Below are 275314 nucleotides of genomic sequence, written 5' to 3'. Positions count from 1 at the left end.
TGCTGGACTGAAGTGAAAAAAGATTTAGAAATCTGGTCAAATTTGAAGCTTTCACTGCTAGGCCGTATTGCTGCGATAAAAATGAATGTATTGCCTAGAATGTTGTTTCTGTTTCAAACATTGCAAATTTTGGATAAGAAGTGGCAGAGAGATATTTCTAGATTTGTCTGGCAGGGCAAGAAGCCTAGAATAAAATTTAAAATACTAACGGATGCAAAGGAAAGAGGTGGATTTGTCCCGCCAGACCTTAAACTTTATTATGAATCAGCAGCTTTTTGCTGGCTGAAAGATTGGCTGCTTCTTGAAAACACAGACATTTTGGATTTAGAAGGTTTTAATAATGTATTTGGATGGCATGCATATTTGTGGTATGATAAGGTCAAAGCACATAAAGCATTTAAAAACCATATTGTCAGGAAAGCATTGTTTAATGTCTGGATAAGATATAAGGACCTACTTGAAAATAAAACCCCAAGGTGGTTGTTACCGATGGAAACGAAGGCTCAGAAAAAGCTCAATATGGAGGCCAAATGGCCGAAATACTGGGAAATTTTGGAACAAGAGGGAGACAGATTGAAATTGCAGAGTTTTGAAAAAATAAAAAATAAAGTGCGAGATTGGCTTCATTATTATCAGATAATGGAGGCATATAATTTGGACAAGAAAATTGGCTTCCAGGTGGAAAAATCAAAATTGGAAACAGAACTGTTAGAACCCAAAACCAAGATTTTGTCAAAGATGTATAACTTGCTGTTGAAATGGAATACTCAGGATGAAACGGTGAAATCTGCTATGATTAAATGGGCACAAGATGTTGGACATAACATAATGATGGCTGACTGGGAACAGTTATGGACCACAGGTATGAAATTTACAGCATGTAATGCCTTAAGAGAGAATATTATGAAAATGATTTACAGGTGGCACATGACACCAGTCAAGCTTGCAAAAATCTATCATTTGCCCGATAATAAATGTTGGAAATGTAAAGAAACTGAAGGTACATTCTTTCACCTTTGGTGGATGTGCCCAAGGATTAAGGCTTTCTGGGAGATGATTTATAATGAAATGAAAAGGGTATTTAAATATACCTTTCTGAAGAAACCAGAGGCCTTTCTCCTGGGCATGGTTGGCCAATTGGTGCTAAAGAAGGATAGAACTTTCTTTATGTATGCTACAACAGCAGCAAGAATACTTATTGCAAAGTATTGGAAGACACAAGATTTACCCACTCTGGAAGAATGGCAGATGAAGGTGATGGACTATATGGAACTGGCGGAAATGACTGGCAGAATCCGAGACCAGGGAGAAGAGTCGGTGGAAGAAGATTGGAAGAAATTTAAAGACTATTTACAGAAATACTGCAAAATTAATGAATGTTGGAATGATGTTGGATTGAAGTTAAGTGGTTTTTAGCAGCAATGTTAAAAGGAATATGTAAAAATGGGTTGTTAACAGGTGAAAATTTAAAGTTATTATATTTTAAGATAAGAGATTAAGATAAAATTAAAGAGGGAAAGGATTTGCTGAACTAACTAATTTGAACTGGAATACAAAAAGGGAGGTGTGAGGAGGTCAGGGAAACAAGCAAATGAAAGATAAGACATGGAAAGACTAATCTGGTTTTTTAAAATTGTTTTTATCTTGTATTTTCATTTTTCATTTTTTTCTCTTTATTTCCTTTTTCTTTTTTTGCATATTTTGTAATATGTTGAAATTTTAATAAATATCTTTTAAAAAGAAAGAAAGTAGGAGAGCAAAGAGCTCAAAGACAGAGGGCACTTCCTCAGCACCTGTAGCGATGACTCATGAGGAAGTGGGAAAGACAGGGGGTGGGGTTTCACTCAGAGCAACACCATTGCTCCAGGCAGCTGCATTTCTAAGCCGCTCTCTGTGAATATTAAATAAAAAGAATTAGTAAGAACTTTCATTGTCTTATCCATTCCTGACAACCTACTGTCGGAGGTTGGAGCCTCTGATGCCTGGCAGCAGATCAGATGCTTTACGTTTCCCCATTAGGCCATGGGGCGCCTGTAGTCTTGACTCAAAGGTTCTTCCCCACGCAGGTCTAAGCTAAGGCTGCTCAGAAAGTCCGTAGCAAAGCAAGGACCTGTACCCAGAACTCAGCTACCCACCCACCATATTTCTTACTGTCCGCCATATTTCTTACTGTCCAAAGTCGCCTCAGATTGCAGGATTCCAGTTCAGAGTAGCAGCCTCTTCCAAAATACAGGAAGAGGGGTATAATCCATCCTGATTTTCCTAGGGGAATTCTGGCTGCACCTCTGGGAGACGCACAATGCAATCTGGCATGCCTAATGCAGCGGCTCTCCCGCTTTTGAGTGACAGTTTTCGCTGTGCTCTTCAAACATGGAGCTTTCAACCTGCTGGGAGACCACGTTAAGAAATCACTGGGGAACCGGCCCTTCTGTGGGGTGGGGGGTGGGGCACAGCCTGCACCGAAGCTGCCGCGGAAAATGCCCGAGCCTTTTCTGGAGCTGTGTTCCCATTATGAGGGCTTAAGAGGTGGGCAAATATTGAATAATTACTCATAGGGGTAGGTGGCCCTCCATGATTAATTACGGCGGTGAATGTTTCAACCACAATTACATGCGGCCCTGATGAAATGTAGCGTTGCAAAGGAATCCAGAGGAGGGAGCTTCGCATCCTCCTGACATCCAATAAAGCTGCGTGACCCTGAGGATATTGTCTTTCCCAGAGGTCAGAAATATGAATAAATTATACTTCTGACAACCTTGAAACCGAATAAAGGAGGAGAGGATGAAAGAGGGAGAGAGAGAAATTCTCTCACCTCTCATGAAAAATCTGACATGTGTACATGAGAGGAAAACTGTTCAAATTAGACAGAACAGACGTGTGAGACATGGAGGACAGAGAGGGGGTGGGGGCGGGGGCAAGGTTGTCTCCTGGTTTCATTTCATCCAGAATTGAGCACATGAAGATTCGTGTCAGCCTCGGAAGTAGGCTGCGAAACAGCCAATTCCTGCTTTTGGATGTCAAAAAAGGGCCACAGCTGAAAACCTAGATTGCATCTGCCAGTCAGCGCATGCACTATTGAGTTAGATAGACCAATGGTCGCACTCAGTATAAGGCCATTTCCTATGTTCAGTCCCCAGCATCTCCAGGTGGGCATGTCCCATGTCTGAATCCCTGGAGAGGCAATGCTGAGCTAACAATCTTTTGAAAGCCAGGGGGGTCATTTTGCCTGCACCCAATGAATGGTCAAAACAGAATTTTGCCAAAGTTTTGGTACATCTGTAGTCTCTCTGTGGTTGAGGGGCTTTGTACATTCTGGTGGGATCTTAACGTTTCGCTCCTTTATAATGAAGGAGATTGCATTTACGGTGGTACCCCAGGTTACATACACTTCAGGTTACATACGCTTCAGGTTACAGACTCCACTAACCCAGAAATAGTGCTTCAGGTTAAGAACTTTGCTTCAGGATGAGAACAGAAATCGTGCTCTGGCGGTGTGGCAGCAGCAGGAGGCCCCTTAGCTAAAGTGGTACTTCAGGTTAAGAGCAGTTTCAGGTTAAGAACGGACCTCCGGAATGAATTAAATACTTAACCCGAGGTACCACTGTATATCCCATCTTTCTTCTGCGATGAGGCAGCCGACCTCACATTCAGAAGTAGGGCCTTATTCAGGTACTAACAAAGCATGATGCAAATCAATTAAACACTGTAGGGTGCAATGCTAAGTGTGGAAACGGGTGCTGTAGCTCTGCCCCCAGTGTCGGATGGGGATATCCATTATATGACATGGCTCCCAGAGCCATAGGATTGCATCCCAAAAGACTAAGGATTATTATTCAACTTTAAAGATGTAGTTGGCTAATGGTCATACAGTTTCACAATTTGACATTTATCAGATCATGAGGTTTCCTGGTGATCGTCCCCACCCCCCCTAACAACCAGAAAGAAGCAGCATGAATGGTGGAATACATAAATAAAAGCTGTAAGTCAGTCAGGGGATCTATCTACTTTTATATTTGCAGAGGTGATGTGGTGATTATGCAGCAGAGCTGATTGGATGATGAACAAGATTTGTGCAGAACTCAGCATACCTGGCTGCTGATTACTGCGCCCTGAAAAATGGATCGGATCAGAAAGCTCTGAATTATTGCCTTAGCGCACGTCAGAAAATTCGCAAGATCTGTTTGTGATGCTTGGGGGGGGGGGGAACCACCCGAAAAAGGCATCTTGCAATGACTTCACGGCATAAACTGTCTCAGTAAAAACAAACACCAGGAGTGGTTGCTGTGACTTGGCCCAGAGACTGCCTTGCTCTCAGCCTTTGTTGCAAAACATAATCCTGGAAGATTTCAGGCCGAGCTGCAATCCTAATTCATTAAAAATGATCCGTGAGGGGACAATGTCATCCAAAGGAGTTGAACTTTTGCTTGGCTGAGAAGCAAAATTGTTAAATAGTTTGCGGCAGGTACTTGGGAGTTAGCTGAAGATTTATGTTTTGAGGGAAAGGCACTATCTGTCATCTGTGAAAAGCCTCATTTACAGAGAGACAACATGAGAAAAGGCAATCAGCTCGAAATCTGCTAAGCTGTGAATTTATAACTGCGCTGCAAAGGAAAAAGGTTGTCTCTTGTTTCAGGTCTTGTCAGCAGGAGCTGGAGAGACTCAAATCAAGGCAAGGGAGAGCAGAAATGAATTACGCAGCTGGCCTTGGGAGGGCAGGCCTCCTGGATGAAGGGTAGGGGTCAATGTAAGGGGGTTTCAGAACCATCCATTCCACATCTGGAGCGCGCCGTGAGCCAGCGTCAATGGGCATACCTAGCAAATTTGTAATTTAAGTTGCAGGTGACCAGTCTGGAGCAAAATCTCTACATCGACAAAAAAGGGAAGAGCAAGATTAATGGAGGCGAGGGATAAAGAATTTCCTGCTGTCCACTTATGGTGACCTTGAACATTACGGATCATGTGGTCCTCTCCCAAAGGGAAAGGTCACCGTCCTCCCAATTAGCAACACAGGGGAATATTATATTGTCGCTGGCCCATGTGGAAAATCTATGCAGTCTATGGGGCAGGGGGAGACCTCCAAGAATCAATCCCTTAGTATTTGCATAAGTGGTTTCAAGAGCTCAGGTCCCAAGATCTTTGTAACATCCCTGTATGGTAGGCCTGTATCATGTTCCCCAATGCAGAAGGCAGGCTGAAAGAATATTCACTTGCATCAGACCAGCTAGTTCAGGGGTAGGGAATGTGTGGTGCTCCAGAGGACGTTAGACTCCATTTCCCATCAACCCTAGCCAGCACGCCCAATGGTCAGAGATGATGGAAGTTGCAGTTCAGCAATCTCTGGAGAGATGTTCCCTACCTCTAGTCTACGCAATTGCTGGTCAAAGCAATATTTGAACCAGATACTTCCTGGTCTTGGTCATTTATCAGCTACACACCATGGCTGAGGAACCTTTTCCAACCAAGGCCCACATTTCATTCTGGGCACCCTTCCAGGAACCACATGTTCTCTGATAAGGAAAGTGATGGGGAAAGTGTGGGATAGCTTTGATGTAGTGTCATGTAATCTCCCCTCAAACAAATCACAATGAAGGTTCATTCGATAGCCAATGTCGCCTAACCTCCCTACAAACAAATCAGGGTGAATGTTCAATAAACAGGTCAGCTGGAAGCAAGGCAAGGGACGGGTCTGTCATTTTTGCTTTCTCTCATTTCCTCATTTTTCAAGGTCTCCGCATTTCCGCAGCGATTTGCGGTTATTATTTTTAAACCCTCTTGACAATTTGTCGGCATTTTAGCACAGATTTCTCCTCATGTGCATATTTGCAAAGCAATCTTCCTTAGAAGAATGCATTCATGTTTGTTATTTTCACGAACGTATGCATTCATATGCAGAGTTTACCCTCATATATACATACATTTCCATTCCTCGGCTCGAGAGCTCCTTTGCAAAATTCACAGAAGTGCAGATTTCAAAGGAAGGAAGGCTATCTGTCAGATCACATCCTGTTTTGGAAATCTGGCAGGTTGAAATGAAAACTTAACCAAATTTCTCCCCCTATCCCTCACTGGAAGCTCCCCTTATTACATTTTGATAGGAAGCAAAATGTTTTTGCAGAGGAAAAGATCGTTTCTTTTCCAATTTCAAGAACAGGGGAAGAAAAACTGCCCTGGAATTACAGTCCACCGCTTCCAGCACATTCCTTTTTGCTGCTCGCTGTCTCCCCGCTCTGTTTCTCTCTCCCTCTCTGGTGTCTTGCTGTCACTCAAGCAAGTTCTTTCCCTGTTAGGGGAGTGTGAATGCTGTTCGTCATGGAAGTATTGATCCCTTTCACAAAATCTTGGAGTAGCTGGGAGAGTTTACACTCTGACCTTCATCTTACCCTTCCAAAGTATGTACACAACACTCAGAGACTTTAATTTTTTTTCCTCCCAGAAAAAGAAAAGAACTATAGCCAAAGAAATGCAATTTCTTCCCTTGAAAGGTACCGATCACACTTTCTTTTCAGAGGAGGAAGTCCATGAGCTGTAATTCCAGACCACTTTTGAATCTCTGCAACCTCACGGAAGATCACTGCACACACACGCGCGCGCACACACACACACACACACACGCACACACACACACACATCCTTTCTTAAGGTTTCCTAAATAAAGAAGCGAGATGAGCTATGCAAGAGTCAAACTGCAGGATCAGAAGGCACAAGATAAGCTGTACAAGAGTCAAGCTGCACAATCAGACCTCAGCTCCTCCTTGCAAGACCAAGAGCTTTGACACTGTGGGAAATGAAAGCAGTTGGCCCGAGTCTTAGGAAGCTTGCTATGTTTTTTCCTTTGTTTGTTTGCTTAAAAAACAAAACATTGTGGCAGAAATGGAGAGAAAGAGAAGTGGAGAGTGGGCTGCATTTAAGAATGCTACTGTTTTCGTAAATGCCCTGGAAACTCTGTTGAAGGAAGCAAATAAACATTTTAAAGAAAATAAAAAATATCGCTTTGCTGAAATTACAATCTGCTTCTGCGACTCCTTCTGTGTTCCAGCAAATGTTGCATAGTCTGCACTTTTGAAAATATGTAGAATCTGTCTCAGGCTCAAGCTGGCAAAAGTTAGTTCTGACAATGCAAAGGGACTTACGGTACTTTTGCTCAGCTGTTCCCTCTTTGAAGGCAAGGCGCTTAGAAGACACTACGCTCTCTCTAGGCTGTATGATGATGATGATGATGATGATGATGATGATGATGCACACCAAGGTGGCTTCTAGTGTAAATTAATGTACAACTAATTACAAAAAAAAAACCATCACTACTTCTATGCAAGAGTTGTGCATGGGGCTGTGCATGTTTATGTGAACCCCAATGGCATTATTTATTGTTATTGTCTTGATAGCATGTCCTTCCTTAAATCCCTGTGCCATGCGATGTCTGCTGGATCTTGCAGTGGGTGATGGAAAATCAGCAGGTGGTGGTTGGCATCTGACTGTCTCAGGAGAAAGTGGAGGGATGCACCTTTGGGCAGGTCAAACTGCTGTAAGGTTATGGCACCTGTTGTGATCTGGCAGGAAGAGTGGGTTAGGATGCAGTGGATCTCCAGCTCAACTGGCTAATTCCAAGGCTTAGTGTGCAGTAAGTCCCTAACTTCAGTTCAACCAAAGATATGCCAGCGTAACTTGCTCATCCCAGCTCAGCCAGGGCTGGCTAAGACAAGGCTGGTACAAATCCCCAAACTGGGGGTTCTGGGTGTGTGACAGGGGCTGAAATAGAGACGGGGAACATAGGCTGGATCCTAAGAGCACCAGCTCAGTCATGTGACCTGACGACCTGGCATAAAACACTATTTTTAAAGGTTTATTTTCCCCGTGCCAGGCTTGGGCAGAGCAGCAGCCACAGCCTCATGGCTGAACGGCGTTTGGATCTGGTGTAAATTTACACCAGCTTAACCTACAGTACAGGGACTTGGGTGACGCTGTGGGTTAAACCACTGAGCCTCTTGGGCTTGCCAATCAGAAGGTCGGTGGTTCGAATCCCCACGATGGGGTGAGCTCCCGTTGCTCGGTCCCTGCTCCTGCCAACCTAGCAGTTTGAAAGCACATCAAAGTGCAATTAGATAAATAGGTACCACTCTGGCGGGAAGGTAAACGGCGTTTCCGTGCACTGCTCTGGTTCACCAGAAGTGGCTTAGTCATGCTGGCCACATGACCCGGAAGCTGTACGCCGGATCCCTTGGCCAGTAAAGCGAGATGAGTGCCGCAACCCCAGAGTTGGCCACAACTTGACCTAATGGTCAGGGGTCCCTTTACCTTTTAACCTACAGTAGCTTGTTTTACACCAGCTTCTTGTGAATAGGATTGCGCTCTCTCTCTCTCTCTCTCATATCCAATGGAAACCAAACCTTGGGAAAGTGGGGAGCATTTGATACAATCGATCAACAAACCATCCTCAAGAGCACCTGTTTTATCAGGAAAGATGGAAGGAGAAAGAAAGGAGTTGTGGAGAGAGAAAGCGCTGATGGCCTAGGTCTTGAGAGAAGTCAGGAGAGGAGGTGACACTGACAGCAGAGGAGAAAAATTCAATTGTCCCACAAGAGAAGACTGAAATAGAATCGCAAAAAGCATAGTAAGCTTCTTCCCTTTTATTTAAATTCACTGCTGAAGCTTCTCTAAGAACTCTTGGAGCAGCGGTACTTTAAAGTGATTACAATAATGGATTTTTGCATTCTGCAACACAATAGAATTAGGAGGAGGATTTAGTAAATGTATTAAATCTGTTAAGAGAAGTATGGAAGCAGGCAGTTTCTTCAATTAATTGCATTTGATTTTAACTACTTGTTACAGCTTTACTGCAAAGTGGTCCCTTAATAATCCAGTCATTGTTTGCCTTGGCATATTGCATGACGCACACGCTGGAGAGATGCTTTTGCAAAGTGGAAACAAGAGGTACAGCTTGGATGATGCTCCCGACCCAAATGTCTGGTGTCCTCGTTGCAGCGAGGTGCCTCTTGCATGAAATCTAAACAATATAATGCATCACTATTGCAGAGAGTGTCATACCTGACAACTGGCATGATTTTAAGTGTCGTGCAGCGGCATCTAATTATTGGAGACATGGATGTAATAGCATTTGTGTCACAGGAGTGAACAGCAGTACAGATGCTAAACACTCTCCTACTTCTCCAAGTGGAAAGAAGGCAGCCAGGGTTTATTTTCCTTTGAAAGAGAGAGCGCTGGAGCTATGGTGCCTTTGCAATTGGACAGTTGTGATCAGACCCAGTAATAAAGAGGCAAGACACAAGTGAAAGGCCCATTTAGTCGAGCATCCTCTTTTCAAAGCGGCCAGCCAGGGGGGTCCGTAAGTCAGACCTGAGCACTCTCTTCTGGTGCCCAGCACCTGCTAGGCAAAAGCAGTCCTGCCTCCCAATTGTGGCGAAACTGGGAGTTGAACGAGGGCGACATTTCTCAATAGCATGTGCAGAGAAATTACCGTTTTGTGTGTGTGTGTGTGTATAACATGCCCCTGTGTATAAGACATCCCCTGTTTTGGGGGACTCGTAATTAAGAAAATGGGGGGGGGGACGCGGACTTGAGACAAGGACAACTGTGACTTTAAAGAATGGGAACCTTTTACAAACTACTTTTAAAAAAACCAACAAAATGAATTGGACTCCTTGGCAGGCTTTGAATAAGCATACACAAATTTATTTATTAATAGACAATTTAAGGATCTTTACAATTTTACAGTATGCAGAGAACAACATGTGCTGAAAAATCAGAGAGAGGAACTGAGGGAAGTCTTGGGGGGAGGGAGGCAGGGTTTTCTGGGGGGGGGGAATTGGGGGGGTGACAAAGATGGTATGTTATGATAATTTGTTATATTGAAACTATTAATAAAAATTATTTTAAAAGGAAAAAGAAAATGGGGGGGGTTGCCCAGAGTTGTGGAGCTTTATTTTAAGGGGGAATGCCGAAAATCAACAATGATGCTCACACGCATGGCAAAAGCAGCCTATCCCCTGTCTCCTCGCCAACAAAAGCAGCGAATCGCCTGTTCAATCGTTTCAGCGACAGCCTATCAACACCAGCCACCAATAACAATCTCTGACTCGTGGCAGCAACCAATCCCACATACCCGCAATGCACTATCCATGTACAATTTTTTACATTAGTTTTGAATACTAAAACCTAGTCTTATACATGGAAAAATACTGTAAAAGTGCAGGAAACTCACTTTAACCTCAACCTTGGGTGAGCTGAACCCAGCCCATTCCAAATCCACTTTTTGGTGAGTAGGGCACCACAACTCTGGGCAGGTACAATAGGTGAGCCTCAAGAATGTTCCATGTCCAGGCTTAGAGACCCAGAGCCCAGAGCAGCTGACCTCTGAAACTCCCTCTACTTTCAAAGGTGCCCAAAGTTGTTCCCATAACTTACAGGTATGGCAGCCTGTTCCCATATCTTATCAGAACGTTCCCCTCACTGTCCTACAAACAATGTGGCCATATTAATCACGTAACCTGTTTCACTGCGGCCGACTGGACACCCCTCAAATCCAGTAAAGAGTTGATGGGGAAACCTGCCAGCTCAGCTACTTTGCAGTCAGGCCAAAATTCCTACTCAGCCCCATAGTAACTGGAACTCCTATCCTGGGCAGACGTGGAATAATGGCCAAAGAGGTCCCATAATTTTAAAAAGCTGCCAGAAAGCTGCCAAGCCCCACAAAGCAGCGTAGCATGCTGTGTTTTTATTATGTTGGAAGCCACCGAGAGTAACTAGGGCAATCTAGTCAGATGGGTGGGGTATTACTGCTGTGGTTACTATTATTACTACTACTACTATAGATGGAAAAGCCTGGGGAACTAAAATGGTCTTCACATTCTATCTTTGGAGTGTCACCACGGTGTAGGCCCTCTTCTCTGTAGCTGTCTGCCATAGCTCAGAGGGCAGGGGCATTCAGATAAGGGCTCCTGTTGAAGACCTTTGTGTATGGAAAGGCACACAGGTAGCACATGGAATAATGGCCAGTTTACAGACATTCCCTGCTTCATAAACCAGTCCAGTGCCAGCACTAAGAGCAAGAGTGGGTAAAACTTTTGGCCTCCACAGAACTACAATTCCCAGAGTTCCCTGGGAAGAGGGGGTGGTTGTTAAACCATTCTGGAAACTGCTGTTTTCGAGGGGACTAGAGGTATCCTAGCAACTCACAGGACCCTTAACAAACTGCATTTCCCATCATTCCTTGGGAGAGCCATGGTTGTTTAAAGTGGTATGATACTGCTTTAAATGTATAGTGCAGATGTGTCTTCAAAGAATATAATGTACAGCAGACAAGGAAAGGGAGTAGGGAAATGTATTCAGGCAGTTATCTCTGGTGTGATAATGGGTGTTACAAGGTTTTCTTCTGCCCAGCTCTGGGTGTTCCCCTAATCCAATAAAATTACACAGGCTAAAAATATGCATGCTACTCCACGCCAACCAAAAGCACATTAATAATGTTGTAAATTTTATCAGACTCGTTATAAAAGAGGAGCCTATTTCACCTCTAATCTCTCCTAGGAATCTTAGCCATTATCCAGACATCAGGGGGAAAGGTAGATTTCTTTCTGTGTGGGATTGCTGGTACACAGCCTCTACATATAATAGATTACATATAAAAGACATTTATAATAATTACTCAAAACAAGCGACAGTTGAAACAATAAGGAGGCTTAGTTCCAAAGTTCCTTGACCGACAATGTTTGCTTTGACTTGCTGCCATTAACACTCTAATCTCAACGTGGCGCTAACCGGTACAATAAAGGGGGGGGAGAGAAAGAAAGAAACCCTGGCTGAAATACTAATTTGCAAAAATATACAGAGTGCTATAATTTTTTATGGCAGTGATATTAACTCCACTTTGTGGGCCGACATGTCTGGGTTAAGCAGGATGTACGTAGGAAGATGGGTTTTCTGCCAAACTGAGTCTTGAGGAGGTCTGGTCTCTGTTACCAAAGCTCTGTTCATTTCATCCGAAACCCTGGAGCAGCCTGCCAGTCAGTGCAGACAGTACTAGGCTATATGGATGGATGCTTTGGCTCAGCCTATTTCCCTAAGAGCCTCTTGGGCAGTTTTTGCACTCTTAGGGAATGCTCTGGTTCGGGATAATATCAAGAGAAGAGCGAAGGGCTATACAGTGGTGCCTCGCAAGACGAAAAGAATCCGTTCTGTGATTCTCTTCGTCTAGCGGTTTTTTCGTCTTGCGAAGCAAGCCCATTGACGGATTAGCGGATTAGCGCTATTAGCGGCTTATCTGCTTATCGGATCAGCTGATAAGCGGCTTAGAAAAAGGAGGGGGAGGAAAAATAACCCGCAGGAACTCGCAAGACATTGTCGTCTTGCGAAGCAAGCCCATAGGAGATTCGTTTTGCGAAGCAACTCCAAAATGGAAAACTCTTTCGTCTAGCGAGTTTTCCGTCTTGCGAGGCATTCGTCTTGCAGTGCACCACTGTACTATAGTTGCCAATTTAGAAACCCCAGTGGCAATGTCATAGTCAAGAGCAGGGGTCAGCAACCTTTTTCAGCTGTCCCTCAGGTCCACCATCCCTCAGACCATGTGGGGGGCCGGGCTATATTTTGAAGAAGAAAAAAATGAACGAATTCCTGTGCCCCACAAATAACCCAGAGATACATTTAAAATAAAAGCACATGTTCTACTCATGCAAAAACACCAGGCAGGCCCCACAAATGACTCAGAGATGCATTTTAAATAAAAGGACACATTCTACTCATGTAAAAACACGCTGCTTCCCGGACCATCCGTGGGCCGGATTGAGAAGGCGATTGGGCCCCATCCGGCCCCTGGGCCTTAGGTTACCTACGCCTGGTCAAGAGTAACCTGACAGTTACCAGACCTTCCAAGTGCCCCTATTTTCAAGGGACAGTCCCGGATTTGCAGAAGCCATCCCAGTTTCTGATTTGATCCCAGAATGCCGCACTTTTCCTCAGGATGCCTCTATTTTCATTGGAGAAATGCTGGAGGGTATTGAGTTATGTGACCCACCCACCCTAAGCCAGGGAGATAAGTAACTATACAACCTTTAGAACACATCTGAAGGCAGCCCTGTATAAGGAAGTTTTTTTAAAATGTTTGATGTTTTATTATGTTTTTATATGTGCTGGAAGCTACCCAGAGTGGCTGAAATCAGATGGGTGGGGGTATATATAGGAAATACTGTATTTTTCCATGTATAGGACACCCCCATGTATAAGACCACCCCTATTTTTTTGAACCCAAAATTAAGAAAATGAAACCCTCATGGTTGTGGGTGTGTATCAACATCATCATCATCATAGAATAGGACATTCCTATTTTCGTCAGAGAAATGTTGGAAGGTATGCAGTTATTGAGCTTCCCATTTTTTTGTCAGAGCACAGGTGGTATTTTGCGTGAGGATTGGGGGGGGGGGGAGGCATTGATCACAGGTTCCAGCCATGTGAAATAAACAGAAAGGGGAAAAGAGAGGAAGAAAGAATTCTCCAGCTGACTTGTTGCTAAGCAACCGTGGTCTGCCTGAGCTGTCTTCCGACTGACAGAGGCCTTGCCCATGGCTTCTGTCGTCCCCCCCCCCACACACACACTCCACCAGCAAGCCGCCAGCCCCAAGACCTGCCACCTTCCATTTATAATATATACCAGAATATTTATCCTCTTGTAAATACCCACTGTATGAAAGCGATAATGGGCCTTTAGTAAAGCAATCTTAACTTCTAAATGCTGCTGCCCCCGCGCAGGGTGTGATTGACAACCCAAATCCCTTGAGCTTTTCATTTGTACATCTCTCTCTCCATAGTCCCCCCCCCCCCACCTTCCAACCTCACCTCTTATGTAGCTCTTTTGTGTGTGAGGAAGAGGGGGGGAGGAGAAAGAAAGAAAGAAAACGCAGAAGGAGCTTTTAAAAATGCATTATTAAATCTTGCATTTTACCCCGGCTCCTCTCTTTCCAAAAGGGCTGCCTTAGCTCTTTTGTTGCAGCTTCTGTGTCCTTTTAAACGTCACCCCCCCCCTTCTCCCCCACAACCCCTCGAAATTAGCCGGTTCGGGCCTGACTTCTTAAGTCTTCAAGCCATTGAAAGTTTCCATGTTTTGGCCCTGCTTGTAATTATCTGGATGTGAAGGGGAGGAAGCAATTTGTACTTGTGAAGGAGGCACTGCTGCTTAATGCCGCCACCACAGGGATAATCCACTGCCTTCCTAGAGTATCTGTCCCCTGCTATGAAGGACAGTGATTTTATTGGCAGAGTAGATGGAGGTCAAAGCGCTCCTAGCCCAATTAGAGGCTTGGTGAATGAAATTGACTGAAACTTAGCCAGCAGAAGACACTGCCTTTGTACCCTGTAGTAGCACAGATCCTCTGCCACACATTGTAGAAGTAAATGCCTCTCGGTGAGGGAGCAAGTCCATTTCCCTCCCCTTCAGGCAAAAGTAACACAGAGCTGGTTCATTCTCATTCTCTCTCTCTCTCTCTCTCTCTCTCTCTCTCTCTCTCTCTCACACACACACACACACACACACAGTGTCCACAGTGTCCCAGATTTACAGAAGCCATCCCGGTTTCTGATTGGATCCCGGAATGTCCCACTTTCCCTTAAAGGTAAAGGGACCCCTGACCATTAGGTCCAGTCGTGACCGACTCTGGGGTTGCGGCGCTCATCTCGCTTTATTGGCCGAGGGAGCCGGCGTAAGGCTTCCGGGTCATGTGGCCAGCATGACTAAGCCGCTTCTGGCGAACCAGAGCAGCGCACGGAAATGCCGTTTACCTTCCTGCCAGAGCGGTACCTATTTATCTACTTGCACTTTGACGTGCTTTCAAACTGCTAGGTTGGCAGGAGCAGGGACTGAGCAACAGGAGCTCACCCCATCGCGGGGATTCGAACCGCCGACCTTCTGATCAGCAAGCCCTAGGCTTTGTGGTTTAACCCACAGTGCCACCCGCGTCCCCTCCACTTTCCCTTAGGAAGTCCCTATTTTCATTGGAGAAATGTTGGAGGGTATGGAGTTATCCGACCCCCGAGCTATCTGAAGGCTCTGTCTAGGGAAGCTTTTTAATTTTCAATGTTTTATTATGTTTTTATATATGTTGGAAGCCACCCAGAATGGCTGGGGCAACCCAGTCAGGTGGGCTGGTTACAAATAGTAAAATTATTGTTATGAAATTTGTTGTTGTTTAGTCATGGGGATACATGAATCTTCATTGTTCTCAGTCAACAAAAGCCAGCTTAAATACTACTGCTTTGTTGTTGTTGTTGTTTAGTCATTTAGTCGTGTCCGACTCTTCGTGACCCCATGGACCAGAGCACGCCAGAAACTTCTGTCCTCCACTGCCTCCTGCAGTTTGATCAAACTCATGCTGGTAGCTTCGAGAACACTGTCCAACCATCTTGTCCTGTCGTCCCCTTCTCCTTGTGCCCTCCATCTTTCCCAACATCATAGTCTTTTCCAAGGAGTCTTCTCTTCTCATAGAATCATAGAATCATAGAGTTGGAAGAGACCACAAGGGCCATCGAGTCCAACCCCCTGCCAAGCAGGAAACACCATCAGAGCACTCCTGACATATGGTTGTCAAGCCTCTGCTTAAAGACCTCCAAAGTAGGAGACTCCACCACACTCCTTGGCAGCAAATTCCACTGTCGAACAGCTCTTACTGTCAGGAAGTTCTTCCTAATGTTTAGGTGGAATCTTCTTTCTTGTAGTTTGGATCCATTGCTCCGTGTCCGCTTCTCTGGAGCAGCAGAAAACAACCTTTCTCCCTCCTCTATGTGACATCCTTTTATGAGGTGGCCAAAGTACTGGAGCCTCAGCTTCACGATCTGTTCACGATTGTTATGAAATAGGACGTCCCTATTTTCATCAGGGAAATGTTGGAGGGTATGCACACACATACACCAGCCTTTCTGTCTCCAAACCATGCCCTGTCCCCACTCACAGCCTTTACTGACCATGTTTTAAGTGTTTTTGCCTGACTGGAACGTGTCCTGGAATTCTTCCCCGGGGGCAGGGGGGAGGTGGCTGCATGTGTGTATGTTTCTGAGCACAATTCAAAGTGTTGGTGCTGACCTTTAAAGCCCTTGGCCCGGCATACCTGAAGGAATGTCTCCACCCCTATCGTTCAGACCGGACACTGAGGTCCAGTTACAGGAAACTAGGCACAGGGCCTTCTCGGTAATGGCACCCTCCCTGTAGAACACTTTCCCTTTAGAAGACATCTGAAGGCAGCCCTGTATAGGGAAGCTTTTTAAGGTTTGATGTTTTACTGTGCTCAATGTTTTAATTTGCTGGAAGCCACCCAGAGTGGATGGGGCAACCCATCAGTCATATTGGCGGCATATAAATTTGTTGTTATTTACTAATAACTAGCCCATGGGTAGGCAAAATAAGGCCCAGGGGCCGGATCCGGCCCAATCGCCTTCTCAATTTGGCCCACGAACGGTCCAGGAATCAGCGTGTTTTTACATGAGTACAATGTGTCCTTTTATTTAAAATGCATCTCTGGGTAATTTGTGGGACATAGGAATTCATTCTTTTTTCTTCTTTTTTCAAAATATAGTCCGGCCCCCTGCAGGTCTGCAGGACAGTGGACCGGCCCCCTGCTGAAAAAGTTTGCTGACCCCTGAATTAGCCTCCTGTGATAATTACGAAAAATTATCAGACATGTTGATGGAAGTCTAAAAGAAAAAAAGATGTGTGGTGAGTTTTTGATGTTTAATGATGTTATAAATTTGTTTTTATTGGAAAATTAATAAAAATCATATTAAAAAAAAAGAATTAGCCTCCTGTGCAAAAGTGACATTTGCATTTGTCGCTTCACCCAATTTTGCCTCTAGCCCTGCTCACCACTGACATGGGAGAGGTTCCTTACCTCTGCCCAAAGGAGCGATGTGGACTGGCTATGGAATTCGCTCTCACAGTGGCAGTGATGGCCACCAATGGAGATGGCTTTAAAAGAGGCTTGGGGACATTCATGGAGGAGAGAGCTATCCGTGACTGCTAGCCAAGATGGCTATGCCACACCTGGAGGTAGCGATGCCTCTGAAAAACAGCTGCTGGAAACCGCAAGAGGAGAGCGTGCTCTTGTGCTCAAATCCTGTTTGTGGGTTTCCCACAAGCCTCTGGTTGGCCACAGTGACAACAGGATGCTGGAATAGACAAGCCCTGATCCAGCACGACTTGTCTTATGTTCAGGAGCTGGGTAATAGGAAGGCAACCTATTCCAAGGGTTGCCATATTTCAAAAAGTGAAAATAATCTGGACACAAAAGTTGTTGGGCTTTTGAGGGCAAAGTTGTTGAGGTATTTTAAAGGAAATTCACCAAAATATAGACTTCCGACAGGGCCCGGACACTGTTTGAGACAGCCAAATCCTGGCTATGTCCAGGAAATTTCAGACATATGGCAACATATTCTTCTTTGAGTAACTTCCTGTAGATTATTTCTCTTCAGACTTTACTTCCTCCCTGCTTCTTCTCCAAGTTTGTTAGTGTCAGTGTTAACTTCTTGACTCCATGTTGACCACATACATGATGGTATCCAGAATGGCTCTGCTTGCCACGAGCAAGAAACCTTAAATTTCTTTATTCTTTCAACCAGCAGTCTTGTAGTTGTTGTTTAGTCATTTAGTTGTGTCTGACTCTGCGTGACCCCATGGACCAGAGCACGCCAGGCACTCCTGTCTTCCACTGCCTCCCGCAGTTTGGTCAAACTCATGTTGGTAGCTTCGAGAACACTATCCAACCATCTCATTCTCTGTCGTCCCCTTCTCCTTGTGCCCTCCATCTTTCCTAACATCAGGGTCTTTTCCAGGGAGTCTTCTCTTCTCATGAGGTGGCCAAAGTATTGGAGCCTCAGCTTCATGATCTGTCCTTCCAGTGAGCACTCAGGGCTGATTTCCTTCAGAATGGATAGGTTTGATCTTCTTGCAGTCCATGGGAGTCTCAAGAGTCTCCTCCAGCACCATAATTCAAAAGCATCAATTCTTCAGCGATCAGCCTTCTTTATGGCCCAGCTCTCACTTCCATACATCACTAATGGGAAAACCATAGCTTTAACTATACGGACCTTTGTTAGCAAGGTGATGTCTCTGCTTTTTAAGATGCTGTCTAGGTTTGTCATTGCAGTCTTACCGGGCTGTTTATATCTGCACTCCACTGCTATTTGCCATGGTTGTGTTAGCATGTGCAGCTGCTGACTGGCACATGTACATCAGATACAAAAATCCCTTCTGTACAAAGTTCTGTGTTCGCCGTCAGCTTCCTATGGCAGCCCCAGACCCAGATAGTGCAGAGCAGGGGCACGGCAGGAAGGAAGGAAAACTAGGCAGGCACCTGAACAACATGGCTTTGAAAGAGCTGGCTTGGCCAAGATTTCCAAATCCCTTGCTGCTGCTCCACTCCTCCTCCCCAAATTGATCTCATCCCCCAGAGATTAATTTTTGCACAATTATCCCGGAGTCTGTGATAATCGCTCCATAAAAAAATGAAGAGATTTGGGGGGCTTTGAATGTGGAGGATTAGGCTTTAATACAAGTAATCTGTAGGAGGCTTGGCTGAATGTATGCCACTAATCACCCCTGCACCAATTGCAGCTTCAGCCTTTCATCAGTGTGTGTGTGTGTGTGTGTGTAAACTTCATAACAGAAAATGCATACAAGCCATCCGCTGACAGGTCAAGCCGAAATGCAATGCATTTTCAGGCTGACTCAGGAATAGGAAATTTCTGAGGTGATGCCATGTTGAAAGAGTTTAAGCTGGAGGTTCATATTGCTTCATGCATCCCACTCCCACAGGTGATGGAATCATAGAATGGGGCTACCTTTGAAGGTGACTCAGAAACTACAACTAATCCAGAATGCAGCAGCTAGATTGGTGACTGGGAGCAGCCACCAGGATCTATACTGGCTCCCAGTACATTTCCCAGCTCAATTCAAAGTGCTGACCTTTAAAGCCCTAAATGGCCTCGGCCCTATGCACTTGAAGAACTGTCTCCACCTGTATCATCCACTGAGGTCTCGCTCCGAAGGCTTTCTAGTGGTTCCCTAATTGTGAAAAGTGAAGTTACAGGGACCCAGGCAGATGCCTCTCATCAGATGTCAAAGAGAGCCACCCAAAGTGACTGGGGCAATCCAGTTGTTGTTGTTTCTATTGTTGTTGTTGTTGTTGTTGTTGAAACTTGAACCTTCTGCATGCAAAGTAGTTGCTCCAACACTGAACTATGGCCTTTTCCCAGATGAGCATGGAGAAACAAGTTAGCAGGGCAGGTCTCTCCAACAGCATCCGTTTCACAGGAGGAACAAAAATTTGGCTGGATCATACCAGTGGCCCATCCTGTTCTCATGGTGGCCAACCAGGTGCCTGTGGGCAGGATCTGAGAGCAAGAGCCAAGTCTCCTCCTGCAGTTTCCAGTAACTAGTTTTCAGAAGCATTGTTGCTCCAACAATGCGGGCAGAGCATAGCCATCTTGCTTAGCATATGGTTACCAGACATCCTCGTTTCCCGGGGACAGTCCCTGGATTTACAAATCTGTCCCCAGACAAAATCCATCCCCAGAATGTCCCTGGATTTCATTTAATGTCCCCGGATTTATATTTTAAGTGTTGTAGATTTATTAGTAGGGAATGAATGTTGTGTGATGGGTTGAACTGCAGAAGACACATCATATGGGGACTTCCAGCGAGACAAAATGGCAGGTGCCGCAGCAGCGAGCAGCTCCTGAAGCCAGCCAGAGCCAACTGTGCTACCAGGCTGGCTCTGGGCTGCTGAGACTTACACTGCCGCCGCAACTGCCAAAGGGAACCGGGGATGCCCAGTGCGTCAACTGGGGGAACCGCTGACACACACACACACCCGCCACCCAAATCAAGCTGGGAGCGAGAGTGCCCAGCCACCTGACCGACTGCCCAGCGGTGCTCCAGGGCCTGGAAAACCCCGGAGCCAACGCAGGGAGAAGGAGGAGAGGAGAAGGAGAAGGAAGAGAGAGAAAGTAGAAGGAGAAAAAAGAGGGGAGCCCCAACCTCGCCACGCCGCTGAGGAGGAGAGGTTGGAGAGCACCACTCCCAGCAAGGACACGTGGCCGAGCCCAGGTCTGACCTGAGCCTACTCCACAGCAGATAGCGCTCCAAGAGAGCAGGCTGGGGCCCAGAAGAAGGCCGCGCGACAGAGGAGACCACAGAAGAGAAGATGTTACTTCTTAATTATTATTTTTAAATAACCTTTTTTAAATAACTTTTTTTTCTCTTAAAAAAAAAAGTGTCCCCGGATTCTTTGGAAAAAAATCTGGTAGCCTTAGCTTAGCAGCCATGATTAGCTCTCTTCTCCATAGATTTGTCCAGTCCTCTTTCGAGGCTCTCCAGGTTGGTGCCCATCGCTGTTTAACTGCTGCAAGAAGAGGTACTTTATCTGCCCTGAATCCTCTAATATTCATCTTCCATGGGTGCCCACCAGTCCCAGCGTTCATGAGAGAGAGAAGCTTTTCTCCATCCACTTTCTCTATGCCGTCCAAACTTCTATGATGCCACTTCTTAAGTTGCCTTTTATCTGAACCAAAAAGCCTGTGGGGTGTGGCCTAATGAGGGGTGTGTGGCCCAATGAGAGGGGCGTGGCCTACAGGGAGGTTTGAAGGCCAGGTAGAAGGGTCTGGAGGGCCACATCAGGTCCCCATGCCTGAGGTTCCTCAAACCATAGTAATACACCTACTGGAAGCATTTAAAGGTAGTAGCAGTAGTATTAAGGTCCGTATAGTAAAAGCTATGGTTTTCCCAGTAGTGATGTATGGAAGTGAAAGCTGGACCATAAAGAAAGCTGATCGCCGAAGAATTGATGCTTTTGAATTATGGTGCTGGAGGAGACTCTTGAGACTCCCATGGACTGCAAGAAGATCAAACCTCTCCATTCTTAAGGAAATCAGCCCTGAGTGCTCACTGGAAGGACAGATCATGAAGCTGAGGCTCCAATACTTTGGCCACCTCATGAGAAGAGAAGACTCCCTGGAAAAGACCCTGATGTTGGGAAAGATGGAGGGCACAAGGAGAAGGGGACGACAGAGGACGAGATGGTTGGACAGTGTTCTCGAAGCTACCAGCATGAGTTTGACCAAACTGCGGGAGGCAGTGGAAGACAGAAGTGGCTGGCGTGCTCTGGTCCATGGGGTCACGAAGAGTCAGACACAAATAAACGACTAAACAACAACAACAACAAAGCAGTAGTATTTAAGCTGGCTTTTGTTGACTGAGAACAAGGAAGATTCATGTATCCCCATTAACACATTGCTTTGTCCTTCCTTAGGACACCAGAAGACACCAGAACGGAGCATAGATGAGCAGGTTCTAAAAATACAACTTGATTTGATCATTCACCTAACATCCATTGTCTGGGCTTTTCATTTTCTCGGAACAAAAGAGTCAGAAAAATCCTTCCTCTGCATTCGCTCCATCCCAGGAGGACTCTCTTTTTGACAGCGCTGCTGCTCTGGGGCTTCTGCAGCCACCGGCAAACAAGGAACTGTCTGCCCCCTACGCCCTGACCAGGAACGCTTGCGCAAAACTTGCAGCCACCGCCTCTCACCGCAGACTTCCTGCTTATCTTGCATTTGCTCCCCGCCAGCCAACATTTGAGAAACCCAAAGAACAGATGCGTCCCTCTCTACCCCTGCAACCCCAAGGTTTTCCTCCTCTCTAAACCATCTCGAAAGTGAAGCCCGTACAACTATATTGGGTGTGTTCTAAAGAGAGAGAGAGGACTAAATTTGGACCACTTCTGAAAAAGGCACATTAAAGCAAAATTATTAAGATGCTCCATATTAAGCACAGTTCTTTGTTTATTACCTGCATTATTTATAGGCCCCCTTTCAGAGCAAGCCCTTCCAAGGCACAGTACAGTTAGCTGGTTTTTTTAAAGTGCTACATTACGTTACTGAAGGCAGCAGCCTTTAGTAATGTTGTCGCTCTGTGATAGGGCGCCTGATGCGCATGCAGAAGGTCACAAGTTCAATTCCTGACATCTCCAGGTAGGGCTGGGTCGGAATAACCCTTGCCTGCAACCCCAGAGAGCATCTGCCAGTTAGTGTCGGCAGTGCTGATTCTATGAGGCCACTTCCTGTCTATGTAAGAGATGAAAGCGAGCAAGGAACGCTATTTATTTAACCATATACTGTGTCACCTGGCAACAGCTGCTATATTAGGCTGTCATAAAGGAGGGAAGAGGGGTGAGGCAAGGCCATCACCAGCTCTGCTAAGAAGCCATCAGCTGTCAGTTATCAGAAGTAGCCAGGTACAGCAGACGAAAGCAAAGGGATTTAGGGCCCGTCTACATATTTGCCTAGCTGAGAGACCAGCAGCTTTTGGTACCTCCTCTCCTTAAACTTTTCCACTCCAGATGATCATTGGAACCATGTGTATCTAATAATTTGAACCTGAGTGTGTTTATTTCCTCCTCCCTCCTGATCCATTTTCCTTTGGTGTCACGTCTTTTTAACAATAACAAACTTAGTTGGTCTCTAAGGTGCTACTGGAATGAATTTTTTTATTATTTTTTTTGTCTATGGCAGACCAACACGGCTACCTACCTGTAATCGGATGTTAGAAGACAGGGGAAAATTATGGAAGGATGGAATAAACTTTACAGCATGCAGTTTGCTTAAAGAAAATGTAATGAAAATGATATACAGGTGGTATATAACGCCAGTGAAAGTAGCAAAAATGTACAGATCAAGTAATCAATGTTGGAGATGTAAAGAAAAAGATGGTACCTTTTATCATATGTGGTGGGTATGTAGGGAAGTGAAGGCCTGCTGGGAAATTATATATAATGAACTTTAAGAAATGTTGAAATATACATTTGTAAAAAAAACAAACCAGGAGCCTTCCTATTAGGAAATGTGGGTAGAGAAATACACAGGCAGGATTATTTTTATATGCTACAACTGCAGCGAGAATATTACTAGCCCAATGATAGAAGCAAGAAGAGATACCATCGAAAGAGTGGCAGATGAAATTAATGGACTATGTCAAATTGGCGAAATTGGGAAAATTCAGAACCAGCAGGACCAGAATTTCTTGAAAGACTGGAATAGATTTATGTTGTACCTGAAAAACAACTGACATCGCTAATAGGGTTACAAGAAGTTTTGTAGTCTTAAATTATCATTTATTACTAAATGCAATTTACAAATTGTTTATTTGAGATCATGATTTAATAGTAATATTAATAAGAATAAAATGCATATTAAAGATTAAGTTGGAAAACCATTATTTGAGGATGAGGGAAGTTCCAGGCTTATACAGTGGTACCTCGGGTTAAGTACTTAATTCGTTCCGGAGGTCCATTCTTAACCTGAAACTGTTCTTAACCTGAAGCACCACTTTAGCTCATGGGGCCTCCCGCTGCCGCCGCGCTGCCGCCGCACGATTTCTGTTCTCATCCTGAAGCAAAGTTCTTAACCTGAGGTACTATTTCTGGGTTAGCGGAGTCTGTAACCCGAAGCGTATGTAACCCGAGGTACCACTGTATAGCAAATGTTTCTTTGTTTTATTTATAAAATTGATGTCATGGTGGAAAATATTTGGAAAAACCAATAAAAATTATTGTTATAAAAAAAAGAACTCGGATGTTGTTTTCTGCCCAAATCTTTAATGCTCAAGCCAGCACAGTGCATTGGCAAGGCAAGGGTGAAAAGGAGCGGCAGGTGGACTGGGAAGGATTAGGCCAGATAAGATGTTGATCTAGCAAGGACCGTGCACCTGCCTCTTGCTTTGGAAGAGTGGGACAGGTCACTGGACTGGGCAAGGAAATGGTCACTCCTTCAATGGGCCCCAATGGTCTGTTTATGCCAGTGCTGGCATCTCCATGTCCTTGTAGACTTAGGGGAAGATAGCACTAAATCAGCACCTGGCTTGTCATCAAGGGCTTCATCTGAAACTGGAGGCTTGCAGGAGGTTTCCAGAGACACAGGAGCAAGGCTTTCCCCTTGTCAACCCACTCAGCTTCTCCCTAGGATCAGGTTCTGAAGTCTCCCATTCACTGGCTTCCTCCTCTGCCCCCAATGTTTCTTGGGGTCCTGAGGTCTGTTGGAAGGGAAATTGGAAGGAGGAAGAAGAAAGGGAGAAGCTAGATGCCATTACATTAAGCAAATGAGAGGAGGACAGGAGCAGTGGCGTAGCATGGGTTGTCAGCACCCGGGGCAAGGCAAGTAATTTGCGCCCCCAACCCGTGGATTTGCGCCCCCTAACCCTAACCCCCAGATGTTGCGCCCAGTGAGGCCAGCCCCTACTGCACCCCCCACTGGACAGGAGTGGAGAAATATGCTAACCTAAAAAGTCTGACACCAGACAGAAAGGACAGGAGAGAGAGGCAGCTTCAGTGGAACTACCAGCCTTGCAAGACGTTATATGGTGTTTCAGCACCTCAGTTCTTGCAAAGCTTTCCTTATGCACATTGCATTGGTTCTTACATTCATTCAAAGCTGCCTGTGTGGATCTAGATGCTCAGTTTTTGTAAAGTTTGTCTTATTGTAATCTGGTGAACCGGGTTCACTTCCCCGCTCCTCCACATGCAGCTGCTGGGTGACCTTGGGCCAGTCACACTTCTCTGAAGTCTCTCAGCCCCACTCACCTCACAGAGTGTTTGCTGTGGGGGAGGAAGGGAAAGGAGAATGTTAGCCGCTTTGAGACTCCTTTGGGTAGTGATAAAGCAGGATATCAAATCCAAACTCTTCTCTTCTTCTATCAGTTTTCAGTTTCTGTATATAGCCTTCACTTCTCTGTTTGATGTAATTCTTCTTCACAAAACTGAGATTCAGATCCAGCCATCTTCCCTGCTGTATGCCTTAAATTCCTTTAGCCTCTTTGCAACTTCCCTCTTTCTTCCCAGTCGTCTTTCATCACCTTCAAAATCTACCCAGCACTCAACCTCTCTCGCAGGCTAGTTTCCTGCTTCTGATATTTTTATTAGGGCTTTTATGTTTTCAGCAGATGTGTCCCTCAGAATCCTTCTTGTTGCTGTGTTGGTCCTGATAGAACTGGTCCTCTTTATTTGATTTTTTTTTTTCATTGCCACTTGACTCTATGATTTAACCATGCTGGTATCCTTTTAGACTTGTAGAGTTGGAAGGCACCCAAGGGTCATCTAATCCAACCCAATGCAGGAAATTCAAATTCAAATTCAAATCCAGCCTCTGCTTAAAAACCCCAAATGAAGAAGATTATGCCTCCTGCAGTCTTTCGGCAGAACTCCTCTTATAGGTACTGTAACCCATGAGGACCCATTATACTATCTTCCTCCTAGCATTTGTTTTTTCATTAGCAATTTTTGTTTTTCTATGTGAGCATATTCATTATCATATGTTGCTTGTCTGGCCCCATTTCATTATCATTAACCTTTACTGCAATGTGATATAAAATGTGAGAAAAGCAACCGACTGTGGGCAGCATTACTACTCCTACAAAAACTGGCATTTCTCTCCGATACATTTTTCCGGCCCGCGCACATCTCAGATTGCATCTCTGTACAGAAATATGGTGAGCTGAAAACAATAGATGCCTTATGGGATGGCCCTTAATTGGGTTGTTTTGTGGCACGACATTATGAAGCTGTTAAGGCCATTAGAGAAGTCAAAATAAGTGGATCGAAGGAACTGCTACACATTGCAAAGCCTTCAGCTGAGAGGTAGCCTTTGTTTCTCTGTAATTACAGCCATTGGTCACTTAAATAGAGGGTGGGCAACTGGTGGCTGTCAAGACAGATAGAACCTTGATTTTTGCCCCCCTCCCTTAGGCCATATCAAAGGTTTGACAAATGCAGGAAAGGATGCAAGTTTAACTGATACAGGGATGGAGGTTTAACTGCCAAATGAATACAATTAAAATGCTTTCCCCCTTTTTTTCTTTTTGCAATGTGATTAACAGTGCAGTGGGCTGGAGGAAAGACAGGGCAGTTTGGGGACAACAGCAAGTGGGGAGGGTAACCTTCACCTTTCCTATCCCCTACTGCAGACATGTTCAACCGGTTGACCGTGATTGACAGGTAGATCTCCAGGGTGCTCCAGGTCGATCACGGGATTAAAAAAAGCTCAACAGCTCTTGGCAATGACAATGGGTAGATCACTGCCAGTTTTATTATACTGGGAGTAGATCGCAGTCTCTAGAGAGTTAGACGTGCCTGCCCTACTGGATCTTATTGTGCTGGCTCCTGCAGCTCCACCTATTTAATTGGACGTGGCCCAGTGGAACTTACTTATGAGTAAGCTTGTGATCATCCTCACAGCTCCATGCTCACTGTAGAACTTAGGCTGCTCCACGCTTTGCAAGACCAAATGACTTGAAGATTCTTGAGAGAAGGCCATTAATTGAGGACTGCCTGCTCCCCAAGAGAAGGCATGTTTGCTGAGTTTACAAAAGAAGCAAAGTTCACAATCACAACTGCAGAAGTTGGAGGATGAATAAAACTGCTAAAGCTTTACACCCTGGCAGAGACAGAAAAGTGTCTATTTTTAAAGACATTCTTTTCATTATATATATATTTTTTAAAGCCACACTATTTCAAGCATTGCTACTTTGAGGTTCTATCGTGAGCATCAAAGGGAAATCTAGTCCTAAAAGGGCTCGCTTTGGTAGGTGCAAATCTTCAAAGCACAACGTTCCTCTGGAGTTAAAAGGGTTGTCCTGTTTTTTTATGAATAAGTCAAAATACGAGAACTTTTCCTAAGTGTACACTTGGCTCAATTGGTTTTTTTGGTTTTGTTTTTTAAGATCTATCCTGGCCAGCTTCAAAGTGAATAAGCATGAATGGCTTCTTTTATGTACGGTGTATGTCTGCATTTCTGTCTCCATGGGGGGAGGGGAATATTGCTGCTTTAACCCCCCCCCCCAATGATCCTTACCACATAGTGGCAAATCCAAGGCATGGACACATTTGGTTCTCCAGATGTTGTTGGTGATGGGAGTTTTAGTTCAGCAACATCTGGAAGGCCAAGCTTCCCCACACCTGGTATATACCCAAGAACTTTGTTCTGACCTTCTGTCTAATCTTGCTATGAAAAACATAAAACACACCCCTTTGACTTGTATTTTGATGATTCAGGTTAGTGGACCTACAACCTGTGCTGGCCTGATACGCAACTACTGAGATCATTTTACACTGCCTAGGATTTAAAGGACAACTTCCTCCCATGCTATTCAGCTCGCGGACTGATGCGGATGGCACTGTGGTCTAAACCACTGAGCCTTTTGGGCTTGCTGATCAGAAGGTCGGCGGTTTGAATCCCTGCAACAGGGTGAGCTCCCATTGCTCTATCCCAGCTCCTGCCAACCTAGCAGTTTGAAAGTACGCCAGTGCAAGTAGATAAATAGGTACCGCTGCAGTGGGAAGGTAAATGGTGTTTCCTTGGACTCTGGTTTTCCTCACGGTGTTCCATTGCACCAGAAGCAGTTTAGTCATGCTTGCCACATGACCTGGAAAGCTGTTTACGAAAGAGGACTTGCATCCTGTCCAGCTTGCATTTTAATACCTTTTGCTGTTTAAGTGCTTATAAGACAAAAAAGGTATGATTCCTTTGTGGCAAACACAGATCAGATGCTATGTCAATGTGGAACAGAATGACTTTTTTATTTACAAAAATATTTATATACTGCTAGTCAAGGGACGTGGGTGGCACTGTGGGTTAAACCACAGAGCCTAGGACTTGCCAATCAGAAGGTCGGTGGTTCGAATCCCCGCGACGGGGTGAGCTCCCATTGCTCGGTCCCAGCTCCTGCCAACCTAGCAGTTTGAAAGCATGTCAAAGTGCAAGTAGATAAATAGGTACCGCTCCAGCGGGAAGGTAAACGGCGTTTCCGTGCGCTGCTCTGGTTCTCCAGAAGCGGCTTAGTCATGCTGGCCACATGACCCAGAAGCTGTACGCCGGCTCCCTCAGCCAATAAAGCGAGATGAGCGTCGCAACCCCAGAGTCGGTCACAACTGGACCTAATGGTCAGGGGTCCCTTTACCTTTACCTTTAGTCATTTAAAAACAACAAGCCCAGAGCAGTTTCCAACAATAGTAAGTAAAACCATACAACGAAAATCACACAAAGACAAATTAAAACCAGAAATCAGATAACCACTGTGAAGAGTTAGATTCTCTAGAAAAGTTTTCAGCAAGTGTTTGAAAGCTGAAACAAAAGGTGCCTGATGTATTGGCCAGTTTCCTGTTGTTGTCAAATGAGCCTTGCCAATTTGAAGAATGACCAATGGTGTTTCTGCAGATGATCTCAGTGATCAAACTGGGATATAAGGCTTCAGGTTCCATGGACCAAAGTTGCTCAGGGCTTTGTAATTTTTTTTTTACAAGTGATAGTAGTAGATGGTAGTAGTAGTAGTCAGTGCAGATGTTTTAAAGATGGTGTCACATGTTGTCGGGTATGTGCCCCCATCATCAGTCTGGCCACTGCATTCTGCATCTGCTGGAACTTCTGAACCAGGATCAAGGGCAGCCCCAGAAAGAGCGGATTGCAATAATCCATCTTCGACGTTACCAACACATGGACTATAGTGGTCCAGCTATCTCTGTCCATGAATGGCTGTAGCTGGTGAACCAGATGGGGCTGGCAAAACCTATTCCCTGTACAGTATAGCATTTCTACAGTGTTGCACTTTGTGGATGGTTCAGAGAGCTGCTGTTTTGTTTATCCATAAATGATCTGGCTGTACACACACGAATGAGCATGAGAGGATGGGCAATAGAAGGCAAATAAAATGATTTTTGCAGGTATTTTATTCTATTCTATGAAATGCCCTCCCCCCCCCTTTAACTTATAGAATTCAGATTTATTTTTCCAAACCAACCTTAAGCTCAGTGCAGTGGAATCATGCAACAGAATAATGTTCCAAAACAATACCAACTGATAGGGAAAAAGCACCAGCAGAAGAAGCAGCAAATATCACCCCAGACCGAAAGAAAAGAAACCCAGACATGTCTTTGCTTTGCTCTTCATTAACTTGGTGAGGCAGACAATATTTGGGCCACCTGGGGCCTTCCTCGGTGCAAAAGATCTGATATGACCTGTGCAGTCATTGAGATGCCCATGCAATTTATTTTAAATGGGGGGGGGGGGGGTAAGGTGGGGGGAGAGACACACACAGCACAATGGAACTCCCGGAAGAAGTCTCCCAATGTGATCTGCACCAGTTGAAGTCAGCTTGTGTTTTAGAATTTACACTGGAGGGAATGCAGTACAGAGAAATTGCCACCTTTTGTGGATATAACCGAGTTTCTGCACCTATTAGGGTTTTAATATATCCATCACTGAAACAAGTGCGGGGGTGAAGAGATGTGATTTGGTAGTTTCATCACCTCCAGATCTCCTAACCCAATAGGCAAATTTAACACATCCAGGAGCGCACAAACATATATGAGAGAGAAATTCTGTTTTGAAAGAATTTTGCAATCAGAAAATCTGGAAAGAAGCTATTTTAATTTCAGCGTACGTGCAACTTTGGTGTCATTTTCAAATGGAAGCAGAAAATTACACTTGAGATTGTGGTCATGGTTCTCGCATGTAACAGGGTCTTGCCTGTGGTGGCCACACACCTCAATTCAGAAGCTGGGGATGCCAGAATCAGGCTTCCAAAAGGCAAGCTGAATAGGGTAAAAAAGGTAAAAGGTAAAGGACCCCAGGATGGTTAAGTCCTATCAAAGGCAAATGGGGTTGTGGTGCTCATCTCACTTCCAGGCCAAGGGAGCCGGCGTTTGTCCACAGAAAGAGGTGGGTATGTATAAGCAAGCAATAATTAGGCCCCGAATGGACAACCTATGTTAGTATTGAAGAAGAAGAAGAGTTTGGATTTGATATCCCGCCTTTCACTCCCTTTAAGGAGTCTCAAAGCGGCTAACATTCTCCTTTCCCTTCCTCCCCCACAACAAACACTCTGTGAGGTGAGTGGGGCTGAGAGACTTCAAAGAAGTATGACTGGCCCAAGGTCACCCAGCAGCTGCATGTGGAGGAGCGGAGACAAGAACCCGGTTCCCCAGATTAAGAGACTACTGCTCTTAACCTCTACACCACACTGGCTGGAGGGGGAGAATGCATTGCTTTTTCAGGGATTCTTCAGCTGTGATTCCTGCATTGCAGAGACTAGCTGAGCCTTTGGGGCCTTTCCAATGCTATTGTTCTATGATTTTATGAACAGGAAAGCCACAGACCACCTATGACATGTGCACCCATTGACAAAGTTACCTTTACCAAGACATTTTCACATCTATCCATGAAACATCTTTGGTGTACACCTAAGCAAGGCAGGATTAAGGTGGTTGAGGGTCCTTGTGCAGTTCCTCTTCCCCCACACTCATGGAGGAACCCATGGAGTTGAAGGTGACACCTCTCAGGAGACAATGGAGGAGGTGAAGTCAAACCATTGGAGAGTTACAGCACCTGCTGTGCCTCTAGAGACCAATAAGGGAGAGACATGTTTTGTTGCAGCTGGGGCAGAGGAAGGCGTCCAGTTGTGCTGCTGCAGGTGCATCATGTCATTTTCTCTCTGCACTCCTACCAGTGGTCATTTCTCCTCTGGTCGCTGCTGTGGATACATGACCTGTCTGTCTGCAGGCAAAGTACCACAAAGTAAGTTTGCTTCAATGCTAAACACTGAATTAAGCCTCCATTGTACTTCTACTAATGCACTGAATAGGCTGTGGGAAAATCTGTCTATTTACCAGCCTTTAAGCAGCCTGATTTGTGAGTATGACTAGGGATTCAAAGTAATTTGAAAGGGCAACCATTTGGTGTCAACTACTTTTGAAGATGTTCCTGAGGGACTCACCTATCCCCAGCCAGCCAGTCAAGCCTTAAGTCTTTGGAGGATGTTCAAAACATCACTTTTCTTTCTTTCCTTCTTTCTTTTGCATTCCACTCACCCTGCCCCTCCTTCTGTCCTTACAATCATTAAAACAAATTGAAGTTACAGCTCTCCATGCACCCGGGATCATGAGCTGAGATTAGCAACCTTATGAGCTCTCCATTAGGCTGGTTAAAGGATGGGGGGAATTGTAGATTTCTTCCCCGTTTCCAGCGCATTCTTGTGGTTGGTTTTCAAGGAGCTCTCATAAAAGCATGTGTATCAGTGCCAGATTTACGTATAAGCTAAACAAGCTATAGCTTAGGGCCCCACTCTCTTGGGGGGGGGGCAAAAAAATTAAAGGGAAAAAACTGGATGTACATTTCCAAAATAAAAGATAAAAAACAAATAAAATAAAACCTACATACAGCAACAGTGTTTTGTGCTGTGTAGGCTCCTATGATGTAAGTACAGTGGTACCTCAGGTTACATACGCTTCAAGTTACAGACTCCGCTAACCCAGAAATAGTACCTGGGGTTAAGAACTTTGCTTCAGGATGAGAACAGAAATCGTGCTGCAGCCGCGCGGCGGCAGTGGGAGGTCCCATTAGCTAAAGTGGTGCTTCAGGTTAAGAACAGTTTTAGGTTAAGAACGGACCCCCAGAACGAATTAAGTACTTAACCCGAGGTACCACTGTAATGGGCCCTGCCTGCTAGGCTGCTCCCTAAAATATCACTGGTTTGCTCATTTCTATATATAGGGCGCCTACATTCTGCATGTACAAATGGCTTTAGATACCTATTAGGTCCATAAATTACCATCTTCAGCGCACAAAAAACAGCGACAATTTGTTGTTAACAAAGGACAGCTGGACATGTAAAGGGCCCCACCTTCAATAGCTTAGGGCCTCATCAAACCTAAATCTGGCCCTGGGGTGTGTGTGTATGTGTTTGATATTCTGTGTTTTTAATCGCAGAGTTGGGGCATCTCCACACTCACACCCATACATTTAGGAGCAGGCAGGAAAATTCTGCATTTTGGGTATGTGCCAACTCCAGACTGTCACAGCAGAGAGCCTGGATCAGGACTGTGGCAGCAAGTCCTCGGGAACTGAACCAGCTAAAGATTCAATGGCTCCTTAGCTGGCACAGATCCACTCCCATGCTGCCCTCTCCACACTCTCAGATACCCTGTTTGTTATGCACCAGCTACTGCCACTTTGCCCGTGGTTTAAGTGGGCACAGTCAAGAGTTCCACATCAGGTTTGCTGGTTGGACAGAGATTGCTGGATGGACAGAGATCTCCGTCTCATTTAAACCCTCTCCAGTGTGGTGGATCAGGGGTTTAGAATTGCTCTGTTATTTCAAAAGGTAATGATACTTTATTTAACAAGATTTGCAGACCACTTAAAAATCACTAAGCAGTTTACATAAAACAATATAAGATAATCATAAGAAAACACTGATAAAATCAGCAGGCTTTAGAAGTGAGTAGATATAATGAAACTATCAAAGCCAGGTGGAATCATCAGAGTTTAAGAAGAAGTATGCAGAATGAGAAGGGACGCGGGTGGCGCTGTGGGTTAAACCACAGAGCCTAGGACTTGCCGATCAGAAGGTTGGCGTGCGAATCCCCGTGATGGGGTGAGCTCCCGTTGCTCGGTCCCAACTTCTGCCCACCTAGCAGTTCGAAAGCACGTCAAAGTGCAAGTAGATAAATAGGTACCGCTCCGGCAGGAAGGTAAATGGTGTTTCTGTGCGCTGCTCTGGTTCTCCAGAAGTGGCTTAGTCATGCTGTCCACATGACCCGGAAGCTGTACGCCGGCTCCCTCGGCCAATAAAGCGACATGAGTGCTGCAACCCCAGAGTCGGTCATGACTGGACCTAATGGTCAGGGGTCCCTTTACCTTTTTATGCAGAATGAAATGACATGTCTGCATATCCTGGCCTAAAAATGGAGGAGGTGGGGAGTGTTTGTAAGCATCAAAAACACCTCCAGCAAGCCTGCTCTGCTCCTTTTATTAAGTGGGACCCTAGACGTCTTCTCCAGGGTCCTGTCTTCATGGTACCGAAGTTGTTCTGTACAGTATATGAGGAATCCAGCCCAATAATATATCAGAGTAGGCTAAATTAAGGGCATAAAAAGTCCTGCTGGATCAGGCCATTGGCCCGTCTAGTCCAGCATCCTGTTCTCACAGTGGCCAGCCTGTGGGAACACCGAAAGTGGAACCTGGGTGCAACAGTGCTCTCCGCACTTGTGATTCCCAACTCTTCAGAGGCATGCTATCTATTTCCAACAGTGGAGAGAAAACATAGTCAACAAGGCTGGTGTTCATTTATTAGTCTTCTATTCCATGAATGTTTTGAATCGTCTTTTAAAGCCATCTAAGTTGGTGGTCATCGCTACATATTGTGGGAGCAGATTCCATAGTGCAAAGAATTGCTTTCTTTTGTCTGTCCTTAACCTTATAGATCATTCTTAACTTCTTAAAGGTACACTCCAGTACCCATTATTACTCATGTGTTTGTGCAAGCAAGCTTGTCACTGAAATAACATATCCATAAATGAATGCCCAGTTCTCCGTTGGCTGTGAATTCTTCAGCAATGCTACCTAACAATGAGGGCTGCTTGATTCTCTTTAATGAAGCACAGGAATGGAAGGCTTATCAAACCAGACACTTGTCCGGAGCATGACTGCATTAAAAAAAAAAAAGACAACTAATTGAGGTGCAATTTTGCACTGGTTGTGGCAAAAAGCAGCTTCCTGGACATGGGTCTCCCCACATCTTTAGTTTAGAAGCCCTAAGGCAAACCAAGCTTCTTTGTCAATTATAGAAAAATCAATGAAGATACTGTTTGGGACTCCTTTTCACCATTCAGCACGGATGATATCCTTCAGTTTCGAGCAATGATTCATTTACTTCCACCCTCTCTTGGGGGCTACTGACATCCTGCTATCTCTAAAGAATGTGAAGCCAAAAACACCCTATTCTTTGTTTCTTTCTACAACATGGGTCCCCCCACCTGCCTCCCCAGTGCACAGGACATTCACCTGGACTTGGGGGCTGCTTCAGTGGGGCACTTCACACCTTTTTTACCTGCAAACTTTGGGAGGAGGGGGGCAAACCCCTGGAAGTGACACATTCCATGTTACTGTACAGCTATGGCCTCATTCGCACAACATCTCAAGGGAGAAAATTGTTCCTGGACCTCAAAGTGCAGGTGGAAGGTTGCGTTTTACCCTCTCCTCCATATTAAAATAAGACCCCAGCACTATCAGTTTGTGGGGTGCCTGGACTCCCGCTTCTAATTCCGGTGTGCCAGACACTGAATTTAGCATGTTAAAATATAAACCATGTTAAAAGAAGAAGAAGAAGCCAGGCTTGCTGGCTGATGAAGTAATCACCTGAAGACATGGGCCATTAAGAGAATGCAAGACAGGATGGTGTCCATTAAGAAATCTGTCAACAAGGCAAAGGTTGTCTACTAGATGCAGAGGGGTAGAGCCCCACCCTGGGCTATGGGTAGTTAGCAAGACAGAAGGGAGAGTGCAGAGGGCTGATGTAAGCAAGAGGGAAAATAGTCCTGTTTTGGGAAGCAGTTTGCAAACTGGAGAAAGTCTGCAAAATGGGGAGCACTGCCCACCAGGTCAGATTTGGCCCATGAAGCTGCTTCTAATAAGGACCTGGCCCATGGAGCCAAAACGGTTCTCCACCCCAGCATTGTCCCATCCCTTGTGATTGAGTTAGGCTTCTGGCAAACATGCACAACAGCTCCAATCAGAAAGCCAGGATGGGCTGCAGTGCCTGTTGATTGGAGGATCAGTCCAGGTTTGCAGACAGAAAGCTTTAATCAATTCCAATTGGTTAGTTTAAACCATGGGTAGGCGAACTAAGGCCCGGGGGCCGGATCTGGCCCAATCACCTTCTATATCTGGCCTGCGGACAGTCCAGGAATCAGCGTGTTTTTACATGAGTAGAATGTGCCCTTTTATTTAAAATGCATCTCTGGGTTATTTGTGGGGCTTGGGAATTCGTTCATTTTCTTTTCCTTCAAAATATAGTCCAGCCCCCCCACAAAGTCTGAGGGACAGTGGACTGGCCCCGTGCTGAAAAAGTTTGCTGACCCCTGGTTTAAACCATTTAAAAACTTTTGGTTGGTTAAAAAGCAACAGCAGATCTTTCCTGGATAGTTAAAGAAATAAATGCCTTTGCAAAGTTACATTTCCAATTGCTATACAGTATAATAGGAAATATAGAAGTAGTTATAAAATATAATAAATATATAACCATTAGGTAAAGGTAAAGGGACCCCTGACCAATATAAGCATTAATACTATATAAATATCATATAATTATATAAAATAAAAACTGCAGAGCATCCTCTTAGAAGAGGCACTATCCTTTCACGCTGGCACAGGTGAGGATGCCTGTGTCAAGACTGTTGTTGCAGGGGGATGTTTTCCTGTTAATGTTTTTTTGGGGGGGGCAATACGCTGGTTTATGCAACTGTAATCACACAATAAAGGATTTTTCAGAAGAGATTCTGCAGATGAGTATCAGAAGCTCAAAAATGCGCTAATTACTCAGCAACTTCGGGGGTGGGTTTGTTCAGGGTTGGCAATCACTTGCTTTCTCAGAGGGGTGGGAGGCACAGTGTTTGTATTTTACCACCCAGACCCTATTTTCCATGGACAGTCCCAGATTTACAGAAGATGTCCCAGTTTCTGATTTGATCCTGGAATGTCCCACTCTTCCTTAGGACATCCCTATTTTCATCAGAGAAATGTTGGAGGGTATGAAATAGGATGTCCCCATGGCTTATTTTTCTCCCAGACAGAACTCGCCAGAACTTTTCCGAGCACAATTCAAAGTGTTGGTGCTCACCTTTAAAGCCCTGAAAGGCCTTTGTTCTGTATACCTGAAGGAGTGTCTCCACCCCCACCATTCAGCCCGGACACTGAGGTCCAGCGCCGAGGGCCTTCTGGCGGTTCCCTCGCTGTGAGAAGTGAGGTTACAGGGAACCAGGCAGAGGGCCTTCTCGGTAGTGGCACCTGCCCTTTGGAACGCCCTCCCAGCAGATGTCAAGGCAATAAACAACTATTTTACTTTTAAAAGACAACTGAAGGTGGCCCTGTTTTTAATGTCTGATGCTGTATTGTTTTTAATATTTGGTTGGAAGCCACCCAGAGTGGCTGGGGAAACCCAGCCAGATGGGCGGGGTATAAATAAATTATTATTATTATTATTATTATTATTATTATTATTATTATTATCCTCATCATTGTTGTTGTTTAGTCATTTAGTCGTGTCCAACTCTTTGTGAGCCCATGGACCAGAGCACGCCAGGCACCCCTGTCTTCCACTGCCTCCCGCAGCTTGGTCAGACTCATGTTTGTCGCTTCAAGAACATTGTCCAACCAATTATCATTATTATTATTATGAATTCAGTTCCAGTACCTCTCAGGTGGGTGCCATTGCCATGATAAGAGAACAAAGGAGGTGTGTTCATTGTGAGTTCTGGCACCTCTTTTTCCTAGAAAAATAGCACTGGACATCTCTATTTTCATCAGAGAAATATTGTGGGGTATGGAATAGGACGTCCCTATTTTCATCAGAGAAATATTGGGGAGTACGTAATGCACCAGCAGTCATGGAAACTGACTAGTTTTTTTAAAAAACAACAATAGAGAGACTGCTAACTTTTCAACTTCTTTGTTTTTTCAGCGGTTGACTTCTGGATTTTACTAGTTCTTTTTTTAAAAAAAAATGTTAACTTTAAGATGTGTTGTTGTTTAAAAACTAGAAGTTAAACATTTGGTTGCTGGGAAAGGGCAGTTGAAATCCAGGTTTTCCAGAGGTTTGCTTGACATGGGCGTAGCCAGGGGGGCAAAGGAGGCAGCAGCACCCACCCACCCTCAACCAAGTAAACACAGTGGTACCTCGGGTTACAGACGCTTCAGGTTACAGACTCCACTAAACCAGAAATATTACCTCAGGTTAAGAACTTTGCTTCAGGATGAGAACAGAAATTGTGCAGCGGCGGTGTGGTGGCAGCAGGAGGCCCCATTAGCTAAAGTGGAACCTCAGGTTAAGAACGAGCTTCAGGTTAAGAACAGACCTCCAGAACGAATTAAGTTCTTAACCCGAGGTACCACTGTAAATAAAAACACTTTACTAAAAGTGGAAATAATCAGAACATTTGAAATGTTTTGACAGATTTTTCCCCCCTGAGCACCTGGGGTCAAAAGAAAGTAATTTAAAACAACTGTCTTTGAGACATTTCATTCTGAATCTGCTGGACAGAGCCAGACAGAGGATGGTAACAGGAGGGGTGTCCTGCCCCCACCCCCAAAAAAAATCCTGGCTATGTCCATGTTGCTTGGCACACTCAATAGAGATCTCTGCATTGAATGTGCAGTACAGTAGAGTGGTACCTCAGGTTAAGTACTTAATTCGTTCTGGAGGTCCGTTCTTAACCTGAAGCACCACTTTAGCTAATGGGGCCTCCCGCTGCCGCCGTGCAGTTTCTGTTCTCATCCTGAAGCAAAGTTCTTAACCCGAGGTACTATTTCTGGGTTAGCAGAGTCTGTAACCTGAAGCGTTTGTAACCTGAAGCATATGTAACCCGAGGTACCACTGTATTGCCTTAGTGAAGGACTAGGACTTCTTGTTTGCGCGACAGGGAGTGCTGTGCCTTCTTGTGGGTTTTAAGAACTACAATTCCCAGAGTTCCTTAGTCTATGCTGACCTTCTTCTGTGCATCAGGGTTGCAGATTAACTGCATGAGAGGGAACAATTCCCCGGGAGAGAGGCCTTTATGCAAGAGCAGATGGAGCCATTTCCACAACTAAATTTGAAGGCCCCAGAAAGCTGGATGTGTGAGTAAATAGCCTAACCTTAATTTATAGGTTTAGAGGAATGCCATAGGTTTATTTATGTCTGAGGGGTTTTGTGCTTGAACGTTCTTCCTCAGAATTCTGGGCATCTATCGCGATTATTTTATTGTTTCCAGCATTTAGGCCTCGCTTTCTTAAAACAAGAACAAAAAAACACCCTAAAACGTGCCTCAAAGCGACTTTAAACTATATAAAATCTGAACAGTGTGTGTGTAAATCATTTGAAATCAGATACGTACGATGAAAATGCTATAGGACAGAAATTTCTATAGCCCCTTGGAATAGCAGTAAGCGTTTTGTTTTAAAATACGCGTGTATCGCGACATTTTTTTGTTCAGAAGTAAACATGCATTTTTTTCAAATTGGTGTTAAAAAGGTGCCTCTTTGTGCAGGGTGAGTCCTTTAAAAGAGGCCCCGTGGATACAGAGTACAGTGGTACCTCGGGTTACATATGCTTCAGGTTACAGACTCCGCTAACCCAGAAATATTGCTTCAGGTTAAGAACTTTGCTTCAGGATGAGAACAGAAATCGTGCTGTGGTGGCGTGGCAGCAGCAGCAGGAGGCCCCATTAGCTAAAGTGGTGCTTCAGGTTAAGAACAGTTTCAGGTTAAGTACGGACCTCCGGAACGAATTAAGTACTTAACCCGAGGTACCACTGTACACATGTTCCATGGGGCCTCTTTTAAAAGACTCACCCTGTACAAGACATGAAAAGGCCCCTTTGAGTTTACCGTCGCTGCCAGCGAAAAGGGATCCTTTAAAAATGTCCCATGCCATCTCTTAGCTCAGGCAGACTAGTCCTCAAAGTACCCACCCCCCAGTCCATGCTGCAAAGCCCCACAGCTTTCTGCACATGCTCAGAACCACTCTTTTCTTCTGTAGTCCTTCAGTATAGTCCAGGGACTGTTTCAAAAAATTAAATAACATGATGAGTGTTCACCAGCGGTGGCCTAACTTGGAGGGGTTTTCACAGTGACAACAAGTTCTAACAAAGGTAGACATAAATTGTTTTCCTGAAAACTGTACAGTGGTGCCTCTAGTTACAAACTTAATTCATTCCAGTGGTCCGTTCTTAACCTGAAACTGTTCTTAACCTGAGGTACCACTTTAGCTAATGGGGCCTCCCGCTGCCGCCGCACGATTTTTGTTCTCATCCTCAGGTAAAGTTCTTCACTTTGCTACTTCTGAGTTAGTGGAGTCTGTAACCTGAAGTGTTTGTAACCTGAAGCATTTGTAACCCGAGGTACCACTGTATAACATTGCTCCTGGCCTTTCAGATGCTATCAGACTACAACTTCCATCATCCCTGGCCATTGGACATGTTGGCTAACAGTTGGAGTCTAACACCATCTGTCATCTGGGCCTTGTCCAGAAAGTGGCGGTGGGGTATGAGTGTTCAGACCCCTGGGTCCCCACTTGTGGGGTGCCTCAGGGTTCCATCCTCTCCCCCATGCTTTTTAATATTTATATGAAGCCGCCAGGAGAGATCATCAGGGGGTTTGGGCTGGGTGTTCATCAGTATGCGGATGATACCCAGCTCTACCTCTCTTTCAAATCGGAACCAGTGAAGGCAGTGAAGGTCCTGTGTGAGTGCCTGTAGGCGGTTGGAGGATGGATGGCGGCTAACAGATTGAGGTTGAATCCTGACAAGACAGAAGTACTGTTTTGGGGGGACAGCGGGCAGGTGTGGGGGACTTCCTGGTCCTGCATGGGACAACTGTACCCCTGAAGGAGCAGGTGCGCAGCCTGGGAGTCATTTTGGACTCACAGCTGTGCATGGAGGCACAGGTCAAATCTGTATCCAGGGCAGCTGTCTGCCAGCTCCATCTGGTACGTAGGCTGAGACCCTATCTGCCCGCGGACTGTCTTGCCAGAGTGGTGCATGCTCTGGTTATTACTGGATTACTGTATTTTAATTTTTTGTTGGAAGCCGCCCAGAGTGGCTGGGGAAACCCAAGCAGATGGGAGGGGTATAAATAAATTGTTGTTATTATTATTATTATTATTATTATTATCTGGATAGCAATCTATCATGGATGCTTTAGTTGGGATTCCTGCATTGCAGAGGGTTGGAGTAGATGTCCTCTGGGTTCCCTTCCAACTCTATAATTCTATGATTCTATAAGTCTAAAAGGATGCCAGCATGGTTAAATCATAGAGTCTAGTGACTATGAAAAAACAAATAAAGAGGAGCAGTTCCAGAGGGCCAAAGGTTCCTCAACCCTGCATAAGAATAAGAATAATTAGAATAATAATGATTAGAATAATTAGAATAATATTAATATGCCACCCAGCTGATTGCGTTGCCCTAGCCACTCTGTGTGGCTCCCAACAAGATATTTAAATAATATTAAAAGAACAGTTTTTAAAAACCCACAAACACAAAGGAAAGGGTCCCCAGCTACACACACAGACACACAAAGAGAAAATGAAACTTGTAAAAAATATAAGAAATAATTGAGAGTAATGGAAATAGCAATACAATACATACAAGTGCTGCTTACCAAATACAATGCATTGTCTGGAAGTCGTTCATTAGGCAAGCGTTCACATAACGAGCCTAGAATTTCCGTGGATTCCTATGGATACATTTCTCATCAGGGATTTGCCCAGTCTCTCCGCACAGTCCTTCTCTCCGTGGTTTCTTCCCGCAATGGCTACAGCCAGCAAAAGAGAGAAACAGGAAAAACTAAATTGCCCCACGCATCTCTCCTGCATTCTGATTTGTCCAATCTCACTCTCTTCCTGCTTGCGTGGTTTCTGCCCAAAAATGCTTGCTTCCAACCAGCAAAGCACAAACAAACAAGAAGTCAGGAAGTGGAAAAACTCTGGATGCTCAGATTTCGGAATCTGTGGAGTGTGCAGCAGGGTTTGGGCACAATTCTTTATGTTTGGATAAGTAACTTTTTGCAGAGCCAGCTGGCAGATAGCAGGATCTGTGTGTACATAACAACAGTGAGGCATGAAAACATACAAAATGAACTAATATATTGCAATGATAATACATAAGAGACTGTAGCTCAAAAAAACCACTGAGCAAACTCAAAATTCCCATTCTCCTGTTTATTATTGTTTATTTAATGTCTTTTTATATGTGTTTTCATGCTTTTGTTGTTATGTATTGCAATCGTATTTCCACTGGCAACATTAATTGTTTCTCAGATTGTTTCATCCTCTGAGTCCAACATGTTGTGATTGCTACAGTTGCATTTTAGAGCATCTGCAAAGAAAAAAACAACAACAAAAATAATCAGGGTCTGAAAAACACAGGAGGAAGAAGGTGGAAAACAGTGCGATGCAACAGTTTCATAACTACGTTGTCATGAGGATCACCTGTAAAAAGTGAACAAACGAGGAATGGCAATTGCAAGAGTTGGTGCAGAACAGCAAACTAGATTGCATCTATTGTCAAATGCCCTTGAAAAGGTTGTCCTCCAATGTTCAAACTGTCACAGCAGAGTTGAACATTTTGGCAATGCCTTGCTCCTGGTGGATCTACAAGGAAGACAATTCATCTAACATCAGAAGCCACTTACGGTTGATCTCAGCTGGGAAGCTGTTTTACAGATTGTCAAGAAAGGAAGTGTGAGAGCAATATGATTTGCTGGTGTTTCGGAGTGCACTGAAAATGGACAGTTTTGCTAATACCTCGGCTTGGCCCATTTCCTTCTTCCTGGCCACATAATTTGAACATGGGAGGAAACATGCGCCATCCATGTTTTATCCGCCATTCCCTCATTGGGTCCTCAATTTGAGGGGAAAGCCATTGCAGTTTGTGGGCCATTGCAAACACGGGAACATTGTAGGCAAGGCAGAAGACACAGCCCCAGATCAATTAAAGCTACTTTGGCTGAGCCACAAATCCTATGTCAAGTCTTTTCATGTTTTCTACTTGACTTGTGATAAACCACATCTGATTCATTCATAACTTTCACTTGAACTCCAGCAACTACAAGGTGGGGGACCTCTTGCAGGTAGCTGGAGGCATTTTTGTGGCTCTTGCTGTAAAAGCAGGCAGTGTCGTTTCTAGTAATGGGAAAAGGGAGTTTTTATATAAAAATCAAAGTGGCCCCTATCAATCAATCAATTGACAAAACTTTATTGCCTTAGCCATCGGGCATAGCAATCAGTCATACACATCAATAACTATAAACAATACAGAGGGATAATAAAATAGCGCTATTACATGTAAGATTCCACATAACAGCCCACAACTTTGGCTCCAGGAAACTTTTCCAGCAACAGAAACCAACAGAACACTCTAATCTCTTACATCTGCTTGGTGGCGGTATGAATTTCATGGTTTTTTAAAAAATAATTGATTTTATTGAAAGTTTTCAACATAAGAGGCAATAAAACTATTGTATTTTTCCGTGTATAACACGCCCCCATGTATAAGACAACCCCTATTTTGGGGGACTCAAATTTAAGAAAATGGGGGGAGATGGCCCGGAGTGGTTGAGCTTTTTTGGGGGGGGGGGAATGCCAAAAATCACTAACCAGACTGACACAGGCTGACAACCGCTCTCGCGTCGCACCAGCCAACATGCGTCTGCCCGCTCACCAACAGCAGTTGCACGCCTAATTGCCAAAGCAGCAGCCAATCTACAGCAAACCTTGCCACAGCAACCAATCACCACCCTATTACCGCAGCAGCAGTAGCAAACCCAAAGCGGCACTTGACGCAGCCAAAAATCACCCACAATATCACTGCTGACAAACTCCTACTCGCGGACACAACCTATCTCTCGTCCATTCCCTAAGACGACCCCTATTTTTTAACATTATTTTAGAGTAAAAAAAAACTCGTCTTGTGCATGGAACAGTTCGGTAATCTAAAAAATAATAATAAAGGGCACGGCAGTAAAGAGAAAAGAAAGATAAACGGAAGGGAAAGAAAGAGAAGGGGAGGGAAATATTATTTTTTAAAAAAAGCAATAAAATACAAAACCATATGCATAATAGCCCTCTGTCACAACTGTATCTTAATTCTTCATCCATGCATAAAAGAGTTGATCTTCCCAGCTCTCAACATTAAGTAGGCCAATAAGAAATTCTGGATAAGGGGTGAAATCTCTTCCCTAGCAGGCTTATACAGTGTGCAGTAAAGGAAATAAAGCATAACCCTCACTACTCTGTCCTCTCCTGTTCTACCATTTCTATATAAGGCCTCCAAGACTACGATTCTATGATTTCTATTGTCGGAGGGTCCAATGAGATCCTGCCAGAGCCATGACTCATCTACCAGATGCCTTCATTTGCCAAATTGAGGTGAGGGTTTCCAATGCAAGCAGTATCCGTTGCTTGGTGAACCACACATACACATCCAGCTCTAATTGGTCATCTAAATTATAGCCTGATTTGGCTACGTGGCTGTGCATGGACTATGCTGGTGTAGATTGTAGAAGTTCACCGAAAGCTATTGCAGAATACTGCCACTAGGCTGTTGGAGCGAGTACCCAGTCACTCCTGTGTTGAAAGAGCTGCTCATATGCTACCAGGACAGTTTTATGGTCTTGCTATGGGCATGTATACAAAACAATTGGGGACCAGGGACCTCTGAGGAATGTCTTACCTTGTATACCACTGCCTAGTCACTTCAATCATAGACTCTCTTAGTAATGGCCTATTCTCCCAAGGCCTTTAGCCACCTGGCAGCTGCCCTTCGGAATGTGCTTCCAGTGAACATCAGGCAGGCCTCTACCTGACGCTGGCTTCAAGCTCATCTTTTCACCCAAGTTTTCTTTGAGATCTACTGATTTGTGATGTATTTTGTATTTGTGTTATGATTCTCTTGTTGGCTATATGCTGGGCATCCATTTAATATTAAGAAATTGTGCAGAAAAAACCCATTCTAGGAGTTTCAGTCCTTGAGGGTTAACTTTCTTATCCATGGAAGTACGAGTAAAGGGGAAAATATCATGCAGGTCTATTCCACTGGATGTTAGGCTTCCCTCTGGGCTGTCGCCAATGTGGGCATTAAATTCCCTACATAGTAGGATTCGGGCATCTGAATATTTCACCTTTATCTGCTCTATAACGCTTGTTAGATCGGTCCAGATCTTAACCTCCACAGCTAGGGTATGTGCTGGTGGAAAGTAGATGTTGATACAGAAAAATGGGTCTCCTGAGCCTGAACTGAACTGTAGTGGCAAGAAATATTCATAGATGAGATCCGACTCCCCAACACTGATTTCCCCAGCCAAATCCAGTGAGGTAAAGGTGGTCACCCCCCCCCCCACTTCCTCGTCCTTTTTGATGTCTCTTGGCTGCAGGGAGGCTATGCTGAGAGTATCCCTGCAAGTGTGGAAGGTTAGCATCTTGCAGCCAGGTTTCCTGTCGGAAGATGATGTCAAAATTCTGCAGAAATGTAGTAATATCTTTATCTCCTTTCTTGCTCCAAGTTCCAGGTGAGGATGTTGAGATCTTTCTTGGCTCTACTGAGTCAACAGTAAGAGCTCTCAGGTGGTCTCACTGTGGCACCGGCTCCAGTGTGGGTGCCTGTATCACTGACATTTAATCTTAGGGATGCGAGGTTTTTTGATGCTAGGCTCTTATAGAAATGACTAAATGTCAATTCCCCTTCCCTAGGTGGAGGCTTCTTCCATCTAGGGTGAGAGATCCTGTCGTAGGGTTTTGGGCGTGATGCTGGAATAAGGGTATCATCTCTGGGGAGAGGTTTTTCTTGTCACCCATGTCTCTCCCTACGCACAGGGATGTTATTGGGGTAGGTTATGTATGGGGATGCTGTATTCCTACTAGTGCTATCGTTATGTGTGAGACCACTTGGCTGATACCTTTTGAGAACTTGATACAGGGTTTCTTAGCAATTGGTGCCTGTTGGCGGGATTGTTGTGGTCTATATGTAAATTGAGATTTTTTTCCCTAGGAAGTGGTTATCCCACTTAAATGACACTTTGGGGATTGGATTGTTTGAAGTTGGGTCACTGTTTCTTTGGTCGCAGTTTGGCCTTAGATCCAGGCTGGTGTGGATTCTTGCTAGATCAGCTTGATCTGTTTTATCTGTTTCCCCTCTGGAGCATTTTGCCAGTCATCGAAGACCAGCAAGTCAAGGTTGGATAAACTGAGATGGGAACTTTCCAACCAGTTCTTCTGGTAGTCTTCTGTAGCTATTTGATTTTGAGGGGGCGAATCCTTTCTTGCCCAGACTTGTAAAAGGGCATCTGACTGTCTCTCTGAATCCCATTCTTTGTTAAAGGGCATATTGGTTAGGATCTCGGGATTGTTTGAATTATTGTTTAAATTAGCAGATTTGTTATTGGTGCAGTCTTGGTTAGGTTTATTGGGTTGTGCCAGCAGAGGTGGGGGGGACTGTTGTTAGGATCCCCCAGCTCAATTAGCCCTAACAAGACAAGCATGTTAGCCTTGATGCCAGATAGTTCCTTTCTTAAGCAGTCCCAGCTCTGAAATTTCCCCCCGTTAATTTAGGCATTAAGGAGACAATGGTCTCGGAAGTATCCATACAAATCTTCCTTGCTCTGCCCTATCGGTTCCTTTGGCTGTGGACTGAGCCTGTTGATTAGGGGTAGAGCTTGTGTTGAACTGCATGTTGTTATGATCCATGTGTGTAATATAAGAATTTTCACATACTAGTGCTGGGTCAGGAGACAAGTTACCCAACTGTTCATGGTCGGAGGAGTTTTGCCAACCTTCTGTTTGTTGGTTATGGTCATTAATGCTGCTTAAGGTTGCTAGATTTAGTGACTCTTGGGCAGGGCCAGGGTTAGCCCTTAGGGTATCTTCAGTACCTATATGGCTAGTTACCACTGGATGGCAGTAGTCTAGGATGGTCTTTTGTAGGAGAAGCGGGGCTGTTTCTTTATTGTTCTGCTTCCTCTCTTGGGCTCTAGTTAGCACCATGGTGGGTTTATTGCACGTTTGTTCTGGGTATCTCCGAAGGCTTAGTGGCTCTCAGTGACAAACAAATGGAGCTAGGTATAGTGGGCAGGCTCGCTAACAGGGAATTTCCTCTGAGCCAGGGGGAGGCAGGCAAATAGAGTGGTCGGCCACAAGAGTTCAGCTGAACTAGCACAAAGTGGGCTGAGATAGTTTCCTCGCCACCACCTCTGCCTCAAAAGCAACAACAGTCTCGTTTCTCGTGCTTTGCCAGGACTCAGAAGAAAGGAGGAGAAGGGAAACTAAGGGGTGAAGCAGCTCACAGTAATTAGAGTAGATTGCAGTCGTTCTGTAATTCCTCACCGACAGGGCCGGGCCCTGGAGTTGGTGGTATCATCTGGTGTTCCTTCTCTGTGAAGCCTGTTGGCTGCATGCTGTTCACCACCATTTTTTTTCCCTTAATGTTGATGGGCTTGGAAATTTTGACAAATAAATAAATTCAATATTAGATGTCCCTAACCCTAGTGGCACCTTGGAGATGAGCACATGGTTCTTGTGGCATAAACTCTGGGAGGCCAGAGCCCATTTCATCCAATGCACCTGACACAGTGGCCTCTGTTTTGTGGAAGGTTGTGACTGAATAGTTATAGCATTTGGCTCTTTTTGCCAGATCAGACTAATGCAGAAACTCTTCTGGAATCTACAGAATTCCCTAGGAAGAGCGAATAACTGCCAGACTAATTTTCATCTGTAGGATAGGTCTGTCCATTGGGTATTTTCTGGCTTGGACTTTGGATCTGATTTGGAGTTTTAACCTTGCTTTTAGCCACATATTTATCTTCCTGGTGTATAGTTCCTTTGTTATGGCTGTGGCTAAGATAATAAAGTTTGGTGACTGATTTAGCCTCTTATCTAACAATTCTCCAGGTAGCCACAGGTGAGTGGGTGGATTTCTATGCAGAGATGAGCAAACAAGCTGGCAGATGGTGCTCCAACCCTCTTCCACTAGCTTGCTTGATTTCAGCACTAACTGCAAAGGAAGGGACTGGCAGAGGGAGAATGGACCACTCCACCCTCCTTAGGAACATAGGGAGATGCCTTTTACAGAATCAAGTCATTGGCCCGTCTTGTTCCCATGTTGTCTTCATTGACCTACAGCATCTCTCCAGGATTTCAGACTTTCTCAGCCTGACTTGGAGATGCCGGGAATTGAACCAGGGACCTAATGCATGCAAAGCAGATGCTGTACCACTGAGCTGTGGCCCTTCCCCAATTCCACTTGTCCCCTTGGTAGAGGAAGGCCACTTTCCCTTCTTCCACCAGTCCATTTGGAAGAAAGCAATTTTATTTAATTTTTACTAGCCATCTAAGAGACTAATAGCTTGCATTTGCATGCTGACTGCAGAGTCATCTCCCAGTTTAGCCTTTTAGCAGGCTCGTAACTTTTGTGATATTGACTGACTGAATTGATTGACTGGTTTACTGATTGATTGATTGATTGATTGATTGATTGTAAAGACTACACTTTTATTTATCAGTTGTTGTTGCTGCTGCTGCTGTTTTAAAAAAACCTCCTTCCTTAGGAGCAATAATCAAATTATTTGGTTTTCAACAGCCACCACAACAATCAACACACACATCTCATTAAGATGGCAAACAGGGCTCTGAGCAGACTTTCTCTCTTAGGAACAATTATTCTAAGCTTTATTTCATTTTTAAAAAATTATAGCTATATTATTGCTTTCTTCCATGATGCTAAATGCAGATCACGTGAGACCTTCAGCTGGTCTCTCATCCAGACCCTGCTTATCTTCTGCATAACTGTTGCATCATATGGCTTTCAGCCATACCTTAAGACTTGCATATAGACTACAATGAGAATCTAGGCCAAACTACAAGACAAATCCTGACATGCATCTGTTTGGAAAATTATGCATGGATGGGCTGTGACTCCAACAGACAGGGTCTAATTTGATTCATCTAGTCAGCTCCGGCTTGTACCTCTGCCAGCCAGGACCTGCCAAGGAGGTCAAAAAGCTGTGCTCATCACTGTACTGTACTAAGATACCTCTTGGTCATCTTACAACCTATGCATAATTTTAAAATCGATAAGGTTGTTTGGAATCAGGTCTATATTTGTACTTTTCCGGGCTGCAAATGCAATACATTGGAGTCTATTAGCAAACAGTGATGATGTGCTGACTTCAAGGGCCAGCCTAGATAAGACGAATGAGAATTCATTTTGAAACACACATTCCATACCTACAATTCAAGAAGTTGTATCCTACATTGTCCAAGTGTGTCCAAGTTCTTGTAACTTATATACAACTATACTTTAGTATATAACATTCTGTGTCCATTTCGTGTGGATAAAGTGGATAGGGTAAGTGGCACATCTAGTTCATCCTGTTATCACAGTGATCAACCAGATGCCTGTGGGATACCCTGGAACAGAACCCAAACACAAGAGCCCTCTTCCCTCCTGTGGTTTCCAGCAACTTGTATTCAGAAACATTACTACTTCCAGCCATGGAGGCAGAACATAACCATCCTGGCTAGCAGCCTTCTCCTCTATGAATGGGTCCAGTCCTTCCAGGTTGGTGGCCATCAGTGCCTCCTTTGGGAGTAATAATAATAATAATAATAATAATAATAATTTATTTATACCCCGCCCGTCTGGCTGAGTTTCCCCAGCCACTCTGGGCAGCTCCCAATCAAGTGTTAAAAACAATACAGCATTAAATAAACAGGGCTGCCTTCAGATGTCTTTTAAAGATAAGATAGCTGCTTATTTCCTTCACATCTGATGGGAGGGCGTTCCACAGGGCGGGCGCCACTACCGAGAAGGCCCTCTGTCTGGTTCCCTGTAACCTCACTTCTCACAATGAGGGAACCGCCAGAAGGCCCTCGGCGCTGGATCTCAGTGTCCGGGCTGAACGATGGGGGTGGAGACGCTCCTTCAGGTATACAGGACTGAGGCCGTTTAGGGCTTTAAAGGTCAGCACCAACACTTTGAATTGTGCTCGGAAACGTACTGGGAGCCAATGCAGATCGCTCAGGACCAGTGTTATTTCGTTTCATTTTGCTTCCCTATTAATTTGTAATCCGCCACTCTAAATTGCCATGCACAAGGCGGTTTACAGCAACAAAATATGCAACAAAGAAAGCACACCTTTATATAGTAAACTGACCCAATACAAAAAGTCATAATAAAACATAACTTTAAAATGGAACTACTTATACCAGATAAAAGTAATTTTCAGTAATCTATTAGAATATAATAAAATTAACTCTCAAAACATCAGCAAATAGTAATTAAACAGAAATTCACTCTTAACAATTACAATAAATAATTACTAAACTATGATCAGTTAAAAATAACTGCAAGTCACAATGCATAAAATACCACAATACATACAAAACTATGCAATGCATGAAGAGGTATTATTTTTTAAAAAAAACTTTTCTGAATCTTGCAACATTCAGCTTCACTGGGGGTCCACATGTTCTATTGTTACATATTTTTTTTTAGAATACCAGCAACTTCACATACCAGCTCTTTAAGGAGCAACAAATATCTATAATAATATTGCAAAAAAAATCAGTTCCACTTGTAATCCAAACACATAAACCAGTTTAAAAGGTCTTTCACCTTCACTTACTGGTAAATATTTCTGCAGGGCTGAACCAAATTTCACCTGGGGGGGAAGTTCCATAAGTGGGGTGCCAACACAGAGAATGCCCTGCCATGCTAATTATTATTATTATTATTTATCATTTCTACCCCGCCCATCTGGCTGGGTTTTGGTACTTGGGTCCCAAATTGTTTAGGGCTTTACATGCCCTTGGCTTGGACTCAGTGAGTTGCCAATAACCAGAGTTGGGTATCCTTCCTGGTTTTCCTTTCAAGGTAGATGGCACGGGTCTCATATTGGGGGAAACTCTTGACAGCTCTCTTTAAAATAAAATAAAAATGAAGCATCACCTGCACTTCCCTTGATAACATGCTCTTAAAAAAAATAAAAATATACAACACCTGAATCATAGAAACTTAGAGTTGGAAGGGACCCAAAGCCATCAGGTCCAACCCCCTGTGGCCTTCCAGATGTTGTTGGACTCCCAATTCCCATCAGCCCCAGGCAGCACCGCAAATGTCAGGGATGATGGGAGTTGTAGTCCAGCAACATCTGGCGAGCCCTGGCTTCCTCGTTCCTGTGCTAAGCCTTGCCACTGCATACTGTACCTGAAAGTGTCCACTCATTTTCACAGCTGCCCCATGTGTGTTCTGGGATACAGGCCCAGAGCTGGAGAGCTGTGCACACTGACCACAAAGCTCTTGGTTGTCTCAGCTCCAAACCGCCTCCCAAAGGCTTTGCTCGCCACAAAGTTCTCTGCTGTACCAGCTCCAAACCACCAACTCATGTCCGTCTGTAGGCAGTGATGTTTTTAAGGCAGTCTGGAGCATCTTCTATTGTACCGATGGCATTTGGGCAGGAAAACAGGTGCTATCCCGTCTCAATCAGACCCAGAACCGCAATTCAGTGATACAACGCCTAGCTAGCATGCACAAGTTCCCAAATCCAGTCCCCTCTCTCCAGGCAGGCCTGGGAAACCCCTGTCTGAAACACTGGGTAGAGTAGACCATACCGAACTGAACTGGGATGGTTCAACTCAATGCAAGGCGTTTTCCTTATGTTCAGAGAGCAAATCTCCAGAATATTCCAGGGTGGTGTGTGTTTGCCACCCCCTGAGTGCTTTTGAATGGGACACCTATTTAAGGCAATAGGATCCACAGCTTCCTGCACAAAGGAAGCAGGCAGGATCAGGCAGCTTTCCATAATTTCCGGCAGGATCTTTTTTTTTTTTAACCCACCCCCATCCGCTGCCATTACAACGCTGCAGAGCTCATACCCTCCATTTTTTTTGTATTATTATTTTTTAATTCTTCATCCTCTCCGCGCTTAGCTCCCCTGTGTGCGCGTGTGCTTTGAATTAATCCTTTGGAGTGTTTTGTGTATGTTTTCCCTCCCCCGCTCCTTAGCCACACCGCTCTCCCCCCACCCCCCACACACATACAAGCTCCATCCCTGATTTCTGAGTGTGTTAACTCCAATGTAGCTCTTTCAGCTCCGTGTGTGTGGGGTGTGTGTGTGTGTGTGTTCTCTCTTTCACCACCCCCCCTCCACCTTCTCCGCCCCCAGGCATGAGAAGCTGCAAGATGGTCCGGGTGGTTAGTGTTCTGGGTCTGGTGATGCTCAGCGTAGCTCTGCTGATTTTGTCCTTCATCAGCTACGTGTCTCTGAAAAAAGACAATATCTTCACCACTCCCAAATACGCCAACACGGGAGTGCCACGAATGTACATGTTCCACACTGGATTTAGGTGAGTGCTTGAAATACATATATGTATATATTTAAATGTACATATATCATCTTCCAGGGGAGAAAAGAGCAAATGAGCTGGGTGGAGAGGGTATGCATGCTGGAGAGGAAGGGATAGAGGAGGGAAGGGTGTGTGTTGCGCGGGGGGGGGGGGCAGATATTACTATTATTATGATCATTATTGGATCAACGCTCCGGGACACCCGCATTCCCCACCTCTTCGCTTTTTGTGCCAGCAGTAAACCAAGCCCCCACCCCTCCCTTTTAAAAATCGATCAGATCGTTCCGAGGTGGGGGGGGGTTGCCTCAGTGGCCAGAGGAAGGTGGGAGGTGAGGAACCCCCGGCTCCTATAGATATAGATAAAATATGATGCGGGTCTCTGACGAGAATCATGGTGGCTCCCTGCCCGGTTCATGTATATTCCATCATGGGGCGAGCTGATGGCGCAGGCGCCCTCTTTCCCCGGCTGGGGATGGGGGAAGACATCGGCGCGGCTTCCCCACCGTTTTGGGGGCGGGTTGACAGATGCACAAACGCTCTTTAAACGCGCAGGGGGGCTAGGAAGGGTCTCCGATCGCTCCCTTCCACCATTCCTTGTCTTCCCCCATCCCCACCCCGTGTTCTGCGCTGCCCCGCAGGTCTGGTGATGGAAGCGGGGAGGGGAGTCCTTTGTGTGATTGTGGCTTTCTTAATTTTATTTTAAAATGCATTTTTTTAAAAAAAAAATCTGCTTGGAAGCGCTGCGCTCCCCACCATCCCAAAGAAGGGCAGATTGACTCCCCATTTTAGCGCCGGCAGATTAGAGGCACCCTCCTCTCTGCGCGCAGAGATCGGGCCCGGAGAATTAGGGGAGGGGAATTGCAGGAGGAAGGTGGATTTTCCAGGCAGGCGTGAGGCGGAAGTCGTGGAGACGATTCGCTGGGTCTTCCTCCTCCTCCTCTGCTGGTCCAGAGGCCGGGAAATGCCCCACGCTGTGCAGACGTGGCGTTGCATTGGCTCTTTGCAAAAAATAAGCCCCTTCCCAGCGCCCACACAAATGCTTTTGGTGGGGGGGGGGGCGTTGCTTGAAATGGCCTCCTCCCTCTCAGAGTAAGAAGAGTTTTAAAAGTGAATGGGAACTTGAGGCTCCGAGGTTGTATCTTTCGGAGGTCGCTGTCCACGGTGCTGAATTTGCATCCGCTCCCGTTCTGCGCCCCTGAGCCTTCACTCCCTTCCAAGCTTACGCTTCACTAATGAACCGCCCAGGTGCTAACGGCTCTGGCTGTTCAGAATGGGGGGAGGGGGGTCAAAATCAGCGTTTGGAAGGGACCTCAAATGCCATCTAGTCCGACCTCGTGCTGATGCAGGAAATCCTGCAGCGTCCCTGTTCGGTGCCCGTCCACCCTCTGCTTCTAATTAAGGAGAACTCTCAGATCACAACATTTGAAAGGGCGGACCATTCTGTTTGTTTTCTACTTTTGTGCGTAGGTGCTGCCTACCAGAGGAAGCAGAACTGGGCTAAATGGCCCAGAGGTTTCGACTCAGTAAAAGGCAGCTGGATACCTTAATCTATATTCTATGCATGGGTCCTACTTGCAATGGCTTTTGCATGTTGTCTTCTCCATGCTGCCACTTTAATAAATATAGTGTTATGTAACCATAATGCTGAGGCTGCTTCTGGTGGCATCGTCTGCTGTCTAGACTAATGTGTAGGCTGGCTTTTAATCATTAGAAAATTTGAAGTATTGGGGAAAATTAGAGGCTAGCAGCAAAATCAGATACATGTCTTCTCAGAGTTAAGTCTTCCTGAGTTCAGTGGGACTTACTGTTGTTTAGAGTTGCAGCCTAAAAGATGCTTTACATCAGGGATTGAGAATCTGCTGTTAGATTCCAACTCCCATTAGCCCCAGCTAGCATGAGTGATGGGAGCTGATGTCCAACCAAATCTGGAGGGCACTATAGGCTCCTCACCCATTCTTTACATGTTACATTTGTTCTAGTCACATGTAGATAGAAAGTATGATGTACAGCCCATCAGGTGAGAAGAATGTACACACTGGCACATTTGCAAAGCTAAGCAGGGTCCGGTATGGTTTCAAATTGGGTGGGGGACTGCATGTTGAGATTCCTGCATTGCAGGGGGTTGGCCTAGATGACCCTTAGGGTCCCTTTCAATTCTATGACTCCCTGTATGCATGCAGCAAAATGCTTAGGAAGGACTCTAGCTCATTGGTAGAGTAGCTGCTTTGTTAAATCCCTGGCTTCTCCAAGTAGAGAATGGAAGATACTTCCATCTGAACAACCCTGGAAAGCAACAGTCAATCAGCGTAGATAATACTGAGTTAGATAGACCAGTGGTCTGGCTTAGTATGAGGTAGCTCCCTAAAGTATGTTCAGGTGAGAACACACAAAGAATGATCTACACACAGGTTCCAAGCATTTTCATCAATGGATCCCCCCCCTCTCTTTTTAATTCCATAAAATTTATACACTGCCTGAGTGTAGAAAAAGCCACCTCACAATGGTTTGCAAAAGATAAACAGAAAATTTGGGGGGGGGTGGATTACAACTGTACTTACAAAAAGTTAAAAACTTAGCAAAAGTACAGAGAGGAAGAAGGGCCAGTCTGCAGGGGAGTTTCTCTTACAGGTTCTAAAGATCTCAGAAATCTGCTCTGCAGTTCCCGGGTTCAATCCCTGTATGGACCAGATGCACATTCCTGCATTGCAGGGGGTTGGACTAGATGATCCTCAGGGTCCCTTCCAACTCTACAGTTCTGTGATTCTGTGATTCTGTGGAGTAGGGCTTTTTGCATGTGGCTTCCTCTCTTCTGTGGAATAGCATTTGCTGCCATGATATGACAGACAACCACTTTCCGGAAACAGCCGGAGACCTTTTTGTTCTGACAGGCTTTTCCAGCTGGATAAATGGGCCTTTATTTTGTTTGGTTTTAGTTTCTTTTTAGATGCATTTGCTGTTTTTCACTTTTTAATTATCTTTCATGTGCATCAGCTTGAGATTGTTTTGAAGGCAAATAATAATAATAATAATAATAATAATAATAATAATAATAATAATAGGTGGGGCAGAAGAAGCAGTAGAGAAATAGGAGAGCATGAAGCACATGAATTCCTGGGGACAAGGAGAAGGCCAAAAAGAGTCTAAAGGAAGATGATTAAAAGTGGTAGCAAGCATAGTTTCAGGTCTCTAGCTTGCCTGTAGCATTCCATAGCATATTTTCCTCCCCACAACATATTAAGTGCAAGATTACATATGTAGCAGGATCTAATAGATCCATCATTTTGGGCAACAGCAGCAATGCTTTCGAACCCTCTTCCTGTGGGGGAAGCGTCTCCCAGCACACGTATGAATAGCATGTCAGGGAGAATGAACAACTTGCCCTTTCTCCAGGTTCTCATCTGGACTGGGATTTGGTGAGATACGTACAACCGAGCATGTTTAGATTCCAAGTGTAATGTGTCACAGAACATATCTTGTCTATTTGATGGTGGGGTGTCCTTGAAGACTGGTTTGCACTTCATTCTAGACTGTAATAGAATAGTTAATTTACTCCTTCATGCTTTGAGTGAATTCACTGACGGTGTGGATATGTGATCCCTTTCAGGTCCCAGTTTGCACTGAAGTTCCTTGACCCTTCCTTTGTACCCAATCCAAACGCCTTGAACCATGAGTTGCAGGATAAGGCTCCCAAATGGACATTCAACAGAACGGCATTTTTGCAGCAAAGGTGAGTGAGAACGAGACAAACCTAAGCCATCAAGCCAAAAGCATGTTGTCATGTTTCTTTAAAAAAACAAAGCAATCGCAGTTGTTATTTAACTAATTATTTGGCAACAGGTAGTGTGCGCTCTTGGGAGTTTTAAAGATCAACCAGCCATAACAGTGATCTATGAATGAACGAGCAGTGCTTTGAGATGGGCTTCTGTGTTCAAAATCAGAACTTCTGCTTTTCCCAAATGTTTGAAAACAGTGGTTATACCAATAAACACTAAGCCCTTCCTATTTTGAGAAGGCATGTTTTTACCACAGACCTGTCACTGAAGATGTGACTTGTTTCTGATCAGTATGTGAAAGTTGTATTCTACTTCTTTCTCACCTCCATGGCCTCCTGGCAATCCTGGCTCCAGTGGCAGGTAGCGTGGTGGTGAAGAGGTGCTTACCTGACCTCCAGTCCCAGCAAATGAGTTTATACCGCTTGCTGGGAGGGAGAGTGCCATGGCTGCAGAAAGGGCAGCTGGTACATACACGCCAGCAGGTGCATCAGATTGGCACAGCCAGGGCGTTTGCATTGCACCAGGTTTGTCGCAGCCTCACCCCAGCCCTCCCAGTAAGCAGCGACAACTCACCTGCCAGGAGGTCAGGTAAGCACCAACTCCCCACCATGCCATCTTCTTGTCACTCTGACCCCCGTTACACTCTCAATGTGAGACCACAACAAAACTGTGCTTGCTGAGAATTCTGAAGTCAACAAAGAAAGTTGAAGGAGGATAGAAATCAATTGCGCACTGCAGGATCTGACTGCTTTCTCCATCCAGCGATGTGGGGTATAAAATTTCCCAGGGCTTTCTTTTTCTGTGGGAAATTTTCCCTTCCCGAAATTCATTAGTATCAATGAATCGATTCCAGATGCGAATAGAATATTAAGCAAGCTCGGCAGTTTCAAAGATGTAATTAATATTTGCCCGGTGATTATCCCCAGCGAGTATGTGAGTCAGCGTATATCGTGCGCAGTTCTTTGGGTTTCTAACATTTATTAGTGCGTCAACAGTTTTCAATAACTTCGGGTTGGTCCCTTAGTTTTAAATGATGTAAGAGAAGCACATGATCTTGTCTTTGCAATTTTTACAAGTATTCAAATAATACATAATTTAAGCCGTGCCTTATTTCTTCCCTTCAAATTTTTGTGGGGAATTGGGACAAAAATTAACATGGGGTACTTTTTTGAGGGTGGGGGCTTTGTTTACTAAATTGGGGGGGGGGATAACATCCTAAATTAAATCACTTGCTCGCACATCAGAAAACTGTCAGGTACAAATTACCCTGTGCAAGTTAGCTTAATATCCACAGGAAACATTTCCAGAAACGTTTTCCCATATTAAATTTTTGCAAAAACCCACATTGCTATATCCATTCATAGTTTGCCTCTCCTTATTTCTCTCTGTCCACTAATTTCCCCAAGGAGCTTAGAGGGGTTAAAAGGAGAGAGGGCAGAGGAGATAACCATTGATGAAGAAAGGTATCCAGGTGCTTCTCCTTTCCAATATATATGAAATGGGTCTCCACCCCAACTTTCTCTTATCTTTTGGCCCAGGAACCTTCAGAATTCTTAGCAGGCAGAGCCCTCACATTATTGGGAATGACCTTGCTCCGTTGTAGAGCATCTGCTCTCCATGCAGAAGGTCTCAAGGTTCAATCCCTGGCATATCCAGGCTAGGAAATACCTCTGTCTAAATCCTGGAGAGCTACTGCCAGTCATTGTAGACAATACTGAGCTAGATATGCCAATGGTCTGACTCTGTATAAGGCAGCTTCTTGTGATCCTATCTAAACCATCTTTCCTCTATGCCAAGAGCACACAACCGGTTATTGCATGAAAAAACAAAATAATGAAAATGCTCTTTATTCCTCCTGTCTTTTATTAGTTTTGTTCCAAGTTTGTTCCGAGTTTTACCAAAGCGGGCACTGTTGTCTAATAGCTACCTGTTCTGTCTGAAATATAGACTGGGATGATACAGCTGTGCTGCAGTGTTAAAAAACCCCCCAAAAACTACAAATATATTGGACCAACTGAATGGGCCAGTGCAGGCAGAATGTAGGCTTAATCCACAGTTAAGTAATTGGGGGGGCAGCTATGAGATCAATTTATGATGTTATGTTTGCAGTTATATTTTGTTTTATTCATTCTTGGAAATAATCTTGGAAATATGATTGAAGGGCAATATACGTGTGTGTGTGTGTGTGTGTGTGTGTGTGTGTGTGTGTGTATACAAAGCTGCATGCTTCCTCCTCCCAACTCCTATGTAGGAACATAAGAAAAGCTCTGCAGGATCAGGCCAAATGCCCATCTTGTCTAGCATCCTATTCTCACAGTATCCATCCAGATGGCTATAGATGGGTTGGTGGATACAGAGGAGTGGTAGGAGGCACTAGCTGGGGAACTCCCCCAAGGAACCCCCCAGGGAAGAGGACTCAGAGCCAGGGGATCAGTGTTGGGGCGATGATGAGTGGTCAGAGGAAGAAGAGGGAGGAGGCTGGCAGGGGGAGGTGTCGGAAGCTGAAGAGGCAACAGGGTTTAGTGAGCAGGAAGAAGCTGGGGCAGAGAGCAGTCCAGAATCAGAGGCAGAAGTGGAGGCTGGAGAGGAGTGGGGGCAGGCTGCTGAAGACGCCAGGGACTCTCCCCCTCCTGTTGTGACCAGTTCCTCTCCCCACTGGTCTCCCAGAACATACAGAGGGATGAAGAGGGCAGAGCAAAGAGAGACAAGGTGAAGGCACCTCAGGTTGCTGGAGAAGGAACCAAGAGAGGATCCTTAGAGAACAGTGGGACATTCAGTCCTCACAACTGCCTCTTTGGGGCAAGACCTACTGGGAAGAGTTCCTGTGACCACTAGGCATGCACTATTTTTGGTTTTTTTGAATAAAGAGTTAACTTCACTGACGCCAGGTGTTTTGTTGCTGACCTTCTCCTGATAAAAGCCTGCAAGCAAGACGGTGTTTCATCAGTGCATCTTGTGGGAGAAAACCCCATATCTTAACTAGCTTACGTTATGTGAAAAAGTCTCTTTCCTGGAGTAGCCGGTGGATGGGTGGATCCCCTGGACCACCCTCTGTCAGGGTAGAAAGTGTGGAGATCTTTGGGCAAAGAAGACCTGCCCTCAAAGCCGTCTTTATTGCAACTGTGGAAAGTTTTGTTGTGAGGGGCTGAAAAGGGGTGTGTCTCATGGGTATATCAGGGGTGGATCAGAAGAGGCCTCGGATCCACAGGATCCCAAGCCCTCCTGTTCCCTTGACATGCCCCCAACAAGGGAGACAAACTGTGCCAGTCCTGGAGCAGGCACAGTTATTTTCCCTCCCCTGGAAACCAGTGGATTGAAGGGCAGAGGGGGAAACCTTCCAGTATGGCCAACACAAGCCCAGCAGGGTTTAGTAAGGGTCTACCAAGGACTCTTCCTCCTACCCACTTCTCTGTAGCATTGCTCTATTAAGAATTACATTGGCACCGACCTTAACCCCAGTTAATGCCAAACCAGATTTCCAGTGTAACCAGTGTGGCGATCACACAGGGTCCCTGAACGTTTAACGGTCTATTGATCCCTGTTCCACCACTGTGCTCGCTTCCCCGCTGCCACCAACCCGTTACTCTTGGGTAAAACACTGAGTCCAGACAGCTGTTAAAATTGAACCAAATAAACAAGTTTATTTTACAAACATTAAAAAGTTTATGGTTTCTCAGATAATATTCCTGTCAGTTTATTAACTTTAGTTTCTATACCTTCCTAATACCTTCTGATTGATTGTTTCAACTGTTTGACTGACTCCTCTTAACAAATTCTCTCACTCTCTCACATCAGACTAGCCCAACCCACAGACTTACCCTCTCTGTCTCTTCTAACTCCAGACTGACTTCTCAAACACCCTAACTCTTAACTCCTCCCCTTGGGTTCCCATTGGTTAGTCATTTTACAATTAGTTAACCCTTTCCTTATGAACCCAGTATGATGTCACACACGGGCAAACGCCACACCAGTAACCAAATTATGGTTAACAGGACTTTGTTCACAGTTGCTGCAGATGGATTTCTTAACTGGTTAAGGCAAGAGGGGAGGATTTGTGCAGACTGAAAAGGGGGCTGCAGGAAATATCTGCAGCGTTACAGCTCGCTATTGATCCCTTAACCTTGTTTCAGAGGGATCCGGCGCTTACAACTGCATGAGCCCAGCAAGCAACATAGAATAACCTGGAATCACATAATTTACTCAACCAACAGGCTGTTCAAACGTGTTGCATGCTTTCAAATCCAAGAGCTTTCTTCTATGGGAGTGGACATCTAGCATCAAGTAAAATAAAATAAGATGGAATAAGGCACGGTGCTCTGAGGTCAATGTAGGTATGTTGACTGTTGATTGGATTATAGTTTATTTGATCCTGCAGGGAGAAGAGGCTAGAAGTTGGATTACATAGCTTTTAAAATAGGGATGGCAAAAGGAAGCACAACAGCTTTGGGTTTGGAGTGTCATCAGCTCGGCTTCCGTTTTGACGTACCTTTGTAAGGCAGGCAATGTACAAGGCACAATACGAAATTTCATTAAGTGGGCAAGAGTCTATTCAGTTTCAATTTGATTGCAGACTCTTCTTGTCAATGGGGTCAAGAATATGCTGCGTTATTTCCATGGAACCTTTCTTCAACTTTCTATATATACTGTCGCGCTGGCAAATCCAAGGCAATTTTCTGTCAGATAAGCAAGTTCTAGATCTTATTAAGCTTTAAACATTTCAGGCCAGCAAGTCTGTAGGTTGCTCTGAGGGCCATCAGAACAGAGCAAAGTGAGATCTGCCTAAGTGAGATGCCAGTAGGAAGGCAAAGCCGGTATACGCAAGGGAAACTTACCAACAAGCTGGTTTCCAGATTCCCCAATGTGTTGCAAACATAAGTGCTTTTCAGGGGAAAGGCTCTGCGCCTAGATTGTGGAATGGCAAGATGTGCAAAGCCTTTGACTCAGTCGCTCCTGAGTACCTTCACCATCACTGTGGAGTGCATAGGTTGTTTTATTGTATTTTAAATACCGTATTTTTTGCTCTATAAGACTCACTTTTTCCCTCCTAAAAAGTAAGGGGAAATGTGTGTGCGTCTTATGGAGCGAATGCAGGCTGCGCAGCTATCCCAGAAGCCAGAACAGCAAGAGGGATCGCTGCTTTCGCTGCGCAGCGATCCTTCTTGTTGTTCTGGCTTCTGAGATTCAGAATATTTTTTTTCTTGTTTTCCTCCTCCAAAAACTAGGTGCGTCTTATGGTCTGGTGCGTGTTATAGAGCGAAAAATACGGTATTTTGTTGGAAGCCATCCAGAGTGGCTGGGGAAACCCAGACAGATGGGCGGGGTATTATTATTATTATTATTATTATTATTATTATTATTATTATTATTATTAAATGAAGCAGGAGACTTGCCAGCTAGAGGGCAGGAGGTGGTATAAATATTGATCTTTGGGGTCAGCCTAATTGCTATGCAATGAGTTTGTGTAACTGGCTTCTATGCTGCTTATCACGATTTGGAAAATAGTTTTGGTTTGAAAATTTGAACATACAGTTGCACACCACACCAGTCTCTGAACGGTGCAGAATTCCAGGCGCTTACCCAGGGTTTATGTTTCCTTTGGAATGAGGGACAATGGAGACTGTGATGTCTTTATGATACATGGTTTATTTACACATATATACAGCCTGAGCCTACAATGGAGGAGTTCACTGCATTTAACATCCCAATGGGATCTTGTTTCACCCATAGCCATAGCCTTGGATGCAAGCAGAAATCAGGCATGCCTCTCCCTCACAGGATTCCGCCTGCTTCTTCCTCCAGTTTCTAGCTTACACACACAACTAAGCTCTGGCCTTTGCTTTTTCCAACTATCAGCAAGTTGAGGAAGGGGGCCCGCCCATTTGCCGTCTGGCATAGAGCCACTTCCTTTGTACCCTTGATAGTCCATTACCTAGGCTGTCACCACTCACCAGGAAGCTAACCTAGCTATTCCAGAAATTTGAATTCTTGCTTAAGTTTTACAACTTGCTGGATCAAGGAATTAGAAGGCTCTCGGCGTACAGCCTGCAAACCCCTTCTCAACTCATAAGAGTGCGTATGCTCTGCTTGTCAACCACTTTGCCAGCCCTACTTTCCCCACACCTGACCCACCCCCTTGACTATCCCCGCACAGCCTGCTCCAAGCCCCAGCTTTAGAGAGCAGTTTCTGAAGTGCCTCCATTATATCATGCTCCAGCTGTTTTTAAAGCCCTATACGGCCTAGGACCCTTGTACCTACAGGGCCGCCTTTCCTGGTATGTCCCATGGAGGACCTTACGGTCTTCAAACAAAAACATCTTGGAGGTCCCGGGACACAGGAAGGTTAGGCTGGCCTCAACCAGAGCCAGGGCTTTTTCGGCTGTGGCCCCGATCTGGTGGAACACTCTGTCACAAGATACTAGGGCCCTGCGGGACTTGACATCTTTCCGCAGGGCCTGCAAGACAGAGCTGTTCCACCAGGCCTTTGGCCAAGGCACAGTCTGACCCCCTCCTTTGGTAGTCCTCACAGAACTCTAGCCCAATGGTTGCCATGAATTTGATTTTGAATTGATTTTAAAATGAATTGATTTTTGAATGCTGTGTTACTTTTATTGTTGTTAGCCGCTCTGAGCCCGGCTTCGGCTGGGGAGGGCGGGATATAAATAAATATTATTATTATTATTATTATTATTATTATTATTATTATTATTAATATTAATATTATTATTAAAGGGGCAAGGTGCTTCACAGAACATTTTCCCCCATGCAATGCTTGCTCCCTTATCTGCCTGTCATTCTATCATCTTGCTGAAATTAGCATGGCCACCTATTAGCAGCCATGCAAACTGCAGCGTGACGACAGACTTACATTTTTATGTATATAGGAAGATACTGTTTGGTTTTTAGAATGTTGTAAGCCACCTTGTGGTCTCTGATGAAAGGTGGTCAATAAATGGAATAAGTAAATAAATGATTTCGTTGGTGGCTGGAAGAGGCAGGGCAAATTGCAACGTGATGCCATTACCAGATGGGTAAGAGATGTTAAACTTTCCAGGGAAGATGGGATGAACTCAACAGAAGAATGCTGTTTTCAGTAGTATTCATCTTTGGAGGAAGAGCAGCATATGCCAGTAGCAAATAAGTAATGAAATAGACCAGGTTGTTTAGTTTTCTCTTGATGATGAGTAAATGGAAACCATAATGGTATTTTTATTAGCCTTATTCGCTTTAGGAGAAATTTTAATATTTGCAAATTGACCTTATGATTCCCCAAATAGAATATTAAGAAGCTGTGTGTCTGCAAAGGGGAGACAGCTGAATGTTGCTTCGAGATGCCAAATGAGGATACTGGAAGCACTCACTTCAAAACTTTGAGCGCATTATCGTTAATGACATTTAAGGATGACTTGAGAGTTCTGTGCTGATGATACAGGGAATGCGCAGTAATGTTTCTTTGCAAAGCTCTTTCCTTCCCCCTGCAAGGTAATAATATAAGATACCTTCGCAGTTTATTTCCCTTTGAAAGACTTATATAAACTGTATTGCAATCAGGTAGCAGTCCCAAACCAAAATGCATTATCTTTGTGGTCTAGTAGAGGTTGACAAGCGTCGGTTGTCAGAGTCTCAATTACGTTCAATTACACTGGGCACAATTTTTAAGAAACCTTTTTTCTTTCTTTCTTTGCTGAAATGCATTTCTTAAAATAAAAAAGTCTCTAATCCTGGAAGCTTTTTCATTATATGAGACAGTGAAAGAGAGTCTTTGCAGCACCTTCTTCATAAGGTCTAGAGCAGAAGTCAGGTAACCTCAGGCCCAGAGGCAAGATGTGGCTCTCCAGACCTCTCTGTCTGGCCTCCAGGACTCTTCCCAGGTCACACCCCCTCACCGAAGCTGCTTCACACACTCCTTTAGTGTTTTTGCCTGACTGGACCATGTTCTTAAGCCCTCACAATGCTTCTTGGCTGCCTGTAAAGGGACCCCTGACCATTAGATCCAGTCGTGGCCGACTCTGGGGTTGTGGAGCTCATCTCGCTTTATTGGCCGAGGGAGCCAGCATACAGCTTCTGAGTCATGTGGCCAGCATGACTAAGCCGCTTCTGGCAAACCAGAGCAGCACACGGAAACATCATTTACCTTCCCACTGGAGCGGTACCTATTTATCTACTTCCACTTTGACATGCTTTCGAACTGCTAAGTTGGCAGGAGTGGCTGCCCATATGGAGGAGGAAAAAAGGGGTGTGTGAGTTTATGTAGTGGGAGATTAGCAGACAAACCTAACAAATACATATTCTTGCTAGTTAGCATAAGAATAATAATAATAATTTATTATTTATACCCCACCCATCTGGCTGAGTTTCCCCAGCCACTCTGGGTAGCTCCCAATCGAGTGTTAAAAACAATACAGCATTAAATATTAAAAACTTCCCTAAACAGGGCTGCCTTCAGATGTCTTTTAAACAGACATCTTTTAGAAGAGGCTAAGTCCACAGAGCTACAGTGGTACCTTGGTTCACGAATGGCTTGCCTCCCGAACGCCACAAACCCAGAAGTAAGTGTTCTGGTTTGCAAATGTTTTTCGGAAGCCGAACGTCTGGCGCGGCTTCCGCTTGAGTTCAGGAAGCTCCTGCAGCCAATCGGAAGCTGTGCCTTGGTTTTTGAACTATTTCAGGAGTTGAACAGACTCCCAGAACAGATTAAGTTCGAGAATCAAGGTACCACTGCATATTGCTGAGAGACAGATACTCAGACCATAGAAATGCAGTTGGTAGAGAGGGTTCTGTGTGATGTCATTTCCCATCATCTCCTGGAGAGGAAGGAGCATATAGTACTTCCTGTTCCTCTCTCTCTCTCTCTCTCTCTGCCCTGTGCCTGTTTGCCTGAGATTGGTTATACTGTAAATATAAGTATTTTGCTTGCATAGTTTTTACTGCTACTGTTTCTGTGAACCAATGCAAGATTATAAAGTAAGTAAATCTTATTTTTATACATAACTTTATACATTGCTGCCTGGTTCGTTGTTACGCAGGCTAAGAAGGGGGAAGCCAGCTTACAAAGTGAGTCTTTGCAGCCCAGTTCCTATGCTTCCAATTTCACTGCCAATAATGGGATTTAAAAACTCTGTTTAATGCACACATGCGGGCAGCTGGAGGGATAAATTGCAATTAACATATCCTCTCCTACCCATTAAAACCCTTCCCACACAAACTAGCCTAGTGCACATTGCTCCACTCACTTTTGTCTCTGTCACTCTCATGTAGCCCCTGGAAGGTTCTGAAAAAGGTTCCCCACCCACCTGGTCCACAGATATTAGGTTGGATCTAGAGATCACTCCTGCCAACAAGGGGAGAAGTCAGCCAAAGTTGCTTCTCCCACTTTGCCAATGGGATCACTAGCCTTCCTTTGTGGGAAGCAGCCTTCCTTTGCGAATGGCAAAGTCTGGATCCAGCCCATTGTTTTTGAAGAAGGGATCAGACCGACAGTATTTTTGTTGCTTCTTAGCACAGGATGGAAAGTATCTGATACTGGTGAATTATTTATCTTAATTTATAAATAGAAATCCTAGCCCACATTCCTCCAAAGCAGCTTACAGATAAGTCTTATGCAGAGTAGATCCATTGAAATGAATGGGCCGAACTCATTAATTTCAGTGGGTCTACTCTGTGTAAACCCTATTTGAATACCACTCTATTAAATCACGCACGCATATATCCCATAATAAAAACTAAAATACACACACGTGTATATATCACATTACACAAAGCATCCAATTTTCTTTAAAGCAGCAATGTTAGAAGTAGTAATGGAATATAAGCACATCCCCACAAATAACAGATCCATTTATGATATTCACTTTATTTCTCTTCCATTGTGTTCCTCCTCGTCGTCATCTTCAATTTATTAATTGTCTCCTTAATAACTTTGTCAGTGCGATATACACTAATAATACAGTGGTACCTTGGTTCTCAAACAGCTTGGTTCTCAAACGCTTTGGTTCTCAAACTCTGAAAACATGGAAGTAAGTGTTCTGGTTTTCGAACGATTTTTGGAAGCAAATGTCCGATGCAGTTGTCGGCTATTGTTTCCGGGGTGCCTGCACCAATCAGAAGTTGCAACTTGGTTTTTGAACATTTCAGAAGTCAAACGGACTTCCGGAACGGATTAAGTTTGGCGCTTTTGTTTTTACTATTTATTTTGTGTTTTTGTTTTTGAGGCTTTTTTGGTTGATTTGTTTTTGTGACTGTGTGGAACCCAGTTCAGCTACTGATTGATAGATAGATAGATTGATTGATTGATTGTGTAACTGCAGAAATGGATAAAAGCCCCCCATCCAAACAATGACTATCATCAGTGCAGGGAAGAAGAAAAAATAAATGTTAATTTTTAACATCTACAGTACTGTCTTACTTATTTTATAGTACAGTACATTGAATATTGCTTTCATTTTATGGATCATTGGTCTCGTTAGATAGTAAAATTCATGTTAAATAGCTGTTTTAGGGGTTGTTTTTAAAAGTCTGGAATGGATTAATTTGTTTTGCATTGCTTTCTATGGAAAAGCATACCTTGGTTTTGGAACAGACTTCCGGAACGGATTAAGTTTGAGAACGGAGGTACCACTGTAATTAAAAACTGTTAAAAACACAAAACAGCAAATACATTTAAAACAAAACTAAAACCACACAAAGGCGATACTTGTGATTCCAAAACCACATGCCTTCATAGGACTATGGATAAACAAAGCTCTAATTCTCCCCTTGGATTCCCATCCCAAAGAATCCCTTAATACTGTCAACTAAACTAGTGGCTTCCAAATACTATACTCTGGAGGAACCCAGGAATGACATTTTCTGTCCCTTTGCTATAATTAATAAAGTTATGCCAGCAAAGTACGTAAGCACTTTGCAAGCCGTAGCGGTGTGGTGGGAGGGACTTCTTGGTTGATCTGGCTTCCCATTGCTGTGCATCACTGCCAGTTACTGAGAAGAGGAGCAGCAAAGTAGCGAGGATGGAAGTGCAGTGGAACCCATCCAATGCTCTCACTGCTGTGCCATTACCAGAAGTATGGAGAAGCTTTGGCTCCCCAGACGTTGGTGAACTGCAACTCCCATCAGCCCCAGCAATGGCAAGTGGTGATGGGAGTTGTGGTTTCCATCTGCAGAGCCAGCAGTTCCCCAGACTGCATTACAGCATCTGAAGCTCCTACAGGCTGTGAGAAACAGTGTGCAGTCATACACCTCTATCATATGGAAATTAACACTCAAGAGAGAAGGATTTATTAGTGTCATAGTTGTACCCGCCCTGAAACCTGCGGATATAGGGCGATATATAAATTATGATGGTGATGTAAGAGCCCTGCAACATCAGATGAAAGGTCCATCTCTAGCCCACCATCCTGCTTCCCACAGGTGGACAAGTAAGCAGATGTCTTCAAAAAGCCAATGAGTACGGTCTGAAGACCTTAGCCGTCTCCCACTGGTGCCCCACATGGAGTGGTGTTTAGTGTTGTGCTGCCCCTAAAAAACAGAGGTTCCAGATAGCCTTCGTGCCTAATGATAGATCCCTCTAATCCTCTTCTAAATCTGTGTAAAGCTACTGGCCATCAGCACATCCTCTGGTAGCAAATTCCATAAATTTAAGTGTTACTTAGTTAATTAAACCTGTGCTAGCCGTATGTTTAATTTTGATGATAAGTGGACACACACACACACACACACACATTTCAGAATTAATCCACAGGAAAAGGGTTGATTGGTTTAATCCACTAGACATCCTAAAACTAATTCACTTTTGCAGATGAATCCTAGATTGGAAAGGCTTTAGAGCCCAGTTTGCGAATGCCCAATGTCTTCGTTGGAAGCTTGTGCCCATTCTAGGCACATCGCCGGGAAAGTGGAAGTGCAGCACACACATACACACCCAGGGGGAAAAAGTGGAGGAAACGGAGGGTGCAGATTTGCATATACTTTGTATATGCTAATTTAGATGCAATTTTAGAAATAATTGGTGGTCGTCAGCTGAACGTTACTCAGAGTAGACCTGTTAAAATCAATGGACCTAGCTTAGTCCTCATTAATTTCAGTGGGTTTACTCTGAGACAAACTTAGTTAAACACAACCCAGTGACTATAATTTAATTAGAAATATAGTATTGTTGTGGGAAAGACTGTGACCAGTTGACCTGTCTGCCAGATCTGTCTGCTGTCCAGGTACTCACTGTTGATGTAAAAAAAATTCCTTCCAGTAGCACCTTAAAGACCAACTAAGTTAGTTCTTGGTATGAGCTTTCGTGTGCATGCACACTTCTTCAGATACCATATCTGTATCTGATCATATACCGTATCTGAAGAAGTGTGCATGCACACGAAAGCTCATACCAAGAACTAACTTAGTTGGTCTTTAAGGTGCTACTGGAAGGAATTTTTTTATTTTGACTATGGCAGACCAACACGGCTACCTATCTGTCACTGTTGATGGTTAGCTTCAAGGCTCCTTCTCTTCTTTCTTATCATTATCTATCTTTAAACCAGACCTGAATAGCTCTTCAGGTTGAGGACTCCCATCGTGAAGCAGTGTTATTCAACCTCCGGTCCCCAGATGCTGTTGAACTGCAGCCCCCATCATCTTGAATACTGGCTAAGCTAGCTGAGAATGTTGGGAGTTGTAGGCCCCCCCAAAAAAACAACAACTGGGGACCCAAAGGTTGAATAATAATAATAATTATAATTATAATTATAATTATAATTATAATTATAATTATAATTATAATTATAATTATAATTATAATTATAATTATAATTATAACCTGCCCATTTGGCTGGGTTTCCCCAGCTACTCTGGGCGGCTTCCAACTGAATATTAAAAACACAATACAGCATTAAACAATAAAAACTTCCCTAAACAGGGCCACCTTCAGATGTCTTTTAAAAGTCAGAGAGTTGTTCATTTCCTTGACATCTGGTGGGAGGGCGTTCCACAGGGTAGGCACCACTACCGAGAAGGCCCTTTGCCTGGTTCCCTGTAACCTCACTTCTTGCAGTGAGGGAACTGCCAGAAGGTCCTCGGCGCTGGACCTCAGTGTCCGGGCAGAACTATGGGGGTGGAGACACTCCTTCAGGTACACTGGGCCGAGGCTGTTTAGGGCTTTAAAGGTCAGCACCAACACTTTGAATTGTGCTCGGAAACGTACTGGGAGCCAATGTAGGTCTTTCAAAACCGGTGTTATGTGGTCTCGGCGGCCGCCCCCAGTCACCAGTCTAGCTGCTGCATTCTGGATTAGTTGTAGTTTCCAGGTCACCTTCAAAGGTAGCCCCACGTAGAGCGCATTGCAGTAGTCCAAGCAGGAGATAACCAGAGCATGCACCACTCTGGCGAGACAGTCCGCGGGCAGGTAGGGTCTCAGCCTGCGTGAAGAAGTGACCTGCGCCTCCATGGACAGCTGTGAGTCCAAAATGACTCCCAGGCTGCCCACCTGGTCCTTCAGGGGCACAGTTGTCCCATGCAGGACCAGGGAGTCCCCCACACCTGCCCGTTGTTCCCCAAAACAATACTTCTGTCTTGTCAGGATTCAACCTCAATCCATTAGCTGCCATCCATTCTCCAACCGTCTCCAGGCACTCGCACAGGACGTTCACCGCCTTCACTGGTTCTGATATGAAAGAGAGGTAGAGCTGCTATCATCTGCATATTGATGGACACTCAGTCCAGACCCCCTGGTGATCTCTGGGCAGAAGTTTCATAACCTGGTTAAAATGTCAGGGACAACCCAGGCGCATGGAAGCCCATATCGGAAGTGTTGATTTATTGGCGGTTTTCCTTTAAAAAAAAAAAAAAGGTTTAAAATGTCATTTTATTTGGAGATTTAAAAAAAAATTAAAAAGCTTTTGTGTCCAGATTTTCACTTTTTGAAATATGGCAACCCTAAGCCCAAGTGTGCTTCCACTTACATCCTAGGCAGTTGTGCATTATAGATCTTACGGAGCTTGGTTCTCCAAAGATAGCATAAAATGTTCTAAAGGAAGGATGACAGAACTCATTCTGATGAAGAGTCTCCTTGTTGACTGTCATTGTGGTTGCCAGTTATGCTAATACTTTGGCGAAATTTTAGGAAATGGATGCAGAGTCAGTGTGGGGGTTGTGAGGAGATTTGACAAAGAGCATCAGAGATGGCGATAAGGGCCCATTTCGGCCAATACTGTCCCCAAACTTTTCCCAGGTGCAATAGAAGAATGAGCTTCTACCTTCCCATAGCTAACCCGAACCCTTGGGCACCAAGGGGGTATCTGAGAACACCATGATGTTGCACAGGGTGGCATTTGCCAGGAAAACTAGTTATGATATAAGTGTGCTACAGACCTTAATTAATCTATTAATCATAGCATCCAAGAGGGAAGCGTGTGACTAAATAAGGTCACAGAACAAAATGAGGTTCCGTATCAAGTTATGGGCTGTACATAATAGATGGTCGGTACTTTGGCATACTGATGGTTTCTATTGATACGCCAGATACTACAGTGGTACCTCAGGTTACATATGCTTCAGGTTACAGACTCCACTAACCCAGAAATAGTACCTCGGGTTAAGTACTTTGCTTCAGGATAAGAACAGAAATTGTGTGGCAGCAGCAGGAGGCCCCATTAGCTAAAGTGGTGCTTCAGGTTAAGAACAGTTTCAGGTTAAGAACAGACCTCCGGAACGAACTTAACGCGAGATACCATTGTATTGGATCAACCTGCAACAGGAGTGGGGTTTTTTAGATACACCTGGATATTAGATATGGTGTGATATGTTAATTGGATAGGTGTGTGGCAGTTAAGTAATGTACAATCAATAGTCAATGTTCCTTAAGTATGGTTAATAGGTTTATAAGTTCAGGCATACTCATATTGTTAAGGATATTATGTACTTCTTAGCTTAATGTACTTGGTTGATTAAGCATTAAGAATGAGGACTCAACCAGGCCACATTCACACCATACATTTAAAGTACTTCAAACTGTTGTTTGGGCCCATAGGATTCTGGGAGCTGTAGTTCACTAAGGGTGCTGAGAGCTGATAGTAGACCCCTGTTCACCTTCCAGAGCTACAATTCCCAGAGTTCCCTGGGAAGAGGGGTTGGTTTTCAAACCACTCTTGAGAATTGTAGCTTTGGGATGGAAATGGAGAATGAACGTCCCCTTTGGGGGTCTTCTTTGCCTGGAGTTTTCCCCAATGTGGCGTCCATCAACATCATAGTGTTCTCAGATACCCCCTTGGTGCCCTTCAGGGCCCCCTGCCGCTCCCAATTATTTTTAAGGAGGTTTCTTGGGCAGTCTGTATGTTTTTGGGTGGGGGGGGGGCTGTTCGTTTGTTTTATCTGTGTTTCATTTCTTTGGTGGCATGCAGATGTTTTGCCTGGTGTTTGGAAAGGGGGCATCACCAGTTTTTCTTCTATGAAGTAGGTATTTTGTAGTGCCCTCAGCAGTTCCTTAGATTTCCAAATGCGCCCTCAGGCTCAGAAAGGTGGGGTGGTGGCTGCTGCTGCTGTAGTTTTTCCCTCTTGATTCACTTTGTGGAGAAGAACTTCCTTGTTTGTTCTGAAGGGAATTCCTGATTCATTATGAAGTTATTTTTTTGAAATCTTGCCGGGTAGACAAGTGATAATAATAATAATAATAATAATAATAATAATAATAATAATAATAATAATAATTTATTTATACCCCACCCTTCCCTGTTCAGAAAACCGGGCTCAGGGCGGCTAACCACAAATTTAAAACACTTAATTGATGCAACAAAAACAGCATAAAATACAGTATAAAACGTAAATAACAATAAATTCGGAATTCAAAAATCAATTTAGGGGGGAAATCCATCCAATAAACATTAGATGGTCACCAGGGCTAGCTGGCTAAATTAGTCCTATTTGGGCCGGCGAGGAGGCCAGGGGAGAATTAGCTGTGGGATCCCAGAGCGGGCAATCTTCATAAAAAAGGGGAGAGGGGGAAGGAAGGGGGATAAAAGATCAGGCTAAGTTCAAATAATTGAAAGCCAGGCAGAATAGCTCTGTCTTACAGGCCCTGTAGAAGGAAGTTAAATCCTGCAGGGCTTTGGTCTCATGAGACAGAGCATTCCACCAGGTCGGAGCCATCACTGAGAAGGCCCTGGCCCTGGTGGAGGATAATCTGACTTCCTTAGGGCCCAGGACCTCTAAACTATGATTATTCATGTACCTTAAGGCCCTCTGCGGGGCATACCAGGAGAGGCGGTCCCGTAGATACAAGTTCATTTACGATTTTGTAAATCACGAGTTAAGAGTTCATGGGAGTCCAAGATTTTAGGGTAGCTGTGACTACCCATCCAAAATGTGATCATACTCTGAAGCCCTGTTTCATGTGCCTCCTCCGTGATAGGTTCTCTTTGTGGAATGCTTTCCCCAGGGAGACTTGTCTGACTCCTTTAGGTGCCAGGCAAAAACATTCCTCTGTCTTTTAAACTGTGGTAGGGTATTTTTTTGTTTGTTAGTGGGTTACGTGTTTTTGTGTTCTCATATTGTAAACAGCCCTGTGATCCTCGGATGAAAGGCAGTATAGAAATTTAATAAATAAAAGCAAAAGCAGCAAAGACCTACCCTTTTATTCCCTTTCTGACTCAGGATTAATTTCATGCCACAGAACAAATTCTCAGTAGGTGAATATTATTATTATTTTAATTACCCCGCTAATACAAATAAATGAGTGAAATGAATGCCTTTTATTTCACAAAACATTTAGACCACTTGATTTTAAGGGGAGAGAGAAACCCTTGAAGCGGTTCTGTTACGTGCAATGGGAATTCAAGGAGAACGCAACTTAAATCACTCTGAAAGAAGCTATTGGAGTAGTCCAAATCATTTGCCCATGCATGTGCACAGAAAATAGTAGATCTAGCTGAAAGGAAACACATGGAGCTGTGCATTGATTACTGCAATGCATCCCTAATTATAATTATTATATAAGTGTTGTGTAATCAAGAAGGTTCTGTAATCGTAGAGGGGAGGGTGGCTGTGAGGAGACATGCCTCTGTCTATCATGAAGGGAGACTGTATTCATGAATCTGCCATTACACTACTTACTGCCTGATAGTCATAGGGAAGGTAAGTTAATGTAGGCCCAGATTATGCGATCTATTTTCAGATGGGGGGGGCGCTGATATTGACTGTGCAATTTGGGCATGTGTGCATTAGATTTTATAAGCATGTACAGAAGCCTGTGGGGTGAGCAGCTAGAATAATGGAGAGTATTGTCTGAACCAAGCCCAAATGTACTCTGTTCTTGGTAAATCAGGAGCGACAGACCTTTGGTCTTCCTAGTACTGTTGGACTTCAACTCCCATCAACCCCAGCATAGAAAATGGCCAAGGATCATGGGAGTTGCAGTCTTAGCAACTTCTGGATGGCCAATAGCTCTGCATCTCTGTTGTAAATATTAGTATTATTCCCTGCCCTTCTTCAAATGACAGGTTAAAATTAAAATATAGTATTAAAAACAAAAGCACACCACGAAGCAAAATGGAATAATCCTCAGTAGTATCACCCCTGTTATGCTCCCAAAGTCTGCTGAAACAAATAGGTTGGAAGCTGCCTCCTGAATAAATATAGTGTGGAGATAATCTGATCTTTACAGGGAGGGAATTCCATAGCCAGGGTGTCACCACTGAGAAGGCCCTGCTTCTTTTGGTGAAAGGTGCCATATTCTCCGTGGGCACCACAAGCAGTTCAAAAAAAAACAGGTTGGCTGGAATGGAGGAAGGTGCTCCTTCAATTACATAATTGTGGAATTAGCCCCTTCCTTCCTGTTTCCTCAAGGCAAAGATAACAGTTCAACATAAGAAGGAAGAACCATCATGTTCATGAAATGCATGTTCTTTTATTGTTCTAGGCGAGAAATTCTTCAGCATGTTGACGTGATCAAAAACTTCTCCTTGACGAAGAATATGGTTCGGATTGGGCAGCTGATGCATTACGATTACTCCAGCCACAAATATGTCTTCTCCATTAGCAACAGCTTCCGCTTGCTGCTTCCGGATGTCTCTCCTATTCAGAACAAGCACTACAATATCTGTGCTGTCGTCGGAAATAGCGGCATCCTTGTGGGAAGTCAGTGCGGGCAAGAAATAGATAAATACGATTTTGTTTTCCGTTGCAATTTTGCCCCGACTGAGGCATTCCAGAAGGATGTCGGGAGGAAAACCAATCTCACCACCTTCAACCCCAGCATTCTGGAGAAGTACTACAACAACCTGTTGACCATTCAAGATCGAAATAACTTTTTCCTAAGCCTGAAGAAGCTTGACGGCGCCATTCTCTGGATCCCAGCCTTTTTCTTCCATACTTCAGCAACTATTACAAGAACATTGGTTGACTTCTTTATCGAGCATCGTGGGCAGCTGAAAGTCCAGCTGGCTTGGCCAGGAAATATCATGCAACATCTCAATAGGTGCATTTAACTCACTCCTTTATGTTGTTTGCTTTCGTTGTGGTTTGCAGCATAGTTGAGGAGCAGCAGTCAAGAATCGAGGGATTTTTAAGAAAGGCAGTGGGTTGTTTATAAATGTGTTCATTAAATTTGTAGCCTACTTTTCTTTAGCAAAAAAAAAAAAAAAAACAAAGAAGAAATCATGATACAGTGGCCCAGTAACTACATAATGCTAAGCCAAGCCATTACTTACAGTAGCACAAGCCAACATGCAGGTAGCTGGAGAGCAGATCAAGGGCACTTTGATCCTCTGGTCTTGCTGCTACCCAAAGCTAAGCCATGGTTTGGCTTATTGCTATGTGCAAACCCTGGCTTGTAGCTTATCTCCCCCCAACAAACCATGAGTGGTAAACCCAAGAACAAACCTTGGTTACAGATAATGGTTTGCCTCGAGTTTGACAAACCATGAGCCCAAGTTCGGGTGTAGCACTAAGACAAACCATGACTTAACCCCTGTGGTAGGGGCAGGGAAGGAGTGCGGCAGCTGCCACCTTTGCTCCTGGAAGCCGTACGTTTGCTCATTCGCACTCAACATTTGTGAACCATTGTAGCTAATCAAATTCTTATTAAGATAAGATTGTCAGGTCTTTGCCGGTTTAGGTTGCTGGGTAAATGAACAAGGTCCACAAACTCTCAGGAACTTGTGGTGGTGTGAGTAGAGAAGTGTAGAGTAAATAGAAATTGCCACCAGGAGCTAAAAAACATATCTAAACAAGATGGGGGGAAAGACAACTAGACTCAGGATCAGGAATAGCCAAGGTGCAGCTGGGGCAGAGAGGAACCTACAGATCTTTAGATGTTGCTGAACTACAACTTCCATCATCCCTGTCCATTAGCTACGCTGGCTGGAGCTGACAGGTGTTGGAATCCAGCAACCTCTATCAGACCACAGGAACCCCATCCCAGATCTAGAGGGAAGCTTAGCCATGTACGCTGAGCTCCCCCAGAAGCTAAGACTTGACCATTCTTTACAGTATCAGGGAATGATCATTGGGGAAACATAGGAAAGCTGCCACACTCCAAGGCATCCAGATCCTGTCATTATCAGTCAAAACAGAAGTCTAGATAGCCACGTTGGCCCATGAGAAATAGTCCCTCTTGGGGCAGCCCCTTAATTGGGCCAACCAAAATATCACTGAATACTGAACAAGCTCTTATATTGTCGAGATCCATCAGGCTAAGTGGGAAACAGAGCAGTCGTGTGGCTTATATTCAAGCCATGAAGTCTGCATCTGGCCACGGTTTTAATATGGAACATATTAAAGTAGCCAGCACTGGGTAATGCACTTTAAGTTGCTGTGCACATATCAGGGTTGCCCCAAAAGGTGAAGGAAGACCCTTAAGCTTACCAGTAAAGGAATCTTTGAAAAGAAGCACAGAAGACAAGAGCTATCAGTACATGACGGCCTTGGTTGGCCAAGGTTTCCATTTAGTACTGGCACACACGTCATCTTTCTGTGAACTTCTTTTCAAACACTCTCTTACATTTTGTGCAGTTCAAATGCAAATGTATGGGCAGAGTTTGAGCTCCTGAAGGAGCAGTCCTTGTGCTCTGAGACACATGGAGCTATAATAAAGATTTCCTTTGCCCCAGGTATCAGCTGAGTCTCTCCCCTTTGGAGGGGAGGGGGTTTTGTTCATTTAAGGTGCTCTTTCCCCTGTTTTGCTTGTGCCATAGATATCACGTTGCACCAAGTGCTTGCTAGGAACAAGAAGTACAGCAGCAGCTGACTCCTCGTCTCTGAAAAGATGAGAACAGTCAAGAACAGCTAGTCTTTTCATCTTTTCAGAAATGAGATTCATCGCTAGAGCACTCAGAAAAGCAGGCATAGGCAAACTCGGCCCTCCAGATGTTTTGGGACTACAACTCCCATCATCCCTAGCTAACGGCCAGTGGTCGGAGTAATGGGAGTTGTAGTCCCAAAACATCTGGAGGGCTGAGTTTGCCTATGCCTGCACAAAAGCTTACACATTGTTTTTTGATGTCGTGGTTGGCCTAGAAAAGGTGTTGCCCTAAAAGGGATTTCAAAATGACATTATTATGCATTTCCAGAACATTTCCATTCAATATATATATATATAATCCATTTCCCATGTCATGTTTTCTTTTTATTTCACAGGTATTGGAAAAACAAGCACTTGGCACCTAAACGGCTCAGTACAGGTATTCTCATGTACACGCTGGCATCTGCAATTTGTGACGAAATCCACCTATACGGGTTCTGGCCTTTTGGATTTAATCCGAACAACCGGGAAGACCTTCCGTACCATTACTATGATAAAAAAGGAACAAAGTTTACGACCAAGTGGCAAGAGTCCCACCAGCTTCCTGCCGAATTCCAGCAACTCTTTCGAATTCACGGCGAAGGTCTAGCAAAGCTGACTTTGTCCCAGTGTGCCTAAGGATTTAACACTTGAAGTGCCAAATGATTGTCGTTGTTTTTTAAGTAAAAAAAAAAAAGTGCCCAAAATGAATTCACCGTTTTTTTCAAAACAGAATTCTAAGTGGAGAGGGGAAAAAAAGAATTTATGGGCAGGGATTTCCTTTGATTCAGAGATGCTCTGAAAGCACCCTTTGATTGCCATCTTTTCATGCATTGGAGGGTGTCTTTAGCATATTTAGCAATGCAGAAGGATTTATTCTATTTGTGCAGTAGGAAAGTCAAAGCTGTTTACAGCAGAAAGTTTTGCATTTCTGGTTATGCTGCCAAGATGGCTCTCTAAAGTATTTTCATAGTCACGTATTTTTCACATTCCGCAAAATGTCTCAAAACGTTGAATGTTAAAAAAACACCTGTGTTTGCTTATTAAGATTCTTGGCTTGTTTTCTTGGCTAACTTGCACAACTCCTCTTAGTAGCTGAAAAACAGTTTGAGGACCGCTCCTGAATGTTCTGACCGAATGACCATTTGCACCAGTATTAACTCCTTTAAGGTCAATGGGAATATATCACTGTAAGTGGCCATTGCATTATTCCAAAGATCTTTCGTTAGCATAACAAGCCCAATGGGGAGTGAAATATACTTTCCTTGCAGGCATGCAGAGATGGGCCTTTGGATACCCAAGGGATGCATTTGACCCTTGTCACAGTCTTTTGTGGACTCCTATTTCCCTCCCACTCAAGCTTGTCCCAACCACTATGGCTAAGTAGAGCAGCTCTGGAGAGGGCCAGGCAGTCTCTGACTTGACCTGTGCCACTCCCAGTGTTAAACGAAACACTTCTCCCTTCACAGTGTGCTTCTCAAGTGAGAGAGACTTAGCAAATGCCCTTTGTAAAGAAAGAGTATGCCACCAGAAGTCTCTGTGGCAATACAGAAACTTCTGTAGCTCCCAGTCATATCTCAAAGGGCATATGTGAAAGCAAGAATTGCCACATCCTGTCCTAGGCCAATTTATTCAACCAAGGGGGCTACCGAACCAACCAACCAAGGAGGTTGCAGCCTCTCCCCAGCCAAAGGGCACAGGCATGACTCCATAGGAGTTCGTTCATCAAAGAACTCAGTCTGGGACAGTCTGGCCCCTGAGGCTGAAGATATTGTCCGTAACTGCTCTACAGTTTTGAATAGACCACGAACGCAATGCTAAAATGCTAGGCTGTGTTGAGACTAGTTAGAAAAGCTACAGACAAGTTTGAGCCATAGTTTCTGATGAGTTTGAAGTTCTTGGATCAGGGATGAGAAAGCTCTGTTGCTGTCAACATGGTGCCCTGCCATGTCCCGTCCTGGTCTTCACGGGGGGGGGGGGGCAGGGCAGTGGCAACACCTCACCTCGTGTCCCAGAGTGTCCCCATCCTTGCTGTAAATTGAGAGGATTCATGAGAGTTCCAGACTAAGGTCTCCATCTCTCCTCGTCTAATATCGCCCAAGTATTTGTTCTGACATGACTAATGGAGGAATGCCATTGTTTTCACACCAGGGCTGGGAATGTTGGTTTTTTATTTCCCTCTAGAAATCTACTTCACTTCTAAACTTCACTGTTGCTATAATGCACTGCTTTCCAGGAGTTTAAACCCCAAGCTACATCATGGTGTGTGGGTGTGGGTGTGTGTGGGTGTGTGTATTATTGGGAGTTTGAGGGTCTTCCCTAACTATACATTTTTGGCATTGTCCCTTAGGGTCGAATCAGTTACTTAACTTTCTGTTGTTTACAGTTGGTAGTTATGTCAAAACTGGCACCTGGAGAAGTTTCAACTCTCTTTGACTGCCTCTTTGCGAAGACATTACTCCCTGGATTTTGCAGTGTTGAAAATTCCTTAGCTAGACTCATTTATTAAACAGTTTTAAATTACCTTTTAAAAAACTCTCCCAGTTTAGTCAAGCAGCAAGGGTGGGTTTTTTTGTCTGTTTTTAAAACAAACTTTAACACAAGCATTAAAGTACCGTCATAAAACAGGCACACGCACCCCCTCCTTTGTTCTCATGCAGGAGATAATTCCTCTTTTAAAAGAGACAAACATACAACAACCGCAAAAACGATGATTTTGCTTCAAAATTATTTTGCCCATCTGAAGATTTTTGCAGATTTAAAGCAATAGATTGATCAGAGTAGTCAACTAAAATATGTATGATTAATCAAGCATGGGTCTTCTGGGGGGTGGAATGGGATGGACCATCTTTCAAGTCCTTCCACTTTCCAAAATTTAAGTCTCAGAAACAATTAAACTTGCAACGTATACCATAATCCTGCAGAACTTGCTTTTTCAAAAGGAAATAAATAAATAGTGATTTCAGCTTCGTTGAGTGTGCCATGAGCTTTGCTAAAGACTTCAAAGGATCTGATCTTTAAGGTCCTCTACTGAAATAACAGCCCATTGACATTAATGGTCTATCACTGGAGCACCTTGGGGATCAAAGCTATTCAGCCTATATTTCAATATAATCTTGATTGTTTGTTTTAACCTCAAGCTTTGATATTATTGATGTATGGTTCAAAAGCTTCATTGGTGTTAGCTGAGCTGGTTCAGATGGCCATATCCTGTCCTTAAAAACATGCTTCTTCTCTTCCCCTCCTCAAAAAATGTATAGGAACTGATTTGCACTTCCATTATTCCACCATGATATTCCACTGAAGAAGACCCTGCACTTAGCATATGTTTCCCGGTGATATCATTGACATCAATAACCGTTTGCCATTGTGTGCTGTATTGGAGGCAGATAGTGGAAGAACAGTGCAACAAAAAGTAGTAGCCTGATCCTGTATTTGATACATGTGTACTTGGGGAGAAGCAGATAGGAGTTATTAGATGTGGGAAATGAAACAGAAGCCTCCTGACTTGGCATTTTTGCAGATGGGACCCTGAGGATAGTAAGCTCCTAAACAGAACCTATCTCATTGTGTTAGTTACCCTAGATTGCTGAGGTTTTTGTTTTGTTTTGTTTTGTTGTGGTTTTTTAATACATGTTAATGTAAGATAACATATAGTTATCCAAGCTAAGTCCTAAATTAAGAACTTGATCAGAAGCCAGCCTTGTTATTCTATTTGAATTATAATTGTCATCCTTGACGACAATTCAGGGAAGGCATTCATTGAATGTTTGAACAGCACTGATCTCTAATTATTGATATGTTGTTGCATTAATAGGGACATAGTAATAGTGTTTGTGTTACCCACAGACCAATGTGCTTTGTGAGTATCTCTCTCTCTCTTTTCTCAATTTCTAGTTGATGACGGTAAGAAATTGCACTGACCACTTATGTGCTCCTTATTGTATAGCTACTGTTGTTACCAAGTCACAAAGTTGGCCATCAATCCAGCTAAGATGAATTGCTGGGTATAATGGCCTGCAGTCTTTGAACCTCTTTAACAAGAGCAATCCATTGACCGCAGTAGAAATCCACCCAAGAAAACATTGTGCAGGTTAACACTTATGGCTCTGTAAAAAGAGAGGAGAGAAAGAGATCCAAGAAAGAAAACAAATTATTCAGACATTAGTAATTGGAATTCAGAAAGGTATTGACAACGAAAGGGTCATATCATAGTCATTGATTTTCATGTGGAATTCACCATTGATATTTCATAACCTCATTGAATATTTCAGAGCCATAGATTCCATCAGGGAGTCCAACTTCAAAATCAACAGCTCAATATCATCCAAAGCAAATTACTTTTTTTGACGTATCAATACACTTGGTTTCAGGGCAGAAGTCTCTCCTTAAAGCAAAGTGTATGATTCACGACCATGTATTTCCTATATGTTGCTTTAATCCTGCTTTTGAAAACTGGTGTGATCCTACAGTTGTTGGCCAAAACTGTAAATAGCTTTTATTTTTCTGCTGGCATCAGTTGAAAGGACTTCCACTGTGTTTGTCCATTGCCGAGCCCAAGAGAGGCTGTTCAACAATCGTATAAATGCTTGAGTACCATCAGTCCTGAAATGGTATGTAACACTCATGCAACATAGATTTTTAAATGAGTTGTGAATTCTAGGGTGACACAACTCCTTGAGTAGCATGGCTTCTAGAGTAGCGTGGGTCCTTGACTAAGAGATTCAAGAGATAGATAGACGCAGCAGAAATGTAAATATAGGGCAGGACTTAAATAAGATGTCTATCAAAACAAACAAACATTAATCCAATTATTCTAGGACCTCTTTTCACCACTGTACCAAGTGATCTGTTCTGGGCATGAGTGTTCTGGTATGTGCACACAGCTTTCCCACCTGGAAGGTTACGCAATTCATTTTAGTGGAAGGAACCAGCTAAGCCGTGTAGCTTGGCTCCCTTCATTGAAATTAATGGCGGGGCACATTCCATGTGCACAAGAGGTCCATGTGTGCATCTTGGCAGACAGTAGACGTTTAGACTGGGGTGCTTGACATCTTTGCTGTTCTTGACAGCATCGTGCATGAAGACCTACCTTGCATTCACTGAAATTAAATGAGAAACTTGCACTGCCTGTGGTGGAAGGAAGCTCACATCCAAACGTATGTGTTCAAGATGCATGCGTATTCCATTGTCCACGTATGTAACATGCCTTCATTCTCACCTGCAGAAGGCCCGCAATGGCATCAAAGAGATATGCATGTGCAAACACTCCGAATGGCAGTCCCCAGTGCATGGGGACTGTACCCCATGCTGGTACACACTGCTGTTTACAACATGTGTTGTTAAGCTCTTGATTTGATTAGGCATCAGTAGATAGGCCTTGGTCAAAATAATCAAAACTACCTGTGAGGATCTGATGACTGGGCTGGTGATTGAGACACACAATATTTCCAGATCTATGTACTCTGGCTTACATGATCGTCCATTGTCAATTGGTCTATATAAAATATAGAACAGGCATGCAGAAGGGAGATTGAGATCTACTAGTAGATCTCTGAGTGACTGGCAGTAGATCAACAAATATTTCTGATTCCCTAATTTCATGGACTTACGCGCAGGTGTGTACTTCTTAGTATCCATCCATTTAAAATGGGCCTGCACAACTTTTGATAGAGGGAGCCAAAGGCAGACAGTTGTCCAAGCATGGTCAAAGCATAGGAGGTCCAAGGAAGATGGAGGGGGGAAACTTGCCTGGAGCTACACAGCCAGGGGGAGAGGGCACCTGACAGACCATAATATGGTGAGTATGTTGAGTGCAGGCCCAATCAGATACCAACAGGTCTTCTGCTCCCATTTCTTTCCTTTAAGCATCCAAAATCCCCAAAAAGCCAAGCATAGGTAATGTGAATGGAGGTTGCAAGCAGAGGACAGGATCCTGTAAATAAGTGTGGACTACTCTAAGGAGCTTGCTGTTCCTTGCTGAGTGGCATCATCTTTACACAGAAATCGCATTTTTCAGAAATTCTGCCATGGTCATCAAAACCAACCATTTGTTCTTAAATAGCCATATTAGAAAGTCTTTATTTTTCAGGTAGCAAATGTACACTAGAGTCAGGATTTAATCTCAGGTGAAATGGTGTGGAAAGCTGCACAATGTTTCAAAACGTTTGGCATGGGGGAGGGAAAAACCTGGAGGTTGTTCTAGTGAAGTCAGTGGAGATTTCACTGGTGGGGGAACCAGTCAACAAGCAAGCGCCATTAAATGAATGAAGCGTTGCCCTGATACAGAACTTAATTCATTTTTGATGGAGGAGTTGTTCCCAATAGCTTGTGTAGAACTCGGTTCAGCTCCAGGATAATAAGTATGAAAGATGTATGAAACAGGGCCACACCTCTGAGATTGGAATGTGATCTGTACAATGTAATGTACATGTAAATATTTCGTCTGACTTGTTCATTGCCAGCTAGTTCATCCAGCCAAAATTAAGATGTTTCAACCTTACCAGTTTCAGTGGGAGCATCAGAAACCTCCTCTGAAATCAAAGAGGCTGAAAGGTTGGATCCAGTTTGGTTGGATTGTACACCTTGGTGTGTGTATTTTCTTTTCTTTATTGTTTCCTTGTAGATGAATTCTGCATAGTTATTGTGATTGAAAATTATTGGGGGTGGGGTGCGGGAGATTTGCGACGATTCCTTTTGAATATTTCAACAACGTTATTGTTGGGTGTGGATGTGCCTGCCACATTGACTCATGTGCCAAAACATGATATTGAATGCATTGTTTTTAAATAAAATGTTTTATTGTGCACTGGAAACCCCCCAGGCCTTCTCTATCTCTTTGTCCTCGCCTGACTTTGTAGGATCTGTTAGTTGTTCTGGATGCTCTGCAGATGTTCACATCAACATAGCAAAGCAGAAGACTCTAACTCAACAGTGTATACAATGGTACCTCTGGTTACGTACTTAATTCGATCCGGTGGTCCATTCTTAACCTATAACTGTTCTTAACCTGAAGCACCACTTTAGCTAATGGGGCCTCCTGCTGCCGCTGCGCCGCCGCTACACGATTTCTGTTCTCATCCTGAAGCAAAGTTCTTAACCCGAGGTACTAGTTCTGGGTTAGCGGAGTCTGTAACCTGAAGCGTATGTAACTTGAAGTGTATGTAGCCCGAGGTAAATGCAACAGCCTAATCATGCTAACTTGCATATTTATGTAAAGGTTGCCCCAAAATTGGATGTTCCCTTCTTTCTTATTTAAATAAGTACGTAATCTCCACTTTTATTACTTTGTGACCATGGTTTCAAATTTCCATTAAGTACCACCATAACAGTTCAATGTATGATACAGATATCAACCGGAACCCATCAGGAAATTAAAAAAAAACCGTGTGTGTGTGTGTGTGTGTGTGTGTGAATGAATGAAAGAGAAGAAGAGTTTTGGATTTGATATCCTGCTTTATCACTACCCTAAGGAGTCAGGCTGAGAGACTTCAGAGAAGTGTGACTAGCCCAAGGTCACCCAGCAGCTGCATGTGGAGGAGCAGGGAAGCGAACCCGGTTCACCAGATTACGAGTCCACCACTCTTGACCACTACACCACCTTGCCAAGACAGGAGACCACTGGAACCTCTATGTTAAGTTGGCACCAGTGTGTCCACCAGGACCTTCTGTGGCACCCGTAAAAGGACTCAGTAAATATCCCCTCAAAAATCCACAGTGGACAGGAGACTGAGCTTCCTACTTAGCTCCTGTTTGCTCCTGCTTAGCCAGTCCTGCAGTAAAACATTCACTTAAATATGCCCACATTTCACTGGATGCCAGGACTGGACACGCTCCCTTCTGTTCTAGACAGAGGATGGATGCAAAGGGTATCTCTCTCTGAGTGAGTTTGGTATTGCCTAGCTTAGGTGCCTTTCTCCCTATTTGGCAGACAGGTGGCCCTGATATATGAGTCTGCTTGCCCTGTTTTGTGCTCTTGTCTTTCAAATAATAATTATTATTATTTATACCCCAGCCACTCTGGGTAGCTCCCAACAGAATATTAAACACACAGTAAAACATCAAACATTAAAAACTTACCCACTCTTCGCCACAAGTTCCTAGGACAGGTTACAATAATAAAATGTAAAATTATAAAATAAATAGAGCAGGGTTTTTTAGGGGGAGAAAGGTGACGGTACTCACCATGAAGTTGTTACAGTAAGCGCCATATTTTTAACATTTGAGTACCCCCAGAAAAAAGCACTGGTCGCAACCATAAAACAAGTGGGGAGGGAGGGGATTACAAGTATAGAAACAATTCTGTCCGGTGCTATTTTTCTCGAAAAAGAGGTGCCGGAACTCACCATGAACTTCTTCCTTGTTGTCTTAGAACAGCTATGGCGCCCACCTGAGAAGACTGGGGCTGGGGGGGGGGGAGCCCTGATTATGTCACACCCTTACAGCAGCCATTTTCTGCTATAACACAGACTCCCCCGCCACAGCAGCCATCTTGTAGCAGGCAACCAGGGTAATGTGCAGGCCCAAAAAAAGACCAATGTCTCTGGGTTAGGTCCTGCTGGCTACTGGGTGCTCTCCCATGCCATACTATTTCATATCACAAAAGCACAATCATTTATGGTATATCCTGAACATATCTGCACCACACAGCAAGCACTTTTATTTAAATATTTCTACTCCAGCATTCCAAAATTGTGTAAGCAGATTATATATATATAAAAACTGTAAGACAGAGCTATTCAGCATGGCCTTTAATTTGAATTCAGCCTGATCCTTTATTTCCCTTCTCCTTCCCTTTTATGAAGATTACCCACTCTGAGACCCCACAGCTAATTCTCCCCTGGTCTCCTCACTGGCCCAAGTAGGACTAATTCAGCCAGCTAGCCCTGGTGACTATCTAATGCTTATTAGATGGATTTCCCCCAAATTGATTTCTGAACTTTGAATTTTATTGTTATTCATGTTTTTATACTGTATTTTATGCTGCTTCTACCATTAAGTGTTTTAAATTTGTTGTTAGCAACCCTGAGCCCGGTTTTCTGAATAAATAAAAAAAAATTTATTATTATTATTATTAACCCTCAAATATTCCACAATCCAATTTCAAAAATCCAGTCCAAAATCCACAATCCAGTCCAAAATCAATGAATCTGTAAGCAAGCAGCTTCACACATTTTCACCCCATCTTCTGCAGGTGCTTCCTCATAGCCTGGAACAGATGCTCTTCCAAAAAGAAAAGAGGTGTCAAAGACAGGTAGTGAGGGGGGGTCATCCCTCACAGGAGGACAAAAAGGAGACTATGAGGAAGGTGTGGATGGAAGGTCAAGCAGAGACCTTCCAGCTCTGAAGCATTCTTCCCTAACCCAGTTTTGCTTGGATGAAAGAATTGAGGGGATGCTCATCAAATTTGAGGTTACACCAAACTGGGAGGAATAGCTAATGCCGCAGAAGACAGAATCAGAATTCAAAATGACCTTAACAGATTGGAGAACTGGGCACAAGCTAACAAAATGAATTTCAATAGGGACAAATGTAAGGTTCTGCGCTTAGGCAGGAAGAGCCAGATGCACAAATGTAGAATGGGGGGCACCTGGCTTACTAGCAGTACATGTGAAAAGGATCTAGGAGTCTTGGTGGACCATAAGCTTAATGTGAGTCAAAAGTGTGGTGCAGCAAAAGAAAGCTAATGTTATTCTAGGCTGCATCAACAGAAGTATAGTGACCGGATCAAGGGAAGTAATAGTACCATTCTATTCTGCCTTGGTCAAACCACACCTGGAATACTGTGTCCAATTCTGGGCACCACAATTGTAAGCAGAATATAAGCAGAGGGGGGCAACCAGTGGCGTAGCGTGGGTTGTCAGCACCCGGGGCAAGGCAAGTAATTTGCGCCCTCTAACCCGTGGATTTGCACCCCATAACCCGTGGATTTGTGCCCCCTAACCCTAACCCCCAGATGTTGCGCCCGGTGCGGCCGGCCCCCCCCTGCACCCCCCATGCTACGCCACTGGGGGCAACCAAGATGATCAAGAGTCTAGAAACTAATCCTTATGAGGAGCGCTTGAAGGAGCATGGTGTTCTATTTTGTCAAAAGGGTTATATGGTTAAGTTCAGTAATAATAATAATTCCCCCAAAGCAAAAGTGCTAGAATTGCTGAGTTTGGGCATAATTGTGTGAATTTTAAATGAGTTGTATTTGGCTACAAAAGAAGAGGTCGTTCATCAGGACTGTGATATGAAGAAAAACATTAAAGCTATATGGAAGAAATGAATGGAGATGCAGCACTGTAAAATAGAATAGATCGTGATCAAGGAGAGATCATCCCATGTAGATGAAGAAGAGTTTGGATTTGATATTCCGCTCTATATCACTACCCGAAGGAGTCTCAAAGCGGCTAACATTCTCCTTTCCCTTCCTCCCCCACAACAAACACTCTGTGAGGTGAGTGGGGCTGAGAGACTTCAAAGAAGTGTGACTAGCCCAAGGTCACCCAGCAGCTGCATGTGGAGGAGCAGGGAAGCGAACCCGGTTCACCAGATTACGAGTCCACCACTCTTAACCACTACACCACTATGCCAAGACAGGATAGTGCACAGGGTGGACGTTTGATTGGTTGCTGCCACGGCTGTCAGCGGCTATTGGGCGTGTTATTGGTTGCTGCATCAAGGGCTGGTGTTGATTGGCTGATGTTGCGGCAATTGGGTGAGGGGACATACGAGAGACAGATTTTGCGCTGTGTGCCACTGAGCGATTTTCGGCAATCCCACCTTTAAAAAGCTCAATAGGGGGCGTCTTATACATGGTGGCATCTTATACACAGAAAAATATTTACACTAGGGTTGGTGTGATTTTAATGAACAGCGTGCATCAACATGGACAAATGGGCACATTTGCACAGAGACATAGGGAACCCACACACTCCACAGCGGATTACAATTACTGCCCCGTCGATATGGAGAATTACAGTACCAACTGATAGCAGACAATGTGAAGACTGAAGAAGTTTCGTGCATCACATGACCAGTATGCATACTCCCTAAGTCGGGGATCCAAACAGTGACCAGACCATATACACATGCGCCAATTTTTGTTGTTAACTTGTGCACATTCTTCAACATCACATGGAAACTCTGCATTTTATCATTAGTTATTGTGTTTATTTGTGTCCCAGTATGTTTCCGAGCACAATTCAAAGTGTTGGTGCTGACCTTTAAAGCCCTAAATGGCCTCAGCCCAGTATGCCTGAAGGAGCGTCTCCACCCCCATCGTTCTGCCTGGACACTGAGATCCAGCACCAAGGGCCTTCTGGCGGTTCCCTCACTGCAAGAAGCCAAGTTACAGGGAACCAGGCAGAGGGCCTTCTCGGTAGTGGCACCTGCCCTGTGGAACGCCCTCCCACCAGATGTCAAAGAGAACAACTACTACCAGACTTTTAGAAGACATCTGAAGGCAGCCCTGTTCAGGGAATCTTTTAATGTTTGATGTATTACATTATTTTAATGTTTTTGGAAGCCGCCCAGAGTGGCTGCGGAAGCCCAGCCAGATGGGCGGGGTATAAATAATAAAATTATTATTATTATTATTATTATTATTATTATTATTATTATTATTATTAATGAACCACTGTGCAACAGAGTCCTCTGAGCAAATCACAAAATATATCGGTTTAGCACAATTATAGAATGCAATCAAACAAGCACTGAAAGCCAATGACCAAGGCAGCTTCGTGACCAGGAAGTGTGCAAAATTCTCCGTTTGTGCTGTCAGTTTGTGTGCGTTCTCTGTTCCTTCGATAGAACGCACACCACTATTAGTGTCCTTTTACCATTGATTGCAATGCGTGCATGAATGTGCATGCGTCCGGGAGAATCCCTGCCTTCGCTCGCCCTGAATTAGATCACACCATTTCCTTTCTTTCGACCCACTGGTCTTCGAAACGAAAAGGCCTATGCTAATAGAAAGGACCTCGCTTGGCCAGGCCTGAAGGTGCTGACCTTTGCTTGCCTGTGCCCTGGGAGGCAAAGGGTGGGGTGAAATCAGGCTGTCTATGGATAAAGGCAGCTCATTAGATCATCACCTCTGAGATGCTGCATTGAAAGTGCAGCAGGCTGTATCGAGGACTTCCTAATGCCAGCCTCCTTAAGGCAGAAGCCATTTGTATCCGGTGACAGTGGGGCAATCTCATATAAAAGGTCAGCCTCAAGTAGAGTTACCAAGTGACCAGGAAGTCAGGGGAGGGGGGGTGGCATCCTGAGCCCTTAAATGCAGAAATAAGCAGGTGAATATTTTTTTTCCCAGCAGGGAGAAATAGACACGTCCCCTTGTTAATACTTGCCTGTTGAAGTCACAAGTACCATGGGCCGCAGAAAAACTGGCAATTTTCAAACTGCCATCTGTGCAGCACAAGTCCAGTTCTGCTGGGAAGATTTTTGAACAGTGAAGAATATCTGTATTTGGTCTTGTGATCAGTTGATTTTCTGATTGTGGCAGCTTTAACGTGGGACAGCCTGCTAACAGGCTAGCAAAACTCTGGCCTAGGAACCATGGTTTTCATAATATGTCACTGGTTTTCATGAAATGCACCAAAAAAGTATGGGATTTCTCTTTTGGAATTATAGAAACAAAATCCAAAAACTAATGGACAGGATATTTTTGGAGAAGGAAGCCAGGTGGATTCTGAGGTTGACATCGTGGCTCCTATAGGCTTTAATAAGATTCTGGGGTGATTACCATAACTTTGAGATACAGCTATTTGGAATTTGGAGTAGTTGGGGAGGTATATTTGGCCCTAGCTGCTTGGTTTAGTATAACATAACAATACAACACATTTAAATGTTGAATCATTATTTCACCAAGCAAGTAATCAGTCTTAACATTCATTTTCAATCTAGTATAATAAGTATTAGAATACTTTTTCTTGATCACTGTGTATTTCGCTTTCTGAAAAAGATCAATGTAGGGTGTTAGTTTCTCATGTGCTCCTTTTAAAGTCAATTATGGTTTTATATACTTTACATCGTATCTATAGACTTATATCATAGGACACTATTCAGCTCTGAAGTTTAATATAGATTCTTAAGACAGATTTTGGATTTCCCTGTCGAAGAACCAGCGGGGTCTGAAACGTGCTAAATTAGCGTGTTTTGTCTACCTGCTGGTTTTTGTTCCTGCTTCCAACTAGTTTTGATGATGATGGAAAAACAAGTTTATTAAATGCTAAACCAGGACCCACAGCAATTCTCAAGGAATACACACACACAAATCACTTGAGGACCCTGCTCTGGTTTGAAGGAACAGGCAGGGAGCAGGAGATAGCATGTATGGGCACAACCTTTTTCAAATATCTCACATTGTCATGCCACAGAAAATGCCCATGTGCAGACACATAGGTTTTGGGTGATTTCTTCCACTGTAAGAAAACTGTAAGATATGAAATGGTTATAGCTTTCTCCTCAACCAGCTCCTGGAAATCTTGTGGAATCGATCAGAAAATAACCCTTGCAGGGCACCTTGTTCCAGGACTTCAACTGGGTGAATGGACAGAATGGGAGGGAAGTAATCTGACCAGACTGCTGCGATCAGTTCAATAAACCAATAGAGAAAAATCTGGATTCACACAAGCCAGCACTAGATAGATGGCCACAGCATTCCACATTTACATAGCAAGCATTGAGTGTTGTAATCATTTCACATATATTATCTTGGCTAAACTTATGACAGTCCCATAAAGTGGGCCAGTATTGTTGCCTACGTACAGGTAACTCGCGACTTACCCACATTTAACTTGTGTGCATTCAGCTTTACATCCTTGTCAATCAAAAATTAAAAAGGGGTCAGAAGAGGGGTGGGCGTCAGGGGGAAAAAGACTTCGGCAAGCCCACCCACCATAGACCCCAATGCTTTTTGACACTGTGTGTTAATGGCTTTACGCACTAACCCAGCATAAGTTGAGCGTTGCCTGTATTGCAAGTGAGGACTGAGGGACAGTGATTTGTCCAGAGCCCTCCTCTTTAAATTCCTGACATGGGAAATAAATAAAATAAAAAAATTGTAAAGTTGGCATGGGCAAAATTTAACCCAAGAACTTCCTGGCCATTGTGCTCTAGATAAACTGATTGTTTGGGAGTAACATAGATTTTAATTGAGGGCCATGCTGTATCTCAACAACAACAGTCTAGTCCACAACTGGATCTTAGTTTGGTTGGGATATTTCATTCCAGTGGACAACTCCACTTCTCTTTGGGACGTATTATGAACAGTGTGGTTCCATGGAGAGCAAGTTGCCGCAAAGCCCTTGCTATCTGCAGCCTTGGGAAGACCAAATATAAACCTGCAGTCCAGAAAGTTTTAGGTTATCTCTCTGTAACTCAACATATTTATATGTACCTATCCAACTGAAGTGTTTGGTTATATTATCTACCCAGGCAGAAACAAAGACAAAGATAAAAGTTCAAACTCTGTAGAAACATTTAGGCAGTCATTCTGCTCCATTGAAACCAAGGGGGAGTTTTGCTGATGACTCCAGCAGCAAAAGGATTTCAGCACTGCAACACTCCCACCTGTTTATACTCCGAAGCAGGCAAGGCTCAGTGCAACGGGACTCTGAACCCCTATCTGAGTGCAGAAAGGAGGCCTAATGTTGTTTGCTCAGAAGTAAATTCTACTGAGTTCAGCTTGGCTTAGTCCAGGCAAAGTATGCAGAGGAGGACTACATCTTAAATTATGGGAGCAGGGAGGTATATGAAAGGATCGTGTTTTCCAGAGCGTGTTTATTGCACTGACCTAAACTTCCTGCTAGATTCTTCCTCCTCAAGTTGAAAAGCTAAAACAGCCAAGAACCTTAAATAAACAGATTTATTGTGACATTCGCTTTGCTGGACTGCGGTTCCTCCTCCTTTCTCAGTTTCTCCCGAAGCCGCTTGTCAGAGAATCCCAAGGATGAAGAATCTTCCGCAGGGAGGGTCTCCTTTTCCGTGGCTGCTTCAGGGGGCTGGGGCTCCGCGGGAAGAGAGAAAGAGGTGGGAACTGGGGTCCCAAATTTGCCCTCGGGTCTCCTTCGCCCATTGCTTGCAGCCGAGATGAAAACCTTTCCTTGGGAAATGCCAATTGTGTACTGTTAGGAGGGGGTCCCTTATTTGGCATAGGAGCTCTCCCTCCTCCTGGCCGATTCCGGGTATTCCTGAAGAGTTTTAAACTATACATTTGCCTGCAAAAATAGCACCTTCCGAACGGATGGAAGGGCGCCACAAAAATCACAATTCTGGATGGGTTGTTTCTTTTTTGACACCTCCCCTCCTTTTTTCCTTTCAGCTTCTCATCTCCATGACACTTCTTTTCTAACATTTCTGACACTCTTAGTAAACAGCTAGAACTCTCTTAAAACCAGAAATTTCCAGGAAAAGTTGGGACAGCCATAAATATATTTATATGGCTTGTCTTTTGTGTAATTAATAAATGTCAAAGAAATGAGAGATAGATATACACATTTTAATCTATGTGTAAACATAAAGCATGCATGAAGTATATTTCTTATTATTCATATTGCACCCTCCTCAACGCAGGCTGGCAGATTTAATATATACCTCATGAAGTCCACTACAAACCGATCTTTTACAAACCTCTTTCAGTATGAGTATAGCGTGGATTTCTCCTACTCTGAGCTGTAGGATCTTACACAGTTATATATATATATTTAAGTCAGCTAATGGAAAACGAAGAATTTGACTCTGCTAAGTCACCACATCAAAAATAAGAAGTTTTCCTCTCTTTTCCATATCGCCGACCACGCCGGGGTCCAAATCCAGCCGGAATTGCCGAGTAGGTTCATTGTGCGTTGGATTTAGATGGATCTCTGAGCCGATTTGAACTGAATTCCGCTCGAGTGCTTTCCGGATCGAGCTGCAGGAAAGCTCACGAGCCGGTTTACAAGGCTTTGATTTGCTCGCTTAATTGGAAGTTTACTGCTTTCAACAAAAGTTACTACCGAGGAGTTGAGGGAAGTGCTTTCGGGATCTTAGGCAGGTGTTTGCGTGGAGCGCGAAGCCGTGAAGAAATTTGTTGGATGTCAGGAAAACTCTTCAAGCAAACACCCGAGAGTTAAAAAATATATATATACAAATTTCCTTTGTTCCCATACTGGCTTAGAAAGGTATTTCCAAAAATATAGTTTTTCGGGCACCTTCCACCGAAAAGAGCTGAAACCTAGTAAATTTTTCATGCTATTCTTAAAGTTTCCAAAGACCTCAGATCGAAGCAGGCTTTCCTATAGCTCAGAACAGTCGCTGCCTGCCTGTAGATTTATCGTTTCCAACAAGTGGGAAACTTTCCCCTAAAGTAAAAAAGAAAGAAAGAAAATTATTTATAGCTCAAACTTTTCAGGTTTTAAATTCGTATGTCCTCCTCCTCCTCTCCCTCTCCTTCCCTTAAACTTCAGAAAGAGAGACGTCGGCTGCATTTCTCTTTTGGATTTCTCACAAGTAAACGTGAAATGTCCTCGACCAGCGAGAGAGTCCACCCAAAAGTGGCGATAAATTAAAAAATCGCGGCCCGAGTTTCTCCTCCGAAGCCAGCTTCCGCTTTCGGAGAGTTAAATTTGTCCCTTTGACAATCAACAGCAACTTTTGCCTTCCTTTTGAAAGCGCAACAAAAAGATTTCACGCCCAACTTGAGCGGAACAAAGAGACCTCGCGCCGCTTTGCTTCGGGACCCCCCCCCCGCCGCCGCCCCGCCCGCCTCCTCCTCCCGTGTTAAACGGAGGGTGAGTCGCTTGTTAGGGGGGATGAGAGGAGAAGACTCAATTTTATACATACTTTCTTATTTGAGAGAAGGGTGTCCCTGAGTTGGAATCACGAGAGGACTGCAGGTTTGAAAGGGAAATTCGGGATCTCTCCATAAAGGACGTTAAAAGCTTTCAGTCTCATTGGATTTTTTTATTTAATTTTTTTTACTAAAATGTTAAAGAAAGAAATAAAGAAAGAGTATAAAATAAGCCACGTAGATAAAGAAAGTATATTTAAATAATCCATATGCAGAAAGTATATAGGAAAAAAAATGTAGACAGAGGTATGTATATGAATATATAAAAGGGGGTATAAATCTACACATATAAAGTCTAGTTGTACAGTCTCACAAATAAAGCATGCGTAAGATAAAATTGGGCATGTTTAAGAAAGGTACTGCGTAAGATGTAAGAATGGGAAGGTTCTATAGCTGGGTTAAAGTGGCCTTTGAATTTAAATAACTAAAACGCATTGTATTGCATTGTACTGTATTGTACTGTATTGTATCGTATTGCTACCACCAACTTGCGTGTGCTCCTGGGGAGTCTGGTGTATGAATGCATACATGCAGGTCAGCACAGGGGTACACACACCTCGCGTACACAAGCCTCACACGGTGAAGTCAGTCAGCATCCCAGTTAAACCGAATTCTTTGGCGTTCAGCCGGATGGAGTCCTCTTGGAAATACAAATAGCACCGGAATCGAATCAAGAGGGCGATGGAAACGGCAGCCTGCTGAACTCCTGGGGTGTCTTCAGTTTAATGGGAGGGACAGGGGTAAAATGTCACCTCTCTTTCACCATACACCCCCTCCCATTCCCCCCTTTGAGGCTTTCAATTGGGAAGTTTTCCTCTGTTCATAAAGGGAGGCTGCTCCCCCCAACACAAGTGCTCTTGCGCCCAAGCGGCAATCGTATTAGCCATCAGTACTGTAAATCGCATTCTTCCCTTTCCAAAGGTCTACGGAGTTGACGCCAGACTTAAGGTCATACTTCGAATTAGACTCGTGGGTTTTAATGGGACTTAAGTAAGCCATGCCTAACTTACTTTATGTGCGATTAAGTCTGGATCCAGCCCTAGAGCTTTCCTCTGCTTTCAAAGAAACCTGTGGCCTTTTCTTTCTTTTTTTTCTCCTTCCACGCTCAAAACCCAAAATAGTATAATTGAGCTATCTTGATGCAAGGATTTGGAAGGCTGCGCGCTCTCCCTTCTTTCTTTTTCCCTTCTTTATTTCTTTTCTGTCGTATTTGAAACTCTCCCTGATGTCCTCCTCGGTGGGTTAGAATAGAAACAGGATTAACTTTCTCTGACCTTAAAAGAAGGTGACGTTTCCATCTAGCGATTCCCAGCAGCAAGAAACAGATTCCTGGAGGAGGGGGGGGCGGGTTGGTGGGGTTGGTTGGAGGGGTTGAAAGGGGTGGAGAGGGTGAATTGAAAAGAGGGCAGCTTTAACAAAACAAAAGATGGCCACAGGGTTGCCAGAGATAAGATTGTCCCGCCAAACAAGGAGAGAGAGAGACAGAGAGAGAGAACTCCTTTCGAAGTTACTGATTAAAAACTGGGAGGTGGGAAATAAGGGGGTGTTGGACGGAGAGAAAGGAGACCCTCACACACATACGAAAAAATAAGCCCTTTCAAACTCGAAGTGAAAAACGTGGTAAATTCAACAGTGGTAGCTATGTTAGTCTGTGGCTATCATTATATCATCATCATCATCATTATTATTCAAAATAAAAAAAATCCTTCCAGTAGCACCTTAAAGACCAACTAAGTTAGTTCTTGGTATGAGCTTTCGTGTGCATGCACACTTCTTCAGATACACATATAATAATAATAATAATAATAATAATAATAATAATAATAATAATAATACATTGGTCAACTGTACGGACATTTTCCTGGACTGGAGCCTCAGCTCCCTTACAGGAAAAGCTGGTGGTGACTGACTGCACAGTAATGTGTTAGCCTTGCAGGTGTCACAGGACTCTTGGATTGAGTTTCATCCCCCGAAATGTGCGATCTTTCCTGGCTAACTGACTTGACTTGCCAGCCTGTGAGTCAAGGAACTTCGAAGCTTTTGGGGGAGGTGACTCTGTCCTCCCTTTTCTCTTGCGCCCATCTCGGTTCTTTGCACCCCCTCTTCTTCCCCGCATCCATTTCTTCCTCTCCTCAGCCCCAAGCTTTTTGGAGTGGAGAGAGAGGGGGGGAGATGGAGAGAGGAGGGCACCGTACCCCAAATCCCGACAGGTGGCTAGTCTTAAGACTCACCAGTTTCAAGGCCACCATTGCCTTGCTCATACCTTGAGGCCAGATTTCCAGACCACCTCATTTTGCACCAAGAAAAAAAGCTCCACCCAAAAAAGCGCTTCGGACTACCAGTCCTGCCTCTCTCTCTCCAACCCCAACTGCATTCGCCTTCAGTAGGAGCAGAATCCCTCCCTTGTCCAATCGCTTTCTTCCTTTCCTTTCTCCTTTTTGTTCCTCTGGCATTTACAGCCGCATAAATCTTGCAATTCGCACCCAAGTCTTTCTGGCCCCATCTCCCCCGCCTTTCTCCAACCAAGAAAGCTATGAAACTCTCAAACTCCACTTCGGACACATTGCAAAACTTCTCCCTCTTGCCAGAAGAAGCGAGGCTCTTCCTCACTTCCTTACCTAGATCATCTCCTAACGTTGACCCCTAGGGTGATGGGCGGAAGTAATAGGATTTTAAATTCATTCCCTTTGAATTGGCACCCAAGATCTCAGCGCCTCTTTGGAGTCTTTCCAGTGGCCTGGCGTGGGGGTGCAGGGGGGGCCGGCCGCACCGGCCGCAACATCTGGGGGTTAGGGTTAGGGGGCGCAAATCCACGGGTTAGGGGGCGCAAATTACTTGCCTTGCCCCGGGTGCTGACAACCCACGCTACGCCACTGAGTCTTTCTAAAGGGGCAAGCTCATTTCACCGGCCAAACCCTTCTCCCCTTCGCGTTCACCGTCCGGATATTTCCCTGAGGTGCCTCTGCTTTAAATACAACCACAGAGAAAGCGAGTCCACCTCCTCTTCCAGATGTTAAACGCAGCGCCAGGTCTGGGCGGCATCTCCCTAGGCCTTCCTGCAAACTCCTTCCTGCTATTAATTCGCCAGTATTATTATTATTATTCATGTTCCACGAAGGCAAATCGGAGAAGCTCGCCAAATGCAGGAAATTTCGGTCCTTTGTCGCCCCGCCAGCTCCCACCTCCCCAAAACAAAATGTGAAGAAAAAGAGAGAGAGATTGAGAGAGAGAGCGCGCGCATGACTTACCCCTGAATGGAGGTTGGAGTTGGGGCAAAGGGGAACCTGAAGGAAGGATCAGAGCACTGTTTGGGAGCGGAACAGGGCAGGCAGATGCGCTTCCTAAGCAAAACTGATGGCCAGCAACGCTATAGATTAGCATGGGGTCACCAGCACACACGGATTTGATCAATACCCCCGCACTCACGTGCCAGATGGTTTTGGAAGAAGAGAAAGAAAAGGAAGAGAAGGAGGGGAGGGGGACAGGAAAAAAAACCTTCCAAACTAAAAAAAAAGAGAGACTTCAGGTCCACCCAACGCCTGCCTCCCTAGTATCCCACAGACCTGTGGAAGGGTTTTAAAAATAAATATAAAGACATTTCACCGACAAAAAATATCACTGGCACGTTATTCTTTGCTTCTTCACCTCCTAGAAAAAAAATTACTGCCCCTGCCCCCCCCCATTAAATGTTGAGATTTCACCCTCTCCCCCACCCCCTCTGTAGCAAATACAAACTCGCTTAAAATATCTATTGCGTGCGTGTATCTATTGGGTGGCGTGTTTAAACACGTGTACCCGAGGATTTAGTTTGTTTCAGAGGAGACCAAGGGGTTAAAAAAAATCAGAGGGCACCGATGGACCTTCACAGAGAATCATCCAGCACACCGTGTACAATTAGGTTGTTCCCAAAAGGAATGAAGGTTTTGCACACGAGGACACAGCCATTCGTGCTGCACACGTGCACACGTGTGTGTGAGAGAGAGAGCGGGGGGCGGGGTTCAGCCTGAGATCTTTCCACAAACCTCGCTCAGGACGCGAGCAAAAATACTGCTAGATGCCTGAATGGCTATCAGATAAAAACATATACAATGTATGTCAACACATTTATCGAAAAGCATTAAATTGTGTGTGTGTGTGTGTGTGTGTGTGTGTGTGTGTGTGTGTTTAAACATTTCATTGTTTTCAATGGGGAGGGGGGATGATGAATTGGTGGTTAAATCTCCCTCACTGGAATGAATGGGACTTGAGTGCTCAAATTTGACTTCAATCTGCCCACGATTGCTCCTCGAATATTGCACGCTGGTGTCATGATGACATAGATTTTATTTTTTATTTTTTATTTTATTTTTTGAGAGAGAGAGAGAGAGAAAGGTTAAGTATATTTGGAGAACACACACACACCTTTTAATATAAAGGACTGAAGAGGAGAAAGGTTAAATTCTGGCACAAGCATGCAGGATTCCTCTTACAATTATAGAAAGACGCTGAGAATATTTGATATCAAAACAGTATTTGATATCCTTCCCCACGCTTGCTATTGGGTGCGTAAAAACAGCTGTCTGCAAACCCACGTCTCCTATCATTGGGGTGCGGGCAATTTTTCTCACATATTAATGGGGGGGCAATTCCTGAGTCACTCTTATTTACTGCTTTTTTGGGGGGGAGAAAGAAATTAAAATAGCACGGTAAAAAGCAAAACACTTATGCAGATCCAAGAGCACGTTTCCCTTTTTTAAACGAATATTATTATTGCTGATAATAAAGGCATATATATATGGTGACGCTTCCAGCTGAGGTTCCCAGGACTCCTGCGAGCAAGGCGTTTTATGTGTGTTTGTCAGTCATTTAAAGCCCTGGATAGGAAACGATCCTAATCTGAAATAATCCTGTGTCTTGTGCCTCTTTCCCTACAAAAGGGGTGTTGGAGACTTGTTTTCATTTCGCCTTCGAGACGCTCAGCGTGGAAATCCAGAGCCGAGTCAAAGGCATATTCAGCACACAAAGAGCCGCTTGTCTGCCTGATTCCATACAGAAAGCAGAGTATTGATCCGGAGGTGGGAACACGCAACACCTCACCTTTAAACTCTGACCCACGTGACCAGGGAGCTCAGCAGCCAGAAAACAGGTTTATTTTTCCAGGTTGATCTTCTCCCACCCTAGAGAACCTCAACCCGCCATGCCCACCCCCCAGGTTAAGAGAATAGGGGCACTCACTGCTCCCCGTTTTCCCTACAGGAAAATGTAGGTGAAAAAGGCCGCAGAGATCTTCAAAAATCCAGCCTTGGGGGTTCCTGGGTGCCGCATGTTTACGCTTTGCTCCAAATAGGGGTTCTCTTCCCCCTCAAACCTTACAAACGGATGGATCCTGATTTTGACAGAGATTGGAAGCTGGCAGCGCAGTCTAAGTCATGCCTACTTAGAAGTAAGTCCTATTGAATGCAGTGGAGCTTACTCCCGGGTAAATTGGCGTTGGGGTTGCGGCCTGAGTGGCACAAAAGAGCAGGTGGAGCGATCTGCTGGGGCTTCGTCCGATTTAGCGCAGCGTCACGTGTGAATGGAGGCACCTTTTCGAGTAAGTCGGCTGGAGATCAGTTGGACTTAGCTTTCCGGGAAACGGGTTTAGGAGCGCGGAGTGCTGCTAATCCCAGCTAATCGTTTCGATGTGCGGTGGATCCCCCTGTTCTGAGGCGAGTCAGAGAGGCTTTCTTTCAGGAGCAAAGCGGATTCGCACCCAGGAATTGCGATTGGCTCCTCTGGAGTCCGCTGTGAAAACACCTCCTTCATAGTTGAAAACTGACACGTGGATGGATTTTCCTATTTCTACCAAACAGGAGATTCTCCCTCTCAAGCCCCAAACTGAGCACGTTTCAAAAGTGTTCCTCCCACCCACTTTTTATAGGATTTATATTGTTGTCAGGATTAAGATTTTAATGGGGAGGGAGTTGAAATAATTCCAATGGCTTTTTATTCTGCTGTGACATACCAAAACCAAACAAAAAAACTAGAATTTTTTTTGGCAAGAAATGTAGATGCGTGCCCATAAATTAATACACATTCCCTATCTAAAAATGTTTATGGTGACGTTTCTATTCTTTCCTCGCTCCTTGGAGAAATCCCCTTTCCATCCTCTGTTTAACCTCATAATAACCGTGTGAGGTAGACTGGGCTGAGAGACGGTGCTCCACCAACAATTAAAAAATGCAGCAGGATGATTGGGTAAGGAACTGGACTCCTGACCCCCTGAACCCAGCTCAGAAAGGTTGCATCTCAAAGTGACTTCCTTCAGTTTAATCCCTATTATTATTATTATTATTATTATTATTATTATTATTATTATTATTATATTTTATGGAAGGGGTTATACTACCCACATCAAGATACAGGTAATATTAGAGAGATTTATTTTAGCACAAAATATAATGTGTTTGTTTGTTTGCAAGCCTAATCCTATTTGATCATTTAATACCACAGAAATTTTAAGAAGGCTATCCGGAAGGACTGATACCCCAACGTCTATTGAGTTAACCTTGTTGCTTTACCTGAGAAGCTGGGACTTTCCTCCCACCGCTGTCTAGGACTCTTGCACCCACGTAGGGCTTCAATTCTGAAAGCGACTGAACCTCTCTCTCCTCAAATTATCCACTTATCATCATCTTCATTATTCCTATCACTACCGTTGTTAGCCTACATTCAAGAGGACTACTCCAAAAGTGAGTGGTTTGAGAATTTACCGCTCCCGAGGCCAATACTGAATCAATTTCAGGTCCTTGTAGTCTTGATCCTAGGCATGTTTACTCAGGAATTAACCTCGTTGGGCTCAGTGGAGCCGCCTCCTAAGTAAGCGTGCATAGAGTTGCAGCCTATGGCTTCCATTTCCAGCGAATTTACGTGGGAGACAGTCCCAATCCACGCAGGGTTTACTTCAGAATAAAGACGCTTGGGCTCAGGCCATATGTATTCATACTAAGGGCTTTACGTACGAGTAACCCGCCCTCTCCCATACTCAAACCTTACTTAGGGGCAAGTCCCATTCAAATGATAATACCAATGAAATCCTATTGAGTTCAGTGGCTATTATTATTATTATTATTATTATTATTATTATTATTAACTTTTGAGTAATCACGTCTCGTTCGAAGTCCAGTTTTTTGTTTTAGCATGAGGGTCTCAAGCGTCCTCGAGATTTGGGGGAGGGGCGCTACTATTCCCCCCCCTCCGTGTCTCCCCCCCTCCGTGTCTCCCCCCCTCAAAAAGCCCCACAAGACCATGTCACTGGTCCAAAGATTTATTTTGCAAGCTTTTCTCAAGTTGTTTTTTTTTTTAAGTGGGGCTTCTCTTTCTCCACGCCCCCCCCCCGCAGCCCACCATTGTTTTCCGAGCCAAGTTTTCTCTAACAGCTGGAAGTGGTTGGAAGGGACTGTCTTAAGAGACCCCCCGCTCTTCTTTTGACAGCTGATCAAAAGAAAATAGGTCACGCTTTTCAAACTTATGTCCCTCCTGCCCTTAATTACTGTCTCTTTAAACAAAGGCAACATCTGCGCAGCCTCAACCTGCTCTCTCGTCCCCCCCCCCCCCTTGTAGAAGCTGTTACTTCTGGAAGGGGCTGCGCGCGCTCTCGTTCTCTCTCTCGGCGGCTGGCTAGTCCAAGGAGGCTGGCACAGAAAATGCGAGGGATGGATGTGTACTAGTGGGCGGGTAGGCAAGGCCTCTGGGAGGACCCCAAAGCTGTAATCCTAAATAAGCATCGCGACTGGAGCAAAAATCCCAGGGCACTGAATGGGGTCTTAACTGGTGGATCAATGCGCGTGGGATGTGACTGCAAGCAGCCTTGCTAGGGAGTAACCCTCGCCATGTCCAGTGAGGGAGGAAACATGCATAGGATCCCACTGCGACGACGCTAGCTAGCCGAGCTGGATAGGGTTTACTTCCGAGTAAGCACGCTTAGGGCTGCACCTTCTCAGGTCCGGAATTGGCCCAACCCAATTCAGCGGAAGCCCTCAATTTCTGAATTTGGGGGGGGAATGATTTGGGGCTGGGCCGCTTTCAAGATCGACTCCTTACTCAGGAGTAAATTCCTTAGACATCAATTTTACTTGATGTGGGTGATCTACAGGAACACTTCCCTTGGGTCAGCTTGCAAGCGCCATCCTATATGTTTACTCAGAAGTAAGTCCGACTGCGTCCAATGGGCCTTACAGTAGGTATACAGTATAGGACTGCAGTCTTCATTTATGTTTGAGTCTCGGTCCTTTCAATGGCCTTTTATTTCTCTTGTTTGAAGGCATGCTTACTCAAAAACTGAGTTCCATGATGCTTACTCGCAAGTGAATGTACATTGGACGGTTTAAAAAAAAAAGTTCGGTGTAGAACGTGCAGCAGGATCTTAGACATATTTGCACTCAGAATGGCAACCCACGAGCTTATTAGGGCTTACTCCAAAGTAAGTCTGTAAAGGATTTGCTTGCACGAAGTCAATTTCCTCCTTGCAACCCTGGGCGAAGTAACCAGAGGAGGAAGCTATGTCGAACTTAGGGAGAATTTGCTTGGGAGTAAATAAGCTAAGGTAAAGGTTCCATGTCTTGATTATGAATCGGGCCAACTGCATCCCTTGGGGTTAATCTTCTGGAGTCTCTGTGTTTCTGGTTATTAAGAGCTGTTTGGAAAGTAACCACCAAAAGTACAGGTTTTTAATAATCATAATCACCATACATTTGTATTTTCTTTATTATCTGCTAATTAAACTCGAGGGTGTTCAAGAGCAGGCCTTTGGCATTTGTTTCGACTCTCTCTCTCTCTCTCTCTCTCTCTCTCTCTCTCTCTCTCTCTCTCACACACACACACACACACACGAAATCTCATTAAGCTTCCTGAAAGCACAACTACTGCAAAGCTTCTGCCGTGTTGGGGGTTCCTAACACAAGACTGCCAAGCGTCTCCTTGGATATTCTCACATTAGTGAGGTTTACATTCGAGGAAACCGTGCTCTTTATAAGCTTGCCATCCTATCCTACTTCCGAAGGAGGGTGTGTGTGGAGCTGAGCTCCACTAAAATCAAGGGTCTTGCTTCCATGGACAGCTGAGCGCATTGGCCACGATCCGCCCTAAATTAAATGCCTTATAAGTCCCCATTGCAGGCGCTGAACTTTCCCATTGAAATCAATGGGCGTTTTAGCAGCGGCGCCTAGCTGCGGCCGAATCTTGGCCGTTGGCTTCGTAACTGGATTGCCCTTGCAATACACGTCGATGTAAGTGCGCAGCTCCGACGTGTTCAGGAGCCGGTGTGCATGCATAGGATTGCGATACTTGCGCGCAAAAAGGCGACCTGGAAAATTTGTAAATGTAATGCTTCGTGCCCTCGGGGCAGAGACCTCTCTATTCCTTGCGTCAGTCTGCTTAAGCTCCATGCGCCCTAACAGTTTAAGGATCGAGATGCCAGTTTCATAGTCCATAATTGCAGGACTCATTCGGCGCAGACTTCCACCGAAGCCTCTTTTTGGAAAGAGGCGAGGAGGAGGAGGAGACTGGGATGGAATGGCGAAGCAGCCCAGCTAGAGGCATTCTTAGGACTGCCGAGATCTCCATAAAGGGCCATCCCCTCTCCATAAATAGCGCATATATTATGCATATTCACACACACACCCCTTGTTGTTGTTTGTGGTTGCAACGAGGCAGGCGCCGCCGCTGCCGTCTACCTAGCGGGGAGCTGCAGCCTCGGCCGCCACGCTCCTCAGCAAAGATCAACCCGCCGCTAATCAGCGTGGCTGCTGCATAATGAAGCCAAGTTTGGCTAAGTTCTGTCGCGCTCCAGGAAGGCGGCGCAGGGTGAAGGGAGAGAGAAGGCTGAAAGATTCTCCGGATCCAAAGGCGATCGGCTAGGATCACAAGCTCTGTTCTCTCCCCCGCCTCTTCCTCCCCAAGAGACAGTCGGTTTTATGCATTTTTTATTATTATTTACGATTTTTATTTTTATTTTCTAAAAACCAGCCATCCAGCAAAGCCAGCCCAAATATTCCCAGTAAAAAAACAACACAGAACATCACCTTTGAGGGACTTTGAGCTGGTGTAGAAAGGCAAAGCTTGGGTAGGGGGCTGGGTGTTTGGTGAGGAAGAGCCGGATCCGCTGCCTGTCTTACTCGAAGGAAACCCCACAGGACTCCAGGGAGGCTCGCTTTCAGGCAGGCGCGCAGAGGCGTTGCAGCCCCGGATACCTGGGTTGGCGGTGGACGGGCTCCCTAAATAAAGACCGACCATGAAAATGCGCGCGGGGGGGGGGCAATCACTAACAGTGGGGCGCTACATAGACATTTGTGTGTGTGTCTTTGTGTGTGTGTGTTGTAGCCTTTAACGTTGACTAGCTGGTGCCTGTGCCTAACAGAAAGGAGAGCTGGAAAAGAGATTTCTGCTGGGCATCGCCACCCCTTTTAGGTACCCACTTAACCGCCTCTGATTACTGCCTTGGCGGTACCCCGTTATTTTATTTTTATTTCCGAGAAGGGAGGCAGCTCCCGGGCGTGGCTCTCCTCTCTCTCCCCCCCCCCCCCATCTTCAGAAGCTCCCTCTCCCGCGTTCCCTTTGTGCGCGCCGTGCGCCCTGCTTGCGCCTGGGCGCGGAGAGAGAGAAAGAGAAGAGCAGGGCTGGCCAGCTCCGTCTCGATACCCAAGGCAGGAGGACGCTGCATCTTTAAATTCTCTCTCTCTCTTTCATTCTCTCTCTCTGCCTCTCTCCTTGGCGTTTGATTCCAGTGCCTGGGAATCTTCAGGCAAGCTTGAAGCCTCCCGGCGCGTCGCTCCTCCTCCTCGCCTCTGCCATTGGCCGGGCTCCCGCAGACCTTGAGCCGGCTGGCTCGGCGAGGCGTCCTGAGTGGGCGATCTCCTCGTCCATCCGTCCGCAGAGCCCGCCTTTTCCCCGGGGCTGGGCTAGGTTGATGGGAGGCGAGCCTCGATCGCAACTCTGGACAGCTCCAGCTACCCAAACAGACGACGTAAGAGCAGGAAAGGGCTCGGACATGGCGAGGCGGCTGCAGCGGCGCTGGCCAGGCTGACGGAGAGGCTGGTGGCTGCCCTCCCTTCTCTCTCTCTCTCTTTCTCTCCCCCACCCCCCCTTCTCTCTCTCTCGGCTCCCCTCCCGCCCCCCACACGCACTCACCACACAATTCACACACGCACACAACTGAGAGGCCTTATATCGACACCCCCCCGTCCAAAAAAAAAGACAGGAAAACCCAACACAGCAGAAACGTCGGCAGCAGCAGCATCCAGCATCTTCCTCTGGCGAAGCGCCGCGGCTGGAGCTTTTGATCCCCCCCACCTCCTCCCCTTCCCCAGAGCCAAGCGACCCCCGGAGCTCCGTCTGCCTACCTGCCTGCCTTCCCCCTCTGCACCCACCCCCGCGAAGCCCCCTGGTGCCGACCACCCCTCTCCATGGACTGAATGAAGACTGCGTGCACCTCCTATCGATGCCTAACCAAAGAGCTGGACAGCTGCGCCATGAACCCGGAGATGACAATGGAGACGCTGGGCCCCTTGCACGGGCCCTCGAGCCATGAGCAGGAGCTGATGGGCAGCCCCAGCCCCCACCACCACCCCAGCAGCCGGAGCGCCGGATCGCTCCGGGTCCACCCGCCGCCGCCGCCGCCGCCTCCAGGCCCTCCGCCGCCGCCGCCTTCCCACCAGGACTTGGCGTCCGCCTCGTCGCGTTCAGCCATGGTGACCAGCATGGCCTCGTTGCTGGACGGCGCGGGGGACTACCGCGCGGAGCTGTCCATCCCGTTGCACCACGCCATGAGCATGCCGTGCGACTCGTCTCCTCCGGGCATGAGCATGACCAGCACCTACACCACGCTGACGCCGCTGCAGCCCTTGCCCCCCATCTCCACCGTGTCGGATAAGTTCCACCACCCGCACGCGCACCACCACCCGCACCACCACCACCACCACCCGCACCACCACCCGCACGCGCACCACCACCACCACCAGCGCCTGTCGGGCAACGTGAGCGGCAGCTTCACCCTCATGCGCGACGAGAGGGGCCTCCCGGCCATGAACAACCTCTACAGCCCGTACAAGGAGATGCCCGGCATGGGCCAGAGCTTGTCCCCCTTGGGCGGCAGCCCTCTGGGCAACGGGCTGGGCTCCATCCACAACACCCAGCAGGGCCTGCAGAGCTACGGCCCCGCGGGCCACGAGAAGATGCTGAGCCCCAACTTCGACGCGCACACTGCCATGCTGGCCCGCGGGGAGCAGCACCTGTCGCGGGGCCTGGGCACCCCTCCGGCGCCTATGATGTCTCACCTCAACGGGATGCACCACCCCAGCCACCCCGGAGGCCACCCTCAGTCTCACGGGCCGGTCTTGGCCTCCGGCAGGGAGAGGCCCCCGTCTTCTTCCTCGGGAACCCAGGTCAACAACTCCGGGCAGCTGGAAGAGATCAACACCAAAGAAGTGGCGCAGAGAATCACGGCCGAGCTGAAGCGCTACAGCATCCCGCAGGCCATTTTCGCCCAGAGGGTGCTGTGCCGTTCTCAGGGGACCCTTTCAGACCTTCTAAGGAACCCTAAACCTTGGAGTAAACTGAAATCGGGCAGGGAGACCTTCAGGAGAATGTGGAAATGGCTGCAGGAACCCGAGTTCCAGAGGATGTCAGCCTTAAGACTTGCTGGTAAGCCTTCCCACCCGTCCCTCTAGCTCTCCCCGGTCTTTCCTTGTGTCACGGGGGGTCACCAGAATATTCGCTCTCCCAGGGAGTCAGCGGCCAAGTCTGTTGGTCCTCGGGTCAAAAGAGGTTGGAGGCTAGGGAGAGAGGTTACTTCGCCTACGTGTGTGTGTGTGTGTGTGTGTGTGTGTGTGTGTGTGTGTGTGTGTGTAGGGCCTGAGTGCTGCACAGGCTTTTGAACTTGGCTGATGGGTTGTCCCAAGAACCAACCGCCTTGGTTTTCGGGAGAGGATGTTCGGGAGACAATGCCCAGGCCCTTTGGTCTCCTTCCCGCCTCCCTCCGCGCCCTTGCCGCCTTATTATTATTATTATTATTATTATTATTATTATTATTATTAATTCGGTGGTCTCGGTTTGGGTCTCTGTGGTACTTCTGGATGGCGACACCTATAAACAATCCCCGATGTTTCCATCTTCCGAGCAGGAATGCTCCAAAATTAGACATCTTCTTGGGAGAGGGTTGTGTTGTTGTTGTGGTGGTGGTGATGGTGGTGGTGGTGTTGTGCCCCTTCTCTCTCAGGAAAGTTCCCTGGAAGATGGAGAAAAGGGAGCAGCTCTTCTCCCCTGACCAGCTTTTAGGATGCGCGGGGAGCGGGCGCGGGAGAAGACAGCTACAGCTTTGTGTATGCTGTGAAACAGGGGTCGCCAACCTAGTGCCCCTTCGCCAGGTGATGCTGGACTTCATTGCTGACCCACTGACCATGCTGTCTGGGGCTAAGGGGAGTGCAGAAAGCATCTGGCGAGCGCCACGTTGACTATCCCAGCTTTGGGAAAGGACAGTGCCTTTCTCAGTTCCTATCTCTGAGTGCTGTTTGTGAATTCTTTCGTCTATTTATTACATTCGAAATGGAGCACAAAACCAAAGCCTTTCTTTTTGGAGTCTGCTATGGTGCCTGCAAGATAAATAAAAGCGTGTGTGGTTGTGTCGAGGTGGAAATCTTCCACCCTCGTCTACCCCCACCCCCACCTTTACCTTCAGATATGTGTGTGTATCATTTAAAAGTAATCATGAGTGGAAATGGAGAATTAAAACCCGCGTTCGCTCTGCGAAAAAGGAGGCGCTGAGATTGAAAGCTACCAGATGAACGCATCAGAAAGCTTGGGGACTCTTTTGGGAGGGAGGGAAGGAAGCAGGGGAAAGGGCGCTATTTTCTGCAGAACAGATTGGATATATTTGAGCGTGGGGGGAGGGGGAAGGAGAGAGAACAATCACATTTTTTGGTATATTGTTCTTTTGATGTGTGCCGAGTTGTTTGCGGGCGCCCTCTAGTGGCAGCTAAGGGAAGCCTTCTACCCCTTCTATTGTTCTAAAGATGGCAAGGAATTTCGTCCATTTGTGCGTAATGAAAAAATATTACAGTACGGATTGTTGACAAATGAATCAGCTGGATAAAGGTGGGCAGGGGGATCTGGTCGGCAGATCTTACTATGAAAATCACGCTGAATGGGCTGAAACTGGGAGACGCCAGAAGGGAATGTGTATAAATATATATATTTCCATCCCATATAATGTATGCATCAGTAGGGGAAACTGATTGCACCATGGTTTTGACAGCTATTTTGCGGTGCAGCCTCGGGTATGGAAAGATAACCCTGCGCGGGGATTCGCCTCTCCTCCTTTCATCACCCTTCATCACAAGGTAGTTAGATGCCCAAGGCTAGAGTCACAGAGGAGCGTGTTGATTTCTGGTACATTGAGATCTATTGTTTCCTAGGCTTGCTCCAGCTGGGCATATTTAAACATTCTCACACAGTCTAACGCCCCCGTCCAATGTTTACAACCGCGTTTAATAAAAGGAATCCCTCCTCCTCTATCCTTGACAATTGCCTCATTCACCTGTAGTTTGATTGATTCTGGTCTGTTGCAATTAATCGTTGGCTGGTATTGATTAGCAGAGGGGAAAACTACTACATAGGGATACCCCCCCCAAGAGATGACTTCGCTTCCAAATTCTTCTCACCTCACCCCAATTTCCCACCCCACCCCATCTCCAAAATTACCCTTGCCTTTTACTATAGATATACCAAAGGACTGATCGATCCTTTGCAGGAGATTTCAAATCCCTCTCCTTTGGGGAGGGGGCGCTAGGAGGGTGGGGAGTGGGGTTTCTTTTCCTGACGCGTCTCCAGCGATTTATTAATAATTAGCATTCCTGCTCTCTTAATTATGAGCCGCGTTACCAGCTCGTGGGAAACTAAGGCAGGAGAGGAAATTGAATGTGTGAATGTTTTGCTCTCCTGGCGAGGCTGGGTGTGTGGCTACATCCTTTGTTCGTGTGTGTGTGTTGTCACGTCACTCTTTCCCTAACAAGACAGTTTGTGAACACCTCGTCTCCAAAGATGAGCTCCGCTTCCACCCGCTCCTTCCCTCCCTCTCGGCCCCCCTCCCCTTTCTCATTGGGTCTTACTGATGATAATTAACGTGAGAACCGTCTGAATTGGTCTATCGACCCGCCTTTTGCATGGTATTCCCCCTTTTAATAGCAAGGTTGTTTGCGGTAATAAAGCAAAGCGTTGGGAACGAAGGGAGGGGGCCCGGAGAGAGTCTTACGGTGGTGTTTTCCTCTTGGTTTAACGCGGCGTTATTTTAGACTGGGGTGATGAGGGGGTCCCATATTTCTTTCTGATTTTTTCTGATTTACGCAGAGCCGAAGGAATTTCAGAATGGGGGGGAAGCGCTGGAATGCACCCCCAAGTCTCTTGCTTTTTAGGATTCAAGTCCTCAACGCCCTTCTTTGGAAGTAAACCCTATGGATTCCAATGGGACCGCACGCACACCTTGTGTCTAGAAGCTCATATTTCAAAGCATTAAAAAATATGCTGACCTTCAAAGCTGCCCGATTATAATCCAAAATCAGAGGTGCAAGGGTGACAATAGGTGGGAAATACTTTCCTGTCCTGTCTATTATATATCAGTAGGCTAAGATACTATTATGAACGTTTTTGGCGTCGCGATCCCATTTAGGTTGCACTTTTAACTCCACAGCGACACTTACTTCCGAGTAAACATATAGAGGCTTGTGCTCTTAGGCTGCTTCCTTGCAGCTCCCCTCTGAATGCGCTACGCGTAAGTAGGGCCCATTGAAATCAACGAGCTTTCCTTCCTGCAGGTGCGTTGAAGGTGCGGCTAGGAGTCAGTTAAAGAGGAGGAAAAACTTGATTGTTTGATAAGGTTTCTAGTACAGCCACAATCTCGTTCCCTTGTTACTTTCAACAGTATGCGGGTTGCACCTTTTGAAAAACCGCGTGTAGATGCGCTCCGGCTCCGTTTTGGATGTTGACCCGCCGTTTTATTCCGAGTAGCCCTGGCACACTTGTTGCAACGCAGCCTAAGGAGTTCTCCACGGTGCGGGGATGGCCAATATTGCCACATTCACCACCGCAGCTTGTCTATTGGAGAAGCAGCTGGCATTGCTGGAAGGATCCAACGGAGAGAGGAGATATTACCATGGATTTTACGCGTAGCTGCAGACACCAGCAAAAGCGCGGGGGACGTGCGCAGAGAAAAAGAACAAAAGCCCTCTTTCTATGAATTATTAAACTAAATCTGGGTGCTTATGGAGAGCGGGGGGAAATGGGGAACGCCTGTGGGGTGGGGGTGGATTGCGAAGGGCAATCCGGTTTGGGTTGAGGAGTCACAGAACTGGAGCCTAGGCAGCAAACCGAGGATGGAGGTTTCTGCGCATTTCAAGGGAGTGACAACCCACCGTTTGGTCCAGTCAATTTCACAGCTGCAACAGCAGCGACCTGTGCAGAGGGGTGGGGGAAGGTCTGGCCAATTTCAAGAGCCGCGTTTGAGTGATGATGGAAGGTGACTTGGTATAGTCTCTCCATCTCTCTCTCTCTGAGCTATTAAAAATTCATGCTCAAGCCCCACAGGGCGAGATGGGCCGCTGTGCCGGGGTGATTTCTTTACATATTTAATGTCTGTTTAGGCTGTTTGCTCAAGCAGAAAGCAGCCTGCAATAATAATAATAATAATAATAATAATAATAATAATAATAATAATAATAATAATAATAGGCAGCCACTCGAAAAAGCAGCAGCAGGAAGAGCCGACGGGTTTCACTGGTTTACCATTAAAATTTATCCACACAGAGAGAGAGATGCAGAAGGCAGACGTTTCTCCTAACAGCCTTTTCTGGGCTGGGCTGGTAGTGGTGGTCTCTTCCCCTTAGCCGCGCGTAACCATCGCCAGGCCGGCCTGCCCTCGCTGGCAGAAGCTCTGAACACGCTAGTTAATTGTTTTCACCTTTGCGATAAATATCACTTATGCAAAAGTCGCCCCGCCACTCTCTCCATCCACTTCCTCGGCGCCCCCTCCCCATCCCTAAATTTAACGATTTTCAATTAAGAGGAAGAAACATAACAGGAAGAGGGAGGGAGGGAGGGACAGAGGGGGAGAGAGGCCAGATAATCACTATAACGCATGCATTGATTATATTTGTGTATCTGTGTGTATCTACGCATATAACACATGCACACATTTCGCTGGCTGGCCAGCAGTGCAAGCGGGAGACATTCCGAGGGATTTTATCTGCTCCACGCATATATATTCCTTTTCCATTGCTGTGCGGCGCTGGTTATTAATGAGCGCCCACATTTTCCTCGAACGGCTAATATTAGTGCTATCAGGAAGCTATCGTTTCGATTAACACCCGGTGTTCCTTTAATTACCATTCCCTCATTTGCCCTCCCCGCCTCTCTCTGGGGAGGATTGCGGGGGTGGAGTGTGGGGGGGGGGGGAGAGAGAGAAGACCTTCAGCCCCCGGCTGACATTTTCTCCTCTTGTTATGGCGAGTTCTGAATGCGCAATGGCCGTTGCGCAATTCCAGAGCATCAGATGTGCGCCTAATTGGCATAGGAGCACATGGTCAGGTTCCCACTCAGATCAATGCAAATGCTTCTGTTTGCAAACAGGAGGACTCTGTCCTCCGCCGCCGCGCCTCCCTTCCCAGAAGACACCTATTTCGCACAGAACATTTCCCTCCTTTAAAAAACACACAACAGCATTTATTTGTGTGAGTATTTTAGGTTTTAGATTTCCCTTGCTGTCCTAAAGACCTGTTAAATGATAATTTGTGGCTAGGGTAAATAAGCACACTCATGGAGGGAAAACAAATCAAAAAACAATGGAATTTTGACTTCTGCCAGATGTTCCAAGCCGCCCTAATGCCAAAGGAATAAGGGCATTGGCAGATGATTTAAGGGTGGTTAATTGTGGGATATGCAGATCGTGGAGTAATAGAGGGCACACAATTATATGTGGCAATTAAGCACCTCTGAAGTCTCACTGAAATCGGTGAGAGAGAGAAAGAGAGCGCCTTTGTGTGCTTCAGTATCGCACATAGGAATCAATGGGATCTGAGAGTGCTTAACAGTGGCTGAATCAGCCCTGTGTCTGCTTCGTTGAACACATGCTTGTTTATAGATCTCTGCTATTTGCTTTATTCATTCATTTGTTTTGCTTGCTTGCTTTAATTGCAATTTTTGTGTTGCCTTGCGCTTTCATGCCATGAGCTGGCTGAAGAGTCTTTGGCCTCTGAATATGGGGTGTATATATTATATAAGAGAGGAGAGGCAGAGCAGACTGGGATTTTCTCCAGTGCAGACTGGGAACTGCACAAGAGTGGTGCAAGCACATTCATTATGAACCATGCAGAGTAGTGAATACAGCTGTAATCGGTCAGTGAAATGGGGAACGACTTCGGCCTAATCACCATTGAAAGAATTACACACCCCTTACACAGCTCTGGCTTATTTCTATGGAGCTTTTGCAGGACCATCTACCAGTGGATTATGTTCATACATTGTGCATGATAGTTACAAAATAGGCTTACTCCCAATAATATATACCTGATTTCTGCAACCTGGTTGAATTATTCCCCCCTCCAGTTTAAACTGCAATGTACACACTACAAACCAATGACCAAAACCCCCATTAAATTGTTGTGAAATTCACCCTGTACTAAGGAAACAGACCTATACAGACTTGCTTTGGAGTCAGCCCTGTTAAATTCATTGATACTTATTTCTGACCAATTTTTAATTATCCTTAAATACTCCTTAAACTTATATCAATAGACACAACCCAAGAGAGTTTGGAGCATATTTAAAACCAGTGAACTTAAGCATGTGTAAGAGTTATTGTTCAGCAATATGTTTAGAAGCAGAGTGCTATTATAATATACCATTGCCAAAAGAATACAGTGTCAGTAATAATAACCCAAGAATAATGTAATGCAAACCACTCCGTTAGTTGAATACTGCACGTTTTGGCTAATCTTTTAAAAACAAATTTAATTATCACAATGTGCACATGTGTTGTGCTATCCTGGTGTAAAAATGGTGATGCACATGTGGAAAGAAGATTCTGCAATCAAATAATCATTTGGGATCCTGCGCATGAAATAATGTGTTGTGCAGAAGGAGGGGGATAAACACTGAGTCATATTGCCATTGTCGAACAGATCATCAGTACTAATCTCCAGGGCTGGGAAAGACATTTGTTTGGTCATGCCTATGGAGTGAACACTTCCTGAACAAACTGAAATACATATTTTCTTCAATATTTGCACTCACCCAAACTTAGCAATGTAGCTCTCCACCCCAAAAATGCATACAAAACTGTACATATTAAGGGGTGATTGCACAAAAAATGCCTATATTCACAAAAATAACGTACAAAAAAGATGGGTGTGTATCTAAGTGGAAACTACTAGCAAAAATATCTATATTAGACAAGGTTGCATACAATAATGCGTGCAAGTGTTCATGCAAACTATTTTTTAAAGATAATAATAAAAAAATTGCAAATGGATATGGAAATGGGGAGACATGCCCTTAAGGCTGAAGAAATGAGAAATAGAAATTGACCAATCCATCCATTTTTACTTATCACATATAGATTCTATCTCTAGACTCAGAAGGTGGTGAGACCTGTCCAAAATACAGAACATAGTTTTGAATGTTACGGTTTGAGGGATTTTGAATGCTATGGTTTATACAATCTTTAATTCTATGGTTTGTGCAATATGGTTTGTGGGGAGACAGGGAGCTGTGTCAGTACTTATATATAAAGCCCTGCTTAGTGGTGGGCTTTTTGTGTTCAGCAGTGTGTATGCAATATCTCTGATTGGTGCCTGCATGTATATTACATGTATTTTGCTTTAGGCATTCATATTCCCACACTTTTTAGCAATTTCAATTAGTACCTTCCAAAATTTGCCTGGGTTTGTTTACACATCCCTCTCTGTTTATTCTGTAGCCTGTCATTGCAACATGCAGATATAAATAACGAAAACATTATGAGAGTGAGAAAAGATTTGGAGCACCTATTCATATCAAAGCCTTTATAACAAAACACAGTTTCCCCTCTTCCAAAACAAGCCATCTTGCAAAACCATAACATTCAATACTATGTTTTGTATTTTAGACAGGTTGTTACAATGCAATCTCTTTATATTCATAGATATTGGTGGGCAAAATATTTGTGTGCACAGATACATTACAGAATATGCAGCGGTAGAGAATATGCAGCCAAGAATCATTTGACCCAAATCAAGATGCAAAATTCTGTCCCACACCTTTTCCCTCCATTTTCCCACAGCCTAGCACACAAAGGCCACCTCTGTCCTTGGAGTGTATGACAGCTTTTACTTCTAGCCAGACCAACAATTTCTTGTTCCCTTACAGAAGCTGGACAGGGACTGTAAACATTCTGACAGTTTTTGAGTGACTGGAATGTTTATGAGCATTCTTGGTCATAATAACAACCCAATCAATTGGTGTTAGAAAATTCCCGGTCACACGTGGAATAATGATACTTAGCCACTGCTGTGTTTGAAACACGTGCATACATGATAACGATCATGTATTAATAATCTGCCTTTTAACCAATTTGTTGAATAAAATTTAAATAACTTACATACTACAAAAACGGAATATGTGCTTATTTTTTAGACCTTGAAATAACTTGCAATTTACAGGGTAATCTATACACATCTACTCAACTAAACTCCACCGATTTCAATAGGAATTACTCCTAGATAAGTGTGCGCAGGGTTGCAGCCTCGAGAAACAAAAGCTGCTTCCCATTGTTAGTACCATGGACTTACTTAATGTTATAATTTCCTTTGCTTGTTGCAGTAACACAGCAGAATTTTTAAAAAGGTGTATGGAAGGATAAGCAGACACACCAACTCAAAAATTGGCCTCACCCTTTAAAATTAGCCCATTCCCAATCAATCAACTAGGGTCCAATCCAAGCACATTCACTTGCAGAGAAACTAGTACACCTAAGGCTTGCTTCTGACTAAATAGACATGGAATTGGTCTATAAAGGCTTGGTTGATTAATCTAATGATCAGACTGATTAAAGCTTATATACCAACTTTTACCTAACTGAAAAAGTTTTGATTTACTGGATGTTGGCATCCTTTCTCAGGAGGCAATGGAAAGGTGTCTCCCATTTGGGGGTGAAGTCAAACTGTTGGAAGGTTGCAGCCCCTGCTGTGGCCGCAGAGACTGATACAGGAGAGACATGTGTTGTTGCAGCTGGGGCAGATGAAGTTTCTCCTCCGATCACGGCTATGAATGCATGACCTATCTGTCTGTCTCCAGGCACTATAACCAAATCATATGTGTATGTATTATTCTGTCTTGCCTACCACTGTGAGTACTTTCTGAAATGCAGTCTCTTGAGTCTCTGGTATGTTTCTGCATCAGGCTATGCCATGACATGTATATGCACAGAACTACAGAGGGGCCATAACTTAGAAGGTATTTTGCATACAGGAAGTTTGAATTTTTATCCTTGGCATGTTCACTTAGAAAGGTCAGAAGTGTGGTAAGACTCAGAACAACTTATCCCTGAGATCTTGGAAAGCCACAGGCAGCAGTAGGCTTAGAAGAACCAATAGCCTAATTTGATTTTTTTAAAATAAATAAATAAAAGCTTTATGTTACACTCCTGTGTTATGATAAGTCACGACATAGTGCTTCCATAAAATTCACTTTAAAAATATGAGCATCCTTTTTTCCCCCCTCTAAGTAATCGCCCAGGACGATATCTACCTTTACCTCCCCACCCCCATTTTATGTTGTTATTTTAATGTATATCATGCTATGGCCACATGGCTAATGCAATATATAAATAAATATCTATCTATGAGCATCCTAAGCTCAAGAGAGTGTGGTTCAAGAGAAAAACGGGTGTTCTAGATTCAAATTCTAATTCGGGAACTTGTTAGTCAGGACTGGGCCTGTTGTTGTTTATAGGTTTGGGCAAGTTGTTCTTTTGACTTGCCCATCTGTAAAATGGGAGCAGTAATGAACTACCTAGAGGAGTCGTTGTGTGGCTCAAGAAGCAGTGTTTGTGTGTGTGCATCATGCTTGCTTTAATATGAATTTTCTTTCAAATAAAACAGTGTCACTTCGCTTGTACTAAATTCATGTCCTCATTGAACCCCTTACATGCCACCAAATTTTACACTGGAACCACAACACGAATGATTTCAATGTGTGGGGCTCAGCCCAGACAAATCTAAGCACAATTAATCCTCAATTACTTTAAATGGAAGAAATGTAAGCACATATAACAGGTAAGGACACGAGTGGCACTGTGGTCTAAACCACTGAGCCTAGGACTTGCCGAACAGAAGGTCGGCGGTTCAAATCCCTGCAACAGGGTGAGCTCCCATTGCTCAGTCCCAGCTCCTGCCAACCTAGCAGTTCGAAAGCATGCAGTGCAAGTAGATAAATAGGTACCGCTCCAGCGGAAAGGTAAACGGTGTTTCCGTGTGCTGCTCTGGTTTGCCAGAAGCGGCTTAGTCATGCTGGCTACATGACCCAGAAGCTGTTTGCCGGCTCCCTCGGCCAGTAAAGCGAGATGAGCACCACAGCCCCAGAGTCGTCCGTGACTGGACCTAATGGTCAGGGGTCCCTTTACCTTTAACAGGTAAGGACTCTACTCTACACCCCATGCACAAAAAAGCAATCAAGACACATGTAGTAGGAGCAGACCTTATCACTAACCTATAGCAGTGCCCATGTAACTTCCTTAAAAGGAATATGAATGAAGTGGCTCTATGGAAGTAAGTTTATGCAGCTCTATGGAAGTACGTTTATGCACAGCCTAAACTCTGTCATTCACTGCATGAGCAGAAGTCTCAGATCCCAAGCAGTAATGGCACGGCTTCATTCTGCTTTGGTTAGATACCTCCTTGTTTGGAGATCTGTCTCCAGTCCTGGGCCCTTCAGTTTAAAGGACATTGGCCAAGTGTGTCTGGAGGAGGGCAACAGTGCATTGCAGGGGAAAGAAAGCAGCTATTGTGCTTATTTTACACCAGAGTATCCAGATAAGGCAGTCTCTAGTCTCATAAAACCAAAGGGGACAGACCACCTAATTGAGTAGTATGGAACCAGGTGTTCTTGGGCTACAGCTCTCTGCCCACTGGCCATTCCAGCTGGGGCTGATGGGAGATGGAACCCAACAACAGCTTGGGCACCAGAGACTTCCCACCCCCAATCCCTGCGCCTTGAGTTTCTCCAAGTCCCACAGCCAAATGAAAGGATGGAGCTCAGTGCTAGAGTATCTGGAAGCAAGAGCTCCTGCCAGTCCGTGCAGGCAGTACTGAACTAGATGGGCCAATGGTCTGACTTCATATGAAGCAGCTTTCTATGTTCAGTTCCACTGTTCTCCTCAGCCTCTGGATTGAATGTTGGAAAGTTGGATAATAAATTGGTGGGGGTCTTTCAGTTCCTGATCCATATGCTATGAACCATAGAGTCATAGAATCGTAGAGTTGGAAGGGATCGCAAGGATCCTCTTTGTCCAACCCCCTGCAACACAGGAATCTCAATTTAAGCATCCATGACAGGTGACCATCCAACCTCTGCTTAAAAACCTCCAAGGATGGAGAGTCCACCACCTCCTGAAGGAGACCATTCCACTGTCAAACAGCTCTTAATTTCAGAAAGTTCCTCCTGATGTTCAGTCGGAATCTCCTTTCTTGTAACTTGAAGCCACTGGTTCGAGTCCTACCCTCCAGAGCGGGAGAAAACAAGCTTGCTCCATCTCCCATGTGACAGCCCTTGAGATATTTGAAGAATATTATGCACTCGCTGCTCTCCATGTTTCCTTTTTAGAGGGAATTCAGGCCCTTCTTCCACATTCTTTAGTGTGGTATACAACCAACCAGTTACTCTAGCATGACGTGGTGTGCAGTTTCACCTCCCTACCCTACCCTATCCCTGTGTGCTCTCAGAGCACCCCTCTGCTCCTGAGGACTGAGGAGAAACACAGCAGATCTAGAGGGGACAGGGCAGTGTGGGGAGAAGAGGGAGGAGGAGGAGGTTTAATTGCGCAACTCAAAGGCATTGCACTAACATAACTGCCCAGTCTGTCATTCTTGTGTTTGCCTTGTTCCCTGGGTCTTTGTCCCTCAACATAAATTTACTCATTTGAAATATCTGCATGCATTACTATATTATACTCAAACGAATGACCAGGAGGGCTGCCTTATGGCAGTTTGATACAGTGGTACCTCGGGTTACATATGCTTCAGGTTACAGACTCCACTAACCCAGAAATAGTACCTCGGGTTAAGAACTTTGCTTCAGGATGAGAACAGTAATCATGCTCCGGCGGCGTGGCAGCGGCAGTGGGAGGCCTCATTAGCTAAAGTGGTGCTTCAGGTTAAGAACAGTTTCAGGTTAAGAATGGATCTCCAGAACGAATTAAGTACTTAACCGAGGTACCACTGTATTAGTGAAGTGATACACACGGTTCTCTTTAGAGGACAGAGGCCCTGTTAAGACTGTTTGGTCCAAAGTCTAAAATTACCTAACTTCACCTCTAAAGCAAATGGCCAAAAAACAACCACCACATCCTTGTCCATGCCAGTTTCATCCTTCGGTGTGACTGCCACTTCTGTCCCCACAGTCTGTTCATAGGTGGGTCTTGTAATTGCAGAGGGGCATGTGGGAACTGGAAAATGAGGCGCCAGCGAATTGCTCCATACATGTTTCCAGGAAAAGCTGTTGTCTGAATGCAGGCCATAGGTCGGTGGCAGAGCACATCTGTACACAGAAGGCCCCTGTGATCCAGCTGTGCAGGGAAGGGCCATAACTCAGTGGTAGAGCAGCCGCTTTGCATGCAGAAGGTCCCGGGTTCAATCCCCAGCAACTCCCGTTATGGCTGGGAACGATTCCCAGTCTGGAAACCTGGAGAGCTGCTGCCAGTCAGTGTACGCAGTGCTGGGCAAGATGGGCCAGTGGTCAAAAGCAATTTCATATGAGTGTGTTTTCTTGCGATGCTAATTGTATGTTATTTAAGTATGTTATTTCCCCAGTGGGAAACATCTTATCTGGAAGTAAATCTGGCTGGTTGCAGTAGGACTTTGCTTTTGTATAACTTAACCTGACCCAGCCAAGAGTGTTTGTATTGGCTCCTGTTCTTGCCTGGTTTTTCTGGATGCTGTTTAGAAGCCATAAACCACTTTCCGTTCTGTAGGCCAAGCTGAACTCATTACAGTACCTGGCCTTAGGCAAGCTGTTAGATCTTTGCTTGCAGCAACACGGGGTAGGGGGGATAACAGCAATGACCCATCCCATAGGATCCTAGAAAGGACAAATAGAAGCACTTAATTTGAGCACTTAATGAAAGCCGTCTACAAATACCAGAGCATGAATGGGAAGGACTGGGACTGATGGAAGTCCAACCACAGAATAGCCATAGCTGGTGCGCAGGGTTGCAGCCTTATTGACTAAGAAACCCTCTTAGATCTAAGTAAGCATGCACAAGACCGGGTTGAAAATTTAATGGAACATACCTAACACCCATGAACTTTTGATTGCTTTGCAATTGGTGCAGCAATAAAGCACATTTGCAAAGCTAAGCACGATTTCAAATTGGATGGGGGACACCATGTCCTGGACTGGTTGGGCGCAGAGGAATGGTGGGAAGAACCAGCTGGGGAACCATCAAAGGAGCCCGGCGAGTGGTGGTGGGTTGACAATGGGCGGTCAGAGGGAGATGACTGGGAAGACCAGGTGGTGAGCTGGGAGAGTCTGCGGCAGAAAGAAGTCAAGAATCGGAAGCTGAAGCTGGTGAGTGGGAGGAGAGAGACCAAAAGGCAGAGATTATTCAGGCCGGTGAAGAATCATGGGTATCTCTCCCTCCGGCTGTGACAATCTCCTCTCCCCACTGTATCCCAGAACCAGGAGAGGCATGCAAAGGGCGGAGGAGAGATTGGCTGCCCCTATGTAGGCATAGTCTCCGATTGCTTGGCAAAAAGGAGATATAGACAGCTGGGGGGGGGAGGGAGCTTTAGTCTCATTAACTGATTTCCCCACCAGGAATGAACTGCTGTGCTAATAAAAGGTTAGCTCCAGCTTTGGACTGCGTACTGACCAGCGTGCTTTGTGACACCTCATGTTGAGATTCCTGCATTTCAGGGGGTTGGACTAGATGACCCTTGGGATCCCTTCCAACTCTGAAATTCTGGGATTCTATGGTTCATCAATCCAGCCAAAGTTAAGCCTCCTAAGGATGCACCCTTCTGAACTTCCTAGTACGTGTGGACCAAATGTGGCAGCACTTCATTGATTTTATAGGTTGATATTTTTAGAAGTGTGTTTTTAATTCTCCCTTTGAGTAAATGAGGCCAGGTGAGTCATGCTCATCATTTATTCTGATTCTCCACATTCTCAGTGCTTTGACAGCCTTGAGTCGGGAGCTAGGAGAGGAGAGTGTAACTCAGTGACAGAGCACTAAGGTCCTGGGTTCAGCTCTTGCCTTCTAAACAGTGGTACCTTGGGTTAAGTTCTTAATTCGTTCCGGAGGTCCGTTCTTAACCTGAAACTGTTCTTAACCTGAAGCACCACTTTAGCTAATGGAGCCTTCTGCTGCCGCTGCGCCGCTGGAGCACGATATCTGTTCTCATCCTGATGCAAAGTTCTTAACCTGAGGTAATATTTCTGGGTTAGCGGAGTCTGTAACCTGAAGCGTATGTAACCCGAGGTACCACTGTAGTTGGGAATAGCCTGGTGATGTGAACAACCTCTATGCCTGGGACCTGTCCTCTGATCTTTGTGTGTGCCAGTCTGCAGGCCGGATTAAGACCTTAGGAGGTCATAAACAGGGGAAAGATTATGGTGCGCTCCCTGCTTGTCCCATTCAAAACAAAAAAGAACACTAGATTGTAAAAGAAAATATTATTTTAAAAAGTGACACAAAACTTCTATGCATGCAGACATTAGAACAGTTTGCCCCCCTAGGTTTTCTGATTGCAAACTTATTTCCAAGAGAGATCCATCCTTCCTTCCTTTTGGTGCCCCTGCTTCGCTTGCCTACTGGCTGCTACTCCAGCGCTGCCAGTCTGAGCAGGCAGCAGGAGGCTACCTAGGCGAGCAGCCTGGCGGCCAGGTCTTCCAGGCAGCTTTTGCATGGGCCAAGCAGCTTTGTACGAGCGAGCACCTTGTCAACAAACCAACGGAGGTGTTCGATTTGGCGCAGGGCCATTGCAGACCCCCTCCTCCTCCTTCCCTCTGTACTTGGCGGCTCTTGCTTCCTCCCCCCTCCCCCTCCCCTCTATTTGTTTCTATTTATTCCCGCCTGCCTTCTCGCTCGCCCCTGTGGTTGTGTCACTTTCTCGAGCCGATGTGTATATGGAGCCGGATCGATGCTGATAATGTTGCGAAGATTAAAAGCGCATTAATGCTGCCAACGACGGCAGAGCGTGCGCGCCCGACTCGCCATTGATTGGCCCGGCAACTCGAGCCGGCGCCTTTCCAGGAACTGCGAGCTGGCGGCGCGCGCCTTTCCCAGCAGAGGCATCAAAGGCTGCCGCCCCCCCAACCCAGCAACCCCCCCCCCCTGCGCCCACACCCCAGACTTTCCCAGCCTGGGTGGGTTTCTCGTCTGGCTCGGGCTGGCCCCCTCCCTCCCCTCTGGCTTCCCTACCTCCCCCCCACCAGGGCATCGCCCCCTCCCCTCCACTGCCTTTCCCAGTCTGGGTGAGTTTTCTTGTCTGGCTTCCGCTCGCCCCGTCCCCACCCCCGGGCATCGCCCACCACTCTTTCCCCGAAGTCTGGGCCGTTGGTGGGGGTGGGAGGAGAGAGAGAGAGACAGAAGCTGGAACTGACAATGTGGACGGCAAGGAAAGAGGGAGAGAGACCAAGCGAGCGTTCACTCCGAATTAATCGCCCGCGCCGAACCCGAATTGGTCCCCAGTGTTTCCCAAATTTAGGTGTCCAGCTATTTTTTGACTAGTTAGCAGGACCGGTAGTCAGGGATTATAGGAACTGTAGTCCAAAAACAGCTGGAGACCCAAAATTGGAAAACACTGCTCCAAAGCCCCAATCATTTTGCAATTCGATCTCAAACCTACTTGGAACTCTATGGGAAGTATTTGCCGCCGCTTACTCGGAAGCAAGCCTCCCTGCATTGACCAAGGACCTTTTTCGGGCGCGTAGAATTGCAGTCTTGTTGCTTTTATTCGTTTGGGCTTTCTCTTAACCGGGAGACAGAGTTAAGGCGCTAGTCCCTTTGAAGTGGATGGGCAGCCGATGGGAATTTCGTCGATCCGGGTGTGGTTTGCCTTTACAAAATCCAGCGCCTCAATCGCCAACCGGTTTCCTTGGAAATAAATCCCCTTGGTTTCAGTGCAACAGGTTTCTAAGTTCACGTGTTTTGAACGGTGGCAGTTGGCATAGCTGCCTTCTGGATCGCACCTGAAATCCAAGCATGGTGAACGGTGGCAGGCAAGGCAAAATAGGGAGCAGAATCCGTGAGCCTTTTCCTCGGTTACCCATTTCCAGCCTAAGCGCTGAGATGCAGAAATATGTATATATCGCTACAGTTCTATTTTCCCTTGCAAGCCAGGTCCAGAGCGTCGTTGCTGCTCTTAATCCAAGCCCACCAATCTATGCTCATCCCGATCCTATGTATGTTTGACTCGGAAGCAAAGTTGTGACCCCGATGATCAATCGCTTAGATGCGTTCATTAAAAACCTCTCGGTCTGTTAAAAAGCATCACCCGCTTAATCGAGCAACCGATTCCCCCTCCCCTTTAAAGAATTTTAAGTAGAAATAAAATTGCAGATGGCAAAGTGTCAATTTAGAGGAGACCTCACCCCTTTAAAAAAAATCCTGCGCATCTATTCAATTGTTTGCCACCAAGCGGTTTACACAATACTCAATAATAAACCATCAAAATTGGGGGGGGGGGGTGTTGAGGGAACGCCCCTTCTAAAATGGTGCTGGTTGTGACAGATCTGAGCATCCTAAAAATAAAATAAAAACTCACCCACCCATAATATATGCCATTTCCTTCAAAACCTGCTTTTTCCACAGGCAGATCTATTTATTAATTTACTTGCAGTTGAAAACGCATACAGTTAATCGACTGAAGCCGCAATCCTATGCGCACAAGGAGACCTACTTTTGCGTAAACAAGCCTAAGATTGGGCTGTTCGGTGTTTTTTAGTCCGATGATGCTCGGAAGTAAATCCCACTAGGCTCAGCGGGGCTTACCTTCAAGTAAACGCCGTGTACAAAGACCTCGACCCTTTCTTGCGCCTTAACTGAATTGATTCTTTAGGCAGGTTTCAAACCTCAGCAGCACCCATCGGAGCGCAATGAGGTTTACTTCTGAGTAAAAGCACCTAGGATCAGGATGTTAAACCCCACCGGGTGAATATAATAAAATCCTTCCTTAGGTGGTGACTTCCTGCTTGGTCTGGTGTGTTTGGACTGTACTAAGGCAACTTACCTAAGGACGCTTACTTGGGAGTAAGCCCCATTGAACTCTGTGTGCAGATTTAAAGAAACCCTGCGGTCCCATCCTGTGCGTATTTTCTGTGCACACATCGTATATTTAAGTCTTACCCCCTCCCCTCCCCCCAAAAGAATCATTGGAATTATATTTTCTTAAAGGTGCTGGGAATTGTAGCTCAGTGAGAGGTAAACTAAAGTTCCCACGATTCTTTTTTTTGGGGGGGTGCGGGTAAAGAAATGTGCTTTCAATACATGGGATGTATTGAAAAGTGATGATTCCCAATGCATGGGAATCACTTTCACCCTGTTCTTCTTAACAAATCCCTATCAAATCGCTTCAATGGAATGCAACTCTCGGTTTGTGAGTTTGAGGTCGCACCGCAAATTTAAATACCTACCTAAATAAAGACTGAAGGAATTAATAGAAGAGGCCCCCGCCTGCAAAAGCCGGTCGCCGTCCACTTTAACGCTCAGCAGCGGACAATTCGGATTGCCCTGCGCCGAAAGACAGGGTCTAGGCTTGAAGCTATGGGGACTCCGTCACTCTTATTTGCCAACACGCCGCTCCGATCCCTAAACTAAGGCTCAGCCCCCTCATCCCCCTCCCCCACCCGCACGAAGGGAAGAGAGTCTCAGGGCATGCACAGAGCGCAGCTCACTGAAAACCGCACCACCACAACCTTTATGGGGGACACATCCCGGCTTCCAAGGGGAGTTGGGTCTCATTTTAGCAAGCAAATGTATGGACACCACCAGCCCGTCCTCAAGAGTGCTTTAGATGTTTAAATAAGTTAAATGCAAACTGCGCGGGTGTATATTAAGAGAATAAGGCTAGAGATTTCCAGTCCAACGTGCCACCTACTTTTTAAATTCCGCCTCCTCCTAAATGCAACCGCCGTTATCTCCTAATTGCTGCTTAAGAATTGCAGTGCGCTGCTTTACCAAGAGGACGGTAGCAAGCCCGTTCCCCTACCCCCCCCCGCGTGCCTCCCCCCCCCCCGTTAGCCCCTCCGGCCCCGCAACCCTTTGGAAGGTCAAATAGGTTGAGAAAGAGGAGCAGAGCGAGCGAGAGCTTTTGTAAATTTCATACTGCCCTTAGGAATTGATTTTTTGGGGGTGGGGTGGGGGGAGGTTGTCACGTGACGTGACCGAGCCCAGTTAAGCATTCAGGTTTCCAGCCTTTGTTTCTGTTTGCTTTCTGGATCCACACAGCCCCGAGCTGCGGGCTTGGATTTTGAAAATCGGTCGCCACACCAGTTGCTAAGGCTTCAAGAGAGGGAGTAAGCCCCCGAGGCTCTTATTCATGAGCAAACATGGGGCAGGGAAGGGTATTGAAAAGGCCTTTTGGTGGAAACGTAAGCACACGGCTTATTTCCGTGGGATTTCCCATTTATTTATATAGAGATTTCTGCTCTGCCCTTTTTGGGGTGGCTTAGGACAGATAACGCCGCAATAACACAACCTAATAACAGTATTGGATAAATTGCATTGGGGTTCTGCTAAAAGGAGGTACTTCTTCGCATAGCTTGGAGTTAACCTATGGAATTGTTTATATGCAGTTATTAAAAAACACCCAAGCCGCTTGAGTTATATGAAGGACTGACACATTGAATCATAGAGCTGTAGGAACCACAAGAGTCATCTAGCCCCAATTCCCTGCGATGCAAGAATCTTTCGCCCAACATGGATGGTGGAAGCATATTTGCCTTCTCTTTTGCATCCAAACTAATTGGCAAGGAAGGAATTGTTGACTATTGGTTTGTGGCACAGTGTTGAGAGTACTGGACTAGGATCTGGGTGACCAGGGTTCAAACCTTAACCCCATAAGGCTCACTGGGTGACTTTGGACCAGCCATGAGAATGAACATTCTTCTGGATTAGGCCAGCAGCCCATTTAGTCCAACATCCTGTTCTCACTTTGGCCAACCCAAGGTTGCCAAATTGAATAAAATATTGGGCAGGGGGACAGGTAAGCCCTGCCCCAAATAATCTATCACAAGACAAGGTACACACACACCATTTGAATGGCATCGCCTATCAACTTTGGGGGCCCCAGACTCCTCTCACATATTTTATTGGGGGGTCCAAAGGGACCTCGACCCCTAGGAGTTGACTTATATGGGCCAATTAGATGGCCATGGGAAGTCTTCAAGCAAGACCTGAGCTCAACAGCATTCTCATCTCCTGTGGCTTCCAGCAACTGGTATTCAGAAGCATTAGTCTGCAAAGGTGGAAGGAGAACGCAGCCATCAGGTTTAGTAGCCGTCCAGAGTTTTATCCTCCATGAATTTGTCCAATCATCTTTTAAAGTTGGTGGCCAGGGACGCGGGTGGCGCTGTGGGTTAAACCACAGAGCCTAGGACTTGCCTATCAGAAGGTCGGCAGTTTGAATCCCTGCAATGGAGTCAGGTCCCATTGCTCCGTCCCTGCTCCTGCCAACCTAGCAGTTCGAAAACACGTCAAACTGCAAGTAGATAAATAGGTACCGCTCTGGCGGGAAGGTAAACGGCGTTTCCGTGTGCTGCTCTGGTTTGCCAGAAGCTGCTTAGTCCTGCTGGCCACATGACCCGGAAGCTGTACGCCGGCTCCTTCGGCCAATAAAGCGAGATGAGCGCCACAACCCCAGAGTTGGCCACAACTGGACCTAATGGTCAGGGGTTCCTTTACCTTTACTTTAAGTTGGTGGCCATAATGATGCCCAACTGAGAGAGCCCTTTTCTCTCTGCCTAAACCTGGTCTCTTGGGATGTTGCGAGGACAAAATGAAAAGGGGGAGAACCACGGTTGTTACTTTGTGTTCATTGGAGAAGCTGGGATATGAATGTAGTTGTCATAGTAGCAGTGGCATAGCGTGGGGGGTGCAGGGGGGCCGGCCGCACCGGGCGCAACATCTGGGGGTTAGGGTTAGGGGGCGCAAATCCACGGGTTAGGGGCCGCAAATTACTTGCCTTGCCCCGGGTGCTGACAACCCACGCTACGCCACTGCATAGTAGTAGCAGTTCCACAGTGCAAGTTTGACTGCCTTAGTTGTGGCGTCTCCACCTATCAGGGAACTGTAATATTAGTAGATTTCCTGCTTCAGCAGAGGGCTGAGCTAGATGATTTTTGCAGTCCCTTCCAATGCTATGACGATGTGATGCCCTGTGACCGGGGTGCAATGATTAGGACCCGAGAACATCTTTTAAAATCTACAGCCTTAAGCACACTTACTTGAGGGAGGGAGTCTCATTGTAGCATTTCCATCAGGGCGCACTTGCTTAGGAGAAGTAAATTAGTAACACAAACTCTCTTTGAACCCGTGAGTAAGAGGGGGGAAATCTCATCAGGAGTGATATAATATCTCTTCTAAATTGTAGTAAAATCTCTTGATTGCTCATAACTCAGCAGTGATTTGCTTTGTTGTTGTTTTATTATTTTTTTAAAAACCCACATGCAGTATTTCTTACTTCTAATGGGGAGATAAGAAGCTCCCTCTATTACGCAAGAGATTTGTTTAGCCCTATGCGCATAGTTAAAACCCTTCCTTGGTTTTTAGCAGCATCCATTTCATGGGACCCCCTCATACTACAGTATCAGTTGTCATGGCAGTTGCAGCAGGACGAGGACCACTTGCTATAGCGGTGACAAACATGCATTTTGATAACTGTATGTTAAGGACAGAGGAGGAAACTCAGGGAGGTCTTGCTGTTTTCAGCAACTACTTACGATGTTCCTTGTCTGCCCTAAGGCAAATGTCTCAAGAATTCACAAAATAATGTGTGGAAACCAGACTGTTCAATGCACTTAGTTCCTGCTGATTTCAATGCAACTAATGAGTGATGGATGGCATAAGAAAATGAACTTAATGGTCCTTAATGGTCTGGAATCTCTCTCTCTGCCTTTGGGATGTCACACTCACCAGAGTTTCAGAAAAGGACCGAAAAATAGATAGAAAAAGTTTCATCACAGAGAATTGGAAATGTTACACTGGAGTCGGGTGCGTGCAGGATTATTAGCACATGTGCTGCCTACAACAAGAGTCTGTTTGCTTCCATTATGTTCTCCTAATGCCCTCTCATCCAACAGAAACTAAACTCTATAGTGTTGTCCTTGACTCATCTACACTCACCCTGGTCCCCTGCCAGGAAAGTGGGAAGCCCAGAACAGCAATGCCATGTGAACATGCAGCATGTAGCATGTTCACATGTTCATGTTGTGCCAAGAAGATATCTGGAGAAAATTAAGCATCATCCTAATGCCCTCCAGATATTTCAGATGACAAGTGTGATCCATAAATTGCAGTAGCACCAATGAGAACGCTGAGCTATAACACAAACTATTTTTTCCTACTGTTTTAAGGTAGGGATAGGGGGTGAAATCGGATTCAGTTCTCATTGAATGGCAGACTTACCCAGTTTTCATATTCCAAACTGAAACAAAGGCATCTTTCAAAATTGGTGCTTCTCCAAATTTTGCAGTGCAGCCTTCCAGCCAAGCAATGTGTACAAAAATGCACAACTAGGCTAAAGTATGCATATAAATATACATATACCTACATACACACCAGTGACAATAGCAAACAAAACTGCATTATGTTGGAGAAATTTGCTTTGCAAAAGTGTGTACATTAGAAAAAAATCTACTCCAAAATGCTGATAAATTTCCGGATGTGGAAATCTGGAAAACTGAACATAAGATTGAAAAAACGAGAATCCAGAATTGACATATTCACCCAACCCTACTAAGGCATGAGGCACAGTGAGACGTGGCTGTCTCTATGGAGATATGAATAGATGTTAGCAAAATATGCCATGGAACATCAAGTCAATTCCCATCCCTGCCCTGCCATTGGTTGTCCTAATCAGTCCCCAGGGATGCAGGAGGTTAATGGGAACACATTTCCTTTTCCCCTTAATGGTATAGCACACTGAAGGCTGCCTTTGACCTCTAGCCCAATATTGTCCACTCTGGATGGCAGAGGCTTTTCACATCATCCGCTGCCTGAGAGAGAGATCCTTGTTTAACTGGAGATGCAAGAGACTGAACCAAGGGACCTTCTGCATTCAAAGCAGCTGCTCTACCACTAAGCTGTCACCCTTTGCCTAAGACTGTGGTCCCCTCCTTACTGTACCCAAAGCCTAGTAGGTGGCTTTAGTAATCTGGAGCCACGTGCAATGCCAAATTCAATGCCTTGCATTACTGCAGCCCTCAGTCTGTGGCACATTGTGGCGTGGGTTATTTATGGGGAATGCATGTGTGAATGGTGGAGACATCACATCAGTCCCTTGAAAGTCCATAGGTCCCATCTTACAATACATGGAGGAATGCCTATGAATGCAGTAGCGCTCAGGAGGTCTTCCCCTGGCATCCATAAAGCACCTGAACCCCCGTTCCACACTGCCTCTTTTCCCTCCCTTGAAAAACACATAGAGCTGAGAGAGGAAGTCGGAAGAGCAGCACTCTTTCTCACTTCCTCTTTCAGCTCTATGTGCCTTTCAAGGCTCAGATTATAATGCACCTGACATTTTCCTTTGGAAAAGAGAGGTGTCCATGTGCACTTTCTGTCTCTTAGTGGGTAGCTGGTCTGATCGAGGGTGGGGCAAAAAGTAATTGGGTGGGGAGAAATTGTGTCCACAGTGCCCCCTCAAAAATCTGAATGTGTCTGTAAGTCTAAAAAGGTCGACAACCCCTGTAGTGCACTATAATAACATATTTTATCCAAAATAAAAAAATTCCTTCCAGTAGCACCTTAAAGACCAACTAAGTTAGTTCTTGGTATGAGCTTTCATGTATCTGAAGAAGTGTGCATGCACACGAAAGCTCATACCAAGAACTAACTTAGTTGGTCTTTAAGGTGCTACTGGAAGGAATTTTTTTATTTTGACTATGGCAGACCAACACGGCTACCTATCTGTAACTAGAATCTTTTATCCAGTCTTACTTTTACTTTTCAGTCTTTACTTTTATTCAGTCTACTTTTATTATCAAAAATGCATTTGATGTCTGTAGGCACCAACCAGAAGATAACCCCACAACTCCTCAGTCAGCCACTCCTGGTGTGGAATTTCAGGGCCGATCCAAACCAGGTCTCAGGTGCAGTGTGGTAAATGATGAAGATAAAGGAACAGGGAGAGAAAAGGGTTGCCTAGGGGGAGAGAAAGAGAGGGAGAAAGTGAAATGAGCACTGGAAGAATATTATATATCTGGGATATACTTCTTCACCTGGCAGGTGAGTTAATTTATGGAATTCAGGGCCACAGATGTGGTATGGCAGGGCTTTAGATAGATTTAGGTAAAGATCTTGTTAGAGACATTTCAATGCTCCGGTGGTCTGTTGGGAAAGGATCTTGTGACTCAGTGGTAGTGCTCTGCATGTAGAAAGTTCTGGAATCAAATTCAGGGATCTCCAGGCAGGACTTGGAAAACACCTGCCTGAAATATTCGAGAAATGCCACCAGTCATTGCAGACAACGCAAAGCCAGAAGGACCAATGGTCTGATTTAACTTCCTGTGTTTCTCTGTACAGATGAAGGACACATTGGTCCCAAGATGGCTGTGAGAACCTTGTAGGAAACAAGCAAGGTATCCTCACTGGGGATACTGTGCCTATTGTCTCTTCCAAAACACCTGATAAGTGCTTCACTTAAGTGGCTATCATTAAGGAAGATTGCTGTAGGATTGCACAAGTCTCACCTTGGTGCAGGATTTAAATGCAGGGTACAGCTATCCCCAAGACTTGGCCATCTATCCTCTACTTAAATACCTTCACTGAAAGGCAGCCCACTACCTCCCAAGGCAATTTCTTTCATCATTGGATAGCTTTTACAGTTAGAAAGTTTCTCCAGTGTTCAGCCAAACAGTGCTTCCTTGCAATTTCCATCCATTAGTTCTAGCTCTTGCCCTCTGCGGTAAAAGGGTGGAGAAGTTGACTCCATTTTCTGCATGACAGCCCTTCAGGCGATTGAAGTTAGCTGTCAGCCCTCTCCTTAATCTTTGCTTCTCCAGACATGCCAAGCTACTTCAACTGTTCTTCACCGGTCTGCTTCCAAACCTTTTGCCATTTCGTCTTGGCCGCTCTTCTCAGTCAATGTCCTCCTTAAAATATGGTGCTCAGAGATGGATATAGTACCGTCCTGATATTCCATTCTCCACACCATTTGCATTTAGGAATTAAGAAAACACTGGATGGGCCCGTTTCAAAGCTAACATCTCCATTAGTTGGCCCCAGATTCTCAAGCCTCAGTGGCTAGGTTTGGTTGGTCAAAAGTCCAGAAGCAAATTCTGCATTCAAAACATCTCACTTTGAAAAAAACACATGAGGTATTTCCTATTGGTGGGGGTGTGGGAGAGGAGAGAGTGTGTGTAAAAGAAATGCTATTGGTCATGTTTCACATTACAACGGCAGGGCTTTCCTTCAAACTTCAGGGATGGCTGTATCATTAGCAAGAGTGAGGCAGGTGCCCCAGGTAGCAGAACCTGGAGAACTTGCAGTGGCAAGATGCTGGAGGAAAAAGCCATCTGAGTCATGTAGCCTGACCTTCACCATCACCCCATTGCCCTCAGGAGCAGTAGAAGATATTGCTGCAGCCAGGGTTGAAGTATGATTCATCTGCCACTCTGGCCAGCTTTCATCCATGGACCGGTGCACTATTTTATCCTTTGCCTCAGACAGCAGAATGTCTGCTCAGATTCTTTTGAAGTGCATTGGCAAGGCAGCTAGGCAATGGCTCGTCTCTCCCAAAGGGTGTGGGAGAATGTGATGCTAATGTCCAATACCAAGATGAAGGTCTCCGAGGCTTGTGTGTTGAGCACACTGCTTTATGGAAGTGAGTCACGGGCAACTTACAACCACCAGGAGCAATGCCTCAATGCCTTGCACATACGCTGTTTCAGGAAGATTTTGGGCATCACACAACAGGACAGAGTCTCAAACAGAGATGTGCTCTCGCAAGCCCTCATTCCCAGCATGTTCACACTCCTGTCTCAGTGATATCTACGCTGGCTTGGCCATGTCCACAAAATGGAAGATGGCAGGACCCTCAAGGATGTGCTCTATGGGAAGCTGGCTTCAGGCACCAGGCGAGTTGGCAGACCAACTCTGTGTTGCAAAGATGTCTGCAAACGTGACATTGTTGGAATGTTCAGGGTGGCAGGAGAGGATATATTGAATATCCTTCCTAACTTGCGCTAGCAAGTTCCTTTACTTGTTGCATTCCCCTTTTACATGCACAGCTGGTTGCAGGCTTGTGTGAGCCTCTCACTAATATACAATTCAGTCTGTCTTCAGATTGAATTGTACGTTCCTGGTAAGTTCCCTTGAATCCCTCTTAAGAAGAATAAAGACGCCACAATCTTATTCAAAGTCAATAAAAGAAGTTTACTTACACCAGTTCACAGTTGGATTCCTGAAGGCAGACTTAGTTACAAATATGTACATGGGGATCTACCCCATGTGGGGGAATAATCCCAGTGCTTCTGCTAGCTGCTAGCAGAGCAGTCCTAGCTAAAAGCTAGTCAAACGAAGAAGGAAGTCAAAAAGAGAATGGTTGCTGTGTGACTCGTCCTTTTGTTACCTGGACAGGTTAGGTCACACCCACCTTCTATCACATGAAAAAGGAAGGATGCTCCAGCCAGGAGGAACAGGAAGTTTTGACTGGCTGGACCGAACATTCCCTCACATGTCTTCTCTAGCATTTCAAGGAATGTTGTACTTGACTGCCTCTCATGGATCACATCCCACAGACATGAAGGCTGGCAGCATCAAACCCACCATGTGGGAATCCCTTGCAGACAACAGCAGTGCCTGGAGACAATTCAGTCAGGTTGTGTATCCACAGCAGTGACAAGAGGAGGAATCACTGCTGGGAGGAGCGCAGAAAGAAGAAACGCCCTGGTGCATCTGCAACAGCACAACTGGACGCTTTCATCTGCCACAGCTGCAATAAAACATGTCTCTCCTGCATTGGTCTCTACAGCCACAGCAGGTGCTGTAACTCTCCAAGGGTTTGATTTCACCCTCAAAGGCACACTCCTCAATTATCTCATTAGACAGACGGATGCCAGCAGCATATATAATTATGGTGGGTGGCGCTGTGGTCTAAACCACTGAGCCTCTTGGGCTTGCTGATCGGAAGGTCGGCAGTTCAAATCCCCACAACGGGGTGAGCTCCCGTTGCTCTGTCCCAGCTCCTGCCAGCCTAGCAGTTTGAAAGCACGCCAGTGCAAGTAGATAAATAGGTACCACTCTGGCGGGAAGGTAAGGGGCATTTCCGTGCGCTCTGGTTTCTGTCACAGTGTTCCGTTGTGCCAGAAGCAGTTTAGTCATGCTGGCCACATGACCCAGAAAGCTGTCTGTGGACAAACGCTGGCTCTCTCGGCCTGAAAGCAAGATGAGCGCCACAGCCCCATAGCCCCATAGTGACTGGACTTAGCCGTCCAGGGGTCCTTTACCTTTACCTTTACCTTTTTACCTTATAATTATGATTGTGGTAATTACAGAAGAGCACAAGGGGGGTTGGTTCCAAATGATGATCTAATGGAAGTCCTGCAAACCCTCTAATGTTTCATAAAATACAACATGCACAACCCGAGCCAAATATTACTGTATTCAATAGTAGCATTTTCCCCAGGCACTGGAGCCATAGGCCAAAATACTAATACAGGCAGGGGAAATATTAGCATTCATTCCTTGCTGCACTGTATCATTTTAAAGATGAATTATTCTCATAGAAACAGGTTGGCTTTGTCGGGGTTATAAGCATACCTCGACCGTAATTTAATCACATTTGGACTTTGGCTCCAGTAATCGAATATACATACACATTCTCCTTCAGGAAGAGAATAATTTAAATGTATATAGCCAGTATTGACTTTGGAGCATGTCGTAAGTACTAATCATATGAAATCAGGATGGAGCAAAGTTACATTAAGAGGAACGAATAATTAAAGACATTTGGTAGAGGACAAATGGTATATATATATATATATATATATATATATATATATATATATACACACACACACACACACACACTTCCTAGAACATCTCCTCCAAACAACCTAGACCAGAATCTCTCTCATCCTTTGCATTCTAGGTGTTTAAAATGAAAACAATAATGCCTGGTGTATATTCCAAAAAAAGAATACAAACCAAAACACAGCTATCCTTTGAAACTCACACTTATTGGAATTTTGCAAAGCAGTTCTCCAGACAGTGTTTACAAAAATGCATATATTAGAGGAATGTGCCCATAAAAATTAATATATCACAGTAAAAATAACATTGGAATGCATTAGATTGGGGGGAATTGCTTGCAAAAATGTGTACGCTAATCAAAACTGTGTATAAATATGTGTCTAGTATGATAAATTCACGCTAAAATGCTGATGAATTTTCACAAAGTTTTGTGTGTTTTTTAAATTGCAAATTGCTGCAAAATGTGGAGAACTGAACTGATTTATAGGATGAGAGACTGAGAGCACCGGAATTGACAGATCCTTCCATCCACCCCTGGTGCTTACAGCCTTAAAAATCAAAATGCTTGGTTCAACCAAGGCTCTGCTTCCCACTTCTGGCACGTTATACTTCCTCGTCCCACAATGCAACAGCATCATCCATTGTTTTGTGTGCTGAGAAGCTCAAGAGATATTCTTTTCTGGGAATAAAACCAAAATGGGAAATAAACTCCTGGAAATGTCTGGGGGAAATGAGTGCCCATTGACTAACGAATTCCCTAGTAAGTTTTCACAAATGAATATTCTCCCCCCAATGTGTCTATCTTTATTGTTTTAAAATAGATACATTTATGCCAGGAAAGCAAACCAAACCAACAGACAAACATACAATCAAATAAACAAACTACAAATTGACAAACAGACAGTAGCAATATATGAAACAACACAATTCTTATAACCAATATCCAATGATGTGAACGATTGTAAAACCTGTAAAACAAGAAATTAAAAATAACTTCCAAAGAAGACTTTGAACCAGTGCACACTGAAAATAATAATACAAGTGAGCAAATGCCCCCTTTTCATCATGAGCTGATCAGTGGGTGGGTGGGTGAAATAAAGTCAAACAACATCGGGGGAATAAATAAAGGCAGCACCCCCACCCTAGGGGAGCGGGGTTGTATAATATGAGTGGGAAATGCAGTGAGGGGCAAAATAAAATGTGACAAAGGGTATTGATGTGCAGACAGCCTAAGGCAGAAAATCCCCACTCTGGTTGAACCACTGGGAATCTTGTTCAGCCAAACACAGCAGGATAAGGTCTGTTTAATAATTAAGGATCCATTTACATGGCGGGAGCTTTTCTTGCAAGACCTGACTGGCATGTTATCCTGGACAGCCAGATTGCTGACCGCTGCTTGCGTCTCGTCAATGTCATTCTCCTTCCATCAGGTTGGACGCTCTAGAAACACCAGCCGCTGGGTTTGAAAAGTAGGGTGAGTGGATGAAACCTGCCAAGGGGACCCCGTGGCCTTTTCAGTACTGGCCCCGACTTGGTGGCACGCTCTGTCACAAGAGACTAGGGCCCTGCGGGACTGGACATCCTGGCCTTTGGTTTGGACTCAGTTTGACCCTTATGTTTCCCTCCCCTTATGGTTTTGATCTATGGGCTACTTTTAAAATGAGGCTGCATTTTAAATTGCATTTAACCTGTATTTTAAATTGGGTTGTCCCCCCCCCCCAATTATGATTTTACTGTAATTTTACTGGTGTTAGCCGCCCTGAGCCCGGCTCTGGCCAGGGAGGGCAGAGTATAAATAAAATTTATTACTATTATTATTATGGGGCATGCAATATGCTTGCCACAGGGATGCCACTGGTTCCCCTTGATGACTGATCTCCGCCCTGGACCTAGCGGCGGAGCAAGCCAATCAGGAACCTGGGGCGGTGTGTGTGCCCTGTGCCCAGGGGCGGGGCCAGCTGTCCACGGGGGCGAGGCCAGCCATCCATGGGATAGGGCCAGCCAGGGTAGGATGCTCTGCGGGGCCTCTGAGGAGTCTGCCTGCCTCCTCCCACTCAGCCGCCCTACAGCTGAGGGGGAGGCAGAGAGCGGACCATTTGGGCAGCGTGGAGCCTGCAGGTGCCCAAGCCACCGTGTCACTCCCAGGAGAGATGTGTGGCTCGGGCGCACTGCAGGACCCACGATGAGTGCCGCCCTGCATTTTGTCACCCCCCTCAGTGGTGACACCCAGGGCGGTCCGCCCCCACTGCAGCCCCCTTCCTCCACCCCTGCCTGGACCATAATGCTTGCAAGTTCTCACCATATGGATTTGGGGGCAGAGTTGCCATATTTTATTTCAACAAGAAAGAAAAGCAGAAGGTGTCTAAGAGACCGGCGTGGCTGTGCAAGGAGCTTTCAGAAGAGCTGGGGTTTTAAAGGGGGAATAAAGAAGTGGAAGATATATAAGAAATATAAGAAGTATAAGAAATGGAAGAAGGGGGCAAATCAAAAAGGAAGAGTATAAATGAGTAGCCAACACTTTCAGAGAGAAGGTCAGGTGCGATAAAACTCTGAACAAGCTCAGGCTTGCGAAAGAAGTTTAAAATGGCTTTCCCCCCAGCTATGTTTGAAGCGGGACGCGGGTGGCGCTGTGGGTTAAACCACAGAGACTAGGGCTTGCCGATCAGAAGGTCGGCGGTTCGAATCCCCGCAGTGGGGTTAGCTCCCGTTGCTCGGTCCCTGCTCCTGCCAATCTGGCAGTTCAAAACCATGTCAAAGTGCAAGTAGATAAATAGGTACCGCTCTGGCGGGAAGGTAAACGGCGTTTCCGTGCGCTGCTCTGGTTCGCCAGAAGCGGATTAGTCATGCTGGCCACATGACCCGGAAGCTGTACGCCAGCTCCCTCGGCCAGTAAAGCGAGATGAGCACCACAACCTCAGAGTCGTCCGCGACTGGACCTAATGGTCAGGGGTCCCTCTACCTTTACCTTTATGTTTGAAGCAAGAAGAGGAACAAGGAAGCAATAGGACCTCTGCATGGAGAAGACTGAGAAATGCTATTGGGTGGCAGACGGAAATACTCAAAGCCTGTGTCTTAACCCAAAAGGAAAGCAGCGCTCAACTTGGTTATAATAGAACAGGTGATGATGCAGAGACAGAGCTGTAGCTCAGGAAAAGGATCTGAAAGGGCTGTCACATTTAAGATGGAGCAAGCTTATTTTCTATTGCTTCAGAGGGTAGAACCTGAACCAATGGATTTAAGTTGCAAGAAAGGAGATTACGACTAAGCAGCGGGAAAAACATTCTGATAGCAAGAGCTGTTCAACAGTGGAATGGTCTGTCTTGGAAGCAGTGGCGTAGCGTGGGTTGTCAGCACCCGGGGCAAGGCAAGTAATTTGCGCCCCCTAACCCGTGGATTTGCGCCCCCTAACCTGTGGATTTGCACCCCCAACCCTAACCCCCAGATGTTGCACCTGGTGCGGCCGCCCCCCCCTGCACCCCCCACGCTACGCCACTGCTTGGAAGCCCTTGGAGGTTATTGCACATAGGTTCAATGGCCATCTGTCAGGGATTCTTTAGCTGTGATTCCTTCATTGCTGCGGGTTGGGAATCCTTTCCAACCTACAATTCTATGATTCTGTGAGAGCCACATGTTCCCCATTCTGTCCTAGACCACTGTAATTTTCTCGGCCCTCACTGTAGGCTTTTGAGAATGCACAGGCAAAAGCTCTACCTCTGTCCCCATCTTAGCTGTAATTCTGGACTGAAACTTGCAGTCCTGATTAGATGCAAAGAAGAGTTACTAAATGTAGTGGGAAATAGATCGCAATACACAATTAGTACGTGGCACCATGCGTCTATTTGAAAATTCGGCATCTCCTGTTTTCTTACTCTGCCGTGTGGTGGTTCGTGGGGAGCTATGTTCTGTTGTGTGCAGAGGTGATATATGCAAAATGTATGCAAAATTATAAGGTCCCCACCACTGACACCGCACAGCCTATTCTTCATTTACAGGTGCTGTGGATTCAAGGCTCCCCTGCCTGCTTTGGCTGCTCTGTAAAGTTCTGTGTACATTGATGGTGTTGCATAAATTATTGCAAGCATCTTTTTTTTAAATCTAATTTGAATCTGTTGCCTGCCTAAGGTTTAGAAGATGGGTCGGGAGGCCTGTGCAGTGTTTAGCCTGCATCGTTCCTGCCGAATCCCCAGAGCCTATTTCCATGTTAAACGTAAGGGCACCTTCAATGTTTTCCATTTTATGTAAATTGGCCGTGACCCAGGGGTCTTTTGGCAGCTGTCCAGTACCATTGTCTTTGCTGGGTCTTGTCTTGTCTTGTCTTTTCTTTTCTTTCTTTCTTTCTTTCTTTCTTTCTTTCTTTCTTTCTTTCTTTCCATTGGCTTAAGTGATGGCATCCCCCAAGTCCAGTCTGTTAGCGGAATCTGTTGTAAACACACATCCATTGATTTGCATTTGTCAGGGAGGGAAGTTAAACCATCGAGAAAAGAAGGCTTCCGCCCGTTGTGTGTGTGTGTGCGTGTGCATGCTTTATGCAGAGCCAGGGAAACCTTTTCTATTGATCCTATTGATCCAATCTTTCCCTTTAAGGAAACCGCATAGTTAAAAGGCACCCTTCCCCCCCCCCCACTCCCGCCACCCAACACACCCATTCGATAGATTTATCCTTTATGTGCCTGCAACATTCTTTTAAGTGGTTTCGTCTGGGTAACAGCGGATGGTATTAAACAAGCGGACGAAATGGAAAGCGAGCTACTTCCGCCGAAGAAAGAGATCTCGGAATTATTAGCGGAAGCTCCCCGAAGATGCCCGTGCAATGGCCGGCTGCTATCAAAAATGCAGCAAGTTGTGTCACAAAAGGCATGGTAAAAAAAGAAGAAGCAAGAATGAACATAATGCCTTTTGCCCTGGCTCTAGAATTAGCTAACCTCCAGCCACTGACCAAGGTTGATGGGAACTGGAGTCATAGACTTGCAGGAATCTTTTGCCCAACATGGGGCTCAAACCTAGGACCTTGAGACTAAGGTCTGCCCCCCTTAATATTTAATTCAAGTTAGCACCCCTGCTTCCAGGCCTCACACCCACACTGGTCCCAGGTTTGTGGGAGGAGAATTATTGGTTTGCTTTTGTATTTATGATGTATTTTGGGTTCTCATTTCATATTTTTATGCTGTGAACTGCCCTGTGATCTTTGGATGAAGGGTGGTATATGAATTTAAACGGCAACACCAACTCCAGATAGGGCTGGAAATTACTCTCCGCCTTAAATCCAGGGAGCCACTGCCAGTCAGTACAGAGCTAGATGGATCAATGGTCTGAGTTGACATAAGGCAGCTCCCTGCATTCCTATGATTTTATCAGAACTTGGATTATCTGAACATACTTCAGGCCAGAGTTACTCAGTCTTGGGTCTTGATGTTGTTGGTCACCAGGTCCCATCAGCACCATCTTTGCCAATGGTCAGGAATGATAGGCATCGATGTCCAACAATATCTGAAGATCCAAGGTTGAAGAAGGTTGCCTCAGGCTATTTACACAACGAGGCATTCTGGATTACGCTCTCTTTCGAGTTCCTGTGCTCACATGCACCCCATCCTGGCACCTGGGCCTACATTGCAAATGTCTGCAAGGAAGGAGACTTCACACATATGCATCTAGTCTCCTTCCTTATGAATGTCCAGATGTGGGGCCAGGTGGCATGTCCTCTCGTGGTGAGGGGGTTACTCGGCGCAGGTGCACTTATGGGTTGGGACCTGAATGAAACATCTGTTGTGCATTTTTAGAACCTCTCAGCTGATCTCATGAGCAGGAGGAGGGGTGGTGGTGGTTAGATTCAGCAGTGTCTGAGGGAAAAATATTTTAGGAACAGATAATTAAACAGTTGGCCTGTGAGCACATAGAAAAGGATGCTGTGATTACTAAGAGCCAACATGGGCTGGACGAAGGGCTGTCTTAAGCATATCCGGCGCCGTGGTGCAAAGCTCCCTCCACCCCCAGTTTCCCAGAGTTTTTTAGGGAGGACGGCGCTGTCGGCGAGGCTGGAAGAGGTGGGCAGTGGCTGGAGGGCAGCTCCTCCAGTGGGGAAGAGGTGGAGGCTGGACGCGGCACCTCCCTGCTTCGTGCTGCCATGACCACAGCACACGGAGGCTCTGGGCACAGCGCTGCTTTGGCGCAGCATGGTGGCGGCGAGCTGGTGCCAGGGGGCACCGTGTCCAGCCTCTGCCTCTTCCCTGGTGCCCTCCAGAACTTGATGCCCTGGCGCCCCGCACCACTAGCCTCTATGGGTAAGATGCCCCTGGCTGGATGAGTTAACTGTTTGGCTGATTTGTAGCTGGTTGACTGACCGAACCCAAAGAGTGCTCACTAATAGTTCCTCGTCATCCTGGGGGAAAAGTGACAAGTGTTCTGTCCTGGGCCACTTGTTGTTCAACATCTGTATAAACAAATTGGATGCAGGTACTGAGAGGATGCTCATCAGATTTGCAGATGACACCAAACTGGGACGGGTAGCCAATGATGCTGAAGACATCTTTCTCGGACCAGATTCAGAGCACCAAAGGCAATGACAAACAGAAACCCTTATGAACAGGGCAGCACAGCCAGTGGCTCTCTCAGTAGCCCATGACAGGCAGGCCACTGAGCTAGCCTTCACCAGAAGATCCTAGACCCCTGCCACCTCTTCCTGTTTTGGGATCTTTCCACAAACTGCACGGCTTTTTAGTTGATGCAACATTTTTTGGAAATCTGGGATAATTACTTTGGAAATTCTGGGATAATTCTCATGGAAGGAAACATTAAGCTGGCTCCAGCTTTGGCTTTGCAGAGGCACCCTTACCTTGTTAGGCTGAAGGTCCTTTAGTTGGATGAGAAGCAAGCAAGGAAGTGGGAGGGATGAAATTGTCAGGAAATGGTTCTACTGTCTGGTTAACATGGCTGGCGTTTTTTTTTTTTTTTTTTGTTTTAAAACCCAGCAAAACCAGTTCAACCAGGAACAGAAGAGCGGCAGTCCTGGGGCTGATGGGAATTGTAGTCCAAAGTAGCTGGAAGACACCAGTTTGGGGAAAGCTGAGCAAAATCACCATTCTGAAGAGTTCAAAGGGCAGAGTTCAAACGTGGTTCAGGTTAATTGCACACAAAGCCAGGTTCCTAGGGTCTGTGTGCTCCTGCAAAGCAAGTAAAAAAAAATTCAGACAGAGGTGCTGTATCAAATCCAGGGTAGGAAAACAGCTGCATTTCTGGGGCAGTGCCAGAAGGAATTCTGTTTACAGAAATGGAAGTGGTAAGACAGGCTCACGCTACTTGGTTATAAAATTTTGGGTTTTTTTGTAAAATACTTCTTATTCTTGTGGGTTTGAACCCCACATTGAGCAAAATATCCCTGCATTGCAGGGGGTTGGACTAGATGACCATTGTGGTCCTTTCCAATTCTACAGTTCTATGACTATGAATAAGAAGCAGTTTTTTCTTTTGCCACTGGATAATTGGTATACTGGAATGACTGACGTGCAGAAGAGAGGCAGAAGCTGGAGAGAGAGGACAGGCAGGGGGATACTCAGACCGATGAATAATAAAAAGTGGTTCTATTAGAATGGAGAGAGCCTTTTGTTTATGCAATTAGGGATTCCAGCAAGTGTCATTAACCTGTTTCTCATTTGGTGGCTATTTGCAGAAGCCAGGGGTCAAGGGTCAAGTAGGCCTACTGTATAAACAATGATAGTCCATCGAAAGAGTCAAAGGCAGCAAGACCCTCTTCTGCAATCTACAAACATTGCTGTCTTTCTGCATTTTCCCTCCCCTCAAGGTTGATGAGCAAAATGCTTGCATAAGTTGAATATGGATCCCAGTTGCTGAACCATGTGCTTTTAAAGTACATCTCAATAGATCGGGAAAGGGGAATTTGTGGCTCTGCAGGTTATCTGGATTCTCATCCACCTGCAGCCAGCTTGGCCAATAGGAATTATGAAAGGCATGCTCCAACAGCATTGGACAGGTAGAGATGGGGGAGAAAGAAATGTGTTCAGGTTGCAGGTTCATGCAAACCTACCCGATTCCTGAGTCAACAAGCAAACCGAAATGCAGTCATCCTGTGCGTATTGCACTCCTCCAAATTTTGTGATGCATTTCTTCAGCAAAAAGTGTGCACAAGGATGCATGCATTAGTGAAAATAATGTGTCAAGCTACATTCTAGTAGACCCAGATGCGTGCAAAACTGCACTTATGATTTGTGCGTTCTGTGCAAAAATGTATATGGATCTTTCTCGGAATTTGTAAGAGAAAATGTTACAAATGGATGCAGAAATGGGGGAAACTGAAAGTTCGCAAAATGAGAAATTGAAGTGGGTTGATTTGTCCACAGGTCCCTCACCCCTGCTGACAGAAAAAGCTGGTACAGCATCATGCCTAAGAATGGGAGCCAGGCAACTCCATGCCAAACACTACTAATAGTTTAGGAACAAAGTTATGTTTATTTTCGGTGCGTTGCAACAAGATTTAGCAAGGTCCAAATTCCTGCTTTTAGAGATGTTCAAGGTTAAACTGCAAGGGGGAGCGGTTAAGAGTATCATTGTGTGCCCATGTGTATGTTTGTGTATGCCGCAATAACCGTTGCAGCGTTATTTACACAGCGCTCCCACTTTTGGTTTTGAGTCGTTGTTGGGCTGTCTATGTTTTTAAGCAATGGGATGGGTGGTTTTGGTGTGGCTAAACAAAAGCAAACAGCTCTGCTTCACAGTTTTCCTGTTGTATGCAAACCATGGCATTCAGTTCTTAAGTCTGATTAGCGCAAACCACGGTGGATCTGATGTCTTCCTTGAGCCCAGTAATCAAACCATCGTTGTAGGTGCTCTGGCCAAAGCCACACAAGAGTTCCCCACCGCCTTAAAGACTATAATTGTGACAAAAGCTTTCATGGAGTGGAACCCACTTATTCAGGTGTCTTTCATACCTTTAAAGCCCTAAACGGCCTCGGTCCAGTATACCTGAAGGAGCATCTCCACCTCCATCGTTCTGCCCAGACACTGAGGTCCAGTGCCGAGGGCTTTCTGGTGGTTCCCTCGCTGCGAGAAGCCAAGTTACAGGGAACCAGGCAGAAGGCCTTCTCGGTAGTGGCACCCACCCTGTGGAACGCCCTCCCACCAGGTGTCAAGGAGAAAAATAACTACCAAACTTTTAGAAGACATCTGAAGGCAGCCCTGTTTAGGGAAGCTTTTAATGTTTAATAGGTTGTTGTATTTTAGTATTTTGTTGGAAGCCGCCCAGAGTGGCGGGGAAAACCCAGCCAGATGGGCGGGGTATAAATAATAAATTGTTGTTGTTGTAGTATTTTATTTTATTTTATTTTATTTTGTGTGTTATTAAGTAAACCATAGAGCCAAAAGGGCCATGAAATTTAAGAAATGTAGAGGAAGGCTCAGTGGTAGAGAATCTGCTTTGCAAGTAAAAGGTCCCAGGTTCAATCCCCAACATCTGCAGTCAGGGCTGGGGCTGTCCCCCACCTAAAATCCTGCAAGTTCTTGGAGGTTTTTAAGCAGAGGTTGAATAGCCATCTGTTATGGATGCTTTAGTTGAAATTTCTGCATTGCAGTAGGTTTGGACTGGATGAAACTCAGAGTCGATTCTAAGTCAGGTTGCCCACTAAGGAACACATCCCTAGGGCTGAAAAGGCTTCCCTGGACCTGCTCTAAACTAACCAGGTATAGTTTCAGATTCTGTTCTGCTGCTAGTTTGAAGTAAGGTTCAAATGCCAATGAAGTTGAATTCCGCACATGAAAAGGCAGGAGCCCCTTGGCCTTTGACTCAGGCAGCAAAAAGTCTTGGGTGGTCAGCCCTGCTTCCCTCTCCCAGATGTTGTTGTGCCACTAATGATGGGTAACAAAGGAACATGTAGCTGGACAGACAAGGTGTTTTGGGCTTGGCAGCTCTGTAGACTTAATTGGAAAGGAGATACAAAACACACTTGGTACCGTCTTGTGCTCTGAAGAAAGTTTATATCCCTCTTTGCCAAACCTGGTGTCCTCCAGATGCTCTAGACTACAACTCCCAGCATCTGGACTGATGGGGGTTGTAGTCCAGAGCATCTGGGGGCACCATCTTGGCAAAGGCTGCCCTATATCTTAGCCATTAAAACAGCTGGTTTGAACAAAGCGATATATCTGGTGTTGTTTTAGTTGTTCAAGACTTGGGTGTCTTCCAGGATTAGGAACAGACTTGTGGAGCTGTTTGTGAACCATGCAAGGTGCAGAAGGCACATCTGCCATGCAAGGTTTTCTAAATATTGTTATGTAGCTCTGGGTTGCATTGCACACAGCCTGTTCAAACCCCCAGTGAAGAAATGGGCTTTCGCTGTAGGTCTGGCATCAACACTTGGCAGTCCTGGGCAGCCGCTGGGGCCTGACCACCCTCTTGGGATCTCTTGATGTTGACCTGTGTGGGACTGGGGCCCTACAGCCCTCCTGCCCTGGATTTAGGTGGTGGTGGGCAGCTGCTAATATTGTAATTCACCTGCTCTTAGGAATTTCCCATAATGCTTCAGAGCAATATTCCATTTGGGCATTGGGTGAAGTCCTAGTGACGTTGCCTTGACAGGAGAACATTTATCTTAGAAGGATGTCAACACATGGGGTATTTTCTTGTTTTATAATGATTATTATTTGTTAGAAAGTCCTCTTCAGGAACCTACGGAGGCCTCTCTCTTTTTGCTTCCTTTGGTTTTGTTTTGTTTTTAAAAGATTTCATTTTCATTTTTTAACAATATTCTTATACATTCACATCATTTTCAGTTTCTGCACTTCTGGGATTACTTAGATCCCTCGGACTTACCTGTCAGGGAACTGACATCGGAGGGAGAGGTGAAGGGGAGGCTCCCAGATGATGCTGGCGAAGGACCCAGCAGCAGGGGAAGAAACAGCTCAGTAGAGGGGGAAGCCAATCAGCGCAACACTGGGAATAAAGGGGGGCAGACGGGGGAAGTAGAGAGAGGGCTCCAGGACTCTTCACTGGACATCAGTGAGGAGAGCCCAGGTCCTCCGCTACCCACGCCTTTCCTGCGCAGAAGACTCCCGCGCAGTGAGAGGAGGAGGAGGAGACTGGGTGTCAAACAACTTTTATGTTGGAAGAGGTTCAAGAAATGCCCACTGACGGATTCTGCCAGTGACTGAGGCAGCCACGATGAGAAGGGGCTGTGCAGTCAGAAAGGTTTAACAAGGCAAATTAACCGAGAAAGGCACCAGCTTACGCACGAGTAACTCATACCTATTACATTACCCCACCCCACCCCCTGGTTTCCAATTTTCCCCTATTTTTAGTGCATCTAATTACATTTTTCTAATCCATTTAATCTCCTTTTTCACTTTAAGTCATATTACATTGTAAGTGTTATAATAATCCTGCTAATGTTTTTAAGAATCTACAGTGGTCTTTAAGGTATTCTATACATTTCTTCAACTCTTGACTAAATAATTTTTATCATCTTGGTGTCTGATCTACACTGTCATCTTTGCCATTTCGGCATACAGTGGTACCTTGGTCCTCAAACTTAATCCATTCCAGAAGTCTGTTCCAAAACCAAAGCGTTCCAAAACCAAGGCACACTTTCCCATAGAAATCAATGAAAAATGGATTAATCCGTTCCAGACTTTTAAAAACAACCCCTAAAACAGCAATTTAACATGAATTTTACTATCTAATGAGACTATTGTTCCATAAAATGAAAGCAATAAACAATGTACTGCAGTCACACAATCAATCAATCAATCAATCAATCAACCAGTAGCTGAACTGGGTTCCACAAAGTCACAAAAACAAAAAAAGCCACAAAAACACAAAATAAATAGCAAAAACAGGCAGAACTCAGCGTAACACTCAAATCAGAAGCATAACACTCAAAATGGAGTACCTTAAGCTTCCAGAAAAAGTTCACAAACCAGAACACTTAGTTCCGGGTTTGCAGTGTTTGGGTTCCAAGTTCTTTGAGTACCAAGGCGTTTGAGAACCAAGGTTCCACTGTATTCCATCATCTTGGTTGGGACTTTCTGTTTCCTTAGTTTTTTAGTGGTGTTCTTTATGCTGATGTGGGCACTGATGCTAGGCACTGCCACTCGTAAATGTGTGCTCAGGATTGGAATCATTTTTCCTTTCCTTTTTTTTTTTTTGCAATTTCAACAGGTTTCGCAAATTTTCGTGTTACACGTTCATTTGGTTCCACCGGAACAAATGCCATATTAACACTTTCTCAACATGTTGTTGTTGTTGTTTAGTCGTGCCTGACTCTTCGTGACCCCTGTCAGATTACAAATAATAAAATTATTATTATTATTATTATTATTATTATTATTATTATTATTATGGAATAGGACATACCTGTTTTCATCGGAGAAGTGTTGCAGGGTATGGAATCATATGATGCTTTCTGCAGGTGGAGAGTAATTAAATCGGCTTTTTTCATGTATATCCTATCTTTTCTTCAATTATGGACAGGTAGTCACACCAGAGGCGGTTTTAGGGCAGCGCCACTGGTTCACCCACAGTTGACATGCAGCCAAGGAGGGCATCTTCTCAAAGCCTAGTAAGCACTTGCCTGGCAGGGTCCTAGAGTCCTCCTACCTCCTTACTAAAGCTGGGCATTAACTTACTGGGCATTGGGAAGGAGGGGAAGGGCTTCAGGATGCTGCCAGAGCCTCACACCTCATTCTTAAAGCCCGTCACTTACTCAGCTTTTATAGGGTGAGGCTGGAAAGGGCGTCAAATTTTGGCCTTGCACAGGGTAAAACATCACTAAGGTCACATATCCAGGCATTGACTGGATCCAGACCTGCTTAGCTGTATCAAGGTGGTAGCTTCATTTGCTTTCAGGCTGTACCCTGGGACCTTGCATATCAGGGAGAAGATATTGGGGGGATCTGTCTAGGAATTCAACTGAGTTTACATTTACAGTTGTACCTCGGGTAAAGTACCTAATTCATTCCGGAGGTCTGTTCTTAACCTGAAACTGTTCTTAACCTGAAGCACCACTTTAGCTAATGGGGCCTCTTGCTGCCACCGGAGCACGATTTCTGTTCTCATCCTGAAGTAAAGTTCTTAACCCGAGGTACTATTTCTGGGTTAGCGGAGTCTGTAACCTGAAGTGTATGTAACCTGAAGCATATGTAACCCGAGGTACCACTGTAAAGGCAAACCTACCTAATTCACAGTTTCCAAAACAACTCGAAACTCGAAATGTGCACCTCTCCCAATTTTGCAGTGCAGCCACTTAATGTGTACAAAAACAAATGCATTTATGAGGACTTTTGTTAAAAAAAAAAAAAACCTTGCAAACTAATAAGGAGGAAGTGAAATAAGAAACAAATAGATTTGCCCATATTTAGTTCTATCTTATGTTGAATTTCCATCAGTTCCACTTCCCCACTGCAGGACCTCCACCTCTCCAAATACACCCTGAAAAGCTGCTCCTGGGGTTGGGGAGCGCTTCAGAGCAGTGTGGTCAGGAGGAAATGGGACCCCCGCCCCCATCTTGGGAAAGTAGAATTACTTTATATAACTGCAAAGCTGCTACAGTGGTACCTTGGGTTACAAACTTCATACCGGAGGTCCATTCTTAACCCGAAACTGTACTTAACCTGAGTCGCGCTTTCGCTAATGGGGCCTCCCGCTGCCGCTGTACCACTGCCGCACAATTTCTGTTCTCATCCTGGGACAAAGTTCTCAACCCGAGGTACTACTTCCTGGTTAGCAGAGTTTGTAACCCGAGGTACCACTGTATTGGATGCAACCACGGATGCTTGAGAAATCAGTTCTTTGCCATTCTGATTCAAAGTGATTTAAACGGACCCAAGCTCCTTAGACTAATGTGTGGATCAGAACATAATCAGCATACCCTCCAACATTTCTCCGATGAAAGTAGGGACGTCCTAAGGAAAAGTGGGACATTTGACAAGAAGTCAAAAACATCACTGGGCACACCTGCAATGGCTCTTGGAATCCCATCCCTGAAAGTGCTTTAATCATCCCCCTCCATCTTGCACCTCAAGGGAATCCAGGAGCTGTAGAGCAGGCAGGAAAATAATTTATTATTACTATTACTATTACTATTACTATTACCTCACCCATCTGGCTGGGTTTCCCCAGCCACTTTGGGTGGTTCCCAACAGAATATTTAAAACACAATAAAACATCAAACATTGAAAACTTTCCTAAACAGGGCTACCTTCGGATGTCTTCTAAAATTCAGATACAGTCGTACCTTGGATCTCAAACGCCTTGGCTCCTGAACAAATTGGCTCCCAAACTATCGAAACCTGGAAGTGAGTGTTCTGGTTTCTGAACAATTTTCAGAAGCCAAACGTCCAGCACAGCTTCCATGGCTTCCAATGGGCTGCAGGATGCTCCTGCAGCCCATCGGAAGCCGCGCCTTGGTTTTTGAACGGTTCCGGGAGTCGAACAGATTCCTGGAGCACATTCTGTTTGAGAAACAAGCTACGACTGTAGTAATTTCCTGTAGTTGTTCCACAGGGCAGGCACCACTACCGAGAAGGTCCTCTGCCTGATTCCCTGTAACTTCACTTCTCACAGTGAGGGAACCACCAGAAGGCCCTCAGAGGTGGACCTCAGTGTCTGGGCTGAACGATGGTGGTGGAGACGCTCCTTCAGGTATACTAGGCCAAGGCCGTTTAGGGCTTTAAAGGTCAGCACCAACACTTTGCATTGTGCTCGGAAAGGTACTAGGAGATATGTATTTATAACAACAACATCATTCTTAGAATCTTCTGCAAAAGATAATATAGACTGAAATCATGTTCATACACATGATGTGGGTCTCCAGACACAAGCTATCTCACCCTTTTGTCAAAAAAAGAAAGAGAGAAAGGTCCATGTTCAGCGTTGTTCTGACAGAAGGGAATGCCATTCAAGTCCTGAACGCAGAACAGGTTTGTGTGTCGAAGTGAAGGGTCTTTTGTCTAAGCCTGTTCCTGCCAGGTTGACCCCCCACCCCACTCCTCCACCCCCGCTGCTTTCAGATCTCCAATTGATCTCTGGCAGAGATTTGCATGTGAAGAGTGTCTGGCATTGCACTCTCATTTGATAGTCAACCAGACTTTTTATTGATTTAAACTGTAAGAAGAATGATGGGCAGTTGATAGATGGTGAGAGATACAGAATCAAGCTGCTGGGGTGTGAAAATATGAGGTAGCGAGAACATCAGGCCGGTGGTGATGTGCACATTGTGTAGAGAAAAGAGAGAGAGAGAGAGAGAAGACAGATGGGGCATTTTGGGCAACCCAAGTTGCTCCATAGCTGCACAGAGCACTTTGAGAACGGCTTTGGACACCCCAGAATGGAAATGGAAGAGGAAGCTTAATCTACTCTCTTGAGAGCATGTTCAGAATGGCACCAGATAACTTTCATCTCAGGAACAGTGAATGTTGTTTTGGATTCAGGGCCATAACTTACAACCGTCTTTGCAAACTTGGTTCCCTGTGGAATATTTCGACTGCAGCTTCCATTTATTGTCCGTTTATGCTTGCTGGGAGTTGTGGTCCAAAATATGTGGAGGGCACCAGCCTGGCAGTGGCTCTTCAGCCGTTCAGAAAGGGACATCTAACTAAGTCCCTCGTAGTTAGAGCACATGCGTTGCATGCAGACGACCCTTGGTTCAATTCCTTACACCTCTAAGTAGGAAAGATCCCGGTCAGAAGTCCTGGAAAATCACTGCCCATCAGCATAGACAGTTTTGAGCTATTTGGACCAATGGTCAGACTCAGTACAAGGCAACTTCCTGTGTATCCCTTCTGGCTAGGAGAAGACACCTCAGAGAGCCTCTGCTACTCAATGTAGGCACAACTGAGCTTGATGGACCATTTGGTAGCTTCCTGAGTTCCTGATAGATATGGCTGGACTCCAGCTCCCATAATCCCTGACCATTGGCCCTGTTGGCCAGCAGGGGCAGATCTACTATGAAACTAATGAAGCTGAGAGCCAGTGTGGTGTAGTGGTTAAGAGCAGAGGAGCAGCCGAGGGTCAATGGGTTTTAGGCATATGGGTAAGTCTGGGTGAAGGGTGTTGCTGTGATAGCGTCCCAGTGAATGGGTTACTGTTGCTTACCAGTGTGGTGTAGTGGTTAAAAGCAGTGGACTCGTAATCCGGTGAACTGGGTTCGCTTCCCCGCTCCTCCACATGCAGCTGCTGGGTGACCTTGAGCCAGTCACACTTCTTTGAAGTCTCTCAGCCTCACTCACCTCACAGAGTGTTTGTTGTGGGGGAGGAAGGGAAAGGAGAATGTTAGCTGCTTTGAGACTCCTTAAGGGGAGTGAAAGGCGGGATATCAAATCCAAACTCTTCTTCTTCTTCTTCTTAAGCTTCAAGGCCCCTAATCCAGGAAGGACCCCAGAAGCGACTTTCATCTACATTGCTTAAAAAAACATTAGGTCCAGTAGACCCAATTTGAGTTGCACGACTCAGATTGTTTAATTTCTTGTTGTATATATGTCAACAATCCCAAAGTTTGAGAGTCAGTAGCACATACGTTGTAAAAGTGGAATGTCACGGGAAGAGTGCTTAAATTCTTTATTCCTATTGCCTCTAGAAAATGATATTGCAAGGAAACTCTCATAGGATGAAACTGTACGTGAATAGATTGCTAGAAAAATCAGGAAAGGTGTATTTTGTAGCAAGTGCTTCACGTAATATGAGATAATTCAGTATAGCAATTTTAATCAAAATTTGAGGTGTTTCCCCACCCAAAAATTGTGGTGTTGTGGAACAACCCAACTGAAGGAGATAACAGTGGTTACTCAGACCTTGTTGCTGGTTGCAAAGGGACCCCTATAACAGTTCAAGCTTTAGGGACCCAAAAATGTAGGTCTGCCACTGCTGGCCAGAGCTAATGGAAGGTGGAGTCCATCCTTTGCAGAACTGCAGGTTCCCCACCCTTGGACTAAACTGGCAAATCTTCAGATGTAGCACAACACAGTTTCCTATAAGATGGATGGGAAGCAGGATCTGCTGGCGCCTCTGCAGTCTTGCTTGAAATTAGACACATGAACCAGCAATGCCACCTATTTTATTTAGCATTGCATTTATACCCCATGTTACCCCCAAGGAGTTCAAGGTGGCATAAATGGGACATGGGTTATCCTCACAACACTGCGAGGCACACTGAGAGACAGTGACTGGATGAAATTCACCCAGTGAGCTTCATAGCCAGGTGTGGATCTGAGCTCTCGTCCCCTATATCCTAGCACAGCACTCAAATTACTACACCTCAGGGGGCAATGGGGAGGGAGAGAGGCGATTGCAGTGTAAAAATCCCCCCAAAACTAGCATACAGTAATGAGGTATAAAGGCCTAGATCAGTAGGGAATAGTGGGGCAGTGGACCTGGTAGGAGGAGAGTTTTTTATTTCTGCAATTTTGCACAAATAACTCAACATGTTTTGCCAAAAAAATTAAAAAGCTCAACAACTTTGCCCCCCAAAAAGTTCAAGTTTGAAACATGGCAACCCTACTGGGAAGCAGAAGAGTATGATGTTCCCCATAATATAGTAGGTCATTCAGATGTATGGATGTGCTACATGTAGCCTTGTCTAGTGAGTCTGGTTTATGCTTTCATTATATTTTATCTCATTCTGTTATCTTGCATAAGATACACAAAGGAGGTTGCTGCAACAAAACATTGTGATATATTTTTGCCTCCTAAGAGCAGCTCCTCCAAGTGTCCCTATTTTCCAGGGACAGTCCCTGATTTACAGAAGCTGACCCAGTTTCTAATATGATCCGGGAATGTCCCACTTTTCTTTAGGACATCCCTATTTTCATCAGAGAAATGTTGGAGGGTATGGGGTTATGAGCCCCACAAACCAAGGAGATAAGTAGCTGTATAACATTTACAAGACATCTGAAGAGAGCCCTGGATAGGGAAGTTTTTTAAAATGTTGGAAGCCACTGGGGCAGCCCAGTCTAATTGGTGGGATGTTGTTGTTGTTGATGTCCCTATTTTCATCAGAAAAATGTTGGAGGGTATGTAAGGTGCGTGCTCCTGATCAGGGTTCCAGCCAGCCAAACCATGGCAACTCCCACCTGGTTTTCCATTTCTCTTTGCCTATGAACACCCAGCGCACCAAAGCTAGACTACTGAGCATGCTCAGTCTATATTTTTGAAAACCATGAGTATGCTGATGCCACTCCTTAGTTTCTCGGTCGTCCAGTTTGGGCTTCTTTTTTAGTCTGCACTTGCCACCTGAGTTCGCTCTTATAAGCTGCCTTTGGTAGGCATTTCACCGGGAAAGATGGAATATGCATTTTAATAATGAAAGAATGCCTGGATGAATATTTGTGGCTAACTTCACACACCCACACCAGTTGGAGATGTTGGAAAATTCCAGTGGAAATGGAAACAGGAGCAGGAATGGTCGGTGTTTGCGTATTTGTCCCATGCCCAGAACTGAAATCAACCCAGTGAATAAGATTGCTATTTGCTGTCGCTTCTGCTTTTGGTCTGTAAATGTTACATAATTATGTTCCACCCCACTGGCATTTCCTTTCCTTGTTTGCATTGGTACAAATGGAATGGCGTAACATAACAACAACGTAATTTACGCAGTTACTGTATTTTTCACTCTATAGAACGCACCGGACCATAGGATGCACCTTGTTTTAGAGGAGGAGAACAAGGAAAAAAAATCTCCCCCTCTCTGCTCAGCGCCCCTTCAGCTAAGCGGCAGGAGAAACGGAGCCCCTTCCATTTCTCCTCCCGCTTTGCTGAAGGGGCGCTGTGCAGCTCTCCCTCTCTGCTGAAGCCAGGAGAGTCTTGCTCTCCTGGCTTCAGTGAAAGGAACCTGAAGCCTGCGGAGCGCAGCAGGAACTTGCACTGCGCTTTGGAGGCTTCAGCGAAAGCGACGCGAAGCCTCCGAAACGCAGAGGGAGCGCTCCCTCCATGCTCCAGAGGCTTCGCGTTGCTTTTGCTGAAGCCAAGGAGCCTGCGTTCGTCCCATAGGACGTACACAGATTTCCCCTTAATTTTTGGAGGGGGAAAAGTGCATCCTATAGAGCGAAAAATACGGTAAATGGTGTAACCTATGTAATTTCACCACAGTGGACAGCGAGACGAATGATGTAGTATTGGGTGGCAGATGAACTGCAGTGCACTAGAAACAGTGCTGCATGCAGTAGAATGGGGAAACGATGCTTTCTTACACCCCTGGCGCTGGTGTGTGAAGTACCTATGCAATCTGGGTGGCCCATATGACAGGAAACATCTCTTGTCACCAGTGCAACTTGAGCTGACCTTGGCATGGCAACCACACTCCCTAGGGCAATGTCTGAACTGGGCTTACTGTCTCCCAGTGGTCACCAAATCAGCTTGAAGTTCCAGCACCCACCAGGGATGGGAAACTTCTATGCCGGTAGGAGGACTGCTGGCTTGACTAACAGCTTCCGAATGCCTGTTTTACAGTGATATGTAAAGTGTCTTTAGAGGGTATTCCTAAGGTTAAAAATAACAGGCAGGCTTAATGGGCAACTACCTGGCGGAAATAAGCAGATAAATATGTTTACCGTTCTAGCCTCCCCCCTTACGCTATGTTTATTTGTGTCTTCATTCCAATTGTTCCCTGTTACATAATGGTTTTGTACACAGCGGAGTACTTAACCTAATTTATATCGATCTCAATTGCTCTCATTTGTGCATACTTAATTCAGAGAGGTAATCAAATTGATTTCTGGGGCCTACTTTTTAAGAGATTGTACTAACACAGATATACAAGAGGTTGCTGTAACTAAATTAGAGGAAAAAAGGAAAACATTTTAAACCTTTGGAAGCCCCTTTTTGACAGTCATTTCATTGTGTTCAGCATTACGGGCGTAATTGAATTTCTCTTCACATTGAGGTCTGTTTGAAATCAAATTGAGAAACTGCTTCTTCTTCTTCTTTTTTAGTTCCATTGGGCAGATAACTCGGCTGAGCTGGATGCATTCTGCACACGCAGAAAACAATGCATAATAAACCAATATGCAAGCCTTTCCCTTGGAAAAAATGCAGAGTGACTTAGGAATGTATTGGCTATGGATATGGTCCAGCCGAGGGTCAATGGGTTTTAGGCATATGGGTAAGGCTGCATTCCACATGATACTTCAAAAGCGGTTCACTGGCTGGAGGGTGTTGCTGTGATAGCATTCCAGTGAATGGGCTACTGTTGCTTGCCAGTATGGTGTAGTGGTTAAGAGTGGTGGACTCGTAATCCGGTGAACCGGGTTCACTTCCACGCTCCTCCACATGCAACTGCTGGGTGACCTTGGGCTAGTCACACTTCTCTGAAGTCTCTCAGCCTCACTCGCCTCACAGAGTGCTTGTTGTGGGGGAGGAAGGGAAAGGAGAATGTTAGCCGCTTTGAGACTCCTTTGGGTAGTGATAAAGCGGGATATCAAATCCAAACCCTTCTTAGAAAGCTACAAAGCCGAGCTGGTGGGAATGAACACAGGCCTGCATCCAGGCAAAGTTACTTCCCATTGAAGCCAGCGGAACAAAAATTAAGTCAGGACTAACAGAGACTCCTTAGGGTAATGATAAAGTGGGATATAAAATCTAAACATCTTCTTCTTCTTCTTCTTCTTCTTCTTCTTCTTCTTCTTCTTCTTCACCTTCTTCTTCACCTTCTTCTTCACCTTCTTCTTCACCTTCTTCTTCTTCTTCACCAGCAGGAACACCAGATGGGCAAAGCAAACTGCTGCAATCACCCTTGCTTTGTTAGCACGCCACTTTAAACTACACTTTAAGCTTAACTGTGGTTTTAAGGTGAACACACAGCATGCTGGTCCACGGGGAGAAAATTGCAGCCACTTTGCTCCCCCCTCTTCTGCTGCTGCCAAGAGCTAAAACCATGGTTTCGCTTGGCATTCTATCCAAGCCTGGGGTTGTGCTTTGCCTCTCTCCAGGACTGGTGAGCTAGCCTTGGTTACAGCCTGTGCTTTGTTTGGAGAGAGGCAAACCATAAACCCGGGTTTGGACATCATGGTGAGCCAAACCATGGCTTAACTCCTGCTAGCATAGAAGGAAAGAGGGAAGAGGCTGTGGCTTTTCCCTGTGCACCTGTGTGTTGCACATTCGCCTGTAAACCATAGTTAGGCATAACTGTGGTTTTAAGTGATGTGCGAACCAACCCGATGAATGTTCATTCCTAGGTCTCTGCCCTGGGTGTTTCTATCTTAGTTGTTTTTAGTTGTATGCTTATAAATTGCCTTGAGGCTTATGTATGCTTATAAACTGCATTGAGGCTTATGTGATTCCTTTCTTGCGAGGAATCCTATTCGGAATAAGGGAATTTCCCTTTAAAAAGGGGAAACGTTGACAGCTATGGCGGGCACCCAAGCCACCGTGTCACTCCAAGGAGTGACGCGTGGCTCAGGCGCACTGCAGGCCCCACAGTGAATGCTGCCGGGCATTTTGTCACCCCCCTCAGTGGTGACACCTGGGGCAGCCTGCCCCCACCGCCCCCTTCCTCTGCCCCTGAACATGCTCTGTGTGATGACTTTTCTATCTATCTCCAGTTTCCCACTATTATGCCCTGACTTGCTTAATTGTATGTATTTATTTTGAAATCTGAATCCTGCTTTTTCACCTCCAGGATTCTAGGGGACAGTGGTGCAGGGGAAGGTGGGGAATCTGCTGACCCAACCCTGTTCGCCTTCCTTGGACTGCCTTGGCTCTCCCTCCTGCCCTGGCTCCTGCCTTGTGAGTGGCATCACACCCTACAAATCACTGGTCCCCTCTCCTGGGTCACTCCCCTGGTCCCTTCCCACACACTCTGCAGACCCCTGCCAATCCCCGGCAGCCTGTTGTGGGATGTACTCAAGAATAAAGGGTGAGATGGGTGGAGAACTTCTGCCTGGCCTTCAGGACTCTGCTTAGACCATCCCTCTTATTGGCCCTGTTCCATGCCCTCCCTGTATTCTTTTGCCTGGCTGGGAAGAGTCCCTGGATGGTGATAATGCTTCTTGTTTGTCTGGATGGATGACGCATATTTGGGGCGGGAGGTCATGCAGAAGAACACATCTGGCTTTTGCGTAGCCTTCGGTACAAAGTTCAGAGTTACATTTCTCATTCTTCCTGCTTCTGCCTCTGGCCTTGCTCACCACTGGCGTGCGCCCCCAACCCGCCGTGGAAGGATGCACACAAAGGAATATGGCCTTTGGTTCCCTGCCCCTGATTCCTGCATTGCAGGGGGCTAGACTAGACAACCCTGGGGGGGGTCGCTTCCAACTCTACAATTCTATGAAGCATGGCAAACCCTGGTTTTCTTTGGCAGTGACATAAACTCATATACACATAAGAGATAAACGCATATACAGTCATACCTCATGTTGAGCGTTTTCAAGTTGCGTCCCGCGATGACCCGGAAGTACCAGAAAGGGTTACTTCCGAGTTTCGCCACTCACACATGCGCAGATGCACAAAATGACATCATGCGCATGTGCAGAAGCGGTGAATTGCGACACGCACACGCGAGTTGCGTTCTGCTCATGTTGCAAATAGGCCTCCAGAACAGATCCATTTGCAACCAGAGGTACCACTGTACACATAAAGACCTAAAATTTGGACTACCATACAAATTGGCCCTGCCACCATGGAGGCCGACTTTGATTGTTTTCCTAGTGAACTCATTTGTTTCAGGGGGTGGTCTGCACCTGCAAATCTGCGCACAGAATCTGGTAACCATCCAGGTCGTCTTGTGGTCTTTGCCTAAGTGGAGAAAATTGAGTTTAGACCTATCCGAAAGGTTAGCAAGCCTCTCCAGCTGAGGGTCAATGGTATCTCTGCATATCTCGTCATAAAAGGGACATCTATAAAATAAATGCTCGGGGCTTCCTTATTTCCCCTAATGGGCAGGCGCAAAATCTCTGAGCATACGGGACTTTTCCAAATGCTCCTTCCAAAACCAGCAAGGGCAAGGCTGAGCTTGTGGCTAGAGTAAAGGCCCTTGTGTTTCTTGATGTGAGAAAATAGAGGGCCGCAACATATCTCTTGACAAAAGCACTAATAGATGTGGTACAGAGCCGGCTCTGGAAAGGCCCCTGATCTCCAAATAATGTGGGCTGTAGGTAACAGGCTGGGTTTTCGGCTCACCCAGTGGTGAATTCACCAAAAGCAGACTGTGACTTTCTGAGCATATTTGAACTTGGCAGCTTGAATGCAGACTTGAGACATGACCTGTGGAAGAAGTAGGAAACTGTATAAGATGTGAGCTTGTTAACAAAGAAACAAAAGGTGTATAATGTTGTTTTAGTGTGTGTGTGTGTGTGTGTGTGTGTGCGCGCGCGCGCGCGCGCGCTTAAAAAAATAAATGGGGAGAGCAAAAGTGGTGTCTTTTAAAGGCACTTGCTATTGTTGCTTTTTAAAGCTTCATAATAATTGGTTGAAAGGTGATGAACCAAGAGTCACCACAGCCACCCCTTGCTCCAAGGATATGTGCCCATTTAATTGTTTGTAGAGATAGCCACTTAATGTGTCGAACCAGTGAAATATCCATGCTGCTGAGGAATGATCACATCAGAAACAAGGGGAAGGGAGGGCACTGCTTCCCCTCTGTCCTCCTTAAATGATGCCCCGGTTTCCATGCAGGGATTTCCTTTTACTGGATCAGGGGAATTGCATGTGTAAGCAGCTCCAGCTCCAGACAGCTCCAACAGATAGCTTAAGAAAGCCTGAACTTCCCTGCCCTCCATTAATCTTGCAACAGGATCAACTAAAATGCTAACACTTTTAATGTCAGCATTAAGTGCGAATATTTTTAGTATTCTGCATCGGGCAGGCTTGCAAGCCTGTTTCATTAAGGATCTCACGCTAATTGAACTAGCTTTCCAGTTCATACATATAGAGTGATTCATTAATCACTCTTCCTCATTACAGATCTGATCACTTCTCCATAATGCATCCAAGGGGACATTATGATGCTTTGCTCAGAGTTAAGAAATGGATTAGTTGAATACAGTCACCCTGACTTGCTGCAAAGAGATATGCGGTTGCTTCCTATTGCGTCCCTGGCAAACCTGCTATCACGCCTCTCAGTCAACGGGGGTGTTTGCCATTGACTTCCTCGTGTGCATGACTTGCTGACTACAACATCAAGTGATGGCTTACAATAGGAGTGGGAAACCTTGGGGCTCATTGACAAATGCATGTACATCACCTGATGACTGCAGCATCAAGTGATGGCTTGCATCAGGCGTGGGAAACTCTTTAAGTGTAGTTGCACTACAGCTCCTGTAATGGGAATTGTAGTTGCTTGTGTGTAAGTCACCGACTTCCCTAAACTGCTTGTTTGTTTAAACCTTTCCCTAACTGAAGCACACTCCTGTGCGTCTGCTTCAGTCGCTGGCAGAACCCGTTAGTGGGTGTTTCCTAAACTTTTTCCAACATAAGAATTCCTTGACAGCCAGTCTCCGCCTAGCCTCTCTGTGCGGAAGCCTTCTGCGCAGAGTAGGCGTGCCCAGTGGTGGTCCGGCACTCTCCCCGCTGATCTCACTGGAAGAGTCCCTGAGCCTTCCCTCCAAAGTGCTCTCATTCCCTCCTTCCTTCTTGGTGTCACCTTGATTCCCTTCCCCCTCGGAAACCCTCTCTCTCTCCTTGCTGGTTCCCTCTCCTGCACTATCGGGGCGACTTCTCTCTCTGCTGGTCTCCGATGTCAGTTCCCTGACATCCCCCATCAGCTCCTGCCAGCTGATGTTGGCCAGGGATGATGGGTGTTGTAGCCCAGTGGACCACAAGATCAGGTCTCCTGGCATGACAAATAGGCCACAGGTAGAAGTTTCAGATCAACCCAGCACTTTTCAATGCCTGCCATTCAAGTGCACTGACAATCTATTGCTGTGCCTTATATGCCAAAATGGTACCTGAGCATTTTACACCTATAATTAAAATATGCAATAACAATTCCACTGGAGTATTGAAACATCCTTAATTAAAGCGTATAATAAAACACACAAAGCACAGCAGTTTAAACAGATAAAAGAACCAGTTACAACAATAAAACCAGGAGGATGCTTGCCTTAAAAAGTTTGCTTTCAGGAGCCGGCGGAATGCCAATGTTGATGGGACATCTCCTATTTCAGCAGGGAGGGCACTCCGCAGCACTTCATCGTGTGCGAACTAGCCTAAGGATGAAGCAATTAAAAAATTAATTAGAAGTGATGTGAAATAATATGAGAACACAACTGCATTTGGAGCAGTGTGTGTAGTTCTGACTGTCTCACCTCAAAAAGGATATTGCAGAGTTGGAAAAGGTTCAGAAAAGGGAAGCCAAAATGACCGTGTGGGATTAAAAAAACTCCCCTATGTGGAAAAGTTGCAGCATCTGGAAATTTTTGGTTTAGAGGAATGCAAGTTAGAGAAGACATTATTTATTGTTGTTTAGTCGTTTAGTCGTGTCCGACTCTTTGTGACCCCATGGACCAGAGCACGCCAGGCACTCCTGTCTTCCACCGCCTCCCACAGTTTGGTCAAACTCATGTTGGTAGCTTCGAGAACACTGTCCAACCATCTTGTCCTCTGTCATCCCCTTCTCCTTGTGCCCTCCATCTTTCCCAACATCAGGGTCTTTTCCTGGGAGTCTTCTCTTCTCATGAGGTGGCCAAAGTATTGGAGCCTCAGCTTCACGATCTGTCCTTCCAGTGAGCACTCAGGGCTGATTTCCTTAAGAATGGATAGGTTTGATCTTGCAGTCCATGGGACTCTCAAGAGTCTCCTCCAGCACCATAATTCAAAAGCACCAATTCTTCAGCAATCAGCCTTCTTTATGGTCCAGCTCTCACTTCCATACATATAGTAGTGACTGGGAAAACCATGGCTTTAACTATATGGACCTTTGTTGGCAAGGTGACATCTCTGCTTTTTAAGATGCTGTCTAGGTTTGTCATTGCTTTTCTCCCAAGAAGCAGGCGTCTTTTAATTTCGTGACTGCTGTCACCATCTGTAGTGATCATGGAGCCCAAGAAGGTAAAATCTCTCACTGCCTCCATTTCTTCACCTTCTATTGGCCAGGAGGTGATGGGCCCAGTGGCCTTGATCTTAGTTTTTTTGAAGACATGATAGGGGTGCACAAAATGTTGCATCTCTCTCTCTCTCTCTCTCTCTCTCTCTCTCTCTCTCTCTCTCTGGCAGCAAACATACAATAAGAAAGTGAAGTTACTAACAATTTGCTGCTCTTTTATGACACCCAAAGTTGTGGCTGCTTCACTCTGCCTAATGGTAGGGTCTGTGCTGCTTGTAAAGGAGCCCAGATAAGTCAGGTTAAGGTTTTAGCTTGGAACATTTGGGTCAAACCCAAATCTGGCCAGCAGAGATCCAAATTTTAGGTCAAAGCAGATTGCAGAAGCCATTCAACACGCTTGCAGCTTTACTGAGAATTCCAAAATGGGACCTGTATTCCCTGGCATGAAAATCCAGCTGCTTCTGTGGAAGGATTGCAGGTCTCTCAGTCCCCTTCTCTCCTGTCAAGGCCTTGAGTTAGCAGGTGGGGTAGGTCACAAACAAGGGCCCACAGGAGGTCTGCGAGAAGCAATGCCTGCCACTCTGAACAGAGACTAATCTCCACATCCAATTCTGCCTTATACACATGCAGAGGCGCACATACATTATGCCAGTTAACAAGGTGTGCAAGCTTTCCAAAATCTTCCCAGCCTGCAAAAATGGCTCAATATGCAGAATGCATATGTTGCAAGTTTGGGGGAACATACCAGATTCTGTCTCAATTCTCCTGGCAGTGGGCTCTCCATATCATCACTCATCTTCGCAGCCGGTCTCTTGTCCTCTAGTTACCAGAGTCTGCATTGTTAGATGTCTGGTAAGAACTAAAAATGTTCTTGTTTGACATGACTTTTCCTCTCTTTTTTTCTATCTCTCGAGGCTTTTGCATCTGAGAAATCACCTGTTGCAATGGCAGCTTCTTTCTCTGGCTGTGAATGCTAATGATTTTGCTGAGTGCCTCACCAGAGCGTCCCTCCTAGCCTTTCGGAGATTTCCTCAACAACATTTTCCAAATTTCCCTGGCAAGTAGCTGACATTTCCTTATTCCCTTCCAGGGACAGCCTCAAGACAATCCATCCCAGAGACAGCTCAGCTCAGCAGTGATAGTCCAAGACATTTTGCTTCTTGAACCAAAGCGCCAAGCCGTGCCCCTTGCCCACCCCCCTCCATAGAAAGGCCAATCCTTTCACACATCAATGCCCACCTCCATCTGTCTCCTTCATTTGGCGTGCTTCCTTGGAACAGGGATTTAACAACTGCGGCTGCCCTGGTTTAAATGTACCCAAATGATGTTACTCTAAGCAACTCGCTTCACTTGGTGCTATGGTAGAGCTGGCCCTTTAACCCACAAATTACAAATGATTAATTTAATCTAAACCACAGAGCCTAGGGCTTGCTGATCAGAAGGTCGGCAGTTCGAATCCCTGTGAGGAAGTGAGCTCCCGTTGCTGCCAACCCAGCAGTTCGAAAGCACGTCAAAGTGCAAGTAGATAAATAGGTACCACTCCGGCGGGAAGGTAAACGGTGTTTCCATGCGCTGCTCTGGTTTGCCAGAAGCGGCTTAGTCATTCTGGTCACATGACCCGGAACCTGTATGCCAGCTCCATCGGCCAGTAAAGCAAGATGAGCACCGCAACCCCAGAGTTGTCCACGACTAGACCTAACGCTCAGGGATCCCTTTATCTTTACCTATGATTATGATTATTCCCCACACACCTGACTGGGTTGCCTAAGCCACTCTGGGTAGCTTCCAACACATATAAAAACATAATAAAACATCAACCATTAAAAATCTCCTGATAAAGGACTGCCTTCAGATGTCTTGACATCTGATGGAAGGGCAATCCACAGGGCAGGTGCCACTACTCTGTCTGGTTCCCTGTAAGGTCACTTCTTGCAGTGAGGGAACCGCCAGAAGACCATTGGAGGTGGACTTCAGTGTCCGGGCTAAACAATGGAGTTATGCAGGACCAAGTCTGTAAAGGGCTTTACAGGTCAGCACCAACACTTTGAATTGTGCTTGGAAGCCAGTGTAGGACTGGTCCACACACACTCAAGAGTGCTTAAAGCAGGAATTGCCAACCTGTTTAGATCCATGGGCACATGTGGATTTCTGGGGGAATGTGTGTGCAGTGGAACCTCAGGTTATGTACCGTCCTCCTTATGAATGCTTCGGGTAACGAGCTCTGCTAACCTGGAAGTAGATGCCTCTACAGTGGTACCTCAGGCTACATACGCTTCAGGTTACAGACTCCGCTAACCCAGAAATAGTACCTCGGGTGCAGAACTTTGCTTCAGGATGAGAACAGAAATTGCACAGCAGCAGGAGGCCCCATTAACTAAAGTGGTGCTTCAGGTTAAGAACAGTTTCAGGTTAAGAACGGACCTCCGGAATGAATTAAGTACTTAACCCGAGGTACCACTGTAGTTGCAAACTTAGCCCAGGAGTGGAAGTTGTGCATCGGCAGTAACGCAGCAACGGGAGGCACCATTAACAAAAGTGTGCCTCATGTTATGAACAGTTTCGGCTTAAGAACGAACCTCCGGAACAAATTAAGTTTGTAACCGGAGGTACCACTGTAATGATAAAAACAATTTAAAATATCTAAAAACATATAAAGGGAGGAATTAAATGTAGCGCTACGGCAATCGTTCTGTCAATGCAAGCATTTTGCTTTGCCGGACAGGACAATCCCCCCTGTCCTCCCCCTGCACAACTTTCTGGGGGTTCTCCCAAGACAATTTTGTGGGGCGTGTGGGGAGAAGAGAGCAGGGGACAGCCCCTCTGAGCCAGCAGAAGTCTTCTGCTTAGCGGGACTCATTAGTTGAATCCCGCCCAAAATGCTTTTAAAATGATTTGAATGGCAAAGTTGTTATGAAACCACAATCTAAAAATATTATAAGGAAGGAAGGAAGCTGACAGGGCTATGTCCATTGCAGTACATTTTAATACTTGGTAAATGCTTGTCAGCATCTTCAAGCCCCAATCAAATGCAGCTGTGTGATACACACATAAAAATAATTCTCCTCCCCATTTAATAGGAGGGAGCATAAAGAGGGATGGGCATGCAAAGTGGCTATGTGTATACTGCAGCAAGTTATGCCTTGTGATGATGGTTGTTTGCACTCAGAGCTGTCTGTGATCATACAGGGAGGGGCCATAGCTCAATGGCAGAACATCTGCTTTGCAACATGCAGAAGGTTGCAGGTTCATTCCCCCAGCATCTCCTGGTAGGGCTGGGAGAGACTCTTGCCTGAAACTCTGGAGAGCTGCTGTCAGTCAGTGTGGACAATACTATGTCTGTTAGGCTCATCACAAGGTAATTTATTGTGCTTCTATCCTGAAACATTCCTGCCTCAATCCCAGTGCACTCTAGACAGCCAGTGTGGTGTAGTGGTTAAGTGCGGTAGACTCGTAATCTGGGGAACCGGGTTCGCGTCTCTGCTCCTCCACATGCAGCTGCTGGGTGACCTTGGGCCAGTCACGCTTCTCTGAAGTCTCTCAGCCCCACTCACCTCACAGAGTGTTTGTTGTGGGGGAGGAAGGAGATTGTTAGCCGCTTTGAGACTCCTTTGGATAGTGATAAAGCGGGATATCAAATCCAAACTCCTCCTCCTCCTCTTCCTCTTTTTCTTCTTCTTCTTCTTCTTCTTCTTCAGTCTGCCCAGAAACAAACCCTCAAGATTCCTCATGCAAATTTCACATGCTTAGCCGAACATGTATTTCTGGTGTGTAGTGTGGCGCTGGTTTTTTTGCAGCCATGAGATGTGATTTCAGATTCAGTGATTGGGGCAAGGGGAGATGAGGAGGGCAGAGAAGACCCCCCACAATTCCTTTTCCAGAGCAAACTTAACAGCTGGAGGAAAGTATTTACCGAATCACATCGAGACGCATTCAGCCTTTGCATTATTTATTGTTCGCTACTGAGAAGGATAAGGCCATGAATTAGTGATGTGATAAAATAACCTCCCAAAAAACCTTTTAGGAACTACAGTGAAAAGGTAAGAGCTCCTGATCATATTCCGTAACTTCTCTTAGCTTTTTGCGGGACCATACTGCAGACAGGCATCATAAATAAATAACCTAAGTGAAGCAAAAAGAAATGGGGGGGGGAGTGTTGAGGTTGGGGAAGAAATTTCATACGACCCTATTAAACCAGTAATTATTCCACATACACACAGTTTAAGACTTGGGGGGGGGGGGTTTATTAGAACCTTTAAAAAAGCCTTGCCTCATGAAAAGTACAACTAGGAATAACGGCAATGGAGCAAGGTCTTTTTCAGTGGTGGCCCCTCATTTTGCAATTTCAGGCTCATCTGGCACTTTCGGGTGCCTGGTGAATACCTTTTTTATTTCCCCAGGCCTTTTAAATCTGTTTTAGACTTGAGCCATTTTTACTCTTAGCCAAAGAGTATATTGCTGCTGCCATTTGTTGAGGGTTGGGGTTTTTGACTAGATGACCCTTTCAGTCCCTTCCAACTCTGTGTGGGTTTTGTGACTTTTAGGTTGTTTTATTTCTTCTTGTGGACTTCTCCGAGAACTTTATAAGGCAGTCCCACTTTAAGTAAAATAAAATGAAAATGAAACTTGATAAAAAGCCACAACGTTGTCATTTAGGATGTCCTTACCACTCATCTTGGAGGTGTAATTGCTCAGTGGTACAGGCAAAGTGCTCTTCATATGCTCAGAGGTACTCTTGCCTTCAGTAGGACTTCACATGTTTGAAGCCTGAGTTGACAGTGAAAATACCCTTATTGTTCCATGTATAAAATGATGGTTGTTTAGGGTGTCGTTTTATACACGGATAGTGTAAGTGAGGAACGGGCGATTGGTGGCATCTGCGAATTGGAGAATCCGATTGGCGATTGGGCGGGTGATTGGTGGCTGCGGAAAGGCCTGCTGACGATTGGCTGCTGCTAAGGCAATTGTGCGTGTGATTGGTGGCTGTGGCAAGGCCTGCTTGCGATTGGCTACGGCGGTGGCGGCAATATGGCGGGCGATTGGCGGCTGATGGCGGCAAGTGGGCAAACAATTGGTCGCCTTGTCGAGGCGTGTGATTTGCAGTGGTGGTCAGGCGGGAGATGGATTATTGGCAAACCCCCCCCCAAAAAAAGGGGGTGTCTTATACACAGAAAAATCCAGTAGATTCCAGAGAGACAAAGGCAGGTATTGGTATGATTACATGAGAATAATAATAGACTGGCTTACTTTACAAGGGTAACTGTAAGGGTAACTGAAATAACGTTTGTGATTATAGTAAGTTAGTAGTAACACCCATTTGTAAGAATGTGTCTCAGAATGACACAGCTAGGGACTGCTGGCTTTTGCTTCTCTCTGCATACACTCATTCTTGACCATTTGCTTCCAGCCCCTGACTTTGCTTTGCCCCTGACACTGAGAGCCAGTGTGGTGTAGTGGTTAAGAGCGGTAGTCACGTAATCTGGGAAACCGGGTTCGTGTCTCCGCTCCTCCACATGCAGCTGCTGGGTGACCTTGGGCCAGTCACACTTCTCTGAAGTCTCTCAGCCCCACTCACCTCACAGAGTGTTTGTTGTGAGGGAGGAAGGGAAAGGAGGATGTTAGCCGCTTTGAGACTCCTGAAGGGGAGTGAAAGGCGGGATATCAAATCCAAACTCTTCTTCTTCTTCTTCTTCTTTGTCCTGCACTGGCTGCCTTTTCCCTCTCATCAGGGAAAACAGCAACTAGGTGTGAGATGAGGGCAGAAATTGGCTTGATGGCTGCTGATTTCATATTATTCGTTATCAGCAGTGATTTGTTCCAGTAGGGAATGGGTATTTTGGAAAGGGGAAAGGTTGCAAGCTTCCTGAGCAGCTTGTTACCTTCTCTCTCTCGCCTTTCTCCTTCCCAAGGCAGAAAAGAAGTTCTGGAGAATGTGAACAGAAACTCTCTTAAGTGTGCAGGGCTATTCATACTACTGCTGCTACTACTAGTAGTAGCTGCTAGTAGCGGTGGTGGAGCAAGCCGATCGGGCGCCTGGGGCGGCACATGTGCCCTGCTCCCAGAGGTGGGGCAAGCCGGGGCAGGACGCTCCGTGGGACCTCCGAGGAGTCCACCTGCCTCCTTCCACTCAGCCACCCTACAGCTGAGGGGGAGGTGGCGGGCGGACCGTTTGGGCAGCGTGGAGCGCAGAGACGCGTGGCTCAGGCACGCTGCAGGCCCCATGGTGAGTGCCGCCCAGCATTTTGTCACCCCTCCCAGTGGTGACACCTGGGTCAGCCCGCCCCTACTGCACCCCCTTCCTCTGCCCCTGGCTAGTAGTAGTTGCTAGCTGCTAGTAGTAGTAGTTGCTAATAGTAGTTACTACTAGTAGTTGTTACTACTAGTACTAGTAAAGGTAAAGGGACCCCTGACCATTAGGTCCAGTGGTGGCCGACTCTGGGGTTGCAGTGCTCATCTCGCTTTATTGACAGCGTACAGCTTCCGGGTCATGTGGCCAGCATGACTAAGCCGCTTCTGGCGAACCAGAGCAGTGTATGGAAATGCCGTTTACCTTCCCTGTTTATCTACTTGCACTCTGACATGCTTTCAAACTGCTAGGTGGGCAGGAACAGGGACTGAGCAACGGGAGCACACCCCATCGCGGGGATTCGAACCACCAACCTTCTGATCGGCAAGTCCTAGGCTCTGTAGTTTAACCCACAGTGCCATGCCGTCCCACTAGTACTAGTAGTTACCATTATTATTACTACTAGTACTATTACTATTCCACTTATTGTAGTTGTTGTTGCTGTTGTTATTCCTAAGGTCTGGAGTCATAAGAGTCATAGAACAGAGTCTTATCAAGGGATGAGGATGCATAGCTTTTGGTGCCAAGATCTCACGGGAGCCAACTGACTCACACGAGAGCTTGGCATCAAAAATAGGACATCCAATCAGAAGCCAGGATGGTGAAAATGGGATTGTTGATGGCATGTTATTCCTATCCAGTTAGGGTGAGGAATCCTGCATCTAAACACTTGCTGCAGACATGCTTCTTCCACCTGATCCAGCCCCTTATATGCCCAAACAGTCACAGCAGGGGGAGACCTCCTGCAGATCTTATCAGAAAGTTCGTTCCATAAAATATAGGAACCAGGCCTTTAGTGTTGTGGCATCTACTGCCCTTGGAATTCCCTCCCCTTGAATATTAGTAAGATGCTATCTGTTGTCTTTTGGGCAACTGCTGAAGAGTTTCCCCTTTCAACAAGCAGCCTAAGGCTGCATTCAGACAGCATTTATTCCATTTCCCCAGTTCCACACCTGATGCTTTCTGCATTTTATGTGATATTTCGCACAAAAGCCACTCCTTGAAATCTAGCAGATGTGTTGCACTCATTTTCACAATGATTGCTTCCAGAAAGGAAAAAGAAATGTTTGCAACCTCGTTAAGCCAGTTTTGGGGTGGGATTCCAGCAGACAGTTCTTTCCTTCCATTTTCATGGATGAATCATGTGGGAACGGAAGCACGCATGTGTATAGAAGGCAGCAGCATGCCCAATGATGTCAGAAGGCTGACACCAAGACCCAACAGAGGAACACTTTAACCCAATCCAAACCAACCCCAGCCATGTGCAAATGAGGTTTGGTTTGCTCTGCTAGTGTCTAAACTGAACCTAAACAGTTTCTCAAAGGGCATTGTTGTTTTGTTTTGTTTTGTTTTGTTTTGTTTTGTTTTGTTTTGTTTTGTTTTGTTTTGTTTTGTTTTGTTTTGTTTTGTTTTGAGAGCCAGTGTGGTGTAGTGGTTAAGAGCAGTAGTCTCGTAATCTGGGGAACCAGGTTCGATTCCCTGCTCCTCCACATGCAGCTGCTGGGTGACCTTGGGCCAGTCACACTTCTTTGAAGTCTCTCAGCCCCACTCACCTCACAGAGTGTTTGTTGTGGGGGAGGAAGAAGGGAAAGGAGAATGTTAGCCGCTCTGAGACTCCTTAAAAGGGAGTGAAAGGCGGGATATCAAATCCAAACTCTTCTCTTCTTCTTTTGTTTTGTTTTGTTTTGAAATACATATAGATCAGGCATGGCCAAACTTGGCCCTCCAGCTGTTTTGGGACTACAACTCCCATCATCCCTAGCTAACAGAACCAGTGGTCAGGGATGATGGGAACTGTAGTCCCAAAACAGCTGGAGGGCCAAGTTTGGCCATGCCTGGTGTAGATGTTCTACACGGGCTTTCCACATTTCATCCAGGGAACTTCAGTTCTGCAAATGTGCATTTGGCAAGGCCTTTCCACGCTCAAAACAAGGAGGGGAGGAGAATTATGTTGGCTCAGCTTTGTCTCCAACCATGTGCATTAACTTAGCAGATTAATGTTGCATTTACTCAGCATAGTACTGCCGAGGAGAGCAGGAAATATAGTACTGTAGAGTTCATGGGAGTAGATATAAAATATTAGGTCAAGATTGTCTGACCCGCTATGCTAAAAGAGTTATTTGTTCTGGATTCACTTCACACCCTTTTTCACTTGCTTCAAGAATATGCTATATTTTGCCTACCAGATTATGGACTAGGGCTGCCTCCGAACCATCGCTATTTTGTAGGAGGGATTGGAGAACATACTAGGTTTGTGCAATTAAAGCACTTTAAAGTGCTCTAGTGCAAGAGATTCGCTATTTAAAAAGCATGCTTTTCTTAGGTTAGAAAAATGACGAATGAAGGATGAGCTGGAAGGTGTACAAACACCTTGCAAGCAAATCAGGATAGCCACTTCTCATTGTCATGTAACTGCTCTGCAGACAAATCAGAACAAATGCTCAGTAATTACCAGACATAGGCTAACCTCTGCATAAGCTTTCTGCAAGCAAATCTGCATGAATGCCCAATAAACAGATAATCTGGAGGAGCCCAGAGGCTGCCAATTCTAACCACAGCAAGTCACAAGTAAGTCTATCGAATAGGGATGCGGGGGATGCTGAGACTCTTGGGCTTCCTGATCGGAAGGTTGGCGGTTCAAATCCCCGCAACGGGGGTAAGCTCCCGTTGCTCTGTCCCAGCTCCTGCCAACATAGCAGTTCAAAAGCACGTCAAAGTGCAAGTAGATAAATAGGTACCACTGCGGCGGGAAGGTAAACAGTATTTCTGTGCACTCAGGTTTCCATCACGGTGTCCCGTTTCGCCAGAAGCAGTATAATCATACTGGCCACATGACCCGGAAAGCTGTCTGTGGACAAACATAGGCTCCCTCCACCTGAAAGCTAAATGAGCGCTGCAACCCCATAATTGCCTTTGACTGGACTTAACTGTCCAGGGGTCCTTTACCTTTTGTTGTTGTTTAGTCGTTTAGTCATGTCCGACTCTTCGTGACCCCATGGACCAGAGCACGTCAGGCACTCCTATCTTCCACTGCCTCCCGCAGTTTGGTCAGACTCATGTTTGTAGCTTCGAGAACACCATCCAACCATCTCGTCCTCTGTCGTCCCCTTCTCCTTGTGCCCTCCATCTTTCCCAGCATCAGGGTCTTTTCCAGGGAGTCTTCTCTTCTCATGAGGTGGCCAAAGCCTCAGCTTCACGATCTGTCCTTCCAGTGAGTACTCAGGGCTGATTTCCTTAAGAATGGATACGTTTGATCTTCTTGCAGTCCATGGGACTCTCAAGAGTCTCCTCCAGCACCATAATTCAAAAGCATCAATTCTTCGGCAATCAGCCTTCTTGATGGTCCAGCTCTCACTTCCATACATCACTACTGGGAAAACCATGGCTTTAACTATACGGACCTTTGTTGGCAAGGTGATGTCTCTGCTTTTAATGATCCTGTCTAGGTTTGCCATCGCCTTTCCCCCAAGAAGCAGGCGTCTTTTAATTTCGTGACTGCTGTCACCATCTGCAGTGATCATGGAGCCCAAGAAAGTAAAATCTCTCACTGCCTCCATTTCTTCCCCTTCTATTTGCCAGGAGGTGATGGGACCAGTGGCCATGATCTTAGTTTTTTTGATGTTGAGCTTCAGACAATATTTTGCGCTCTGCTCTTTCACCCTCATTAAAAGGTTCTTTAATTCCTCCTCACTTTCTGCCATCAAGGTTGTGTCATCTGCATATCTGAGGTTGTTGATATTTCTTCTGGCGATCTTAATTCCGGCTTGGGATTCATCCAGCCCAGCCTTTACCTTTTACCTTTACCTTTTACCTGTTGAATTCAGTGGGGCTTACTCCTGAGTAAGTGGTGTTAGGATTGCAGCCTAACACAGGGCTGGATTTGAGGGACAGCAAACCAACAGCTGTAGGAATCAGGCAGAGAAGCATGTCTGCTGAAGAGACCCTGTAGGAAAAGAGCAAAACGCTTCCATTTGGGAATATATCCTACAGCGTTCAGATAATCAGGTCTCTTAATTTTGGGGGTGGAGGAGGGAATCAGTAGCGTAAGCCAACACTAATAGCTATATCTTTTGGAAATACAATGATTTAACTGTGTCTGCGGTAATTCTTCCCAAGGGATTAACACAATCCATTGTAAGACCTGCTTTTCAGTTTGTTTTGCACATAGATTTCTCAGTGTTCGTATCCATGAATCTGTGAATGCCCAGCTTTCATTTAGGATTGTGAGGAAGATGTGAATCTGTCCATACAAATCAGTGATTGAGATTTAACACACTTTTAAATGTGTCAGGGGGCAGGTTGAGTTAATGTTTTTGTTTGCATGTGTTTTTATGTCTTTATATGTTATGTGTTTTTATGTTGCAAGCTGCCCTATGAGGGCAGTATATAAATTTAATTTTAAAAGCTAATGCTATTTTAGGATGCATCAATGTAAGTACAGGGGCCAGATCAAGGGATGTAATAGTCCCAATCTATTCTGCCTTGTTCAAACCCAACCTGGAGTACAGTGTCCAACTTTGGGCACCACAATTTAAATAGGATACAGTGGTACCTTGGGCTAAGTACTTAATTCATTCCAGAGGTCCGTTCTTAACCTTAAACTGTTCTTAACCTGAAGCACCACTTTAACTAATGGGGCCTCCTGCTGCTGCCACGTCACCGGAACACAATTTCTGTTCTCATCCTGAAGCGAAGTTCTTAACCCGAGGTACTATTTCTGGGTTAGCGGAGTCTGTAACCTGAAGTGTATGTAACCTGAAGCGTATGTAACCCGAGGTACCACTGTATTGACAAACTGGAACATGTGCAGAGGAAGGCAACCAAGATGGTTAAGGGTCTGGAAACCAAGTCTTATAAGGAATGGTTGAGGGAGTTGGGTATGTTTAGTCTGGGAAAGAGGAGACTGAGAGATTATAGCCACAAAATATCTTAAAGGCTAATACCAAGCTCATACCAAAGAACTAACTTAGTTGGTCTTTAAGGTGCTACTGGAAGGAATTTTTTTATTTTGACTATGGCAGACCAACACGGCTACCTATCTGTATCTTAAAGGCTGTCACATGGAGGATGAAACAAGCTTGTTTGGAAGGAGGAATTTTGATTGGGCTCACAAGTAAAGGTGGACCTTTTAAATTCACACTTTCTGAATCAATACACAAAACTACAGCCACCCTTCAAAATTCACACTTCTCCCAATTTTGCAATGCAGCTCTCCAGTCAAGTAATGTGTATAAAATGCACATACTGGGGAGAAGTGTGGGGAGAAATGTGCATATTGCTGAAAAGGACATGCAAAATGCATTACATTAGGGGAAATGGAATAAGAATGGGCACATTAGGGGGGGGGAATACAGTGGTACCTTGGTTTACAACCATAATCCATTCTGGAGGTCCGTTTGTGAACCAAAACAGGTTGTAACCCAAGGCGTGCTTTCACCAATGGGACCTCCAAATATTTTTTTGTTGTTGTAATCCCCCCCCCAAAATGGGTTGTAATCCAAAAAAAAAAAAAGTTTACAAACTGGGACACGGACTTCCAGGTTTGACGTGTTTATAATCCAAAATGTATGCAAACCAGACTGTTTGCAAACCAAGGTACCGCTGTACACTAAAATGCTGTTGAATTTTCACAACGACTTTTTTTAAAAAAAAACAAAAACCAACCAACCACAAACTAATGTGCAAATCTGGATAACTGAACTTGAGGCTGGAAAAATGAGAAACTGAAATTGTGCGATTCATCAAATTTGCCTAATATACACATTTCTGCAGTGTAGTTTCCCCGAAAACAATTCACTTTTGTATGTTATTTTGATATGCTTCTTGTACACATTACTTCTCCTGCCAACCTAGCAGTTTGAAAGCATGTCAAAGTGCAAGTAGATAAATAGGTACGGCTCTGGCGGGAAGGTAAACGGCGATTCCATGCGCTGCTCTGGTTCGCCAGAAGCGGCTTAGTCATGCTGGCCACAGTCATGCTGTATGCCGGCTTCCTTGGCCAGTAAAGCGAGATGAGCGCCGCAACCCCAGAGTCAGCCACAACTGGACCTAATGGTCAGGCGTCCCTTTACACATTACTTGGCTGGAGAATTCACTGCTGCAAAATTCAGAGGAGTGCAAATTTTAAAGGATGGCTATTTGCGTATTGTTTTGGAAAGTACAGGATAGGGTGGGTTCCATTTGAAATCTGAGCAGAGCAGAGTTTCTCCTCCATTCCTAGGGGCAGAGCCATGGTAGTCTGCCTATATGCTAATGCCGACCCGGTTAATTACACACTCTGTATTAACAGAGATGGTTTTCACTATGCACTTTGCCTGCATTAGTCACTCCCAGTCAGAAAAGATGGGCCTGGGCAGGTTGGATATTGACGTTTCTGCAATTTGCACAATAAAAGTTTAACAGTTTACATCTACTCTACAGCTTCATCAATGTTTTCAATGTATCACCTGCTCAGTTGACTGGTACTTATGCATGCATTGATTCTCTTTTCCTTTCTCTCTCTCTCTCCTCTCCCTGTTTCTCTTTCCTAAGCATGCAAACGCAAAGAACAAGAACCAAACAAAGATAGGAACAACTCCCAGAAGAAATCTCGTCTGGTTTTCACTGATCTCCAACGCAGAACACTTTTTGCCATCTTCAAAGAGAACAAACGCCCGTCCAAAGAAATGCAGATCACCATCTCTCAGCAGCTGGGCTTGGAACTTACCACTGTCAGTAACTTCTTCATGAATGCTAGGAGGCGGAGCCTCGAGAAATGGCAGGATGATCTGAGCACCGGGGGGCCCTCCTCAACCTCCACCACTTGTACCAAAGCATGATCGAAAATCAGAATCTAAATTGGGCACAACTCAACTAATATATATATGAAAAGGAATGGATTCTTCCTGGGGCCCTTCACTGGTGATTTGAAAGCACAATCCTCTTAAAACAGTAATACTGATTTACAACACAGGGCATTTTAATTTTATTTAAATGGTTTTTTAGGGTTTTCTTCTTTTACAAAAATATATGTGCAGGTCAAAAATACATTAAAAGGCAAGACTAAGCATGTCTGAAACAGAAGTAGGTTGTGCATGACCCAAATTAATCCAGGGTTATCATGACAGAGCCAATGGAAGCTGAAAATATTCATCAGCTTCGAGGGCCAAGGAATCGGTCAACAAGACAGCACCAACTTTGCTAAGATTTGTTCACCAAAGGAAATCCAAAGACACTGGACCTATTTTGTTTCCAACATGCTTAGTTTCTCCACACTACTATACCAAAGCTCACAAGCATTGAAACATACAAGTACTGAGCACAAACTTAATCTAGACCTAAGAACACGGGGGGTTTATTTTAGAAACTCAGGCATCGCTACGTTAAACATTTTCAGAACTATCCGACTTGCTTTCTCTTAAGGGGGGAAAAAAATGTCAGTGGAGATAAGGTCTTGGATCAGTACGATTCGGTTCCCTTGAACCCAAACTATCAAGCACAAAGACACCAGAAAACAGGAACAGCTCTGGACTCTTTGCCTGTTCTTACAAGACGTGCTCGGAGTTAGGGGGTGTTAGCGAACACATTGGTTTCAAGCACACTTTTGCAGGTCTTCACAATTTCTATTTGTACATAGTGCAGACACACACTCAGGAAGCCAGATTATGATGCTACCACAGATAGAGCAAATGCAACACTTGATGAAACGCTCTAGACTTTATTTTATATTAAAAAAAACCACTAATCGTGAATATGTCCTAAACAGTTATGAGACATCCAATTTCATCCCGTCACTTATTTATTTAATTTTCTGTATTATTATTTTTTTGCCACATCCATTCTGTGTTTGAGTTAGTTGGTGTTTCCAGGCAGGAAAAGAAAGCCAATGCCTTCATAACTTCACTGACCACTGGAGCACTTACTCCAAGTCTCTTCCATGGATAAAAAGCATCCCACCCACCACTTCATGTAAGAATGCAACACACCAAAGATGCAGGATATTGCAAGCCAAAGACCATTATAACTTGCCATTTTCCAACCTCATTGTCATCGCCATTGTCCTTGTCATCAGTGTAGTCAGGTTTTGAATATGTTAGAAGTAAACACCAGTCAATGTACAGCTCTATTCCAGTTCACCTGTCCAGTGAGCTGAAAGAGACAGTGTTCTCAAGTGAAGCATCAAAGATAACTTTTAATCTCACTAGGGTACAGTGTTCACCTAAGGAGACCCACACACAACACGCGCCATCTTTCTCATCAGAATTGCTATGGTCACTCAATGTGCATATTCACCAGTGAATAGCCCCCCATTCCTTGGAACACCGCTTGAGTGTTCAGAAGCAAGCCAAATGCTGTAACGATCCTTTAAAGACACTTGAGACTCTTTTATGTACTACTTAATCGAAACCAAAGAAACTTTTTCTGCACCTACTTCTTCTGCAACAAACTGTTCCATTTAGGGGGAAAAAAATAAAGAAATGAATAATAATTTAAATAAAAAAATAAAAAAACCAAACCAAGGAAGCACGTCAGGAAACAAACCAATGCTAACACACTGTGTTTTGACAGACATCTTGGGACATTTTTAGGAAGCAGAGTTCAAAGAAAGGGTTGACAAGAAAGGAAACGAATGGAAAAGCCAATGGGGATTGCTGCTTCATTTTGACAACTCAGTAATCTTAAAGTTGAAGATTGTCTTTAATTTGTGCCTATGCAGTTTTTTCAAAAGAACAAGGAACAGAGCAACCGAGACCTCAACAGCTACAATACCAAAGATGAGGATTTCTCACGACTTTTAGTTCAGTTCATTCTTCCCCCCCTTGCACAGCTAATATGCGTATAGCACGATTGATCTGTGCAAAGGTAAATTGATTCTGTTTCTTTTGAGCAACAAAAAACAAACACACAAAAAGGATGATATTTTTCTTTTTAATATTAAAAGGTTCTTTTCTTTTCTTTTTCCAATTTCTGCTCTCACGTGGAATCTTCCAAAGGATTCCATGGGCTCCAAGTATAAGATGTTGGGATACTAAGCTAATGGATCTTCTCCAATCCGATGTTGTGCGTGTGTAGAGCGGAGAAACATCTTACTCTTTAAATGATAATTTTGGCTCAGTGGGGTTGCATATGTTATGTGATTTTTAAATGATAACCTAGGAGACAGGGGTTAGAGGACAACTTTTGTGAATGCAAATGAATGGTATGTGTTCTTGTTTCATACTTGAGGAATCTCATACTGTTGGAAAGGAGCCTGACACATATAATCCAGACAGTGAATAGTTAGTTCTTTGTCAGATCTTTGGGCAGTTTAACTTCACTGTCCAGTGTCCTGCACATGGCCATTAAGTCTTGACCACTCAGGTCCAGATCTTCCCACCAGACCAGTGTTTCTCAAATTAGAAAATCATAGACCTTCTAGACCTTCTAGCTCTTTGGTCCCCACACCACCAGCAGGCCCAAACAATCCTATGCCTAGCTCCTGCTCACACAGTATACAGCTCTGATTCATCCACGGTATACAGCTTCTTCCCTCAGATTCATATACATTCACTCTTCCTGGGAGAACTCCCTCTCTGAACTCAGGAACTGGACATATAACCTCAGAGATGCTTGACTCTACCCTTCTCAGTCATCAATGTGAGTGGAGTGGTAATCCTTCCTTTGGAGAACCCAGAATATTGAAAGCGTATTAAGTAATAACACACCACCACCCTGGTTGAGAAACACTGTTCTTGGTGACTTTATAAATATTGCAGACCCACCAATGGTATTCTGTCTCCATCGAGAGCCTGCATTCTGTTAATTCGAGCTAGTAATGAAATTTTCATAATGGCTATATGCAAAATCCACCTCCAGTCACCCCACTTCAAAGGGGAACCACCCTTAAGACACCTCCAACTCCTCTGTGGGGTGTTGATTTGCTGTTTGGGAATCAATAACTTAAGCTGGATGAGGAGCTGGAGATGTTGACTTGCACCTATCATCCACACCCATTAAAATTGTTGCTAGTATTGCTAGACTTTGGTAGAAAAACTCTCCCCCCCCCCCTTTTAACAATTCTGGACTAAGCTCTCAGCTCAGATCCATCACTATAACAATAACAGGGTAATTATGATTAACTTCATTGTAAGATAGAATTTGGAACTGTTGCACCAGTAGAACAAACTTGGATTCTTCCATGAGAAAGAGTTCAAGATGAAACGTCTTTTCAAACCCTAACCTGAAGATCTAAAGGAAAAGCACCCAAAATTCATTCCAAAGTGCTTTGGTGTGAGAGGTGGATTTTGCTTTTATCAGAAGGGAGTGTTGGCCCTAAAAGTCTTGGAGCCAAAAACCTAAATTTCCCCTTCCAATTGTTTTAAGAATTTCCATGGCAGAAACTGAAAGCCTGGCTTGAGGTCTAACCATTGCCACAGTGGCTTCTCAATGGTCACAGAACATCAACACTGAGTGAGTTTTGCAAAGCCTCTTGTGCAAATGAAAAGGATCACGAGGTCCATGTGAAAGTCCGGGTATGGTCAGATGCAGGCATCGGCAGATGTGGCCCATCCCTCCAAAATAAGATAAACACTTTGCATCTTGGGTCATGTTTTATACAAGAATGTTCACTTATGCAATGCTGTCGATTCATTCTTGCATTTGATTTGCTCATATGTCTCAGACGTCTAACAGTCTCTTATTGGGATGAACATGGTACTTCAGCTGAAGAGCAAAAGGCCATTTCCAACCTCTTCAAATGCTGCTCTCTGTTTTTCCCTTGCTTGCCAGGGAGAGGTGGGTGATTCTGGGGGACTTCCTGGGCAGCACAGTCAGTTCAAGCACTGGCCAAGACTGTCAGGCCTCGCTCTTGCCCTACATGAACTGAGAGTGTGCCCTATATTACAGCCGCCCCTTCCCCTGTGGCTGTGTGTACATTGCAGGGAAACATTAGCAGCGATAAGCAAGCTGTCTTTCTCGGAATGCTTGTCTGCCATGCTGGCTGCTCTTAGGAAGCCCTGATAAGACTTCTCGGGAACCCTAGAGTGACACAGATTGAATGCCGCTGATCTAGAATCCATTTATATTGCCTTTTTTCCAGTTGTTGGTGAATGTGGGGAACTATTTTTTTTTTAATATCCAGGTGCTCACACCATCAGACACACTCTGGACTGCAGAAGATGTTTCTGGATCATTTTTTTAGGGAGCATGGCCAGCGCTCCAATCCTGTCAATTGAGACCATAGATCAGGCATCCCCAAACTTGACCCTCCAGATGTTTTGGGACTACAGTTCCCATCATCCCTGACCACTGGTCTTGTTAGCTACGGATGATGGGAGTTGTAGTCCCCAAACATCTGGAGGGCTGAGTTTGGGGATGACTGCCATAGATGCTACAGGGAAAAGGCCACGTTATGCTCAGTCACTTGCAGAGTCTTTGCATCAGTGTAAACGGCTGCAACAGGAGGGATTTCCTAAATTGCAGAAGTCCGCCTTTGTCCAAAGAGTATCTTGCATTGATGTTACAAACTTTCAAGCAAAGAGGTGGGGAGATTCCCTCCACATTTACCTGCTCCCACCCCCCACCCCCCACCCCACGCTCTGGCATGACAGTACACACACATCCCTGGTAAGGCAGGGATAACTAAGTGCCCCCCTATTCCTTGAGCTAGAACAGGGTTTCCCAGGCTTGGCCCTCCAGCTGTTTTTGGACTACAACTCCCATCATCCCTAGCTAGCAGGTCATGGATGATGGGAAATGTAGTCCCAAAACATCTGGAGACCCAAGTTTGGAAAACTCTGAGCTAGAACCACCCACTGAGACAGTATTAGAACAAATCCCGCCATACTCTGTCAAAGATGCGGACAAAATCCAATTGCAGCCATACCATACAGACAAGCAATGGGCAGAAAGCACTCAGTTATCTATTGGAAAGGCTAGACAACATTATAAACATCTCAGTGCTAAGATTGCTGTCCAAAGAGGCTTGTAATCTATGTGGGTCACAAGTCATGAAAGACTCCATACTCCATTTCTGTTATATGCAGGCAAAGAAGTCACAGTCAACAACAACAGGAAATCTAGGTTAAAAACAAGAAATGCGGAAGACACAGATTTTGCATGTTAAGGGGAGTGGAATTCAGTTTTATCCAAGCACTTAGAGGCACCAGGGCTCAGGATAATTGCTGGTATTGCGCTGAGCAACAGCTCAGTACAAACAATACACTTGATGCAAGAGCTCTGCATTTTGACTGACTATGTTCTTCTTAACTAGGACCTCCCTTTCTACCCAAGCAAAATCCGCGTGAAAATATTTTACATGGCAAAAGGTTTAGGCTGCAATCCTACATTCGCCTACTTGGGAGAAAGTGCCATTTAACTCAGTGAGACTTACTTTGGAGTAGATGTGTATAGGATTGCACCGGCAAAGCAATGTCAGGAATGGGAAACCTGTGGCCCTGCAGCTATTGTGAGAAACCCACCACTCTCATCCAGCAAAACTGAGGCTCCCCTTCCCTGCAGTAAGGCATACCTACATTACAAATTTATAGTGGGCTTCCCCTAAAAATCCCATGAAGGGTAGTTTGGGAAAGTACAGAGAAACTTCCTTTAGAGATCCTTAGCCCCCTGCTACCTGGGGGCAAGTCAGAGGATGTGACTTTTGCTTATCATCACACATTAGGTCTTCCATTTACTCCAGGAGAGAGAGAGAGAGAGAGAGAGAGAGAGAGAGAGAGAGAGAGAGATTAAAACTCAGAATAGTGGAGCATGCATGTATCTCATTGGGTTTTCCCACATAGTCTGAAACATCAAAAGTATTTATCAGCATTGAACTGCATTCCTGAGGTCAGCACTGGCATTATGTGTGTGTGCATATATGTACACACACACACACACACACACACACGGCAAGCCCTGGAAGGCAAAGCTCCAGAGCAGGAATCCCTAGGGATAAGGAGAAAGAGTCATGTGGAGAGCAGATTCATTGCACACAATTAAGGTTGCTAAGGTTGTGCTTTGCTAGGATTGGAGTGCCCAAGTGTTGATAAACGGTACCTTATCCACAATGATGTGTTCCTGTGTGTGTGTGTGTGTGTGTGTACCCATTGCACATGGATATATACATCTATAGACACACACATTCAGACTTACCTGCGGTCTTACTCTAAAAAGAACTCTGACAGCATTTCTGGCATAATGGTCATATTGGTGAAAAGGGATAATCTCAGACTATCAAATCCTGTCATCTGGTATATCTACTCAGGCATGAGATGCATATTCTGTTTTAATTATATGAATACGAAAGAAAGTGGTTAATGTTTGACATGCCATTTGTAGCTCCACCAACGGCTGCCAACAGTTTAGCCGGTGATTTCTACTCAACGTATAACACACATTCTTCCTTCTCTGAAGTTATCCATTGTCTCTGTTCCCATTACGAACAGCCGCTTCTGTTCCTAACCTCTTGTGGTCTTATTTTGACATGTCCCAGCCATATTTCCTTTGTTGCAGTTGCACTGTTGGTAAACATTTATGTAACTTTGCCACCTGCCATTCACCGAATGACAAGGGCATCTTGGAGACATGGCAGCCATTGTTAAGATTTTTATTTTTTGTAATGTCTTGGCTTAAACTTCTGTATAAATGCATTGAGTACTGCTCATTTTGTGTGTTCTGCTCCACCAAATAGTAGCGATATAGTATCCCAACATCTTCCTTACCTTTTATACTTGGAGTTTTTTTTCCATGGGCACATCCAAGATGAATTCAACTTTCAAGAAACCTTGGATATTGTTTAATCATCTGTGGAGGAACAAAGAATGTGCTTGATTACTTCGGTTGAATAGCTTTATACTGGATCTCTCTTAACTAAAGCTAAATCCAAAGACCTACGGAGGACAAAAACCAGCAAAACGTAAAGCTCAGACCGACTTACGGGAATAGCAACCTCCTTTTTTTTTACCCAAAAAAAAGAGGAGAAGTGGCAATGACATAGCTATGGGGGAACAAAAATTCTGATGTTTTTCTTGCTTGTCACCATATTTAAGTATTTTGTGATTATTATTTTTATAGATTATGCTTGGCCTACTCTATATTTATTATGGGAATTCTTATTTTTGCTATTGTTTAAAAGTTACGCCAGTCATCTTCAAAGCCTTTATTTCTTTCCTGATAATGTTGGGGCTATATTGGTGGTTATCGATCGTAAGAATTACTTTGATGAGATCAAGACCTAAGCCGAAAGCCTTAGCTCCACTTAAATTTTCATTCCGACCAAAGCTTCTGTTGGTTCCAATGGAGCCAGGGCGCCATCTTGGATTTTCGGACGCAACTTTAGCTGGAGCTAAAACGGTAGGGTCTCGCTTCTGTTGATTACCCTTTGTGATTATTTTGATGACGTTGCTGGTTATTTTGGTCGCAGCCCACTTGGATGTGCTCCCAAACATGTCCCACTGAAATGAACCAAAGTTGTGCAGGAGCATGGATGCATGCTACTGCCGCAGATTTCAATGGGTCGTGTGCAAGAGCCTTTTCTGCTGGGCTGGGCCTTTTTGTTAGACTTAATTTACTTTCCCCCCTCCCCTTATTTATCAATCCTAGAATCGTAGTGCATCCTAGATGCAAATCTGAGGTTAGCACATAAATTTAATGGGGAGGGAGGGAGTATTAGTAAAGTTCTGTTACAGACATTGGGAGGGGGGTGAGACAAGGTACCAAAAATATTAAATTGTCCCCAACCCCTCTCCCTAAACTGGAGCATGCTTTATTTCTTATAATCAATCTCAATGGTTTTATAAAATGATTGACCCTTAAGTTATTTAATTTAATTCCTCCTCACCTCACTCAAAATAATGAAACCAAAAAAACCAGTGAGGGATACCTTTTTAATTATTATTATTATGGCACATAAGAGCCTTCATAATATAACTTATTTATTTAACTTATTCAGCATCTACTGCAGGTGCCCTTGTATAGTTTATATTTTTATTTTTTTTATGAAATCAACTTAAAGCACTACAACTTATTTGCTGTCAGAACAACAGAGTGATGATTTTTTCTTTTTCCTTTTCTCTTTTTGGACAAGCAAGGAATATTTTGTCTAAACCATGCATTCAGGAACAACAGGGGATTTTTTAAAGAAAAAAAAAACCAAGACACTGCAACACTTTGCCTGAACTTTGTGGCTTTTTAAAAACTTAAGCTGGGGGAAAAAATATAAAATAACAACAAGCAAAAAATAATAATAATAATAATAAACAAATAAAAAAAACCTAAAAAGAGAGAAACCCTTAAAGTAGCTGCTTCCAAGAATGAACTTTGTGTGTGTGTAAAAAAAAATAAAAATTAAAAGGATTAAAAAAAAACTGAAAAAGGAAAAAAAAAACTTTCTATTTCTAGTGAGAACCAAAGAGGCTACCTCACTGACTTTTTCCATTTGTAATTTTAATCGTGTTGATGATACCAAAGATACCAAAGATTTCTTTCTCTGTGCGGTCTGCATTTTGCTTGTGCTCTTTATAGTTTTAACTTTTCCTCCTTTACATCCAGTATGTACAGCTGCAACTCAGATGCCCTGCCCTCTGTCCCGACAAACACCGTTATCAGAGGGAACTGCTAATTCTGACAAAGTCATTTTCTGTGTTTTATCCTTCTGCCACCCTCTCTTCCCCCTGCCCCAGTCCCTACCCACTGCCTCCCCCCCAAAAATGAGACCCACGGCTTGATCTCAGGCACAGTTGCCTTCTTACAGCAAGAATGACCCACATGCGGAAAAGAGAGGGGTGTTGTAGCTGATGGAATTGCCCAGCAATTTTTGCATCATGATGCTCACGCTTGCTACACTGAAGGATGGCAGCATGCATCCCTTTCTGGAATGAATCAGAAAGATGTACAAAATCTAGCATCGCGCTCTCTGGAGCGGACTCTCCAAGTACCCCTGTTTTCCAGGGACAGTCCCTGATTTACAGAAGCCATCCCAGTTTCTGAATGTCCCGCATTTTCCTTAGGACACCCCCATTTTCATCAGATAAATGTTGGAGGGTATGGAGTTACATGGCCTCCAAGCCAAGGAGATAAGCTGCTACAGAATCTTTAGAAGACATCTGAAAGTAGCCCTGTATAGGGAAGATTTTTTTAAAGTTTTATTATGTTTTTATATATGTTGGAAGCCACCCAGAGTGGCTGGAGCAACACAGATGGGCGAGGGTATAAATAGTAAAATTATTATTGTGGAATAGGACTTCCCTGTTTTCATCAGAAAAATGTTGGGTGGAATGCTGGAGTGGCCTTAGCCAACTGAATAGGAATGTGAGTCCCTTTCTGGAATCTAGTTAAGTTTACTGGATCTAGTTGCCCATGACTATAACTTGATTGGGACTATGGCCTGGGACCGATGGGGAGAGACAGTCGCTTGGTGCTAGGACTCAGGCTATGCACCCAGAAGGGCGCAGGTTCAATCACTGCCATCGCCCGTTAAAATTAAATAATGTATCGCTGCTGAAGGAAGCAGGAGATACACTACAACTATTACTGTGGATTACAGTTGATGGGTAACAGCTGGTAGCAGCTTAACTCCTGAGAGAATGCAGCTTTTGAAGACCAAAAATGTTGCCTGCTACTAGCTAGCTAGCTGGACCGGACCAATGGTCTGACACAGCATAATTTAGCTTGGTTTGTTCACAGACATGCAGCAAGTGCACCAGTTTTAAGGGGACTCACTTGAGGGGAGCATTCAGACTCTGTGTAAGACTGTGATTATAGATTCCCATCCTTGGATGTAAGTTCCACTGAGAACAATGCAATCTCCAAGCAGGTGTGTTTAGGATCCGGGTCAAAGAGATGAATGTGCTAAACGTACCAAATCATACCCTTAAAGCAGGCTTTGCCTAACCCAACATCCTCCCAATGTTTTGGACTACGATTCCCATCATCCCCAGATGACCGGGAATGATGGGAATTGTAGTCCAAAACATTGGGAGGGTGGGCAGGTTAGTGAAGGGTGCCCTAAAGTATACCCTTCCTTGGAAGTAAATCCAACTAACACCAGTGGTGCTTACTTCAGAGCAACTGTGGCTGGACCATCAACCTATGCATTTTATTACCTTCAGTTTGCCCAGTGTTCTTCCGGCTTGTGGCTATTTGGAGGTGGAGCTCCAGCCATGTGGGCTTCTCGGCATACACAAGCTTCCAGGGTTCACCTTCAGCAGCACCTCCATGTTTCACCTTCAGCAGAAGCTCAGCAAGGCATCTCTTTGAATGCAAGGAACGGCCCAATTCACTGAAGAGCTTGATTCTCATGCAAGCTTCTGCACAAGGATCAGGGTAGATGTGTTTGAGATCAAGCTGTGGGATCTACAAAGTAAAGAAGGCAAATGTGTTGAACATGAGTCATATTTTATTGCTATTCTTGTTGTTCCTAGGAAATTACCTCAGCCGTTGTTGTTTCTCCTTCTGCTATCTGCTAAATACTTGTTGGAAATATCTGAGGGACTTTACCCAAGATTTGTTGACACCATTTGATTCTGCCATACTCAGGTTGTCTGTGTGTCAGAGTTTACAATACATAGTCATTTATTTCAGAACGGTCCTCTACTAGAAATCCAGTTTAAAGGGATAAGAAAAGAGAGTAAACAAAAAAATCACAAATATACATCTTTTGATTATTATTATTTTTTTAAAGGCAAACCACAGGCAGATTAAATCAGTATATTTTACTCAGTGGTAGAACATCTGCTTTGCATGCAGAAGGCTCAAGGTTCAATCCAAGGCATCTCCTTGGGGAGTTCCCTGCCTCCGGAAAACCTCGAGCTGATGTGCTGCCAGTCGATGTAAACACTTCCAAGGTAAATGGAGCAATGTCCTGACTCAGTATAAGGCAACTTCCTGTATGCCAAAATATTCAAAAGACCTTGTGAAATTTGCTTTCAGAAGTTCCTCACAAACTCTGAGGAGAACTTGCTTCCAGGTTCTTCCTGGGCTCGGAATTCCATAAAAATGACGCAGGAGAAGACCCTTTCCTAGCCATCACCAATTTGGCCTCCCCAAAAAGAACACCTGAAGCAGGAACTCACTGTCCCAGGGGAAAACAACAACTGCTTCTTAGAATACTGCTTAAACCAGCTCTATTCTGCCATTTCCCAGCTTAAAAATTTGCAAAGCTCATCTTACCTATTCCCAGATTTTGTTTAACAATCAACCCCACCCTGGAAACAATAGCCCTGTGAGGCAAAAAGGGGTGGGGTGGGGGGAGCCATGGCAGTTTATAATAGTATATAAATATATAGTGCAGATGAGACCTAGGTTTATTATTATTATTATTATTATTATTATTATTATTATTGCCTATTTCTAAGAAAGATCCAAGGCATCTTACAGAGATTAAAATATACAAAAAGTAAAATGAGACAATATTGTATACAAATGTAATTAATAATCATAACAGTGGTTCCTCTCCCATCTTCCACTTTGCTTTTTTCCAACAAGGTTTTAGCAGATCAGCATAGATTTTTTGACGTGCAAACTGTGCCCTTTGTCAGTTCAACACAATGAAACCCCAATCCTGTCACAGATTCCTTTTTGCCTTCACACCCTTCCTTTCCCCTCCTTCCTCCCATCCCCTCCATATGACGTACTTCACCCCCCCTCCCACCGCCACCAATTTCTTGACTCCTATTGTGTAAAGTTTTATACATTGCGTATGGCGATATGCCTTCAACATAGAGCTATAATAATTCTCAGGATGCCTTCCATGTGTGGAAGACAATGATTGATCCTTTGTGTTGAGCCCTTCCCGGCTGGGCCCTCCGTCGACCTCTCGCCCTGCAAGGGAACGTCGAAGGAAGTCCCAGAGCCTGGACACAGAAAATGATGCAAAATTGGCAGGGCCCTTTGATGGCAAACCACATTTCCTATCAGACTCATGCTTCACGTGCAAAGTGTGAACTTACCACAGGATGAGTGCCTTGCTTGAACCAAAGCAACGATTTTGCCAGTCTAGACCTCTCTGTGCTTTTTTTTTAATTCTTCCTGTGAATACCTCAGCGTCAACTGGGCCGCCATATTGTAACTGGTGGGCTTATTGTACTGTGGTGCTTTGCAATGCAACCCTGCAAAGAACATGACTTGTAATAATAATACCAAAGGTCCTTTCCTTTTCTTCTTCTTCTTATTCTTCTGCTTCTCCTTCTCCTTTCCCCTCCTTCTCTTCCTCTCCTCTCTCTTTCTTCATGGTTCCAAAGCTTTAAAATATAACCATGGGCATGTTGGCAACGCAGACCGCTCAATTCCTTACCGAATTTTCTCAGATATACCTCATAGATGATAGTGTTTAGAGTAATGTTATTATAGCGTATGTAATAAATTATTCACTTGTTTCATTTTGGTAACTGTGATTTAAAAGAAATAAAAAAAAGCTTTATACGTTTTAGGTTGTGCTTTTGTAATAGACAGGAAAAAAAAGGTGCGCTTAAAGTTGTATGTCCGTCTTTCTTCCCTTTGGATTTTTATTTATTCTGGATTGGGAAAAGTTGCAGAATGAGCCCAAAGTTTACAGTTTTTCATATTTTGCTGAAGAAACAATCTGTGTTAATTTGCTCTGTTGAAGAAGAAGAAAAAAAGTATGATTTATTTTCTACATTTGTGCTACTTGGTCTGAACAATTAATTGTTCTGTGTTAACGGTGTAGTATTATAATTAGCAACTGCTATAATTTCAGTGCTATAATTTTGATGCATGAGGCAAAAGAAAAAAAACTTAGCAGTGTAATGCATTGTGGTTCTTAATAGCAATTTCTTTTTCATTTGGAAATAGATGTTTCCCTTTCATTTGATGAAATTTATTTATGCATGAGAGCCTGTTATCCGTTAGCGGTTGTGAAACAGTTTGTGTATACATTGCATTTAGACTGTGAAAAATGTGCACAGTTCTGTCTCATACAGTTGAAATATTGGTTTGCAAAGTGAAGGTATTTCCGTTCTAATATGCATTTAGATCAGTGCACATTGGGGAGAGAGAAAAAACCCACACCCAGTCCAAATTAGATTCAAATTATAATGTTAACAAGAAAGATTGGCCAGTCGGCAGTTCCCTGTTTCTAAGACAAATGTCACTTATATGTGGGTACTTTGACACCTCTTAATTGGAAATACGAGTCAGCTGTGCATTGTTTTCCAATACAAAAGGAGTTCCTTTGGCTTTATGGTTAAAAAATAAAATAAAATAAATCTCCAGCAATACATGAAATATTATAGCAAATTTATATAGCGGTATGAAGAAGAAAGAGCAGCAATTTCCCCCTTAGCTCTGCTGGGAATAAACACCATACAGATGGTCCAGTGCTTTATTTCTCTTGGGGTGTATACAAGGTGGTCAATGTTTGGCATGCGCCAAACCCCACCGGAATTAGCAGGGTCTGTTCAAGTCTTGTTGTCTGCTGTGATTGACAACAGGCTCTTTTGGTAGTTCAGCCTTTAAAAAAAAATCAATAAAAAAACCACACACCCAACACGGTTATAATAGCTACTCATCTACCTTGCCTATGCAACTGTATTTCACTTTTCAAGTGTGTCCGAAGGGTTTTGTCCGTTTTGTTTTGTACCTCACCCAAAAAAAGAGAGAAAGAAAGAAAATGGGGACAACCTTCTTTACAGGACAAAGTAGGGTGCCACGGCCTATATTTACGAAGGTATATTTTGGAGACAGGTCAAGAATGCTGTGCACTCCATTCTGACTCGGTGCTTTCAGAAGCATTTTGCTAAGGAGGGTGGGCAGCAATAGATTTTGGTCCTTGGTTGGGGCACCTTCGCTGATTCCAACCATGAACGCAAAAACTGGACACCCACAAGATCTGGTCCAGCATTTTGGAACCAACCTCAAAGGCAGGGTAGACCTTGGGCCTGCCATTATCAGATGTCAGACACGGGTTCTTGCATCTGTCTCAGCCAGCTCCTTGCAAGAGTGCTTTGCAGAATCCTTGTGGTTTAACAAGAATGATGGGGCGCACTCTCAGGCTATGAGGGGAATTCCTTTTGGCCCAATCCCAGCAGCACACTCTCCTGTCAAGGGTAGTACACAATACTTGAACCAGCCTTGACCAAAATAAAACAAAACCAAAACCATAGTATGTGGCAGAACTGGCTTGCCTTCAGCACACCGGATCTCCTTTGGGTTCGTTACTGGTCCCGTTTGCAAACTTTCTGCCTCAACCCATCCACCCGGCCACACCATAAAGCCAAAAAAACTGCTAAGTACACTTTACTATGTTTAGGAGAGTGCCACTTAGGAAATAGGCCGTGTGTGGGAAACGGCAGTCTGCTATACAAGACGACGTCCAACATTAACATCCGTAGTGTGTTTCTATGTCTTTTGTCATTAAGAATATATTGGACGTGTGCTTTACATTAGTGCAAAGGAACATATTTTTTATTTGGCCTTATAAAAGTAGATTGTGATAAACGAAAGCTTTGTACTATAGTCTGTTTATTTTTGTTTTCCTATTTATCTGCCAAAGATGGTACTGGATACAAGGATTTTAAATAGGTTTTTTTGTAAGACAGTTAATGATTGTAATAGTGTTTAAAAAGAAAAAGGAAAAAAAACTTCCCAAAAGCTTTATATGTTCTTCCGCAATAAGCCGAACCAAATATCTGTTTCAAGTGAATTCCAGTCATGCTAACAGATTCACAAACCATAGTTACCCGAAATGCAGCCGTTTGTTGTAATGTTTGCATAACACTCAAATGCATTTATTTTATTTTTTTCTTTCGATCCAAAGGAAATAAGGGGTATGTGAGAGAATGGCAATGCCAGCTGCTGTTTCGCCAAACAGCGGGTGGTCCAGCTTACTAAGTTTTGCCAAGAATACTTGTAATTTAAGGTATATTTTATAATGCCATTATATGTTTTGGGTTTTCGTTTTTGTTGTTTTTTTGTTGTTTTGTTTTTCTTTCGTGAAGGTGATATGTTAAATCGAGTGTTCCAGACAAATAAAAGTAGCTACAGAATGAATGTTATTTTATTATTAAATGGTTTTTACTCAATTATTTGTGCCAACAGACATCCTTTACCTTAATAACAAATTACTGTATATGTGTCAAAGTCTTAATTTATAGTTCTTGATGTGAAAATAAAGAGAAAAACACGTATGGTTTGTCAAAGTTGAATAAATGAAGAATGCCTACTCTTTTTTATTTTTTATTTTACTTTACTTTTATTTTGTTGCATCCCCTTGCACAAGACGCACCTTGTGCCATGGACAAAAGGGAGGAATTGCCTGAAACACTGCATAGCCTCTGCCAATCATTGTAGACACTGAGTTATGCCCAAATGTTGTTAGTGGTTAAGAGCAGTAGACTCGTAATCTGGTGAACCGGGTTTGCTTCCCCGCTCCTCCACATGCAGCTGCTGGGTGACCTTGGGCCAGTCACACTTCTCTGAAGTCTCTCAGCCCCACTCACCTCACAGAGTGTTTGTTGTGGGGGAGGAAGGGAAAGGAGAATGTTAGCCACTTTGAGACTCCTTCGGGTAGTGATAAAGTGGGATATCAAATCCAAACTCTTCTTAGAAAGCTACAAAGCTGAGCTGGTGGGAATGAACATAGGCCTGCATTCAGGCAACATTACTTCCCATTGAAGCCAGTGGAATGGAAATTACGTCAGGACTAACTCGACCCAACTGATTTCAATGGGAATTAAGTTCAGCTAACTTGGTTTGGATGCAACCCACAATTCTACAGTGGACCCTATAGTTACATACCACTCTGGATACGTAATTTTCGGGTTACGAACACGGCAAACCTGGAAGTGTATACTTCCAGATTTCGCTGCGTGCCCACAGAAGCAGCACCTCAGCCTACAGACTTTTCGGGTTGTGGACGGACCCCCGGAACAAATTTAACTCGTATTCGGAGGGTCCACTGTATAAGGCTGCATTTCTAAACACAGATGCCTGAGAGCAGTGGTGTTTTTTCCTGGGGGGACGCAGGGGGACGCATACCCCTAAACATTTTGTGAATCTAAGTTTGGCCTCATTGAGGGGCAGTATTTCAATATGAGTAGGAAAATGAGAGTACCCCCTAAACATTTTTTTTAAGAAAAAAAGCACTGCCTGAGAGTAACACCCATTGAATTCAGCCGGGTTGAGTACGCATGCATAAGGTGGCTTAGTCCAGAATTCATCCCAATGAAGCAGGAAACTGGCCAAAAGAGAGAATAGCGTCAGTCCGGAGTTGCTGTTATTATAGTTCCCAAAGGGCTTGCCTCACTTCCCTGAGTGATGAAAAATTCCAGGGGTTGCCACTCACAGTATTTGCAACACTTAGAACCATAGAGTTGTAGAATTGGAAGGGAGCACAAGGGCGTCTAGTCCAAAGTGGAGCGGGGGGGGGGGGGAACTGAGGCGAAGTCTGCATCCAAACCATACCTTGCAAGCGTATGTAAGGCACATTCCACTTTCCCCAAAGAATGCAGGGTACTGTGGTGTGTTAAGGGTGCTGCAATTTGTAGCTATTTGAGAGGTAAACTACAATTACCTGAATTCTTGGGAGGAGTGCTTTAAATGTGGTTTAAAAATATGGTGTGTATGCCACCAGTATGTACTAAGTGTATTGTGTAGCTTTTGACCTTCCTCACAAGTTCCCAATCCAAGATTCTCTAGAAAGAAAGACTGTTAAATCAGTAAGTCCAACAGGTGTGTGTGTGTGTGAGAGAGAGAGAGAGAGAGAGAGAGAGAGAGAGAGAGAGAGAGAGAATAAAAGGGCAACCGCTTCAGAGAATCCAAATATACCGTATTTTTTGCACCATAACACTCACTTTTTTCCTCCTAGAAAGTAAGGGGAAATGTCTGTGCGTGTTATGGAGGAAATGCCTACAGGTGGCATGCCTACGGATTTTCCTCCTCTAAAAACTATGTGCGTGTTATGGTCGGGTGCGTGTTATAGAGCGAAAAATACGGTAACTAGGATAGTTATCTTTTAAGAGTTGAGCGAAACCATCCAATGTAGACACAATTCTCCCCCCCCCCCATAAAAGTGTTTTAGTTACCTAGAAGAGAGTTGAAGGCTTTCTGACAATGGATTCCGTTGACCTTCATTTTACTTTGAATGGAAAAGTCCAGTATTTGTCTCTCGAGTGGCCTCACGCAGAGTAGAACAGATGCAATTGCATCAACAAACAAGGGAAAGCACTTAGGAGTGAACTTTCCCTTTGTGTCTCAGAGCTGCTGCTTCTTTTAAAAGGAAAAAAAAAAGTTAAAGCGTTTAGAGAAGCCATTTCCTCTGTTATCAACTGAAATGGAAAAACAGTGCGTACACACAAATACATACACAGGACCTTAAGTCCATTTCCCTTTGACTTTAGATGCAAGTGGTCTCAGGACTGACAGTGGCTCATACTAACCTGCTGAAGCAATATTTAAAGCCATGATTCCCAAGCAGGCCATGAGAAATAAATTAATTGAATAATAAAAAGTCTCCCCCCCCCCCAATCAACCCAAAAGTACCCACCCAGAGACACAATTGTGTTCTGTGCTCCTGGCTGGCTGTTCTTCATAACTCTGGGCTTGCATCTTGAAAGGTGGTTGCAGTTTCAACTAAGAAGAAAGTAAGACTTCAGTATCAGGCTAGAAGAAACACAGGTTTGGAACAATGGTCACATGTGTGACAACTCCTTGCATGTGACATGGGATGAGATCAGTTTGCTCAGAAGCAGCCATAGAGGACGACTTGTGTAAACCTGGTCCGGTGGGGCAGGGCTCCAGCCAGGTGCTTTGGTTACAGGAGCAGAAGATTTGGCCCATTGGTGAATCTGAACAATGCTGAGCATCAGGATTGTCTCTGTTGGTGCAATTGCATGATGCTGACTCCTCAACTGGCTCATCCCCTGCCCCCTTCCGCCTGGTAAACAGCAACGACCCATTTGCGTGTTCAGACCTTTAAACCTCCCCTTTAAATTAATTCAGACAAGACTCAAATTTTGGTTTGGTTTTTGGCAGAATTTAGGCCACAACTTTATTGATTACTGCACGTGAGTGGCTGCATAGGGTCTGGTTCGACTAGCTCCCTGCACCGTTGCAGGTAGCACTGACCCAGGGCACCAGCATAGGTCAGCCTAGGGTGAATACCCGGACAGGCAGAAAGCTGGGAACAGGCTATGTCCACCACCCAGATGTCCCCCTGGACTCAGGCACGGGCACAACCCCCTCACAGAGTTGAGCAAACCATCGAGTCCCTGGATTCCTTTAACGGAATACCCTTCACATAGGGATGGCAAGAGCATTCTCCCATCCCTATCACCTGAACCAGAGCCTATCTGCAACTTTACAAGTTGTGACGATTTGCTACGCGGCAGGTGAAACCCAAAAGGCACAGCCAATCAGCCAAGTGGGGAAATTCCTGCCATGCCCCTGTCCCAACGACAGATGACACATGACAGTATAGCAAGGTCAGTTGCACAATGCCCTAAAAGTAGGGAGAGCTGGGCAGGTGTTCTGAATGCACGAGCCGAAAGAGGAAGCTCTGGGTCATGTGCATGGGTATATATAGGTCCCTAGATCTGTTTAGGCTGCGTCCCATTGGCCTCATAAAACCTGCATCAAGGGACCTACCAATTGGGTGTTGTGGCTATCCAATCGTACCCACCCACAACACAGGGTTTGGTTGCCAGGTCTCACCGCAACACGTGCCCTCTTTAAGGGAGGACCCGATCTGCTGGGAAGCTAACATAGCAACTCCACCTCAGCTGGGCAACCATTCTGCATGTCTTCCCCTAAAGGTTTGCTCCATCTTCTGTGTCCCCATTTTTGGAGTGGCGTTTCCTCTTCTTCTGGCAACGCATAAGTGACATTCTACCAGTCCAGCAACCGAAAGGACCCATCTGTGTTGCCCTTGCGTTTGTGAGTTCAGTTTTGTAGACTTTGGATACTTACAGAGCCTATATTTCGCTTGACCTGGTGTTAAGCAGCACAGACCGTGGAGATGGATGGCAGTTCAGCCGGCTGCAACCAATTGTCACTTCTGACTCTGAGCCACTTGACTAAATCTAAGAAACCACTTCATATTTTTCTGGAGTGGGTGACTGGAGCAAACCAAATGGCCATTAAGAGGATCTGAAGTGGCAATTAACTGATGGGATCAATTCACTGTATTAATTACCCTGCCCTGCATTGTGCGGCTTGATTGACAACATCCTTTCTGAACATTTCCATTCATTCCAACAACCACCCCACTGGGAACAATATTAGGCCTGGTTTATACATGCAGCAGGATAAGGTGATAATTTGGGAGGGAAGGGGGGTAGAGTGGAATGTACTATTCCAGACTGCAGGTGTCACTTGTATTGCTGTCTTACGGACACAAACAAAAACTCTAATGTATTGTTTTTTAAGCATATACTGGAGAAATGTTGCAGGCCAGGGTGTTTGCCTCGCTTTGCTAGGTACAGGAAGTTTGTGTGTATTTTATAACACAGCAAAGCATTCCATAATGTGACTTGTACTCTGAAGCAGTAGACTCCATTCTACCAGCTTTGGCTTTCCAGATGGTGTTAAAAAGGTAAAGGGACCCCCGACCATTAGGTCCAGTCGCGGACGACTCTGGGGTTGCGGCACTCATCTCACTTTATTGGCCGAGGGAGCCAGCATACAGCTTCCAGGTCATGTGGCCAGCATGACTAAGCCGCTTCTGGCAAACCAGAGCAGCGCACGGAAATGCCGTTTACCTTCCCGCCAGAGCGGTACCTATTTATCTACTTGCACTTTGACGTGCTTTCAAACTGCTAGGTGGGCAGGAGCAGGGACCGAGCAACGGGAGCTCACCCTGTCGCGGGGATTTGAACCACCGACCTTCCGATCGGCAAGCCCTAGGCTCAGTGGTTTAGACCACAGCACCACCCACATCCCCCAGATGGTGTTAGTTAGACTATAACTCCCACCATCTCTAACCAGTAGCAGTGCTGGCTGCTGGACTCAGAGGTGGAGTCCAACAATGTCTGAAGGACCACAGGATCCCCAACCCAGATCTAGAGTTGTCCGGGCTGATTAGCAGCCCATTCAAGACGGACAAAAAGAATCGCTTCTTCACACTCAAGATGCAATTCATTTATTGCACTGACTGGCTTCGCTAGCTTTTAAAGAGGCCAATTTATCCGCCAACCTCTCATCCAAGAAAGCTAAACGGAGCCCCCAGATTTAAGGCAAACTGCTTTTATTTTATTTTACTTGTTTACGTTAAGGCATCTCTGTGCCACCCTTCCATTTAACAAAACTTCCAGTCGCCAGAGCAATATCAAATAAAAACAAACATAAATTAAGCACAGAAGAGCAGTAAAAAAAAAAACAACAACTAAGCGGAATTAATAAAAAACAAACAAGCCAGCAGAATCAATAAAGCGCAGAGCCAGAGGCACACACACTCACATTAAAGCCAGCTTAGTTGGTAGAGGTTCTGATTTGCCTGCAGAAGGTTTCGGGTCTAATTCCTGGCATCTCCAGGGACTGGCAGAGTCTCTTGTCTGCCAATGAGTGTGGGCAACAATGAGCATAAAAATATGAGAAAACACTGTTGAATCACGTCAGGTGCCCATCTAGTCCAGCATTCTGTTCTCACAGGACTAACCAGATTGTTGTTGTCGCCGTTAAAATTTGTATACAATGGTACCTCGGGCTACAGACGCTTCAGGTTACAGACTCCGCTAACCCAGAAATAGTACCTCGGGTTAAGAACTTTACCTCAGGATGAGAACAGAAATCACGCGGTGGCAGCGGGAGGCCCCATTAGCTAAAGTGGTACCGCAGGTTAAGGACAGTTTCAGGTTAAGAACGGACCTCCAGAACAATTTAAGTTCTTAACCTGAGGTACCACTGTACTTCCCTATACCTGTAGATCTCAGGGAGGTTCACAACACAAAACAACCATATTTGTTCATTATTTATTTATTGAATTTATTGAATTTATATACCGCCCTCTACTCGGGGGGGGGGGGGCTCAGCGCGGTTCACAAAACAAAATCAAGATATAAAACCACAAAATACATAATAAAAATAAAAAGAACAACCCAATAGCTTCCCACACACACACACAAACACATTTTAAAAGGGCGTAGGATGTAAATTGGATCAACCAAAGGCCTGATTAAAGAGGAATGTTTTGTCTGGCACCTAAAGGTGTATAATGAAGATTCCAGGTGAACTTCCCTGGGGAGAGCATTCCACAGACGGGGAGCCACCGCAGGGAAGGCCCCGTTCTCATGTTGCCGCCCTCCGGACCTCACAAGGAGGAGGCAAACGAAGGAGGGCCTCAGAAGATAATCTTAGGGTCTGGGTAGGTTCATATGGAAAGATAAAAAACATACACAAGAAACTGGAATGAATCTCCCTTTCCCCAAAACAATAGCCATACAGTGGTACCTCGGGTTACAGACACTTCAGGTTACAGACTCTGCTAACCCAGAAATAGTACCTTGGGTTAAGAACTTTACTTCAGGATGAGAACAGAAATCACACAGCGGCAGTGGGAGGCCCCATTAGCTAAAGTGGTACCTCAGGTTAAGAACGGTTTCAGATTAAGAACGGACCTCCGGAAAGAATTAAGTCCGTAACCCACTGTACTTTGATAGTACAAAGATGTCTCTTGCGCTCAAAACAGAAGCAATACAATTGACTTCAGTAGGACAAGAGCCCATGGGAAACCTGTAGGCAGAAGCTGAGTGCAGTAGCACTCTTCCCCGCCCTGCAATTCCCAGTAGCAGGCACTTACAGAGACTTACTACCTCCAACAGAAGGGCAGGACGTAGCCATTGTGGCTGGTAGCCATTCTCATCTTCCAACTAGATGAACAAATGTCCTGTCTCTGCGTCCTCTGTTTCTAAATAAAAGGGCCTTTGCTAGCTGTGTGGAGAAGACATCAAATCCGGCTTCAGATGAGCAAACCGTTTTGGGATTGTGTCCTCATCCTCAAGGGAGTCCCGGGTCCCAAAAGCAGCCCCATGGAGACTGAACATGCAGGAATCTCAGCTAAGGTATCCATGGCAGATGGCCGTCCAACTTCTACTTAATAACTTCCAAGGAAGCAGAGTATCATAATACACACCTTAGCAGGCAGAGGCGCTGCTTGTTGTTACAAGTCAGGCAACAAAATGAGTGGCATTCAACTATGTTTTAGTCAGAGTAGACTAAGGTTAATGGTGCTGGAGGAGACTCTTGAGAGTCCCATGGACTGCAAGAAGATCAAACCTATCCATTCTGAAGGAAATCAGCCGTGAGTGCTCACTGGAAGGACAGATCCTGAAGCTGAGGCTCCAATACTTTGGCCACCTCATGAGAAGAGAAGACTCCCTGGAAAAGACCCTGATGTTGGGAAAGATGGAGGGCACAAGGAGAAGGGGATGAAGGAGGACAAGATGCTTGGACCGTGTTCTCGAAGCTACCAGCATGAGTTTGACCAAACTGGGAGGCGGTGGAAGACAGGAGTGCCTGGCGTGCTCTGGTCCATGGGGTCACGAAGAGTCGGACACGACTAAACAACTAAACAACAAGAGGACTAAGGTTATCAGACGTCCCCGTTTCCCGGGGACAGTCCCCAGATTTACAAATCAGTCCCCTGACAAAATCCATGTATTTACTAGGAAGTTGAAGTGTCCCCGGATTCGTTGAAAAAAATCTGGTAACCTTAGAGTAGACCCACTGACATTAATGAACATGACGAAGGGCTCGTTCAATCTAACACTTGTCATCTGATTTTTGGACACGGGTCTGAGAGCTTTTTCTTTCATTCTGCGGCTTTCCCCAGGAAAACTCGCTGTTTACCGCTAAAGTGGAGCAAACAAACATCCACAGAAAACATCTGTGTATCTGGTAACAGCAGCACACTGTGAAGAGCTGCACTTTTTTTCTCCAGAGCATGAGTGGGGGTGGGAGGTGGGGGAATGTGCAGCCACCCTACACAAAATATATTATCTTCTTTGCCAGCAGGGAGACAAGAGATTGGACAGGAAATCTTTCTAGGATGTTTATAGGCTTCTTTAGATTGGTTGTCATTATAAACCACTTAGGACGAAGACTTTGGAGTCTAATTAGCCTCCCCACAATGTATGTATTTAAAAGCCGATGGATGTGAAACGCTTTTTGTGCGATTATTTCCACACGCCCCGGATGATTTAAGCTCCACTCTTGGAGAGCTTCAGTAAAGGAAGCAGGATCTGTGACAGAAGATCCACTATTTCCCAAGCTCTGCAGGTCTAAACACCTGTCAGGGATGGATGGCAAGGAGGTACTGGGTGGAACTCGGAGGGGGGGGGAATAAATACACCCGAAATTCTGCAGCCAATTCAGGTAGCAAAATTAGGGAGCCAATTTCACCAAACATGCTCCAGGAGAGGACTGGATTTCTCCCAACTGTCGAATCCTTAGCAATTCCAAGTGGACTGAGATAACCAAACAGCCTTTTAGGCTTCATGGGCTAAATCCTGATTAGCATCCAAATGTGGCAGGTAGACGGGGCTGCCCACCAGTCAATCCTCTGGTGTCACAATGCTCAAAATGGCGGCCAAGTTTGACCAGAAGACTGAAGGCTCCCCACCTTGGTAAAGGCAATACCTAATTAGATGAACCAATGGGTCTGACTCTGTATTAGCCTGCTGCCTATGTTCCTACATTGTTCCATAATTTAATTATGTGTTACATGGAGATGTCATTACTTTTTTACCCCATCCTGAATGTATTGACAATTTTGTCCTATAGTGGGGGGGGGGGCAGTGAGGATTTCTCCCAGTCTTCCCATCGTTCATAATTTTATGTCCCTCTGTCATTCCTCTCACCTCCCAACCATGTTTTCCTACCAAAAAAGCAAACATCAGTGCCACCTTATAATCTCATTCAAATTCTTCTCTCTGTATTCTTTAAAATCAAGGTGCAGCTCAGGGGACTGCAAGTATAATTTTCACTAACACCACCAGGAGTTGTGAGGAGAAAAGCAGTCATTTACCACACAGGAAATGCCTTTCCCTCTTGGCTGGCAAACATCAATAAAATATATTTTAAAAAGCCTTCTAAGACAAAAATTACATTTCTGTCATACGGTTGTTTCTATCAGTTTAAGGTCATGACATTTATACTCCATTCTCCATTAACATTTTACATTCCGTGCCAGCCAGATTAACTTCACTTTGTGCAATCAGTCTATTCTTATGACCTTGCCCTGGTCTCCCTGCTTTTTGACCCGACAAGATCTTGCATGATTATTTCAAGTTAAACCGCTTTCTCTCTCTCTTATTTTATTTTAAAGAAACGAGAAACAATTCTGACCTTGAACAGAGAAAAAACAACAGCGCAAATGATTAAACACCTATACGGAAATATGTATTCAGAGGAGTGATTAGTTATTTCAAAGTACTACGATTATTATTATTATTAATTGATTGATTTACCACATTATTCCTCCAAGGTAGGGCTGCATATTCCATGCAAATGCAGCACAAACACAGAGTTTTGATAACGTGTCTAGAATTTGGTATCAGGAGAAACGGAGATTCTTTGTTTTGGCTTGGTGATTCATAAATTAAATAACATTACATAAATAAACTGGGTATGCCTAAACCTGGTGCCAGCCCTAAAGAAGAAGAAGAAGAAGAGTTTGGATTTGATATCCCGCTTTATCACTACCCGAAGGAGTCTCAAAGCGGCTAACATTCTCCTTTCCCTTCTTTTTCCCTCACAACAAACACTCTGTGAGGTGAGTGGGGCTGAGAGACTTCAGAGAAGTGTGACTGGACCAAGGTCACCCAGCAGCTGCATGTGGAGGAGCGGGGAAGTGAACCCGGTTCCCCAGATTACGAGTCTATCGCTCTTAACCACTACACCACACTGGCTCTCCAAATCTTGGGCGAAGTAAGGTTGTGGTTCTCTCTATAATTGCTCCTTCATATTCTGAGCACTCTCCATTTTGAGAAACTGTGCAGTAGGGAAAAGAGGAACCATACAGCCTTGTCTCCATCATGAGGCAGAGCAGAACTTCAGGAATGTACCAGGAGACACAACAAGGATGATGTGGGAAAACATGGTTGCACCAAGACAAGGAATGGACAAATATGTCAAGTTCCGGTTTCTCCCATTCTCTCACTTTTGCAGTCTTCAGTTTATTCACATTTTAATTACTTCATAAAATTTATATACGGCTTCATTGCAAAGCAAAACCTCAAAGTGGTTTACAAAAAGAATAAAACAATAAATTTATCAGTAAAAACAGTTAAAAACAACTCTTTAAAATGTTTTTTTTTAAAAAAATGAAAACCTGAGATAGACTAGAAACAGATTAAAAGTCACACCAACGTTCCACATATATGGGTAGCCTTCTCTAAACAAAAATGTTTTTAGCAGGTGCTGAAAAGAGTACAGTGAAGGTGTCTGCCTGACGCAAAAGTTCAGTTTGCTTCATGAAAAACCATCAGCGTTTTAGTGCGAATTTCTGCTGATATACACATTTTTGTACGCAATCTGGCCTAATGCATGCATTTCTGCAAAAAACATTCCCCTAAGACGTTACATTACTGTATGTTATTTGCCCGAATGTACGCTGTGGTCTAAACCACTGAGCCTAGGACTTGCTGATCAGAAGGTCGGCAGTTCGAATCCCCGCGACGGGGTGAGCTCCCATTGCTCGGTCCCTGCTCCTGCCCACCTAGCAGTTCGAAAGCACGCCAGTGCAAGTAGATAAATAGGTACTGCTCTGGCGGGAAGGTAAATGGCATTTCCGTGCGCTGCTCTGGTTTGCCAGAAGCGGCTTAGTCATGCTGGCCACACGACCCGGAAGCTGTACGCTGGCTCCCTCGGCCAGTAAAGTGAAATGAGCGCCGCAACCCCAGAGTCGGCCACGACTGGACCTAATGGTCAGGGGTCCCTTTGCCTTTTATGCATCCATATACTGTACACACCTCACCCTAGCACATGCATTTCTTGTACACATTATGTGGCTGGTAAACTCTGCTGCAAAATGTTGAGGTGGTTGAATTTCAAAGGATGGCGGTGTATCAGTTTGTACGTTGTTTAAGAAAGGGTGCTGTGAAATGGAGTGACAGATAATAAGAGTCCGGAGCTGGGGTGACCAGAGCCAATAACTGCACCAGGGTGGAATAGGAAAAGATTTATTCAGACTGCAGTGAGAAGGTACAGGGGGATGGATTCGCAAGCCTGCACACCTCATGGGTGCCTGTTTTGCTTACATCAAGCCATCAGTAGGGTATATCATGCTATATGCTGGTTGGTTGTAAAGCGTTGACGTATACATTGCTGTAGGATCAAGGTAAAAAGGAACCCCTGACCATTAGGTCCAGTTGAGGACGACTCTGGGGTTGCGGCGCTCATCTCGCTTTATTGGCCGAGGGTACAGCTTCCGGGTCATGTGGCCAGTATGACTAAGCCACTTCTGGCGAACCAGAGCAGCGCATGGAAACGCCATTTACCTTCCCGCCAGAGTGGTACCTATTTATCTACTTGCACTTTTATGTGCTTTCGAACTGCTAGGTTGGCAGGAGCAGAGACCGAGCAACGGGAGCTCACCCCGTCATGGGGATTCGAGCCGCCGACCTTCTGATTGGCAAGCCCTAGGCTCTGTGGTTTAACCCACAGCACCACCCATGTCCCATTGTAGAATCAAGTTAGCTGCACCCTATTTGTTAAGTTGTGGGTGAACATATCAGACGACACAGCGATTCTTCAAACAGCTCTTGTTTATTCACAGGCCAGAACAGAACTGAACTGAAGGGTTCAGCCAGCCTGCTTATATAGAGCTCCAGTACAACGCAACTGTAACCACTTTCTTTAATTTTCCAATCACTTAACATCACTTTCAATCCCTTATTTGCATATGTGGACCTGAGTGAAAACTATCTACAGTATCCCCCTGCTGGCCCAGGGTGAGAACTTCAGTACATAACACTAGTCAACTTTTTCCACTTGTTCTTCGGTTCTGGGGTGTGTGACTTCTTCATCTTCGCCCTTGTTCCAGGAGGATGTTCTGCTTGCCGTTCCTTGACAGCGCATTCCAAAGATAGGGGTAGTGATTACAAAAAAAGGCAGAATAAGCAATCCGAGACCCTCTCGGCTCAGAGTAGTGGCCTAAAATGCCGTTTGTCTGGTCCTGATCCACTACAATGGGAACAGAGTCATGTTAACCAAGACACATTCAAATCACGGCTGGGAGAAGCCTAAGGAACAATTCGCACCTCCAAGCAATCATGCATCCATAGGGAGAGCTGAGGCCCACAGCCATTATGCATTACGCAATAATGTGTAGAGGGCTCTTTTAACCCACACAGCCCATTACAAGCATCCACCACATGCCTCTCCATCTCCTGCTCTGCATAAGAGCTACAAGGGAGCAAGGGTAGTGTTCCTTCTTATGGTACACGGCCATTTGGAGTGGGGGCTGGGTAGGGAACGAGAGGGGGAGGGGCGGGAAGCTTTACGTTTTGGCCTCTATAGAAACCATTCCCAATTACTCCAGGGTCCATCTCTTGGAGAAGCTATAATGGCAGGAAGCCATAATATATTAAAACAGTAGATTAAAACAAACAAGAGCCTTTTGGATCGGATTACACATCACTTTCCTCACGTCTGACAACAGACGAGATCCAAGGCAGTAAAAGACAATCGTCGGCCATAATGGTCTAATAACTCTGTGCTAAAAGTACTTGTGGGAGTAGTCCGCGACCAGCTCAGCACAGCCTCCAGGATACATAGTGGGCCTTAAAATCCGCAGCGGCGGACTCTGGAGCATTACTGCATAAGTGCTCGTTTAAGACTTCCTCCGAAATGCAACATGCTCACTTAAGAAACGTAATTAGGCCTCACTTGTGGGTGGCGTTCACACATTGTGGATCATCCTTAAAAATGACAGGGGAGGGGTGGGGAGGGGAGGAAGGGGAGGGGGGAATGAACAACCGAGAGAGCTCTGAAAGGTCCATTACGCCTCTTGTTCCATTACGTTGCCATGTGGGAAAATTACCACTTTATGACAGACGCAACGAAGGAGCATAGCACATTTTGAGTGTGCCGAACCAACCGATGGCAAGAAAACAACGTATCTCAGAGGCCCTTCTCATATAAAGGTGTGCTTGCTGGTGCCCATGTGTTTTCAGCACAGGAAATGAGAACGGTGGTAGTCTTGGCAATGCCTTCCCCTTTGTCTCCCACATAAACATGCCAAGAAGTGGCTGAGTTCTACTTGTTGAAAACAGAGGGGGCAAGTCCACCTTCCAGGGAAGGCCCCATAGCTCAGGGGTACGAGGCAGCCAGCATCATGTGTTTCTTTCAAATAAGAGGCTTCAGGTGAGCATGCTTACTTCTGAGTTGAACATGCTCTGGAGGGTAGGACTCGAACCAATGGCTTCAGGTTAAAAGAAAGGAGATTCAGCCAAAACATCAGGAAGAACTTTCTGACCGTAAGAGCTGTTCAACAGTGGAGCGGTCTCCCTTGGAAGATTGTGGACTCTCCATCCTTGGAGGCTTTTAGGCAGAGGTTGGATAGCCATCTATCATGGATGCTTTAGTTGAAATTCCTGCATTGCATGGGGTTAGACGAGACAAGGTCCCTTTCAACTCTACAGTTCTGTTCTGTGCAACTGTTTTGGTTCAACCTTCAAGGAAATCTAACCAATCTATATCTATCTGTCTATGTATTTAATCAATCCATATCCCTATCTATCGAAAAACAGATACTATAGGCAAGATCCCTATAAGCATAAGTGCATGGCCTAGAAGGACTCAAAGGTTTATAATGGGAAGCTGTAGCTCAGTTGTTATGAATGCAGATGGTCCCAATCCCCAGCTGGGAGAGATTCTCTGCCTGAAAAGCTGGAGAGGCACTGCCAACCAGTGCAGGCAGTCCTAATCTAGGTGGACCAGTGCTCTAACCCAGTATAAGACAGCTTCCCATGTTCCTATATCATTGTGAGAACCGCATTCTAAACGAGGAAGCTGAGAGGCAGATTATTATTCAATCATACTTCCACCCCACTTTTCTATTCCGATTAACATCTAGAGCAACTCAGAAAAGAAAACAGAAATACAACAGGCAATATTAAACCCACCAATTAATATAGCAGTCGTTTAAAGCAGGAGCAGACCTAGACATTGACAGCCTCTGAATTAAAAATAAAATCAGTTCAAGCAATGTATTTCTAACAGAGAACAAGGAAGGATGGAACCAAGTGAGAACCCCACAGGGAGGGCAGTCTCTATCAAGCAGGCTCTGTCTTTTCTACTCACTCGCTTAGCCACCTATAATGAGGGCACAAAGAGAGCAGAGATTCTGGAAACATTAAAGTCCAGGCAGCAGGGCCAGTCTAATAATTTTTACTGCCTGAGGCAGAATAGCAAATGGCACCATCTGCACTCCAGTACATAGCGCCAAAGATAGTCAAGTTACGAGGGTACTTGAGCAACTGCCCTGCTTACTAGCAATAGAAATGCAATGATAATAAATTTTAAACGAATGATTTTCTGCTTTTTCGTGACACCCAAAATTTGCTGAGGCAACCACCTCACTCTGCCTAATGGCAGGGCCGGCTGTTGCTATAGAAGCAAGCGGGTAATGCCTGAGGTAAACCAACGCCTTGACCATTTTTGAAGGCCAATACTGAAGTTTTGAACCAAGCCCAGGTGATGCTAGATGCTGGATGCTTGAACAAACTCAGAATAATATGCTCTCATCATCTAGCACTAGGCAAAAGTCTGGCTGTCATTTTTTGAGCAGTTGGATGTCCTGAGCAATTTTAAAAGGCACACAAAGTACCATTCTGTGTGATCCTATTAAAGTTTCACATTGTTCTGTGTGCCATGTCAGAAAGCAGTCTACCTTCATAGTCTTCTGCCTCTGTTTCAGAGATATCTTGGCCTTCTCTGCATACATCACAGTCCTGAAATGTGTGTTCACCATGACTCAACATTAAAGGAAAGTTTCATCTTTGATGAACAACTCTGAGTTCCTTTCTGTGAGTAAGCTCAGTCATCTGTGGTCCATAGAGTTCTTTCCAGCACCTCATCCTTTAATGATTATGGTTAATCATGGTCCAATTAGCCTCCTACTCAACGCCAAGTGTGACACATCTACAACATGGTATGCAAGCGCATACCCCTCAACTGTTCCAATGATGGGGCATTCTGTTTTGAGGGGGTGTGCTCTTTGAAAGCATGGTCCCTCAAAACATGCATTTTGGGGTGCCACAGGGGAAAAAAGATGCGCTTCTTTCAGGGCTGCGCGAGATTGCAGTGCCCGAAAAATCTATAACTGCCTAAATGTAACAGTGCAATCCTATGCAAGTCCACTCAAAAATGCAAAGGGCAACAGATTGTTGCACATCACTGCCTGTTTCAGAAGCCAACAGAAGGCAGAGTGGGCGACTACAATACACAATAGTCAGGGGTCAGCAAACTTTTTTCAGCAGGGGGCCAGTCCACTGTCCCTCGGACCTGGTGGGGGGCCAAACTACATTTTTTTGGGGGGGGGAATGAACAAATTCCTATGCCCCACAAAAATCTCAGAGATGCATTTTAAATAAAAGCACACATTCTACTCATGTAAAAACACCAGGCAGGCCCCACAAATAACCCAGAGATGCATTTTAAATAAAAGGACACATTCTTTGTTGCTTAGTCGTTTAGTCCTGTCCGACTCTTCGTGACCCCATGGACCAGAGCACGCCAGGCACTTCTGTCTTCCACTGCCTCCCGCAGTTTGGTCAAACTCATGTTGGCAGCTTCGAGAACACTATCCAGCCATCTCGTCCTCTGTCGTCCCCTTCTCCTTGTGCCCTCCATCTTTCCCAATATCAGGGTCTTTTCCAGGGGGTCATCCCTTCTTATGAGGTGGCCATTCTACTCATGTAAATAGACACTGATTCCCAGACCATCCGTGGGCCGGATTGAGAAGGCGATTGGGCCGAATCCGGCCCCTGGGCCTTAGTTTGCCTACCCATGCAATAGGTGTTTCGGAAATGTCTAAGCAAGGGGGAGGGGAGACAAAGGTAGATTCTAGTCCTTGATAGAGAAAAAGAAACATTGCAAATACACGAGAGTTTCCCTTTCCTTTTCCCCTCCATCTGAATTGTTGGGATACCATCTATGGCTGGTGTGCGTGTAGGCTTTGTGTTTCAAAGCGCTTTTGGCACAGAGTTAGGTGCACTATCACGACCGTCAGGGGATATTGTTTGAGGAGAGATTTCTATTTATAATGGCTCTTTTCAGACACGGCTGTGCACTCGCTGCTCTTAAGCTTTCAGCTTCACTCACGTATTTTGCTTTTCTGCTGCTGTATAAGGTTTTCCGGACCTCTGGGGAGTGTAAATGTGCCTCCACGTGCATTTCCGAAGAGATCTTTGAAGCCTTGGCATAAATCAGCAGAAGTTAATTTTTTGTAATGTATTTTTGTAGTGAGACAATGAGACACTTCCCTTGTACTCCGCTGAGGCCTGGCTTACTGGGAAATTCTGAACACCCAAGGCGTCCATAAAAATCTCTGGGAGCACCGGGGGGCACAGTCCTTCAAAGTCCTTCCACTAAATGTGTTTGGATTCACTTTATCTGGTAGTTGTTTTATTTTGCTGTGTATTGAGATGCTAGCCAGGCACAGAGCGTAGTGCTGCTCTTATTCCAAGTAGATTTTCTCACCTCGAATTAGGGATGGGGTAAACGTTTGGTTCAGTTTGCACTGCAGTGCAAATTCCTTATTTCATATACCCTGAAACAATACGCAAACCGAACTGCGTTTATCTTTCAAACTTTGCGCTTTCCCAGATTTGGTGGTCTCCTCCAACCAAACGACACACGCAAAATGTGTACACGAGAGGAATGCATATATTAGTGAAAATATAACATGCAAAAAAAAGAGGTGTTGTATTAGGGAAAATTCCATGCGAAAATGTCTACATCTAGAGTGATTTGCACTAAAATGCTGATGAGCTTTCACAACAACTTAAAAAAATATATTACTACTTAGCAAACTGGTAGGGAGGTTCGAAGAACAGAATTTATGAATAGAAAAATGAGAAACCGATGTTGAGAGAGTCGTTCCTCCCGCCCTCTAATGACATCTCGCTGTGTTTTGAAGCTTGGGTTGCTTCCAGTCCTCTTGGGGGTGGCTGTGTTGTGTTTTTAAAAAGCCGTAATAGTTACTATTATGACACTTTAAAAAAAAGCTTTTTAGTCCATTGCTTGAGCAGTGAGGGTAGTTTCTCTCTCCCTCCTTCTACTGCAACCCTACTTCATTCTCCCCATTACTTGTAAGACAAATAGCTCTTAAAAGAGCTTTTAGGAATATCTGTTTGGGCCTAATGAACCTCATAAGATCTTTGGTCAGGGAGGGAATATCACATCAGCGCTGATGGTGGGGGGCAGGGGCATAATCAATATGTGGGTGGGTGGGAGGATAGTAAAAAGCACCTCAATACTCGCTAAGGAACAGCCCAGTTACCCAGGAAAATTGAGTGGGTGAGAACCAAAGGTTCAGACTGTGTAAACTGGAAACATTTGCTCTGATAATATACAGTGGTACCTCGGGTTACATAAGCTTCAGGTTACAGACTCTGCTAACCCAGAAATAGTGCTTCAGGTTAAGAACTTTGCTTCTGGATGAGAACAGAAATCGTGCTCCGGCAGCACGGCGGCAGCAGGAGGCCCCATTAGCTAAAGTGGTGCTTCAGGTTAAGAACAGTTTCAGGTTAAGAACGGACCTCAGGAACGCATTAAGTACTTAACCCGAGGTACCACTGTACAAGAGAAGGAGAAATGTTGGTGTGTTTTGTTACTTTAGTTTAGTGCACACCCTCCAACATTTCTCCGATAAAAATAGGGCCGTCCCATTCCATAATGATAATTTTACTATTTATACCCCACACATCTTACTAGGTTGCCCCAGCCACTCTGGGCAGCTTCCAACATATATAAAAACATAATAAAACATTAAACATTAAAAAAACAAACTTCCCTATACAGGATTGTATAGGATCAGATGGGTCGGGGGTCAGGTAACTCCATACCCTCCAACAATTCTCCGATGATAATAGGGACATTCTAAGGAAAAGTGGGACATTCTGGGCTCAAATCAGAAACCAGGGTGGCTTCTCTAAATCAGGGACATCTCTGGAAAATAGGGGCACTTGGAGGGTCTGTTAGTGTAGTGCTTAGAAGACTAAGCTGAGTCAAGGATTCTCCAGTTCAAAGAATAGTTCCCAGGATTCTCTGGGGGGAGTCATGTGCCTTAAACGTGCACTGAATATGCTTGAGAGGCGTAGTGTCGACCTGTTTTTAGTTGCCTAAAAAGATTGCTCATCCCTTATATACCAAATTGATCACTGAGCTCTGCAGGTTCCGCACAATGTAGGTGTGACACCCACACTATGGTATCTCCTCCTTAGATAGGCACTGCTTATTTTGGGATATCTATGGTGGAAGAAAAGGCTAAGAAGTAAACCCTACACAAACCCATCGCTAAGATGGTTGAATAACGCCTTATATGCCTCCTTCTGGCAACTCCTGCAGCCAAACGTCTTGCTCTGCTTTCCTTTGGACCACATCAGCAAGGCTGAGAGGGGCGGGTCTTGTAATCTGGGCACCCCCAAAACCTCCATACACACTGCCCAGGTGTTATGTACTGAGTTGAATAGGATTCAGAATGGAGCAGTCTGATTGGTCCTAGAACAATAGGATTCAGAATGCAGCAGTCTGATTGGTCCTAGAACAATAGGGTCCAGAATGCAGCAGTCTGATTGGTCCACAGGAGCCACCCAATCCAGCTCCAGGTGGTAGTGAATCCACAACCTGATTGGCCTACAGGTGAATCCTGGAATTAGCCAATCATGTGGGGCCCATTATGTAAATAATGTATATAAAGCAGACATTCTGGGGGAACTTCCATTCCTCCTCACCACTATGAGCTGAATAAAGAGCATGAAATTCACTCTCGACTCCGAGTATATTTCTCCAGGCTTGCACCCCGGGGAGGTCACTTTGGTGCTTCTAACACAGGGGTTTGACTTCACCCCTGGAGGCGCACTCCATTGTCTCTCAAGAAAGATGGATGCCAACAACAACCACCATTGCTGTTATCCTTTCAGTGCCTACTGAAGAACTTCCTCTTTCCCAGTCTGCATCTGCACTGGAATTGTCTTAAGGGATGTTTTTCTCGTTTTCATCACTTGTTGTTTGCCACCCTGGGCTCCTTTGAGAGGAATGGCAGGCTAGATATTTAATAAAGAAATAAATGATAGTTAGCTTGCGTCTACCACGGTAATGGAGAATCAGGATGAAGTTCCCTGGGAAAGAAGATATCACATCCAAGGAAAGCAATGTAAGGAAGGAAGGAAGCAGGTGTACAAATTAACCACTTCCAAGTCAGGGAGGTAGTGATATTAAAAAAAAACCCACCATATAGGACTCTTTTAAGTCCCTGTATTTGGAAGTAGTGTGCTTTAGATCCTCTAACAAAGATCCATTGGAGGCCGAGTCTGGTGCCAGCAGCCATGGTAATTCCAGCTGCAGTAGTATCTATTAAAGTTGCTGCAATTTAAAAAGCTCATAGTAAAGCACGAAATAAATGCTAAGTATATGATCTGTTCAGGAAATTGAAGAAAAACATTGCAAATCAGCACTATTTTTCTTTTGAAAAATTCTCATACAGCCATTACTTACAAAATAAAAAAATTCCTTCCAGTAGCACCTTAAAGACCAACTAAGTTAGTTCTTGGTATGAGCTTTCATGTGCATGCACACGAAAGCTCATACCAAGAACTAACTTAGTTGGTCTTTAAGGTGCTACTGGAAGGAATTTTTTTATTTTGACTATGGCAGACCAACACGGCTACCTATCTACTACTGGAGCCATTACTTACATTGCTTTTCAAACCCTGACGGGGCGAGAGAGAGAGAGAGAGAGATCAAAGTATTTCAAGGAGGGATGCTTTTGAGGTTGGCTCCAGCAAACATCACAAAATGGATCCTAGCCAAAGTGTTTATGCATTTGTAAGAATCAGGCACGTAATGCAGTGTGGCCACATACATAGGCATGGAAGCTGCTGAGATCTAGTTTATATCAAGTGACTAGGAAGGGGAGGGGGCAGGGAACCGCAAGAAAGTAAAGAGAACAAAGAAAATGTCTGTTTGAAGCAACACATGTGAAATATACTCAGAGCAGAGTGTGAATTTCATGCTCTTTATTAAGCTCATAGTAGCAATGAATGAAACTTTCCCCCAAACGTCTAGCTATATATACATTATTTACACAATGGGCCCCCGCGTGATTGGCTAATTCCAGGCTGCTCCTGTAGGCCAATCAGGTTGCGGATTCACCTCCTCCAGAAGCCTGATTGGCTGCTCCTGCAGGCCAATCAGATCGCTGATTCACTTCCACCTGGAACTGGCTCCTGCAGACCAATCAGACTGCTGCATTCTGGATCCTATTGTTCTAGGATTCGGCTCAGTACATAACAACGCGTATTCTGTGGGAACCCATCGCTTGTGGCTGGGAAAACAAAATTGGTGGCAGAACTCTTCCTGAGCCACGAGGCAGAGGATTAATTCGTAAGATTCCCGGCAGGCAGCCATGCTAGTCGGTTGTAGCAAAACCAACGCCATGGTGGCATCTTAAAGGCCTACAAGTATACTGTGGGGTTTGGACTGCAAAACTTTATTCCGCAATAAATTTGTTGCTCTTTATAGTGCCAATGGATTCCTTGTGCTACTGTTATTATTTAATTGCTAAAAGAGTTTCGTTTCTTTCCCTGCTTTTGTGTACAATCCTTAAAAGAACATAAAAATTGCTCTGACGGAGAGTGAAGGCTCCTTTATTATCAACAAGCTCTGGACAGTCCTGACCAAAAAAAAGGAGAAAAGCACCCTAGAGAGTTAACCACCTCAGCAAACCTTTTCTGTACATGTGCGAAGCAGATAAAAAAAAATATTAAATGTTTTATTGGCTTTAGATAGATACGAAAAGCATGACAGAAAAGAACGAACGTTCTTGTTAAAATGGGATGCTTATAAGAATATATGCGGGGTGCGAGAGTGACCCCCCAAGGCTCAACGCCAGTTCTTATCACAAGGCAGTTGCGGGTGCCATTTCTCGTTATTCTACCCAGTGTGAGCCATGTGGTGCAGCCTTAAACTCTTCTCCTTCGAGAACAATGGGGATGACACTCTCGGTGCCTTTGCCTTCTTCACTGGCCTCATGACCTCCTGGCCTTTGCGGTTCATAGGTCACCTCAGGCAGCAGGCAGGCAGTTTTTGATGTAACCTCTGAACTCCAGAGGATAAAAGACTGCGAAGCCCTGAGAGACGATCCATCTCTGCGCGGTCACAATAAAGAATGCCATTCAATCAGGGCACGGCGTACAAATTAAATGACGCTCTCTCTCTCTCCGGCGTTCGCTCCTGAATCTAAATTCGCCTTGTGTATTGGGGACCGGGAGAGGGAAGTGTGGGGCGAGGTGTCGCGAGGGGAGAGGGAGCTGCAACAGAGCAGGGGAGGACGACCCTCCGAGCCAACTCGGTGAGGTGCAAAAGCAAATTGGTGGCGTGGGACAACGGGGAAGGCTCTCCAAGCCGTGACTGACAAGCACGATTAATTTGCAAGCCGTTCCTTGCTGTGGTTTGATGGGGAGAAAGACGCTCAGCGGTGGAAGGAAACGTTCTCTCTCTTGCCTGGAAGAAAGAGTAGGTCTTCACCTGGCACAGGAAGGATGTTAATGTTGGCCTTCCGTGAATGAGATTACCCAGGCATCATTCCTTCTTGTTTTAAGTCATCCGTTTCATCATCCTGTTCCAATAAATATTACAGAAATACAGTGGTAGCTCGGTTTAAGAACAGTCCTGTTTACGAACAATTCAGTTTACGAACTCCGCAAAACCGGAAGTAGTGTCCCGGTTTGAGAACTTTACCTTGGTCAAAGAACAGAATCCGAACGGTGGAAGGTCACCGGCAGTGGGAGGCCTCATTAGGGAAAGCACGCCTCGGTTTAAGAACGGTTTTGGTTTAAGAACGGACTTCTGGAAGGGATTACTTTGTACTTTGTCAGCGGAGAAAGGAGAATTCCAGAGGCTGAGCCTCTACCATTAGGTAGGGTGAGGAAGGTGCCATTTTAAGTCAACAAATTGACCATTGCATATTGTACCACAGTGTAGGGGCACCGTGCAGGTTGGGTTTTTGCAACTCGGGTATTGTAGCACCTTGAGATTTCTCTGGATGCAATAAGTCTAAGTGGGGTGTTTTCTTAGCAGCGGGCAAGCATTTTCCAATCAGCCTGTGATGTGATGAGTGGGAAGAATTGACATGATTAGGCCTGTGACAGCCAGACGGGTCCACTATTCACTCTTCCCTGCAATAAAGGGGGAAGCTGCCAGATTCAGAGCTGTGACAAGGCAAAGCATCTCAGAGCATTCTTGTTTAAAGGATCTCTTGCCTGCTTCCTCCCAGATGAATCTAGTGGCTTTTGTGAGGCTGGACAACTAGCTGACCAACAACACAATGAATGTAAGCCCCAATAGGTCTTCATCCCAGGCCAGCGGTCATAGGGTTGAGGCCTAAATCGTTTAGGATTCGTTTAGTTTAGTTTCAAGACCAACAGACAACACATATCCAGTTTGTTGTACCTTTAACTAATGCTGTTAGCCTTGTCCATAATTTACGGCAAGAGTAAAGGAAGCAATTTATGATGTCAAGAAAATGACTGACCGCTATTATCAACTGTACTTCTCATTTCCATATTGAGCAACTCAAATCCTATTTTCTACAATCTTCTCACTTGTCACCTTTCTCTGATTCTAATAGAGAACTGTTACTTCCATATTTTTTACCCATATGGGCATGAATGGTGGAAGATTCCCCAATCCATTAGCCGCCACACTGACATGACTGGATTTAATAGCTTCGTAATAAACCCCCATTTTAGGATCAACAGAAAGCTCAAACCCTGTTTATCTTTAATTAATGCAATTAGCATTGCCCAGTCATTCTCTGAGCTGAATCACAAACCAAATGTGAATTGTACCTTCCACTTTCCTCTATACATTGGTTTGGCCCATGGATGGAATGGAAGGACTTACATACAACATTGTGAGACAATTCACTCTGCAGTTAAGCAAATTTCACTACACATGGATTAAGGAAATAATAGTAAAGGTAAAGGGACCCCTGACCATTAGGTCCAGTCGTGACCGACTCTGGGGTTGCGGCGCTCATCTCGCTTTATTGGCCGAGGGAGCCGGCGTACAGCTTCCAGGTCATGTGGCCAGCATGACTAAGCCGCTTCTGGCGAACCAGAGCAGCACACGGAAATGCCGTTTACCTTCGCGCCGGAGCGGTACCTATTAATCTACTGCTAGGTTGGCAGGAGCAGGGACCGAGCAACGGGAGCTCAACCCGTCGCAGGGATTCGAACCCCCGACCTTCTAATCGGCAAGTCCTAGGCTCTGTGGTTTAACCCACACTGCCACCCGCGTCCCTAAGGAAATAATAGTGATGGCATATTCCTACGTACACTTTCAGAATACCCAGACTACTCCACATTTGAAGTTTGAGTGTACTCCTGGATCCAGAATTGCCACGTGAGGCTCAGGTGGCCTTAGTGACCAGGAGTACCTATATCTCCCTTCAGCTGATTCATCTGCTATGCGTTGGTTGGCGGGGGGTGGGGGAACAGGTATAAAAGGAACCAACATAGAGCGGTAATCATGGTCTAATCATAGTATTTAGAGCTTCAAAATGTTAAGATTTTTCTTCCCTGAACTCTTGTAGGGGAATTATATATACTACCATTCTAGATTTCCTTTCCGGGGGCGTTGGGAATAGCATAATTTTCAGCAAACTTTTAAGGCTTTATGGTGAATTTTTGTCACTTAATCAGGAGAGTGGGTCTTAAGCATTTGCTGAGAATTTTTTTTACCAGCAAGAAAAAATAAGCTCTGTGGAAATTTGAAATGGCTCAGAAATGTTGGATTCAAGCAGAAACTGAATGTGAAGACAATTTGTTGCAGGGATGTGGGTGTCGGGGTATGTAGTTTAAAAAACGGTTTCTTCTTCTAATGCAAAGGGATCTCTGTCATTGGCACGCCCAGCTCTCTAGCCCATAGGCCTACCGAGCCTTTTATAACAGAAGAATTAAATTAGTCAGAAATCTAAATACTCCTCAGGAAGTATATACACAACCTTTTGAAAAAACAACAACGCAGAGCCCCAGACGTCATGCCGAAAGCTTGAAAAGAACAGATAAACCAAAATTAACTAGTACAGTAGTACCTCAGTTTACAAACAGTCCTGTTTATACACTATTTCGATTTACAAACTCGGCAAAACCAGAAGTAGTGTTCCGGTTTGTGAACGTTACCTCGGTCTACGAACGGAAGCTGAACGGTGGAACGGCACTGGCAGCGGGAGGCCTCATTAGGGAAAGCGCACCTCGGTTTAAGAACAAATTCGGTTTAAGAACAAATTTCTGGAACGGATTAAGTTCGTAAACTGAGGTCCCACTGTAAACCTGAAGAAACGTTTAAGAAGGCTACTATATAAAGAGGTTGACAACCCTGGTAATGAAAGATATGCTGCCTGTTGATTCTTGCCTACAGATTCAGGCTCCCTATAGGTCTTGGTAAAAGGTTTATTAAACAGAAATTCATGCAGTTCTGTGGCATGGCTCTTAATACAGACCTACAGCTGGTTTTCTTCTAGGGCAGGGGTAGAAAGCCTTTTTGGCCTGAAAGGCCCAGCTCCTTATCTCCTGTCCTTAAGAAGCATTTTATGGTTAATTTGCTGTGATTGGATGCAGCCATGAATGAGGGTCACAGGGTCATGTGCGTGGGCTTCCATATGTACGCGGGTGGCACTGTGGGTTAAACCACAGAGTCTAGGACTTGCTGATCAGAAGGTCGGCGGTTCGAATCCCCACGACGGGGTGAGCTCCCGTTGCTCGGTCCCTGCTCCTGCCAACCTAGCAGTTCGAAAGTACGTCAAAGTGCAAGTAGATAAATAGGTACCGCTCCTGCGGGAAGGTAAACGGCATTTCCGTGCCCTGCTCTGGTTCACCAGAAGCGGCTTAGTCATGCTGGCCACATGACCCGGAAGCTGTCTGCGGACAAACGCCGGCTCCCTCGGTCCATAGAGCAAGATGAGCGCCGCAACCCCAGAGTCGGTCACGACTGGACCTAATGGTCAGGGGTACCTTTACCTTTATGAATGAGGATCACAGGGTCATGTGCGTGGGCTTCCATATGTACACACATGCATGTATACAGCAATGCATTCATGTTGGACCTGCATTTAATGGCTAATCAAATCCATACAGCATCTTGAATCTGAGCTCACCCTGGTCTTCCCTTCACCCTCAATGCCTTTTCTACATAAACACACACACACATGCCAGAGATCAGTAATGAGAGCTCACTAATGGATTGGCTTAAGTATAGAACAACATCCCATCACTGTTCCAGAAAATAATCAATCAAGCACTTAATTTTAAACGTAAAAACTAAGCTGCCTAGAGACTGTTAATAGATAACCAAATAAATTAACAGTTGTGGGTGGGTTTTCATTTGAGACAAGGTCAAATTGCCTGCTCTCCCTTCCCCCTCCTCCTCTTGCCATCTTTTTTTTTTTTTTAAAAAAAAAGCTCTTTGTTAATGCTGTCCTTGGGTTTCAGCTGATTTTTGATAAGGGAATGGGAAATTGTGCGAGGCAGTTGTTTCCAAAGGGTGCTCTGCAGGAGCACGTTAGGAGTTTCTCACAGAGTAATGGAGGAGGGCAAGCTTCTGCGAATAATAGCTTGCCCACCTTTTGCTAATCTCCTCCACGTAATATTCATCTTCAGATGGGTGTAAGTGATGTTTTTGAGGCTCACTGTCGTTATTAATTATTATTATTTATTGACTTTATATACCGGCCCTGTACCTGGAGGTGTCAGGGCAGTTCGCAGAATCCAGGGTGCCTTACAATTTAAAAACCCTAAGATATAAAATGCAAAGTAATCAAGAGTCCTCTCAGGCCGACTGGGAGCCAATGGGATATGTGGCCCTTGGTCTGGGCCAACTTGAATAAAATATGGGGGGGAGGCCAGGGGCGCCCCACCCTGCATAATCGATCACATGACATGGTGCACACGCACCATTTGAATGGCAATGCCCATCAACTTGGGGGGGGGTGGCTATGACGTTAATATATGAGAGTGCTGGAGGTGAAATAGTTAAACGGGTTACCCAATCAGAACCCGGGGGGTGGAGTCAGAGGGACTATAAAACCAGCTCTGGGAGGGGCGAAGGGAGGAGTTCGTTGGGAGGTTGGTTGGAGTGGGAGTGAGTCTGTGGGTAGGTTGAGTTAGTGTCGAGAAATAAGCTGAGTCAGGAACAGTTAGGGGCTAGGAAGACAAGTAAATATCTGAGAGGTGGTTTAGTGAGTGAGAGCAGGTAGCAGAAGTTGTAGGTCTGGATAGGCACCCAATGATTGTAATGGACCGATACTGTTTATGAAACCACATGCTTGTTAAACTGCAATAAATAAACAGAAGTTTATGTTCCAATTTAACCCTGACTGGACTCACTATTGTACCAGGTAGGGCCTGGGTGGTGGCAGCGAGAAATAAAGTGGTGGCACAGGGATCAATAGATGGTGAAATCTTTGGGGACCCTCTGTGATCGCCACAGTGGCCCCCTCAAATATTTTATTGGGGAGGCCAAAGGACCTCAGCCCCTAGGAGTTGGCTCCTATGGGTCTTTAGCAGCTGCAGGGATGTTGGGGGAGAAGCTGCCCCAACTGGGGTCTCACAGGCCATAGATGGTTCTGCCAGGAGCCAATGGTTTTATGTCCTTGCTTGTGCTTGCATCCCTCAACAAGGATCTTTCAGCGCATTGCCAAAACACACACCTGTTTTGCCTTTGATGTTTGGAGAACAACATAGCATCAGATGTTCAGCCTGCTTTTCCCAAGCAAAGACAAGCAGTGAAGGCAACCCATGCGGCTTCGCTATTTGTGCTTTAATAAAAGGGTGAAGACATCACTTGCATCAAAGTTGCATGTCACGCTGCACATTTTCTATGCGTATATGACTGGTTTTTACACCAGGTCTGTTTCGCTGATATTGATGACGACGCACCAGTTTCTAGAAGCAAATCGCTAAGGTTGAGTGAGTTCCATAAACCAGCACGACACAAGCTTGCGCTGCTATTAGGCAGACTCTATCCATGTGCCTTTACACTGGCAAAGAACGTATAAGAAGAGCCCAGCTGGTGCAACGACAGCAGCAAGAATATTATTGGCACAAAAATGGAAGCAAGAAGAATTACCGACGAAAGAAGAATGGAGGATGAAGCTGATGGACTATGCAGAATTGGATAAATTAACAGGCAGGATTTGAAAGCTGCGGGATCAGAGATTCTTAGAGGACTGGAGTAAATATATGAACTATTTGAAAAGTAATTGTGATGAACAGATTACGCTAGTAGACTGCAAGAAGTTTTGTAAGGTGGATTATTTGAAATATTACAAGAAAGACTATGAAAAGAATTATTAGTTAAGGACAATTAAATGCAGTATAGAAATTAAGAAATGCAGAATAAGTGATAGAGAACGGGAAATCATCAGAGGTGTTGATGGAAGTCTAAAACATTGTAGAAGATGAGAAGACATGTTGTATGACTGTTGGAACGGATATGTTAAAAAATCAATAAAAATGTATAAAAAAAGAAGAAGTGCCCAGCCGGATCAGACCAAAGGTCTGTCTAGTCCAGCATTTTGTTCCCTCATTTGCCAATCGCCTATGAGAAGCCTACATCCAGGGCACAAGTGCCAGTAATATTCTTCTGCTTGGGTACCCTAGCAGCTGGCAGTCAGCTACTGTCTTTGATACCAGGGGTAAATAACCATTGTTTTTAATAACCATTGCCAGCTTTATGCTCCACAAATTTGTCCAGTACCCCTTTAAAGTCATCCAAGACAATGGCCATTCCTAGCTGTACTTTCTGTTCTACTCTACAGCTAGTAGAGCTTCGCTTTCCCACGCAGCCTCAAAACTGATGCGCCTTCAGTGTACTATCAAATAAAGCTGTGATACCCTGATATTGCCTTACAATGGAGTAAGTTTAAGAGATCTGGTGATTAGGCTAGGCAATTCGTACAATGCACTCAAGGATTTGCTTTGCCATCCTTTTCAGATGCAAATACGGTATAAACAATTATAAACTAATGCTACCGAAAAGACGTCAGCCAAATAGATGTGGCAAAAGAAAGCATCTGCGCTAATTATACACTCCCTGCTAATCAAAAACCACCCGTGTTTCTCTCCCCGTCATCATCTGCCTGCCAGAAGCTGGAAAATTAATTGTTATCTACATTATGGGCTAACAGCAAAAAGCAAACCAAACAGGTTGGGGTAATTATCCCACTTGAGGTTAAGGATACATAAAAATTGAATTTTAAATACCTCCTGCTACCGTGGGATAAAACACGATGCCTCATCGTTAATGCCAGCTAATTCTTCCTCCCTTCTTTGGTACGAAGATAAAAACCCCAATCAATTTTTATAGCCATTATAACATTCCCACAAAACTTAAGACTTCAGTTTTCACGTCTGGGCAGATTCTCAGCCGACAGCCAAGCAATCTGCATGAGCATCCAAGCACTGTCTGTTGGGGTTTGAGGAAGAGGTAGAAAGAAAGAGTGCAGTCCTTTGGTTTTGTGTGTTCTGCATTGACATCATCTTTTCTGCACTTCTGGCTTGTTAGCAAACCAAGATTAGGCAAAGGTAAAGGGACCCCTGACTATTAGGTCCAGTCGCGGACGACTCTGGCGTTGCGGCGCTCATCTCGCTTTATTGGCTGAGGGAGCCGGCGTACAGCTTCCGGGTCATGTGGTCAGCATGACTAAGCCACTTCTGGAGAAACCGGAGCAGCGCACAAAAACACAGTTTACCTTCCCGCTGGAGCAGTACCTATTTATCTACTTGCACTTTGTGCTTTCGAACTGCTAGGTTGGCAGGAGCAGGGACCGAACGGGAGCTCACCCCGCCGCAGGGATTTGAACCTCCAACCTTCTGATCGGCAAGCCCTAGGCTCTGTGGTTTAACCCACAGCACCACCCGCATCCCAGCCAAGGTTAAGGTGTAAGTATTGGTACGTATATATAAAGCCCTTAGTGGCTAGGGACCAGTTTACTTGTGGGATCAACTTATCCCACATGCGTGCATTCTATCAGTTACAGATTCTACACAATGCTCATTCTGCAGGTGTAAGAAATCAAGTCTTTTTGGTGTGGCAGTACTTGCACTTTGAAACTCCCTGCCTATTGACATTAGGCAGGTGCCTTTATTGCTTCCTTTGTTTGGGCAAGCCTATCCCTGTTGACAAGTTTTAATTTCTTTTATTTTTTTGTTTTTTGTTAATAATTTTAAAACATCTTGTAAAGCACTTAAGAGATTTTACTACAATCATAGAATTGCAGAGTTGGAAGGGACCTCAAGAGTCATCTAGATAAGCACCCTGCAACGCAGGAATCTCAGCTAAAGCATCCATGAGAGATGGCCACCCAACCTCCGCTTAAAAACCTCCAAGCAAGGGAGTCCACAACTTCCCTTTATCAAATAGTATACCTGAAGGAGTGTATCCACCCCCATTGTCAGCCTGGATGCTGAGGTCCAGATCCGAAGGCCTTCTGGAGGTTCCCTCACTGCGAGAAGTGAGGTTACAGGGAACCAGGCAGAGGGCCTTCTCGGTAGTGGCACCCGCCCTGTGGAACACCCTCCCATCAGTTGTCAAGGAAATAAACAACTATCTGATTTTTATAAGACATCTGAAGGCAGCCCAGTTTAGGGAAGTTTTTAATGTTTGATGTTCTATTGTGTTTTTAATATTCTGTTGGCAGCCACCCAGAGTGGGGTGTAAATAATGTATTTGTTGTTGTTGTTGTTTTAGCTTTTCCTTGCAAAGATGTGTGCTTTATAAATTATGATCAATGTGAAGCTTTACGGAACTTTATCATCCTATATACATAAAAATTCCCACAACCCAGAACCGAAGTTTGCTCATGTCTACAGTTACGACATGGCTGGCATCTGTCTCAGGAGAGCATTCCAGGCTTACAGGTCTGGGCTGTGGCATCTATGAACAAGATTAGGCTGGTGAGTTGATTTGTGGGTTTCAGTCACCCTTCATCCCATTTCTCCCTAAGGCCTGGAGAACATGTGGCTCTGCAGGAGTTGCTGGGACTTCAACTCCCATCAGCCCCTGCTTACATAGCCAAGTCAGGGATAATGGGAGTTGTAGTCAAACAACATCTGGGAGAGGCAGGGTTTTCCCATCATGGTTCTAAAGCAAAACTAGTTACTGATGTGGGAGCAGGATTAGTTTCCTAATCGTATACCACAGCATAAAACGTACTTCCTCACCCTATCCATAAAAGGTAAAGGGACCCCTGACCATTAGGTCCAGTCGTGACCGACACTGGGGTTGCGGCGCTCATCTCGCTTTTTTGGCCGAGGGAGCCGGCATACAGCTTCTAGGTCATGTGGCCAGAATGACTAAGTTGCTTCTGGCGAACCAGAGCAGCGCACGGAAATGCTGTTTACCTTCTCGCTGGAGCGGTACCTATTGATCTACTTGCACTTTGACGTGCTTTCAAACTGCTAGGTTGGCAGGAGCAGGGACCGAGCAACGGGAGCTCACCCCATCACAGGGATTCGAACCGCTAACCTTCTGATCAGCAAGTCCTAGCCTCTGTGGTTTGGGATGCAGCGCCACCTGCATCCTTACCCTATCCATACTTACTCGAGAGAGAGAGACAGAGTGTCCAGCATTTTATTTATTTGACTCAAGGAAATTTATAATCTTCTGCCTGCCAAGAACCAGCAGTACAAGCTTGCCACCAGCAGTCTCGCGTGTTCACCACCATTTGAAAAAGAAAAAAACGCTCTAATAGATCATTTGGAGTTTAATTGACAACATGAATTAAATCCAGATCAATTTGCATCCATAGAAATACCACAAAAACCACAGTGGCTTGACAGCTAGAAAGCGATAAGCAGATCTATAACGCAGCTCTGAAGAACGGCCTCATATTCCCGCTTGTTCAAAGAGAAGGAAGCTCTCTGTGAAGACAAGAACGCTGGTTTAAAAGAGACAAGGCTCCTAACGCAGGAGCAACGGAGGAAAATGGGAAGGGCACTCGCTTCTCATAATAGTCTACATTCAACAGGGCAGCTTCTGGAGTAGAGCAGTTACCACTGGAGGACAAATGGCACCTGCTGTGGGTGTCAACAGTCTGATGAATGTTTTACATTTACTGGCAATTCTTAAGAGATCCTGAAGGCATTTCAGACAACGTTGACATTTCCCAGGAAGCACCAAACTTTGCTATTAAGCAAGTGCCCAGGTGTCATTCTTGGTTCCGTAATTTTACCATGCACCTGACGTAATGTATGACAAGAACAAGCAAGTCCTTATGACGCACATTTCTAAAATTCCCCACTGGAATGATCTAAAGAGGCTGTCGGAAATATCGAGCCTGAATTTCTTGACAGTTCCAGTTCAGAAGCATCAGCCAGGCAATTTGCAAGGGTACATGTCATGGCTAAAAATTAGCTGCTGTTTCTTTAATACCAAAAGAACTAAGTCAGCATGAGTCAGCGGCCTACAATGACTCATGCAACCTTTCACCAAATTGTACCTGTATAGAGTGGTCAACGTTAGTGTTGGGCGTGGGTTGGTTGAATGGTAGAAAGCTGGTTGCGTTTGGTGTGTGTAAAAGCTGTCGGTCGTGGATGGAGAAGACTTTTTAAGAATAAAAGCAGCAATACTCTGCAAGAATACTCTTTCTCAAAGACTCTTTTGTGCCAACTAAGGTCTGAGGACTAGGCAAAGGAGTAAAAAGGTCAGAACCTTTGCTTTTTTCAAACTGACACATCCATTCCAATGTGTTCCATGCACACACACTGTGGTTAACCCAACTTCAGAAATGTAGGTTTGCGAACGCCAATGGCTGTACACATAACCAGAGGTGTGCAGAATATGCAGAGGTCATCAATAGTGGATTTTTATTTTACCATGTCCAGATCACATTGGTACCAAGCATAGCACAGCCGTGGAGAATATGCAAAACGGACAATGCTCACCAGGTAACATTCACATTCTCCCCTAGAATAATTCCCCAAGTGGCATACAAAATTTGCACACAAGTTATGTGTATTAACTGAGCAATGTAAAAAGACACCACTGATCGATTCACACATTCTCTGACGTCAGTTGGCAATTACCCATACTGAGCAAAGCACAGAATTTCCCATTGATTTGCACATACTCTGCACCTTTTGTGTGTAGAACTGCACAACCATCAGTGCTTATGCACATAGATATAAAAACATTGCCTGCACAACTTGATTACTGAAGGGCTCCAGCTGAAACTAGCCTCAGCTTATGGGAGCTGGGATGGGGGTGGCTAGCCCCCATTTTGGAGGCCTGATCAAGAACCGCCCCCTCCCAGTAATGTTTTACGCTCCAACAACCACCTACGAATTTGATTTGGCAGCAGCAAAAATAAATCATAGAATGTATGATGTGGTGTGATAATCCCCACATCTCAGCTCATCTTCACAGATCGGGGGGGGGGGGCTGTGTGCCTTACCTGTCTTCCAGGTAGAGTGGGTGGCTGGCCACACCCACTGCTGATATGCAGACCCCAAAGGATTGGCCAAGGCTGAATGTGGTTCCTGGGCCAGAAAAGAGGAGTCACTCCTCAGGTCCAAGCTGTTATATGGATGCAGCGCTTCCCAGAGTCTCATCCAGAAGTTATGAGGAGACATTTGTACTCGTTGAACCACAATACACACACAATCAATGCTGTCTCAATGTAAAATGTAGCTTCCCCCCGCCCCAAGCCACAGCGATTTCTTGACAGGTTATGCTTTCCAAGGGAAAAAATAAAAGCTTTCCCTTCGTACAAAGGCAAAGTTTGACCATGATGATAAGCCGAGAACCCTGGCTTAATATGTCATATTGTGGACCAGCCGGATGCCGCTTGGTGCGATGTCAGAACTAGGGATCGTGGTTGGTTTGTCCCTAACAACCCAAACTTCGTTGCTGGCTTAATGAATCCTGGTTCCTTACAGAGAAACAAACCATGAATGTCAAGCTAAGGTGGTTTGTTTACCTGACTGGGCGCCAAGGGACAAGCCTGAATGGCAGGCCTGAAAGTTCAGGAAGGCTTATGAGGCCAAGGATCTGGGCGGTCTGTAGGGATGGAGATTCTCTGGCCCTCATAATGTTGTTGGACTGCAATTCCCACCATCCCTGACCATTGGACCATACTGTCTGGGGCTGATGGGAGTGGGAGTCAAGCAACATCTGAAGGGGCACAAGTTCTTGATCTTTGGCTTATTGGGCAGACGCTGCCACCGAGACCACCGAAATCGCACGTCCATTCAATTTAGATAACTCTGCTGTCAAAGGAACTGAAAGCTGCTGGGCTGCTGCAGAATCAATTCTGCATTTTTTGGGGTGGGGGGGAGGGGAAGAATGAACCCCACAAAAAAAACTTCATTTTTTAAAAAAAACAAATACATGCTTTAAAAAAGGTGTCAGTTGATTTGAAACAAACCAGTATCAGCAGTGTGATGGTCAGTGTGGTTAGTTGCAGAGTTCCAAGCATGAAAAAACAAAACAAAACACACCACATAGGGGGAAAAAGTAGTATCCTACATGGAAGGATTTTAAAAATACTATTTTTATGACAAGTACATATTAAGAGATCTATGTTGTAACTCTCAGGTCAAGATCCTTGGAGTAGCTCTTTTAGAAGTGATTAAACTAACCTGGACAGCAACCAGTCCCTGCAAGCTGAAATCGAGCCACTCGCTATTATTCAACATCACTGCTGAACCCTACTCCAAGTATATATGCAGCTCATAAGTATCAGAAGTTTTGCTCGTTTTTCAGTGCCTAGTGCCAAGCTTGATACTGCAAGGTGCTAAGAGTCCCCTGAATGCCTTTATAGGAAGACAAGTGTGTTCTCAGCAACCCCGGCAGGATGAAACCCTTTGAAATGTTACTTCCCTTCCAACGCAAGATCCCTCCATAGAAACAAAAAATAAAAATACCAAGATTTCAGATTCATCCCTCCTTCAGACCAGTGCAAGCCCCATTTGGGACCCTTCTTATCACACAGAAGAGGCTAATCGTCCCGTCTGAAGCGGCCCTGAGCGGGGCAAAAGAAAGCAGTGTAAACGGGCGCACGGGGCAGGATCCGCAGGGTCAGGTGAACCCACTGTAAATGCGCATCACAGTTCCTGACTGGTAAAGAACGATTTTGTCTTTCGGCAAGTGGGATTCACGCAAAGCGGGCAACTGAGGGTTAACTGCTTGGAGCAGATTTCGTTCGACTTGAGATGGGAAGAGACCAAGTCTGCGAGGGCCTGAAAAGAAGTAAAATAATATAAAATGTTTTTTAAAAAAAACGAATGACAAAAACGACAAACATTAGGCTTCCAACAAAAAGGTAAGTGTAAGTTGGTGATCTTACAATTTATGTACATTGTTATTATTATTGTTGTTGTTGTTGTTGCAAGCTGGGTTTATTGATGCAAGGGAGTATCAAAGGCCAAATTGAGATTAAAAACCATGATATGGAAAATTCCCTTCACAAGATTTTCCAGGTGTGTTTCAATAGACCATTGAGTATCTTGGGCATTTATTAATTAAATGCTTGGGTGGCACTGGTTCCACTGGTTGTGGAAGTCAGGAAGGGAACAAATTGGTGTCAGCCTGGATGCCACCACTGAGAAGGCCCTGTTTCATGCACACCCCACAGAGGAGACCCTCTTTAAGCCTGCCGGAACCAAGTTGCTGCATCTGTTGCTCTTCAGCAAGTATCCTGAGTTAGTAAATGTTATTTTTTATCTTTTACAAGGCTATCTGTGTAATTATTATTTTAAGGAGTAGAAAAGGGGGAAATACCAGGAAATTCCAGACTGCCTTAAAGCATCCTGGATTACTTAAACTAAAAGGCTAAAACTAAGCTTCCCTTCTCAGCTGCAAAGGGATAGCACTCTGCTGAACTCACAAACGTGAGGAAGAATTAAATATCTAAAACAGTGGCAATCGGAAATATTCAAGTGGTTTCCCAAATTCAGCTGAAAGCGCAACTTATGTTGGCTTCTCCAGTCTCACTATTATTGCGTTTTCAGCTGAACTTGGGGAAACCACTTGAAGCATCTGAAGTTTCAACTGCTTTTGATTTGCTTATTGCAAAACAGCTAAAAGTCTGTCAATTTTGATAATAAACCTGATTTGCAACGGGGGCTGAATTATTCCGATTGCAATTGTACATCTAGCCTCCCCTAGCACCTATTCACATCCCAATTAGGGGAGCTTTGAATTTGCTGTGTCCAAGCACTGATGGTTGGACACAACTATACTGTGGAACTTTCCATAGGTGGACTGGGGGGGGGGGGTTCCTAGCAAAGCCACTCCTTTGTCCTAGCCTAATCCTCCTCCCTATCTCCGCAGGAGTCAGGATCATTCTGCCGAACTAGAAAACCCAGTCCAATAATTTATCCACACCTGAACAAGAGATCAGTGCTGGTGCAACTGCATTGCATGCAGAAGGTTGCAGGTTCAATCCCAGGCATGTCCAGGTAAGGCCCAGAACGGCCCCATACAAAACCCTAGAGCACTGCTGCCAGCCAGTGTAGACATTACTGAGCTGTGAGGGACGAATTCAAATAATAATAATAATAATAATTTATTATTTATATCCCGCCCATCTGGCTGAGTTTCCCCAGCCACTCTGGGCGGCTCCCAATCAAGTGTTAAAAACAGTACAGAGTTAAATATTAAAAACTTCCCTAAACAGGGCTGCCTTCAGATGTCTTTTAAAGATAAGATAGCTGCTTATTTCCTTCACAACTGAAGGGAAGGTGTTCCACAGGGTGGGCGCCACTACCAAGAAGGCCCTCTGTCTGGTTCCCTGTAACCTCACTTCTCGCAGTGAGGGAACCACCAGAAGGCCCTCGGAGCTGGACCTCAGTGTCCGGGCAGAATGATGGGGGTGGAGAAGCTCCTTCAGGTATCCATGGTCTACCAATACAATAGTTTGCTTTCAACCTTGCTCCATCTGTGTGCATGCAAAGCAGATGCTGTACCACTGAGCTACATCCCTTCCTCTTACTTAACAGGAGCAGTAGAAAAAAAGCTGAACCCCTGTAAAATTGACAAGGATGGGAATCATGCCTGCCATCCCTAACTAGGAGACTGGAGAGACTCAAAAGGGGTGGAATTACCTTGGCAAACAATGGGTTTCCATTAAGGGATTCTGCTCTTCGGATGTTTTCGACTCCACACTGGAGAAGAAGAGAGGGAGCAAATGGTTTAACACGTGGTATCATCTCACTAAGTCCATAGCCCTCAGACAAAGCCCTTGTTTCAAGGATGATGCAGAGAGCAACGGGAATTAACGAGGCAGAATTAAGCCCAGTTCATACGTTATTAGAGCAGTACAGGAGCTTTCCTGCAGTCCAGTTATGGAGAGCCCGTGGCACCCCTAGATGATGTGAAACTCCTGGTTCCCATCAACCTCAGCCAGGCTGGCCAATGGTCAGGGATGATGGGAGTTGTAGTTCAGCAACATCTGGAGGGCCACAGATTCCCCGCTGCTGCTGTAGTCCCATGTCCCTCCAGTACCCTGGAAATCACTTAGGAAAAATCTGCAAACACACTGTCTGATTGCCGAGGGAAGGGGGAAGTGGTCCTCCCCCCCCCCAAAAAAAAACCCCGCCAAACCAACCCACTTACATCAACTCTTTTCTGCTACCCAAACCCCGGGATTTTTACCCAAATATGGCTTTCCATTTGCAAACTGCACTGATATTTAGTGCTTGCGTCCAACCAACAGCACAGCAGTGAAAAGGGCTGCTTCTATTGGTGGTCATTTTAACCATCACAGCCAACCTGCTATGTCACATGTAGCTGCTTCCATCCTGTCCCTCTCAAGAGGAAATAACCTAAATCGTGGACTGTGTCATCCGCTAACAGAGAGCAGGAGAAAACACCCAACACACACACACCCTTTCGTCTTTAATGTCTAGTTCCTTGGTGCTAAGTTTTAATTGTTGTTAAGACATACACTACCACGCCGCATTCAAGGTTCTTGTTTAAATATACAGAGCCCTGAACGCCTGGTGTCCAGTTAAGTGTTTTAGGCATTAATTATATACACATCGCTGTATACCAGACTGAACTGACATTTAATCAGATAGAAATACTTCTACAAATGAGAGCAAAATCTCAGGGGTTAGTTTTGGCTGAAAAGTTGGGTTGTAAACAGACAATATGTAAAATACAGTGGTGCCCCGCAAGACGAATGCCTCGCAAGATGGAAAACCCGCTAGACGAAAGGGTTTTCCGTTTTTGAGTTGCTTCGCAGGACGAATTTCCCTATGGGCTTGCTTCGCAAGACAAAAATGTCTTGCGAGTCTTGAGATTTTTTTCCGCTCCCCCCCCTTTTTCTAAGCTGCTAATAGCCTTTTAGCAGCTAAGCCGCTAAGCCTTTAATAGCCGCTAAACCGCTAATAGCGCTAATCCGCTAATAGGGTTGCTTCGCAAGACGAAAAAACCGCTAGACGAAGACACTAGCAGAACGGATTAATTTCGTCTTGCGAGGCACCACTGTATAACCAAGTATGGTGGCACCTTAAAGTCGAATAAATTTCTAATGACATGGACTTTCATGGACTACATCAGAAACACCATCTTGAATTACAGGTACAGACTGAAGCATGGTTGGGGGTGAGGGACTATTCTACCATCACAGCCAACCTTTGCCACCCTGGTGCCTTCAAGTGTTTTGTACTACAAAAGCCAACAGGCCCTGGCAGGGGCACCTGGATGGTGAAGGGTGCCAACACAAAATCACAGAACCTACCTAGGTAAAGGGACCCCTGACCATTAGGTCCAGTAGTGACCGACTCTGGGGTTGCGGAGCTCATCTCACTTTATTGGCTGAGGGAGCCGGCGTACAGCTTCCGGGTCATGTGGCCAGCATGACTAAGCCGCTTCTGGCGAACCAGAGCAGCGCATGGAAATGCCGTTTAGCTTCCCACCGGAGCGGTACCTGTTTATCTACTTGCACTTTGACGTGCTTTCGAACTGCTAGGTTGGCAGGAGCAGGGACCGAGCAACGGGAGCTCACCCCATCGTGGGGATTCAAACCGCCAACCTTCTGATAGGCAAGTCCTAGGCTCTGTGGTTTAACCCACAGCGCCACCCGCATCCCTTAGAACCTACTTACCTACCTGTCTTTAAATCACAATAATACTTCGTGCAGGCAGCTGATGAAAGTGGAGTGTAATCCACGCAAGCTTGTGCCCAATGAAATCTGTTAAGTTTTTAAGGCGCCACATAAATTCTCTGCTGTTTTGGCTGCCAGCAGATAAACACAGCTGCCCCCTGGAAACAAAACCTACAGCCCTATTTTAAACATGGTTACACAGAAATAAGCACCAGGCTACAAGAAAGGAGATTTCTTGACTAAACATCAGGAAAAACTTTTGACAGTAAGAGCTGTTGGGACAGTGGAACCATCTCCCTCCAGAGATTGTGGACTCTCCTTCCTTGGAAGTTTTTAAGCAGAGGCTGGATGGCCATCAGTCATGGATGCTTTAGCTGAGATTCCTGCATAGGGTCCCTTCCAACTCTACAATTCTATGACTCTCCGTTTATAACGGGATCTGCTTTCTATTAAGCAGGCTTAAAGCCTTCAGCCTACAACTGTGCAGAATGGCAAGGAAAGCAGAAGAGCTTACCTCACTGGCCAAGACTTGCGCGTATTCGATGTCCAGTTCGTAGAGCGTTTCTATGTGGTCACTAGTAAACGCTATTGGAACCAGCAAAATATTCTTCTTTCCCCTCTGGCAAAGCCCTTTGATCGTCTCATCCGTCTGAGGACCCAGCCAAGGCATAGGACCAACCTAGGGTAAAGGACACACACACACACACACACACACACAGAGAGAGAGAGAGAGAGAGAGAGAGAGAGAGAGAGAGAGAGAGATATTACAGTGGTACCTCGGGTTACAGACACTTCAGAAGAAGAAGAAGAGTTTGGATTTGATATCCCACCTTTCACTCCCCTTCAGGAGTCTCAAAGCGGCTAACATTCTTCTTTCCCTTCCTCCCCCACAACAAACACTCTGTGAGGTGAGTGGGGCTGAGAGACTTCACAGAAGTGTGACTGGCCCAAGGTCACCCAGCAGCTGCATGTGGAGGAGCGGAGACGCGAACCCGGTTCCCCAGATTACGTGACTACCGCTCTTAACCACTACACCACACTGGCTCTCTGTAACTTCAGGTTACAGACGCTTCAGGTTACAGACTCCGCTAACCCAGAAATAGTACCTCAGATTAAGAACTTTGCTTCAGGATGAGAACAGAAATCGTGTGGTGGCGGCGCGGCGGCCCCATTAGCTAAAGTGGTGCTTCAGGTTAAGAACAGTTTCAGGTTAAGAACGGACCTCCAGAACAAATTAAGTACTTAACCAGAGCTACCACTGTATTAAGTTGTGATTCAATATATACACCACATTTTAAAGCAGGCGTGGGGACACTTTTAAGCTTTGTGGGTCAGATCCTTATCAGGATCAACTCTCACGGGCCAATTCCGACAGCTGAACAAGCTTATTGCTAACTGTCCTGCGGGCTTTCGCTGGACAGTATGCCAATGATGTCAACAAATGAAAAAAATATATACCTTGGACTGCCACACAAGCCTATACGGGTTGGAGTAGTTGAGTTTCTCCATAACCCTCTGAACGGTTGCTCCCACCTCTTGTGGGTACGGATCGCCACGATTAACTACCTATGGGACAGAAAGGGCAAGTTAGCTAAAACAGCTCAATCGGGGTTAAAACAAACACTACATTATCAAACCACCATAATTAGTCCACCTTTTGCAGCAACACATGCCAGTTAAAGGGTTCCCCTTACTCATAAGGAGTCCCATCAGATGCGGTCCCAGCCTAAGCTTAGAACCAATTATTTCTTATACCCAATAAATTATGCCCCCTCACTGAACTATATACATTTAAAGCAGTATCACGCCACTTTAAACAGTCATGGCTTCCTGCAAGGAATCCTGAGAAATAGAGTTTTGTCAAGGGTGCTGAGTGTCGCTAGGAGACCCTAATTCTCCTTACAGAGCTACACTTGACAGAGAGGTTCAGCAATTCATTCCACTTCCTAGGGAGATACAGTCATACCTTGGATGTCAAACGCAATCCGTTCCAGAAGTCCGTTCGACTTCCAAAACATTCGGAAACCAAAGCATGGCTTCTGATTGGCTGCAGGAAGCTCCTGCAGCCAATCGGAAGCCACATCGGATAGTTCAGCTTCCAAAAATAGTTCGCAAACCAGAACACTCACTTCCGGGTTTGTAGCGTTCGGGAGCCAACTGTAGTTTAATACAAGACATTTCAAGTGGATGCAATATGTTATCGGGGGATATTTTAAAAAATAATTTCTAGTGGGTTGTTCTTCCACTGAAGCAACATTTGTGCCTTCAAACTCCAGACAGCTTAATTCAGAACTGCAGCATTGCAACTTATTTTCGGTGCTAAAGAGAAACCACTAGATGGCACCAAATTTCCACAGATCTCAAAAATCCCTGTGCGGCGCAGGAGAATGATACAAGGAAGAACCCAGTATTTCTGACACTTTACAGACATACATAATTTTATTTGTGTGTCGCCTTTCCGCAGTTCAAACCATGCTGAAGGTGGCTTACAACATAAGAAAAAAATACATAACCACAACATAACAAAAGTAGTCATGAACAATAAATAAAACAATTTGAGATGCACAACCAAGCTGAACAATTTCCATATAAATCACAAGATCTAAAATAAAGCAGCCTCAGCTTTTGTAGATGGAGTCAGTCCAGGCTCCACCCTCCCAGGGCAGGTGGAAGACGGCCTGCAAGGCAGGGAGCAGGTCTTGTGCAAGGACAGGCAAACTGGTGAATGGATCATTAGATCATACAAACAAGGATTTTTTTAAAAAATCGCCTCTCTAAGAAAATATTTTGCAGCTTTGGAAATGGACTGCTGTTACTCACAGACATTGGCAGAGAGTGAGCGGAGAACAGAATAACTACATCTTTCCTTTTGTCGGGTGGAAATAAGTCCAGTTCCTTCTGGATATGGTCTGCAAAGCACTGAAAAGCAAAAGTTGGAGAAATAAAACACAAGTCCAAATGCCAGCCTCCCCAATCATGACAGTGATCCTCTAGCACAGTTGAGAATTTGAATGCATTTAAATAATAATAATTTCCTATGTTGCACCAAGATTTTCTTCCAACCTTTCTAGGCATGCACCAACTAACAATTATGCATTTTTACATAAGAGTAAAACAAAAAACGGTTATAAAATATGGGAAAAGGAGTATGGCCTGTGGAACTTTTGCAGGAGTTGTTCTTAAATACTCTTGTGGGAAGAGAACCTGGTTGGATGGGGATAAAACTCCTTCGAGATTCGACGACCAACATAAAGGACTACCAACAAGACCGGCGGAGAGGGACTGAAAGAGACTTGAAAGCCTCGGATGTGAGGAATCCAGGCTAAGAACTGTTACTCTGGACATGTACTGGGGAAGGGAAGAAAACCGGGGATGGGAGGGAGGGAAGAATAGAACTTTAAAAACACTTATGACTTTTGGGTTTAGTTAATATGACTATTATCTAATACAAAATGGGAAATCGATGGAAGGGAATTTGAGTCCAACTTAGGAAAGAACTTATTTTTCATAAAAGATGTAATATTAAGATGGTAAAGAGGAGAAATAATAACTTGCTGACATAATTATGGGAATTGGGATGCATGAAGGGGGGTGGGGGGAAGTCAAGGAACAAGGTTAAGAAAGTAGGATTTTTTGAAATTATATAAAAAAATAAAATAAAATATGGGGAAAGGCTCCAAGTAAGAACCCTGACCTATTCAGCTATCTATTTGTTTCACAAATACAGCCTTGAGCTCCTTGAGGAACCTACGTTCTCACTGCACATCAGAGAGATGCTATCAAGTGTTTCTCCCAACCTGGGGTCCCCGGCTGTTGTTGGACTACAACTCCCATCATCCTGCTGGCTAGGGATGATGGGAGTTGTAGTCCAACAACAGCTGGAGACCCGAGTTGGAGAAACACTGTCCTGCATCCTGTCCCCACAGACACAACAGTGTTGGCTTTTATTCAGTATAGTGACGCTGCAGAGAGCTTGCTGGGGAGATCATGCATTAAAAAGAAAGGACTCAAAAATAACTTAAAGAAGGTTTTAATAAGAAAAACAAAAACTCCATTTACACTAAATACATCAACAAACCAGACCCAACCACCAACCCATCCCCCAGGGTAATGGGAGAGCTAGGTGCTGCTCCTTATATACTACACGCAGATGCTGACACACCTTAATCAAATACAACTCAGCAGCACCTGCTATGTTTCACAGCTGTAAAGCTGGGTCTCGTTATCTTGCTCTGGCCCTTGCTCCGGCCCCTTAAAGACATACACATGGAGTGGAACAATGATGAACCTTTACATTTAAAGAAACCATTCAACATTTCCCCTGCGGTTCATCATTGTGGAACAAAAACATAAAGCATACTTTGTACATGTCTTTCATGTGTGATGTAAACTGCAACCTATAATGTTTGGTATGTTTAAGGTACATTACCACTCTCTTAAGAGCAGAGAAACATTGCATAGTGGGCTTTTCCACATTGTGATGCATCTTTTAACAAAAGCTTAACTGTTTCATATTTTACACTTGGTGAATAGCACAAATCATAATCTTCGCCTGGAATTTGTTGAAAACCTCTAGCAACTAGTCTTGCCTTGTACCTTACAACTTCATTTTTGTCATTCATTTTAACTCTATAAACCCATTTTGAATCAATAAGTCTCATATCTGGGGTTTGTGGTACAAGAGACCAAGTGCCATCCTCCTCCAAAGAAGCTATCTCAGAGTTCATAGCTTTATACCAATTTACAGCTTGGTGCTTAGGTAAATTCTGAACATCATTGTAGCTTTTTGGCTCAAAAACCACCTTATTGGCATACACAGTATTAAAATGTTCATCTGCGAAACGTTGTGGCTTCTGCCTCTTTCTATCTGAACGTCTCAGTCCGGAAGGAGAGTCAGACTCCTCAGACTTAATGGGACTAAGTGAACTACTAGTTTCAGGTTGTAAATCATCATTGTCAGACTGAAGAGGTGTCTGTAGGCTAAGCTCACGGTCAGAAAACTCAAGAGAATCTAACCTCCCCTCAGGTGCCTGTGACATTAAATCCTCAAACAAATTATCAGATTCAACAGGCTTTTTGTCTTTTCCCATTAATTCAGAATCACCATTTCCTCCTGCTGCTGCTTCTTCCTCTTCTTCCTCAGTATCATTTATACCATCAGTATCTTGGAAAACAGCAACCCCATTCCAATTTACAGTTTGTATCATGCTTCTGGTAATATGAAATTTGCCAGTTGCTGGTATGTAAATTCTGTACGCCCCCTGCTGGTAGCCCATTAATTTTCCCTGAACACTACGTTCACCCAATTTCTGCTTAGCAGGATAATGCATAATTACATCTGAACCCCAAATACGTAGGTATTTCAGATTAGGGCGTTTTTTAAACAACTTCTCATAGGGGGTGACATCTAAACCAGAATGATAACTGCGATTTCTAACATAACAAAAAGCATGGAGTGCTTCAGCCCAAAACGCTTTGGGCAGATTAGCATCGTGCAGATAAGTTTTAACCCCTGCCTGCAAGTCACGCTGCACAACTTCAACAAGCCCATTTTGCCAGGGACTTCGGGGGCAAGATAACTCATGAGTAGTCCCCTGCGCTTCCAGGAATTTCTCAAAATCCTCAGAAACAAATTCCCCGCCCCGGTCAGAAAACAGGTTCTTAATTGGTTTGTTAAAGTGTGTTTTTACCCAGTTGCAAAAAACCTTGTACTTCTCAAATGCTTGGGACTTCTCAGCTATTGCATAAGTCCAACAATATCTACTATACTGGTCTATCAGAGTAAGCCAGTACTTTGAACCTCCTAATGATGGTGGGAGTTGCCCAACTAAATCACAATGTACACGCTCAAATGGCTCAGTTACTTTCCTATCTGAGCACCTACCCTTTCGTGCAACCTTAATCTTATTCTTGCAACAGGATAGACATTGCATAAAGAATTTGCATGGTTTTAAGTTGAGGCCATTGACAATATTCTTTGTCTTAATTACATCAGCAAAATTCAGATGTCCCAGAATTCTGTGCGCCATGTGGATACACCCAGAATGTGGCCTTACATTCCTCAACCCCTGGCTTGACTGCGCTGCTCTGCAATTTATAGGCGATTGGGAGTAGGTTCGAAAATACAGTCTATATAAACCATCAGATTCCCGGGCATACAATAGACGTTTGTTCCCCTCGAAAAACTCACACATAGACTTTAAGAAACGCACAGTTATGCCTTGACGGGCAAAGCACCTTACTGACAATAAATTGTCCACTGACGGGCAGTAAATGCAGTTCGCTATTGTAATGTTTAAAGAGTCAAGTTTAACAGTACCCCTGCCAAGCGACTGCAAGACTTGTGAATTGGCTAAATGTACATTACCAATTTCCTCTTCGAAAGAAATAAACAAGCTTCGATCATTGCAGATATGCTGCGATGCTCCTGAGTCGATAACAAAAGACTTCCACTTGGCATCTTTAATTCTTTTACGATCTTTAGTCCGAGCGTGAAAAGCTCGCGGCTCGTTTCTGTCTCTACTATACGATGCCGGCTGCTGGGCTGACGACCGTGATTGACGAACAGAAACAGGCTTGGGAGTACTTTGCTTTCTTTCGGATCTGCAGTCCTTTGCAAAATGTCCTTGCTTATTGCAGAACCAACAACACTTTGCAGCTTTAAATGCAGTTGTATCACCACAGGTTTGCATATGGCGTTCCTCATTCTTTCTGGAAACAGGAGTGCTTATGGCACAAGCCTCCCTTCTATCCAACTCGCCCATTAATCTTGCCGTTACCCCTTCCACAGTTAATTGTGCTGGTGGAACAGCAGATATCTGGCTAGCTATACCATCAAAGTCCTCATTAAGGGAACAAAGGATGATAAAAACATACTGAATATCAGGTACCTCCATGTCCCTTCGAATTAATTCGCCGCGTATTGCCTCCAGACGTCTCAAGTGTGCTGCCAAATCACCACCAGGCTGCAACTTCGTCTGGTACAACTGCTTGAAAAACGTCAATGCAGACGCTGACTCTTTTCTAACATGCACTGCTGCAAGACTGTCCCACATTTCTTTGGCAGTTTTCTTATTTCTTATATAGACTACTTGCTGGTCGCTGACTGCCAAATTAATTATCGCCCTGGCTTTTGCATCTCCTTTCAACCAAGCATTAGTTACAGGGTCAGGAGGGTCATCAGTTACATAGGTCCATACTTCTCTAGAGGTCAAAAGCGCCTCCACCCGAAAAGACCATAAACTATAGTTCTCATCTGTCAGCTGTGGGAAGACCAGAGCCTTCTCAGCTTCAGGAACCCGGTCAACCATTCTGGAACTCTTCCAGACCCACAAAAACTACGCTAACAGGAGAAGGAGTTTTCAAACCTTTCTCAGAGTCCAAAAATATGCAGTCATCCACTCAGCAGCTGGGCCCATAACCAAAGATGTTGGCTTTTTGCAGTATAGTGACGCTGCAGAGAGCTTGCTGGGGAGATCATGCATTAAAAAGAAAGGACTCAAAAATAACTTAAAGAAGGTTTTAATAAGAAAAACAAAAACTCCATTTACACTAAATACATCAACAAACCAGACCCAACCACCAACCCATCCCCCAGGGTAATGGGAGAGCTAGGTGCTGCTCCTTATATACTACACGCAGATGCTGACACACCTTAATCAAATACAACTCAGCAGCACCTGCTATGTTTCACAGCTGTAAAGCTGGGTCTCGTTATCTTGCTCTGGCCCTTGCTCCGGCCCCTTAAAGACATACACATGGAGTGGAACAATGATGAACCTTTACATTTAAAGAAACCATTCAACAAACAGACGCTTGGCACTTTGGCAAACCCGGCCGGTTTCCGCTGCTCCTCGCTTTGGTTCCCACTAAGAATTCCGTACCTGAATGAGAAGGGGATGCGTTGGCCACCTGTCAATTGTGCTCCACTTCATCTTTGGTTTATCCCCCTTTTTGTCATAGTAGCGATAAATAGCGTTTAAGCTGCTCCCTGAAGGGGACAAAAGCAATGAGCCCATCAGAAAGGCAAAAAGAGCAGAAAAGGCGACTTGTGGTAAGGAAGGAGGGGATACAGGGACTCTGCGAAGGACAAGTTCCCTGCTAGATCAGACCCAACGTCCATTTAGTCCCTCACAGTGGTCAGGCTGGTGTCGCCAGGAAGGTACACCGCTCAAAAAGGACATATTATTATTGTTAATTATTACTGTTACTGAATTTACACTGCCCAAGTGGCTTCGAAGCCGTTTACAAGTATAAAGACAGCTACCAGAAAATGTCAGCACACGTTAAAATACACAAGGCAATTCCAACAAAACACTGAAACAGACACACACAATTAAAGTGAGCAATAAAACAAGACCTCAGCATTAACAAGTTAAGAGAGGAGGTTTGGGGGAGAGCTCATGTAATGAACTATGTCTTCAAGAGCCGGCGGAATGCCAATACTGATGGGGCCTCTCATATTTTAGCAAGGAGAGCATTCCACAACATGGGTGGTAACAGTGAAAAAGGTCACCTCCATGTTACCACCAGCTAATAATTTTTGGGCTGTGGCACAGCTAAGCAGGTTCCACATTTCCCCTGCCTATTGCTCCTCAGAAACTGATATTGAGTGGTTCTAAACCATTTTTTAAAAATCAAGTTTTGAATACCATTTTCTGCTGCACGTCCACATCTAAGTAAAAGCGTACCTGCCTCGCTGCTTGCTGACATAACCGCCACCTCACTTTCACATAAAGCAAGACCAGCATGAATTGTGCAATGAGCCAAAGGAGAACCCTGTACAGTATTGCTGCTGCTCCTGCCCAAGTAGAGCGCAAGTGGCAGAGCACTTGTTTGGCATGCAGAAGGTCCAATCCCAGGCAACTCGAGGCAGCGCTGGGGGGAAACTCCTGGAGAACTCGTGTTGGGGTTCTAGCAAGCCTAGATCCTAGCACCTGACCTGAGCCTGTTCCGTAGTACTAGATGTGCAGAATGGACTGTGATTACTCAAAATCAAGAGGAAGACTATTTTGATACTGCCTTGCGTATTCTTGCTGAGGCATAGAATAAGCAGATTCCCAGAACTGGCCCCTGGATTAGACCAAGGCCTGCCTTTGGAGGCCGGGCATTGAGTCTGTACTCCAGGTACGAGCTCACCTGTGGTAGAGCAGCTGTACTGTGGGTACTGTGTGAAAGCAACAGCCCGTTCAATGCCATCCTCCTCCATCTCTTCAATAGCTTCCTCCGTCAGAGGGTGGACATAGCGGAATCCGATGTAGTACTTGTGCGGCGCTGGAAACAGAAGATGGCTGGTCACCTTATTCTGTGGAGCAACGTGATCTAAACATTATGCGAGGCAGCCTTTTGCTACCCTGGCACCCTCCAGATGTTTTGGATCACACGTTGATGGGAGTTGTAGTAAAAACATGTGGCGGGCACCAGGTTGGCAAAAAAGCTGGTGTAAACATTGCCTGTGCCTTCCAGTTGTAGGAGTGTCTTTTCTGCCTTATGAACATTTTTAAAAACAATAAAGAGGGGGCTGGACTAGATGACCCTCGCGGTCCCTTCCAACTCAACAATTCTGAAAGGCTCTCCAAGTGGTGCATTTACAACAGCATTAGAAACTGAGATATGAAAGCTAGGAGCTAAACAGCACCTTAAACGGAGCTTATGGGTGCAACAACAGAATGCCTTTTTTTTAATAACAAGAATATAAAGCTGAAAATGAATGAACTGAAGCCAAAATATTATGTTCATTCTTCACATGGTCCAGTCCTTCCCCTGCTCACCTCCCTAATATTCTTAAGAGGGTCTCTCCTCCAGTCTTCGGAGAGTAGCTGGAAGTGGGGAGGCAGTTCTTAACCTGAAACTGTTCTTAACCTGAAGCACCACTTTAGCTAATGGGGCCTCCCACTGCCACCGGAGCACAATTTCTGTTCCCATCCTGAAGCAAAGTTCTTAACTATTTCTGGGTTAGCGGAGTCTGTAACCTGAAGCATATGTAACCCGAAGTACCACTGTATTTTGCCAAATAGGAAACCTTGACAGCTGGAAAGGAGAAAATAGACAAACCAACCATTTTAAACAGAACTCCAAGGAAGCAAAGACTTCCATCATGTCGGAGTCGCAGACTTCAGCCAGCTTCCAAGAAGTGTTGTTCCCCTTTCCTACCTGCTTTGCACTTATCTAGCAAAAAAACAGTAGCCCGCAGCCATGGCAGAAACAGAAGAGGCCTGCCTGACATAATAGGAGTGAAAGTTAAGATGCAAAGGATGTACAAATAGATAAAAGGCAGGGCGGCTTTCACTGGGGAAGCCAGGCTGTAAAATCAGAGGGAGTGATGAGGTCTGACAGGAGCAGATAAGGCTCCCTAAACCATTAACTTAATGCTCCCAATTCCCCAGCCCTTTTAAACACACTAATTTTACTTTTTTTAAAAAAAAAAAGCTACTGACTTGCCTGACAAGGCGAGGGAGTGTTGGAGACTAGCCTTCAGATCTTTCGCAGTGTGCTTACTTGTGTCAAGAACACGATCTATGTGCGCTAGTCTAATTACCGCAGTTCGCACGTGCAATTGCTTTGCAACGCACATCAATCTTGTGTCCCACGCTAGCAGGTCTCTTTTAAAAGCATCGTGCTTGCGGATACCAAAGTTCCGCCTGGTGGCTTTGATCCAGAATGGCTGATTGACACATCACCGGGTCAAGAGATGGACAGGCAATGCATGGTAACTAAGCACATCTGCATCTGGGTCTGCCGATGGGGAGGGTTCAGGTGCTGTTGCAACTTGGTTCAACCTGTTCCATCTCCCATAGAACTCTGGCTATTTGGGTGCCTGACAAATGGACCATTTAGAGAGTGTCTGATAAGGTTCTCATTTTGCCAGACTCCCCCAGCGCCCTCAAGTTGAGCAACTGTCATCGGCCCCACCCAACAACTTGCGAGGTTCCTCCCCTGAGTTCAGGCTGGATGATAAGGAAGGAGCAACGGTTTTGGCGGGAACGGCGAGCCACACTCAGATCTGCTTGTGTTCAGTATCAGCAGCCAGGAGGACTTGTTGGAGCTGGTTCAAACATGAACAGGCAGCGTTCTGGCCATGCTACACCCTTCTTTCTTTGAGAACCATCGCTCAATGCTTCTCACAACATCCGTTGGATGTTTGCCATGAAACGGGCCGCTTAACGCAACTATACCGCAGAATTTGTTAGCTTTGCGTATTAGGCAGGTGCCTTCTGCGTTTATCAAGCAAAGCACTGCTCCATTGAGCTCAGTACTGTCAATACGGACTGGCAGCAGCTCTCTGAGGTTTTATGCAGGGGACATTGGTCAAGTTGACCACAAATTTGACATGAGCCAACAGTGTGACGCGGCAGCTAAAAAAGCCAATGCAATTCTGGGCCGCATCAATAGGAGTATAGCATCTAGATCACGGGAAGTAATAGTGCCACTGTATTCTGCTCTGGTCAGACCTCACCTGGAGTACTGTGTCCAGTTCTGGGCACCACAGTTCAAGAAGGACACTGACAAACTGGAACGTGTCCAGAGGAGGGCAACCAAAATGGTCAAAGGCCTGGAAACGATGCCTTATGAAGAACGGCTAAGGGAGCTGGGCATGTTTAGCCTGGAGAAGAGGAGGTTAAGGGGTGATATGATAGCCATGTTCAAATATATAAAAGGATGTCACATAGAGGAGGGAGAAAGGTTGTTTTCTGCTGCTCCAGAGAAGCGGACACGGAGCAATGGATCCAAACTACAAGAAAGAAGATCCCACCTAAACATTAGGAAGAACTTCCTGACAGTAAGAGCTGTTCGACAGTGGAATTTGCTGCCAAGGAGTGTGGTGGAGTCTCCTCCTTTGGAGGTCTTTAAGCAGAGGCTTGACAACCATATGTCAGGAGTGCTCTGGTGGTGTTTCCTGCTTGGCAGGGGGTTGGACTCGATGGCCCTTGTGGTGTCTTCCAACTCTATGATTCTATGATTCCCAGCCTGACCTGGAGATGCTGGGGATTGAACCTGCAACCTTTGGCCTGCAAAGCAGATGCTCTACCACTGAGCTACAGCTCTTCCCTGTTAGGATATAGTTCCGTTCCACCTTAAAAGGGAACAGGAATGACTGTTGTGTGTCACATGCCTGTTTACTTCCAGCACTTGCCGGGAACTTCCGTTCTGTATATTGCTTTTGCTTTCAGCTGTTTGCTGGACACGTAGGGAAGCAGACATGTTTTTTCCTTTGTTCCTGAACTATGCTGAATAAATGCTGTAAATATGCTTACACATTTCTCTGTCCGCCACTTCCGTTGTGCAAAGATTTATTCACTCTGCTGATAGAGCGTGCCGAGTCTCTAAACGTATCTGAGGCTCGTGTCGCTGTTTGATGCTGTTCCAAGGGAGACTGGTGATCGCCCGGCTGCCGGCCGGTGGCTGGAGCCAGCTGGGGGCCTGCCTGATGCCCCCGTCTCCCCAGCAGTATCCCAACATTCCCTAAAGGGCTTTGTCTCTGGTTATAACTATTATTATTATTATTATTATTATTATTATTTGTACCCTGAGTGGAGCGGCTTCCTACATATATAAAAATAAAACATTAAACAACTTCCCTATACAATGCTGCATTCAGATTTCTTCTAAAGGCTGTACAGTGGTACCTCGGGTTAAGTACTTAATTCGTTCCGGAGGTCCGTTCTTAACCTGAAACTGTTCTTAACCTGAAGCACCACTTTAGCTAATGGGGCCTCCTGCTGCCGCTGCGCCACCGGAGCCCAATTTCTGTACTTATCCTGAAGCAAAGTTCTTCACCTGAAGAACTATTTCTGGGTTAACGGAGTGTGTAACTTGAACCATATGTAACCCGAGGTACCACTGTATAGTTACTTATTTCCTTGACGTCTGATGGGGGGGCATTGAACAGGGAGGGTGCCATTTCTGAGAAGGCCCTCCCGCCTGGCTCCCTGTAACTATGCTTCTCGCATTTTAGGACACGACAGTTGTACCTCGGAAGTCAAACGGAACCCGTTCCAGAAGTCCGTCCAACTTCCAAAATGTTCCGAAACCAAGGTGCGGCTTCCAATTGGCTGCAGGAAGCTCGTGCACCCAATCAGAAGCCATGGAACCCACGCCGGAAGTTCGGGTTCCAAAGAACGTTCGCAAACCGGAACACTCACTTTTGGGTTTGGGGGGTTCGGGATCAAAAACGTTTGAGTCACAAGGCGTTTGACTTCTGAGGTACCACTGTACATGGATTTTTTCACATGCACCGCTTGGAAGAGAGTATTTTTGCCATACAAATGTGTGCAGAGTCTTTTTTAAAAAGTATTTGCAGGACATGCCTAAAGGAAGGACTCACGTACCAGAGTGGGGAGACATTTCATCCAACAGCTTCACCATGCCTTCTCCTTGCGTAGCAGTCCATTTCTTAATAGGCGACCCTCCACCAATCTGACTATACTGTTCCTGGATTTTGGGCGTCCGTCGTTTGGCAATAAAAGGCGCCAGCTTACTGAAATGTCGAGACATGGCTGTTAGCAATAGCAATCTCTTTTTTCCCCCAAAAGATATTTAATAAAGTTTTTTAAAAATATAACAATGAAAAAAATAAAAAATAAAAAGAAACAAAATACAACATAAAAACAGTTAAAAAACAAATAATTTTCCAGAACATATCTTCCTTACGCTTATTTCCCCAGACCTCCTCATACCTCCCTTCTTTGTATTCCACTTCAATTTGTTAGTTCAGCAAATCCTTACCATTAAACTTTTACCCATTTATAAACCTTTTTTTTCATATCTCCTAAAGCATTACAGCTGGAAACCCCTTAGTTTCTATCCAACATCCTTCTAACATTCATTAATTTTACAGTATTTCTGTAAATAGTCTTTAAATTTCTTCCAGTCTTCTTTCACCAACTCTTCTCCCTGGTCTCGGATTCTGCCAGTCATTTTTGCCAATTCCATGTAGTTGAGCAATAGCAATCTCACTTTACCTCCATCCTGTTCACCAGCATCGTGTTTAATAATAATAATAATAATAATAATAATAATAATAATAATAATAATAATAATAATAATAATAATAATAATAATATATTTATACCATGCCCATCTGGCTGGGTTTCCCCAGCCACTCTGGGCAGCTTCCAGCAGAATATTAAAATACAATGATTCATCAAATATTAAAAGCTTCCCTAAACAGGGCTGCCTTCAGGTGTCTTAGTCTGATAGTTGTTTATTTCTTTGACATCTGATGGGAGGGCGTTCCACGGGGGGGAGGGGGGCAGCACTACCGAGAAGGCCCTCTGCCTGGTTCCCTGTAACCTCACTTCTGGCAGTGAGGGAACCGCCAGAAGGCCCTTGGCGCTGGACCTCAGTGTCCGGGCAGAATGATGGGGGTGGAGACGCTCCTTCAGGTATACTGGAATGAGGCCATTTAGGGCTTTAAAGGTCAGCACCAACACTTTGAATTGTGCTCGGAAACGTACTGGGAGCCAATGTAGGTCTTTCAAGACCGGTGTTATGTGGTCTCAGTGGCCGCTCCCAGTCACCAGTCTAGCTACTGTATGCTGGATTGCAGTAGTTGTAGTTTCCAGGTCACCTTCAAATGTAGCCCCACATAGAGTGCGTTGCAGTAGTCCAAGCGGGAGATAACCAGAGCATGCACCACTCTGGCAAGACAGTCCATGGGCAGGTAGGGTCTCAACCTGAGTAGCAGATGGAGCTGGTAGACAGCCGCCTTGGACACAGATTTCAGATTGAGCCATCAGCAGCTACGCACATGTTAGCACACCTAGAAACCACAGACTGGCTGGCAAGGCATGGAACTGCAAGCCAGCCGTTTGCAGGAACTGAAGGCACCGTTTCAATGTTACCAGATATATGCAACACCACACAAGGTGTCAAATACTTTCTACTTACCTGCATCACATTTAAGTCAGCTAATGAAAATTCCAAACAAGGCCGGGAAGTCAACCATCACCCTTCCTGACCAAAAGCCTGCTCAGATTGACATGTGTTTTAATCTGCTTTTAGCTTATTGCTATTTTACAAATGTTCTAAGTACCGTATTTTTCGCTCTATAGGACACACTTTTTCCCCTTCAAAAATTAAGGGAAAATGTGTGTGCGTCCTATGGAGTGAATACAGGCTCCTTGGCTTCAGCAAAAGCCTCCGAAGCGCAGAGGGAGCGCTCCCTCCGCGCTTCTTTCGCTGAAGCCTGGAGAGCGAGAGGGGTCGGTGCGCACCGACCCCTCTCGCTCTCCAGGCTTCGGGGTAGCTGTGCTCCGCAGGCTTCGGCTTCCTTTCGCTGAAGCCAGGAGAGTCTTGCTTCAGCAGAGAGGGAGAGCTGCGCAGCGCCCCTTCAGCGAAGCGGGAGGAGAAATGGAAGGGGCTCCGTTTCTCCTGCCGCTTCGCTGAAGGGCCGCTGAGCAGAGAAAGGGAGAAATTTTTTTTCCCTTGTTGTCCCCCTCTAAAACAAGGTGTGTCCTATGGTCCGGTGCGTCCTATCAAGCGAAAAATACATTAGTTGTTTTTAACTGCTTTTGCCGGTCATTTTATTGCTTTGCTCTCTTCATGAATTGCTTTAAGGGTGTGTGTTTTTAAACAACAATCAAATGGTGTATACATTTTATGAAACAATAAAGAAAGCCAGGTGTTGAAAGAAAGAAAGAAAGAAAGAAAGAAAGAAAGAAAGAAAGAAAGAAAAGAAAAGAAAAGAAAAGAAAAGAAAAGAAAAGAAAAGAAAAGAAAAGAAAAGAAAAGAAAAGAAAGAAAAGGAAAGGAAAGGAAAGGAAAGGAAAGGAAAGGAAAGGAAAGGAAAGAAAAGAAAGAAAGAAAGAAAGAAAGAAAGAAAGAAAGAAAGAAAGAAAGAAAGAGTTCCTAACTCTCCTAAAACAGTAAGCAACTCAGCACGACTTCGGGCAGACCAAAGCACTAAGTCTTACTTTTGGACCGGAAGAGTCATCAGGTCTCTGTCAAGGAAAAGCCTAAGAAGAAAATCATGGACGTCTCCAAGTGTCTCTGGGCCTCCCATGTTTAACATCAAGATCCCTGTTTTAGGTTTCCTATAGGAAAAAAGAGAACAGGAGGATAAGTTTAACACATCAATTCAAAATAAAACAAGGGCTGCCTTCCACTTTCCATTTTTTGTTTGTTTCTTATTTGGCTGACTGTGAGATATTTTAACCTGGGGGTAACCAGCAGGGTGCCTGCCACATAGTGCTAGGACTACAACTCCCAGCATCCCCCAGCTACTCCTGTGTCCCCCGATATTGGCCATGCTGGCTTGGGCTGATGGGAGATGGAGTCCAACCCACGTTTGGAAGGCATCGTAATGGGTGCCCGTTTTAAATTACTGTTATTGTACTGAAACTCTATATTGAAGTTTTACATTTTATTTTACGCCCAAATTGCTTCGGAAAGGCCCTCTGAAAGGCCGCCTAGAAACATTGCAAAATAATTAAGTGCAAAATAACATTGCAAAATAATTAAATAATTAAGAAGTATATTAATAGTGAAATTATTATTAAGTGCTAACTTAAAATGATTTTTTTATTCATAACAAACTTAATAATGCAAACACATTGGCATTTGGCAATAACAAAAGTTCCTTTAGAAACACAATTTACAAAGACTCATAATCTAGTCTCTAGAAACTTGCTATAACCTGACATAACAAGAGGTGTAAATATATGATGCAAACTACTAATAATTATAAATAGCAGAATGTAGGCACCCTGTATATAAAAATGAGCCAACTAGTGATATTTTAGGGAGCAAGCTAGCAGGCGGGGCCCATTACTTACATCATAGGAGCCTCCATAACACAAACCACTGTTGCTGTATGTAGGTTTTATTTTATATTTTGGAAATGCACATCCAGTTGTTTTTTTCCTTTAAATTTTTTGGGGGGCCCCAAGAGAGTGGGGCCCTAAGCTATAGCTTGTTTAGTTTATACGTAAATCCAGCACTGAAAGGAGGCGTTAATATTCACTCCTCATCAGCCAACGGGTAACACTAGCTTAACAGGCACCAAAATCCGAGCCATTTTAATTTGTAAGCAAGCCTCGCTGTGTTCCAATTGGGCTTACTCCCTGTTAAGTGTATGCACAGCCTGACATTACTTTTAATTTTTTTTCGCAGGGGTGAGAAGCCTGCTGCCCTCCAAATATTGGTGGTCTGCAACTCCCCTCACGCCTGTCAGCTATGCTAGCCAGGGCTGATGGGAACTACAGTCCACCAATATTTGCACAGCCGCAGGGTCCCCTCCCCCTTCTCTGAAAAGCATGTAATTTCTCTGAGGTTCTACAGTTTAAACTACACCCATATGCAGAGCTTTATCAGTTCCTGTGCAGATGAACCACCCACACAACAGCTCCCTACCTCTTTTCAGGTTGGGCCTGAGGCTTGGTTTTTTGGGCTTGCGCAGCTGCCGTCGCTGTTGACTGACATCTCCCTTGTAGCTGCACTCTTGCCCGACTGCAGCCATTGCTTGCTGTGACTAGACAAGAGCAAGGGGGAAACAGAACAACCCACAATTAGTTTATTATTTGGTTTGTTTCTTTGCAATGCGGTATTTCGTTCATTCAAAACCCATGAGAAGCTGCCTTGTACGGAGTCAGATGATTTGTCCTCACCAAGCCCAGAACGGTCCACAATGACCTGCAAGAACTGACCGTGGGACTTTCTCCATGCATAAAACAGCCTCTGTCACTGAGCTACAGCATTTCCTCGAAAATGCACACACGAATGCAAATGCAATCAGAAAATAAACACAACAGAAAATCCCCCGATAAGCAGGTGTCAGGCATTTAGGAAAAAATTAAGGATTGGTTTATTTCACTCTACAGTTGTTAAATTTGAGCATATTTCCAAGGCCATTTCTAGAGCTTCTCTTGTGGGTTTTTTTCTGTCTCCACAATGCCGCCTGCCCTCTTAGTGATGCCTGCACAATAGGCATACTTTAGTCATCTGTTGTAATATGGTGCCTTGTGCGAGGTCAAAACTTGATGCCCCCAAACGGAGCTTCTCTATTTTGGATCTTCTAAAATTTGCCTATAAAACAACAAGGGCTGCATTTGTAGGCAGTTGACCTGTCTAGAGCAGGGGTCGGCAAAGTTTTTGTGGCTTGGGCTGATTCATGGTCCTGCAGACTCAGCAGTGGGCCGGAGTGCGCGCACGCAGGAACACTATTTCCAGCGCTCCTTCCAGCGCTGAAGAGGCGTGCGCAGCTACCCAGTGGCTGCAGGAGCTTCCTGCAGCCAATGGGAAGCTGGCCAGCGTTGCGGAAGGCAGTCCCTGCTCTGCTCCATGCTGGTTTAGCACAGTGCATGGGAGCTGACCGAGTGGCGGGGGTCCATGAGCCTGTTAAACGACCCCCATGGGCCGCTTGTGGCCCATGGGCCTTAGGTTGCCGACCCCTGGTCTAGAGCTTGGGGAAGGGGGGGAAACCAACTTCACAGTTGATAACAGGAGTGCAAACTGCTCACCTTCACTTGTAAAGCTGACAATACAGTCATACCTCGGGTTCAAGTAGCTTCGGGATAAGTATTTTTGGGTTGCTCGCTGGGGCAACCCGGAAGTAACGGAGCGCGTTACCTCCAGGTTTCGCCGCTTGCACATGAGCAGACGGTCAAAATGACGTCACGCGCATGAGCAGAAGCGGCAAGTTGCAACCCACGCACGCACAGATTGCGTTCGCTTCTGGATGCAAACGGGGCTCCGGAACGGATACCGTTCGCATCCAGAGGTACCACTGTACTAACCTTCATAATCCAGTATCACACTTTCAACATTTTGTGTTTTGGTCAGTGTTAGAAACTGAGATATGAAAGCTAGGAGCTAAAGGGCACCTTAAACCTAGGTTATGGGCGCAACAATGGAATGTCTAGGCGCACTAATACAGTGGTGCCTCGCAAGACGAAATTAATTCGTTCTGCGAGTTTTTTCGTCTTGCGAATTTTTCGTCTTGCGAAGCACGGTTTCCCATAGGAATGCGTTGAAAATCCAAAAGGAAACAAACTTGCAAGACGTTTTCGTCTTGCAAAGCAAGCCCATAGGGAAATTCGTCTTGTGAAGCAGCTCAAAAAACGAAAAACTCTTTCGTCTTGCGAGTTTTTCGTCTTGCGAGGTACCACTGTACAAAACTGAAAATGAATGAACTGCAGCTAAAATATTATGTTCATTTTTCACATGGTCTAGTCCTTCCCCTGCTCACCTCCCTAATATTCTGAAGAGGGTCTCTTCTCCAGTCTTCAGAGAGTAGCTGGAAGTGGGGAGGCAGGAAAAAGTCCTCCTTTCTTTCCACACTGCAGTTTTAATCTGAAATCTTAGTCACAGTACTGAGCCCAGAGCTCGGAAACTGCTCACGCTAATGAAATTCCCTTCTGCAAAAAGCGCTTAGACTTTCGAGCACTGTTTTTGGTAGAAACTTTTCATCAGCGCCCATTCACCAAACGTTGTGCATATGAGAGACTGTGATCAATTCTAGTCTTTAAAGGTGACAGCGATAATCATACATGCAAGTTTGGTATGAAAGCCTTGAAATGGGCTTCAAATTCAACTATAGGGGTTAGATTGGCTGCTTTGGTTTCCCCTCCCACCTTTTAAATATTTTTAGTTCTGAAAACTTGGGAGGCTTCCCAACATGCTACAGTTCTTTTGACATTCACCACCTGAGTTTTCCCTGAAAGGAAAAGATTGTACCTAGCAGGGGAGGGAGAAAACCCACGAATTCCATATTTAAAAATGAGCCTTGCAACATCCAGCTGAGAGGCAGGTCCGCAAAAACTGCAGATCTCTTTGGTTTCTTAAAATGTTGACAATATTCATTCCACAGTATTTGTTCCTTCACCCTAAGGTTCCCTGGATGGGTTACAGCACCATAAAATACAGCTATTTAAAAAAAACCCCACCAGATTAAAACAGTTGCAATTATTTAATTTAAACTTAAACACACCCAAAAGTGAAACGGTTCCAAGCAGAACAACAATCAAACTCCCTGCAGTTTGCACTTTCCAAACTCTCCGTTTCCCTGATGCTGCACGCCGGATGCAAAGCTCTCCAGAGGTGGTGCCTTTACGCAAACTCTCCTCTCCGGCGGCCACGTTGTGTAACAAGCTCTCGGCGTCAGCAACACGGATCCCCTTTCGTTTTCGCACCCAAACCGACGATCGCTTGCACAAAACCAACCGCGCGCACTTTAGCCTTACCTGGGAGGGCTATATAGTCCGCGCGTGCATTCTGCGGGTCTCAGGTGGGCGTGGATTTTTAATTTTTTAAAATAATATTCTCGCTCAAGTACTAGCCTTGTTGTGCTGATTTATGTAAGGCGTGCTGAAAACCCTTTTCTATAATTAAAAAAAGAACAATTCTCTTGCCCAGTCTGTTTATCCTGATTCCGCGTAAAAAGTTGCATAGGATTGCGAAAAAGCGGTTTCTGTGCTGTCACTTTAACAAAATAAAAAAGCAATGCATTTGCTAGAAGTCCTTATATAAGAGAGACGCTGCTTGCATAACGCCGTTTTTCTTTTTTCCCACCCCCACCCCCCACTGACCCCGGGAGATCGACCTCCGCAGCAAAAGCGCATCTCTCGCCACCCCGGGAAAAGGAAAATGCAAGAGCCCCCTCATTTCTTTCTCTCCAGACAGCCAACAAAACCCAGTTAAAAGGTGCTCTCCCCATTCCCCCTCTGCGGGCTGAGGGGAGAATCCTCTTAGTAAGGAAGAGAGGGGGAAGGAAATAGGCATTGCAACGACCCTTTGGAGAAAGAGGCAGCCGGTTTGTTCACTTACATGGGTACAAGGCTCGGTTTGCAGCTCTGAAGGCAGCAGCCATGTTTGTGTTAACTAAATGCATTCCGTTACTGTGCAGCAGCCCGAGCGGTACAGTTCCTTCCTCGAGTTAACTGAGCTGCTTTGTGGCATGCCTTCCCAGGGAGTCTCGCCCACACTGGTGAGTTTGTTTTAATCTCTCCAGAAGCACTTTTTGCTCGCCTGGGCTGTGACAAGCTAGCCAGAGGGGCGGGGCGACGAGAGAGAAAAGGCGAAAAGCCCTTTGTGCGCAAAAAGGGGCGGAAGGCGGCGCCTCCTCCGCCCTTCCCACAGTCTGCAAGGCGAGTCATGTGCGGGGACCCAGGGAGTAGGCGCTTTGCGCTAGGATGGGACTGGGAAAGCCCCTAACGCTTTTTTAAAAGGTTTTTTGGACAATTAGAAAAAAATAACCCCCCAAACCTGACCTTTATCAGGTCAACTGCAATGCATTAGGATGGAAATAAAGGGATAAATGGAATGACTGTGTTTTTGAATATATACAATTTGATATGGTATTTGAACAGGTGATGACGGAAGAGACATGGGAAAACAAATGTCAAAAGATTTTGAATAAATGGACAAGTTATAGGAATTGGATAGCACTGGGGGAAGCCAACCCAAGCATTCAAATTAGAATGAATAATCTGTGCTCATGGTTAAAGATCTGAAGAGAGAACAAGTGTTGGGGGGAGGGGTTAAAAGGGAGGGAGGAAGGGGGGAAATTAGGATAAATGAGTAGGGACAAAAGTATATACTGTTATGTATAATTAATAGAAGGATTATTTTGATTCATGTTGTTAGATTTTCGACTGAATGATTTTTTTGTAAGTTATTTGACATCCCTGGATGAAAGTGTGATTATAAAGAATGGGAAAAAATAAAAATTTAAATAAATAAAACCCCTGCAATGTCACAAAAAGCAAGGTTGCTTCCATGCGCCGTGCTTCTTGAGCATGCAGTTTGGCAGATTTATTTAGCATTTATTCTGATGCATTTGCTGAGAGGTGGGACTGTTCGGCTACTCGCAGAGGAGCATTATTCTGGTGTGTTTGCAAAAAAAAGTTTCCAGAGTGGTTCAACAGTGTTGACTTCATATTACGCATTCATTCTGATTCGATTGCGAGGACCACATAGAATCATAAGAGTTGGGAGATCCAGTCCAACCCCTTGCAGTGCAGGAATTCTGCCCACAACTGCCCCTGGGTGGGTTTGAACCACCAACCTGCTGCTTAACAGCCAGGCACATTGACTTACTGTAAGAGTAAGTCTTAACTGTCTTACTGTTAGGGGCTTTTGCGGTCCCATCCTGTAAGAAGACAATGCCGGCTCTTTATTTAGCCCTCATTCTGATGTGTTTGTGCAAAGTTTCCGGAGAGAGTTATGCAATGACTTTTTGTTGCATATTCATTCCGATTTGTTTATAGGGAGGTTAGATGGCAATGCGTCGAGCAGATGTTACCCCACATTTTCCAGTAATAATAATAATATAATAATAATTTATTACTTATACCCTGCCGATCTGGCTGGGTTTCCCCAGTCACTCTTGGTGGCTCCCAACAGAATATTAAAAACACACTCAGATGTCTTCTAAGTGTCAGATAGTTGTTTATTTCCTTGACATCTGAAAAGTGGGTGTTCCACAGCGTGGGCGCCACTACCGAAAAGGCCCTCTGCCTGGTTCCTTGTAACCTCACTTCTTGCAGCGAGGGAACCGCCAGAAGGCCCTCAGAGCTGGACCTCAGTGTCTGGGCTCAACGATGGGGGTGGAGACACTTCTTCAGGTATACAGTGCATCTCCCATCACTTTCCTTTTTGCCAGAAGTTTTATTCTGGGGGGAGAAGTAGGTTTGTTGTGCAGCAGCTCGCAACCATTTTAACTGCAGAACTTAAATTTGCTGGTATGAGATCGAATCCTACCTGAAAGCAACAGCAATCTGGAAGTAACCCTGAGAAACCTTTTGAGTCGTCCAGAACTCTTCTGTCTGGTTTTATTTTCCCCCCTGTAAACCACCCTGAGCTCCTGATTCTCAGCCATGAACCTCGCTGGATGACCATGGGCCAGCCACTGTCTCTCAGCCTAACCTACCTCCCAGGGTTGCAATAATAATAATAATAATAATAATAATAATAATAATAATAATAATTTATTATTTATACCCCACCCATCTGGCTGGGTAAAAAGGAGGAAGGGGATAAAATACAGGAGGGATGTATACAAGATGTCTGCCATCTTGAACTTCTTGAAGGAAAGGAGTGATATAAATGTAGCAAATAAACAAGGAACAAACCTTCGCTATTGGGCAGAATGTTATATTGGAACTAAAATGAATAAAAAGAATAGCCAGGTGCCCAGATTTGGTATTGCGAGACTGGAGATAAAGCCAGTTTTAAAACAATTCTTTGTTTTGCTGAGATGAGGATCAGTACAGTCATACCTCATGTTACGTTTGCTTCATGTTACGTTCTTTCAGGTTATATCCCACGGCGACCCAGAAGTATCAGAAAGGGTTACTTCCGGGTTTTGCCGCTCGTGCATGTGCAGAAGCGCAAAATGACATCACGCGCATGCGCAGAAGCAGCGAATCGCAACCCGCACCGCTGCGGGTTGCACTCTTTTCATACTGCGAACGGGCCTCCGGAACGCATCCCATTTGCAACCAGAGGTACCTCTGTATTCTAGTTGCTCATTTCATGCGCACACACCCTGCCCAGTTTAACATCCCAGCCAGCTGCATTTTTCCAGATGCTACACAAGCACACATGGGGTGGACTTCATGTCCTAGGTTATTTAATCAATCCTGTCATGTCATGGGGGTTGGGGGGGGGGGCTACTGTAGGAGGACATGCCTATATTCCAGGGTATTAAGCAAGGGTAAATGTGGCGGTTGTTATCAGGTCAGTAAGCACATCATCCCCTACAGTTCCATTGTATCCACCAACCCAGAAAACACTTTTAACTACTAACGCATGAGCTGGCGTGTCTCTGAAGGACGATGCAATAACCTTTTGTTTCAGGTAGGCACGCAGGTCCGTATAGTTAAAGCTATGGTTTTCCAAGTAGTGATGTGTGGAAGTGAGAGCTGGACCATAAAGAAGGCTGATCGCCAAAGAATTGATGCTTTTGAATTCTGGTGCTGGTGGAGACTCTTGAGAGTCCCATGGACTCCAAGAAGATAAAACCTCTCCATTCTGAAGGAAATCAGCCCTGTGTGCTCACTGGAAGGACAGATCGTGAAGCTGAGGCTCCAGTACTTTGGCCACCTCATGAGAAGAGAAGACTCCCTGGAAAAGACCCTGATGCTGGGAAAGATGGAGGGCACAAGGAGAAGGGGACAACGGAGGACGAAATGGTTGGACCAAACTGTGGGAGGCAGTGGAAGACAGGAGTGACTGGCGTGCTCTGGTCCATGGGGCCACTAAGAGTCAGACACAACTATACAACAGGCACGCAGGTAGCCCCGCTGGGAGACAATGTGGAAAGTGTTTGCCATGGGTGGCAGGCTTGGGGTGTCATATTTGTATTTGAGGAAGTTCTGCTACAGAAGGAACTTAATTTCCTCAGCTTCCATTCATTTCCATCAGTTTGGGTTTTTTGCAGAAACTCCTACTGTTGTTCTTGTTGAGTTATAGACAAGATGTAGGGGAAGGGGCGATGATGCTGTGTGGTTTGGAGAGCGGCGGTTTCTGCCTCAGACATCAAAACGTCTTCATCCTGCTCTGGATAGCCATATGTAGATGGAGGGAATACCAGGGCCACAAGTGACTGCATCACATCCTAGCATCTTTTAATTTTTTTAACCAATCACAATGGGCCTAACTAGATGGGTCAGCCATTCTTTATTCTATTGCTAAATAAAGGGAGGTTGGGGAGTGAAGTCTGTAAGGGACCAGGCCCATCAGAGCTTTTGCATGAGTCGTGCATTGATTCTGTGCCCGGCGAAACTGCTATCGAGTCCAAGATGGGCAACCTTGCAGACAAGCACAATGGTTAATATAATGGCGTATATCCACAGAACCTGCCCACGCCTACAAGTGGTTCTCTGCAGATGAAGGGCAGTATACAAATTGAATAATAAGCAACAATAATTTTAATTTGATTTTTTTACCCACCTTCCACCCTAAGGTCCCAGGATGAGCCACAACAGTTTAAAATACGTCAAACCGTTTTAAACAAATTGCAAGAATAGGATGGGTTCTAAAAATACACATCTTAAGTGTCAAAGGTCAGGTTAAAAGTGGGGAGGGGCTCTATAGCCCAGAGTTTAATTTCACATAAAACTGGCAGATCGCTGCTGAATTTATTTGTTTTTTTTAAAAAAAACAATAAACCTAAAGCAGCCTTTCCTAATCCTGGTACCTTCAAGATGCTTTGGACTACAAGTCCCATCACCCCCAGCCATCATGTTCAATGGATGATGGAAGTTGTAGTCCGGCAACATTTGGGAACGTATCAGGTTGCGCTAAAGAATTCACTACCCAGGTTATCTTGACATGTTTGTGAATCTGGGATCAGTTTTGGGTTGGCTTTCAGGACTCACTAGGCCAGCCATATTTCACACTGGCACCAAACAGTCGAAAAATTGCTTCTGTTTACATCCAGACAGATAGTGATTTTTGGATATCAAAGTCAAGAATAACGACAATGACATGTCTGTGCACCACTTTTATATTTCGCTCTGTTATCTTTCTGGCCCTTTTGTTTAGCTTTCTTGTGTAATTTTAGCAGGAATTACTGCATTCCGAGCAGCTGGTAGCTTCTGTGGGGTTAGACAAGAGCTTTTGAATGCCCAGGGCAAAACAAAGAGCTACTAAACAATAGCAGGGTCTTGTTTCAAGAATCCTTGCAGCATAGATAACTCATTGGTTAACCAATCAGATCAAGTCCCTGATGTTTTATCAAGTCAAACTCCACATTCTGTGCTTGGGTGCACTCAAATGTCACACACAACAGGCCACAAAGGGAAGCAAAACAGGAGACTAAAGAGCCCTGTTCCTTCTAAGGCCAGTAGGATAAATGCAGAGATTTGATAAATAAAAGAACCGCATTGTGAATAGGCTAAAGCAGAGGGGAAATGCCGTGCTCGCTTTACCCTGCTTATCTCAGTGAAAGGGGTTTGGAAATAATGCAGTACAGTTTAGAGCCCAAATGCACCATCAAGCTTCAACTGTGGCCTGGGGCATTTTTCCACATTAAGGGCAGCAAAGCAGAGGCAGCCGATTTGCACGTGGCAAGATATTGCACACAAGGAGGATTGTGCACTGCCTCCACTTTGCAGGAATGGGCTGGGGAAGCCCACACGCTTCTACTGGAGCCATGCCCTTTGGGTTTGACAAATTAATGGAGGTCAAGGCTACCCTCCGCGAAGTTGCCTAATCCAGCTACCAAAGCTCTGTATACAGGTAGGACAGCTCAGCCAGTAGAACATGAGACTCTTAATCTCAAAGTCGTGGGTTTGACCCCACTTTGGGCAAAAGGTTCCTGCACTGCAGGGGGTTGGACTAGATGACCCTTGGGTTCCCTTCCAAATATATGTTGTTGTTTAGTCGTGTCTGACTCTTCGTGACCCCATGGACCAGAGCATGCCAGGCACTTCTGCCTTCCACTGCCTCCCACAGTTTGGTCAAACTCATGCTGGTAGCTTCGAGAACACTATCCAACCATCTCGTCCTCTGTTGTCCCCTTCTCCTTGTGCCCTCCATCTTTCCCAACATCAGGGTCTTTTCCAGGGATTCTTCTCCTCTCACGAGGTGGCCAAAGTATTGGAGCCTCAGCTTCAGGATCTGTCCTTCCAGTGAGCACTCAGGGCTGATTTCCTTAAGAATGGATACGTTTGATCTTCTTGCAGTCCATGGGACTCTCAAGAGTCTCCTCCAGCACCATAATTCAAAAGCATCAATTCTTCGGCGATCAGCCTTCTTTGTGGTCCAGCTCTCACTTCCATACATCACTACTGGAAAGACCATGGGTTTAACTATACGGACCTTTGTTGGCAAATATATGATTCTACCCTAAACTGACCGGATCCATCAGGCTGTTCTTACATTCTTAATAACTAGGGAGGCAAGATGTGGGAAGGCAGGATTCTTCTACCAATACGTGAAAATGAGCAAAATTAGAACACGCAGCACAGTGACAGAACCAAGACCATTTCCCCCCTCCAGTGCTATAAATTTATTGATTGCGAGATCCAACCAGCTTTGAAAACAAGGCATGCACAATCATCACAGAAATGAAACAGTGAGAAGAATAAGAGAAATCTGACCAGGCAAGGTCCTACAGCAACGACCCAGAGAACACACACACACACCCCGTACTTGGCTCCAGTTAAATTAGTCTGATAACTAAAAACCATTTTCATAACACTTGCTGGAAAGAGGAGGAACAATGACGTCAGTCAGCTTCATCACCTGAAAGCTCCTCTAATTTTCAGTTGGCCCTTCTTTCCTAAGAAACCCAAGACTTTCAGTGGGTAGGATAAGCAAGAAACCGAGAAGGGTCAAAGGGCCTTCTCAAAACTTCAGTTCCCGGGGTTCTGGGAATGCAAGCTGTATCAGACCGTCTTTCTGAACTACGTAACAAGAGGCATGTTGAAAAGCAACTTAACCGAGTGTGAAACACAGGAGGCTTCTGCCAAGAGAACATTTGCTGAAAACCTTTTGATGGAACTGGGAGTCTGGACAGCAGCCATCCTTACTTGGGCAAGTGAAGTCATCAATTAGTGCCATGTTCAAAATGCAGATATAATGAAAATACAGTGGCAGGAAGGGATCCTTATGGGTACAATTGCTTAGGGTTGATTTTTCAATGTTGTCCGAAGCAGGGAATATCCTACCACACAAGAGGTACACAGGATTTTCACATGAAAGGCTAAAAGAAAAAAGACCATCATATTCTCCACCCTAATCTCACCCATTAGGGAATAGTAGGTTACTACGGCTTAGAGCTGTAGTAACTTTAGGGCAGCATTTTGTTAATGAAGAAATTTTTCAAGGCAGAGTTAAAGGGCCCGACCTCTGCCCAGCCAGCACTTCTAAGAATTCAGGCTGAAAAAATTTAAGGAAGGAGGTAAAAGGTATCTAGAGTTTAGTTCTTCTCTCAGTTGGGTGGTTCTTTACACTGTAATGCTTTTATCATTCTAGTCACTCTGCCAAGCTGAGTGTTTTGTTGGGGAGAACAGTATCATCTCTACATTTCAGCTGTTTACCTGAAGAATGGAGATGGCATGATTTTCTTACGAACTCTGATGTTGGATTGGGAAAACGTTTAAACTGGATGCTACTGACCACGGCCAAAATAGCTGGGGGGCTTAGTTTGTCCCTCAGGGTAGCAGTACACTATCCCAGATTATTGTATTAGATATATTATATTATGTTACATTGTGCACTTACTAATGTATTTTGTTTTGGGGAGAAAACTCAAATATTCCCTTTTCAAAAGCCCTGCTTCTGGCTCCTTTTTACCAAACAACCCGATTATTTTATGGGCTCTGCGCTGCTACAGAAGTGCATTTCTTAAGTACTGCACACTGCTCGTTTATCCTAGCAATCAATAAGTTAAAAATGCATCAATAGGATTGATGAGGGGGGGAAATCTGGGAAAGGAGGAGAAAGAAGGGTTTTCTGAAATCAATGGACTGCAATTCAAATTTCCAGATTCTCATTTGGAAAAGGTTGGGAGGTAGAAAAAGGAAAAGAAGTTGATCTCTTGGATTTCCTGTCAGGATGGCTTTATAAGGATGATGAGATGTGCCCTGTGGAGGGAGGAGGGTTTTGCTTAAAGACTGCTGGACTTTTGCCACAAGAGCAACATTGGTTAAGGTTTGCAGCGCTGGACAAAGCGTGGGTACAGACACACATCCCGGATATGGTGCCTGTTCAGGATCCAGGTGAGGAATCTTTCCAAGCCCAGGCCATAGCCACCGTGAGGGCACGTGCCGTATTTACGCTGCAAAGCCAAACGAGAAAGAAACAAGTCACTCGACGGACAGGTGGAAAGAACACCCACAAACAGCCATCTCCAGCCATCTCTCAGCCTGATCCCAAGAGCAGTGCCCTGGTGCCAGCATACCCAAAACTACTGTATTTTTTGCTCCGTAAGACACACCTTTTTCCTCCTAAAAAGTAAGGGGAAATGTCTGTGCGTCTTACGGAGCGAATGCGTGGTCCCTGGAGCCGAATTGCCCAGGGGCAAAAAACAGATCGTGCTTTTTTTTTTAAGAAAGAGGGAAGGGGGTGTTGAAACAAAGCCGGCAAGCGATCGGAGGGAGATAAGGGACTCTGGCGATAAAGGAGGCTGCCTGGGAGGGGGGAGGTAAAAGCACATGGACCCTCAGGATTTTTGCATTGGGTCACCCCAAATTCACCATCAGATCACATAGCATGTCCATGGCTACAGCCTGCACCCCCCCCAAAAAAAAATCAAGCACCCACTGTTTCGTGGGGCCGCAATGGCGCAAAAACGTGGTTACAAAGCACGGATCCACATGGATTCTCAGGATTTTTGCACTGGGCTACCCCAAACTCACCATCAAATCACATATCATGTCTGTGGCCACAAAAATCATACACCCACTGTTTCGTTCAGAATATTTTTTTGTTTTCCTCCTCTAAAAACTAGGTGCATCTTATGGTCGGGTATTTGCATTTATATCCCCCGTCCATCCTCAGAAGTGGTGCGGTGGCACCAAAGCGAGCAGTTAGGAGGGTACCAGCACCTCAAGCTTTTGCCTAGCGCTGGCAATCGCAAACAAAATCCGCCCCCTGCACTCCACCTAAGACCCCTCTGTCAGCCCTGACGTGCTGCCGCCTTGGGTCACCGGCTGGGGTCAAGATCAGCCCGATCGGCCCACGCTCCCTAGACACACGGCGTTTTCAAAACCAGCGTCAGTTCAGCAAATTATGAAACAAACAGGTTAAGGAAAGACAACACCTCCCCAAGGTTTTGAACGCTACAGTTGAGGCCACACAGCAGAACTCCGTGTCAGGAATGGCAATGGGAAATTGCACGAATCGGAACGAATTGCTCCTTCGGCGAGTGGGATGGGGAGTAGGGGAGCCAGCCCCCTGCTACAGAAACCAGCCATCTGCAACGTACAATGTGTCAAGCATGACCATTTGGGTCACCCAGCAGCTGGAGAAAAAGGAGGCAGCCCCTAAGCGAGAGAGTTTCAAATTCCTCCTGCCAGATGAGCCCCCCAAGTTGCAATTCAGAATAATCTGAAGAAGCAGAAGTAGCCGTTCGCAAGAGGGGGCAGCAGCTGCCAGGAGGGAGGAGCAGGAGTTCCCCTCTTGGTCCTCCATCCTCCTTACCCAGCATGCTATGGGTTTGTGAATGCGCTGACATGGTTTCGAATGAAGAGGCATGGCCGTATGTGGGGTCCAAAATAGGCAAGACACCCTTTCCAGGGAAAACTCCCAGCGCAAAAGATCAGGGGATAGATTTATCCTCTTCAAATTTGCTCCAACATCCTAGACTCATCATTGCCTCTGGCTTGGTTGTACACAGAAAACATAAAGCCAGGTGGGAAATGTGAAAAAAACAACAACTTTTAAGCCCTTTAAAGACTAACTGGCCTGCCAAACGTTTGCTGTTGCCTTGGTCTACGACTCTGCGTGTTGCGTTTGAGCATGGTGGCTGTGCTGCAACAGTTGGCCAAAGGAACAAGACCATCAACACGCACCTGGTCGGTGTACCAATAATAAGGCGTGGGGTCAATCCCTTCTCTCTTGTAGCCTTCCAGCAGCTCATCGCTGTCCCAAATACGCATTGAGCCTCCGACGATCTCGCCGACGTTAGGCATCAACACATCAACCTAAAAAGAGGCAGGACGAAGCATGTTGAACAGTTTAAGCAAGAGCCAGATAATTAATAATAATAATAAATTTTATTTATACCCCGCCCTCCCCAGCCAAGACCAGGCTCAGGGAGGCTAAACACCAGGTATAACACAATTGATTAAAATACAACATTAAAATGCAGCCTCATTTCAGCAGAAACTCAAATCAACAACTTTTTGGGGGATGAAAACGTCAAATCTTCACCAAGGCCAACTATCCAGACTGGTCCTATGTGGGCCAGAAAAAAAGCCAGGGAAGTCCCCAAATAGGAGTTCCATCACATAAGGAGAAAGGAAAAAGGAAAGAGGGGGAGGGGATCAAGTTAATTAGCTGCTGGACCATTTGTGGCCCACCAGGCGTTTCCTCAAACCCAGTTTCTGTGGCTTCCAGGTGGGTTGGAGACTTCCTACGACTGGACTGAAAGTACAGCTCCTCTCCCTGCCAAGCAAAAACATTCCTCTTCTTGTGTTGCCCCCCCCCCAGACTTCTCATGGAGAAGGCACATGAAGAAGAGACTTAGATGATGATCTCAGGGTCCAGGTCAGTTCATATGGGGAGAGGCGGTCCTTGAGGTATTGCGGTCCTGAGCCACTGATGGCTTTATAGGTCAAAACCAGCACTTTGAATTTGGGCCTAGAAACTAATTGGCAGCCAGTGCAGTCAGACCAGGATTTGTGTTAAATGCTCAAACCATCTTGCCCCAGTGAGCGACCTGACCATGGAATTGTGCACCAGCTGAAGTTTCTGAACAGTCTTCAGGGGCAGCCCCACATATAATATGCTGCAGTTATCTATCTTAGAGGTTAGGTAAAGGGACCCCTGACCATTAGGTCCAGTCATGGACGACTCTGGGGTTGCAGCGCTCATCTCGCTTTACTGGCCAAGGGAGCTGGCGTACAGCTTCCGGGTCATGTGGCCAGCATGACTAAGCCACTTCTGGTGAACCAGAGCAGCACACGGAAATGCCGTTTACCTTCCCGCCGGAGGGGTACCTACTTATCTACTTGCACTTTGACGTGCTTTTGAACTGCTAGGTTGGCAGGAGCTGGGACCGAGCAGCGGGAGCTCACCCCGTTGCGGGAATTCAAACCGCCGACCTTCCGATCGGCAAGCCCAAGCAGCACAGTGGTTTACCCCACAGCACCACCCGCGTCCCTTATCTTAGAGATTACCAGAGCATAAATGATAGAACTTAGGCTATCCCAGTCCAGATAGGAACACAGCTGGGCCATCATCTAAAGCTAATGGAAGGCACTCAGCACCACGAAGGCCAGCAGAGATTATCATAGGATTATATACAGGAGCCAGCACAGATTAGAACCTATGTGTCGCTAGAAACATACAATGGCTCTTTCTATGGAGTAAGAGCAATTCTACACAGAACTGAGTGGCAGAATTCTAAGCGCTTATCACTTCAAGACTTCAGGTGGAAGTGGTGCTAAAGGCTGGACCATAGTTCAAAAGAGATTCCCTGCATGTAGAAAACGAGCCCATCAGAAAGAAATTTAACACAGCTCTCTCCGATGTGCTAAATTACTACATGCAGGGAACACTCAAAACACATAGTGAGTCTCCTACCTGCAATTTGATGTGACGCAGTCTTACTACTTCTATTCTACAGACTGTTCTGACCAGACCTCATTCAGCAAGTGCCAGAAATCAAGGGATGCTCATGCATGTGTGATGTAACCCTTAAAAAGCAGGGTTCCCCACACCTGGGTCTACAGTTGCTTTGGGACTACAATTCCCATCATCCCTGAGCACTGGGTCCTGCTAGCTAGGGATGACAGGAGTTGTAGTCCAAAACCAGCTAGAGACCCAAGTTTGGAAAACCCTTCCTTAAAGTATAGCTCAGGTGACATTGTACACCAGCCTCTTAATGTAGTTAAAATAACTGGAAAACAAGGCTTGCTTCAAGAGGAGTGTTCTGCTCTAATGATTACATTGGTTGCGAGAACCCTCTAACCCTTATGTTCATGCCTCTCTTAAAATATATCTACGCAGCCTTTTAACAGAGGGCAAAAACACCCATTAAGAAGATGTCTTAACAGCTCCGTCCCTCCCCAGGCTTAGCCCCTGCATGGGATATGTGCGGGGAATGCAAACTGACAGATTCAGTAAGGCGGGGATCCTCAGGGCAGCGCTGCATGTAGAAAGACTTTATCTCAGCAGGAAATCGACACAGCAAGATTGGCTCATTAATGGCGTCCGTCATCTGTCTCTCGGGGGCCTCTGGAATATCCTACGGACAGGGAACAAGACTTATTATTAGCTCATCTACTGCCTAAGAACACCTCTTGCCATGCTTCCGCTCATTAAGCCACTTCCCTGCTCAAGGGAACTGTTTCTCGAGCCACCCTGGCATTTCGTGTTACTTGCCGCTACTTATTTATATAGACATTGCAAACTCAGCTTGCGATTTGGAACGCCTGTAGTTTTGACTAGGCAACCAATAAATCAGGTGTGTGGGGAACCTTTGGCCATCCAGGTGTTGCAGAACTACAACTCCCATCACCCACAGCAAGCATGGCTTGGGATGATGGGAATTGTAGTTGGGGGTTCCTCTACCTGCAATACGTGCTTAGATATACATGCCGGACTCCCTCTTCAAACCACTTATCACCCGGCAGCCGAGAAGCAAATTGGGGCTGGGGCTGATGCGAGTTCGAATCCAAAGTATCTGCATGGCACCAGGTTGTGCAAGGCTGCTATAGGCTAATAGCAAACTCATTCTCCAAATATGCCTCATAGAGCTAAAACAGCTACAAGAGAGAGGCATCAGCAGGTTTTTTGGGAGGGGGCAGGGGAACCTACATAGTTTACAGGAATACAATACAATATTTGAGGGGGAATCCCTTAAAAAGAGGCGGGAGACTTGAAGTGGAAACATAGAACTGTATTTGCTATCTACTCCATCTGGAAACGGACTGGAAGCCAGTGTAGCTGTTGTTAACTTGGGAGTCATGTATTCCGTTTAACTGGCCTTCCTGGTCAACTTGCTTGGATGCAGAAATCTGCCCATGTCTGCAAACAACCTTCTTCTGCATGGCAGCCCCACACAGAACACTTAGCAAGCAATGCAATAGATTTTGAAGGAACACAAGTGGACAAAAGCAGGCTGAACAGGAACCCAAGAGGCTCACCTCTCCAAATTCGTAGTATGTGCCGTCTTCCTTCTTCACGTTATTTTCCTTCAGCCATACAAGGGCATCTGTGTAGTTCATCCGTTTGAAGGGGCGCTTCGGGGGCTCAAAGTTCTGCAAACACAGAGGAAGGAAAAGGCCTGAGGAAGACCACAAAAGCAACAATTTGCAAAGCCAAGAGTCGTGGCCGACTCTGGGGTTGCGGCGCTCATCTCGCTTTATTGGCCGAGGGAGCCAGTGTACAGCTTCCGGGTCATGTGGCCAGCATGACTAAGCCACTTCTGGCGAACCAGAGCAGCACACGGAAATATTGTTTACCTTCCCGCCGGAGCGGTACCTATTTATCTACTTGCACTTTGACGTGCTTTCGAACTGCCAGGTTGGCAGGAGCAGGGACTGAGCAATGGGAGCTCACCCCGTCGCGGGGATTCAAACCGCCGACCCACAGCGCCACCCGCGTCCCGGACCAAAGTATACAAGTAACTTAATAATAATAATTAAAACAATACACATTTATTTCATCATCTTTGTACCCCAACCATCCTCACAAGATGGGAGCTCTGATCAGCTTACAGTATAAAGTAGGTCTCTTTGGGTTGTAAGCAGTGCTTTTTTTCTGGGGGGTATACATACCCCTAAACGTTTTGTGAATCTAATAGGAGAAGAAACTAAAAAAAAAAAAAAAAGTTTCTTCTCTATCACGGTGAATTGTCAGTTCTGTTGCTACCCCCGATGGCAGCCTCATTTCCTTTCCTGCTGTCTCCAGTGCTTCAGATGGAAGTGAGCGTTTAATGTGTGAAGCAGTGTGGAATGTGGATGTGTGGTGTTTTACTGATTAAAGTTTGGCCTCATTGAGGGGCAGTGTTTCAATATGAGATGTCAGTGCAAACAACCTCATGCCAATATGGAAGCTACTGTGAGCTGTCAACTACGTAATATGAGGTAATGCATGTTCTTTGTACTTTTGTCCATTTACTGTATTCATTTCCCACGACGATTTGATGGTGCTTTTCTCAAGTAAAAATGAGTACCACCCCTAAACATTTTTTTTTTTAGGAAAAAAGCTCTGGTTGTAAGTCACTTTGGGTTGCCTTGGGCCCCTGAAGATTTAGAAGCAAAGACGCTTTAGTAAAAACAGGAGAACTTTTGTTTTTCACGCTGCCACTTACTGGGTTGAGGGCATAAAGCATGTCAGCCGCTGGGGATTTCAGGACTCTGTCCACTACATCACAGACCAGGTCCTCGAGACGGTTCAGCAGGTCTTCAAAGGTCATGAAAGGGCATTCTGCTTCAATGTGTGTGTATCTGCAGGAGAACATTGATGCCTTCAATATAAAACACGTTGGGAACTCGCAGTCTTATTGCCTGCAAACTGCTTCCCCTCAACTTGCCAACAAAGGTCTGTATAGTTAAAGCTATGGTTTTCCAAGTAGTGATGTATGGAAGTGAGAGCTGGACCATAAAGAAGGCTGATCGCCAAAGAATTGATGCTTTTGAATTATGGTGCTGGAGGAAACTCTTGAGAGTCCCATGGACTGCAAGATCAAACCTCTCCATTCTTAAGGAAATCAGCCCTGAGTGCTCACTGGAAGGACAGATCCTGAAGCTGAGGCTCCAATACTTTGGCCACCTCGTGAGAAGAGAAGACTCCCTGGAAAAGACCCTGATGTTGGGAAAGATTGACGGCATGAGTAGAAGGGGACGGCAGAGGACGAGATGGTTGGACAGTGTTCTCGAAGCTACCAGCAGGAGTTTGACCAAACTCCGGGAGGCAGTGGAAGACAGGAGTACCTGGCGTGCTCTGGTCCATGGGGTCACGAAGAGTCGGACACGACTAAACAACAACAAAAGCACCAGCTGAGCACCTTTTCTTTAAACACAGCCTTGCAAACGGTGGCTTATTAGACTGAGATCACAACATGGGAACTGCGCTAAACAGGACTCAGTGTGGCTCACATCTCTAAAAGATAGGCAGGTACCTGTCTCTTCGTGGCGCTGCTGCAGAGGTGGAAAGAGGCATCTGAACTGAACTTCTCCCTTCTACGTAGCTATGAAAAGCTGACAAGGCTAGGCCCAAAAACCTCTGCAACTCAGCCTCATGACCTCAGTCGGTCAAATATATATATATTTTTTAAGTCGACACACACAAAGTGCTCAACAGTCAGCTGTTACTAACAACCTGCAGGCCACTTCCTAATTGCTCTGAAATGGCACAAAACCACTCTGCACAAAATTATTAGGGGTGCTGGTTTTGACCTTTAAAGCCCTATGCGGCCTAGGACCCACGTACCTACAGGACCGCCTCTCCTGGTATGCCCCGCGGAGGACCTTAAGGTCCACAAATGACAACACCTTGGAGGTCCCAAGTCGCAAGGTGGTTAGACTGGTCTCAACTAGGGCCAGAGCCAGGGCCTTTTCAGTACTGGCCCCGACTTGGTGGAACGCTCTGTCAGAAGAGACTAGGGCCCTGCGAGACATCTTTCCGCAGGGCCTGCAAGACAGAGCTGTTCCGCCTGGCCTTTGGTTTGGACTCAGTCTGACCCTTATGTTTCCCTCCCCTTATCTATGGGCTACTATTAAAATGAAGCTACATTTTAAATTATATTTTAACCTGTATTTTAAATTGGGGGTTTTTTTTAATTGTAATTTTACTGGTGTTAGCTGCTGGGTGTAAATAAAAATGTATTAATTATTATTATTATTATTATTATTATTATTACTATTATTACTATTGTTAAAAGAAAAAAGAAGAAAGCAGCAATAATAATAAATGGCATACCCTCCCCCTCACACAGAAAATCTCCCAGTGTTCGTATGGGTGGACTGAGGAGCAGATTTGGGAGATGTCCAGTTGCTAGGACGCCCTCTGCATGAGCTTTAGAAAGATAACCACTCCCGACCAAGCCCGTCCCACTTTGGTAGGTTGCCAAATGATTGCCCCTTTGTTCTAGCCTTATCAGTTGGCGGTGCTGACCTTGCCCTGGGCATTGGCAACTCACGCTACAGCACTGCTCTGCCCCATACATCAGGTGTGAGGAATCTTTGGCCCTCCTGACACTGCTGAACTACAGCAAGCCCGCAACAGACATGGGGGTTAAGTTTCGGATTATCATGCCTAAAACCAAAATTGTACATAGTCAATGGGAGGTGGCAAAGTCTTTTTTCCTGAACGCTCAACCCCTTTTTAATTTTCTTTCTTGTTTTGTTTTGCCAAATCTGAACGCGCACAAGTTAAATGTGTGTGTGTGTGTGTGTGTGTGTGTGTGTGTGCAAGTTGCAGGCTTTCTGTTCAATTCCCACCATCCCTGGCCATTCACTGGGCTGAGGATTATGGGGTTTGTAAAGGTAAAGGGACCCCGGACCATTAGGTCCAGTCGTGACCGACTCTGGGGTTGCAGTGCACATCTCGCTTTATTGACCAAGGGAGCCAGCGTACAGCTTCTGGGTCATGTGGCCAGCATGACTAAGCCGCTTCTGGAGAACCAGAGCAGCGCACGGAAACCTTCCCGCCAGAGCGGTACCTATTTATCTACTTGCACTTTGACGTGCTTTTGAACTGCTAGGTTGGCAGGAACTGGGACCGATCAATGGGAGGTCACCCCGTCACGGGGATTCGAACTGCCAACCTTCTGATCGGCAAGTCCTAGGCTCTGTGGTTTAACCCACAGTGCCACCCGCGTCCCATGGGGTTTGTAGTTCAGGAATATTTGAAGGGCTATAAAAGGTTCCCCAGCTCTGCCACAAAAAGGGTCTCTTACTCAGCCAGATGCCTGCGGGTCCGAGACTGCTCAGCTCGGTAGGACTGGGCAATGCAGAAAGTGTCTCCCAGGGCAGGGATGCAAGTTTCCAAATACAGCTGGGAGGACTGTGTCAAAAAGGCTTCTTCGCCAAAATAGTCCATCTTGAACAGAGTGGAGCCTCCTTCAACCTGCGTTTGGACCAGCGTTGGAGGGGTGACCTAGAAGGGAAGCAGAAATGAGATTCTGCATGTACTGAGTAACACCATTTCCTGTCTACCTCCGAAGAGCTAACTTAAGCCCGAGAGCTAAATGTTGGATTCTTTGTGTACAGTTCAGAAAGAACAAGACAGAAGTAGTCTGCTGGATCAAAAGCAAGAGAGAAATCTAATAAAGAAGAACTTTTTTAAAAAAAAGTTTTCTTAAAACTTTTTACATCACGATTAAAAAGCAAACTACAGTCGTACCTTGGAAGTTGAACGGAATCCGTTCCGGAAGTCTGTTCGACTTCCAAAACATTCAAAAACCAAATTGTGCTTTCTGATTGGCCGCAGGAAGCTCCTGCAGCCAATCAGAAGCCGTGGAAGCCCCTTTGGATGTTCGGGTTCCAAAAGAATGTTCGCAAACTGGAACAATCACTTCCGGGTTTGTGGTGTTTGGGAACCAAAACATCCCAGTACCAAGGCGTTTGTGATCCAAGGTACGACTGTAAATCTTAACAGAAAATAGTAAGAAAAGAGAAGAGGAAAAAAGAGCTAATAATAACTTTATAAAAGGCTGCAGATGTACTTCTTGAGTGGGAAGGGGGATCCCAGAGGCCGGAGATCCTTCCTTTAAGGTCAGCGAAGCAGCAGATCTACTTACTTCGTAATACCCTCGGTCGAAGAAGTGATCCCTGAAGCACTGGACAACCACGGAGCGCACTTTGAAGATCCTGCTCATGTTCTCTCCTCGAATCATCATGTGCCGGTTGTTCAGCTGCACGTCCACATCTGACTCTTCATTGACAAGGTTATCAGCCCCACCAGCGGGAGCCAGGCCAATGAGCTCCCAGTAGTCGCAACACAGCTCATGGCCTCCTGGAGCCTGTGGTTGGGTGTGCGCATAGGTTGAAAGAGAAAGAGATGGAAGCACAAATATTATGCTCTGTTAAAATCACCTGCAACTACCAACAAGGCTCTCTGTACCAGCAAACAACAGCACATCAGGTGGTCCAAAGTCCACATTGTGATGGGTCTAAAAGCCTTTCGCAAGGAATACCTCTACTCACTCAGAGATATATTTACAGTCCTTATTTACAAAGGTACAGAGCATAGCTTCATGCGTCCGAATCCTCGGTAGCAGATCCAGGAAGTGGGAGCTTTCTGCTCCTCCTCCAGCAGAGGAGCTTGGGAAGCCCCAAACGCCTCTTTTGTTCCCTACGTTTTAACCCCCTCCTGTCCTGTGCCGAAGGAATGGGCACTGAGCCTCCCTCTGTCCCTGAACTAGTCAAGTGGTGTTGCTGCTCTCCAGCATCCGGGAGTGTCCTCGCCGCTTGAGTCCCTTCCGCTTGCTTGTCCTCCTCTCCCTCTCCTGTCTTTTCTAAAGGCTCCTGTTCTTTCCCCTCCCTCAGCTCTGGGGCATTCCCCAGCAGCCCCTTGACACACATGCAGATACTATTTTATTTTATTTTAATATATATATATATATATATATATATATATATATATATATATATATATGAGAGATTTTGTTGATTTACAAAAGTGTGCGATGTCTCTCTCTCGTGTTTTTTCCCCATGTAGCATTTTTACAAATCAGTTTCATTCGTTGAGACATTAGGAAGAAAAGGGGGGAAGAGGTGGGGGGGAGAGATGGGGGGGGTCGGGTGGCGATGTTTCTATTTCACTACATGTAGGGTTTGGTGTCAGCGTTGCTTGTGCAGGTTCTCTGCTTGTGTTCCTTTGGTGGTGAGAGAGGTTGGGGTTGGCCTAGGGTGTGGTTGTTCATTTGTGGTTGGCTGTGGTGGTCTTTGTTTTCATGTCTTGAGTGGGGTGGGTGGGTGTTTTGGATCAGGTTAGCCATATTGATTTGTGTGCTGTTGGTGGATTTTTGTCATTTTCACATGCAGAGATTAAAATGGGACAGGGACACACCTGCAAGCCCCCTCCTCCTTCTAAGGTCCACACAAGCCCTTTCTCTTCTCCTGAACTTCACGCAAAAGACCACAAAGGGGGATTTCTAACTGTGTTAAGCTGAAACCTTCCTGCAATCAGGTTTCCCAATCAGTTGAACACAGTTATAAGACTCTTCCTGCAGGTCTCCAAGTTAAGTGTGCAAAGATCAGGAGAGGATGGGGGTCGTCCCCCTACTCCCTTTACAGAGCTACAGTTTCCAGCGTGGTTTATCGATCAGTCCCTCTTCCCAAAGAAATCTCTGGGAGGGGAACAGGGGAGTACCAAGCACTCTTAACAAAAACTAAAGCTCCCAGGATTCTTTGCTTTTTTGGCCGGGGGGGGGGGGGGAGCCATGACTGTTAAAGTGGTATGGTACTACTTTAAATCAACCGTGCAGATGGAGCCGGAGATTCAGGAAACAAGAACTTGAGTGTGGGAGGCATCCCCTGACAGTATGATTTTGAACGGTTTTATTCTTTATATCTGAGCTAATACAACATGGCTGGTACTGAACACATCCCAAAGGCCAATGCGTTATTTCTCAGGCAAATTAAATTCTTTCTCTAGATAACTCCACAAGCTCCCCCTGCTGGTTAATATTACAGGTTTCATTTCCTGCGAATTTATAAGGAGCGTGTCCACCCGCATCGTTCAGCCTGGACACTGAGGTCCAGCTCTGAGGGCCTACTGGTGGTTCCCTCACTGCGAGAAGTGAGGTTACAGGGAACCAGACAGAGGGCCTTCTCGGTGGTGGCGCCCGCCCTGTGGAACACCTTCCCATCAGATGTCAAGGAAATAAACAACTATCTGACTTTTAGAAGACATTGAAGGCAGTCCTGTTTAGGGAAGTTTTTAATGTTTGATGTTTTATTGTGTTTTAAATATTCTGTTGGAAGCCACAATGTATCACAATGGAAAAACCAGACTTGGGGGATAACACCATCAAAATTCTTTCCTTCACTGATAATATCCCATTTAACCAGCCTGGCAATCCTTTGTTCTTGAGATGGCGGGGTGTTTGGGGAGGGGGGGGACTTTCAAGGAATATATTTAGCAGGTGAATAACATGTGTGATGTTGACACAGGGCTACAGTAGCACTTAACCGCCATGCATGCTGCATTTCTGGCTTTGAAACCAAGATAACCCATTTGTTTGCATTCCCATCTCCACATCAGAGCTATATAGTCAACAGAATTATGGTCTTTGGGACTAAATGACTTCCAGCTGCTAGTGGCAGAAACTGCAAGTCCTGAGCACTCTTCTCGCTCTCAAAACACTGAACAGAGCTTCAAAATCAAACCTGGCTTTACAGACACTTTGAGACCTTATCCAGAAATGCTCTAGCTGTGAGACATCAGTAGCAGTTGCCAGTCACCATGTTTCTCACAAGAAAAAACACCAATAGCAAGTCAGTTTACACAATCAACTTCTGAAACTTAACCAAGGCCAGCCATGTCATCTGCAAATCTCTACTGGTTTCCAAAGCCTGTCCGATCATCTCCTGGAGCAATACCATGCTTGGAAGAGGATGACTATTATAACAACAACTTATTATTTATACCCCACCCATCTGGCTGGGTTTCCCCAGCCACTCTGGGCGGCTTCCAACAAAATATTAAAATACAATAGTCTATTAAACATTAAAAGCTTCCCTAAACTAAAACAAAAAACAAACATTCCCTACTACCTGCAGAACAGGGAGGCCATTTTGACTGGCAGTGACTTTCCAGGGGTTCAGATAAGGGGCTTCCCCAGCCCCACCAGGTAATGCCAAACGGAAGACCTTTGGAATGCAAAGCAAACTCTCTACCTTCCAGCTAGAGCCCTTCCCTTGGCAGGAGCAAGGAGAGAGCAAGCAGACTCCCTTACTCACCTGTTTGCCTTCTGGGAGAAGGTTCAGAGTTCCATAGATAGCAATGGTGCTCTCGGTTGAGAGGACAACTCCATTGTAACACTGGCACTAGAAGGGAGAGAAACAGAGGAGGAAATTCAGGCTGTGTGGGCTAGGCTTTTACCTGTTTTCTTTTATTTTTTAAAGAGCAGATGGGAGTGCCTCACTCCCAAGGAAACACTGAGAATGCTTCATCACAAAAGCCAAGAGTTGTCTCTCGCTTAGGGATGGAGGAGGAATCCATAGATTGTGAATTCCAAAGACGACTCGTCTGATTTGATCTGGGCAGATTCATGACGCAGATCAGATCCCGAGTCCAGGCAGGTTTCAGCGCTGCCTCTCCCCCTCCCCCCTTTTAATTGTTCTGCAAAACCCCAGATATCATGGAGGAGCTAGCACACTGAGATTCCTACTGCCATTTTCACCTTGAACAGAGAAAGTTCCTCCAGGGAGAAAGAGAACTTGACAATGTTCCATTGCTCTCAGAAGGAACTGTATAGGAAAAAAATTCATGGACACACCCATGTAAGAACTTGGGGCGGCCATGTTTCAGCCATAGAATTCCGTTTGTCGTCAGGTCCCATCGCTCCCTTTTGTTCTCTCTTAGTGGTTCCCAAACTTTCTTCTCCCCAGTCCGCTTGAAGATTTCTGAGGGTCTTAAGAGATCTTGATGGACCACTTAATTATTATTTTTTCTGCCTGTTTTAGCAATTGTAATCCAATGTGTTGGATGATCGCTGCAGTCTTGTCCCACTCAACTTCCGGTGGGCCGCCAGATTCTGAGGACAGAGCACTCCAGAACTGGGACGGACTGGATCGTAATGGGTCCTCTTCTAAACTTTCCACACCCGAACATTATTTAATTTCCTCTCCAAAATGTGTGTTGGCTGCACCGCATTGCTGGACCACAACTCCCATCATCCTTGACCTATCAAAAGGACTCAAAGATGCTACACACCCAGACTTCTTCCTCAGCCTCACTTTCTCTGTATTATTGTTAACTTGTGGCCCTGGGGGTTTGGGAGGGGAAGAAGAGTAAAAGCAAGGGGTGGGGTGTGTGTGTGTGTGTGTGTGTGTGTGTGTGTGTGTTGGAGACAGAAGGGTGAGGAGAGTGTGTGTGTGTGTGTGTGCGCGCACGCGCACCCACACACTCCCACACCTTTAAAGCAGCTTACCAGTTCGTCTGATAAGACGCATTGAAGGAATCCTGTGCCGTCTCTTAATACAATAAACATCAAGTTCTTCCCTAGCAAAAAAAGAAGCGTTAGGTATTAGAATTTAAATTTCCTTTCGTTGAAAAGCATCCCTCATCCCCTTCCATCCCAAACCATCAAAACTATTTCTACTATTAAAAAACAAAACAGGGAAGATAAATATTTCCAGAGGGGGTGGGGAAGAGAGAAGTCCCACGACACTTTAAATACATATATGATTTTATTTTGTGGAGAAGAGCTTGGAACTGCATGTGAAAGAAGCATGGAGAGAAAGAGGGAACAGGCTTGTTCACATATTATCCTGAACACAGGTACAAGTGCTTGTGTGGAAAAGGGTTTATACTTGTTAATTTGTGCAGCTCGCCTACTGTGTACACAGCTTGTACACTCATCAAATGTAGTGTGTGAAGATCGAAAGCAAGAGAGAAACTAAGGATGAATCTACACACAGGGAAAACCCCACTATAAATAAGTCAGAAATTAAATTGTTATAACAAAAGAAAAAAGGTTACAAAAAATTGCAAAGAATTTTTTTTTGCTCTCCAGCTTCATCTGCTGTTGCCTGTTTAAAATGCATTCAAAAGCTGTTTTTTGTTTTTTAAACTAATGTAGCCGAGTCCTAACCAGCCAAGCCTTCCAGGGTGTTCTAAGAAACAAGTGAAGTCAAGGAGCCTGCTATTATCACTATGTTATCACCAGAATGCGGCAGCTAGACTGGTAACTGAGAGTGGCCGTCGGGACCATATAACACCGGTCCTGAAAGACCTACACTGGCACCCAGGACGTTTCCGAGCACAATTCAAAGTGTTGGTGCTGACCTTTAAAGCCCTAAACGGCCTCGGCCCAGTATACCTGAAGGAGTGTCTCCACCCCCATCGTTCTGCCCGGACGCTGAGGTCCAGCGCCAAGGGCCTTCTGGCGGTTCCCTCACTGCGAGAAGTGAGGTTTACAGGGAACCAGGCACAGGGCCTACTTGGTAGTGGCACCCACCCTGTGGAACACCCTCCCATCTGATATCAAGCAAATAAACAACTATTTGACTTTTAGAAGACATCTGAAGGCAGCCCTGTTTAGGGAAGTTTTTAATGTTTGATGTTTTATTGTGTTTTAAATATTATGTTGAAAGCAGCCCAGAGTGGCTGGGGAAACCCAGCCAGATGGGCGGGGGTATAAGTAATAAATAAATAATTAATAATTTCTTTTTTCTTTTTTTCCTTTCTCCTCCTGTGAAGAGGCTGCATTTTATTGTTTTAATGTTGTGTTTTAATCTTGTTTTTAAGTTGTATTCATTATTATTATTATTGGTTGTTAGCCACCCTGAGCCCAGCCTTGGCTGGGGAGGGCGGGGTATAAATAAAATTTATTATTATTATTATTATTAATCGCTTAATGCCAAAATAGGCTTCTAAGCAGTTTGCATAGTACAAAAACACAAAAATATAAACTTCTATAATTCAAGATGCAATACAGCAACCCCATTAAAGTATTACTGTACAGTGGTGCCTCGCAAGACGAAAAGAATCCGTTCTGTGATTCTCTTCGTCTAGCGGTTTTCTCGTCTTGCGAAGCAAGCCCGTTGACGGATTAGCAGATAAGCGCTATTAGCGGCTTTTAGCGGCTTATCTGCTGATCGGATCAGCTGATAAGTGGCTTAGCGGCTTAGAAAAAGGGGGGGGGGAAACCAGCAGGAACTCGCAAGACATTGTCGTCTTGCGAAGCAAGCCCATAGGAAATTTGTTTTGCAAAGCAACTCCAAAACAGAAAACTCTTTCGTCTAGCGAGTTTTCCATCTTGCGAGGCATTCGTCTTGTGGGGCAACACTGTACCTAAAATATGCACGATAAAAATAAGCCTACATGCACAGATGCAAAGGACTACAGAGCTCACCAGGGATTTTACACCCTCACAAGGAAGTTAAACTAACTGAGGTGCAAAGCTGCAGCTCTGAACTATTGGTTTCAGTTTGCAAACAGCAGAGCTGAAAGGCCCATGAAATAAAAAAGGAGCGTCACATTCTGTGCAGAGCCCAAATGCATGCAAGGTAAGAACTGAGTCATTTTCTGAGGGGAAAGTGCTCTGAAACAGCAGCCCAAGTCTTAACAAAAGATAGGCTGCTTTGATAAGATACGTACCACGAACTACGTCAGTCTACTAAATTAAACTGGCTTTCCCTAAGGAAGCTTCAACTTGAAGTTTTGCAACGATGCTGGTTCTCTCACAAATTTTCTAGGCTTCAATCCTTTTAAGGGGCAGTTTGTTGTTCCCCCTTTACAGAACTGGTTCCTTTTAACACGGCACTCACCTTGTCTACGCAGCCTGTGGACCCAGCCAAAGACCTTGACTCTCTCTCCTCTGTGGGCCTCTAAGTGACGAATTTTCACCTGTGAGAAAGCAGCCGAGTAAGTTGTTTTTCTTTGAAAATATTATCAAGATATACACACAGATTGCTTGCCTAACACCGAATCAAGAATACGAAAGAAACTCTCCTTGAGTGTTGTTGCTTTTTTCCTCAGATACCGTTTACAATACCTTACGCATGAAAAGCAAAGCAAGACACATTAAAAAAACTCCAAGTCTCGCCAGTTGTATCAGGACCAACCAATCTATGTCACAAGACAAGGAGCAAATACCGTATTTTTCGCTCCATAAGACGCACCTAGTTTTTACAGGAGGAAAACAAGAAAAAAAATATTCTGAACGAAACAGTGGATGTATGATTTTTGTGGCCACAGACATGTGATCTGACAGTGAGTTTGGGGTAGCCCAATGCAAAAATCCTGAGAATCCATGTGGATCCGTGCTTTGTAACCGTGTTTTTGCGCCATTGCAGCCCCAGGCAACAGTGGGTGCGTGATTTTTTTGGTGCAGGCTGTAGCCATGGACATGCTATGTGATCTGATGGTGAACTTGGGGTGATCCAGTGCAAAAATCCTGAGGATCCATGTGCTTTAAAGCAGCCAACTGGACAGGAGCCGCTTACAGCCGTGTAAGCAGCTCCTCTCCCGCTTTGCTGCTTCAAAGCGAGCCATGGAGGAGGGAAGGAAGGGGAACCATGGATCCTCTGCTCGCGACCGCAGCAGGATCCCCCCGCCATCCGTAGGCATTCACACCATAAGACGCACAGACATTTCCCCATACCTTTTAGGAGGAAAAAAGTGTGTCTTATGGAGCGAAAAATACGGTAGTTTGAGTCTAACCTCAAATGTGTCAAAATCTAGATGGATTTCCTGGTCTGCTCTGTTTGGTGGAAGGAAAAATATTCTTTCCAATCCAATTCTCCTGCCAGAGGAGGTGGAACGATTCAGTGAGCTGAGAAGCCAATTCCATGCATTTCTGCAAGCTAAATTTGGCAGCCTGCCTGGACACAAGCACTCAAGGTCACTTTCCACAGCTAACACATGGCGGCTGCAACCCCACGCATGCTTTGTTGTTGTTGTTTAGTCGTTTAGTCGTGTCCGACTCTTTGTGACCCCATGGACCAGAGCACGCCAGGCACTTCTGTCCTCCACTGCCTCCTGCAGTTTGATCAAACTGATGCTGTTAGCTTCAAGAACACCATCCAACCATCTCATCCTCTGTCGTCCCCTTCTCCTTGTGCCCTCCATCTTTCCCAACATCAGGGTCTTTGCCAGGGAGTCTTCTCTTCTCATGAGGTGGCCAAAGTATTGGAGCCTCAGCTTCAGGATCTGTCCTTCCAGTGAGCACTCAGGGCTGATTTCCTGAAGAATGGATACGTTTGATCTTCTTGCAGTCCATGGGACTCTCAAGAGTCTCCTCCAGCACCATAATTCAAAAGCATCAATTCTTCGGCGATCAGCCTTCTTTATGGTCCAGCTCTTATGGTCTTATGGTCCACGCATGCTTATTGGACAGAAAAGCCCTAAAGCACCATCATCAAATTTCTTAAACCCTGAATCACCAGCAGGTTCCAGGGTGGAGTTCGGTATCAACAACAGTTAAAACAGATTACAGGAACACGTTTCAGGTGCTGAAGAGTTCCATTTTTAGCATTCACCAAAAGCTGTATAATACCTCTGTGGGAAAGAAATTCTACAACTCAGGGGCTGCCACAGAGAATGCCACCCCCCCCCAAGCCTGATGGCAGCAGAACGACTATGAGGGCCCCTTCTGCTGATTTTAACAACCAAGAAGGTTTGTAGGGAAGGAGGCAGTCTCTCAAGATAGTTTGGGCCTAAGTTGGAGCATGCTGATAAAATTTTTACACATCACTTGGGAAGACAGGCGAACTAATGCCAGCGTACTGGAAGAAGCAGAGATCGCCAGTGTCAAAGCAATGATTCTTCAACATCCAACTTTGTTGGACTGGTCATGTTGTGCGGATGCCTGATTTATCGTCCTCCAAAGCAACTACTCTATTCCGAACTTAAAAATGGAAAGCGTAATGCTGGTGGTCAACAAAAGAGGTTTAAAAATTCTCTCAAGGCAAATCTAAAAAAAAATGTAGTATAAGCACCGACAACTGGGAAACACTAGCCTGCAAGCACTCCAATTGGAGAACAGCCTTTACTAAAGGTGTCAGGGTTTTTGAAGACACTCGAACTCAGGACGAAAGGGAGAAACACGCTAAGAGGAAGGCACGCTTGGCAAACCCACACCATGATCAACTCCCGCCCGGAAACCTATGTCCCCACTGTGGAAGGACGTGTGGATCCAGAATTGGCCTCCACAGTCACTTACAGACTCACTATTAAAACCGTGTTCATGGAAGACAATCTTACTCAGGTACGCGTGATCGCCAAAGAAGATAGTTGCCCTTTAAGCATCCAGTCATATGATCTGGGAAGGGTTCCCCACTACCATTTCAGGGCATGCTTGGGACTGAAGCAGAGATTTTAATCTGCGTTAAGGCATGGATCCAGAGGCTAACATAATTTTACATCTGCAGGGCCTGTAAGACAGAGTTGTTCTGCCTGGCCTTTGGCTTGGAATCAACTTGATCCCCTCCCCCTCTTTCCTTTTTCCTTTCTCCTTCTGTGATGAACTGTTTTGGGGGACTTCCCTAGCTTTTTTCTGACTCACGTAGGACCAGTCTGGTGAAGATTTGACGTTTTCATCTCCAAAAAGTTTTTGATTTGAGTTTCTATTGAAATGAGGCTGCATTTTAATGTTGTATTTTAATCTTGTTTTTAAGTTGTATTTTAATCAATTGTTTACATAACAAGATGATCCCTAGGGGTCCCTTCCAATTCCACGATTCTCAGCATCTGGTATTCAAAGGCACACTGACAGCGGGGGTAGAATATAGCCACTGTGGCTAGCAGCCATTGTTATATACGCTTATCCTCCATGCATTTGTCTAGCAGTGTTTCCCAACCGGTGTTCCGCGGCACACGAGTGTGCCGTGAGACATTGCCTCGTGTGCCGCGAGATGCCTGGAGGGAGGCGGGCGAGTCGGGCGGCGAGAGGCGGGGCGGCGGCGGCGAGGAGAGGCCGCGCCTCCTGCTGCTGCCTGGCGCTCCTCCTCGCAGCCGGCAGCGCTGCCTGGGCGCCTCCGCGCGACTCTGCCTCACTGGGTTTGGTCTCCCAGCAGAGACGGGTCACACGCGCACCTCCCTCCCTCCCTCAGCCTGCGCGGAGGGAGAGCCAGAGAGAGGCATCGCTCCTGCGCGGCGGGAGAGGGAGCAGCCGGAGCGATGCCCCAAACGAACGCATGGGACCGGAGGGGAAATCCTCTCCGAGGCGGATTGAGCGCAGCTGAGAGAAGCCTTTCGAGGAGCTGCAGCAACTCCCGGCGACGGCTCCTCAAGCCCCGCCGCCGCCCCCTCCTCCGCCCGCTATCGCCGCCACCACCACAACAGCCGCCGCCGCCTCAGTTGCCGCCGTCCCTCAGTCCCTCGCTCTGCTGCCTCCTCCCACCCCCAAAGCTTGAAGGTTCCCCGGCAAGGGGGAGGGAAAAAACTTTCACTTTCGTGCGTCCCTCCCGGCGTGACGCTGCGCGCTGACGTCACGGGGCGGGGCTTTAATGGTGGTGTGCCGCGAGATTTTTTTTCAGTAAACAGGTGTGCCGTTGCCCAAAAAAGTTTGGGAAACACTGGTCTAATGATCCAGATGTTTAGAAAAACTTGGGTTTCTAACCCCGAAAAAAGAGAGCTAAGTTTATTTTGAATATGCTAAACTATAAACATGCACAATACAGATTCCCATTCAACGTTTGGACCCTCCTACTATCGCTTTAAATCAGGGGTGTGGATCATGGGCTACACTGTTGGGCAAGGGACGTGGGTGGTGCTGTGGTCTAAACCACTGAGCCTCTTGGGCTTGCCCATCGGAAGGTCAGCGGTTCGAATCCCTGCAGTGGAGTGAGCTCCTGTTGCTGTCCCAGTTCCTGCCAACCTAGCAGTTCGAAAGCACGCCAGTGCACATAGATAAATAGGTACTGCTGAGGCCGGAAGGTAAACGGCGTTTCCATGCGCTCTTCTTTCTGTCACGGTGTTCCGTTGCACCAGCAGCAGTTTTGTCATGCTGGCCACATGATCCGGAAAGCTGTCTGTGGACAAACACTGGCTCCCTGAGCCTCAAAGCGAGATGAGTGCCACAACCCCATAGTCCCCTTTGACTGGACTTAAGTCCTGTTTAGGGAAGCTTTTCATGTTTGATGCATTACTGTATTTCAATATTTTGTTGGAAGCCGCCCAGAGTGGTTGGGACAGCCAAGCCAGATGGGCGTGGTATAAATATTAAATTTTTTATTATTATTATTATTATTATTATTATTATTATTATTATTATTATTATTATTTTAACTGTCCAAGTGTCCTTACCTTTTTCTTTTTTATATACTGTTGGACTCCCAATCCCATGGGTCAGGGATGATGGGATGAGTTGGTAGGCCAATATATGGAAGCAACCACATTGCCTACACCCCCTAGCGTATGTCATTTAAAAGGGCTCTCCCCCCACCCCCTGAAAAGAGCTGGTTAAGGTTGTCTGCACAAGCATTCAAGCTTTACTCACACATTTGGGCTCTGGGAGACTGGGGTCATTCTTAATGATTATCTTCTTTGCTTCCTCCAAGTTCTTTTCACGGCGCAAGAGATCTTCTTCCTGCGGGTTGTTTTAAAGAGTGGTTTAGTCGAGACTCTACTCTGAATGCAAGCGTGTGGGGAGTGATCTGGGAACACTAGAACCAATGGAAACGTTAGCATTAAGGCCCCATTTGAGCTACAGCTCCCAGAATTCCCTGGGAGGAATTGTTAAACCGCCACTGGGAGTCTTGAAGATGCCACAAGAAAAAGGAGCAACGTTTGCAAACCTTACCTCTTTCTTTTCTCTAGCTTCAGCTTTTTGTTGTTCCCTGTGCCACAGCTTTTTGACATTCTTCAACTGGGTCTTGGAAATGGTATCCCATCTCTAGGGCAGATGAAGAGAAAGCGAAAGCATAAAGAGAGTTACGCTTTCGCTTTCCAATGAAAACATAAAACCCCAGAGTCCATCTAGTGGCCAACCAGATGACTCAAAAGTTCCTTAGCGCTATCATCCCCTTTCCCCAATGTTCAGAAAATAAGTGCTATTATTTACACTGTCAAAACTGCACCATCTAGGAGCAAGGAATTATCCAGCAAGATTGAGAGAACCCCAAAGTTTTGCAGAAACACAATATATTAGCAAAAGCAGGAGGAGGAGGAAAATAACATAATGGAGTCTCAGGGAAAGGGTGTGGCTGGCTGACTGGTATAGGGAACAGAGTACTCCACGCTGCAACATTTTGTCGCAGGTACCTTTTTGTCACATTAATCCTCCATCGATTTGTTTCATCCCCCTTTAAAGCTAACCAAGCGAGTGCAAATTCTTATGTGTTGGTGTGCAAACTCTATATTTTGTCTGTCCTGAACCTACTGCCAATCGAAACCAAATCCTTTCACTTTGGAAACGGCAGAAAAACACCCATTAATACTCAACCTCGTCTTTTTTTTGCGAGTCCACGTAGATCGTAGGAAACGGCTCCTTTCCGGCAGACAGCAAAGCCTTTAAAAAGAGAAAAGGATGGAATAAGTTTTGTTTTATTTTTTAAAGACAGCTAGTTCTAAAAGCAGGGGCAGCCAGGGCACTGCCAGACTACAACTCCCAAAATGTGCCTGGCAAATTTTGAACGCTGCCCTGAATGCTCTTTGGAACCCCATTGTACAGACAAATGTTAAGGATACGTGAAGCAGGCAATCACAGACATTGTGCAAACTGCTGCAAGCACCGTTGCACCAAAGACTTTCCAGCTGCAGTAACCTCAGGAACCGCCACAGAATAAGCCCACTGATTGGCCGTGGATGTGAACTCCTGGGGGAAAATGAGAGAACCTAAACTGGGCTAGTCAGGTACCTTCAGAGCAGTTTTGTACGGCTTCTCCTGTGACCCGTCTCCAGTAACGTCACTTCCCTCTCGATCAGAGACATAGACCTCTCCTGTAAAAGCAGGCATGGAAATTAGGAGCCTTGCACATAGCACATATTCATTCACACAGAGATCCATCTACACAAAACTGTTGCTTTGCACTCGATAATGTTTAATAGACTATTGTATTGTAATATTCTGTTGGAAGCCGCCTGGGACACGGGTGGCGCTGTGGGTTAAACCACAGAGCCTAGGACTTGCCGATCAGAAGGTGGATGGTTCGAATCCCCGCGACAGGCTGAGCTCCCGTTGCTCAGTCCCTGCTCCTGCCAACCTAGCAGTTCGAAAGCACGTCAAAGTGCAAGTAGATAAATAGGTACCACTCTGGCAGAAAGGCAAACAGCGTTTCCGTGTGC

At 45.1% G+C, this 275314-nt stretch overlaps 4 protein-coding genes and 3 long non-coding RNA genes across 10 annotated transcripts in view; 2 read left to right on the top strand and 5 right to left on the bottom strand.

The window, feature by feature from the left end:
- The first annotated feature begins 37579 nt into the window (after nucleotides 1-37579).
- ST8SIA3 (ST8 alpha-N-acetyl-neuraminide alpha-2,8-sialyltransferase 3) lies at nucleotides 37580-81795 on the top strand. Its single transcript, XM_083466162.1, has 5 exons — nucleotides 37580-37698; nucleotides 50776-50956; nucleotides 54561-54683; nucleotides 72620-73177; nucleotides 75337-81795. The coding sequence occupies exons 1-5, from the start codon at nucleotides 37638-37640 to the stop codon at nucleotides 75617-75619; spliced, it is 1206 nt and encodes a 401-aa protein (XP_083322288.1). The 5' UTR covers nucleotides 37580-37637; the 3' UTR covers nucleotides 75620-81795.
- Nucleotides 81796-90446: 8651 nt separating this feature from the next.
- Nucleotides 90447-95215, bottom strand: LOC310689093. The gene is made up of 3 exons (XR_014517306.1): nucleotides 95045-95215; nucleotides 91790-91926; nucleotides 90447-91308 (listed from the first exon to the last, which is right to left on the bottom strand). It is a non-coding gene; the product is annotated as an uncharacterized lncRNA (long non-coding RNA).
- A 1369-nt stretch (nucleotides 95216-96584) lies between these two features.
- Nucleotides 96585-98761, bottom strand: LOC310689118. The gene is made up of 2 exons (XR_014517338.1): nucleotides 98336-98761; nucleotides 96585-97559 (listed from the first exon to the last, which is right to left on the bottom strand). It is a non-coding gene; the product is annotated as an uncharacterized lncRNA (long non-coding RNA).
- A 4010-nt stretch (nucleotides 98762-102771) lies between these two features.
- Nucleotides 102772-172644, top strand: ONECUT2 (one cut homeobox 2). The gene is made up of 2 exons (XM_083466109.1): nucleotides 102772-104453; nucleotides 170083-172644. Exons 1-2 carry the CDS (start codon nucleotides 103226-103228, stop codon nucleotides 170367-170369), a joined length of 1515 nt encoding a protein of 504 aa, XP_083322235.1. The 5' UTR covers nucleotides 102772-103225; the 3' UTR covers nucleotides 170370-172644.
- A 10333-nt stretch (nucleotides 172645-182977) lies between these two features.
- On the bottom strand, nucleotides 182978-187598 carry LOC310689114. Its single transcript, XR_014517334.1, has 2 exons — nucleotides 187545-187598; nucleotides 182978-183100 (listed from the first exon to the last, which is right to left on the bottom strand). It is a non-coding gene; the product is annotated as an uncharacterized lncRNA (long non-coding RNA).
- A 28700-nt stretch (nucleotides 187599-216298) lies between these two features.
- Nucleotides 216299-244820, bottom strand: FECH (ferrochelatase). Of its 4 annotated transcripts, none has more exons than XM_083466149.1 (11): nucleotides 244556-244820; nucleotides 241145-241262; nucleotides 239707-239826; nucleotides 237121-237269; nucleotides 232931-233065; nucleotides 231676-231782; nucleotides 226613-226711; nucleotides 225251-225358; nucleotides 224307-224471; nucleotides 221787-221846; nucleotides 216299-219920 (listed from the first exon to the last, which is right to left on the bottom strand). In XM_083466149.1, the coding sequence occupies exons 1-11, from the start codon at nucleotides 244617-244619 to the stop codon at nucleotides 219786-219788; spliced, it is 1260 nt and encodes a 419-aa protein (XP_083322275.1). In that variant the 5' UTR covers nucleotides 244620-244820; the 3' UTR covers nucleotides 216299-219785. The 4 variants fall into 4 exon arrangements, with proteins under 4 accessions (XP_083322275.1, XP_083322274.1, XP_083322276.1 ...); XM_083466148.1 differs by having other exon boundaries at nucleotides 241145-241256; nucleotides 244556-244799; XM_083466150.1 differs by having other exon boundaries at nucleotides 243973-244570.
- Nucleotides 244821-250721: 5901 nt separating this feature from the next.
- The window catches only part of NARS1 (asparaginyl-tRNA synthetase 1), a 29050-nt gene continuing 4457 nt past the window's right edge, over nucleotides 250722-275314 (bottom strand). Inside the window, exons 2-15 of the mRNA XM_083466038.1 lie at nucleotides 274887-274969; nucleotides 274473-274538; nucleotides 273831-273923; nucleotides 273528-273617; nucleotides 268855-268933; nucleotides 266514-266584; nucleotides 265321-265407; nucleotides 262155-262376; nucleotides 261312-261511; nucleotides 258723-258858; nucleotides 257554-257667; nucleotides 256521-256652; nucleotides 254254-254385; nucleotides 250722-252518 (exon numbers count right to left, since the gene is read on the bottom strand). Of these exons, the coding sequence (XP_083322164.1) occupies nucleotides 252387-252518; nucleotides 254254-254385; nucleotides 256521-256652; nucleotides 257554-257667; nucleotides 258723-258858; nucleotides 261312-261511; nucleotides 262155-262376; nucleotides 265321-265407; nucleotides 266514-266584; nucleotides 268855-268933; nucleotides 273528-273617; nucleotides 273831-273923; nucleotides 274473-274538; nucleotides 274887-274969 (1637 nt within the window). The 3' untranslated portion in view covers nucleotides 250722-252386. The remainder of the gene's footprint in view (nucleotides 252519-254253; nucleotides 254386-256520; nucleotides 256653-257553; nucleotides 257668-258722; nucleotides 258859-261311; nucleotides 261512-262154; nucleotides 262377-265320; nucleotides 265408-266513; nucleotides 266585-268854; nucleotides 268934-273527; nucleotides 273618-273830; nucleotides 273924-274472; nucleotides 274539-274886; nucleotides 274970-275314) is intronic.

The sequence above is a fragment of the Podarcis liolepis genome (genome assembly GCF_965112155.1).
Source record: "Podarcis liolepis genome assembly, chromosome: 11".
Lineage (NCBI taxonomy): Eukaryota > Metazoa > Chordata > Lepidosauria > Squamata > Lacertidae > Podarcis > Podarcis liolepis.
The sequence above is the reverse complement of the archived record's forward strand: the minus strand, read 5'-3'. Positions and strand labels throughout refer to the sequence as shown.

Excerpts from the sequence above, each read along its gene's own strand:
- ONECUT2 (XM_083466109.1), top strand. The coding sequence starts at position 103,226 with ATGAAGACTGCGTGCACCTCCTATCGATGCCTAACCAAAGAGCTGGAC. Across the intron at positions 104,454-170,082 it reads GTCAGCCTTAAGACTTGCTG|CATGCAAACGCAAAGAACAA; the intron begins GTAAGCCTTCCC and ends CTCTTTCCTAAG.
- ST8SIA3 (XM_083466162.1), top strand. The coding sequence starts at position 37,638 with ATGCAAGAGCAGATGGAGCCATTTCCACAACTAAATTTGAAGGCCCCA. Across the intron at positions 54,684-72,619 it reads ACGGCATTTTTGCAGCAAAG|GCGAGAAATTCTTCAGCATG; the intron begins GTGAGTGAGAAC and ends TTATTGTTCTAG. Across the intron at positions 73,178-75,336 it reads ATCATGCAACATCTCAATAG|GTATTGGAAAAACAAGCACT; the intron begins GTGCATTTAACT and ends TTTATTTCACAG.
- FECH (XM_083466149.1), bottom strand. The coding sequence starts at position 244,619 with ATGCATTTAGTTAACACAAACATGGCTGCTGCCTTCAGAGCTGCAAAC. Across the intron at positions 237,270-239,706 it reads ATGACTCTTCCGGTCCAAAA|TAAGCTGGCGCCTTTTATTG; the intron begins GTAAGACTTAGT and ends TCGACATTTCAG. Across the intron at positions 221,847-224,306 it reads CGCAAGTCTTGGCCAGTGAG|TGTGGAGTCGAAAACATCCG; the intron begins GTAAGCTCTTCT and ends CTTCTTCTCCAG.